The sequence below is a fragment of the Papaver somniferum genome, chromosome 4, assembly GCF_003573695.1.
Source record: "Papaver somniferum cultivar HN1 chromosome 4, ASM357369v1, whole genome shotgun sequence".
Lineage (NCBI taxonomy): Eukaryota > Viridiplantae > Streptophyta > Magnoliopsida > Ranunculales > Papaveraceae > Papaver > Papaver somniferum.
In genome coordinates, this window is record NC_039361.1 from 142,511,330 (window position 1) to 142,799,687 (window position 288,358).

Sequence of the window (288,358 nt, forward strand, 5' to 3'; positions counted from 1 at the left end):
ATTCGAGAATAAATCTCTTATTCTTCACGTGCAGTTTGAACAATAATTCCATCTGTCGATCTTTGTATGCGTCTGTGAGCTATTCTATTGCTCCCAAAATCTTCTCTGACTTGAACTCAACTGTTTTGAAGTATATCCCACGCAAGAATCTCTCCCAAATCTTTCAAACCAATTCAAAACCCTAAACAGGGACCGTGTGCACTGTCTTGACTTTGTGTGGATTTTCTGACTTATCCAGCCCAATTAGATGGGTCTAATCGCTTCTAACAGGTCCCTTATGTCTTGTAGAGTCCGTGGGTACCAAATTTGCCCATTGAATCGCCTGCTAGGTCGCTCAAATCCTTGATCCAAAACTGTTGACGCTGCTGCCTTTTTTCCCGCCAAAATTTTCTTTTGAATTTGAGAAGTTGACCTCCCCTTATCTGTGGCTGGTCTCCCTTTAGCAGATGCCTGGAAATGGGTCACCCCTTAGTAATTAGGTTACCCCTTATCCAAAATCAAGGGTCCGTATAGCAAGTGTCCTCTGGAGCATTTTCCGCATTTTTTTTCGGGGTTCCTCCGGGGTATTTCTGGGATACTTCCGGTACACTTCTGAGGCGCTTCCGGTACGTTATCAACGGAGGTCCAAATGCCACATTTTTAGCCAAATTCGCCGCAAGAGATTATTTTCCAAAAACACCTACAAATACATAAAATAACCAAATAAGTACAATATCGAGTACTAACAATATATACAAATGAGCTATATTAGACACATAAATGCGTCTATCAGTGCCAGCCACCTTGCCGCGCCTACACCATACCGGCCTTCCCTTTACGGCTTCCAAAACGAAGGCGTGCGACAATCAACGACCACCCTTCCATCTTAGATGCAAATCTTAGCCGTCCAAGATCGCCAGCCAACGCATGGTAACCTTTGGCCCAACGCCAAAACCCTAGTTTTGGCCAAGCGTAAACCGCGCCAAGGCATGCCGACCATGCCACATGTGCCAATGGCATGCCGTGCCAGCCACCTTGCCGCGCCTAAACTATACCATGCCGACCTTCTCTTTACGGCTGCCAAAACGAAGACTTGCGATAATCAACGATCACCCTTCCATCTTAGATGAAAATTTTAGCCGTCCAAGGTCGCCAGCCAACGCATGGTAACCTTTGGCCCAACGCCAAAACCATAGTTTTGGCCACGCCTAAACCGCGCCAAGGCATGCCGACCATGCCACATGTGCCAATGGAATGCCGTGCCAGCCACCTTGTTGCGCCTAAACCATACCATGCCGGCCTTCCCTTCACGGATTCCAAAACGAAGGCTTGCAATAATCGACGGCCACATTTCTGCAGATCTTAGACGTCCAAGGTTACCAGCTAACGCATGGCAACCTTTTGGCTCGACGCCAAGCCCTAGTTTTGGTCGCGCCTAAACAATGCCAAAACCCTAGCTTTTGGCCATGCCTAAACTAGGCCATATTAAAGCCATGCCGGCCATGATTTCATGCCACTGGCTACCAAACGAAGGGTTGCAATAATCAACGGCTACCCTTCCTCTCAAGATGCAAAATATCGACCATCCAAGGTCACCACCGAGCCGGCAAGTCTCCTAAGCTCAACTTGCCAAAAAACAACAACATGCTACATGTTTTCCACGAAAACACTCGAGATATCAACACATGTCACAAACTGGGGGATGCTCATTGGGTATTGGTTTGGAGGTTTACAGCGTGCGGCGTACACTACGCCCGTTACAAGACAGTGTCATAAGGATGAGGCGGTTAGTAAATACATGGAGTAATGGTAAAGCGCTTTCTTTTATGGAACATCAATTCCAGGCGTTACCGGTTATCACCTCCTCCCATTTACTCACCCGTTTTCCATTTCTTACGAGACCAGAGTACGTTTCACTTCGACTTGTATAAATAGGTCTTACCTATTTCCACCGAACAACAAGTTCTGGTCAGGAGCATACAACACTCAGAAAACGTTTACTAGCTTTCCCATATGTTAGCTTCCCACTTTCTGATGCAAGTCACAAAACAACTACTCTTCCAGGATCAACTATTTTGGTCTCAACACTCTATTCGCTTCCCTCCCCAAAACCAACCCTTCTCCTCCTCTTTGTGACCGAAGCAAGTCTGGAACGACCATTTCTTGGTTTAGGCCGGATTTGTACAGATTGATCTCTTGAATCTAAAGTACTCCCTTGCAGTACATTGTTTAGGGTTTAGACTCGTTTCTCACCCACACACCCGAAATTACCGAAATCAGCAGAAACCGTTTTCACCCTCAAACAATAGCAAAACGACTTTTGTCTCAAGATAGGAGATAGAGTATATAAACTTTTGAGTGATAGATAAGTTCAAGTCTCCAATACCTTTTAGTCGATGAAGTTCCACTAGTTCCTTGAGTTGTTCTTCGTCTTTGTATGATGATCGCCAAGGAGTCTTGAGTACAACTACACTTTCTATCCTAGTCCGAGACTTAGCTAATAGTAGACTAGAAATCAAGACTTATATTTTTGATCACTAACATTGACAAACGTGCTTGAGATAGCAACACATGCGAGTTCGACCGAGCAGTGCTCTAACAACTTTGATGCTAATAATTTGTGGATAACAACTATTGTCATCCTGTAAGAAAGTTTCAATGATTGAAATGAGAGTTTAGAACAAGTAACCATGTGTGGATATAAACATAGCGTATATTCATATTTGTGTAAATCCAAAACTGGGAACCTAAGTATGCGTACCCGTAAGCGTACTGGTTGGTTGTTGGAAGTCCGGAACTAAGGTATGCGTACCCGTACGGGTACTGACGGAAGTTTGGGTTCCGGGAATTTTTGCTGGAGTTTGGAATGTAAATTGTTATGCTTACCCGTACGCGTACTGGCGTAACCAAACTCGGTCCAGCTACTTAGGTATGCGTACCCATTTGCATACTTAAGTAGGTTACTTTCTAAAATCCGTTTGTTCATGAACTAAAATATTTATATAATAAGGAATGCAATCTTTTGCAAACCATCTATGATGTTCATGAATTGATTCAAGTGAATTAAAATCGATTTTGCTTCAATTGTGTCTCGTATACTTCTATGAGATCTAAGAAATTGAACAACTCTCTAACTAGTTTCATTTGAACTAGTTATGGTGAAGATGAATAAGGTTGATATGAAAGTGCTCATATGGCTAACCATTGGTTAACTATTGTTGAACCAACTAAGTGTACACGTTTAGGTACGATTACTCAAACTTAAATGAAGGTACATTTCATTTGTGTATAACAAGCTAAGTTCGGTCTAACGTTTGAAAGATATTAGCTTGAATTTAATCAGGTTTTCATATAACGGTGAATATTGGATGCTTTGTTACCCAGGTAACTAAGATTGCAAACCCTGATTTGAAATCTATATAAAGGAGAACTCTAGCAACTGGGAAACCTAATCCCTACACCTCTTGTGTGATATTAGTTGCATAAGCTAGAGTCGATTCTCCTTTAACCTTAGGTTTTTCAAGAAACCCTGTAGGTTAACGACTTGAATACTTCATTGGGATTCTGAAGCCAAACCCAACTATTTTCTCTGTAGTTGCGTATTCTGATCTTGTTGTTTTCTATCGTGATTGAGTACTATCTTCTTTAAGATTTCCTCGAGATTTTATCTCCGATAGGCAAGATTGAAAAGTAGTCACAAACACCTTCGTATCATCGTTTGTGATTCTACAATATCTTATTTTGTTAATCGATTAAGATTATTGTGAGATGATTGATAATTATAGGATGTTCTTCGCAAATATAAGTCCGGAGTATGAATTGGTTCCTGTTCACCTTGATTTATGAAAATATGGAACAAAACTTGTAGGTTTATCTGTGGGAGACATATTTTTCTATATAATAGACTTTTCTGTATGATACAGATTTGTTGATCAAGTCTTCGACTTGGGGTCGTAGCAACTCTTAGTTGTGGGTAAGACCAACTAAGGGAATCAAGTGTGTAGTATCCTGCTGGGATCAGAGACGTAAGGAGCATGATTGTACCTTGAATCAGTGTGAGATAGTTGGGGTTCAGCTACGTTCCAGTCAGAAGTTCACTGGTAGTAGGCTAGTGTATGTAGCGGATTAATACAATGTGGTGTTCAAATCTGGACTAGTTCCCGGGGTTTTTCTGCATTTGATGTTTCTTCGTTAACAAAACTTCTGGTTTCTATGTTATTTCTTTTCAGCATTATATTTTGTTATATAATTGAAATATCACAGGTTGTGCGTTGAATCGATCAATTGGTAAATCCAACCTTTGGTTGCTGATTGAAATTGAGTGATCCTTGAACATTGGTCTTTGGTACTGTTCAAGTTATTTCTCTTATATTCAATCAGGATCGCAAATTCCTATTTGCTTGATTGCGTACTAAATTGAGATATAACTCTTTGATATACTTTTTCTTAAGATTGAGTCTGACTGTCTAGTTGATTCTCTTGAAAGTATATTGGAGTTTGTCCATACAGATTGCTAAGAGAAATATTGGGTGAGGTTGTTAGACCCCCGCTTTTTCATCAACGAACTGTAGAGTTCTCGTTCTCGACCAAGAGACTTCTCGAGTTCACCAATGAGTTGAGCATGTTTTTCTTCCAGAGACTTTATTTTAAAATCTTAAAAAACAATAATCTCAGTAGATTTTTTTAATATTCTTGTGAGTTCCATTTCAGTTTCTGACATAGGGTCAAATGTCTCATCAGAGAGAATGTTATCAAAATCTGATAGCAAAAATTTTCTACATCGGGATTCAGATTAATCATCTAAGGAGTTATCCTTTGAGGTAAGCCCAAGACATTTGGCATAATCAAAAATTTTAGAAGACATTTTTATGTGCGTAGATATGAGACAATCTATCCACAGAAATCAAATTGCTACAAACACAGACTTATGAGGTCTTAAACGTGTTTTCCTGCTTTGATACTGTAAGGATCTACCTTACAATTTAGCACAGAAACAACTCAAAATCTCTAAGGATAGAGATTGTACTGGGGAGAACAGAATTTCATAGAGAAAAGATACTTTTGATTACTAATTTTTCATGAGGAGTTCTACAAACAGAAGGAAAATATAAAAGATAGGGTTTGGTGTGCACGTGTGCCACTCACACACACTCTACTAACCCCACCTAGCAACAACTATTAACTAATTAATCACGGTTAATTAACTACTGACTACACTAATTAGATTACTAGAACCCATAACTTAGGTGGCCTTTAACTGAACTTGTTAGCCCAAACATGGGTCCTGACAAATCGCACTCCTTCAAATTATCCTTGTCCTCAAGGATATAAACTGAGCTCGGCCCATATAGAACACTTTTGTTGCCGAATTACAGCTCTACCACGGCTGCTATATGAAATGTGAACTTCACAACTTCAACACCCGTGTCCAAGAAAAGATGGAAACCATTCATCTGAACAACATGCATCATGCTTCGTTGAAGTCCTGTAATAATAATCGATGCTCCACCTTCAGCGCCAGATGACCTTCTCTCATACCAGTTGAAGTATTAACAAGCATCTTCATGTTAACTTCTGTGCAGTGAACTTGTATGTGAAGATGTAGTCCTAAACCTGCATCCTCTTCTAACACAAAAACTGTCACATGCGTCTTATTTCTTGGGAATATAACTTCTTCAGTGCCGACATGTTGTTCACGTTTCGTGACCTTGTCAATAGAAAATGTCTTCAGCTGCTGAAAAACCTCTCTTAGGCAGCAGAGTCTCCTTTGAAAAAATTATTTCTCTAGTGCTTGTATAAGTACAGTCAATACGACCAACAACTGTACATAAGTCGATTGACTTGATCGACTTCCGGTTGATTGCTAGAGAGAAGTACTGCACATTTTTTTCTGAGAGAAAAATATTGTTGTCCAGGTAGTATGCCGAAAGGAAACAATTAATTGAGTTCCCCTTGTGGAATTCCCTAAGTAAGCAAATACCAGCAAAAATTGTAATTATTGTCTTGGCTAATTCTGCAATGCCTTGTATAACCAGTTTGACTGCTAACTATCTGATCCCATAACCAATTCCCAATTCCAAACTGAATTTGATGATATAAGAAAAGAAGACTGACCCAAAAAGTCCCGTAGCAGAGAAATAATTTGAAGTAGCATACCTAGACTCTTTTAATTCAATCTTGTCTGGTAATCTAGTCACACTAAGTAGTATACCACTTACAACTGCATTCGCTTCCATGAGCACCAAGCCTAACTTTTCACACTTGTAAGGAACAAATACAACCTCAAGAAATAATATTCCTAGCAGGCCATTGTGTAAGATAGACGTATTCATTTCCTCCTTTAGTCCAGCTGTAAGAGAATGATGTCTTGTGCTGACTTGTAGAGAAATAGATACCATGGTGAATATTCTCATCCAAAACCTTTCGAGAAGTATACAATCTTTGGTGAACAAAATGTATGTAAGAAATCCATATAATGTAGTCACAAGAATTATCCTTACCTCTTGCAAACTCTGTATCACAGCCATGGAGTTGAGAGCTTCATCTTCCCCTTGTTCTGTTGAACCATCAGATATGTAGGTCGGCAGTTGCTTCAAAAGATGTCGGGTAGTCCTAGTAAAATACCCAGCTGCCACTATAAAGTACTTGTTACAATAATTGATTCCCACCATACATATAAAGAGACAATTTCCTTTACAACCATAGTATATAGAATTCCGGGGAAAATCGAGAGTTGTGTGTAAACCAACAACATAGATATTCAAGGACTTCATAGGTAAGAGTAACAAGAGTGGATATTGCTGCATATATTTAAACTGAAGCTTGAGTACCTCACAGTAATAACACAAATACTTTTCCCTCTTGGCTTCTATCTTCACACACCATCCATTTTCAAGCTTTACCAGAAGATGATTCATATCCCAGCTTAAATTCCCACGCTTACAAACACAAACCATAAAGCAACATTGTTTGAGTAAACACATGGGACGTAAAAGATAGTCATTGTTTTTTCCCATACACTGTGAATCGAAGGAAAACCAGATTAATTCAAACTTTAATAAGAAAACCAAACGTCTGGATACTACGAGAACGACTAGTTTGATAAGTATTTTTATCTTCTTGCACCCCTTCCAATCTATTCTCACATGAGTAGGTAGTCTGAAATATTTCAACATCAGTTGCTCCAACAGTTCTGATACATTCCCAGGTTTGCTTTCTCTTCTATTTTGAATCCATGGGATAATAACTTGCTGTAGTGTGTTACCAGATAACTCGCAAGCTTCATCTCTCTTAATAAAATCGATCAACCTTCCTCGATCAAATACCCTCCCAGTAAAATTTCGGCTACAATAGATACCTACTGCATTGCTAGACTAACCTTCCTCGGTCACATGAAGTCCAAAAACAGAGAAGAGAGCACTCTCTTGCTGTGTCATTTCCTCAAACATCTTGCTGGCAATACACTTTTTTCTATTTTTAACAAACTCAAACACCTTGAAGTACTCAAATAACAAATACAAATGGTACCCAGGTTCAGATTTCTGCTCAATAACAAAGTCATAAGTGTATTTATCCAGCGGATTTGACCAATTAAATATTCTTCCTCTATCAATTAATAGCCGAGTATACTGAGAACTAGACATAGAAATACCCATACAAGTAATCTGAGTTAGGTGAGTAATGAGACACAATCTGAGTTAGGTTACTCACAACCTGAGTTAGGTGAGTAACCTGAGACACAACCTGGAGTTAATAGAAAATTGATTAAGGTTATCTTCATCAATAATCTTCTGATTCCCAAACTGACGAAATTCATCATTAAAATCCAGATTTAACATATTGCATCCATTAACCTCTTGAGCTGCAATTCTTTTACTTTGAAAATTCACCACGAATTCAGTTCTAGGAATAAAGGGTTTACCTTCTCGGTAAGCTAGAAACGTTGAATCACCATTGTATTTCTGGATTTGAACTTCAAAACCAGCTTCATCCATATGCGAGATTTGAATTTTGGTTCTAGATTTACAATTTTCTTCATCTGCTAGATATGAATCTTCAGGAATAGAAGAATAAGGAGTGAAATTACTCACTGGCTTTGACTCAATGGGAATTAGATCCAAATCTGCATCGACTTCGTGTGTACAGTCAGAGGAGGGTTTGAGTAATTATTTCATATGCTTGCATCTTGTTTACACAATCAACCACATCCTTGTACTCAGTAGTGAGAGATTCCAATGCAACCTTCAAATCAGCAAACGAATTCTTAACCGTAGCTTCTAATTCAGCCGCCAATTCGGCAATCGAATTTTTCACTTCAGATTCAAACTCAACCCTGTTGATAATCATTGCACTCGGTCACACAGGAATCGAGTGCTCTGATTCCAATTGTAAGGACTTGCCTTACAAATCAGCACATAAGCTATTCTTGATCTCTAATGATAGAGATTGGACTGGGGAGAACAAAATTTCAAAGAGAAAAGATACTTTTGATTACTAATTTTTCATGAGGAGTTCTACAAACAGAAGAAAAATATAAAAGATAGGGTTTGGTGTGCACGTGTGCCACTCACACACACACTCTACTAACCCCACCTAGCAACAACTATTAACTAATTAATCACAGTTAATTAACTACTGATTACACTAATTAGATTACTAGAACCCATAACTCAGGTGGCCTTAACTGAACTTGTCAGTCCAAACATGGGTCCTGACAGATACCAACGGAAAAAGCGGGGGTCTAACAACCACACCTAATATTTCATTTAGGCAATCTGTATGGATAGATCCAATATAATTCCAAGAGAATCAACTAGACAGTCAGACTCAATCAGGGAAAATATATCCGAGAGTTATATCTCAGTTTCTTAAATCGATCTGCAATCGAACAGATAGAAATCTGTGAGCCGAATCAATATAAGAAATAAATTGGATGGTACCAAAGACCAATATCCAGGCGTCAATCAATTTCAATCAACAACCAAAGGTTGGATTTACCAATTGATTGAACTATGCACAACCTGTGATATTTCAATTATATGGAAAATATAATGCGGAAAAGAAATAACACAGACACCAGAAGTTTTGTTAACGAGGAAACCGCAAATGCAGAAAAACCCCAGGACCTAGTCCAGATTTGAACACCACACTGTATTAAGATGTTACAAACTCTAGCATACTACAAGTTAAATTCGGACTGGAATGTATTTGAGACCTAACCAAGCTCACACTGATTAAGGTACAGTCGCATTCCTTACGTCTATGAATCCCAGCAGGACTCTAAGCACTTGATTCCCTTAGATGATCTCACCCACAACTAAGATTTGCTACGACCCAAAGTCGAAGACTTAATAATCAAATCTGTCTCACACAGAAAAGTCTATTAGAATAGATAAATTTGTCTCCCACAGAAATACCTACGAAGTTTTTGTTTCGACTTTTGATAAATCAAGGTGAACAGGAAATAATTAATAATCCGGTCTTATATTCCCGAAGAACATCCTAGAAATATCAATCACCTCACAATAACTTAACTATATGGCAGTAGAACAAGTTATTATGGAATTACAAAGAATGAGACGAAGAGCTTTGTGATTACTTTTTATATCTTAGCTATCAGAGATAAATCTCGAGCAAATCTTAGAGAAGATAATGCTCAATACGATAGAAGAAAGTATGATCTGAACACACAATTGTAGAGAAAATAGTCGGGTCTGGCTTCAGAATCCCAATGAAGCCTTTAAGTCGTTAGCCTATAATGGTTTTAGGAAAAACCTAGGTTAAAGGGGAATCGACTCTAGTCGCAACTAGTATCACGCAAGAGGTGTGTGTATTAGGTTTCCTAGTTGCTAGAGTTCTCCCTTATATATTCTTCAAATCATGGTTTGCAATCAATGTTACTTTGGTAACAAAGCATTCAATATTCACCGTTAGATGAAACCTGATTCAAGATTCAAGCTAATATCTTTCCACCGTTAGATGGTCCATAACTTGTTACACACAAATGAAATATACCTTCATTTAGATTTGGGTAACCGTACCTAAACGTGTATATTGAGTTGGCTCATTAACAGTTAACCGAAGTTAGCCATATGAACACTTTTCTCCTATCCTTGTTCATCTTAACACTTCTAGATCAATTGATAATCAAATGAATCTAATTGTGTTACTCATAGAGTTGTTCAATTGTTTATATTCTCATAGAAGTATACAAGACACAATTGAAGCAAAATCGGATTAACTCAAAAGAATCAGTTCATGAACATTTTAGCCACTGTTTACAAAGATTGCATTCCTTAATTTATAAATGCATTTGTTCAGAGAAAATTTTTAATGGGGGCAAATACCGATGGGGTCATGAGGGACGAATAGGAACTCGACATTTTTCTCTCTTTTCTTTACTGTTTTTAAACTAATTAAAAGTCTTCAATTACTACACCGGATTTACCCCTCCACAAGTCTAGTTAATCTTACTTATGGGTAATTTTTTTCTCCTGTATTAATGTTAGTTTTTCACATCTTAAATGTTGATAGAATATCGTCAAAAAAGGAAAAAAAAATATATCATCGAATTATCTTCAATCATAATGAAAATGTAAACAAAAAATTCTTTATCTAGATACTTTTGGTCAACAAAATAGCACCCATGTAACAACAAAAATAATTGCGCAGAATCGTCCATATCTCTCTACTTAGAGGTGCACATTTTAAGAACCTCCAAGATGTGCTAATATAGCATGCAAAATTAGTATACGTGCAGTATAACCTAGAGATACGCAAAGGTTTTTAGTTTGTTCATGCATTGGCGATTTAGTCCATCCTAGTTTGACCCTTTTATTCCCCATTTGTCTCTTATGCCATCCTAAATTGACTTGAGAGAATGGTACAGAATAAATCAATAAAGGTGACAAACAACAAAGTCTGAATATATAATCGTACATAAATGCCTTTGTGAAAAGATTAAAAAGATGTTAGAGTATATCGTGTTTTTATTTATTATTCCATTTACAGTGACCATTTATTTTTTATATTGTTACTATTATTGGATTAGATGTTAATTAAGGTTAACGAATATTTTTAGATTTACTAATAAGTAACAAGATTTGGAGAACAGTAATTTTGGATGTACATAATTAAAATACTAAGTAGTTAAAAATGGTAAGAAAATGAAGAACATTTGTCAAATTTATATTCGTCCCCCGTGCCCCCATCAATATTTTCCCCCATAAAAAAAATCTCATTTGTTCATGAGTATGAAATCATACTTAACCGATTTAAGAACTTGAACCACTTAAGTTTGCAAACGGGTACGCGAACTTAAATTCCGGACATTGGTCACAATTCAAAAGTTTGTAAACGGGTACGCAAACTTTAGCTCCGGACCGTGTTCAGTTGAAACCGTTTGCGAACGGGTACGCAAACTTGGTTTCAGGACTTCAACAGATAAATCAGTTTGCGAACGGGTATGCAAACTTAAGTACCCTGACTTAAACAGTTGAACAAGTTTGCGAACGTGTATGCAAACTTCCGGTCTTGAATTCCGTCAAAACAGTTCGTACACTAAGTACACAAACCGTAATGTATCCAGACATGGGTTTTAGCTCTTAACTCCCATTTCAATCATTGAAACATTCTTAGAAGACGACAATAGCTGTCTCACACAAACTATTAGCTTATAAGAAATTTTCAAGTGATCGAATGATCAATACAAAACATTCCGAGCCTACATCAAATGACTGTCTCACAAAAATCATGTAAGATGTTACCATGTGATTTTTACATGATCATCTTTTGACTTTCGTCAAGAATAATGATGAACGTGGTTAAAGCAAACAACTTACCAACACATATTTCGAGAAAGATATAAGTGAGTTAAACTCAGCTCGAAATATCAAATGTGTATAATCTATATAGCTATACGACTTTTGTCTCAATAGGAGATATAATAGAATAGACTTCTGAGTGATAGATGATCTCAAGTCTCCACATACCTTTTTCTGATGAAGTTCCACAAGATCCCCTTAGTAGTTCTTCGTCTTTAATCGATGAACGCCGTGAAGTCTAAAGCTCAACTACACATTCTATCCTGATCCGAGACATAGCTATAAGTAGACTAGAAATCAAGACTTATAGTTTTGACAACTAAAATTGACAAACAAGCTTGAGATAGCAACGCTTGCGATTTCACCGAGCAGTGCTCTAACTGTACGTACTCAATTCTAGTATATATGTCCATATAATTAAGATCGATTACGAGACTGGTTTCTTGTAGAATTCCTATCTTGAAAGATAGATAACAAGTTTCATAGGTGGAAGAGTTCAGATCTGAATATATTAGTATGACTGGATTGATCTTGGATATTTATTTTTGAGATGGTCCAAGAACTCTTCTTAACTATCAGGTTCACGGATTTCATTGTCTAGACTTTATGATTGAGAAGCGGTAAAGATATAAACTATATAGACATATTGTGAAGGATCATTAAGTTGGTCTACTATAAATTGTATTAGGTTTTGTCCATACAGGTTGCCGAACGAAAAATTTGGTGGTGTACTTGGTACACTCTCCTTTCCAACTTAATTCTCGAAGATGATTTCGATTTTCTCTTCAAATGTTGTTACGTTGTTTCTATTTGGAATGGTTTGATGCGACTTCTAGGCTTGAGAATCATTTCTCATCCGGATTGGGACTCTCAAATTATGTGGTGTGTGGCCAACCTGAAAGGGACTAGGACTGATGGTACTATTCACAAACTGGCCTTTAATGCTTTCATCTGCCATATTTGGGGTGAGAGGAATATAAGCATTTTCACCCAAAAATCCTTATATTCATATTTTCTTCTTTAGAAAATCAAGGAGGACGTGAGGCTTAAGGTGATGTCCGTTGATGTTAATATGTATGATAAATTTCGAGCAAATCTTAGAGAAGATAATACTCAATACGATAGAAGAAAGTATGATCTGAACACACAATTGTAGAGAAAATAGCTGGGTCTGGCTTCAGAATCCCAATGAAGCCTTTAAGTCGTTAGCCTATAATGGTTTTAGGAAAAACCTAGGTTAAAGGAGAATCGACTCTAGTCGCAACTAGTATCACGCAGGAGGTGTGGGGATTAGGTTTCCTAGTTGCAAGAGTTCTCCCTTATACATTCTTCAAATCAGGGTTTGCAATCAATGTTACCTTGATAACAAAGCATTCAATATTCATCGTTAGATGAAACCTGATTCAAGATTCAAGCTAATATCTTTCCACCGTTAGATGGTCTTTAGCTTGTTACACACAAATGAAATATACCTTTATTTAGATTTGGGTAACCGTACCTAAACGTGTATATTGAGTTGGCTCATTAACAGTTAACCGAAGTTAGCCATATGAACACTTTTCTCCTATCCTTGTTCATCTTAACACTTCTAGATCAATTGATAATCAATTGAATCTAATTGTGTTACTCATAGAGTTGTTCAATTGTTTATATTCTCATAGAAGTATACAAGACACAATTGAAGCAAAATCGGATTAATTCAAAAGAATCAGTTCATGAACATTTTAGCCGCTATTTGCAAAGATTGCATTCCTTAATTTATAAATGCATTTGTTCAGAGAAAAATTTTAATGGGGGCAAATACCGATGGGGTCATGAGGGATGAATAGGAACTCGACATTTTTATCTCTTTTCCTTACTGTTTTTAAACTAATTAAAAGTCTTCAATTGCTACACCGGATTTACCCTTCCACAAGTCTAGTTAATCTTACTTATGGGTAATTTTTTTTCTCCTGTATTAATGTTAGTTTTTCACATCTTAAATATTGATAGAATATCGCTAAAAAAGGAAAAAAAAATATATCATCGAATTATCTTCAATCATAATGAAAATGTAAACAAAAAAATTCTTTATCTAGATACTTTTGGTCTACAAAAGAGCACCCATATAACAACAAAAGTAATTGCGCAGAATCGTCCATATCTCTATTTAGAGGTGCACATTTTAAGAACCTCCAAGATGTGCTAATATAGCATGCAGAATTAGTATACGTGCAATATAACCTAGAGATACGCAAAGGTTTTTAGTTTGTTCATGCATTGACGATTTAGTCCATCCTAGTTTGACCCTTTTATTCCCCATTTGTCTCTTATGCCATCCTAAATTGACTTGAGAGAATGGTACAGAATAAATCAATAAAGGTGACAAACAACAAAGTCTGAATATATAATCGTACATAAATGTCTTTGTGAAAAGATTAAAAAGATGTTAGAGTATATCGTGTTTTTATTTATTATTCCATTTACAGTGACCATTTATTTTTGATATTGTTACTATTATTGGATTAGATGTAAATTAAGGTTAATTAATATTTTTAGATTTACTAATAAGTAACAAGATTTGGAGAAGAGTAATTTTGGTTGCACATAATTAAAATACTAATTAGTTAAAAATGGTAAGAAAATGAAGAACATTTGTCAAATTTATATTCGTCCCCCATGTCCCCGTCAATATTTGCCCCCATAAAAAAAATCTCATTTGTTCATGAGTATGAAATCATACTTAACCGATTTAAGAACTTGAACCACTTAAGTTTGCAAACGGGTATGCGAACTTAAATTCCGGACATTGGTCATAATTCGAAAGTTTGTAAACAGGGACGCAAACTTTAGCTCCGGACCGAGTTCAGTTGAAACCGTTTGTGAACGGGTACGCAAACTTGGTTTCAGGACTTCAACAGATAAATAAATTTGCGAACGGGTATGCAAACTAAAGTACCCTGACTTAAACAGTTGAATAAGTTTGCGAACGTGTATGCAAACTTCCGGTCCTGAATTCCGTCAAAACAGTTCGTATACTAAGTACACAAACCGTAATGTATCCAGAAATGGGTTTTAGCTCTTAACTCCCATTTCAATCATTGAAACATTCTTAGAAGACGACAATAGCTGTCTCACACAAACTATTAGCTTATAAGAAATTTTCAAGTGATCGAATGATCAATACGAAACATTCCGAGCCTACATCAAATGACTGTCTCACACAAATCATGTAAGATGTTACCATGTGATTTTCACATGATCATCTTTTGACTTTCGTCAAGAATAATGATGAACGTGGTTAAAGCAAACAACTTACCAACACATATTTCGAGAAAGATATAAGCGAGTTAAACTCAGCTCGAAATATCAAATGTGTATAATCTATATAGCTATACGACTTTTGTCTCAATAGGAGATATAATAGAATAGACATCTGAGTGATAGATGATCTCAAGTCTCCACATACCTTATGCTGATGAAGTTCCACAAGCTCCCCTTAGTAGTTCTTCGTCTTTAATCGAAGAACGCCGTGAAATCTAAAGCTCAACTACACATTCTATCCTGATCCGAGACATAGTTATAAGTAGACTAGAAATCAAGACTTATAGTTTTGACAACTAAACTTGACAAACAAGCTTGAGATAGCAACGCTTGCGAGTTCGACCGAGTAGTGCTCTAACAGTATGTACTCAATTCTAGTATATATGTCCATATAATTAAGATCGATTACGAGACTGGTTTCTTGTAAAATTCCTATCTTGAAAGATAGATAACAAGTTTCATAGGTGGAAGAGTTCAGATCTGAATATATTAGTATGACTACATTGATCTTGGATATTTATTTTTGAGATGGTCCAAGAACTCTTCTTAACTATCAGGTTCACGGATTTCATTGTCTAGACTTTATGATAGAAGCGGTACAGATATAAACTATATAGACATATTTTGAAGGATCATTAAGTTGGTCTACTATGAATTGTATTAGGTTTTGTCCATACAGGTTTCCGAACAAAAAATTTGGTGGTGTACTTGGTACCCTCTCCTTTGCAACTTAATTCTCGAAGATGATTTCGATTTTCTCTTCAAATGTTGTTACGTTGTTTCTATTTGGAATGGTTTGATGCGACTTCTAGGCTTGAGAATCATTTCTCACCCGGATTGGGACTCTCAAATTATGTGGTGTGTGGCCAACCTGAAAGGGACTAGGACTGATGGTACTATTCACAAACTGGCCTTTAATGCTTTCATCTGCCATATTTGGGGTGAGAGGAATATAAGCATTTTCACCCAAAAATCCTTATATTCATATTTTCTTCTTTAGAAAATCAAGGAGGACGTGAGGCTTAAGGTGATGTCCGTTGATGTTAATGTGTATGATAATGTGAAGAGTAGAGTAGTTTCTTTGATATGGAGTTACTCTTCTAGGTTTACCCCTCCTAATAAGGTTCAAAAGTCTTGGATCAAGCCTAATATTGATAAAGTTTTTGTCAATACCGATAGCTCTTACAAGGACATGACAACAGGGTTTGGTATTATTTTAAGGAATGATAAGGGCGTACACTTTGGAGTTGTAAATGGCAGCACCAAGTCATCGTATGTTATTATTCATGAGCTAGAAGGTGTTGAAGATGGACTCAAGCTTGCAACCACAAAATGGATGCCATAAGTCTCTCTGCGCTGATTGTATGTTGGTGGTGTCGTATCTTACCAATCCAAATGCTGCTCCCACTTGGACATGTCACCATACTTGGGAGTATATCAAAAGACTTGGAGATAGTTTTCAAGGGTTCCCTGTAAACGTGCAGATGATTTATTATCAATGCTCTTCCCGTGAGAGTTTTTGAAGAAATTGACTCCTTCTCAGCTGACCTGAAGAGGATTATAATTGAAAATGCGATGGGGAAAGTTTATGAGCGCATTTCTAACCTGGGGGTTAGATTTGGTGCTTAGGATTTGTGGCCTTGGGTTTATGGAGTGAGATGTTGTTGCCTCCTGTTTTTTGTTTTTTGTTTGTTTGGCTGGGGTTCCCTTAACCCGCTCTCCTTTTCAAAAAAAAAAACACACTTGATGACAAAAGATTCATCTTTCTCCCTTCAATGGTGGAAACAACACCCACTACAAAAACAGGTACTATTAGTGAGGGTTTTTTTAGGGGCATCACAAATAGTTACTATTTGTGAGGGTGTTTTGACCAATCGTAGGAAATAGTAGTATTAGTCAAAGGAGCAGTTTTATTTCGTCGGTTTCTTTCTCCTGACAGAGTAAATGATTTTCCGGAAGATTTTTTTTATTCTTTTTTCTCGGTCTTATCTGTTGAAAGCCGATCTGGTTTTATTTCACTTTCTTTTACCATTTTTTCTCCGCTGAAAAACCGAGGTTTGCTCTCGCCTCTTCTCTGTTACCATCTCTTTCAATTCGTCTCTTCTCTGTTCATTTCGTTCATAGAAAATCAATACTGATGTGTTTAGGAAGAGAGTTGTTGAGGAGCCATAGTTGATTGGACACGGAACTGTGTTGAGAGAGAGTTCTAAGAAAAATGTGATGTTTTTACAGAATCGATGATGAAGATAAAGATGATGAGTCTGAGATTTATCGAAATTGAATCGAATAAGGGATAGTTGATGGTCATGGTGTCGATCCATGTGTTGATTCAAACTCGACAAAAAGCTAAGTTGAATTTAAGGTTTCTTTAACTAACACTGTTTAGTGTGAAATTGATTTGTATATTGATCAATTAGTGATGGGTTTATTTTTAATTCAAGTTTGGATGATGTATAGGGTTTAATTTCAGTTTCTATAATGAATCAATTGGTAATTAGGGTTCATCCCAAATTATCGACGACTTCTTTCATAGCACCATTTATCTTGGACTAAAAAAATTCTGAATTGCAGTGGGTGGTATATCATATTTGGACTTAACAGAAGCATTACAAGTTGATATTTGACATATAGCTCTAAAATTGAAAGCATGATATACTGAAGAAATCGAGGGAATGTATCATAGTTTATCTTAATTCTCCTCCCTCCTTTTGGTGACACTTCTTCTCTTGTCCAACTTTTTTTTTCTTGATACTTGTCTTTGTTTTTGGATTTTTAATCTCCTCATTCTCTGTTTCGGAATAACCATCAAGTAAGCATTCGAGAATAAATTCGTCATGGCTCTGCGTCTCTGAGGACCTGGATCTGCGTCTCGGAGGTGGTTGTGATTGTGGATACCAAGGTGGAGGAGATCGTGCTGGACGTGGAGGCGGCGGCGGTGGACGTGGTGGTAGTGGAAGAGATGGTGATTGGATGTGCCTAATTCAAGGTATGTTGATTTTATTTTATCTTCCTAATGTATTGCTTTCTGTGAATTAGAAGTTGAAATTTGTCTTTGGAATTCTGTGTTTTGTGTTCAAGTTGTGGAAATTCGAACTTCGCTAGAAGAACTGAGTGTAATAAATGTGGTACCAAAAATACTGGAGGAGGTGGTAACAGAGTGGGGGATATGGTGGGAGTGGTGGATACCAAGGTGGAGATCATGGTGTTGGCCATGGAGGTGGAGTAAGAGGGGGTTCTTATGGAAGAGAAGATAGTTATGGACAGGCCCCTCCTGCAAAAGCATCTTATGGTGGAGCTGGTGGAAATTATCCTCCTACTAGTAGTTATGGTGGTGGTTGGAATAGTAATTATGGAACTGATGCAGTTCCTCCACCCACTAGCTACACTGGTGGTCCGAATGCATATCCTCCATCATACGGTGGTGGTGCTCCGAGTTACGGAGATGATAAACGAGGTGGTAGAGGAGGTTCTATGGAGGCTCCAACGATAGAGGCAGTGGTGGTCGGGGAGGTTTGGGGGTACCCCAGTTCTTCCTTGCTTTCCCATGAATTTAGTCAACTTATTTGGTTCTGAAAAAATCTAGAGTATGGTATATCCATCAAAAGATGATTAATACAAGCACATGAGAGGAAGGATAACAATAGTTGACTGGAAAATAAATTCCACCCCAGAAAACTATGCCAAACAGGGGTAATATGACCTACCTCCTCCAACTTCCTCCCCTAACTCCAACTCCACCGGTGCCAAACGCATTCTTAAAGAAGAAAAGGTCGGAATTCATTCCGGATTACTAGTCCTTCCTCCTCCCTATAAAAATTGGATATTATTGTAGTTCATCTCTATATTTTTTGGAATTTGTATCTTTATTTGTATTTGGATTTATTTTCTTGTTTTTTTTTTTCCTTCGTGATGTTTTTTGTTATCTTAAACATCCAAATAACATTTATTTTTCTATGAAATAAAATGTTACATGATCTAAAAACCAAAAAGAATAAATATGTATACGTGTGTGTCTATATATATTTGGATAAAAAGCTGTTAATTTTTTTACAAAAGGGCTATTGTGTTTCCTCCCCTGCAAAGATAGCTAATTAGCTTTTCCTCCCCAAAAAGATTGAAATCAATGTTTCCTCCTCTAGTTAGCTTTTCCATCCACTGTTCGGTTAACTGAGTCAGCACATGTGCACGTATGTCAAAAACTGTACACGTGTTTTCCGTCCTTCTAAAAATACCCTAGACTTAGGGCTGCACAAGACCCGCCCACGATACCCAAACCCACCCGTACCCGCTAAAACCGTGGGTTTTTAATCCATACCCGCCCGTTGTGGGTGCGGGGTTGGTTATGAAAAAAAAAAACCCGCTGTCTGTGGGTGCGAGGTTGGTTTAAGCTAATACCCGCCCATACCCGCCCAAAAAACCCGCAGATTATATATCATTAGATAAAACTAATCCTAGTCGTCCATTATGAAACCCTAATACTAGTAGATAGGATAACTGATAACCCTCATTCACTTTCTACACTCTTCTCTCTGTTCGGCCTCTCCTCTTCTTCCTCCTCGGTTCTTCTTCTTCACCTACGAACGACAATTACCAGAAATCTTCACCAGAAATCGACAACAACAACTTCGAATCTTCACCAGAAATCGACAACAACGAAAAATCAACAGATTCAACACTTAATCTTCATCTGTGAACTTCCTAGATATGAATATTTTGGGGGTTTTGGTTTTTTTTTCTCACTTAATCAAGGAGAATAGAAGTTACTCTAAATACTTGAATATAAAGCGGGTTTAAACCCGTTTAAACCCATACCCGCCCAACCCGTAGCGGGCGGGTAACAAAACCCGCCCGCTGTTTGTGGGTGCGGGGTTGGTTATGAAAAAAAAAAACCGCAGTCTGTGGGTGCGAGGTTGGTTTTAGATTATACCCACCCATACCCGCCCATGTGCAGCCCTACCTAGACTAGATCGTATCTCAGCAACAACATCCTCACTGTTTTCTTTCCCTGATTTTCATAATTCATCATTAGTTTCACTCGGCAGCATCTCATTTTTCAATCTGAGAAACAATCAAAACCACAACTCCCTTTTTCGAGGATATACATCATTGTATAGTATCCATACAAAACCAATTTGCTGCCAGTTTCAGTCATAAACCCCATTACTCACTTCAAACTCAACCATCTGCAATAATCAACAGAAGAACCTTCATGATCTCAACCTCGTTTCTCCATCTGCAAACCCATTGAGATAACCCCAACATACACATCTTCGAATTCATTCAGTCATCTTCTTCATCAATCATCTAACACCAAATAAACCCCCAACGATGTCATGGAATCGTTATTCCAGTTTCTTCCAATTGAACAGATGAGATCCCCTCTTTCTATAATCAATTTCTTACAACCAATTCAATGATTCATTACATATTATTTCCAAGAAACAAATACATTGAAATTTCAGAAGAACACGTCTTTGAAATTAAATTTCCGAGAAACCCTAAAAATTTGGGTTTTTTATTTTTACTGATTAATGAAATTGAATTTCGATTGAGGGGAAGTAGTAAGAAATTGTGATGTTTCAGTTCAACTAAAACCAGGTGTTGATATTGAAATGCTGCCAAGATTGAGATGCAGCCGAGATTGAGATGTTTCAATTCAAATTTGGTTCTCCGAGATTGAGATGATGCCGAGATTGGTTTGTTGCTGAAATTGCACCTGAAATAACACAGAGACGCAGAGGGAGATGGTTGCATAGAGAATTAAGGGTTTGAATCGCTTAAATTGCTTCTGCTGATGCTCGAGTGAAGAATACAGAAGATGGAGAAGTGAAATCCATTAAATTCAGAGGAAATAAGGAGCTCGAGAAGATGGAAGAACGGGCTAATATCTAATTCACCGGATGCTGTTGACTGTTAGATCTAGGTTTTACTGTGGATCGATTGAAGATTCATGGTCCAAGGATGAATGGGTTATCGTAATTGAATGGTTAACAATGATGGGTAGTAGAAAAGTTACGGTTTGATAATAATTTGAGATTGGTAACTGAGATGGGGTTTTAGATGGATTCAGAGACAAGAGAAGAAACTGATGGTGTTTCTGAGATGGAGAATGATAGAACATGATACTGAGAATGGGAGAAAGGTGCTAGTGAGGTGAAAAGCCGATGAACTGGGATTGGGTTTGTTGCCAATGGCATCTGTCAAATTTCACAGTACTAGTTTCAGGAAAAAAGATTTGGATTTAATCACTTGAAGAAGAAGAAGAAGAAGGAAGAGGGGGTATTTTTTATAACACATGGGACACGCGTACAGTTTTTGCCATGCGTGCACATATGCTGACTCAGCTAACCGAACAATGGATGAAAAAGCTAACGAGAAGAGGAAACACTAATTTCAATCTTTTTGGGAAAAAAACGCTAATTAGCAATCTTGGCAGGAGAGGAAATCCAAAATAGACCTTTACAAAATGACCGTACTCCAACTTATATTACACCACTCCTGGACATAGGTTTCTTAATAATATTGAGTTGCCTTTCCTGATTCGCACCACGTATAAGCTGATGTCAGCCAAGTTAACAAGCAGCTCATCAACCTAAGGAAAAAAAAGGATATTATACTAGCTAATAAGTATGGCTAGGTAAACAAGAAGTTGGGTGACCAACCAGATCCAACACTGAATCAATAGTATTAGTATATATTAGCATCTTTGTCATCCAATATTGCAATAAAAATTATAGGGAGCATCCACAATTTGTTACATGAGCAATTAAGTTATGAAGCAAATTAATTTTTTTAATTGGAGCTTCATTTGTTTGGTAGTGGCGGTAGTCGTAACAATAACATTACTACAACATCACGATGGATTAGTGTCAGCTGCTGGCGATGAGCAGTACTCTAATTCTCAACCAGTTGATTATAACAACGACCAGGAAAGGTCACCACCATCATCATTTTTTGATCAGCAACGAAGACCACCACCACCGCCTTCATGTGTCACACAACTTATTCCTTGTTTGAGCTACCTTTACGGGGTTACGAGCACAACTAGTAGAGGTAGCAGTAGTAGCAGCAGCGGCAGTAGTACTCGTACTAGCAGTCCAAATTACTTCAACAGCTGGAACAATAACGGGAACAATAACGATGAATACAATAATGACAAGAACGATAATGGGAACAATAACGAAGATGAGCAGCCACCACCAAGGAGTTGTTGTGATCCCCTGCTATCAGTTATCAAGTCTAATCCAGAGTGCCTCTGCACCATGATATCCAATGAAGTCACCTCCAAAGCTGGACAATCCGGGATTAACATTACCCGAGCTCAGGAACTGCCCGCGAAATGCGGTCAAATTGTTAACCCCATTGCTTGTCTGGCTATTGCTGCTGCTGCAGGTAATAATAACAATAGAATCATGAGGTCACCATCATCAGCAGCAGCAGCAGCATCGAGCACTGCTGCAAATATCAGATATAAGCTTATCATTTTCATCGTCTCTTCCTGGGCAGCATACATGGGACCATAGACTACCACTGCTTTCACATTTTACGGCTTTTATCGATAATATTTTCATACATCCTGTAAACTATAACGCTTATGTTTTAATATATAAAATTTCATTCTTGATTAAAAACCATGCATGAACGCTGATTTTGATGCTAGTTCACGTTAATTTATAAGTGCCCAGCAGATAGGGTTAAACTAGACAGGCATAACTGATAAATTAAGGTTAGTTTAACTGACTGTATATTATTAGACGACTCTAAAACCGTCTCGCTTCTTTTTGGCAATAGTACAGGTGCACAGTAGTTAACGGCCTTCATTCCCTCATCTCTCATGTCTATTTTTGGCTACGTATATATGGTTTTAAGGTTGTTTGCTAACGACTAATGTCTTGAATATTCAAACGAAATTAAGACTTCATCAACTTTTGTGCCTATATATATAAATGTAAATCAGGCTATTGAATAACAGCAAAGACCAAACAATCAAACCTGTGAAAATGGAAGACTCTGTTAAGAATACTAATGAGAACGGAGGAGAAATGCCAACGACAGAACAAGTCGACAAGGGACTGAAAGACCGAAAGGTCTCATGGGCAAAGCTTCGCCATGTAGACTCACTGAACATGGAAGCAGGAAAAGTTTCTAATGGAGAAGGCCATAGATCTAAGGTTTGTCCATAATTAATGGCAGGGATCGATCTTTAACATTTTACCATATATGTAATTAATTAGCTAATAAAATCTTGAATGCATGCACGTCCGCGATCTGTATCTAACAGTTGGACTGGAAAACAACACTGAGTTTGGCGTTCCAGAGTGTTGGTGTGATTTATGGGGACATAGGAACATCTCCACTTTACGTATATTCCAGCACCTTCCCCAATGGGATCAAGAACAAAGATGACTTGCTGGGCGTTTTGTCTATCATCATTTATACGATCATTATCGTACCAATGAGCAAATACGTCTTCATTGTTTTGTGGGCTAACGATCACGGCAACGGTAAGTTTTTTTTTTTAGGTCAAAATACGGCAGTAATACCAGATTAACGGTGAAAATTGGTAACAATATGTCAGAACATTTCTCCGTCCAGGATCTTTTTTGTAGTAAAGGTTTTCTGTCCTTCTGCTGCCATTAGAATAACAGTTGTTGAGCAAGTTATTGGCTCCTGTAGGAGGAACTTTTGCACTTTACTCCTTGATATGCCGCTACGCAAAGGTAAGGCTAATACCTAATCAGCAGCCAGAGGACAGGGAACTTTCGCACTATAAACTGGATACACCATCAAGCCAGTTGAGAAGAGCTCAAAAGATAAAAGATGCACTAGAGAGCAGTAAAGTCATTCCAATTATTCTCTTCTGTGTCACAATCTTAGGGACTTCCATGGTTATTGGAGACGGAATTCTGACTCCAAGCATCTCTGGTGAGCTTTGGTTACTCTAAATTCAGTCAGATATCTGTATGGGTTAATTGCTTATGTATGTCTGTGTAACTGACGACAATGAAATAACAGTGCTGTCTGCGGTTGGTGGCATCAAGCAGTTAACATCATCTCTCGATCAAGGTAGATTTGCTATGGAAATCAAGGATGTTATTTTAGGCTGAACTGCCATGCACTACGCTGGACCGGACCAAACACCAATCTACTACTCTAAATTTTTATATGATAGGATCGAAAGGCGGTCCTGTATTTTAACTGCATTTTGGCTTGACTATTTTTCTTTTGTATGAACACTTAGATGCTGTTGTCGGAATTTCCGTAGTAATCTTGATCCTTCTCTTTGCGGCACAACAGTTCGGCACAGACAAAGTTGGTAGCACATTTGCTCCAATCATCCTTCTATGGTTTACTTTCATTGCTGGCATTGGTCTCTACAATATATTTAAGCATGACGTGACTATTTTGCGTGCTTTTAACCCGATGTACATAATATACTACTTCCAACGAAATGGCAAGGCAGCATGGATATCTCTTGGGGGGGCTGTGCTGTGCATTACAGGTCAGTGAAGTTAATCATTTGTGTTTATTGAAGATGCATACCTTCAACAGCCTGATTTGTTAAGTATAAATATGATATCAAACAGGTACTGAAGCTATGTTTGCTGATCTCGGCCATTTCTCCGTCCGGGCAATTCAAGTATGTTTTCGGAATTTCCATACTCTTGATCAGGGAATGAAAATCTAAGAAGCAAATCGATGAGCTAAATATTCTTTTCCTTACCATGGAATTGCAGATTAGTTTCTCTGGGATCGTTTTTCCTGCACTACTGTTCTGTTACATTGGGCAAACTGCATACCTCTCCAAATTTCCGGGTGATGTTTCTGATACTTTCTACAAGTCAGTTCCAAGTAAGTCGATCTAAACTGCACAATCAGGGTATTAATTCTAACCAGTCTTCAAAAGAATAGGTTAATTTCAGAAACAAATGACTTGTTACTAATGACAGAATCAATATATTGGCCAACCTTCGCCATTGCCGTTGCTGCTGCAATTATTGCGAGCCAAGCTATGGTATCTGCCGCATTTGCAATCATAACACAAGCTCTAAGTCTAGGGGCCTTTCCGAGGGTTAAAGTGGTTCACACTTCTGCTAAGTTTGAAGGACAGGTTTACATTCCTGAGCTCAATTACCTAATTATGACTGCAACTGTTCTAGTCACACTGATATTCCGGACTACCGAACAGATTGGTAATGCATATGGTAAGTTACAAAGGATGATTGGCTATATGTGAATAAGCGTTCTGTGAACTCTCATTTCAAAATTTAGTTTTGTGCAGGAATTGCGGTGGTTTCTGTGATGGTAATCACAACTCATTTGGTTACCCTCATAATGTTATTCATTTGGAAAACAAACATCTGGTTGGTAGCACTATTCTATATAGTGCTAGCTACCACTGAAGTCACATATTTATCGTCAGTCCTCTATAAATTCGTACAAGGAGGTTACCTTCCAGTGGCTTCGTCGCTAGTACTTATGTCAATGATGGGTATATGGCACTATGTTCACAGGAAAAGATACATGTTTGAGCTTAAAAACAAAGTTTCTGGCGATTTTGTCACAGATCTTGTCAAGAACCCACATGTAAACAGGATTCCTGGGATAGGTTTTCTATACTCTGAGCTTGTACACGGCATTCCGCCGATATTCCCACACTTTATTGCCAATATACCATCTATACACTCAGTCTTGGTGTTTGTTTCCATAAAACGGCTTCCAGTCAGTAGAGTGGCAGCCGAGGAATGTTTTCTTTTCAGACAAGTTGAACAAAAAGAGTTTCGAATGTTCCGTTGTGTGGCACGTTATGGATATAATGATGTTGTAGGCAAATCAGAAGATTTTGAGCAAGATTTGGTCCAAAATTTGAAAGAGTTCATCCGCTATGAGTCTTATGTTATAGAATCTGGATCTTCTGAACAAGAAGTGCCTAGGGTGCCGCATTCTGGAACTGGGTCGTCAAATTCATCCAGTGGAGTAGCTGAGAAAGAGATGGAGTTTGTACAGAAAGCACTGGAAAAGGGTGTGGTATACCTATTGGGAGAAACAGAAGTGGTGGCAGAGGAGAATTCCTCTATACTTAAGAAGGCAGTAGTTAACTATCTCTACAATTTTCTGAGAAAGAATCTAAGGGAAAATGATAAGATATTGTCGATTCCACATCGCAAGCTTCTCCGGGTTGGTATGACATATGAGATATAACTAGTTTATGAAGTTGGTGTCTTTGCACAGGCTCAAGAATGGCTGTATGTGTGCAACTTACAATTGGGTGCTGCTTATGTTTTTCTTTTCTTTCAGGAACATTGAGTGGGTGGTTTCTAACTGTATGTTGTATGGCTTTGTTTCTTCTTCTTTGGCAGAAGATTCATTAGGATTCTTCCTTTCTTTACTTGTCAACATGATGATCGCCCCATCAACATGTTCCTGTAAAATTGTCTTGGGAATAACAAGTTTAATTTTCTAACAAGTGGTTTCCCATGGTTTAAACAAAAGACCAGCTTACTTTTCTGTTTCTCATTGTGGATGGAAAAATATATGCGGCAATTCATAAAAGCTCAATACACCAAGTTAAAACCTAAAACATAATGCGGAAATTCCAGCACCAAATATGCCTGTCGATATCTGATACCTTGGAGGCCTGTATGGAAATGTAACGCATTGTTTTATTTGCCTCTGAGACGTGCAATCAGCTCATCCTGCAAAAGTTGCAAGGTATCAATCAATGAACCATATACATACTGTTCTCTTGAATCATCAATGGTGTTTATAAGTTGAAACAGTAAATGGGTCTCTTTCCCAGTAAGACTATAGAAAGCTCATAAATCTAAACTCTCCAACTACCCTCCCAACCAACTGGATTAGTAAATAATGTGTTCACTGTAATCAAATTTATATATATCAAATTTTAGAGGATGCATAAAGCAAAACGACATTTTTAGTAGGTAACATTTTTAACTTGTATGTGGAGAAGTTAAACCAACAGATTAGAGGGTTTGGATCTCTTACCTTCTTTCCTTTCACCATCAAACCTCTTTCCTTTAGACGGGCACGGAGCTTCTCTACAGTCATCTTTTGGTATGAGTCCTTGGAAGTGGAGAGAGTCCCAGATCCCTCTACAAGAAAACAGAAACGAAGGGGGAAAATATTATTACTGACACTATAATCATAAAATCATTTGTATCGATTTAAGCATCCACAATCCAGAACCATACACTGGAGGAAAGCGTAGTGTCATACTAGTTGTTTGTCTAAATTTAAAATGAGTGCCTGGGTGACTACCAAAATCATTCTGTCTTATTGAACTATTGCCAGAAGCCATATATATATGACCAGAAAAGTCTGTAAACATCAACAACTGAGGTGCACTTCCTCCCAAACACATCAAAAGAAGTACCCCCATTTTTCAATAAATTAACATCTTTCAAACAAAATAAAAACAAATGAAGATGTAAAAATTTCTTTCACATGTTTTCATAACAATGCTAACTTTTACTGGACCTGGACATTGTAGGTAACTAGGTATCAATGATTCTATATATGTAGCGAAGAAAACTAATGCATTTACGAAGTCAGATTTACAGATCCAAACTACAAAAGAATATGATCAGTCATCTAAACAAGCAATACTGTAAGAAAGTGAAGAGACAATGACAAATATTGATAAAATTACTGCACAATACTGGTAAAAGATAAAGAGTGTCTGGGAACAATGAAGGATACCTCTATGCACATCTGACCTAGAAGTAAAAGGAGAAAAGCTAAGCAAAGATGAAAATAACGAACAAAAGAGGAGACAGATTTCTCCAGTCTAGCTACATACATCTCTATATAACAAGGAAGAAAGTAGCCACCTTCCCTCTCAAAGGCTACAAAAATATCAAAAACTGCAGGGTTCAAAATTCCATCTGCCAACAATGCATGACAAGGCGCTCCTAGACTTAAGGTCAATTTATCACAAGTTTGTAGCGTATATTATCATGGAAGGACAAATATAGTGGATTCGTATATGGCTGATGTAATCTGAATTAGTCCACAAAGAAACATCAACCATGGAAGAAAACAGAAGCAATAGATGCCCATCAACCGAGATTTCGCTGTGAGTTCTCTACCATTCCAGATATACGAACCTCCAAAGCACGATCATATTTAAACCCTGGAATTATAACAACTGTGTACCTTTAGTTTGGGAAGGCTTTAAAGTCACACCAGCGGTTGATGGAACGAGGCTAAGTTGCTCTTCCTCCGCCATTTGCTGCACAGTAAGACTCTCATCTGCAAATTTTGTGCTTTCTCGAGATCTAGATGATATCGTTGCAACTGCTTTCGAGGCCTTCCTCTATAAATTATGCAAATAAAAAAGAGTTATCTAGATAATTATAACTTCTACAATTCTGCCATTCTTAAACCAATGCAGTCAAGTTATGGGTTTCTTCGAGTTCTATTCATGATCACAGCGTCTAAAACAATACTTGAATGACAACCTTTTCGGGAAAAACAGCTTCCTCGTTCATTATATGTAACACTAGCTCAAGTGTATAGAATAATGTGTCATATAATAACTAGAAAAAAACAGGAGGCATTTGTAAAATAATATATGATTGGAAATTAGAAACTTACAGTGTTATATTGAGTTTCCGCCTTCCTCTTTCGACCCTTTGACTTGGTTGTAACAGTTTCTACTTCTTCCTCCACTTTTTTACCCTCCTCTGCTTCTTTCTGCAAATATCAAACCACATAGCAATGAAGAAAACCCCTATTTTGTTTTACTACAAAACCAAATCAGGAAGCTAATAAAGTACTTGGATAACAACATCCCAATTTTTGCAAATACGATTTGCATAATCAGCTCATTTTATCGAACCTGGGATAATAGCCTTTATGAGTAGAGATTTAGAACAAGTAAAAGTCAATGAAACTGCCATCCAAAATGACAACACAAACCTGAGCAGTAACATGTTTTGGTAGGTCTTTATATGCTACTTGACACTTCTGGAGCTCCCTCTGTAATTCGGCATTACTAGCTACCAGTTGTGCATTACGTGCTTCAAGTGCATCATGACTTGCTTCACGTTTTGCATGACTTGCCTCCAGTTCGGCATTACGTGCTTCAAGCATGGAGTTTCTATTCCTAAGAATCTGAAGTATCACGGATATAATGTTATGTACACACTATGAGTTACATCAGTAATTAGTAAGAATAACAGTGAAGAACAACACATCTTGTAAATTTGATACCTGAACCTCCATGTAAACTTTATTTGTTGTTCGTCCTCCGACATAAGTTTCAGAGTTTAAAATAGCTAAGCTTTCAGAATAGTTCTCCTCTGACATGATGTGCAATAAGCTATTCATACTTCTTTCAACCGCACTTCCATGCTTTTGGTCGTATAAAACTAGCTTCCCCCAATGCGTGAAAAGAATAACACCATTATCAAAATACCACATAAATTTCAAATAAGAGGTGCGCTGAGTAATTTTCTTAGTAATTTTCTCATGGGTGATGGTATAGCGCTTGGTCCAGGATTCTCGAACTCCATATTCCTGCATTGCCCATACTTCAATCACATGAAAACCACCTTCAACAAGTATGCAAAGGTTCCCTTCCAACACTCCCATAGTAATAAGCTCTAAAGTTTCTGATGGTAGTAGAATTTCTTTAAAAATCTTGTTGCTGATGTCCAAAGACGCTATGCAGTATTCGTTTCGCACCATAGCTAACCAATGAAGTTCTCCATTAACAAGTACCCCAGATTTCCGTACAAAAGGAAACTTAAAAGGTGTTGTTAAAATGGTTGTCCATGAATCTGATGCTAACGAATAGACGTGGACTAAAGAGCTAGTCTCGGAATGTACAACAATTACAAACTTGTAATCCTTGGCACTGAGATCATAAACTAAAGCATAAAGTTTGATATGGAAGTAAGTAAATCTATTTGGTGCCTGAGATATCTTCTTGTATTCTTTGGTCGCTGGGTTCCAGAGACAGAAGAATTGCTGGCTATCATCACAATAATCATCATGAAACCATAAGCAAACCAAACCGTTGCAGGAACCAAATAAATCTACGGTAAGACCTAGATACTTGAATGGATAATCCATTCGAACAATCCCACTTAGATTCACTGGATCCATTTCAACAGAAGTATTACTATCTTCAACATCATTATTCTTGTTATTATCTTCAATTTGAGTCAATAACGAAGATGCTAATGAATGATAACCAATTGAGTATATTACATCACTCTTATCTTCTTGTTTACCTCCAAGCATAAGACTAGTGGAGTTTTCCCTATGGAAATTAAGATGCATTTCTACGAAATCAGGAGTAGAGATTAGGTTTAACCAACTGTTACAAACACACTTACATGTTAATACAGATCTAACTGGTAACCTTGATATGATTAATGAGTAAATCTTATCTGGAATCCTGCTGCTGTTTGACATCGACATTTCTTCTGCTTCTCCTTCGTCGTCTTCTTCTTCTTCTTGTCGAGTATACTTAAAAGAGTTTTAGGGGGGATTTTTTTCAAAATTGAATGAAGAAGAAAATATAGAGTCCCTCTTCTACAGTAGTGTGTAATAAAAGCCCTAGCTTGGGCACGGACGCGTGTAATGTTAGGAACCATTTTTTTTGTGACCATGGTTTTTTGGGGACCATGGTCTTATTAGGCCAACCTCCCAATACCTATAAGGGGTGCCCTAAAGTTAGGTAAATACACATTTATCCTTTACTTTAATTTAAATCAAAACTAACCGAATAACTATATGAATCTAATCATGTGTATCTAATCTAAATGAATTTATTAATTAAAATCAAAATCAAAATCAAAAACAGGCAGGAATCGAAAATTTTTAGTTTTGAAAAAAAAAATTATTCTCTTCTTCTTCTCTCTTTCCTAGACGTTCCTCGTTCGATTGAAAAATGAGTATTAACCATCAAAATGAGTTGAAAATGGAAGTTGCAGAGAGAAGTTCGGCTAGGAATTATGTGAAAAACGTTGTTGAACTAATCGAACCTAATGGAAAGGATGAACATGAAGAATAGTTTGGCTATTTCGCAAAAATAATTCCTAACCTACGTCACAAAAAACATTTCCCAACCGAACCTTAATAGTTCGGTTAGTTGCAAAAAACATTTCCCAACCGAACCCTAATAGTTCGGTTAGTTGCAAAATAACATTTCCCAACCGAACTTTAGTTCGGTCATTTCGCAAAAAATTTCCCAACAGAACATCAGTTCGGTTACGTTGCAAAAAACATTTCCTAACCGAACCTTAATAGTTCGGTTACGTCGCAAAAACCATTTCCCAACCGAACCCTAAGTTCGGTTAGTTGCAAAAAACATTTCCCAAGCGAACTTTAGTTCGGTCATTTCGTAAAATATTTCCCAACCGAACATCAATTCGGTTACGTCGCGAAAAACATTTCCCAACCAAACTAGTTAATTATGTTAAGGGGTAATTTTAGTTAACCTAATGATACAACTATTACTTTTTTTGATTATTTAGTTTAATTATTTTTTTTGATTTAATCTTGTACTAATCACTAATTATGTTAACCTAATGATACAACTAAACATTACAGTAACTTAATTGAAATGAATAATTTTGGTATAATATAAATATTTAGATAAGGATTGACCTAGATTTACTTCTAATGTCTTATCCAAAATAAAACAATGATCCCCCCAAAAAAAAGGATGGTCCCAAAAAAACTGTGTTAGGGGAAGAATTGAACGACGCTCTCATTAGGCCCAGAATGATGGCTCGAAGCTATTAGACTAGGGGTGAGCATTTGGCCCGTAATCCGCGGATTTAATCGGGACCAACCGCATATATGCGAATGGTTTCCCAAACCGTTGCCTAATGGGTTGGATGCGGATGAGATTTTTGGAATCCAACGGATTGGGTCCGGATGCAACCTTGAAAATAACCGTTAGAAGAAGGATATTTATATAGTTTTTAAAAATATATAGATGGTTTAGGAATTATTAAGGAGTTTGCTTGAAGTGTTTTTCATGGCACTTTTATATTTATATACATGTATAGAATGTATAGATTCTATAAGAAATCTTCTATATTGGTTTTATTCTTTCATTATAATTTTAATTAAAACAAATCCATTGGATTATCCGTACCCAATCCGCTCAACCGTGCATCCATTGGATGCAAATACGTTGGATGATGGATTTGATGCGGATGCCAAATTTGAAATCCGTAATTAATTGGATTGGATGCGGATGAGGTAAAAACCGGTCCATACCGGCCCATGCTCACCCCTGATTAGACATAGCCTCGTATTCTCATATGATAATACTTGTGAGAAAATAGAATGGCTCAGTCTTCACATCATTCTTTATTGATAAAGTTATCCAAATGTTTTCTTTTGATTTTTGGTTTTCAATCTTCGAGGATTATTCAGTGATGTCTATTCCACTACCAAACTCTAATCCTAATTCGAGACTTGACTTAAGTAGACTAGAAATCGAAATATAGTTTTCTATCATCGGCAACAAGTTTGGGATTCCAAAAGTTGCTAGTTTGACCAAGCAATGTTCTAACACTGGATATGAATCGAGAATCATGGATATCATGGAGGCTTACATCCTAGTTAGGAATTCGAAATACGAAAAATGTACAAGTATTATACGAATTTATAAAAATCAAATCCGTATATGTAGAATTGGAAAATATGGTCGTATATGTATAATTTGTTTGAGAGATGAATTTGGCGACCAAAGCTTGACTTATATATATAATAAATTAATAAGAATCTACAACCGAAAACTAATGTTTTAATAAAAGTTTGTGTGGGGAGTGAAAGAATTTTCTGGTTTTCATGTACTGTATATAAAATGTTCCACTGGTAGATGATACCTATTCATTTTAAATTTTGTCTCGCCAATATGTGACCAATATCATCAAACAGGGAATATTTCTAAAACTACCCTTTTACTTTATTATTGTTAGTATAAGAAATATGTATAATTTGATAGCCATGTATATATTCGTTATGTGGGTGTTTTAAAATGCCTTTCAATGGTATAAAGTTTACGAATATTCGTGATATAGTTTGGGAGATAAATCATTTCTAAATTTTACTAATTATTATCCATAATGGTATAACTGTAAAAAATACTCCTCCTTCTTATTATGCAAATTTAAACTAGGTCATTTATTGGTGGAGCAGATAGAGTATGTACATTTGTAATCAAAAGATTGTTTTTACATTTGCGAGTTAAAATTTTAAGCATAAGATTCATTAACATCCATAACAAGTCATTACATTTTGGACTCAACATTTGACGTGGTCGCGTTGTTCAATCATCTTATGATTAAAGGCACACTTAATCATTTTGGGGACTTCAACACTTTGCACCTTATGATTAAAGGTGCAAAAAAGTAATAATGATAAATAGTTGTTTAATCATTAGGCCATTCCACTAAACTGGTCACGTAACGTTTTGAGGATGGATATATCTCTTTGGACCAGAAGCTCAACTGAAGAAAATGTCAATTTTTCTCTTCCTTAGAGTTGATGGAATTTTACATCTTGATATAGAATTTGAGCTTTATATATTGCAAGCAATGACGAAAACCAAGAATTAACACATGTTTGGAGACACCTTTTAACTACGAAACAAGTTTCGCAAGTCTATTTCCTTAAACTCATGTAGATAAACATATTTTTTAGGTATGAAGTCAAACCAAAATTCAACACGTTAAACTAACCACGAATTACTAAATATTGTTATGTCGTAATTACGAAGTTCAAAAAATAAATGTTATACTTCATAGTCGAATATACCAAAGTTGTATGAAACAACTAGTATATATACTTCCTTGACACTTTGATCAAAAACCAATGATCAAGTCACCAATATAATTAGAGATAGACATAATCCTCACAAACAAAAGTTCATCCTATCTTCCATCAATAATGACATAATAGGATTCAAACTTTTGTGATGTCAAAAGTTCATTCTATCTTTTATCTTTCATACAGACATGTAATAGAGATAACCTTTGAACCTGTTCATCTGTACTTCTTATGAACTTAACACTTTAGTAAATAAACTGAAAAGATAAATCATTCAAGACTAAAGTGATAGTTATTACAACGACGTATTAACTTTAGTTCAACAAGAGAAGTTTAGACAGATAAACGTAAAAAGAACCAACAAGTAATACATCAGCCAAGAACAGAGACTAGTTGATTATCTCATAGAAATCTCTGGAAATTTCATAAAACTTCTCACCCAATTCTGGATAAGCAGTTCTTGCATAGTCCACTTGTTCTTTCAAACAGTCAACTTCTTGTCGAAAACGAGTGATCTCGGGATTAGATGCAGAAGGAGGCCTGGACATGTTTTCAATGCTCTGCATGGTTAAAACTTTCGGTCCACCAAGATTAGTTCCAACAGACACTATCTCAAAATGACTACAGATTCTTGAGATTATACAAGGAAAACAAGGAGTTTTCTTAGTGATCTGTTTGATACTTATCATTTGTCAAATAATAAAACCACAGAAATCAATGTTCCTCCCTTCAACAACATAATAAACCAGTTCAGCAAGAGGCATGGTCCTTATTGGTCTGTCAATAGTGCTGGGCATTAAATTGGCCACCAGAAGTTTTCCAGCAACTTTGAGAAACAAGGATGCATCATGAACATCGATTTTTCCCTCATTTCAGGTAACATCCTTTGCAAGGAAAAAATTTGAGAGAGGATTTGGCGAGAGTCTCTGGTGCTCAGGTGGTGGCAAGAGAAAATCACCGGGATGAGATATATCTAAGAGCTCACGGATGACTTCACGGTTCACCAAGATTAATTTTCCTTATACAATGGTTTTGAAGGAGCAATTGACAGTATCGGGATCGTGCAGGTTTGCATAAAACTGGGCTGTCATAAGCTGTTCCCATGGGACGAAGAATAATTCCCCATTCGTGGTTTTCAAAGAACCTGGTCAGGCCATCTACCCTAAGTTCAGAGGGAACATACACTCTTTCCATAATAGGGTTTTTCTTACTATATTCTTCATAATAGTCACGAGCCTTGGTGTCAACGAACCTAATTCGTAAACTTGGATCATAAAAAGTGTCATCACGATTTTTGGTACCCGAACTCTCACCACGACCAGCTCTCTTCCTAGAAAACATTTTTGGTAAAGTGTGTGAATGAGAAGTTAGAGAAACTTACTTGGTTCATCGCCTGAAAACAATGGTGGAGTGTCGGAACTGCAACAATTAGAAAAAAGGACACCAACCCCTGAAGTGGTTCTTCGTTACGATTCCGAAACACCCAAGGATACTCAAAAAGGATTGAACAAAGAAATTGATGGGAATCGATAGAAAAACAGAACTGTTGGTTTTTCTTTTTCGTACACGAACTGAAGAAGATGAAGAAGACGTGGTGAACGAAGAGAAACTTTTCTCTTTTAAGTGTCAAACGATGGAACCTGAACCAATTAAACACGTTCTAGAACACGGTTCCAAAAAATGGACAGGTTAGAATAATAGTGTGTGTGAGTCGTACGTGAGCTTCCAGGGTCCGTTTGTTAGTGAATCAACAAGGAACGTCCGATTTGGAGTAAAACTCAACAAGTATGATTTATGAGCAGCCATATGCGATCAACAATGCTACACATGAGCATATTACACCATGACACCAGGAGAGAGTTTCTTTCCAAAAACTCTTACATCTTATCGTGTTGAAAAATACCCAGGAAATTATTTTTAAAAGTTTATCAAAGAACTTCAACATAATCCAAAAAGGACTGCGTTTTCTTGTTTTCCAACTTGTAAACAATAGTTCATTTGAATGGTTCCTATTACTGCAAAGGGAAACTCTTATGACAACAAGAGACGTCCTAGCAAAAACAGTACTGCTATTTTGATAAGAAGTATCAGGGGTTGAGTCATGAATGGATTCATGCTTTGAAGTGATATACTGAGATTTAAACTCCTCTTGAAATTCGTTTAGTTTGTTACAATTAAAAGAGTTACGCAGAGGAGGAGCATTGCTCTCACTGATTAGTAAATCAATGTTGACTTCAACATGAATATTATTTCTCATAACTTGATTTAGATTGTCAAGAGATTCTTGTTCTTTCTGGAGATATAACTCAACATCAAGAGATAAGCTTTCAAGTTTCTTTTCAAGCCCTGAAAATACTTCAAGGGATTATAAACCTGGTGGAGGTTTAGATAGAATTTCTTCTACAGATTTTATTAAATTATCCATATAAGAAACTTCTACAATCCCTGGATCTAGTGGTGCATTTATTGAGATAGCACAACTGTCGATATAGTCAGATCGCTACAAACACAGACTTATAAGGTCTTTAATGTGTCTGCCCGCTCTGATACCAATTGAAAAAGCGGGGGTACAACAACCACACCCAATATTTCGCTTAGCAATCTGTATGGACTAACTCCAATATACTTTCAAGAGAATCAACTAGACCCAATCTTAATAAAGTATATCAAAGAGTTATGTCTCTCTTTCTCGATTCAATGCTTACTCAAGCAAATAGAAATCTGCGAGTCTAATTGAATAAAAGAGAAATCACTTGAACGGTACCAAAGACCAATGTTCAAGTATCAATCAATGTAAATCAACAACCAAAGGTTGGATATTCTAATTGATTGATTCAAACGCACAACCTGTGATATTTCAATTATATAACAAAATATAATGCGGAAAATAAATAACACAGATACCAGAAGTTTTGTTAACGATGAAACCGCAAATGCAGAAAAACCCCGGGACCTAGTCCAGATTGAACACACACTGTATTAAGCTGCTACAGACACTAGCCTACTACAAACTAACTTCGGTCTGGACTGTAGTTGAACCCCAATAAATCTCACACTGATCCAAGGTACAGTTATGCTCCTACGTCTCTGATCCCAGCAGAATGCTGCGCACTTGATTCCACAACTAAGAGTTGCTACGACCCAAAGTCGAAGACTTTAACAAACAAATCTGTATCACACACAAAAGTATACGGTAATAGATAAATCTGTCTCCCACAGAAATACCTACGAGTTTTGTTCTGTCTTTTGATAAACCAAGGTGAACAGGAACCAATTGATAAACCAGACTTATATTCCCGAAGAACAGCTCAGTATTATCAATCACCTCACAATAATCTTAATCGACGCGGCGAAAGAAGATATTATGGAATCACAAACGATGAGACGAAGATGTTTGTGATTAATTTTATATCTTTCCTATCGGAGATATCAATCTCAAGCGAACCTTTACGATTGTACTCGTACGATAGAAACAACAAGATCAAATCACACAACTACGATAAAGTAGTATCGGTCTGGCTTCACAATCCCAATGAAGTCTTCAAGTCGTTAATGATAGACGCATTTATGTGTCTATTTTGTTCTCAATTTTTTGTATTGTTAGACTCGATTAAGTACTTATTGTGTTATTTTGTGTTCTTGTAGGAAATTTTAGAGAAATAAGCCCTTGCGGCGAAATGAGCTCAAAAAGCAGTGTTTTACACCCCGGAGATATGTACTGTAGGCACCCAAAAAATGCACCGGAAGCGTCCCAGAAATGTCCCGGAGGAACCCAGAAAAATTTCTATTTCCACCCCAATTGATATTCGCACCCCAGCACTCTGGATAAGGGGCACATTCTTCAACAATTTGAATTTGTGTTTTTGGCGGGAAATGAAGTTTTCAACTGGCAGAATTTTGATTGTCAAAATGAATGGGTTAGAGTGCGATTCAATCGCTGAAAATTGGCAGAAAGATGTGATTTGGCATAAGGAACAAAGTTTGGGTGGTGGTTTCGATCAAATTTGGCTGGAATACGTGTTTTGATTCTCGAGTTCAAAACAGGGCAAGCATGCACTGGAGGATGATAATCACGCGTCATGGAGAGTTATGGACGTGTTCTGATAATGTGGAATGGCTCGAGCATCACTTTGGGTCGTGAAGAATCGATTTGGAGCGTGGAGGGAGGAAGTTTACGCAAGAAATTCCAAGTTTGGTAAGAAAATATTCGGAAAATATTGTTATTCACTGCCCGCATAATGAAGAATTATATTGGAGTTATTGGCGAGATTTGGAGTTGTTGTTGGGTATAAATAGGCTCTTTGTGTCTACTAGAGAGGGTGTCGAGAGGCTGGGGGGCTGAGGAGAGCCAGAGAAGAAGAAATTCGAGTTTTCCCAAACTCGGTTTCTACTGCTGCTGCTGCTGATGATGATGATGAACATGAAGAACACGAAGAGGGGACCTGCAACAGCAGTCGTTTTTCTACAGTGATAACGACTCACACATGTGGGTCGTACATCAGGCAGTCTTATTTTTCACAGCGTTTGCGACACAGCCGCAGCAGTCTTATTTTGTCACTGAAGGTCGTAGGTCTCTGGTTTTATTGTATTTCTCATATTCTCATCATTTGTAAACCATTTTTGAACCATAATAAATTATTTTGAGAGCATTTTTACTATGATGAGCTAAATCCCTCGTAACCAAGGCAATGGAGGAAGCTATTCACGCAACATAAATGGGTAACTATTTCATTTAATTATATAATTCACCTAATCGATGCTTTTGCAGAGTTTTAAATTATTTGAATGATTGTCTTAATTATTTGTTATTCAGTTTGATAGGTTATGCTTGGTTTAATCTCTTGATAATATATGCTTAAGGTTTACAAATAATGTTTGAGAATCTGTATGATTGATAGTGAATTAAAGATAAAAGAGGACTTAAGAATTGAATAGAGTTTTGAAATATTTACCATTCAATTTTGCATAATAGTGGAATCTAGTGTCTTGGTTACCTCTCGTCCACTTTGTTAATATTTTTGTATATAATTTTATCAAATCTTTAAATTTAATCTTCACAAGTCCGAGAGTTTGAACCTCATTACTACAACAACCCACAAAAAAATCATTAATCATTTTGGCGCCGTCGACGCGGATTTGTGCTTAGGTAGAATTTTTAGGTTTTTATTATTTTTCGTTTACTATTATTTGTTCCTTTTTACGTTTCTTTTTGTGTCTTTGATTTACAGGTTCGAAGTGGAATACTAAGGACTTGGGAACAAAAATCTTAAAGCTAAAAGCTAAAAGAGAAGAAAAAAAAAGACATAATTTTTTTTTTTTTTAGGATTTGTAAATAGGCTTTATTTTTCATAATTTTTGTAATTTTTGTAATTTTTATTTGGACTTTATTCCGGACAATTGGACTTTATTCTTTTTTTAACCCTACGGAAGGGTATTAATAAAATTTTTTTTTATATAAACTGTGTGTAGGGAAGGAAGACGATTACTATCCCCTCGGGTTCGTACATGACATAGGAGTCGTGGCCCGAGTCGACTTCAACAGTTCATCCCCCGTCTGGTACGGGAGGTAAGTCCATCGAAACACTCGCGAATCTCCTGTCAGCGGGTTTACTGTATTCCTTAAGGTGATTCATTGATTGAGGACGAATTTGGATTGTTTTTAAATTCCTAGTAAAGGGCAAGGCCTGGCCAATACAAGATAAGGGTTCGGATTTCATCACCGCTCCCTTCTTGCCCGCCTTAGGAAAACGAAACCTAACGCGAACCAAAGCTTTAAAATTTGGAATAGAACGAGACCGATAGGGTAACGAGCTTAATAGGAAACTCGTTCGAAAAATATTGGTTGCTCTTTAAGCACACTTCAAAGTTCATGATGGTTTCTGTGAGTTGAATGCGTGACTGCGCCGCCTTCTAATGTGGTGAGGCCTTGGGTATCAAAGCTCTACTAAGCTTCCCTCGCCTCGATTCAACTTACATTAGCTCGAATTGATTCCAGAGGGGTTTGGTCAAATTGCAACGAATTCCCTTTCGAAAGATAGAAGATGGTCTAGAAACAATCTAAGTGGAGCCATCATGCTTTTTGTTTGCTATATTTTATAGGTTTGATTTGGTCGAGTCAGCCTTGTTTGTGATTGTGTAGAATTCCCTTGCAATTAAGAATGTCGAACTGGTATGATAGAAGCCAATACAATGAGTATCGACCTGAATTTGAATATGGACATCATCCTTTTTATGACCATGTTGGGAATAGTGGTTGGGAATAGTGGTTGGGAACGCCATCCTTTGGAAGGATATGGGTCATACCCTGGTGAGCCCAATTACTATCCACACATGCATCAGTCTTACGAGCAAGAAGATTATAGTACGAGTTCTTCGTCTCTAGAGGATACAATCAAAATATTGAAAAGTAATCCTTTTTATGATCCCTCTGTTCCTATTCCTCCTTTAGAAGAGTCCCTCAGGAAGTTAGCTGAGTCGACGCGTAAGTTAGCTGAGATGAATAGTATAATTATAGACGAAATAACTACAATAATGAGTGAACCTTCTTTAGAAGACCACCTCAAGCGGATAGCTGAGACGAACGAAAGAATTGCTCGAAATTACTTGAATTTCCAATATAGTGTATCCAATAATACCCTTGAGAATGAAGATAGTTATTCACATAATCAAGATGACGAGGTTAGAATTGGTAACACTACTTGTTTTGATGAGGTTCGACCTTTTTCATGTTATTATAATGAGGACTTTGATGAGGATAGTATTGATGAAGAATCTGAAATATGTAGGCATAGTGATCAAGAGTCTAGTAATCCAATTGAGCTGTATAGTGATTATATTATTTCTAATTCAAATCCAAATAATTTTTATGATTATTCACCTATTCAAAAGGACGAGGATTTGATTAGGTATACCACCGTTTTAGACGATGTAGATTTTCCTTTTGATTACGAAGCCGATAGTGGTTTAGAGGAACGGGTTCATTTCGAAAATACTGTTTTAGAGTCTAGCGACTTAGAAACAATAGTCTTGGAAGAAGAAGATAGACCCGTAGATATGAGTAAATATGCACTACCTGATAATAACTTAGAAGAATCTCTTGAATATTTTAAGGACTCTGAAGATACGGAAATTCAAGAAATAATTAGAGGTCTATCTAGAGACATTGAAAACTCTAAGTTTGGGGGTGATTATCACTTCCCTAGTGCCTTACCTTTAACTCTCAGAAAGTCCCCACACTTAGGACTTGATATATGTGCCTCGACCATTTTACAAGATTACCTTCATACTCTTTTTCCCGAGCCTAATGATGTCCATGAAGGAGTTCAGTTATTAGAAACCCATCCTCTGGTTGATGTGGTTTTCCCAGGCTATGATACTCAGATTGACTTTGTTTTCCCACCAAATAGTTTTCTTCCAACTGTGGGAACGTTTCAAATGAGTCGAATATTAAGTTCTGAGACTAAGCCTAAGTACTTTAGGTTAATAGAATCGACATATTTTCCTAAGAATGACCACTACTCTCACTGTGGTCAACTATGTAAGTCATATCTGATTGACTTAGAGAATCCGCAATTATTTAGGTTATTGATTCGTGATTCTAAGTTCGTATTTGAGTTTTTACATACTCTAAGACCTAGTGATTCGGATCCCATCTATGAAGAAACGCAGCCAATGAAAATATTCTATTTAGACCCTTTCATAGAACCTGAACCTGAACCATAATTAGCGATAGTTTTCAGGAAACTAGGTAAGGGCATGCTATTCTTGTCCACTTTCTTGGTTCATTGCAGTTTACTTTGGTCAGCTCTATTTAGTTTTGAAGACCCACAGTTATTTCGACTGTTACTTTATGGTTCGAGTTGACTAATCCTTTCCTAAGTCTGGCTGAAGACTTTAAATTTAGCACTTCTTGGGAGGTATCCCATGCTCATGCAACACGGTAATATCTTTCCTTAACTTTTTCGCTTCAAATGGTAACAATTTCTCCTTGTTCATGCTTTTAGTTTCATCTTTAGAACATTGAGGACAATGTTAGATTTAAGTTTGGGGGTATGGGAGAAACTTTTTAGTTGCAATTATTAAACTCCATAGCCTAGAAATTTATGCCTATTAAGGTTTGCACTAACCAATCTAAGTGGATGGGAACATCTTGGTTATAGGAGTTGAGGAACCAATCTGATTAGATGGAAACATCGAAAGAGTCTATTCATAAAAGCACAGAGCTCAGGTGTTAGAAATAACATGATATTTGCACCATATCTCGTTGAGTCCTTTTCATTTCTGTTTTATTTTTTTATTTGAAACTATGTTTCTCTAAGTGATTAGGTGGGGCACACGATTCAAGTTGTTACCACTGCTAGGGTGAATTAGAGTGACTGAGTTACTAAAAAAAAAAAAGACCGGACCAGTTAGACCAATCGGAATAAGTATTAACACTTGGATAGCAATATGCGTGCGTTCTCCCTGTTTCCGTCGCCTAAGCAAGCGTGGAATGCAGGACCCGTGGGAACTATCGTGTAATCTGCTGACAAGAAGCATGCGCTTGGATCAAAAAGATCTATTCATGCCGTTAAGTTTAAAAAAAAATGGTTATTGTTCTGTGTAGTCAACTGCTGGTTCCCTTGTATTTTCCAGTTTGTTGATCTAGATTTAAGTTATTGACCACTGGTTCCCTTGTATATGCCAGTTGTGTTGATATTAGTCAGACCGGCACCTCAGTCCATTATGATAGGTTCATTTTGGCAGTGGCCTTCAGACAGATATGTGAAACATCGATCATTTGGTTAACATCAAAACCATCTACATTTTTCTATTTCCATATCCTTTTTCTATCCATATGATTAGTTTGACTCCGAATATGATGTCCATAGTGCAACTATCTAAGTAGAGCTCTGTCACTTTATATGAATTTTAGTATGCTTCAGTGTAAAATCGTGTACAACAATTGGAATTTCGCATCAGGGTACTTCCTCCTGTAGTCAGTGATTGTAAGCCAACCAAGGAGATTCTTTAGTGCCTTCCAAGGTTCTGCGTAGATAGCTAGGGTCTGGGGTAAAGGTTTTGTGGGTACACTCTGGTAAACCCTCCGGAGACAACACTCCGCCACTAGGGACACCTACTGGTTCAAATGATTTTCCTTTCTAGAATAAATTTGCTCGAGGACTAGCAAATAATAAGTTTGGGGGTATTTGATAGACGCATTTATGTGTCTATTTTTTTCTCAATTTTCTGTATTGTTAGACTCGATTAAGTACTTATTGTGTTATTTTGTGTTCTTGTAGGAAATTTTAGAGAAATAAGCCCTTGCGGCGAAATGAGCTCAAAAAGCAGTGTTTTACACCCCGGAGAAATGTACCGTAGGCACCCCAAAAATGCACCGGAAGCGTCCCAGAAATGTCCCGGAGGAACCCAGAAAAATTACTATTTCCACCCCAATTGATATTCGCACCCCAGCACTCTGGATAAGGGGCACCTTCTTCAACAATTTGAATTTGTGTTTTTGGCGGGAAATGAAGTTTTCAACTGGCATAATTTTGATTGTCAAAATGAATGGGTTAGAGTGCGATTCAATCGCTGAAAATTGGCAGAAAGATGTGATTTGGCATAAGGAACAAAGTTTGGGTGGTGGTTTCGATCAAATTTGGCTGGAATACATGTTTTGATTCTCGAGTTCAAAACAGGGCAAGCATGCACTGGAGGATGATAATCACGCGTCATGGAGAGTTATGGACGTGTTCTGATGATGTGGAATGGCTCGAGCATCACTTTGGGTCGTCAAGAATCGATTTGGAGCGTGGAGGGAGGAAGTTTACGCAAGAAATTCCAAGTTTGGTAAGAAAATATTCGGAAAATATTGTTATTCACTGCCCGCATAATGAAGAATTATATTGGAGTTATTGGCGAGATTTGGAGCTGTTGTTGGGTATAAATAAGCTCTTTGGGTCTACTAGAGAGGGTGTCGAGAGTCTGGGGGGGCTGAGGAGAGCCAGAGAAGAAGAAATTCGAGTTTTCCCAAACTCGGTTTCTGCTGCTGCTGCTGATGATGAACATGAAGAACACGAAGAACGGACCTGCAACATCAGTCGTTTTTCTACAGTGATAACGACTCACACATGTGGGTCGTACATCAGGCAGTCTTATTTTCCACAGCGTTTGCGACACAGCCGCAACAGTCTTATTTTGTCACCGAGGGTCGTAGGTCTCTGGTTTTATTGTATTTCTCATATTCTCATCATTTGTAAACCATTTTTGAGCCATAATAAATTATTTTGAGAGCATTTTTACTATGATGAGCTAAATCCCTCGTAACCAAGGCAATGGAGGAATCTATTCACGCAACATAAATAGGTAACTATTTCATTTAATTATATAATTCACCTAATCGCTGCTTTTGCAGAGTTTTAAATTATTTGAATGATTGTCTTAATTATTTGTTATTCAGTTTGATAGGTTATGCTTGGTTTAATCTCTTGATAATCTATGCTTAAGGTTTACAAATAATGTTTGAGAATCTGTATGATTGATAGTGAATTAAAGATAAAAGAGGACTTAAGAATTGAATAGAGTTGAGAAATATTTATCATTCAATTTTTCATAATAGTGGAATCTAGTGTCTTGGTTACCTCTCGCCCACTTTGTTAATATTTTTTTATATAATTTTATCAAATCTTTAAATCTAATCTTCACAAGTCCGAGAGTTGAACCTCATTACTACAACAACCCATAATAAAATCATTAATCAGTTAACCTACAGGGTCTCGAAGAAACCTAAGATTAAAGGAGAATCAACTCTAGCTTATACAACTAGTATCACACAGGAGGTGTGGGGATTAGGTTTCCCAGTTTCTAGAGTTCTCCCTTGTATAGTCTTTCAAATCAGGGTTTGCAACCATTGTTAGCTTGGTAACAAAGCATTCAATATTCACCGTTAGATGAAAACCTGATTAGATTCAAGCTAATATCTTTCAACCGGTAGATCGAAAACTTAGCTTGTTACACACAAATGAAATGCACGTTTTAGGTTTGTGTAACTGTACCAAAACATGTACATTTGTTGGTTCAACAATAGTTAACCAAATGGTTAGCCATATGAGCACTTTCATATCAACCATATTCTTCTTCAACATAACTAGTTCAAATGACTCAAATGAACTATTTATAGAGTTGTTCAATTGCTTAGATCTTATAGAAGTATACAAGACACAATCGAAGCAAAAACGATTTGATTCATTCGAATCGATTCGTGAACTTTATAGCCACGGTTTGGAAATTGCATTCCTTAGTTTATATAAGTATAAGTTCACAAATAATCGTCTTTAGAAATAACCAACTCAAGTACGCGGAAGGAGTTTATAAACTCCAACAGATTTTCTCGGGATGAGAACCTCCAACAGTTTGCGGACTGGGTTCGCAGACTCTTGTTCCGGTTTTCCTGATCAACAAAGTACGCATACTTTGGTTCAAGGAATAAGGACTTATACATATATGTGTTTCCACACAATGCTTATATCCAATATTGGTTATATAATTTAAACTCTCATTTCAATGATTGAAACATTCTTAGAGGACGTTATATAGTTGTTATTCACAAACTATTTTTCGTCAAAGCCATTTTCAAGTGATTGAAACTTAACATGACTTTCATCTCTAGGTAAAGGTGAACTTGGACAAAGAGAAAGCTTACCAACACATATTTCGAGAAATAGATAAGCGAGATAAACTCGACTTGAATAGCAAATGTGTATAATCAAAGTCTATATAGAAAAACGGCTTTTATCTCAAGATAAGAGATAGAGTAGATATACTTTTGAGTGATAGATAAGTTCAAGTCTCCACATACTTTTTAGTCGATGAAGTTCCACCAGTTCCTTGAGTAGTTCTTCGTCTTATATGATGATCTCCATGGAGTTCTTGAGATCAACTACACTTTCTATCCTAGTCCGAGACTTAGCTTAGTAGACTAGAAATCAAGACTTATAGTTTTGATCACTAACTGTAGATGGGGAAAAATGGTTCTGGTTTTTTAGTGAATGAAGAGACGATCGAGCAATCGAAGACTCCTCAACCGAGCAAACTTCCTAACCTCAAATAGATGCACTGCACGGGAGTGATTTTAAGTTCGAGAGATCAATCTGTAGGACTCCGACCTAAACCAAGTCAATGGTCGTTCCAGAGTCGATTCGGTCACAAAGATGGAAGAGGGTTGATATGTAGGAGGGAAGCTGAGAAGTGTGTAAGATCAATGGTGATTTGTGAATGTGTTGTGGGTTTCTGCAAATGATGAATAAGTATGAGTGATTGAAAGAGTGTTGCTCACACGATGATTCTTGGTTAGACGATGGATTGTCTGTTCAATATCTCGTGGATTTTTTGTGTGTTTTTCGTTGTTTCCAATCATGGACTCAGGGACTTATTTATATTGCCGAAAAGTGTAAACACCTTGATCTCCAGTAAGTGTGACGGTTTCTGGAGTGAAAGAGTGGGAAAGTGGGAAATCGTGGTTTCACCAGTTCCTCGTACGTAAGAGGGTTGGTTGATTGTCCACCCACTACTTTGTTAACTCCCTCAACTGCTTGCACGACTTACTCACGTTTCTCATCATGGATGAACACACGTGCTGTAGGACACCAGACCAAAACCCTAATGGATATCCCTCATGTGACGTGATTGATTGTCTCACGAACGTGGTTTGATTTGATTAGACGATGGGTATAAGTTTTTTTTAGTGGAGCATGATAGTCTAATGCTCTATGACTCTTGAATTGAACATGTCTATTGGGACGTGGTTCTCTGAATAAGTGATGTTGATGGTCTGAGCAAATATTTCTCCAACAATTGATCGATAAATTACTGAATATTAGTATATGAATCGAGCGTCTGAGCAAGTATTGCTCGTTCAGTGAATTACTGAATATTAATAGTTGGATCAATATTCGAGCAATTGAGCAAGTATTTCTCATTCAATTAATTACTGAATATTAATAGTTGGATCAATATTCGAGCAACTGAGCAAGTATTGCTCATTCAGTGAATTACTGAATATTGATAGTTGGATTAATATTCGAGCAATTGAGAAAATATTGCTCATTCACTGAATTACTGAATATTGATAGTTGGATCAATATTCGAGCAATTGAGCGAATATTGCTCGTTCAGTGAATTACTGAATATTGATAGTTGGATCAATATTCAAGCAATTGAGCAAGTATTTCTCATTCGGTGAATTACTGAATATTAATAGTTGGATCAATATTCGAGAAATTGAGCAAGTATTGCTCATTCAGTGAATTACTGGATATTAATAGTTGGATCAATATTCGAGCAATTGAGAAAGTATTGCTCATTGAGTGAATTACTGAATATTAGTAGTTGAATCAATATTCGAGCAATTGAGAAAGTATTGCTCATTCAGTGAATTACTGAATATTGATAGTTGGATCAATATTCGATCAATTGAGCAAGTATTGCTCATTCAATGAATTACTGATATATCGATAGTTGGATCAATATTCGAGAAATTGACTCATTCGATGGATTATTGGTAGTGTGACCAAATAATAATTAATTAAAGTATTGGCAGGGCCGAATATTATATAATTAATTTAGATGTTGATTGATGGATCAATCATAAAATTATTAGTGTTTGAATTGCTCAGAATTGTGGTTCAGCGAGCGTTTGTTCGAAACCCTAATTTTCGATCAATTGTTCGTCAATTGATAAATTACTGAAAATAGGCTATTGAGTAAAGGAGGGACCGACCACATGGAATGATGGACGGTCATGTGGTTCTCAAGTGCGCGAGTGAGCGTTCTCCAGGGTCCTTTGTTGACCGATTGGTGAAAGAATGATCAAATGCTAGTGTTGATCATTTATTAGAATAATGCTCGAGTGAGCGTTAGGCAGTAAAACCTAATTTTGGAGAGATGAGGGACCGACCAAGGAGGCATGAGACCGATCCTTGGTGGTTGTGGGACCGGATTCCAGTCGTTTGAGCGAGTCTCAAGTCGGTTGAAGAGAATTTGGACCCAATTTGAGCAATTGCTAGCAAATTAGGTCAAAACCGTGAGAATGTGTGGGACTCCTTGCAAGCCTTAGGGCCGGCCTTGGTCGGTCAAGGAATCATGTCCATGTCACCACGGTGTCCGTGTCTCAGTCCTGAGGGTTTTGGTATTTTCTGACGATCGTTCGAGCAACGTTTTGGATTTTCGGAAGAGTTTGATCTTGACTGAAACTCTCAATTTTGCTCGAATGAGCAAGAAGAACTTTGCTCATGCGACAAATAATTTGAAAATATTAAATAATAATATTTTAATTTTGACGTGGGAAGCCTCCGGTCGGTCGACCGTTGACCTTTTGGCTCCTTCATGGTTTGAGCAATATTTGAGAAAATATTGAAAAACTAGGGTTTTCGGTCAAACGATGGAGTTCCATGAGATGATGGAAATAATATTATGAGAAAATAAGGAATTTTGAGGTGTGGGACCGGCCATGGCTAGGGCATGGCCGGCCGACCAGCTAGGTGGCCCGGTCCCGTGTCACCTTTTCCTTATTTTTGTTCGATGAAAGCATGGAAACTCAAGAGTTTCTCACAAACGAGGGAGTTTGCTCAAGTGAGGGAAACCATGTGAGATGAGAGAGGAAATAAAAAATATTAGTGAAAATAAAATAAGGGAGGGAGCCGACCGGTGGGCCCGACCCCACTCCTTTCCCTACTTTATTAATTATTATTTTATTTCCATGGGTCGCTCGTTCGTCCATACTTCGATCGTTTGTTCGTGTGTTTCGGTGCTCGTTTGTGCATTACTCGTCGAGTACACACACTATTTTTTGAGGACTTACTCGATGACGGTCAGACGCCCAGTTGTTGAGTATTTACTACTAATTTATGAAATTCAGTGGAGAATGATTCATGAAACTGAGTAATAAAGATGCATAGTTATTTTGTTATCAACCCATAGGATCAGCTGTGGATTCGACTATGGATTCAGAATAATAAAATTATCTATTACCATTCCATGGGATCGGTCGTGGTTTCGACCACAGAATCAGATTAATGAGATAAAATAGATTATCTTATATGAATTCAGTGGTGAATGTCACGGTAGAATTAATCTATTGTAGAATCGAGATATGAGATAGTTGAGGCATCATACTCGTTCTGAAAGGTGCATAGTCAGGGAACAACGTGCAGCGCTGTTAACGTCCTGAAGGCGTTTTGCCCTCACAACAAACAATTATGTATGGAGAACCGCCTGAATCTATACACATTCTCTCAGGGAACAACGAATGAGTGTCGCCGACAACCTGAAGGCGTTTTGCCCTCTCAACAAATAATTATGTATGGAGGACCTCCCAATCGTTCTTCTATGTAGAGGCAGGTCTCTCTATGTAGTCAGGGAACAACGAGTGTCACCGACGTCCTGAAGGCGTTTTGCCCTCTCAACAAACAATTATGTATGGAGGACCGCCCAATTTTTCTTCTACATAGAGAGGCACGATGAAATGGGCATCATTGAACGCTCAGCAAGTGGGAGGCCTTTCGAGAATCATATTCATCGTGGCTCTGAAAGGTACTCGATCAGAGATCGTGAAAACGGTTCACGAATCGTAAAATACATGAATCATCACATGCGTTCCTGAAGCCGGGTCAGAAACATGCAGTATCATGATTTTACGATTTTATCCCTTGCTGAAAATCCACCATCAACACTAACATTGACAAACATGCTTGAGATAGAAAAGCATGCAAGTTCGACCGAGCAGTGCTCTAAAAATCTCCCCCTTTGTCAATTTTAGTGACAAAACTATTAATACATATGAAATACAAAAATAAATAAATAAAATTTTGTAGCTCATATTCCACATGCCTAATCTTCACCATTACTCGAAATCTTCGTCACTTCCAAGTACTCCAATTATTCCCAAGGTTGTAAGTTTAGCATCATCGTTGTTAAAAATTCGTAGCTATAACAATGAGAAAACAGAATTCTCGATTATTGTTATCCAGTGTCATAGTATCATTATGCAGCATCAAAGTTCAATTGTATCACAACTTCGACAACATTACTATGGTGATACGTATCGCTCCCCCTTAGTCAATACTCCATCTCGCATGGAAACCACTCCCCCTTACATAATGATTCGAAAACCATATGTATTTGTAGTGTGAACTACACATTAATTCTCCCTCCTTTTGTCAATAAAATTGGAAAAGGTACAAGAACATGATCCTAATGAAAAAATCCATAGAGACATTTCATGACCAAAAGCAATCACATATAACCTTATTTAGATGCAATCATATAGCCGAAGGTAAATGCTTTCGTCAAGGAGTTTATAAAGATACAAGATAACTCCTATAATATTCCACAGCCGCACTCCCCACAAAGATTTGACAATTAAGCACAAGTTCAATTAAGAACTATCCCCCATAAAATGTCATTCCCGAAAGAACAACAATAACGACCTTAATTTCGTGAGAAAAGAAGGATTTATTTGGACATAACAAATCACAAACGAATATGAATTTGAATACAAATAAGCTCAATTAAATTAACTGAAAAAGCGGGGGTCTAACAACACCACCCAATATTTCGCTTAGCAATCTGTATGGACTAACTCCAATATACTTTGCTAGAGAATCAACTAGACAGTCAGACTCAATCTAGACTAAAGTATATTGAGGAGTTAATATCTCTCTCTTGTTTTGATTTACTTGAGCTAATAGAAATCAGCGAGTCTTTTATCAAACACAAGGAATAACTTGGATGGTACCAAAGACCAATATCCAAGGATCAATCAATGACAATCAACAACCAAAGGTTGGATTACTCTAATTGATGATCTAACGCACAACCTGTATTATTTCAATTATAAAGATAAAACAATATAATGTGGAAATTGAAATAACACAGACACCAGAAAATTTTTTAACGAGGAAACCGCAAATGAAGAAAAACCCCGAGACCTAGTCCAGATTGAACACACACTGTATTAAGCCGCTACAGACACTAGCATACTCCAAGCTAACTTCAGACTGGACTGTAGTTGAACCCCAATCAATCTCCCACTGATCCAAGGTACAATTATGCTCCTACGCCTCTGATCCCAACAGGATAATGTGCACTTGATTCCCTTAGCTGATCTCACCCACAATTAAGAGTTGCTACGATCTAAAATCGCAAGCTTTGACAATAAACAAATCTGTCTCACACTGACAAGTCTATCAAAGGATCAATCTGTCTCCCACAGATAAACCCTAAAGGTTTTGTTCCGTCTTTGGATAATAATCAAGGTGAACAGGAACCAATTGATAATCAAGGTAAATCAACTAGACAGTCAGACTCAATCTAGACTAAAGTATATTGAGGAGTTAATATCTCTCTCTTGTTTTGATTTACTTGAGCTAATAGAAATCAGCGAGTCTTTTATCAAACACAAGAATAACTTGGATGGTACCAAAGACCAATATCCAAGGATCAATCAATGACAATCAACAACCAAAGGTTGGATTACTCTAATTGATGATCTAACGCACAACCTGTATTATTTCAATTATAAAGATAAAACAATATAATGTGGAAATTGAAATAACACAGACACCAGAATTTTTTTAACGAGGAAACCGCAAATGAAGAAAAACCCCGGGACCTAGTCCAGATTGAACATACACTGTATTAAGCCGCTATAGACACTAGCATACTCCAAGATAACTTCGGACTGGACTGTAGTTGAACCCCAATCAATTCCCATTGATCCAAGGTACAGTTATGCTCCTACGCCTCTGATCCCAGCAGGATAATGCGCACTTGATTCCCTTAGCTGATCTCACCCACAACTAAGAGTTGCTACGATCTAAAATCGCAAGCTTTGACAATAAACAAATCTGTCTCACACTGACAAGTCTATCAAAGGATCAATCTGTCTCCCACAGATAAACCCTAAAGGTTTTGTTCCGTCTTTGGATAATAATCAAGGTGAACAGGAACCAATTGATAATCCAGTCTTATATTCCCGAAGAACAACCAAGAGTTATCAATCACCTCACAACAATCTTAATCGTATGGTAGCGAAACAAGATGTTGCGGAATCACAAACGATGAGAGGAAGATGTTTGTGATTACTTTTTATATCTTGCATATCGTAGATATCAATCTCAAGCCAATCAATCCGATTGTACTCGTACGATAGAAGATGCAAGATCAGATCACACAACTACGATAAAAGTAGTATCGGTTTGTCTTCACAATCCCAATGAAGTCTTTAAGTCGTTAACCTGGTTTTAGAAGAAGAAAACCAAAGGTTAAAGGAGAATCGACTCTAGTATGCAAACTAGTATCACACGTAAGGTGTGGGGATTAGTTTTGGACAATGATAGATGTCTCCTTTATATAGTCTTTCAAATCAGGGTTTTTCCTTGGTCACAAAGCAAACAATATCCACCGTTAGATAAAAACCTGATTTAGATTCAAACTAATATTTCTCAACCGTTAGATCGAAAACTTAGTTTGTTACACACACTTGACAATGCACGCTTCTAGGTTCGTTAACCGTACCCAAACGTATGCACTTGTTGGTTCAATAATAGTTAACCAAAAGGTTAGCCATATGAGCATTTCATATCAACCATGTTATTCTTTACCATAACTAGTTCAAATGACTTCAAATGAACTAGCTAGAGAGTTGTTCAATTGCAAGGAAATCTTATGTACTACACAAGACACAATTGAAGCAAAGATGATTTGATTCACTTGAATCGGTTCATGAACTTTTATAGCCACGGTTTGAAAACTGCATTCCTTAGTCTTTTTAAGTTTAAGTTCAGAAATCATCTTCAGATATATAACCTTCTTAAGTTCGCAGACTAGGTTCGCGGAATTAAGCAGCCGGGCAGAGTTTACAAACTCCAGCAGAAAATCACGGCAAAAGACCTTCCACCGGTTCGCGGACTGGGTTCACGGACGCAGCTAGTTCATCAACTCCAGCAGAATTTCTCGGGATGAGAAGTTCGGAAGTTCGCGGACTGAGTTCGCGGACTTGGAAACAAGCCATTCTTCCGATTTCTCTTGATCAACAAAGTTCGCAAACTTTGGTTCAATGAATAAGACTTATACATAAATGTGTTTCCACAATAATGCTTATGTCCATCATTGGTTATGTAATCTCAACTCTCATTTCAATCATTGAAACATTTTTAGAGGACGTTATATAGTTGTTGCACCATTTCTCGTCAAAGAAATTTTCAAGATGATTGAAACATATCATGACTTTCGTCACATGGTAAAGATGAACTTGATCGAAGCGAAAAGCTTACCAACACATATTTCGAGATATAGATAGGCGAGGTATACTCGGCTCGAAATACCAAATGTGTATAATCCAAGTCTATATATATAGCATACGACTTCTTATCTCAAAGAGTAAGAGATAATGTAGATAGACTTTGAGTGATAGATAAGTTCAAGTCTTCACATACCTTTTTTTCGAGAAGTTCCATCGGTTCCTTGAGTAGTTCTTCTACTTGTACGATAAATCGCCATGAAGTCCTTGAGCTCAACTACAGTTTTTATCCTAGTCCGAGACTTAGCTATAATGGACTAGAAATCAAGACTTATAGTTTTCATCATTAACATTGACAAACATGCTTGAGATAGCAACGCAAGCGAGGTTGACCGAGCAATGCTCTAACATTAACCAAAAGAAAACCATGATTAATTCAATCGGAATACACAACTAAATCACCACAAGAGTGTGATCAATTTAATTGGTTATGCTCAACATAAGTGAACTTACGGAGCCTCACATTATATACATAAAATATGGATCAGGGAAGATCAATACTTCGGAATAGACAAGGATTCATTCTATTTTCCATCAACATTTACACAATGACATACAATAGACATAATCCTCGCAAACAAAAGTTCATCCTATCTTCCATCAATAATGACATAATAGGCTTCAAACTTTTGTGATGTCAAAAGTTCATTCTATATTTTATCAATATTTTCATTGAGAACTTAACACTTTAGTAAATAAACTGAAGAAATAAATCATTCAAGACTAAAGTACCACAATAGTTATAACAACAACGTATTAACTCTAGTTTAACAAGAGAAGTTTAGACAGATAAACGTAAAAAGAAACAACAAGTAATAAATCATCCAAGAACAAAGACTAGTTGTTCATCTCATAGAAATCTCTGGCAATTTCATAAAAATTCTCACCCAATTCTGGATAAGCAGTTCTTGCATAGTCCACTTTTTCTTTCAAACTGTCAACTTCTTGCCGAAGACGAATGATCTCAGGATTAGATGCATAAGGAGGCCTGGAAATATTTTCAATGCTCTGCATGGTTAAAACTTTCGGTCCACCAAGATTAGTTCTAACAGACACTATCTCAAAATGACTACAGATTCTTGCGATTAGGCAAGGAAGGGTTTTCCTAGTGATCTGTTTGACACTTATCATTTATCGAATAATAAGACCACAGAAATTAGTGTTCCTCCCTTCAACAACATAATAAACCAGTTCAGAAAGAGGCCTGGTCCATATTGGTCTGCCAATAGTGTTGGGCATTAAATTGTCCACCAGAAGTTTTCCAACAACTTTGAGAAACAAGGCAGCATCATGAACATCGTTTTTTCCCTCATTTCAGGTAACATCCTTTGCAAGGAAAAAATTTGAGAGAGCATTTGGAGAGAGTCTCTGCTTCTCAGGTGGTGGCAAGAGAAAATCACCGGGATGAGATATATCTAAGAGCTCACGGATGACTTCACGGTTCACCAAGATTAATTTTCCTTGCACAATGGTTTTGAAGGAGAAATTGACAGTATCGGGATCGTGCAGGTTTGTATAAAACTGGGCTGTCATAAGCTGTTCCCATGGGACGAAGAATAATTCCCCGTTCGTGGTTTTCAAAGAACCTGGTCAGGCCATCTACCCTAAGTTCATAGAGAACATACACTCTTTCCATAGTGGGAAAAAAATGGTTCAGTCCAAAATCTCCCTCAAAAGTGCGGATTAGTGCACCCCGACCCGACTAGGAACAGATTAGTCCAAAGTTAATTTTAAAATGTGTAAAGACGTTGTTATCCTTCGCACGCGTCTCATAAAGCGCACGTGCAACGAATTGGAACTGTTTTGTGACTGACACAGTTAATGTGGAAGAGACACGTTGGTTCGAAAATGAAAACTGAAATTAAAAACTGAAAAAAAAACAACGAAAATGTTAGTAATTCATTTAGCAGAAGAGAGAAGATAAAAAAACTCGGAGAAAAAAACACCAAGAGAGAACTTTAACCTAAAATCCAAAATCGAAACCTAAAGCTTCAAAATCAAACCTTAAATCTTCGCAGAATAGATGAATACAGTAGCAGTAACATAATGGTGACTGCTAAAAAACCAGTTGCAAAGCGAAAATCAACAGAAGAATCTTCTGATACACCAACAACAGTTGAAGAAGATACTTCAAAATCACAAGGACCGAATACGAGATCAAAATCTACAACAATTTCAACATCAACTGTAAAAGAAGATACTTCAAAATCACCACCACCTAAGAACAAATCAAAATCTACAGGAATTTCAACATCAACTGTACAAGAAGATACTTCAAAATCACCACCACCTAAGAAGCAATCAAAATCTACAACAGTTTCAAAAAAGTGTAATGCTACTTCAAACTCTTATCTATCTATTGTGTTTTACCAGTGTGCAGATCTGTACACCGGCATGCTATATCATGTTTATATGTTCTGATGTGTGTGTTTTCAGACTGTTGTCCATCTCTTGTTGTTGGTGTGTAGAGATGTGTACACCGCCATGCTGTTGCAGGCCTTCTTTTACAGTTCTATCTAATTTTTTGTGATTTTCATGAGATTTGTTGTTGGTGTGTAGAGATGTGTACACCGCCATGCTGTTGCAGACCTTCTTTTACAGTTCTATCTATTTTTTTTTGTGATTTTCATGAGATATGTTGTTGGTGTGTAGAGATGCGTACACCGCCATGCTGTTGCAGGCCTTCTTTTACAGTTCAATCTATTTTCTTGCAATTTTCATGAGATTTGTTGTTGGTGTGTAGAGATGTGTACACCACCATGCTGTTGCAGGCCTTCTTTTACAGTTCTATCTATTTTCTTGCAATTTTCATGAGATTTGTTGTTGGTGTGTAGAGATATGTACACCACCATGCAGTTGCATGCCTTCTTTTACATTTCTATCTATTTTTTTTGTGATTTTCATGAGATTTGTTGTTGGTGTATAGAGATGTGTACACCTCCATGCTGTTGCAGGCCTTCTTTTACAGTTCTATCTATTTTTTTGTGATTTTCATGAGATTTGTTGTTGGTGTGTCCAAATGTTGCTTTAGTTAGTTTTCTGTAGGAGTGTACACAGCTATACACCTGTATGATATGGTCCTATTTATGCGTACAGTGATATGATTTGTACTTATATGAGTATAATGAATGTATTATTCTTCTTGGTTCATTTTCGTAGATACCAACAAACCATATAGGTCAAGTTTTCATGCCTTCAGTGACTTTGTGAATAAAACCTTGAGGAAGATGAAACAAAAAGAGGATAAAAAGTATGGTTCACCAATTATCAACTAGAGAAGCAAAAAGAAGGACATTCTGGCCTGTTGTAGATATCATTGTCCACAAAAAAGCAGACCGGAAAGATGAGAAAGATACAAGTAAAAAGAGATATGATATATGGACTAAGAACCCAAACTCAATTCTGAAAATTGTGAGACAGTACCGCCATGAAATTTGTGACTCAGGGGGACATTATTTCATGTTTGATACTACCAAGAAGAACAAGCAAGTGGCAGTAAAGAGTGAACCTGAGGATTTGTTTCTATTTTATGGGATTAAGATGGTGCCAATGGAAGTTGAAAAAGGGGAAGATGTAAAAACTGCAGCTGAAAAAAAATATGGTCCGCTGATAAACAGATCGACTCTTAAGAAACAAACTGAGATGGGAAAAAAAGATGTGGAGGAGGGAATCATACATATCATGAAGCTAAAACCAAAGTCGAAAATTAAGATTGAAAGAAATGCTGAAGACTTAGTGGTATTGTTTACTATGTACTTGTGTATCACGGTATTTTTTACCCAGGCAAACGGAAGTATGATTAGCAAGAACCAGTTTGCACAAATTTTTGAGTCTTTGGATAGGATGAAGAGAACTTGCTGGCCAGTTCATATACATGAGTATCTCATGGTGAGCATTAAGAAACATCAGGATTCACCACTTAAAGTTAATGGTTGTGTGCTTTATCTGTTGGTGAGTTCACAGTTGTACACCTGATATATCCATTCACCATTTTAAATAATTTTGTTCATTGTGTTTGTTCCTTTCTCTTATATTTCTAACTATTCACCTATTTGTTAATGCAGCATTGGTTTGCTGAACACAACAAAATCATGAATCCAAGCAGTGAGGAAGGTGTGCCAAGGCTTCTTAGGTGGATCATCAGCGACGTCAGTAATACAATCGAGAAAGACCTGAATGATGCCATGAAAAAGGTATCTCAAAAAAATTTCTTAGAATAGTATATGTACATTGATATACACCTTTAATAAGGTGTACGGGATTGTACATTGTTGATAGATTTTAAGAAATTTATCTTGTGTACAACAATGTACACTCTTACAACATGTGTAAAAAATTGTACACCTGCGATCAATGTTGTTACTTTGGCATGTTTTCAAATGCAACCAGGATGGGTGAAGGCTTATACTGATGAAGAGCGATTGCTTTTGGATGAGTACCAGAGGAAGAAACAAGAAAATAGCATAGATGCTATGAAGGAAAAGCTGCGCATTTCAGATATGCGAAGAAAGGAGTTGGATGAGGAGCTTACTGAATTTCTGGATAGGCAAGAAAGGCTTCTAAGTTTCATTGAAGAGAAAAGACTAAAAGTTAATGAAGTTGGTCTAATGAGCTTGACAGAAAGAGAAGTTAATGATTTCCGTAATTACACTTTGGATGAAATCTTTAAATGTGCAAAGGAAACACGGCTTGAAACTGAGGAGGATGAGTAGGAGGAGGAGGAGGAGTATGAGGAGGATGGGGAGGAGCACAAGGAAAATGATGATATTGAGGAGGATGAGGAGTAGGGGGAGGATAATGACAAGGTTGAGGAGAAGCACAAGGAAGATGATGATGACGGTGATGACAATGACAAGGAGGAGCACAATAAAGATGGTGATATGCATGATCATAATGATGATGATGATGGTGATGACAATGACAAGGAGTGTATCAAGGGTGGTGATATGCATGATCATGACAATGACAAAGAGGGTAGCAAAGGTGGTGATGACGAGCATGGAACTGAATCTGAAAGGAATGAAGTTCCGTCTGAAACTCCTGAAAAGCAAAGGTACACCATCACTTTTTTTAAATTTTCAAGTCATTTCTTTTTTATATGTGTACATAGTCGTACACCGGTATGTGAAAGCTAATACCTTTTCTCAAAACTTGAATCTTTTTAGCACTCCTTCACCAAAGACCAATGAGGCAAATGAAGAAGAGGATGGCAAGGATGGAACAAGCCAAGGAGTTGAGTTTGAAACTGGTAACAAGCCAAGGTATATGTGTAGCTCGCATTTCTTCTCATTTTCTATATATGTGTACCAATATGTACACCTTAATAATTTCTTCTGTGTGTGTATCAAGATGTACACCTTAGTGATTTCTCATTTTCTAAAAAAATTGCATTTTTTTCAGCATTCTTCTGCCAAAGGAAGTTGAAATCCCTGAAGGTCAAGAAGAGCATATAAACCTTAATGACTAGGATACTGCTCAAACTGATGAAATTGACAAAGTAGCTGGGTGTGAAGCTGCTACAAGCAAAGGTATAAAGAAAATGATCTCAACTTATATATTTTTTTTGTTGTTGTTTTCAGTATGTGTGTACAAGGATGTACACCTTTATGAATTCTTATGAATTTGTGTACATACCTGTACATTGGTGTAAAACTCTGTACACCATTGAAAATTCTCATAAAAAATTTCATTTTTCAGTACTTCTATGCCAAAAACAAGTGTAATCAATGAAGATAAACAAGACCAAGTGAACCTTGATGACCAGAATGTGATGGATGGCACTCGAACAACTGAAATTGATGAAGCTACTATAATTGTAGCTGAAGCCATATGTCAGTTGGATCCTAAAGAAGTCCTTTTACTCACACAAGAAGAAGAATCACAGAATGAGACTTATACATCAATTGAGGACCTTCTAGATAACTTGTCTGAAACTGTATTCGTAAAGCTTGAAAAAGGTTGTTACAGAACGAAACCATCTGAAGTGAAGGAAAATATGGCAAACCTCATCCGCCACGATTGTCCAAGCTTTGCATTATTGAGCCAAGAAGATCCAAAAAAAGAGTCGTCGCAAAAATCATTATCCAATGAAGATGTACGAGAAAGGATCATTGAAGAAGCAGTGCAGTTCATTAAACAAAATCCTAGTGAATTTTTTAGCAGCCAAGAGGTTGAAGAAGAGAAGACGACTCCAGTGAGGATAAGAGAAGGGAGGATGAAGGAAGCAGAGATGTTGAAGACACAAGCCGCTGGCAAGTTGTCCAAGACACCACAAAAGAGAAATGCAAAAAGAAAGCTAGATCCTGAATTCACTACCGAGGGTAAAACCAAACGAGTTGTGATAAAAGAAGATCCAAAAGGAAAGGGGATCAAATAGGGACAAGAACCAGGCTATCCTTCCCCAATAAAGAGAGAGGGAGATGTATATCGTCGTCACAATCCATTGCCAGATGTTCGTCTATCACCACTATACTATGCTATGCAACCAGGACATGACAAAAAAAGGGTACAAAAATTCTTCGACTATGCAAGCATGGAGTAAGTTCACAAAACACCATGATTGAATCTTATAAAAAAACTTATGTGCACAACTTTGTACACCATGTTAACATTTCATTTATGTTTTCGCAGCTCTGTAGCTTGGAAACTAACAAGACTAGATGATCCAACAGTCAAGGAAGATATTTTGATTGTTGGAAGAGTACTTCGTGAACTGATGTTCAACAAATATCTGGACCAAGAGGTACTCCAGTTCTACATCCATCGACGTAGAAGGGCACTTTTCAGAGATAGCATTCGTCATCCAGATGACAAAAAGCACCTGAGCTGTGAAATTATGAGTCCTACTGGATGTGTAAGTTTCTCAAAACAAATAAGAAATGTCATATATAGTTACTTTAATATTGTGTACATAGTTGTACACCTAATTGACATGGCGTGTTCTATGTGTTTTTAGATTTCTTTAGTTATGTACATTGATATACACCAATATGCATATATAATTGACACGTGGTTTGTTAAGTGTTGATTTTTATATTTATTAAGATATGTACATAGATGTACACCAATATGCATCTATGATTGACACATGGTCTGCTAATTCTTGATTGTTAGATTTATATAGGTGTGTACATAGGTGTACACCTGTATATCATACATGGATATACGGTCTGTTTTCAGGCCTACAATGTTTGATTTGTTAGTTTTCTGTAGTAGTGTACATGCTTGTTAGTTTTCTGATTAAGGTGAGCCTAATTGATTTTTTTTTCTAACAAATTATTAATTGCAGTACTATGTCAAGTATAACGTCATCAGCGAGGTGCAAAAGCTTGTGGTTGATTTCATACGGGACATGCCTGAGAATCTGGAAGTTCTTGTAATCCCTATCAATCACTCTACAGATCAAACGAGGATGGGATTGCACTGGTCGCTTTTGAATTTTGATTTCGAAGCTAAGGAATGGAAATGGTATAATTCGTTACACTCAGAAAATGAGCAGTCATATCAAGACGATGCAAAGAAACTAGCGGATGTGGTACAAGTGGAACTCAATAAGAAGAGAGCATTGAAGGGTCACCCACCTATAAAAGAGCACGAATTAAACATTATGACATGCCCTTCACAAGGAATCAACCCGGACTGTCTAATATATACTTGTTACTTTAACGAAGTATGAAGACAACAAAAGGTATGGAAAAAGGTCATCAGAGGGTCGAAGACATTTTTCAGCAAATGAGATCAAAATTGGTGGCCAAGATGTTGACAAAAGTCGGATGGTATCAAAAGGTGTGGGATATAGTGAAGGACGAGGACCATAATTAGTGGCGCAAGACTACAGGAAAGCAACCATTGAAGAGGAAGAAGAGTTTTTAATCTTCATTCAAGATCACTTTCTGAATTTCTTCTAAACATTTTTAATCTTCAGAAAAATTTAAGTTTTCAACTTTCTGTTTAAGACTTATCACTATTATAAAGACCTTGAATTAATGGTTTTTATTAGTTTCAATATTGATGTTTTGAAAATAGACTTGTGTCAGTACTAAGGTATGTATTACAGGTTAGGAAATATTAAGGTGTACATGATTGTGCACAGTTTCTGACAGAGTAGAAAATCTGACAAACAATGGTACAGGAAGGTGTACATAATGGTACACATGTACTAACATAAACATAAAATAGAAAAAGTAATAACCTAGTATCAATCATTAAACAGCAAAAATAAAAACTAATTACTGGCATTAGAACTGAAAAGATAGAATACTACTAAACAAAATAAACTAGTAGCATCAATTTTACAGCAAGGTGTACATAATGCTGCACATGTAATAGGTAAGAAAAGTGAAGTGCACAGGAAGGTGTACATAATGGTACATAGATCCTGACACCAATTATCCATGAATAGAAAAATGAAAAGACATTACCAAAAGTAAAAACCAAAAAACATAGAATCTTTCAAACAAATCAAACATAATAAGCATCAAGGTATGGGGCAGGTAGCTCTGTTATGGTGACCAAGAGTGAAGCACTTTGTGCACATCATAGGCCTCTTTTGCTCATTTACTTGCCACCTGTGACACGTACAAGTTCTGTCCAACAAATCTACAGAATGAGTGCGGGGAGACCTGACTTCATACAATCTTTCCATAGACTCAACAACAGTCCAAGTACGACCAATGTTGATGTTCTCGTTTAGTAAATCCTCGTATACGGGAGTGAGCCTAGTGTTAAAATTTTCAAGACCTTCTACCCTTGTCTTATAATTCATTTTCATAACCTTCAAACTAAGATAATAAAAACACAAAACATAAAATCAAAACATGATATAGAAGAAATACAGATAAAACATGTGTACAACAATATACACATTAAGGAAATCCATGTGTACGACAATATACACATTAAGAATCACAGATATAACATGTGTACAAGTATGTACACATCAAGCAAATCCATGTGTGCGACAGTAAAAAATAAATGAACGAAACACTAAACATAAAACTCACCCTATCACATCGAGAAGAGCAAAAGCAGGAAGCTTTTTTAACTCAAGAATCCAACTGTTGAATGACTCGGCAATAGATGAAGAGTGAGCAGCATATCTGCATACAGGGAAAAATGCATTTGCCCATTTATCCTTTGGAATGGTCCTGAGATAATTAGCAACATGTCCACAACCAATTTCATGCATGCACCGCAAAGCTTCTTCAAAGTTCGCTGATGTGTAAGAGTAAGCAGCTTTGTAAAACAAATCAATAACGGCATTGTAATTCGCATCACCTTTTCCAATAGGGAGATTTCACTTGATGTGGTAAAAGCAATAGTTGTGATATGAACCAGGAAATGCTCTTGGAATGCCCTGCAGAAGTCCTTCGTGACGATCACTAAGGAAAACTATCGGACGATCATCGACCACTTGTTGAAGATTGTCCATAAACCAAAACCAATTGTCTTTGTTTTCAGATAAAACAATAGCAAAGGCATATGGGTAAAAACCATCATTTCCATTGACACATGTTGCAGCCATCAAAGTACCCCTGAATCTACCAATGAGGAAAGTAGCGTCCAAGTAAATCATGGGCCTGAGATACCTATAGATATGCTTGCAAGCACCGAAACAGATGAAAATCCGCTTAAATCTTCCAGTTTCTTCATCAACTTCAAGTTTCACAAAGCTATCAGGATTAGTTTGCTCAATGGCTTTCACATACAAATTTAAATCGTTATACTACTTCTCGTCGTCACCATATTGATCTTCAAATACAGCTTCTTTCCCTCTACGGGCATGGTGATACTTAATATTGGACCCATAAGTCTTCTTAAAGAGTGACATGATCTGTTTAGGTTTTAAAGTGGGATCACCCTGTGTACTATCAGCGATCAAATGCTTAACTAACTTGGTTGTCACCACAGGACTCTTCAACCTCAAACCAACACCACATCTACAAAAAAAAATCTGGAATAAGTAATGTGCACCACATTGTACACCTAATAAAATCTCAAAAACAACAACACACATGCAAAAATAAAGCACGGACCAAGCAAGAATATGAAATTTACACCACAAGTGCCAACTAAAAAGCCGACAACAAGTAATGTGCACCACAATGTACACCTAAAACAAGTCTACATATTAAAACCTAAAAAGTAATAACATGGATCAAAAAAAAAGTGAACACCACTAACCTGTGAATAACGTTAGAATCTTTCAGCACAAACCGAGAAATGTCACCATTCACAGGCCCAAAGTGAATCCTCCAACCACAACCATCTTCTTCGCACTTCGCAGTAAAACGAGTCTTGTCGTTTTTAAGAATAAGAATCTTGTAACCAGTACACATCTTGTACTGATCAAAAGCAATCCTTTCAGCTTTAACACCACCCAAAAATTCTCTACCAATATTGTCAAAAACATAACGTCATTCATCGATAATGAGAGGCTTGGACTTGTCCACGTCATGATCGAAAACCCTTACAAGCTTAGGACTTTCACTTACACAAGAGTTTGAAGTACTAGAACCAGAACTACTGCTACAACCAGAATTAGAACGAGATAAAGACATTGAACTAGTGCTACAACCAGTATGCTTCGGAATCACATCAACATTCAAATAGAAATCTTCATTGTTCATCTGAATAACAAGAGCAGCTAAACCTTGAAGTTGTATATCACCTTGTATAAAAACTACTTGATTAGTATCCATATAGGAAAAACGTATACTCAAAGGGGACAAAGACCTCCACTTCTTACAGGAAAAATTCTTCAATTCATCAACGGTGATAAAAGTATTAGCACGAAACGCAGCAGAATGCTCACCATGATTCAAAACAGCATGAACAAACTTCTCAGACATATTTGATACACCTACATATAACAAAAGATATAATAATAGTTTCAGATTCGCATAACCTAAAACTTGAAGAGTGTATAGGAAAGTACACATTTAATCGAAGGCAAAAATCAAATAACAGTAAACTTAAAATCAAAACTACTCCATCGATTAATCGAAGATATAAGCTTCAGAATCTTACTAGAACACATAATTGAATAAACCAGAAGCATATGATCTAATATCAGTTCGATTTCATACCATACATCATAACACCAAACACCAAAAAACAGTAATCAAGATCATTTAACGAAAATCAAAAGCTAAAATATAACAAAAATCAAATCAATAACATACAAACATTAAGATGTAACAGATTGAATTCATATCACCAACTGATAAAATCAAAAAAACTAAATATCAGAAAAGAGATTCAATGATGAAGCAAAAACAGAACTAACCTGAAGTTGAATTCCGTTAAATATCAGAAACGATGAAATCCAACCTAACCTCTATGAACCTGTCTGAAACTGTTAAATCGCTGAAACTGAAGTTGAATTCTGGATAGATCTATCTCTGAAATCTGTCGTGAATTCAAATCTGAGATCAAAAATAATTCTGTAACTACACTTTACCAGTAACCTGAAGTTGAATCGCAACCGAATTTCTCTCTGAAACTGTTAAATCGGCTACGAATTTCTTCTCTGTCCGGCTCCCTGTTTTGAACTCATGTTTGAGATATGAAATTTTCGATTTCAAATCCTCGTTTTATGTATGGAATCATCTCAAGGGTAGTTATGGGATATTGGAAATACAGTAAAATCGGGATCGGTCACAATTTTGGACTAACTCGTCCATATTTGGATTAAATTGTTTGAGACGGGGCTTTTTTGGACTAGAGAGTACTAGGCCTGAGATGAGAGGACTAAAGCGTCCCAAGCCCAGTAACTTTGGGACTAAACGTCGATTTCTACTTACATAATAGGGTTCTTCTTACTATATTATTTATAATAGTCACGAGCCTTGGTGTCAACGAACCTAATTCGTAAACTTGGATCATAAAAAGTGTCATCACGATTTTGTGTACCCGAACTCTCACCACGACTAGCTCTCTTCCTAGAAAACATTTTTGGTAAAGTGTGCGAACGAGAAGTTATAAAAACTTACTTGGTTCGTGACCTGACAACAATGGTGGAGTGCCGGAACTGCAACAATTAGAAAAATGGACACCAACCCCTGAAGTGGTTCTTCGTTACGATTCCAAAACACCCAAGGATACTCAAAAAGGATTGAACAAAGAAGTTGATGGGAATCGAGAGAAAATAGAACTGTTGGTTGTTTTTTTCGTACACGAACTGAAGAAGATGAAGAAGACGTGGTGAACGAAGAGAAACTTTTCTCTTTTTAAGTGTCAAATGGTGGAACCTGAACCGATTAAGCACGTTCTGGAACATGGTTCCAAAAAATAGACAAGTTAGAATAATAGCGTGTGTGAGTCGTATGTGAGCTTCCAGGGTCCGTTTGTTAGTGAATCAACAAGGAACGTCCTATTTGGATTAAAACTCAACAAGTATGATTTATGAGCAACCATATGCGATCAACAATGCTACACAGAAGCATATTACACCATGACACCAGGAGAGAGTTTCTTTCCAACAACTCTTACATCTTATCGTGTTGAAAAATACCCAGGAAATTATTTTTATAAGTTTATCAAAGAACTTTAACAGAATCCAAAAAGGACTGCGTTTTCTTGTTTTCCAACTTGTAAACAATAGTTCCTATTACTGCAAAGGGAAACTCTTTTGACAACAAGAGACGTCCTAGCAAAAACAGTACTACTATTTTGATAAGAAGTATCAGGGGTTGAGTCATGAATGGATTCATGCTTTGAAGTGATATACTGAGATTTAAACTCCTCTTGAAATTCGTTTAGTTTGTTACAATTAAAGAATTACGCAGAGGAGGAGCATTGCTCTCACTGATTAGTAAATCAATGTTGACTTCAACATTAATATTATTTCTCATAAAATTGATTTAGCTTGTCAAGAGATTCTTGTTCTTTCTAGAGATATAAATCAACATCAAGAGATAAGCTTTCAAGTTGCTTTTCAATCCCTGAAAATACTTCAAGGGATTCTAAACCTGGTGGAGGTTTAGATAGAATTCTTCTACAGAATTTATTAAATTAGCCATAAAAGAAACTTCTACAATCCCTGGATATGGCGGTGCATTTATTGAGATGGCACAACTGTCCATATAGTCAGATCGCTACAAACACAGACTTATAAGGTCTTTAATGTGTTTTCCCACTCTGATACCAATTGAAAAAGTGGGGGTACAACAACCACACCCAATATTTCTCTTAGCAATCTGTATGGACTAACTCTAATATACTTTCAAGAGAATCAACTAGACTCAATCTTAATAAAGTATATCAAAGAGTTATATCTCTCTTTCTCGATTCAATTCTTACTCAAGCAAATAGAAATCTGCGAGGAATAAAAGAGAAATCACTTGAATGATACCAAAGACCAATGTTCAAGTATCAATCAATATAAATCAACAACCAAAGGTTGGATATTCTAATTGATTGATTCAAACGCACAACATGTGCTATTTCAATTATATTACAAAATATAATGTGGAAAAGAAATAACACAGACACCAGAAGTTTTTTTAACGAGGAAACCGCAAAAACAGAAAACCCCCAGGACCTAGTCCAGATTGAACACACACTATATTAAGCCGCTACAGACACTAGCCTACTACAAACTATCTTCGGTCTGGACTGTAGTTGAACCCCAATCAATATCACACTGATCCAAGGTACAGTTATGCTCCTACGTCTCTTATCCCAGCAGGATGGTACACACTTGATTCCCTTAGCTGATCTCGCCCACAACTAAGAGTTGCTACGACCCAAAGTCGAAGAATTTAATAAATAAATCCGTATCACACAGAAAAGTCTATGGTAATAGATAAATTTGTCTCCCACAGAAATACCTACGAGTTTTGTTACGTCTTTTGATAAATCATGGTGAACAGGAACCAATTGATAAACCATACTTATATTCCCGAAGAACAGCTCAGTATTATCAATCACCTCACAATAATCTTAATCGACGTGACGAAAGAAGATATTGTGGAATCACAAACTATGATACGAAGATGTTTGTAATTACTTCTATATCTTGCCTATCGGAGATATCAATCTCAAGCCAATCTTTACTATTGTACTCGTACGATAGAAACCGCGAGATCAGATCACACAACTACGAGAAAGTAGTATAGGTCTGGCTTCACAATCCCAATGAAGTCTTCAAGTCGTTAACCAATAGGTTCTCGAAGAAACCTAAGGTTAAAGTAGAATCGACTCTAGATTATACAACTAGTATCACACATGAGGTGTGGGGATTAGGTTTCCCAATTGTTAGAGTTTTCCCTTATATAGTCTATCAAATCAGGGTTTGCAATCAATGTTAGCTTGGTAACAAAGCATTCAATTTTCACCGTTAGATGAAAACCTGATTAGATTCAAGCTAATATCTTTCAACCGTTAGATCAAAAACTTAGCTTGTTACACACAAATGAAATGCACGTTTTAGGTTTGTGTAACCGTACCAAAACATGTACATTTGTTGGTTCAACAATAGTTAACCAAATGGTTAGCCATATGAGCACATTCATATCAACCATATTCTTCTTCACCATAACTAGTTCAAATTACTCAAATGAACTAGTTAGAGAGTTGTTCAATTGCTTATATCTTATAGTAGTATACAAGACACAATCGAAGCAAAAACGATTTGATTCACTCGAATCGATTCATGAACTTTATATCCACGTTTTGCAAATTGCATTCCTTAGTTTATATAAGTATAAGTTCACAAATAATTGTCTTTAGAAATAACCAACTCAAGTACGCGGACTTAAGTACCCGGAAGGAGTTTACAAACTCCAGCAGATTTTCTCGGGATGAGAACCTCCTACAGTTCGTAGACTGGATTCGCGGACTGAGTTCGCGGACTTTTTTTTTCTGGTTTTCTTGATCAACAAAGTAATCATACTTTGGTTCAAGGAATAAGGACTTATACATATATGTGTTGACACACAATGCTTATTGATGAGTGCCAAATAATGCATATTTCCACACCTTTTTATTGGCATTTAACTCATCTTTTGCGCTTTAAAATCATATATTATCCCAAATTCTGTGTTTTCATTGTTTTCAAGAATAAATATTTTTACTAGTTAACTTTGTGTTTTTAGGTACTAAATAAAGCTTGGATGAATTGCGAAGCCAAAAGAGCAGAGAAATGGTGGCAACGGAAGGGAGACAACAAAGGCTCCCGCTGGAAAGCAGTGAAGAATATCTTTTTCACCTTATCAGCAAGTGAAGAATATATTTTGCACCTCACCCGGAAGTGAAGAATGTTGTTTTCACATCTCTAAACTAGAAGTGGGCTTGAGATAGCATCCTTGAAGAAGACTTGAGCCCAGAAGAGAGAAGAAACAAGCCACATGCCCAACTCCAATCTGAGCCATCCGATTTGATCTAGCTTCTGAGCATCCAAGGCATCCCCACAATGTGCATCAACGTTTGATACTCTCGACTCACACCCTATTATCTTATATCCTTCCTTAACTGAAAAAGCGGGGGTCTAACAACACCACCCAATATTTCGCTTAGCAATCTGTATGGACTAACTCCAATATAGTTTGCTAGAGAATCAACTAGACAGTCAGACTCAATCTAGATCAAAGTATATCGAGGAGTCAATATCTATCTCTTCATTTGATCTTTACTCAACCTAATAACAATCAGCGAGTCTTTATCAAATACAAGGAATAACTTGGATGGTACCAAAGACCAATATCCAAGGATCAATCAATGACAATCAACAACCGAAGGTCAGATTATTCTAATTGATGATCTAAACGCACAACCTGTATTGTCTCAATTATAAAGATAAAACAATATAATGCGGAAATTTAAATAACACAGACACCAGAAATTTTGTTAACGAGGAAACCGCAAATGCAGAAAAACCCCGGGACCTAGTCCAGATTGAACACACGCTGTATTAAGCCGCTACAGACACTAGCCTACTCCAAGCTAACTTCGGACTGGACTGTAGTTGAACCCCAATCAGTCTCCCACTGATCCAAGGTACAGTTGTACTCCCTACGCCTCTGATCTCAGCAGGATACTGCGCACTTGATTCCCTTAGCTGATCTCTCCCACAACTAAGAGTTGCTACGACACAAAGTCGAAGACTTAACAATTAACAAATCTGTCTCACACAGACAAGTCTATCAAAGGATCAATCTGTCTCCCACAGATAAACCCTAAAAGGTTTTGTTCCATCTTTTGATAATAATCAAGGTGAACATGAACCAATTGATAATCCGGTCTTATATTCCCGAAGAACATCCTAGAGTTATCAATCACCTCACAACAATCTTAATCGTATGGCAGCGAAACAAGATGTTGCGGAATCACAAACAATGAGACGAAGATGCTTGTGATTACTTTTTATATCTTGCCTATCGGAGATATAAATCTCAATCCAATCAATCTGATTGTACTCGTACGATAGAAGATGCAAGATCAGATCACACAACTACGATAAAAGTAGTATCGGTCTGGCTTCACAATCCTAATGAAGTCTTTAAGTCGTTAACCTGGTTTTAGAAGAAGAAAACCAAAGGTTAAAGGAGAATCGACTTTAGTATGCAAACTAGTATCACACGTGATGTGTGGGGATTAGTTTTGCACAAACACTAGAGTTCCCCATATATAGTCTTTCAAATCAGGGTTTGCAATTAAGTTACCTTGGTAACAAAACAATCAATATCCACCGTTAGATGAAAACTTGATTTAGATTCAAGCTAATATTTCTCAACCGTTAGATCGAAAACTTAGATTGTTACACACACTTGACAATGCACGCTTCTAGGTTTGTTAACCGTACCCAAACGTATGCACTTGTTGGTTCAACAATAATTAACCAAAAGGTTAGCCATATGAGCATTCCATATCAACCACGTTCTTCTTCACCATAACTATTTCAAATGACTTCAAATGAGCTAGTTAGAGAGTTGTTCAATTGCAAGGAAATCTCATGTACTACACAATACACAATTGAAGCAAAGATGATTTGATTCACTCGAATCGGTTCATGAACTTTTATAGCCACGGTTTGCAAACTTCATTTCTTAGTCTTTTTAAGTTTAAGTTCAAAAATCATCTTCGGATATATAACCTTCACAAGTTCGCAGACTAGGTTCGCGGACTTCAGTTACCGGGAAGAGTTTATAAACTCCAGCAGAAATTCTCGGGTATGAGAACTTCGCCGTTTCGCGGACTGGGTTCGCGGACTTAGTTCGAGGACTTAGTTTCACGTAAGTAGTTTGTCAACTCCAGCAGCAATTCTCGGGTTTGAAAATTTCGGCAGTTCGAGGACTGAGTTCGCGGACTTGGATCATGTCATTCTTCCGGTTCTCTTTATCAACAAAGTTCGCAAACTTTGGTTCAAGGAATAGGACTTATACATAAATGTGTTTCCACAACAATGCTTATGTCCACCATTGGTTATGTAATCTAAACTCTCATTTCAATCATTGAAACATTCTTAAAGGACGTTATATAGTTGTTACACCATTTCTCGTCAAAGAAATTTTCAAGATGATTGAAACATATCATGACTTTTGTCACATGGTAAAGATAAACTTGGTTAAAGCGAAAAGCTTACCAACTCATATTTCGAGATATAGATAAGCGAGGTATACTCGGCTCGAAATACCAAATGTGTATAATCAAAGTCTATATATATAGCATACGACTTCTTGTCTCAAAGAGTATGAGATAGAGTAGATAGACTTTTGAGTGATAGATAAGTTCAAGTCTTCACATACTTTTTTGTCGAGAAGTTACACCGGTACCTTGAGTAGTTCTTCTACTTGTATGATGAATCTCCATGAAGTCCTTGAGCTCAACTACACTTTCTATCCTAGTCCGAGACTTAGCTCTAATAGACTAGAAATCAAGACTTATAGTTTTGATCACTAACATTGACAAACATGCTTGAGATAGCAACGCATGCGAGTTCAGCCGAGCAATGCTCTACAAATCTCCCCATTTGTCAGTTTTAGTGACAAAACTATCAATACATATGGAATACAAAAAAGATAAAGAAACTTTAGTAGCTCCCATTCCACATAATCTTCAACATTCCTCGAAATCTTCGTCACTTCCAAGTACTGCAATGATCCCAAAGGTTGTAAGTTTAGTATCACCGCTGTTGAAGATCCGTAGCTACAACAATGAGAAAACATAGTTCTCGATCATTGTTATACAGTGTCATAGCATTATTATACAACGTCAAATTTAAGTTGTATCATAACTTCAACAATAATACTATGGTGATATGTATCACTCCCCCTTAGTCAATACTCCATCTCACATGGAAACCACTCCCCCATATACAATGATCCGAAAACCATATGTATTTGTAGTGTGAACTACATATTAATTCTCCCCCTTTTTGTCAATAAAATTGGCAAAGGTACAAAAACGGGATCATAATGAAATTTCCGAGAGAGACATTTCATGACAAAAGAAAAAATACATACCAACTAATTTATATGCAATCATAAAGCCGAATCTAAATGCATTCATCAAGGAGTTTAAAGATACAATATAACCACTCTAAAATTCCACAACCGCACACCCCTCAAGATATGACCATTAAGCACAAGTTCAAAAGAACTCTCCCCCATTTGATGTCATTCCCGAAGGAACAACAAGAGCGACCTTAATTTCGAAAGAAAAGAAGGATTTTTTATTGGACACAAAAACCATGAGAATGATTTCCTATATCCAAAAACTCAATCAAATTAATCACAAGTAAACCCATGATTAATTTAATCGGAATACACAATCAAATTAAACACAAAAAGTGATCAATTCAATTGATTATGCTCAACATAAGAGAACTTATGGAGACATGAAAATACTCAACTAGATTAATTACAAGAGAACCCATAATTAATATAATCGGAATACACAACCAAACTAATCACAAAAGTAATCAATTTAATTGTTATTTGTTTTGCTCGACATAAGAAAACTTACGGAGCAATAACTAAATAACCAAATAAGGTGATTAATTTAGTTCAATATGCTCGACATAACATATCTCACGGAACAACAACTAAGCTAAAAAATCAACTTGGTTGTATAGTGCTCAACATAAGTTACATTGCGGAGCCTCACAGTAATACATAAAATATGGATCAGGGATGATCAATACTGCTGAATACACAAGGACTCATTCTATTTTCCATCACTATTTGCATAACGATATTTAATAGACATAATCCTTGAAAACAAAATATTTTAACCTATCTTCCATCAAATATTTGACAATATAGGCTTAACTTTTGTATTTGTCAAAAGTCCATTCATTCTTTTATCAATACATGAATACCGATCACTAACGACTTTACTTTTGACAAAGTATGGGATAAACATAGTTCACGGTCGTAAACCCCAATATCTCATAACAAATTGCAATATAACAAATCATAAAGATTAATACTGCAAAAACATCATCTTCCAAACAGTTTTAGAATTTAAACCAAAAATCCTAAAAAAGAACAAGAAGATAAAAAATAATAGCTATGTGTAGTCACAATCATTTCTATTCCAGCACTAGTTATTCTTCCAACTAAATCAAAAATAAGACTTACTAGCCATTGTAGATCTTTATCAGAGCGTCTACTGATAATTCCTTCTCATTATTGAAAAACCTATTGATTATGGGATCGTTCAATTCCTCTAAATCTTCAAAAATATCAGTCAACCCACTAAGCTCTCTTTTTAGTCACGCAAGGTGTTTGTTGTTTGAGACAACATCCTTTCATAGTGAATTAACTTTTCTAAAGACAAAACAACTTGAGATTTAAAAAAAATAATTTGTTGATGAATTCTTTCACCAAGTCCCTGATGAATTCTTTCACCAAACGCTCCCCTTATTTTCCACATAGTGGTTTACCAAGGTTTGGTTTGTAAACATATTTCATACCTCTTCTGAATCTGGAAGCACTGGTTTTATGAGTTCCCTGTTGATTATCCAAATTCATTTTTTCCATGTTCTTCTGCAGTTTGGTGATTTTTCTTATTGCTCTTTTTGAATCTCCAGCACTTGCTTTGAAAATGATTTGCATTTCCACAAAACAAACAAATCAGAGATATTTTGTCTTGTCGAAGTGCCTTCTGTTTATCACAACTGTCAACCTTTAATCCATGATTAATAGAAGCAACAGGGTTGACAATGCCAACAGTTTTGCCTTTAAATCCTAAACTATTTGTGTTTCCAAAGGACTTCTGACCAAATAGCATAGCTGAAATTTTGTCAGAGCTTCCAGAAAATATTTGTGGATCATCCTTAAGAGTGTTAATCTCTTTTTCCTTTAGAGCAATTGTTCTGGTGAGTTCATCATTGAGACGATCTATCTCAAAAGTTTTCACCTGGATTAATGATTCTAGTTTCTTCAATGAAGCTTTTAATTGAAGATTTTCTTGAAGAACCTCTCTGTTCAAGAATTTAAAAATCTTTGTGTCAGATTCAAATTCTGATTCAGGACTTGAGTATGAGGATGTTTCTGTTGCAAGAGTTGAGGATTCATCACATCCATCAGACGTATTCAACTCGTTGACACTTAAATATTTTTCCTTCACAAAATCATTAATGGTAAATGCTGACGAAAGATGTATGTCACATCTAAGGCTCATTTTCACAAATTCTTTGAATCTTTCTGTCATTAATGGTTTGTCAAACCAATTACCATTAGAGAAACATTCATCAGCCCAAGACAAGCTAGAAGTTTCACTTGTGTCGGAAACAACATTGAATGCAAAGGTTTGAACAGAATTATGATCAAGAATTTTTACCTCTTCATTTGGAGGACAAGATACAAGATTCCATACTTCTTGTCCTTGGAACTGAGTTAACTCTTCATGCATTGCATTTTCCCATAAGGGATCTCTTAGAGTTTCACCAATATTCCTTTTGAAAAGGAAAGGGGTTATAGAACACTCCCTGAGATTGTGGTTTATTCCTGGTGAGGCGCTCATAGAGATTTTATCGTCCATAGAGTCAGATCACTAGAAACATAGACTTGTAAGGTCTTGAACGTGTTTGCCTGCTCTGATACCAATTGAAAAAGTGGGGGTCTAACAACACCACCCAATATTTCGCTTACCAATCTGTATAGACTAACTCCAATATACTTTGCTAGAGAATCAACTAGACAGTCAGTCTCAATCTAGATCAAAGTATATCGAGGAGTTAATATCTCTCTCTTGATTTCATCTTTACTCAAGCTAATAACAATCAGCGAGTCTTTATCAAATACAAGGAATAACTTGGATGGTACCAAAGACCAATATCCAAGGATCAATCAATGACAATCAACAACCGAAGGTTGGATTTTTCTAATTGATGATCTAAACGCACAACTTGTATTATTTCAATTATAATGATAAAACAATATAATGTGGAAATTGAAATAACACAAACACCAGAAATTTTGTTAACGAGGAAACCGCAAATGCATAAAAACCCCGGGACCTAGTCCAGATTGAACACACACTGTATTAAGCCGCTACAGACACTAGCCTACTCTAAGCTAACTTCAGACTGGACTATAGTTGAACCCCAACCAGTCTCCCACTGATCCAAGGTACAGTTGTACTCCCTACGCCTCTGATCCTAGCAGGATACTGCGCACTTGATTCCCTTAGCTGATCTCACCCACAACTAAGAGTTGCTACGACCCAAAGTCGAAGACTTAACAATAAACAAATCTATCTCACACAGACAAGTCTATCAAAGGATCAATCTGTATCCCACAGATAAACCCTAAAAGGTTTTGTTCCATCTTTTGATAATAATCAATGTGAACAGGATCCAATTGATAATCCGGTCTTATATTCCCGAAAAACAGCCTAGAGTTATCAATCACCTCACAACAATCTTAATCGTATGTAGCGAAACAAGATGTTGCGGAATCACAAACAATGAGACGAAGATGTTTGTGATTACTTTTTATATCTTTCCTATCGGAGATATCAATCTCAAGCCAATCAATCTGATTGTACTCGTACGATATAAGATGCAAGATCAGATCACACAACTACGATAAAAGTAGTATCGGTCTGACTTCACAATCCCAATGAAGTCTTTAAGTCGTTAACCTGGTTTTAGAAGAAGAAAACCAAAGTTAAAAGAAGAACCGACTCTAGTATGCAAACTAGTATCACACGTGATGTGTGGGGATTAGTTTTGCACAAACATTAGAGTTCCCTTTATATAGTCTTTCAAATCAGGGTTTGCAAGTAAGTTACCTTGGTAACAAAGCAATCAACATCCACCGTTAGATGAAATCCTGATTTAGATTCAAGATAATATTTCTCAATCGTTAGATCGAAAACTTAGCTTGTTACACACACTTGACAATGCACGCTTCTAGGTTTGTTAACCATACCCAAACATATGCACTTGTTGGTTCAACAATAGTTAACCAAAAGGTTAGCCATATGAGCATTCCATATCAACCACGTTCTTCTTCACCATAACTAGTTCAAATGACTTCAAATGAGCTAGTTAGAGAGTTGTTAAATTGCAAGGAAATTTCATGTACTACACAAGACACAATTGAAGCAAAGATGATTTGATTCACTTGAATCGGTTCATGAACTTTTATGGCCACGGTTTGTGAACTGCATTCCTTAGTCTTTTTAAGTTTAAGTTCTGAAATCATCTTCAGATATATAACCTTCTCAAGTTCGCAGACTAGGTTCGCGGACTTAAGTTACCAGGCAGAGTTTACAAACTCCAGCAGAAATTCTCGGGTATGAGAACTTCGCCGGTTCGCGGATTGGGTTCGCGGACTTAGTTTAACGCAAGTAGTTTGTCAACTCCAGCATAAATTCTCGGGTTTGAGAATTTCGGCAGTTCGAGGACTGAGTTCGCGGACTTGGCTCACGTCATTCTTCCGGTTCTCTTGATCAACAAAGTTCGCAAACTTTGGTTCAAGGAATAGGACTTATACATAAATGAGTTTCCACAACAATGCTTATGTCCACCATTGGTAATGTAATCTAAACTCTCATTTCAATCATTGAAACATTCTTAGAGGACGTTATATAGTTGTTACACCATTTCTCGTCAAATAAATTTTCAAGATGATTGAAACATATCATGACTTTCGTCACATGGTAAAGATAAACTTGGTTAAAGCGAAAAGCTTACCAACTCATATTTCGAGATAAAGATAAGCGAGGTATACTCGGCTCGAAATACCAAATGTGTATAATCAAAGTCTATATATATATTATACGACTTCTTGTCTCAAATAATAGGAGATAAAGTAGATAGACTTTTGATTGATAGATATGTTCAAGTCTTCACATACCTTTTTGTCGAGAAGTTACACCGGTACCTTGAGTAGTTCTTCTACTTATATGATGAATCGCCATGAAGTCCTTGAGCTCAACTACACTTTCTATCCTAGTCCGAGACTTAGCTATAATATACTAGAAATCAAGACTTATAGTTTTGATCACTAACATTGACAAACATGCTTGAGATAGCAACGCATGCGAGTTCGACCGAGCAATGATCTAACACTAACCCGAGCTGAACCAAACACTACCTTCCTTCCTTTCACACGTTCATCTCCTCCATACCCTTTAAAACCATCTCTCTATCAATCACTTTCCCGACCGTCTCTGATCACATCTACTTTCTCAAGAGACATCAATCAACCTCCTAGTCTCTTTCTATCTCTATCATAGCTTCTTACCCAAAGCAGTAACCCTAGAAGCTATGATTTAGGGAGACAGAGCTAGGGTTATCTTCAAGAGATAAAAGCAAACATCAAATCTAAGAATAACAAAGGGGGTTTGTCAGGAAAACGTAAATTGGGTGAGTGGGTATTCTCTAATTTATCAATTCTAGCTTTTGAGAAGAAATTGGTGTATAAATAAGGCAATTGCTGTGTAAAACATCATCCAATCTCATCTGGACCAATTAGTTATCTAAATTCAGTTGCGTTTTAATCATCTTCATCATGTTTTAAATTCACCTGCTAGGGTTTAGATGAAGCCCTAGTTTGCTACTTGTTATTCATATTAATAGCATTAACCTTGTTGTGTTTAATTATCTTAGAATAAAATTCAATCTTAGGACTTCAATACTTTACTTTCACAGTGTATACCATGTATCCATTGTAGTTAGAATAATACCGTGTTGAATATTATAATAATACCGTGTTGAAGAACTACAACTCATGCTTAATCCCATATATTGATCTTTTGATTAGTTGTGCCCTGAAAAGACACTTAATGCTTAGGAGAAATACCTTAGTTGTGGTTGAATCATTCATATCAAAGTTACCTTAGATATATAGAGGATTGACATCCCTTTTGTTATCAGTTATAAGGACAAGGTTAGTGTTGTGAGAAGAATAACTAGTGTAAGTTAGTGGTGGACTCAAAGACCCTAGTACCCTCCTCATCATTTGTTCTATTTACTTGCTTTGCATCTTGTTGTACTATTTCTGTTACTATCCAATATCTTTGTCGTATAGACACAACCAAAATCGTTTTGTTACTATTGTTTGAATCAGTTTAAGTGAGACCATAGTTTCAGCTTTACACCCTCCAAGTCTCTGTGGGATCGACATGTATTTGCACATATCACAACTGGCACTGTACACTTGCAGTTCTCATTGTAGGCACTCTTTATAAGCCTACCAAGTTTTTGGCGCCGCTGCCGGGGACTCGGTAGCGGTGTAGCTGAGGTTTTTATCTTCACTTACTGGTTTCAGTTATTATTGTAAATATGTGTTATATTTTCTTTTGTCTTCCTTCCATTGTAGCTGTAGAAGTTGATGTAGTTTGAAACTTGTTGCCCTGTTGTAACTTTTCTTTCCATAATAGTATAGTCCATGTGTTTCTATAATTTGCATCTCAGTACTTGTGTTAGCTGTAACTAGTATCATTCCATTCTTGCATCTCATCTTGTAACTTTTAGTTTGCTACTTTCCTGTGGTATAACTGATTGTAACTTGTTCCATAGTTCAAGCATATAACCATCACTAAATCATTATCCTATTGTAGTGTAACTTGTTCTCTTCTTAGATGTAGTTTCTCTTTTAAATTCAAGCATCTGTGTATATACTTTTCATCTCATCTATTTAATACTTCCAGTGATTGCTAGTTTTGTTTCAGTTAAGTGTCGGCAAGTTTTCTGAGCACATTTGTTAGTTTTTATTTTGTTTCTGTCTTAGCTCATTGTTCTCATAATATGCATCTGTAATATATCCATCTTAGCTGTAGGTTTTTATTTTTCAGTTCATTGTTTACAAAAATCTGAAGCCTGTATTTGTAGTTTCAGCTCAGATACGTTTAATCTCTATTTTTGCTGATTTTGCTAATAACATCCTTGGTTGAAATCAGTTTGTTCTATCTGTTCATCTGTCTGTCAATAGATATCACTGACATGCTGTAGATTCCTCTTGCAGTTAGTTTTACTCAGTTCCTATTCTACCCTTTTTTCTTGCTTTATCTGTCCACTTTCGAGAACTGAGACTTTTTGTTGAGCTCACAGGTGCCTGTGATACTTATCTGCAAAACAAGGAAAGGAAGGATAAGGATCTGAACAAACTCGTGGAAGTTCCTAAACCCGGTTTATACCGGAGGTATCATTCTTGACCTTTAAAATCTCTGATAACTCCCATGAGTGCTTGTTAAAACTGCAGCATCACTGTTTTGCATTGAATCTCTAAACTTTTGATACTCTCCAGCTGTTAACTGTCGAAACTCTGTGAATGCAATAACATATCTGCCTGCTAAAAACTAGTGTGTGCAAGATCCTGTGATACATGAGTAGCATGCTTACCTGCCAAATCTGTTGTGTTTTGTGAGTAGCTGAAATATACTGATTATACATACACAAGCCCGTTAAGAGTTCCAAGAAATATAAGGTTTTGAATTCTGTGTTCATAGTTACGAGTTTTAATCTTCGATTCTCATAGGCTTTGTTTCCCTGTGTTGAGAGCTGCTTGTTTCTCTGAGGTGTTATAACATGTTCACTGATATGCATTCTACGCTATGATTGTGTGTTTTAGAGACCAAACAAATCGACTAGTTAGAATCAGTCAAGAGGATATTATCGAGATACCCACTTCTGAAGAGAACAACCCTGACCAATTTGAAACCATGGGTGAAGAATTAAACCCGGACAATAGTATGAAAGACCACATGTTCCCAACTAGGGCAAGCCATCCCTCATGTATTGTTTTACCAGCTGATGCTGGTCAATTTGAGCTAATATGTTTCCTGTGTTCATAGGGGTTAATGCTGAAAACCCTTACAACCATGTAAAAGATTTTTTAGATATCTGCGGGACTCTGCGTTTTAACCAAATGCTAGAAGAGTCCCTCAAACTGAGACTGTTTCCTTTCTCTTTGAAAGAAAAATCCAAGTCCTGGATGCATGCCCTACAACCACAGTCCATCGGAACATGGGGAGATCTTACAAAACAATTTTTCAAAAAGTTTTTCCCTAACCAAAAGACTGCGACAATTAGTCAAAGTCTGAATAGTTTTGTGCAATTAGAAGGTGAAACATTGGCCAAATATCTGGAGAGATTTAATGAATTATTGTGCCTATGTCCTCACTATGGTTTCGAAAAATGGAGACTTGTGCAAATTTTATATGAAAGCTTAGATGTCAGTACCCGAACCACAGTTGAGTCAATGTGCAATGGTTTATTTATTGACAAAAGTGCTAATGAGGCTTGGTCTTTCTTATTTGAAGTCGCTGAGAAAACTCAGCAATGGGAGTCCATCCGTGAACCCAAAAAGACCACTCTTGTAGCTAATGTTCGTAGAAGCGAGTCCGATTTTGAATAAAAAGCAAATGTTGCATCCTTGGCTAGGAAAGTAGAAGCAATAGCGCTAGAGCTGAAGAATGTGAAAACTGCTGCTCCTACTCTCCGTGACCAATTTGAAATGGTCGCTTGTGCCGCATGCCATTGTTCGGACCACCTAGTGGATAATTGTCCAGACCTACAAGCATTTCAGGAATCTTGATTTGAACAAGCCAATGCTTTGTATCATAAGCAAGAGAATAACCCTTATTCTCAGACCTACAACCCAGGGTGGGGGAATCACCCTAATTTCTCATGGTCTAAAGGGCCCGTACAAGGGGGTACAACAAGTAATAACCAAGTATATTCTTATCCTAGAAATCCCCAAGTACAAACACACACGCAGTACCATGTAGACCAAATGAATCAAAATCTTTTGCAATATCAGAAGTTAAATGACCAGAGGCTAGCGAGTTTATAACTCAAAATAGGTCAAATCTATGATGCACTAAATGAGAGAGAAAAAAGAAAACTCCCTAGTCAACCTCAACAAATTCAGAAGAATGCATTTCAGGCAAGCACCTCTACTTGTAATGATACTCCACGAGATCATGTGAATGCCGTCACTACTCTTCGTAGTGGTAAGGTTGTTGATAACAATGTAGGTGTACCACAGTCAGTCGAATCTAAATCGGACTCACCTGTGCATACAACTCCACAGAAAACACCCGTTGTGGAGAAGGAATCTTAGCATGATAGTGACTCTAAGAATTACATTGGTGTTAATGTCCCTGCATCATCTCATGTCCCTGTTGCTCCATTTCCTAAAAGATTGGTGCAGTAGAAGAAAGGTACCCAATATAATGAGATGTTAGAAATGTTTAAAAGAGTCAATATAAACATCCCTTTTCTTGAAGCAATCAAACAGATACCTGCATATGCTAAATTCTTGAAAGATCTATGCACACAAAAACGAAAGCTTCATGTGCATAAGCGTGCCTTTCTCACTGAACAAGTAAGTCCAACTATTCTAAACAATACCCCACTTAAGTTTAAAGACCTAGGTAGTCCAACTATCACATGCACTATAGGTGACCATACAATCGATAGGGCTTTGCTAGACTTAGGTGCAAGTGTGAATCTTTTGCCATATTCTGTGTATGAGCAATTAGGTCTTGGGGAGATGAAATCCACTCATGTTACGCTAAAATTAGCGGACAGATCTGTGAGAATCCCTCGTGGTATTGTTGAAGATGTGTTAATCAAGGTTGAAAATTTTTATTTCCCTGTGGACTTCATCGTGTTAGATACTCAACCTGTGCAAAACCCAGATTGTCACATTCCTGTGATTTTAGGACGTCCTTTCCTGGCGACGTCCAATGCTATAATAAACCATCGTAATGGATTTTTGAAGTTATCTTTTGGTAACATCAATGTATAACTCAATGTTTTTGACATTAGTCAATAACCTATTGATTGTGATGATACTGAATTGCATGAGATTAACATGATTGAGAGTTTGATTCAAGACTCATTGCCTGACATCTTGTCTGTGGATCCTTTGCAAGCATGCTTAGATAACTTTGACTTAGATCTTTTTGATTCTGAGTACATTAGTGAGGTTCACTCTTTTCTTGAATCTGTACCACCCATGGATATTGCTAAATGGCAGAATGCAGTGGAACCACTTCTACTTTCTGATTCTGAATCTTCCCCAATTCCTGTCGAACCACCTAAGCTTAATTTGAAACCATTGCCTGATACTTTGAAATATGCTTTCTTGGGTTATTCTAAGACCTTGCCTGTTATTATTGAATCTTGTTTAGACACATAACAGGAAAACCAACTCTTAGAAGTTCTTAAAGAACATAAAGAGGCCTTAGGTTGGACCATCTCAGACCTTAAAGGTATAAGTCCCACAATTTGCATGCATCGCATAAATCTTGAAGAAAATACTAAACCTTCTAGGGAAATGCAAAGGAGACTTAACCCCAATAAGAGAGATGTTGTTAAAGGTGAGATTTTGAAATTGCTTGATGCGGGTATCATATACCCAATTCCAGATAGCCAGTGGGTCAGTCCCATTCAAGTTGTAACCAAAAAATCTGTCATTACTGTAGTTCAAAACGAAATGAATGAGCTAGTCCCCACTCGTGCGACCACAAGGTGGCGAGTTTGCATTGACTATAGGAAGTTGAACACAGTAACCAAAAAGGACCATTTTCCTCTTCCTTTCATTGAACAAATGTTAGAGAGATTATCGAGGCATGGACACTATTGTTTCTTAGATGGCTATTCGGGTTATAACCAAATTCACATAGCACCCGAAGACCAACCAAATATCACATTTACTTATCCTTATGGAATATTTGCTTATCGTCGTATGCCTTTTGGGTTGTGTAACGCACCCGCTACTTTTCAACGTTGTATGATGAGCATTTTTTCTAACATGGTAGATGAATTTCTTGAAATTTTCATGGATGATTTTTCTTTCTTTGGGTCGTCTTTTGATGAATTTTTGCATCATCTTACTCTTGTGCTGAATCGATGTAAAGAAAAGAATTTGCTTTTGAACTGGGAAAAATGTAATTTCATGGTTAACTCAGGCATAATGCTAGGGCATATCATTTCTGAAAAATGCAGAGAAGTAGCGGTTGATCTCATTCAACATTTGCCTCAACCTCGCTCTGTGAGAGAGATAAGGTCATTTTTGGGCCATGCCGGTTTTTACCGGCGGTTCATCAAAGACTTTAGTAAAATTTCAAGACCATTGTGTAGTCTTCTTTCAAAATATGTTGCATTTGTCTTTGATGATGCTTGTAAGGAAGCATGGGAGCAATTGAAAGCTCTTCTCACATCTTCCCCTATAATCAGACCATCCGACTGGACCTTGCCATTTGAAATTATGTGTGATGCGTCTGACTATGCTATATGAGCTTTTTTAGGTCAACGAGTAGACAAACTCCCTTACGTGATGTACTATGCTAGTAAGACACTTAATGATGCTCAGCTGAATTATTCCACCACTGAGAAAGAATTACTAGCTGTTGTGTTTGCATTGGATAAGTTTAGATCTTATTTGATGGGATCTAAAGTCATAATATATTCTGACCATGCTGCGTTGAAATATCTCTTTTCTAAAAAAGATACTAAGGCTCGTCTAATTCGATGGATACTCTTGTTACAAGAGTTTAACCTCGAAATTCGAGATAAGAAAGGGTCTGAAAATGTTGTTGCTGATCACTTGTCTAGGTTGAATGTTGAATCTGTCGACGGATCCTTGCTTATTAGAGAATCATTCCCTGATGAACAATTGATTCTTGTGTCTGAAATGCCTTGGTTTGCTGATATTGTTAACTATCCCGTTACAGGTAGAATGCCTTTGCATTGGTCTAAACAAGACCGTTCTAAAGTCTTGGATGAAGTGAAATATTTCTTCTGGGATGACCCATACTTGTTTAAATACTTCCCTGACCAACTCATTAGGAGATGTATCCCCAATTCTGAACAAAGAGATGTCATCTCCTTCTGCCATGACCATGCACGTGGAGGCCATTTTAGTGCCAAGAAAACTGCTGCAAAGATCCTGCAGAGTGGTTTTTATTGGCCATCGTTGTTCAAAGATAGTCATGCTTTTTGTGTTGCTTGTGACCGATGCCAGAAATTAGGAAATATCCCACGAAGAAACATGATGCCCTTACAACCTATTTTGATTATTGAATTGTTTGATGTATGGGGTATTAATTTCATGGGTCCATTTCCTAATTCTGAAGGTATGTTATACATTCTTGTTGCTGTTGATTATGTCTCTAAGTGGGTAGAAGCCGTGGCCACCAAAACAAATGACCATAAAGTAGTTCTTTCTTTTCTTAAAGAAAACATTTTCTCTCGTTTTGGAACACCTAGAGAAATAATCAGTGATGGTGGTACTCATTTTTGCAATAGACCTTTTGAATCACTTATGCGCAAATATGAAATCACTCATAAGGTAGCAACACCATACCATCCACAAACCAGTGGCCAAGTAGAGGTTTCTAATAAGGAAATTAAGAATATTCTTGAAAAGACTGTTAATCCTACTAGAAAAGATTGGTCTTTACGTTTAAATGATGCTTTGTGGGCCTATAGAACTGCATAAGAAACTCCTATTGGCATGTCCCCTTATAGACTAGTGTATGGTAAAGCTTTCCACCTACCCGTGGAGTTAGAACATCGTGCATATTAGGCTGTTAAGAAATTGAACTTTGATCTTGATAAGGCTGGTACCCAAAGTAAACTTCAACTCAATGAGTTAGAAGAATTAATAAATGATGCATATGATAGTGCCAAAATGTACAAAAATAGAATGAAAGTGTTTCATGATAAACGCATTTTGCTTAAGTCTTTCACACCTGTTCAAAAAGTTTTATTATACAACACTCGTTTGCATATTTTTCCAGGAAAATTACGTTCTCTATGGTCAGGTCCGTACTTGGTATGTAATGTTTTTCCTCATGGAGCTGTTGAAATTGAAAATACAACAAACAAGAATATCTTCAAGGTCAATGGTCAGAGATTGAAACCATTTCTGGAGTATCTTCCACCATAAATTGAGACTACTGACTTGGAAGACCCCATCTATGTGGACTAAACTGGTTCACCTGTGTACATACATATGGATTAAAATTCCACTCCCTTTCCTTTTGTTTTTGCATAATTTTTATGTGTGCTAACCAAACTTTTTGTCTTATCACTTTTGTGGTGTACTTTCAAAGTATTCACCCATTTCTGGTTTAGCACCATCCTTTTTGCATCTGGTAATCTCTTCCATTTAAATCTACTCTGCACTGTTCTCCTGGTATGTTGTTATATTTTTGCTCATATATTGAAACATTGAGGACAATGTTAGATTTAGGTTTGGGGGAGTATTTTGCATATATAGTTTTTAGTCTTTTGCATATATATATATATATATAAAAAAATAAAAAAAAAAATTCTTGTAAATATTTGCATAAAACCTCCAACTTTAGAGGTCTTAGAGTCATTAGCATGCTTCTAGCTATGTTTACATAGAGAGTCTGACCGAAATAACTGAAATTGTAAATACTGGAGAAAACAATCGGGTTTCTTGGTTGTTAGAGCGTTAAAGTTGGATTTAACCATACCGGTGGGCGAATTAGGTGCAGCAAAGATATTTGGTATTAGAAGTTGTGATCACCCTTAGTGGAGACTACCTATTTTACATCAAGCGAGGCACCGACCTTCAATTTTTGTGACTATCTAAAAAGTCCTTTTAGAGTGTGCATCACTGTACGTAAATTCCGGATAGGAATGGTGAGCTACCTAACTTCGCACCATTTTCAGCACTATTTTTGATCTCTTGAGTACTAATTTTGTCAATCATGAGGATGACGTCTAAAGATGAAAACTCCTTCTTGTAGTTTGATTTGCATTTAGCACCATTCTCTCTCTCGACAACATCAAGCAGATCCATAGAAACACATCATCATCAACAAGTAGCGCGACATCAGAATATTTGAATAAAGTTGAAACAGTCCAAGGTTTACATGCAACAATCAAAGAAAAGTAAAAAGCTCTTATTCATAGTGAAGATATAGTACAAAGAGCAGAATTCTATACACATTTGAAAAGGTATTTTACAAAAGCAAAGAAAACAGAAAAAGATGAGAATTAGTGAAGTTTTTGAAATCAAGACAATATAAGTTGTGAAGAATTAAGTGATAAAGTCCTTCATCCATCTAGTAGTTCATTATTATTTTGTTATTTTTCAGTTTGTGTTAAAAAAAAGGAATTATTACAGTTTGTTTTTAGTTTTGTTTAATAAACACCATGGTAAAGAAGAATAATTTAAGAGGAAATTTCAAGCAACAAGGAAATTGAAGAGAAAAATCAGAAATTGTCAAGGTTCTAAGAAGTGCAGAAGTTCATCATCAACGGTTGAAGACCGAAGATTGAAGACGTTTTTATGGATGTTGTGAGAGTGGTGTTGATTGCCGATCAGATGTGAAGGTAAGTGAGTACTCCCATCCTTGCTAATGATTGATTTCCTTTCTTAGAGATCATCAGAAAAAGATTCTTATTCCCACAATTTTGTGGAGTCTCCAGAAATTATTTCGGAAGGTTTTCCTTCCCACCATTCAACGTGTGCAGGATTTCACTCTTTCTTCCTATCTGCACACATGAGAGATTAGAAAAGCGGTCTTTTTGAGTGCAGTTATCATAAAACCCTAATGGTGAGGTATAAGTCGAGGCTTGTGATCACTCTCGAACCCGAATTATTTCATATGATGTGGTTACTTATCGCTCAACTCTTGAGGATGAGAATGCGTTCTTTTGGTATTTCTAACTTCTTGTTACTAGCATGCAGAAACTCTATATCCTCATAGGTCCTTGGATGCTTGGGACTCTATTATGCTCTGAAGTTGGAGTAGGTTTTGTGGGTACACCTCTAATAGGCCCTCACGAGACTACAACTCGTTCCCTAAGGACACCTAGGGGTTTAAAGGCTTAGTGCATACGCTAAATGCATTCGATAAACCAGCGACAGTGGTATAGTTAGGATTTCTTAATTTCTGTTTCACCTGAGGACAAGTAAAATTCAGGTTTGGGGGTATTTTATGAGTACCAAATAATGCATATTTCCACACCTTTTTATTGGCATTTAACTCATCTTTTGCGCTTTAAAATCATATATTATCCCAAATTCTGTGTTTTCATTGTTTTCAAGAATAAATATTTTTACTAATTAACTTTGTGTTTTTAGGTACTAAATAAAGCTCGGGAATTGCGAAGCCAAAAGAGCAGAGAAATGGTGGCAACAGAAGAGAGATAACAAAGGCTCCCGCTGGAAAGCAGTGAAGAATATCTTCTGCACCTTATCAGCAAGTCAAGGATATATTTTGCACCTCACCCGGAAGTGAAGAATGTTGTTTTCACATCTCTAAACTAGAAGTGGGCTTGATATAGCATCCTTGAAGAAGACTTGAGCCCAGAAGAAAGAAGAAACAAGCCCCATGCCCAACTCCAATCTGAACCATCAGATTTGATCTAGCTTCTGAGCATCCAAGGCATCTCCACAATGTGCATCAACGTTTGATACTCTCGCCTCACACCCTATTATCTTATATCCTTCCCTAACCCGATCAGAACCAAACACTACCTTCCTTCCTTTCGTACATTCATCTCCTCCATACCCTGCAAAACCATCTCTCTATCAATCACTTTCCCGACCGTCTCTGATCACATCTACTTTCTCAAGAGCCATCAATCAACCTCCTAGTCTCTTTCTATCTCTATCATAGATTCTTCCCCAAAGCAGTAACCCTAGAACCTATGATTGAGGGAGATAGAGCTAGGGTTATCCTCAAGAGATAAAATCAAACATCAAATCGAAGAATAGCATAGGGGGTTTGTCAGGAAAACGTAAATTGGGTGAGCGGGTATTCTCTAATTTATCAATTTTAGCTTTTGAGAAGAAATTGGTGTACAAATAAGGCAAATGTTGTGTAACAAGTCATCCAATCTCATCTGGACCAATTAGTTATCTAAATTCATTTGCGGTTTAATCATCTTCATGATGTTCTAAATTCACCTGCTAGGGTTTAGGTGAAGCCCTAGTTTGCTACTTGTTATTCATATTAATAGCAGTAACCTTGTTGTGCTTAATTATCTTAGAATAAAATTCAATCTTAGGAATTCAATACTTTACTTTCACAGTGTATGCCATGTATCCATTGTAGTTATAATAATACTGTGTTGAAGAACCACAACTCATGCTTAATCCCATATATTGATCTTTTGATTAGCTGTGCCCTGAAAAGACAGTTAATGCTTAGGAGAAATACCTTAGTTGTGGTTGAATTATTCATATCAAAGTGACCTTAGATATATAGAAGATTGACATCCCTTTTGTTATTAGTTATATGGACAAGGTTAGTGTTATGAGCAGAATAACTAGTGTAAGTTAGTGGTGGACTCAAAGACCCTAGTACCCTCCTCATCATTTGTTCTATTTACTTGCTTTGCATCTTGTTGTATTATTTCTGTTACTATCCAATATCTTTTTCGTATCGACACAACCAAAATCGTTTTGTTACTATTGTTTGAATCAGTTTAAGTGAGACCATAGTTTCATCTTTACACCCTCCAAGTCTCTGTGGGATCGACCTGTATTTGCACCTATCACAACTGGCATTGTGCACTTGCAGTTCTCATTGTAGGCACTCTTTATAAGCCTACCACTTATATCCAACATTGGTTATATAATCTAAACTCTCATTTCAATCATTGAAACATTCTTAGAGGACGTTATATAGTTGTTATTCACAAACCATTTTTCGTCAAAGCCATTTTCAAGTGATTGAAACTTAACATGACTTTCGTCACTAGGTAAAGATAAACTTGGCCAAAGCGAAAGCTTACCAACACATATTTCGAGAAATAGATAAGCGAGATAAACTCGGCTCGAAATAGCAAATGTGTATAATCAAAGTATATATAGCAAAACGACTTTTGTCTCAAGATAGGAGATAGAGTAGATAGACTTTTGAGTGATAGATAAGTTCAAGTCTCCACATACCTTTTAGTCGATGAAGTTCCATCAGTTCCTTGAGTAGTTCTTCGTCTTATATGATGATTGATAGACGCATTTATGTGTCTAATATATCTCATTTGTATATATTGTTAGTGCCCATTTTTATACTTATTATGGTGTTTTATTTATTTATAGGTATTTTTGGAAAAATAATCTTTTGAGGCGAAATTGGTTTAAAATGCGGCGTTTGGAGCTCCGTTGATAGCGCACCGGAAGTACCCCAGAAGTGCACCGAAAACATCCCAGAAATGTCCTGGAAGAACCCATAAAAATTACTATTTCCACCCAAAATTACTATTTCCACCCCAATTGTTAAAGGGACACCCATTCAGGATTAGGGGGAGGACACTTTTCTTCTCATAATTCAAATTTTGGAAAAAAGGCGGGAAAATATTTCTTCTCACTGGCAATTGGTTCGATCGATTTTTGGAGGGGTTATAGTTCGATTAAACCTCTGATTTTCAATAGGTATTTGTGATATGGATAGAGGAAGACATTTTGGGTGTTAGGATCGATCATAATTGGCTGGAATCATCGCAATCAAGAAATCAGGAAGCACGTTCAAGAAATGAATATCACACGATCACATCAAATTTAGACATGTACTCATGTGTTTGGAGAGTGTTGAATCAATTCTACAGCGTGTAAGATCATGTTTGGAGTGTTTATACATCATTTCAGCGCGTGGAGAGCTAATTAAAGGAAGAAAATATCCAAAAAATATTTTCTCTTTAAGCCGAGTAAAGAGAGAATTATCTTGAGTTATGGCGTGATTAAATGAGGCTGAGGAGTATAAATAGATTTCTGGTATCACAGAGAATGGGTGTCGAGAGTTTGGGGTCGAGAGAAGGTCCAGAGAAGCAGAAATCAAGAGTTGATGAAACTCTGTTTCTGCTGCTGCTGATGATGAAGAACACCAAGAACAGACTTACAAGGACAGTGGTTTATCAACAGTGTCTAAGACGCACAGCCGTGGGTCGCAGTGCAGTCTAAACATCAGCAGCACTTGTGTTTTATCGTTCATTCTGTGACGCTTTTTGTGCTTCGCAGATTACAGTTTTACACCATTTTCTCCTTTTCTCTCCATTGTAAACACCATTTGAGCTATAAAAATATATTTTGAGCGTGTTTTCATCATGAGGAGCTAAAACCCAACAGTGGGACGACGGAGGAGGCTGAATTTCGTCCTTGGGGTAATTTATTTTATTCTTTTTTATGACTTTTGCATTAATCTAAAATTGAAATATGATTTGAATTAATTGGTTGTTATTTAATTTGATGATGTATGCTTAGCTTAGTTGTTTTGATACATCATGCTTAGGACTTACAATCAATGTTTTGAGAATCTATCTTGGCAAAATCAGAGTCTATGTTAATTTTATTGAGTTTTATTTGTCAAAGAATATATGAATGAACCCTGTGTAGTGAATTCGGCCAAATCCTTAGTCCCAGTACCTCTCGCCCATTGTTAATATTTTTTGTATATATATTTTTATTAAATCTAAAAATTCCATTTCCTTCACAAGTCTGAAACGAATCCTATTTACAACAACGACTCTCAAAAACTTTAATCATTTTGGCGCCGCTGACGCGAATTTGTGCTTAGGTAGAATTTTTAGGTTTTTATTATTTTTTATTATTCCATTTGTTCTTTTTACGTCTCTTTGGTTGTGTCTTTGTATTACAGGTTTGAAGTTGGATACTAAAGTCCTTGGAATCAAAGCTTAAAGCTAAAAGAGAAGGAAAAAAGACAAAGCAAAAAATAAAGAAAAAAGAGAGAAAAAAAAAGAGAGATTTATTTTATTTATTCTTTTTTTAAGAGACTTTCCATTTTTTTTGTAATTATTATTATTATTATTTGTATTTCTTTTCATTGTACTGGACTTTGGACAATTTATTTTAATTTTAAACCCTACGGAAGGGTTATATAAAAAAAAAATTATATATAAACTGTGTGCAGAGAAGGACGACGATTACTATATCGCCTCGGCCCCTCGGGTTCGTACATGACATAGGAGTCGTGGCCCGAGTTGACTTCAACGGTTCATCCCCCGTCTGGTACGGGAGGTAAGTCCATCGAAACACTCGCGAATCTCCTGTAAGCGAGTTATTGTATTCCTTAAGGTGATTCATTGATTGAGGACGAATTTGGACTGTTTTTAAATTCCTAGTAAAGGGCAAGGCCTGGCCAATACAAGATAAGGGTTCGGATTTCATCACCGCTCCCTTCTTGCCTGCTTTAGGAAAACGAAACCAAACGCGAACCTAAGCTTAAAATTTTGACTAGAACGAGATCTATAGGGTAACGAGCTTAGTAGGAAAGTCGTTAGAAAAATATTGGTTACTCTTTTAGCATACTTCGAAGTTCATGATGGTTTCTGTGAGTTGAATGCGTGATTGCGCCGCCTTGTGATAGCGGTGAGGCCTTGGGTATCAAAGCTCCACTGAGCTTCCCTCGCCTCGATTCAACTTACATTATCTCGGATTGATTCCAGAGGGGTGTGCTCAAATTGTAACGAATTCCTTTTCGAAGGAATAGAAGCTGGTCTAGAAAACAATCTAAGTGGAGCCATCATGCTTTTTGTTTGCTAGATTTTATAGGTTTGATTTGGTCGAGTCAGCCTTGTTTGTGATTGTGTAGAATTCCCTTGCAACTAAGAATGTCGAACTGGTATGATAGAAGCCAATACAATGAGTATCGATCTGAATTTGAATATGGACATCATCATTTTTATGACCATGGTGGGAATAGTAGTTGGGAACGCCAACCTTTTCAAGGTTATGGTTCATACCATGGTGATCCCAATTACTATCCACACGCGAATTGGTCTTACGAGCAAGAAAATCAGGAACACTGTAGTACTGGTTACTCATTTTTGGAAACTAGTTCTGATTATGATATTTCTGAACCTGTTCCTTCTCTAGAAGAGACCCAACAACGGATTGAAAGGACGTATAAACGTTTAGTTGCAATGAATAGTTCAAAAGAAGAGTGTACACGATATTCTGAGATGATAAACGAGAGTGGTGAACGTATAAGTGTTATTCTCAGTGAAATTCAGGCACGTCTAGAGGCAGAAAATGAACAGTTGGCTAATGCTGCTCGAAATAATCTAAATTTCCAAAATATGGTTTCTAATTCTACCCTTGATATCAATAGTGAATATTTTCCTAATTTAGAGGACGAGGATAGAATAAAAGACACTACTTATTTAGATAAGGTTCAATCATCTTTGTACTATTATGATGATGAGGATAGTAGTAATGAAGAATCTGAAATTTGTAGGCATAGTGATCAGGAATCTATTAATCCAATTGAGCTTTATAATGATTATATTATTTCTAGTTCAAATCTAAATAATTTTTATGATTATTCACCTATTCAAAAGGATGAGGATTTTATTAGGGATACCACCGTTTTAGACGATGTAGTTTTTCCTTTTGATTACGAAGCCGATAGTGGTTTAGAGGAACGGGTTTATTCCAAAAATGTTGTTTTAGAGTCTAGCGACTTAGAAACAATAGTATTGGATGAAGAAGATATACCCGTAGAGATGAGTAAAGATGCACTACCTGATAATAAATTAGAAGAATCAATTGACCATTTTCAAGAATCTAATGATCCAGAAATTAGGGAGATTGTAACTAGTCTATCTAGAGACACTGAAAACTCTAAGTTTGGGGGTGATTATCACCTTCCTAGTGCCTTACCTTTCACTCTCAGAAAGTCCCTTCACTTAGGACTTGATATCTTTGCCTCGACAATTTTACAAGATTACCTTCATACTCGTTTTCCCGAACCTAATGATGTCCAGGAAGAAGTTCAGTCGTTAGAAACCCATCCTCTGGTTGATGTGGTTTGCCCAGGCTATGATCCCCAGATTGACTTTGTTTTCCCACCAAATAGTTTTGTTCCAACTGTGGGAACGTTTATATTTCAAATGTGTCGAATATTAAGTTGTGAGACGAAACCTAAATGTTTTAGGAAATTAGAATCGACACATTTGCTTAAGAGTGACCACTACTCTCATTGTGGTCAATTTTATAAGTCAAATCTTATTGACTTAGAGGATCCTCAGTTATTTAGGTTATTATTGTGCGCTTCTAAGATCATATTTGAGTTTTTCCAGACTCTATGACCTAATGATTCAGATCCCACCTATGAAGAAACGCAACCAGTGAAAATATTTTATTTAGACCCTTTCTTAGAACCTGAACCTGAACCACAATTAGATATAAATATATTAATCAGGAAACTAGATAAGGGCATGCTATCCTTGTTCACTTTCTTGGGTTATTGTAGTTTCCTTTGGTCAGCTCTTTTTGGTTTTGAAGACCCACAGTTATTTCGGCTGTTACTTTATGATTCTATGAGGTGACTAATTCCTTCTGATGTCTGGCTGAAGACTTTAAACTTAGCACTTCTTGGGAGGTAGCCCAATCTCATGCAACATGGTAATATCTTTCCTTAACCCTTTTTGCTTCAAATGGTAACAGTTTCTCCTTGTTCATATGCTTTTAATTTTATCTTTAGAACATTGAGGACAATGTTAGATTTAAGTTTGGGGGTATGGGAGAAACTTTTTAGTTGCATTTTTGAAACTTCTAGCGTCACATGGTATCCGGTTAGCTAAGTTTACATACTGTTTCTCACCGAAAAGATAGAAATTGGAATGCTAGGGATAACAACTTATTGAGACATTAGAGAAAAAGACATTGAGATCCTTGAAATTCAGGAGAGAACTTGTTCCTTTTAGAGGGTAACCTTGATGGACCTAACCATACATGATGGAAAGGCAAGTAGGTCAGGGAAATGCCAGAAAGACAAAGCAACCTCACAATGTAGTCTTAGTTACTGGATTGCGACTCTCTCTCAGTAGAAACTTATCATCATCGACAAGCGGAGCGACATCAAAATCTATGAAGAAAGTGAAGACGTTCTAGGTTTAGAAGCAACAATAGAAGAGAATAATTCAAAAATCAAAGTTGAAGTTATAAGGGCAAATGATATAAGTTGTTAGAATCCATGATACCAAGACATCACAAGTTGCGAAGATCCAAGTTTTGAAAGTCCTTCTCTCATGGCCATGTAAATTTTTGTCTTGTAATTTTTTGTTCATCAAAAATAAAATAAAATAATGAAACATCATTACGTTCTTTTTGTTCAATAAGGCCATAGGGAAGAAGAAATTTATAAGTCAAGCAAGAAATCGAAGAGAAGAGTTAATTGTCAAGGTTCTATGAGGTTCGAGAGTTTATCATCAACAGTTGAAGACCGAAGAAGGTGTTGTTTCTACTGAGCACTATGAGAGAGTCGAAGAAAGATGCATTTTGGTTGCTTTGTTAGTCTGCTTTCAATCTGGCACAAGATCTTTCTAGCACTGGTTTAACTCATCACACGTAATTAGTCTAGTTGTGTAGCAGATGTCCCTCTCATTTTTATCTCTCTCCTAATCTTATCCAGCTGTAAAGCAACGAACGCATCTTACAATGTTTATCTAGCTGTGTAGCGGATATATCTTTATCTAGCAGTCGTGTGGATGTGTCTCCCCTTTTCTTCAGTCAACTTTAGAGCTGACACCTTTAATTTCTCTGGCATTCTACTTACTTGGAGATAGGTTGAAAATATCTATGTCCTCATAGCTCTTTGGATACTTGTGACCAATTAGGAGTAAAGTTTTTGTGGGTACACCTCTGGTAAACCCTCCGGAGACAACACTCCGCCGCTAGGGCCACCTAGCGGTTTAACGGCCTGCTGCACGTGCTAAGTGTAGTCTTTTTGTCTTTTCAAAAATAAATTTTGCTCGAGGACTAGCAAATAATAAGTTTGGGGGTATTTGATAGACGCATTTATGTGTCTAATATATCTCATTTGTATATACTGTTAGTGGCCATTTTTATACTTATTATGGTGTTTTATTTATTTATAGGTGTTTTTGGAAAAATAATCTTTTGAGGCGAAATTGGTTTAAAATGCGGCGTTTGGAGCTCCGTTGATAGCGCACCGGAAGTACCCCAGAAACATCCCATAAATGTCCTGGAAGAACCCAGAAAAATTACTATTTCCACCCCAATTGCTAAAGGGACACCCGTACAGGATTAGGGGGAGGATACTTTTCTTCTCATAATTCAAATTTTGGAAAAAGGCGGGAAAATATTTCTTCTCACTGGCAGTTGGGTCGATCGATTTTTGGAGGGGTTAGAGTTCGATTAAACCTCTGATTTTCAATGGGTATTTGTGATATGGATAGAGGAAGACATTTTGGGTGTTAGGATCGATCATAATTGGCTGGAATCATCGCAATCAAGAAATCAGGAAGCACGTTCAAGAAATGAATATCACATGATCACATCAAATTTAGACGTGTACTCATGTGTTTGGAGAGTGTTGAATCAATTCTACAGCGTGTAAGATCATGTTTGGAGTGTTTATACATCATTTCAGCGCGTGGAGAGCTAATTAAAGGAAGAAAATATCCAAAAAATATTTTCTCTTTAAGCCGAGTAAAGAGAGAATTATCTTAAGTTATGGCGTGATTAAATGAGGCTGAGGAGTATAAATAGATTTCTGGTATCACAGAGAATGGGTGTCGAGAGTTTGGGGTCGAGAGAAGGTCCAGAGAAGCAGAAATCAAGAGTTGATGAAACTCTGTTCTGCTGCTGCTGATGATGAAGAACACCAAGAACAGACTCGCAAGGACAATGGTTTATCAACAGTGTCTAAGACGCACAGTCGTGGGTCGCAGTGCAGTCTAAACATCAGCAGCATTTGTGTTTTATCGTTCATTCTTGGCGCTTTTTCTGCGTCGCAAATTACAGTTTTACACCATTTTCTCCTTTTCTCTCCATTGTAAACACCATTTGAGCTATAAAAATATATTTTGAGCGTGTTTTCATCATGAGGAGCTAAAACCCAACACTGGGACGACGGAGGAGGCTGAATTTCATCCTTGGGGTAATTTATTTTATTCCTTTTTATGACTTTTGCATTAATCTAAAATTGAAATATGATTTGAATTAATCGGTTGTTATTTAATTTGATGATGTATGCTTAGCTTAGTTGTTTTGATACATCATGCTTAGGACTTACAATCAATGTTTTGAGAATCTATCTTGGCAAAATCAGAGTCTATGTTAATTTTATTGAGTTTTATTTGTCAAAGAATATATGAATGAACCCTGTGTAGTGAATTCGGCCAAATCCTTAGTCCCAGTACCTCTCGCCCATTGTTAATATTTTTTGTATATATATTTTTAATAAATCTAAAAATTCCATTTCCTTCACAAGTCTGAAACGAATCCTATTTACAACAACGACTTTCAAAAACTTTAATCAATGATCGCCATGGAGTTCTTGAGCTCAATTAAACTTTTTATCCTAGTCAGAGACTTAGCTATAATAGACTAGAAATCAATACTTATAGTTTTGATCACTAACATTGACAAACATGCTTTAGATAGAAACGCATGCGAGTTCGACCGAGTAGTGCTCTAACAGGTACGAAAACTAATGGGATCATAATAAAATTCACATAGAGATTATTCATGACTAAAAGAGAACATATCAACTTTGGTTTCGATGATTTCACATAGTCGAAATTTAGTGTATTCATCAAGGAGTTTATAAAGATACAAGATAACTGATACAATATTCCATACCCGCACTCCCCACACAGATTTGGAAATTAAGCACAAGTTCAATTAAGAACTCTCCCCCATAAAATGTCATTCCCGAAAGAACAACAAGAGAGACCTTAATTTTACTAGAAAAGAAGGATTTCTTCGGACATTAACAAATTACATGAAACATGAATTTATATCCATAAAACTCAAATAAGTTAACCACAAAGGAACTTAAATGATTAATTTAATCGGAAATGCTCAACATAAGAAAACTTACGGAGCCATACAATACTTTCACATAAAAGTGGATCATGGAAAGATCAATACTGCGGAATATTCAAAAGTTCATTCTATCTTTTATCAATATTTTCATAATGACACAATAGACTTAACTTTTGACATATGAGATAATCATAGTTCACGGACGTAAACACACATATCCCATAATATTTTTGCAATATATGCAAAATCATCTTCCAAATAAACTTTAGAATTTAAATAGATAAATTTAAAAACATTGCAAGATGAAAGTCGTTGGCAATAGCTATGTGTAATCACAATATTTGTTATTCCAAACCCTAGTTATCCTTCTCAAAAACAAGAATAAATTCTCATAAGAAGTTTCCTAGACAAAATAAATAGATCGACTTCTTTAATAACTTCATACCTCTGTATGACTCCATCATAAAAGGTGATATCCTTGATCCTCTTGGCCGTAGAAACTTCATGTTCATGAGTTAGAACATTCAATTTTCGATCAACAATATGAGCAAGTTTTCTTTCCTTGATGCAATCAGAGATGAGCTTCTTCTGGTTTCTTATCAAGACCTTTTGATTTTCAAGGATTTTGGTCTGACCATCAATAAGATGATTTATTTGCTGTTGAAGGTTAGCAAAATCGACCTTTGAGTCATCATGAAAATGAACTAAATCCTTGAAAGATTCAGCAATCCAGGAGTTGTACTCTTTTATTGCAATCATCTTCTTCAAAACCAGTTCTTGAACCGAATCACATCCTTTAATGTGATTAACAACTTCCTGAGATCTTTAAGAGTTCTCCATGTATTTTTTGAAGGGATGGAAACAATATATATATATATATATGTTTGAGAACAAGATGAGGAAACCATTGTTATGGAAACCCTATGAACTCTTTAAGAAGAAGAAGACACGGACGTTCGTGGACCGGATACAGAAGTTACAGGATTAGCCAGGATCCAAAATAAGGAAATACACAATATTTATTATATATTTTTGTTGATGAAGTTCCTCCAATCTCTCCTCAGTAGATCTTCGTCTTCAATCAATGAACGTCGTGAAGTCTAAGCTCAACTATACATTCCATCCTAATCCGAGACATAGATATAAGTAGACTAGAAATCAAGACTTATAGTTTTGACACCTAAACTTGACAAACAAGCTTGAGATAGCAAGGATTGCGAGTTAGACCGAGCAGTGCTCTAACACTTTCCTCTCCGGATTGACGGATCCACCAGAAATAACAAGAATGAAGTTTGCCTGGATCTTAGGGTAGTTTGCAAGAAATGCAAACTCAGTTATTTATAGACCAAGATTGTTTGGACAACAAGGAAATTCTAAAACCGAAAATATTCTCAAGATATGCAATAAAGTACCTAGTTTCGATTTTCCTATTTCCAATTAATGTTAACCAATATTTCCGAAAACTCTAATAAAAAACTTATATTATTAGTCTAGCACATTAACTAATAATATTTTCCAGAGGATATGTTTTAATTGCTGGTAATTAAAACGTATATGATGAAAATCATAATTAAATGCTTTTCAATATTTCGGTTCGGGATCACCTTGAGCATCAAGGAATATCTTTGAACAATAAATGATAAGAGTTATGTACATGTTCAAACGATGTTGACGTCTAGAAGTTTCTCTTAGAAAACCCTAATTCCAAAGTCACACAAGTCAAGAAGAAATATGTGAATATTGGAAACTCGGTTTTGCTCTTGGGATCGGTTCTACCATGACTCACAATGTAAGTTGTGATCGATTATACCATGCTTCCCAAACTGGGGTGTGACCGTTTACACCATTCTCCAAAAGATAAGCATTTATACTTCGTAATATGTTTACTTGATACTTTGATCATACTGTTATGACCAAGTCTAATAACTAGAGTATTATATAAAAATATATACAGCTTCGCATGTTATGTTTTCAATATAGCGCGACTTGAAAGATACGCTAGAAATGGAAACAAGATCAAGTCAATATTACGAACCTCTAGTGGAAGGATGATGTCTTCGTTATAGTCTTTATTTCTTCCCATTCTCCAGGTCTTTAAAGTAATACTATTATGTATCAATATTCTTAGACTTTCTATTCTAACCTAAACGAATTTGACTCTAGTATTTAATCAAGCGATTCTAGATAAGTTTTGATACTAAAATATGACAACCAAACTTGACATACCAACACTTGGTGGGTTCAACCGAGATATGCTCTAACAACTAATATAAGACTTACCAAGTCTATAAAATGTATATTAAAGATTATTACATTGGAGTGAATGAATTATGAAAACATGGGGGTACCAAAATACACCACCAACTTTTTCTTAGGCAACATGTATGGAAAAACTTAAATACAATTCCGACAGTTTAGCTTAATGAATCTCAATCAATGAATAATATTTAGAGTTATATCTCTTTCTCTCACAATCAAAAAGTTTACAGAGATTAGTCTGTGAACCTGACTTACGTGTAAGAGTTCTTGAATGGTACCAAAGACCAATATCCAAGATCAATTAATCAAGTCGTATCCAACAAACAAGGATGTATATATCTAATTTGGTTGATTTACGTACAATTTGTGATATTTAAATTATAAAGATAAACAATATAATGCGCAAAAGAAATAACATACACCATAAATTTTGTTAACGAGGAAACCACATATGCACAAAAACACCGGGACCTAGTCCATATTTGAACACCAAACTGTATTAAGCCGCTACAGATACTAGCCTACTATAACTTCAGACTAGAATGTAGTTGAAACAGAATTAAATCCTCACATAAATTCAATTACAGTTGCATTCCTTACGCCTCTTGAATCCCAGTAGGACTCTACGCAATTGATTCCCTTAGCTGACGTCCTTTACATCCTAAGAGTTGCTTCAACTCAATTGAAGATTTAAAACCAATCTGTCTTGCACATATAAGCATATGTGTGTGATCTCCTTGTTGATCATAAATGAAGGTGAGACTGAAAAATTAATAGCAATAGACAAAGTCTAGCTAACCTCAAAATCTGGACTTATGCTACCCGAAGTGCAACCTAGATTATTATTTACCTCACAAGTATTAAACCTATGGAATCACAAAGTCTAAGAATAAGAGAACTTTATAATTTATATCTATCTTTTTCAAGTGAGCAACTCGATAATCGAACAAGATCGTGATACTCTAACTATCAAGATAACGATAGATGAACCTAACTTCACGAATCCCAATGAATACTTTGTAGTCGCCAAACCCTAGAAGGATTGTAAGGAGAGATTGACTCTGGTTTACAACTAGGACACACAAAATTAGTATCGGGATTCAAGGATCTCAGTTGTTAGAGGTTCTCCTTTTATAGACACTCAAGGTCAAGGTTGCTTTAGGTTTAATCTAAGATAACTTTGGAACCAAGCAAACAATAATCACCGTTAGATGAAAAACTTGACTTGAGGTTAACATATCAAGATATACACTCTATTTGGAAGAACCATAACCAAATCGTGTATAAAGACATTGTTCATAAACGGTTTGTTGAAACTAGCCGATTGAACTATAAGCTTGATCATTTTCATATAGCACTTACGACTTTAAATTTGAATCACAACCATAGGTTATAATGTGATCAATCATGTCTATATATAGTGTTTTTATAAAGTTATTCAAAAGCTAAATATCGTACAGAAATAAATTATTGTGCATCTGAAATCATTTGACAAGGCAACTACGTGTACTCTACCTTGTTCGTGAGTTATTTATGTCATGGTACATGACCCAGTATGTATACCCTTAAGATATAAATGCATTCAGGAGCTCACAAAACTTTTCTGGTTTGTGTACCGTGTATGGATACCACACCGGTTCTGTAACCAACAATTCTTTTGCGGTATGCATACAAAGTATGCGTACCATTCCTAGTTCACAAGCAACAGACTTTTTGAGGCATGTATACCAAGTATGCGTACCAAAAAGTTGTTGTCAACTATAGCTATGGCGGTACGTGTACTGAGTACATGTATTGCGGCTTCGGACATATAACAGTTCTCCCAGTATGTGAACTGGTATGTATACTATCATGTATCTAGATTTACAATAGTTCTATATTTCTCTCTAAATCAATTCGAAACATTCCCAAATAACATCAATGACACATATCACTGTTCCAGGCTATTTTCGAATTATAATCTTGAATCATGATTCTGATTATGAACAATAAATTGTTCTTAACCGAAATTCATCAAGTATGAATAAATGTTCATTAAGCTTAGTCATTATATCGAGAACTAATTACCAAGATAAACTTGACTCAAAATTCTTGATATGCTTATGATAGTCTAATTAGTCATGCAACATCGTCTCATAGATAAAAAAAAATGGATATAACTTGAGAAATAGGTGGTTCAGTCTTCACTTGCCTTTTGTTAAAGAAGTTCTCCAAAATCTTTGATTGATCTTCATTTTCAAACAGTATAACGCATTGTTGTACGATTCTCAACTACATAATTCTATCCTAATCCAAGACTTGACTAATAGTAGAATAAAAATCAACATATAGGTTTGATCAACTAAATTTGACAACAAGCTTGATATAAAAACACTTGTGAGTTCGACCGAGCAATGCTCTAACAAATTAAATAAGCTCAAAATGAATACACTTTGTATCAAAATGACAGCAAAGAGCTTTATTGAGCAAACTGATCAAAGAACATCATAACTACCACAGACAATTGAAATTAACAACCGATACAAGATTTAACAAGTCTCTGTGAATGTATATTCAAGATTAATATAGTAGAGTGAAGGAAATTGGCTCAAATTGAAAAGATTTTGAATAGAAATGACAAAGAGTTTTATTAAGCAAACTGATTAAAGAACATTATAACCACCATAAATAATTGAAATATACACTACAGTGAAGGAAATTGGCTCAAATTGAATATATTTTTAATCGAAATAACAACGAAGTGATTTATTGAGCAAACAGATCAAAGAACATCCTAATCAGCACAAATAATTGAAATTAACAACTAATATAAGATTTAACAAGTCTATGAAAGTGTATACTGAAGATTGGAAATATACTCAAATTGAACATATTTTGAATCAAAAAAGACCATTTGAATCAAAAAAGACAACATAGATCTTTATTGAGCAAACTGATTAAGAATATCTTAATCATCACAAATAATTGAAATTAACAAGAGCTTCAGTCTAACGAGCGCGACTCAGTTCTTATGAGCCTCATGGGTGATTCCTAGTACCATCTCCGCGAGACTCACTGGTCATCCCTTTTCCTGATATGATTTAGACTTAGGTCTCTGTTAAGCACAACTCGCGCCTTGGACTCACGAGCGCGACTTAAGTCTTACGAGCCTCATGACTGATTTCTAGTACGTCCACACGAGACTCACTGGTCATGTTTGCTCTTTTTGAAAATGATTGGTATGTGTCTTAAACACCTTGATATTTATCTATTGTTTACGCTTTCTTTGCGAGTTTTCTTGTAAATTATGTATCTTATGTTTGATTTTGAGTTATGTGATACTTTGGAGTCATTTGGAGCGAAAGAAGAAGAAAGTACTACATTGGAACGAAAAGGACAAAAAGGTCAATTCACAGGCGAGTGATGTTTGGAGCCCGCTAAGGTTGTGCAGCAAAGGAGTGGAAGAATAAAATGTCAGTTCCAAGCAGCAAAGGAGTGGAAGAATAAAATGTCAGTTTCTTGTAACTGACAGTTGAACAATAAAGAGAATAGGCATGTCAGTTATCTGGAACCAACAAGCCATATATGAACTGGTTAGCCTTATCAAGTAGTGCAGGGTGGCAATATAAATTTCAATCATTACAACCCCACAATCGGGAATTGTCTTCTTCATTACACTTGAAATTCAGAGATAATAAAGAAGAAAAGCGGCTCTGGTAAGCAATTGTTGATGGTGTTCGATCTAGGTTAAAAAAATGAAGAGAAGATGGATCTGCTATCACTGATGCTGTTGATGTTATTTTGAAGCCATGAAATGAGTTAACCTTGTTGTTGAAGATGAAGATTTGAGAATTAGAAGATGGAACCAGTGGATCTGAGAGGTGGGTTTGCTAGTCTAGGGTACAATCAAGTTTAGATGTAAATGAATTTGGGTTTTAGACAGGGAAGGTGGAGTTGATGTTCAAGGGTTTGGTGGTGTACTGATGGTCTGTGAGAGGAAGAGATTACAAGATGGTAGTTATTGGATTTAAAGTTTATGTGCAATTATCAGTGATGGGTAGTTGTTGAATTGCGTGATTATGCACAGAAGGAGTTGCTGCTGGTGATTACTCTTGTTCTGGTTGTGTTTCAATGGTTGGATCATGGATTCCAAGATGGGTATGAATCAGATAACTAGGGTTTGTTTGAAATGGGTGATTTGGTTTGAACAGATGATGGAAGAGAGAAGGTTTTGGGAGAAGCTTGAGTCGATTGCTGAGAAGTGGAGGTGCAGAGTTATAAATTGAGTTGTTGGTGGTTCAGGTGGTATTTTAGATGGGTACTGCTGATTGCTAAGTGGTGTGCTGAGAAGGATTACAGAGAAACAAGGGGATGAACAACAAGGACTGATAGTCTTGCTTTTGACATGAAAGTGAAGGTGATATTTGTTGTAGTAACTGGATTTGAAGCTACAAGATTGACTGAAAGTGAGGCAGAGTTGGTGCTGTGTTGCACCAATGACAGTTTCTGATTGGTTGTGTTGGTAGTCTGGTGGGTGTTTGGACTTGCAGAGAATGAGAGCTGGTGTTGTTGTAGGATTTTGCAGTGGCAGATTGCAGTTCATAAAGTCTTATGGAAATGGGTTCAGCTGAACTGAAGCAGTACATAAAAGAGAATAAGTGGTGCTGAGAACTGGAACTAGGCAGAAGTGGTCAGTTTAGAAGTGAAGAGAACAAGCCTGATACAGGGAGATTCAAATTGCAGGAAGTGTTGGAGCTATTACTGGTGGTGCTCTTGCAACTGAGATTACCGGGAAGAGTACTATGGCAGTTATAGGGAAGAATGGGTTGTATGAATTGAGTGTGTTGTTGGAAGAATTTGGCATGAGCTAGTACTGAAGTTGTTGCAGAAAATAATGTTGTTGAACCTAACTTGCAGGTGGTAGTGCTGAGGCTAGACTCAGCTGTTGCAGTGAGATTATATGAACATTGCAAGGGTTTGGTGTTGAATTAGCTGTTGGTGTTGAGTTCGAGATATTGTTGTTGGTGATAATGGTAAGTTACAGGTGCAGTTTTGGTGTTAGGATGTTGTTTGAACTGAAATAGCCCGAGTCTGTAGAAGTGTTGTTGTTGTTGCTATGATGATGTCGCAGGTGGATATGAGATGGTCTTGTTTGAAATGTATTGGTGGTTGGCATTATAGACTGAAATTTAGTATTTGCTTGAGAAGGAACTGAATGAAGTGCAGCTTAGGTATATGATGAAGTGCGGTGACTGAAGCTACAGATGTAGCGCCACTGTGGATGGACTGAAACTGTGATGTGCAATCAGGCGCTGTAGAAGATTATGGCATGTGCAAACTGAAAATGGCCTAGGCCAAGGTGACTCAGATCTGAATCGTTCCCAACTCAACTTTTGACTCAGACATTGTTAGTGACCGTTAGTCATCAGTCAGTTTTAACAGGTTACTGTTAGTTGACTAGTCAACTGAGATTCATTTTCCGGTCACCTGAGGTAGTTTGCCAGTGCATTTTCCGGCCAACTTCCGGAAAACTTTCGGGACTTGCGGAGACACTTTTTGAGCAGATTTTCTACATGGATATTTTCTACATATGGGCTTGATGGACATCTTGGTATTGGATTTTGGAGATTTAAAACAAGAATTGATATAAAAGAAAAACATCTTGATATTGGACTTTGGAGATTTAAAACAAGGATTGATATAAAAGAAAGACTTCAACTTGAGGAGATCACACATTCTACTACTTGGAGCAATTGGATAGCCTCTTGTTTCTTTAATTTTCATCTTCTTTATTTATTTTTATAATTTCTAGAAGTATAATTACTAGAAGTATAATTTTCATCTTCTATAATTACGCTCCTTAATATGCATATTTTAAAACTATTTTCATTAAAACAAAAAAATATTAAAACACTAATAAAAATGCAATCCTAACTCTAAAAACTAATTGAATTCGTAGTAATATAAAAATCCAATCAAAATAAAAATGAAAATCATGGGTTTTTAATATTTTCTTTGATTTTTGGAACTAATATTTTTACTTTTGCTTTGGATTTCACATATTCATGTCTCTTTTGGTCCACCCAATCATTATTTCATTAGTACAGGTGTCACCGAGATCGTCATACATTATAGTTTCAAAAAGTGTTGTTTTAAAAACTTTATATATTATAAATTTCTCTATCCCAGTTATGTCATGTGGTTATCTTGGTATTTTATCATAATTGTGATGTACATGGAAGTTTTTAGCTTAATAGTCTTCTTCTTAATTTTCTTCTCTCCAAATTAATCTAATTTTTTTTTTACATGCAAATCATCAAATAGGCGACAAATTCCAGTAAGGTCTGCTGGTTTTTAGCTTTGAACATTTCCCAGTTGATCAACCACCTAATAGGGTAAAGAAATCTCTAAGGTATGGTGACTTTGGTTCTTAGCTAATTATGTAGCTTGTATAGTATATTTGAATCCAGAACATCCCCATCTTGTAAGAGTATATAGTAAAACTGGTACTTTCAATTGGATGTGGAGAACGCAAGGTTCTAAGTTGTCAATTGCCATATATCTTTTCAATAACAAAAGCACAAACATTTATCAATTAAACTAATCTTAAAAACCTTTGGATACTCATCCTCTAAGTCTCTTTAATACTGTTGCGGTGTTTCCCAAAACAATTTTAGATAATTACCTGATGGCCAGTGAATAGTTGGGAATACACTGTGTGGATAAAATATAATGATTAGAAAAAGTCTTATATAACCATTTGACTGCTTAAAATAAAAATAAATTGGCTGTTTAAAATATATAAAAAAAAGTTTTATACGTTTTACTTATAATCTTAGAACACTCACTAAACTTTTCTTTTGTACAAAAAAAATGCAAACTGGTAGCTCCAGATTTAAAGATAGGTAAATTTCTTATTGACTTCTTTAAAAGATCTTCAATTTTCTTATTACTCAAACTCGAATAATATTATCAAACATGTCCTAATAAGCAAATATCATTAAGTAATAATGTCATGTCAACGTTAAATGAAATATGACATCTTAGTTGTCTCTGTTAGCAAACAAAGTGCTCCTAGATATGGTTCAGTGATTCCTAAAACAATAATCAATAAATCCCATTAGTGTGATTAACCAGTGATAATAGGGATTTAGTTATTCATCAAACTTCATGTACCATGATATTCCAAACTTTCTACAGTTTTCATGGTCTGTATAATTTTACAATACTAACTAAGATATCGACCTGACCATCATTATTAACATTTCTTCAGGAAAAAAAATCACCATCAACATTATCCCTCAACTCCTTCCTTGTGCTAAAAAAACAAAACAAAACGTTATAAAAACATAAATTATAAAGATAACATAAAATCGTGAAGATTGAAATCCATTGAGAATTGGGGATACAGTTATGTCAAATAATAATAATAATAATGTAACCACCTGTACAACAAAGAGATGCAACAAGTCATGTAAATACAAAAAAAAATGTATCCATCACCAGCCACTTCAACGCACTGTTCTGGCTCAAACAGGCATCCATACCAGTACCACCTCCAAAAAAATTAGAAAGATTACTATGCATGGGCCTGTTTCTCGCATCATATAATGGATCCACATTTAAAATTAATATTGCTAAAAAATAAACGATACTAATAAAAAACAATACAAATTTTGATAAGCTTATAATTTCAAAAGCTAATAAAATTTTTAATAAACTAATTAAATCAAATACAATTTAACTAATTTGAAAAAAAAATTCAAGGGCTTGCAGTACAACATTATCACATGAAAACATATTTATTCCAATTTCATAAATTTTGTCATTTTTTTCTCCAAATTTTGATATTTTTTTAAAACTTTTTGGAGCTAATCCTTTTGTTTTTAGTATATTCTTGCCTGTTTTGGTCCATGCAATCATTATATGCCTTTACTTTATCGGTAGAAGTTTCTCCGAGATCACGATACATTCAAAAATCTTTCAGACGATTGATTTTTTTTCGAATTTCTCTGTCTCGATAACGTTGATGTTTTACTAAGATAATTTAGCCACCAGAAAAAGTGATTGTGTTATGCAGGTTTAGTGAGATTCTTTTGTTTTTCCTTTTCTATAAATATGCTAAAAATTAATTTTAGATGCTTCAATGAAAAAGTATTTTTATATACAAATCATCAAACATAGAATAAATTACATTGAAACAACAAAAGAGAAAATAAAACCAAATACAAAGTAGGAACAAAATATACAGATAATTATAAGAAAATTATGAGCATAGTATTTGCTTGGTGAAATGCAATCCTAGATTTCCTGGAACATGCTTATATTTCCATTGAAAATCAAAACTAGAATACCTATAATGGACTTTTCGTATAAGTGCATGCACACCCCATATATCATCTACCATTGTACACATACTGTGTGTATTTGCATTCCATATATATATCAAGCGTATTTAAATCCGTGAATTCCCTTAATATAATATCATGTATCTTAAATGTGTGAATTCCCGTGTGAATTGAATTGTTATAAAATCAGTGTATGTAAAGCTTAGTACGATTATGAGTTAAATTAAGTAAAAATTATGTCTGTGTACTTTCAAATTGGACCACCAGAGGTCGGAGTCAAAATCAGATATTGTCTTGGATCATCACTAATAGCACTACACTCTAATTTTAAGAAAGAAAAAAAAAAACCTAAATTAAAAAAGGATGAGTTTTTTTTCTTATCTGTAGAGATTTAATCCGGTTTGAGCTCGTTATATTTTTTTATAACTAAAGAAACACATTATAACAAATTTATAACCAGTTTCAGACAAAATAAGAATGTTTGTGTATAAACTTAATCCATTTTGGCCTTATCCTTAAATTATGTAAAAATACAGCTTTAAACCACGATTTTTTTTTTATTGTTTATTCCTTTTATTCCCTGTTTGAGCCATATTATTTTATCAAAAAGATGAATTCCAACTTAACACGTCCTTTTGAATTATTATTATTTTTATAACACAAGATATTAATAAAACTGTAAAAATACAAATTTGATATTTCATAAAAATGCTATATAAAATTATTATGTTTGACCTAATCATAATGGAAATTTTGGTGTTGTTTCTGTACATATTTATCTAGTTTTTTCGCCCTAAGGGAGATGGTACATATGACCCTTTATATGCAACTTATCATCGGATTGCCTAATTGTGTGTTAATTATTCATCTAATCCCTTTTATACTTGGATGATTAACCCTAAGATCTATTACTCTCGCATTTCATACTGATCCAAAGAGAAGAGTTACACTTATAAAGAGTTAAGCTTTGAAATTTAAACAGTAGTTTTAGTTCATGGTTATAATTAAGACCTCCATATATCTGATCGATCTTGTAGGTAGAGTAAGAGATTCGGAGAGAATTGTTTTCGATATGTTTTGCACGTATAATCTTTAGTACTTGTTGATTTAACGAAGTGAATGTCAATGACTCCTATGGACCTCTTAGTCATTGTCTATTCAAGCCTCAAATAACCTTTTACTAATCATCTAACACCACTAAGGAACAAACATATAGCGCATGCTCCGTATTTATAGGGCGCTGGATTGAAGCTTTTGTCCTCTTTAAGAGTTGTGGTTATTTTTTAATCAACCTCTACTAACCACATTCCTCAAGAATAATTCATTTGAAAGTATATTCGCCCATGGAAACCAAAGAAGGGCTTTATTATTTATTTTTTCATATACATTAAAAACTCCATATATTGATAATATATATATTAATAAATACTATATATTAATAAAAAATCATGGTCCCAACTTGCGCCAGTTATAGATAGTGATAAACTCCACATTTTAATATTTATAGATTTTTTTAGTCCCACCATATGGAATTTACTTCCATATAATTTGAATATTATAGATCTTGTTACACCAAAATTCAAGATAAAGAAAAATATGTATCTATAGTTGTTTGAGAAAAGGATGTAATTTTTTAGATAGTTATCGCATATTTTGATTTACATATGCTTAAGACCTCGTTACTATGTGCACCTTCTTGTTGAAGCTAAAATATTTCCAATTTGTCAAGCATGTTTAAAGTTATTATCGAGCAACTTTTTTTGGGTATACCTCCCTATATTAATAAACTACATATATTAATAATTTTATGAAGTCCCAAGTCTATTAATATATGGAGTTTTTATTGTAGTTGTGAAGATCTTGGATGGAACAAATATAATAGAGATAAAGAAGAGCTTGAGTTCCGTACGCTAGAAACAGGAAATGATAAAAGGGATGCACCCTTGTACACAAATCAAGACATAATTATTAGTTAATAACCAATATGAGATCGATAGAGAAACAATTTGGGACGTACATAGGTTTCATTCCTGGCATTCTCATTTGTAAGCTCATACGACAAGGATGTAAGCTCATACGGAAAGGCTGTTATTGGATGTTTTATTTAAAATATTAAATACATGTAAAAGTTATGCGAAGAAATTTAATTAATAACAATGGCATATGTAGAATTTTGTGCTTGCAATGGTGCATATGCATGTTACAGTGAGTTAAATATGGTTTCCTAATCAACTTTGACTTGAATATGATGACAGGTATTGTCTCCCCAGTCTTACATGCATCAATGATGCTAGATGGTGAATGACTACAATCTTGTCCGATTAAAACTTAACTATACTTATCCTTTCTCCAATTCTTTATATTTTGTCTCACATATTTTGGTTTCGCACATATATTGTGAGAGTACTTGTAACTTTCCCAATCAAAACAAAGAAAAAAAAAATCGGAAGTAGCATGATGCTTCAAAAAAAAGAGGAAGTAGCATGGTTGGCACTCCATCTTTAAGCAAGGACAATGGAACTAATGCATTGTTTTTTTTTGATCAATTAATTTATGGTGTCAAGTAAACGGGAGGAAATTGGTATCAAATGGTTAATACACTGAAATCGATCATCCGCTAAATATATCCATCATAAACCTTCACCATGTAACCATATAAGCCATTGTAGTTTAAATATCCTTTGGCAGCAACCACCAAAAAGATTCAAGAACATAAACAACCAAGTAAGAATAGAAATATTAACAAAGAATGAAAATATTAGAATGAAAGTTTGTACTGACAACAACTCTGTGAGTTTTTCTTCAATCATTGGATTGAGTATCTCCATAAGAATGAAAATTTTAGAAACTGTAAAACTGTGTTGAATATCAGAGTAACAAAAGGAAATGGATATAATTTTTAAATAATGGATATTAGTGACAACAAAAGTATAATTCTTTACCGTGAGATTTTCCCATGATTTTTCAGCTAGCATTAGAACTCAAGTTGTACGTCAAGAAACTCTTATAACAATAAAAATTCCTGCGGAAAAAAAGAAAGAAAAACAATTAGATAAGTAAACCAAAAGAATTAGGGTTCACCGGTAGAATTTTGTTATTCATCAAGTGCAAAGAAAAAGTGTACCTGCAAAATAAAACAATAAATAAAAGAGTTAGGGCTTGTATTCAAATAAATAAAGAGCCAAAAAATAAAAGGGTTTGAGTTTACCAATAGCAAAAATCAAAGATTGTTAATGCAAAATAAAACCAACCCAAAAATCATGAGAACAAAATCAATAATGAAGAACATATACCATGATTTTGTTTCTTTTCAAGCATTTTATATAGAGATTCGCCAGACCAAGAAATTCCATGAGAAAAATTTACACCCTTACTCTAGAAATTCCATAAGAAAATAATATCCGCCGATATCAGATTTTGGATTCCCAAATTTACTCGTTGCTACATATTTTTCTAAAAAATATTGAGCATCTTTATATATTTGGCTAAAAAATATTGAGCATCTTTTACTAATAGAAAATTTTCAATTTTATTTTATTTTTATTTATGGAAAATAATATTAGATTTTTGGATATCCAAATTTATTAGTTGCAATATATTTGTCTAAAAAACAATTTTTGTTCATATTAGCACAATCCATGAAACAATATCTGCAAGCCACTAACCATCAAACAATCCTGTTGGTCGCTTAAATATGGTCTTGAGAATCACCCATGTGATGGCTCCACATCAAAATGCCAAAAATAAGAAGCATAAGAAGAAAGAACATTTGGTGGTGGCTCTCTTTTATCGCATGTCGTTTTTTTGGGTCCTTTTGGGGTTGTTTATTTTGACTAATAGATAGATTTGGTTCCTGCAATACATATATATACACCAAGAATCAAAAAAGGCAAAGAGATTATACCAATTTTTCGATGAATACACCAAAATTTAATAGAGACAAAGAGATTATACCAATTTTTCCATGCAAACATCATTATGTATCCTATTAAAATAACATTTACATTGTCAAAGGATTTCTGCAAAACAAAATAGATGCAAATCAGACAATAAAACATAGATCAAAAAGAAAATTAAAAAAGAGAAGCGAAGGGAAAAACTGGATTTGGCATTTTGATCGAATGATTTTATATAGTGACACCAATAACTAAACCCGTAAATAAATAAAATTTATTTTGGATCTGAAATAATTCAACGTCTAAAAATATCCATAATTCCTATACTTTTGACTTGGTGTATTTACCTCTTATGTTATTTTTGGCAATCTCAAGCCATGAAAATCACAATATATAAAATTCTTAACTATTGTATTAAATTTTTTCCAATTATATCTACTTAACGCATCTTTTTAGTGCACTCAATATTTTCTAAATTAACAATATTAAGTAAAATTTTAATAATATCACAATATTCTCGAATAAATAATATTTCTTATTCACTTCAAAACATTTATACAATATTATATTTATGGATAGCCATCATATTTTTGGAAAGTCGAAAAAACATTGCTCTTATTTTACCCAATAAGGAAAAATTTGTTGTTATTATTATTATTTTATATTTCTTTTTATGAAATGAGCAATAATAAGAAAAATAATATTGAAACTTGTGTCTATCGCAGTTTTTACTAACGTTTTTTCCTTTCGTTCTCATAGTTTTTCTTATTTTCATTAATGTGTCCATCACGATTTTATATTAAAGATTTTGTATTTCAATTACTTGATAGGATTGACAATTGGGTTTTTTTTGCGGAAAAGAAAGCGCGCAACGATTAACTGGTAAGTATTCACAACTCCATGTATTTTGATTTTGTTCTTTAATTGCTGATCTAAATTTATTTCAAGTTTTTTTATCGGAATTTTAATTGTAAATTGCAATTAGAATTAGTTTAACTATTAATAGATTTGAATTGTAATTAGGATTAATTAATTAACAAAGTGTAATCGAACGATGAACATTGGATTTTGTTTTTAAATTTTGTGATCGATTAATTATTATTGATGAAATCATGATGAACGCTGTATATTTTGATGTGATTTTATTTTTATTTAAGAATTTCAATTTAGTTATAATTAGAATTCAATATATTCTAGTATATACTATATTTTATAATGTTGTGAGATTTTTTTTAGAATTTATAGTTGTTAAAGGTAATAATTATTTTTGTTTATTATTAGCCAAGATATATATTTGTGGGTTAAAAATATTTTTTCCAAATTTTACTGGTAATTTTTTAAAATATTACCAAAAACAAAGAAGTGGTGAGGCCAGAACCAACCAGAAGCTCCGATTAACCACATCGCTCGAAAAAACTCTGTTTTATATATAGAATGTTGATGAACTCCATAGCTATGAGTAGCTAATTTAATATTATTGGTTAAGGATGTAGTCCTGTTTCTACAACTTGTGCTTGATTTATGAATTAGTTTTCTCTCTTGATTATCGTTCAAATTTCTACTATGCATCATAATTACATGATTGACGTATTGTAATAGGATTTAGATGTTTGTTTAGTTGAGTGGCCAATTAATTGAACTCACATCTTTGTCCATATCTATATAGGGTTTTTCCATACGTAAAAGTGATGAACCCTAGACATAGTAACATGATATGATTACAGATTGTAGTGATACCTTCTTGTAATCATATATAGAGTTTGACCTTTGTCCGAATTATCTGCGCAATGTATGACAATTGCATTGATTAGCCTATTTCTGAGAACTTAATGCTCCTGGGGAATTAAACTTAATTAGCGCAAGGCATTAGGTTATTATTTAGGTAGAATTCACATCCACAGCTCTAATGTGTTTGTTGTTGAACCTAGGAAATTAACGGATTATCTTGCTCTTTTGATATTCTAGGGATTTTGATGATAAAGAGATTAAATTGCAATTCTAATCATATATTCAAGTACATGTTTAAGATTGAAGATCGATTCCTTGACTAATATTCTTAACTCATGGTTATTTTCTTTGCTTTCGATTTAATTCTTATCGCTTTCGTAACTTCTGAAAACTCCCCACCTTTGGTTAATTAAGAAATTGAAAATATAATAATAACAATTGCCTCCTGTGGAACGAACTCTTTCTTATCATATACTTAATTTATATTTTGTTGAGTGAGAAAGTGAATTTATTTTTGACGCATACGACATCGATCAACTATCACGAGTGACTCCTGGCATATTCCTCGAGATTCACTAGTCAAGTCAAGTATTTCACATTCTCATACAAATATGATACACTCTCAGACACATGTATACAAACCCTTCTCTCTCAGTGTCATAAGCATGTCCTGGATCTAAGATCAACCAACTCATATTAACCTCGCAAAAACACGAGACTCAGGAACAAGTCTCATCCTCAGACATAAGCCTCTTTACCAGCATCATAATCAAGCATTCCCATGACTGGCACCTTGAACCTCTGTTGTACAAATTCATCAAAAAACGTGGTCAAACTCTACGAAACCTCTCATAGCTCTGCATGCTCATCAGAAGGGCCCCCAAAAAAAAAACTCGGACTTTCACGAGCCCTACATGGTCGGTATATAAAGTTGAGGCTGAGCCTCATATCCTCCCGTGTCTCACACACAATCCCCATACTATTGTGTGTTCCACGTGACTCAACCTAGTCATAACTCACAAATCAAGAAATATTCCTCTATCTCAGTCAATGTCTACTATAGAGAGTATTGCTACTTGTCAAAACATCACCGTGGAGGCTGATTCGGTAACACAAATAAGGGGATATCAACTAGGATTTTGATCTTGCGGTCTACGACATTGTGAGAAATATCCAATTATATTTCTCACTACTAAAGAGAATAATCATTCGAAGAAATTACGGGGATCAAGAGATAAGCTCAGCTCATCCTTAGTTTAGCTTCTTACAATGGAAGGAATGCTCCTCACAACACTCTATCCTTATCTCACCGACTACAGATTAGAGAATTCAACTATAAATAGGTCGTCAATCAACCCTGTTAAACACATCTGTCAGAGTATCCTTTTGCAACCTACAATTTTTCTGATGTCTTGCTCTCTCTACTTCCATCCTTAAGACTAGCCCTAAGCTTCTTTCTTGTGACTGAAGCAGTCTTCGAATTACCAGTATCTTGGTTTAGGCGAAGATTTTGTTTGCTCGACCAATCGCAACTCATACTCAAAACCCTAAATCTCAGGTCAAATCAACTCGAATATAGTATTTATTCATGTAGTTTTAATTTGGTGTTTTTTCTCTTCACCATAGTAGTTGGAAACTTAATATATGGGCACACTTAGTTTTTCAATTTCGATCGTGTCAAAATCTAATCAGTTGTAGTAATTCATTCCCGCCATTTTAGTTCGGTTCTACTTTTATGCGAACTAATTTTTTTATTTTTATTTTTAAATCGTCCAAAGTGGATTTGATTTTTTAACTATTTTCTTCAATGCTATTAAATTAAAAGTTAGGCCATTGGATTGTCAGGTTCTATAGGATGTTTAGTTTGGGTGCCTCATCCGATACTATGGCGTATTGGTAGTGTTCAATTCTACGGTTTGCAGTCTGCTACTTGGTGCGAACAGTACCCCATTAACGCTAATAGAAATTAGTCCGTGTTTGTATCCTTCGTAGATCTGATTTTGTTCAACTGTGCTTCTTTAGGTGTTTTCTTAACAATTAACGGTGTATGTGTAACACACTACAAGGTGTTTACCACTAGCATAGAAGAAAAACAGAAAAAGTGAATATGTTCTCTGGTTTATGAAGACTTCTATTGATGAGAACTTTTACAAATTTTACGGTAGCTAACTAATACCGTGTTTGTCAGAGTTCAAGTCATTGTCGTGATTGCAGAGAGTTGGTGCGATGCATCCTAACATTTACCATATCTTACAGTGCAAGTATTATGTATCACACTCTATCCATTCTACTAACTATTTACCATTTCCATATATATATATATATATGCCTGCCTAGAGGAGTAGCATTGTCTTCTTCAACTAACTATTGCTTCTGGCTGCTTGGTAAACTTCTGGTGAGATGTACTTGAATCTTCTAGTTCAATTAATGTTTATTTTGTGGTTTGGTTATCTGTTTCATAAATCTCCTCTCTCTGTCTTTTCAGTGATCTGTTTCAGTAATTGTCTTGCAAAAGAAAGTAAACCTTCTCTTTGGTAACCATTTCGTATATGACGATTATTTTTATGAATATTGACTTGGTTTTGTTTGTATGATCATAATGGTTTCTTGAGGAGATAGTTTGTGTGATCATAATGGTTTCTCGAGGAGATAATTTCCGTTTATTTTTATGAATATTGACTTGGTTTTGTTTGTATGATGATAATGGTTTCTTTAGTGAGGAGATATTTTCCGATCTTCTAATCGAGAGTGGCTTTGAGACTGTTTCATCACTTACCGAGGAAACTGAAGCTAGCGTTTTAGGTAATAAATCACTTATCTATCAACTTTCAAGAATTTCATGCATAGTTAGTGTGATTATAATCTTCGTATGACGTTTCTCGTAAATAAATCTTCATCAACTGTAATTGATCTATTTAGTTTTATATTTTTATTTGAACTTTTGAATTTTGATGTGAAAATTAGGTCGAGATTACTGTGGGAAAACAAAATCAGTTCAAGATACAACTGCACTCCTAGGAAAAACATAATCAAGCAAAGTAATGTCTCCTCCTTCTTCTTCTCTCCATGCATTTTATTATTGTTCTTCTGATACTAACCAACTTAAACTACCTAAATACCCTTATTTTCTTCTTTGTCTTTCCTTAGTTCTCACTTTTATATATCACTAAAAGACAGTCATATTCAAGATTAATTAGGATAAACTTGTCATAGAAAATACTAACACTCTCGGCTCTTTCTAATAGGTCAAGATGTGGTATACTTGTACAACCTGCGGTGCGAGATTGGACGTCACACTGGTGGAATTTTACAAACACACTGAAAAACATAAGACTGATCCCGAGTCTAAAAGGAAAGTAACTGAAGCTGCCAAGAATGCAGCTGCACAGGACAAAGGGCAGTCATCGAAAGATGGTGGTGGTAAGAAGAATAACACCTAGTGTGTTCAATGGATGAAACGAAATGGAGATTATATAATATATATATATAGATATATATATCGTATTATTGGACTTTATAAAAATATTTACTTTCAGTATTTTGAATAATCTCAAATTTGCTATATATAGCAAATTAATAGTTTTGGGTTTTTTCATCCTCTCTTGCTTAACAAGTTAGGGTTTTTCCCAAGTCTATGTAAGTATTTTCATATTTAGTTGAATTTTATTAAACTTGCACTCTGATTATCCCAACCTGTCTTGAACTAGTGCGTGGACATGGATATTGGCCCTTGTGCTTCTGCAGTATCTCCTAATTAATAAAAAAAACACACACCAATGTTTCATGAAATTGGCTTGAATATAAACTAACATTGCCGGTATAGATAAAACAATGGGATGTGAGCTTACAGGTTATGAAATGACCAACCTTAACTTCTGTATGAGCTTTTTACAAATCAATATCATCCAAAACAGAAACACAAATTTGAACTTTAGTGAATCCTGTACTTTCTATACCAACTGCTACCATAGAGGGAAGGAGCAGAAAGATGAAAACTAGGCTTAACTTTCCTGACCCCAGATAATTGCTGGCATTTTCTTTCTTTTTTTCGCTTTGCCAGGAAAATGCTGACTAGCAGATTTAGTCATTCTTTTACCAGACTTTACTAAAGTTACGAGAGGTCTTCGCAAAGTTTTGGGAATTATGGCATACTGCAACTCCAAAATTCTCTTCATGTGTGCTAAGCTTCATTAAACATGGAAATGAGTTCCTTTACTCTAATTGCTTTTCTCAACTTTAATTAACGTTCCACAACAATTTGACAGCTCTTCTATAACTTGAGAAAACCAAAGATGCAATCCCAAAAAAAAAAATTATTGTACAAGGGACCAGTTGCAGAAGCCAGAAGCACAAGGGTTCCATTTCGAAATAGAAATCCTAGAATATCATGGTTTTGTTGGATTGAAATGTTCCAAAGGGGCTATATCAAAAACAGAGCTCACATTTTAAGCAATGTTTGACCAATTTTCCGTCTCCATCGAGGAGGTGAGAACAAAAAATAAAATAAAATCCGGCGGTTAGAAATCAAAAAGGTTATGGAGACTAAACTTAAGGGAATGTTTTCTTGTTTTTGAATCTGAAAATAGGAAAGATGACGTCACATTTTATTATTTAGTAGTAAATAGTAAATGAACATCAGATATAAATCATTAGAGAAAATAAGAAACAAAAATGAAGATTACTCATCCACTTGTTTAGTTACTGGTGAACTCCAGTCAAGTTCTTGAGCTGCGGTGTGAGACCAATTCGGTTCCATCCAACTGCAGTACAGCTGCTCCTTAGTGTTGTAGAAATCAAGACTATAATACTGCTGACTCCCAAAACTGTGATATTTGCAGGTATGGAGCGAATAATATACAATGTCCTCCCCGTGAAATCTTGGGAAGTATATTTTATTCTCCATGCGACTATTTGGAGCCAGTGCTGAGAGACTATTGCTGATGAACAACATATACTTTCCTAAACTTTCAACCTTAACCCAAAGCATCATATCCATATCTAGTCTAAAAACCTTAACACAAGTCCCGGATTGGCTTAAAAACACTGCTAAAAGTTTTCCTTGACATTCTACTAGAAAACTTTGTTTTGTGGAATCACACGGTCCATGCAAGTCTAAAATTTCCCACGAGCCATCTCTTGTGTCTGCGACTCCTAATTTCCCGTTGAAGTCTAAGCAATAGAATACTCGGTTATAAAACACTGGATTATTCCTCCATGGCACAAAATCAACATTCAAATTATCCTTTTCATCGTGGATCCAAGAATCATCTCCTCGCTTAATAAAGAAGAGCCAAACGTTTTTGTGGTTCCAGTCTGCAGTGATGCCCATAACTGCACAGTCTGAAGACGTGGGTAAAGAGGAGAAGGACATGCCGGAGAATATATCACTAGGGATATCATCAGGTAAGTCAGGAAGATGAATCATCGCTCTTGTGAAGGGATTGTAGAAGAATATGGTTCTACCATTGCCTTTAGTCATTAACAGCCAGCCACCCTTTGAGAAGCGAATTGTGGCATCTAATAAGAAGATATTTGACGGTTTTATGAAAAACTTGTCGTTATATAATGGTTCTGCTAGATTGTAAACGACATCCTTTGGTTTAAGGAAAATCAGCCATGGAGACAAAGATGCGTACTGCATATGTTTCATCTTTGTTGTAATCGCCAGTTGATTTTGTCTGCACACTGCACGGAAATGTAAGTAATCCAGTAAAGAGAGATAACCTGAAATCAATTCCAAGATGTCTTGACTCAAGCTGCCCCAAGTCGATTCATCATCTAATTCTCTCCTACTATTCTTGGTTATGTCTTCCTTCTGGGCAGTGTTGTTTATACTAGCTTTTCTATCCTCTTCAGCCTTAATAATATTATCTTCCTCTACTATCACGTCATTTGGTATTTGTTGCCTTCTTCTCCCGTCAAAAGACCTAAACAATAAAGAAAGCAACCAAATTTAAGTATCTCATAGTATTATACTAGATGTTTGTGTGATGAATATTTAGTTTGGTGTAGCAAAAAAATAAAATATTACCTGCCGATAGTCATCCAAGTAGGCGACAACCATGGTGTCTGTAGATTAGAACAAGGTAAAGAAAACTTAATACTCCCATCCTCAATGTCAAAATTGTATAACGTCTTGTCATCATCCAGAACAAAAAAAATGCAACCCCTCGTAAGACCTAATTCTGTTTTTGAGCAAGACACTGAAGTTTTACTTGCTATCTAAAAAGAGTACATGATCACCCAAACTTTTCACTTCCGTCCAGGCCATCAACAAAAAATCCATCCTAAAAACTTCCAAGTCAATAATCTGAATTACATGCTCGTAGTAGTGCCTTGTAACCTTGAATATTTCATCACGTGATTCAGCTATATTGTCCACTGAACACCTAAATGGTGATGAAATCATTCTTACCGGTAGCTCTATGTCTTTTGTGCAGAATGGAGTTATCTTTAAGACGGTTTTATAATCAATAACGTCGTCTTCTTTGTAATAGTTGGGTATTTGTGGTGTTTCTGTTTCAATCTCCATTAACTGGCCAGAAGAAGTAACTATGTACAGCTTACCTTTGTGGCCAAAAAGCCCTGAAAGCTTATATCTTTCGAAAGAAGTTGGCAAATTCTGTTGCCTCCATTGTCTGTCTCCAGGGTGACAATACAGTAGAAAGTAGGAAGAAAGACTATTTTTGTGATCACTTCCGTATAGAAAAAGGAAGTACACGGTGGAATCATATATATATTTTTATTATTACTCGGAGATGAGTATAACACATAATCCTTCAATATATGCTTATTTATCCAATGAAAGATACTAGGTAGTTGAATTCTCTCGAATGTCTCTGGATTCCATAAAAAGCAATCTGAATACTTTGAGACGTTTTCTTTATAAGCCGGCATAATCAACCATCCTTCATGGGAAGGAGGTTGGCGATATGAATGATAACGCATCTCCGGTATCTTTTTTCGATAAATTTTATTGCTAGGGTCTAATGGATCAACAAAAATTTGAAATTTTCTATGTTTTCCATATGAGAATACAAGCCATGGGTGTGCCATGGGACAAGGTGGACTACCACATCCACTTCTCTTTGTATCTGATTTGTCCATGAAAGGAGAAGGGAAAGAATGAAGACAAACAAAACAAGATTAAAAGACTTACTTGTAAAAGAAAAACACCAAACCCCTAGCCAGGCGCTAATGGGAATAATGATAATTTCATTTGAACCTTAGAGATTTTATGATTGATAGCAATAAACTGAATCAGAGGACAAGAGTTACGTATCTTCTATTCATGGATAATTAACAGAAAAAATATAAAGGAGAGAATAACAAGAACACAAATCTAGCAGAGGGAGCCGAGATACATACCTTTAAGAAAGAAACTCACCCAATTAAAGAATCATGACCGAATCCTGCATTTATTACTCCAAAACAGATTTATAAAGAATATTGTTTTTCTAAAAACACAAAGTCTTTGCGGACCGAGAAAAGAAAACCAGACACAAACCACGTCTCTTGAGGGGTTGGATTCACTGGGAACCATAAATTAAAAAAAAAAAGGAACTATGAGTGGCGGTTTTTATCTGATTTTTTCTTCTCGGTCTGTAGAGAAGCGTTGTTCTAAAAATATCACACCATTTATAACCCATTTGGATACCAGAAACAGAAATCAAAAAAAATATATTTTATTTCACAAAAAGTAAACTCTTTTGCCTCTTGAAATTACTAAATTTTACACTTTGCTTTACGCGCTAACAAAAAGTTCAAAATACAAAACATCTGCCTAATGACTAATCTATATTTACTGCATTGGATGAAAATCAAGGCAGAGAGTAAAGACAGCCGAATAGTGATCAATGAAAGATGAATACCAAAAAAAAAAAAAAAAGTGATCAAAGAAAGATAAGTTTTCACGTATGTGCATTTTTGGCCAATCTATACCAAAAGAGAGAGGAAATATTACTAGGGCCTACTGATAATATTTGGGGCCTACTACTACATGATAAAAATGATAATTAAGAGATGAAACTACGAATCTACCCTCACTATCAAATTCAATCACATCCTTATCCTTCGTCAAAACCTAAATTATTTCTACTAACAACCTTTCATCAAAAACTTAATTTTTTTTTCAAATTTCATGATAATCAAAAACTAAAACATAATCATAAAACAATTCAATTCTCCATTTGTTTAGGTTTTCAAACAATATTTCTCGGCGACAAACAATTCGAGGAATTGGGCTAAATCCTTTCAAGACAAACCTTTTAAGAGGGATTCATCAATAATTTAACTATGAATCTCTGAAATTTCCTTATCGGTTTATGTGTGCATTATCATAAACCGATTGTGATTGATGTTAAAAGGAATCGTTTTTTATTATACACATACATAAACCGATTTTGGTTGATGTTTTCATGTTTAATGAATACCAACCACAATTGGTTTATGTTAATGTCTACATCAACCGATTCATTAAACATATTTGAATTTTTGTACAAAACCTGAAATTTTTATCTTTATATTCCAGAGCATGAAAATATGAATTGAACGCAAAAGAATGAGGTCATTCCGATATCGGACGAAGAAATTATGAGCAAAACAGTCGAGGAAATGCCTAGATTTACAATGGGTTTATGTTAGCATTACCATAAACCGATTCTAGCGGAAAAAATTACAGAAAAATTCTTGAATTTTACAAATGGTATATATTCTAAGCCTTATAAACCGATTCTTACAATCTGTTTATGAGAGCATGAACATCCACTGATTCTGGGTTGATTTTTTTCAAAATAAAAAATAAAAAAAATAAGATTCATGTTTTGATGATGAAGTAACATTAATCCATTTCTAGGTTAACAAGATTAACCATTAGTTAATCACCCGATTAACACTAATTAATCAGGGATAAATTAGCCATCATGTAAAATAGTTGGATAAGGTTTTTTTTTAATGATCTTTTTTGTCCTTTAGTAATAGACCCCAAATAATGCCAGTAGGCCCCAAAATATGGAAGAACTACTAAATTAGTTTCAGTTTCATACTTCGACAGTGTATACATAACCCAAAATTAATTTCAGTTTTATACTTCCATAGTTCTCCCTTTCTAGTAGCATCTTCTTCTTTTCCTTCGTTGTCTTCAATAAAATAAAATAAATACACTAAATCCTTTGTACACAGAAAAATGGACCAAAGAATGATTTCACCTCTATCATGCCTTCAAAACTATTAGTATGAGCTGATGTTCTTTGTAGTATAAGCCTCAAAATAATAGCTAATTTGGGCATGTAACTGTTATGTCAAACTATTTTCTTAATAATAATTAAGTTATTTTTTTTAGCAAAAAAAAGAAAATAAAAAGAAGATGTCCTTTATAGTACTTTTGTTTTGTGTGTATTAGATTACTGCAATCTCTGGAACAAAAGGGCCTGTTTGGTACGATTTTCAGAAATAATTTTCAAAAATCATTTCATTTTCTATTAATTTAAAAACATATCCTTTTTTCTTGTTTTCATTTTCTAGAAGGTGTTTGGTAGGAAATCAAAACCCCATTATTTGAAAGAGGGATTGACCATCGAAAAGATGTCACAAAAGATGCCATAGGAATCATACATGGTAAAGAGGAACATGCAACTCTTTCCCCTAGCTCTGACTTGGTTCCGAAAAGAAAAAAAATGTAGAAGAAAGAAAAAACACGGAAAACAATTATTTATTGTTTTCGTTTTATGATTTATCATTTTTATAAACAGAAAACAGATAGAATTCGTTTTCCGGAAATGCCCCTATCAATCACGTTTTTCCCTTTTTTTTCATTTTTAGAAACAAAAAGTTGTTTATAAAATTCATACCAAACACAACCAAACAAATTTTGTAATTTTGTAATTCTCAGTTGATCAAAAGTTTGTGGGAACGTCATTATTACGTCATTGACTCCTGCACATTAAAGGTTTAGCTAGTCGTTGATCGTCAATCATGTTCACCAGAGGCACCAAAATCGCATTACCTATATGCAATCTTTTTAGATGAAAATCTTGAAATATAAGTATAAGAAAATCTCATACAAGATCAAAAGCAAACAGTAAAAATAAGCAAATAAATAAAAAAAAAAAACAGAACAATACAATTTCAATGTTTTAATATGTACCCACCTTGATACTCCAATAATCTTTATGTATCAAAACTCCAATATTTTTTTTTTCATTTTGGCCGTTTGTCAGAGAAGTCAAAGATTGGCGACTAAACTGAGTCAACTCGGTCCAAATTTTTAGCTAATTTTAATCTTTCTTCATGATTTAAAATCAAAAATCTGTCTTCTACCTATCTTTTTTGCTTTATGATTTAATTCTTGATTGATATTGATTGGTTTTTTGTTTATTTATAACTCAAGATTCTCTTTTGCTAAAATCTCCTCTTTTCCTTATGTGTTTGCAGTTAGTGTTATCCCAAATGGTGTTTACCATGTTTGCAGTTGTGATTCAAGCGTTTGTAGAGGTTGTTATGATGCTTTTTGAAGATTTTGTGATTCCACAGTTTGAAAGATTGGTTTATCTGGAAAAGTCTCTTTGCCGATTAACAACTCAGTGGGTTGGAAAATGTCGCGTCTTAAAGAAATTCAAAATTCAAAAAGTCCGTTACAAACTGATTCTGTTAATGACTCTCGTAATTATCGGTAATACTCAAAGCTATACAGTTTTCTTTCCTAAAGCAGATTTCTTTTCAAAGAAAATACTCAATCAAATAGTTTCTCTCAATCACAAGATACTTGGATGAGTATCTACTGGAAATCAATACAATCTGTTAGAGCATTGCTCGGTTGAACCCACTACCGTTGGTATGTCAAGTTAGTTGTCAATTTTAGTTGCCAAAATACATTCTTGATTTAGCATACTAAAGATAGTTTCGGACTAGATTAGGTCTAAGAAGAGTTATTCTTGAGGGATGAAGACTGAAGATTACAAGAAGACATCAACAAGAACTTCATCAACAAAGGTATGTGGTGATTGATTTCATTTGGATTCTTGTTCAATTCTACCTTTCTAATATATCGAAACAAATGCTCACTCTATGGAACAATTCCTATGAAAGTTAATGTACATTTGTGTATATATACTCGGGGTTATTTGAGCCACGACTTTTGTGACAATAACCTTTATCCCTGGAAAAGTTCTCATGTTATAGTGAAAGAGCTTACGAATTCAACGATCCAAGAATCACTCCATTCCGAGTTATAACGATGAAGTTATGAGTGATTTATTAAAGTAACAATTATAAGTGTTGTTGTAATTATTACAGTTCGTTAGTAGGAAACAATCCATGAACTGTTTGTAACGGTTCACGGACTTGAGCCCAATTATGTGACTAGAAGCCATTTTTGGTCATGTTTTTGATGTTTCCTTATCTAGGAAAGATGCCTATTAATCCAAACATATTTGATTACCATATTAAAGTGTTTGTGATATCTTTTAATTCCCGCCTATATTTCAAGAGTTAATAACGGATCAAAATAAGTGGGATCAAGAAAAGCTAAATCAATTCTTTTTCCCAGAAGATAGGATTAAAATACAAGCTCTAAATCCAAGGAATCAAAAACAATAAATCATTAGATGGCGCCATCATCACTCGGGTAAATTCTTGGCCAAAAATGTTTATAACTTTCTATCCAATCAGGATCAAGACATTAACAACTGCCGATATTTCCCATGGAATAAGATTTGGAAAATGCATGTTATTCCTAGAATAAGACTTTTCATCTGGAAACTGTCTCAAAAAGTTCTACCAACCTCCGCTAGACTAGGAGCACATAACAAGGACATAGACCCGATTTGCAGGTTATGCAATAATCAAGAGCAGGAAACAGATACCCATCTTTTCTGTGAGTGTCTGTTTGCCAGAGCAGTCTGGTTTGGACTATCCCTAAATAATATTCTCTCCAATTTCACTCCCAGTTCAATTATTTCCTGGAATAAATGGTGGATATCGAAGGCTAACCTGAGCCAATTTCAAGTAAAAATTTCTACCATCCTTTGGTTCCTTTGGAAATATAGATGCCCGGTAGTTTTTGAGAAAATTAACCCAGACCCGATCAACCTAATAGGGCAAATCAATAATTTCCTTCAATCTTCACCGGAAAATAGCATCCAAAGTAAAGTAAATACGCAACAGAAAATTTCTACCAACTGCTCTTGGTCCAGCCTAAATTCGGATTGGATAATCTTCATTGATGCATCTTTTAAGAAAGAGGATTTGTCGATGGGATATGCTTTTATTCTATATCCAGTTGACGAGAAAACCTTCATGCACCTATCAGCGGGCTCGGAGTGGTCGACATCATCTTTCCATGCGCAAGCAAAATCATTATTAAAAGCGGTCACGTGGTTAAAGGAAAACATATTATACAGCGTCTTCATAGTTACTGATTGTAAAGCTTTGGCGGACAACTTAAATAAGTAAGCACAGATGGTTCGTAGCCAGCAGAAAATACCTTGCAAGAAATTAAAAACATATTGGGAGACCTTCCTCAAGCTAAAGTGAAATATATTAATAGGAAGAATAACTCAGCAGCGGACTATATTGCTAAGGAGGCAAGGATTAAAAAGCTTCAACACATGTCAAATAACATGCATCAAAAAGTTCTTTCAACTAGCATAGATTCTAATATTTTCAATAAAAATGATATTGTAAATCTCATGTACTATATTTGCTAGTTATTAAATTCTCTCTTTCCATCAAAAAAAAAGAAGAAAAAACATAAATACAATATTTGCTAATAATTATTTATGCAAGTTATTTGTAACTTAGGAAAGACTCTCATAATTAGGAGAGTCTTGAAAAAGGAAAATAGTCAAAACCCTAGTTTGGATTTCAAGTTACCATTCACTATAAATAAAGGGTTTGTGAGTGATACACGTTTTCATCCCATTTGGAAAATTGGTGTAAGCGTTGTTTTCCATGTCTTCTGTTCTTCGTGAACAAGAGTGAGATAAAAGTCTTTGTATCGGGGATCACAAAGCCGAGTTGGATTTAATCTTCGTATTTGATTATACAACTTGTAATCTAGGTTTTTCACCTCTTGTCTATCCCAAGGTTTTCTCTTATGATATAAAACCATTCAAGAGTTGTTGATCATAAACCTTAGGTTTTGATAAATTTCAGTTTTCCGATCGTATACCAACACTTGTTAGTCGAAATCGGAAGCTAGAAAGAAAACTTCGATTAAGGTATCTCGTAAAAATCCTTAAGAAGTTTTAAACAATATATCTCTAGATTTATTCTAGTTGTTCTTGTTGTAGAATTATTAGGGTTTTCTTAACTTTGAAATTGGTCTTTGGAATCGCCCAAGTTCACTTACGAAAATCATGTTCACGGATTCCATGTGTGTACGCATATTGATTGTAAGTTCAAGCCTAATCTACAAGTTTGTTTCGGTATCTCTACTTTTATCTGGTAGTTTTTCGAAACAAACACAAGATTTTCAAAACCTTGATTTACATCTAAATGGAAATCGATTCGGTGTTTTGTGAAAAATAAAAGATCGAAAAATATCAACCGTGTTGTTGTATCTTTTAAAGAGAACTTTGTTCTGCCAAAAGATTTTCGGGAATAACTTCTAAAGAGAATTTGTGTTATGCTAGAAGTTATACGAGAAGAATTCCTAAAGAGAATCGTTGTTCTGCTAGGAGTTCTACAAGTGATTGAATACAGATGAAACATGTATTACATGTAGTCCGAATAGGTAGTAGGAAATTGGTGTAACAACTTATAATCAGTGTGTGTTTATTCTGGACTAGTTCCCGGGGTTTTTCTGCATTTGTGGGTTTCCTCGTTAACAAAATTATGGTGTCTGTGTTATTTCTTTTCCGCGTTATATTTTGTTATATAATTGAAATATCACAGGTTGTGCGTTGTGTCGATTAATTAGGAAATCCAACCTTTGGTTGTTGATTGAAATTGATTGATCCTTGAACATTGGTATTTGGTACCGTTCAAGTTACTACTTTTATATTCAATCGGGCTCGCAAATTTCTATTTGCTGATTGCAGATTGATTTGAGAGATAGAGATATAAAATCTTGTATATACTTTTCTTTAGATTGAGTCTGACTGTCTAGTTGATTCTCTAGAAAGTATATTGGAGTAAGTCCTCTCAGATTTCTAAACGAATTGTTGGGTGTGGTTTTTGTACCCCTTCTCACAATCTTATACTTTCCTAGGGTTACAATCCTATAAAAGTTTTTCTAACTCCACTACATCTCATATCAATTACACAATTCACTTTTATCATAACCATATTCTGACATTCTTAATGGCTGATGAACATGAAAAATCAATCTCTGCTTCGGCATCAAAGTTTATGCAAGATGCTTTAGAACTGGGTGATGTTGAGGAAGTTGTTTATCATCAATCTGATGACGTAGAAGAGAAAATTGAGGGAGAAGAAAAGATAAGTCTTATTGGTAAAATAATCATTGAAGGGAAAATGGGATTGAAGATTGTAGAAAAGCACATTGGATACTGGGGATTTTATTTCTGAAGGAGATCTCAAAGTATTTGAGTTAGATGATAATATCATGGAATTTTGGTTTAAGAATCATGATACTCAGAAAAAAAAAGTTTTTGATACTCGTCCTTGGAGTATTAATGGTTATCTTATTAATCTGCGTTTTTATAATTCTAGAATAGTTTATCAAGATTTGGACTGGGGAAAGCAATGTTTCAGGATTCAAATAAAAAAGATACTTCCACAGCATAGGAATGTTAAAGTTTTTACTAAGATAGGAAAAATTATGGGTGAAGTATTAGCTACTGAACCTGAAGACAGAGTGCCAGTTGGAGGAGATCTCGTGAAAGCTTGTGTACAGGTAGATATCAATTATCCTCTAAGAACAGGGTGATGGTCATTACTAATGATGTGTCAACTAGATGGCTTAAGTTTTCCTATGAAAAACAACCACACAAGAACTGCAAACAATGCATCCCATAAGCTAGTTAACAAAGCTAGAACTACTAGAGCTTCTTTCAACTTTTTTGGTAACATCCCAGACAATTATGATGAAATCTTAAGGAATGTTAATGTTTCTTAGTTGTATTGTTTCCTTATTAATGATAATCTTACTTTGGTGTCAAAACTAAATACTTCTACCCATAAAAAAGTGTCGTAATCGTTGGCCCTTAGGACGGTTCCTATGGGCATGGCAAAGCCGTCATTTTTCCAACTTTTCACCCACTGTGGGTATGGCAAAGTGGAAAATTTGCCACTTTCCCAGGCCAGGTCGAGTCTCTACCGAGCGGTCTCGACCGCTGGGTGTAATACAAAACCGCTAGCGGCGTAAACTCGACCGCCCACTTCTTCTCATCTAACGGTCACCATTTCATCATCCTATAAATACAATATCCAATTTCATTTCAACTCACACTATTTCTTCAATCTTCATTCTTTCACTCCATAAATCCAATATGTCAGTTCGAGGCCGTCAATTTAGCTTAGCTGAAGATGAATCCATTTGCAGAAATTATGTTCTTACATAAGATATGGCCAATGGTGCACAACAAGAACAACATACTTCATGGCAAAACATATTTCAGAGATTTTAAGTAGAAATATTGAACCTTAATAATCGGGATGCAAATACTTTGTGTCATCGCTTTGGAGTAATCGACAAGGATGTGATCTTGTTTGTTGCTGCGCTTATTGAAGGAAACCGAAACCAAGTAAATGGTCAAAAAGAATTTGATATAGAGCAAATGTGTCGGGTTGAATGGCACAACAGAGTGGGAAAAGATTTTCAATTTGGAAGTTGTTACCTTATCTTGAAGATGTTTCCCAAATATGATGCATTTAGAATAGCATTTCTATGATACATCTTTCATTTGTATGATTGATAGACGCATTTATGTGTCTATTTTGATCTCGATTTTCTATTTTGTTAGTACCCATTTTTGTACTTATTTTGGTATTTTATGTTTTTGTAGGTGTTTTTGGAGAAATAAGCTTTTGCGGGAAAATTGGCTCGAAAAGTGGTATTTGTGCTCGTGGGAGAATATTACTATTCAGACTCTCAATTTGGATAAGGGACACTTCAATTACTAAGGGGCACTTACTGATAAGGGGTATCCTCTTTACTATTTGTTGCCGCATGCTATTTACACCCCATCGAAGGATATGGCATCCCCTTTTTCTTCATCGTTCAAACACAATTTTGGCGGGAAACTATATTATTACCTGCGTGAATTTGGGAGCATCAGTTGGACGTGAAATAACGAGATTCAATGGATGATTTTTGATGGGCTGACTTATCAAGAGCAGACAGGCTTATTATGAGAGTTTGGATCGATTGAAATGGGATGGATAATAAGTTATCGACAACACAGGGGAGGATAGTTTTCTCAGGTCCTGGGAAAGATTGAAGATAGATTTTCATGGATTTTTTCACGGGATCGTATGGTGATTGGCCTGTTTTATCAAAACAGGGAAGTTGGGGGATTTATTCATGGAAAGAAAGAAGATTTCTTAAAACAGAGTAGATGATAATATATCGGGTATTTTTCTGTTTCAATATGTGGAAGTTACGTGGAAGGATGGAAATAAGAGATTGTATAAAGATTTTATTAGGGTCTTGAGAGAGTTCTGGAGGCTTGGACAACTCAGTTTACGCGCAGAAGAAAAAGGAAAGGCAGAAAAGTCCGTGACTTGCAGAGAAGAGAACGGGAAGATAATTTAAATATTTCTCGAAATATCGTCACCTGTAGAGTATATATAAGTTGTTTCGAGTCTCATATAAGGGGTAAGAAACCTTAGGAGAAGTTTAGAACACCACAGAGATCCAGAGATCGAGTTGCAGGAAAATACCTTATTCTGCTGCTGCTGCTGAAGAGGAAGAACACGAAGAACATTGACGCACAAGCAACTGTCGCAGCAAACTATCATTGTTTCACAGCAGTACCTATGTGTCGTTCATCACAGCGGTTGCATTAGGTCTTTAGTTACTATTTCTCCCTATAACAGTGATTCTGCAACACCAACAAACTGTTGCGAATCGTCTGTATTATCACTTTTCATCTTTTTAATCATCTTTTGAGCCATAAAAAAATATTTTAAGATCATGATTAATATGAGGAGATAAACCCCATTGCTGAGGCGATAGGGGAAGCTATTTTTCCAACAAAAAGCGGTACAATCTATTTTATTTAATTTATTGCAATTGTTATTATGATTATTTGTCTTGAACTATTATTGAATATGATTTTTATTTGAGTGATTTTGATCTATTTTGATGGAGTATGCTTAGTTTATAGACTCTTGATGCTTCATACTTGGTATTTACAATTATTACTTTTGAAAATCTATTAGTTGCAATATTTTAGAATCAAATTAAACGAGAAAATTGCATGAATATGAATATTTGGACCAAATCACTTTGAACTTGGAAAATAGTGGAATCTTAGCCTCAGTGTTCTTTTAATATTGATACCAACTTTGTCAGTGTTTGTTATAATTATTAGTGAGTTTTCTATTTAGTTTTGAATTTAAGTCTAAAGTTATCCTTCACAAGTTCGAGAATCGAATCACTTTTTACCACTATCTACAAATCACATCCATTTTTGGCGCCGCCGACGCGGACTTGTTTTTAGGGTTTTAGATTTATTTTACTTGTTTTTTTTATTTTTTTTGTTCTTTTTTATGTTTTTGGGTATTTATCTTGTGTCTACAGGTTCTGGATTATAAAGAAAATTGAGCCAAAGAGTTTGGTGATTTCATAAAGACTTGGAGCTAAAGATTAAAGCAAAAAGAACAGAAAAGAAGACAATTTTATTTTAGATAATTTTAGTTTAGGGTTTTTTTTTATTTTCTTTTAGAAAAAAAAACTGTATTAGGGTTTATTATTTTTGTAATTTTTCTTTTCTTTTTGGACTTTTAGACTGTGGGACATTATTTTTTTACTACCCTACGGAAGGGTACTTCAAATATAAACTGTTTGCAGAGAAGGAGGACAATTACGATATTGTCTCTGCACCTTGGGTTCGTACACTTGACATCAGAGTCAGTGGCCCGAGTCGACTACAACCGATTCATCCCCCGTCTGGAACGGGAGGTAAGATTCAAAACACTCGTGAATCCCCTGTCAGCGAGTTACTTGACTCCTTCGTATGCATATATGTTGAGGACTGAATACAGACATTTATTTTTCTAGTAAAGGGCAAGGCCTGGCCATACAAGATAAGGGTTCGGATTTCATCACCGTTCTCTTCTTGCCTGCTTTAGGAACACGTAACCTACGCGAACCTAAGGCTAAAATTTTGACTAGAACGAGACTGATAGGGTAACGAGCTTAACAAGAAAGTCATTCGAAAAATATTGGTTACTCTTTTAAGCATACTTCGAAGTTCTTGACGGTTTCTGTAAGTTGAATGCGTGACTGCGCCGCCTTGTAATACCGGTGAAGCCTTGGGTATCAAAGCTCCACCGAGCTTCCCTCGTCTCTATTCAACTTAATTTAACTCGGATTGATTCCAGATGGGTTTGCTTAAATTGTAACGAATTCCCGTTCGAAGGATTAGAAGCTGGTCTAGAAACAATCTAAGTGGAGCCATCATGCTTTTTGTTTGCTAGAAATCAATAGGTTTGATTTGGTTGAGTCGGCCTTGATCTGTGTTTGCTTACCCTTCCAATTTAGAAATTTTATTGTATGCCTGAACGTAAAAGAGATGCGCTAGGTAGATTTATTAAAGAGAAACCTAGTAGTTTGAAGCGTCTTGATTACCTTAATCTAGAGAGTCCGACTTTTGAAGAGTTTGTTTTTGAACGTCCTTTGACTGAGGAGAGAATCACTGTTGCTCCGATAGCGCCAGAAATGGCAACTTTGAAAGCTTTGTTGAATCCAACTAGGACTACTCGTCCCTCATGTATCAGGTTAGCTGAGACGGAAGCAACTTATGAACTTAAACCTGGGACCTTACAGCTGCTCCCAATCTTTTTAGGGAAAGAAAATGAAAACCCCTATTTCCATGTTAGGGACTTTGAGGGAATTTGTAGTACCCTCAGGTTTAGAAACCTAGATGATGATGCTTTGAAAATTAGGTTATTCCCATTTTCCCTGAAAGATAAAGCTAAATCGTGGCTATATAGTTTGGCTTCCGGGTCAATCAAAACGTATGAACAACTTACATCTGCCTTTTTGAACAAGTTTTTCCCTAGGAACAAAACATCGTCTATTAGGACGCAAATATGCACGTTTTCTCAACAGGAGGGGGAAACTTTGTATAGGTATTTGGAAAGGTTCAATGATTTATTAGCCCAATGTCCTCATCATGGTTTAGAGAAGGTTAGGTTAGTTCAGATCCTTTATGAGGGTTTAGATTATCCCACCACAACCACAGTAGAATCTATGTGTACTGGTGGATTTGAGAACCAAACAGTTGATGACGCGATGACATATTTGCATGAAGTCGCCGAAAATACCCAACAATGGGAAAGTAGTAGGGGACCCCAGAAAACAATTCTTCTCGGTAGAGGAAACGTTAATAGGGTAGAAGGAGGCTACGAATCAGATGCCAAAATTGCTGCTATAGCGAAAAGGTTAGAAGCTTTAAAAGTGGGTAACACTAGTGGTAGATCAGAACCTTTTTGGGAAGGCCAGAATAATGAAGAGAAAGCCAATGCTCTATATAATAACACTAGGTTTGATAATCGTCAGAAGTTTGACCCATATTCAGAAACCTATAATCCTAGTTGGAGAAACCATCCGAACTTTTCATGGTCTAAGGGCCAGAGTCAGGGTCAGTCTAATAATTTTAATGCTCCCCCAGGTTTTGGCTACACTAGGAATACATCAGGCCCAGAAAATAAAACGACTAGCTGAGAGGAATCTATTAAGATGTTAGCAAAAACTTAGGAAATGTTAGCATAGCGCCATGTTAGTTTTCAACAGGAAACCAAGCAGAATTTTCAAACTAATGCTCAGAGCCTTGCTAAGTTAGAACTTCAAGTCGGCCAAATAGCTAAGACCTTAAGTGAGAGAGATAATGGTAGGTTCCCTAGTCAGACTAATCCCAATTCTAGAGGAGTTCATGAAGTAGGTACAAAACCATCGAATCAATTGAATGTTATTAGTACCCTTAGGAGTGGTAGAATAGTAGACAATCAGGTAACCATGCCCGATAGTGAACATACTGTAGTTCACCCCTCAGGACCACTAGCTAAGAAAACTGATAAAATTTCTGATGATGCCAACTCAGTTCCTGAGAGGTCTGATTTTGTGCCTAGAGCCCCATTTCCTCAGCTATTAGTAACAACAAAGAAGGAATCGAACTTTAATGACATATTGGAGATTTTTAAGCAAGTTACCATAAACCTTCCTTTATTAGATGCAATTAGGAAAATTCCTGCTTATGCCAAGTTCCTTAAGGATATGTGTACGCGAAAGCGAAAACTTAGCGTCCATAAGAAAGCCTTTTTAGCTAGTCACGTAAGTTCAATTATTCAAAACACTACAACTCCAAAGTAAAAAGACCCAGGTTCCCCTACCATTGCTTGTACAATAGGTAAACACCGGGTAGAAAAAGCTTTACTTGACTTAGGAGCCAGTGTGAACCTACTTCCGTACCATGTGTACTTACATCTAGGACTTGGTGAAATGAAACCTACTCAGATAACACTGCAGTTAGCTGATAGGTCTGTTAAAATTTATCGAAGTGTTATTGAGGATATCCTTATTGAGGTCGACAAGTTTATCTATCCAGTGGATTTCGTGGTCCTAGATACTCAACCTGTCCCTGACCCAGAGAACCAGATACCTGTGATTTTAGGTCGCCCATTTTTAGCTACGTCGAATGCGATCATTAACTGTCGAAATGGTGTGATGAATTTATCTTTTGGTAATATTACTATAGAGATGAACATTTTTAATGTCAGTAAGCTACCTTATGATCTAGATGACACACGTGTTGAAGAGGTGAACATGATAGAAGCCTTAGTTCAGAAGTCATTACCAAACATTCTATTTGAAGACCCATTAGAAAGTTGTATCCCATTTTGGTTTAGATTTTGATGACGATAGCACTATTGAACAAGTGAATGCTCTATTAGATTCTACCCTGTGTTATACACTGATATATGGAAAGCTAGGTTCGAACCGTTACCAGTTTCTGAGACTACCCTAATTCCTTCTTTAGAAGAGCCCCCAAAGTTGGACCTTAACCACTACCCGATACTCTACAGTATGTGTTTTTAGGCCCATCTGAGACTTTACCTGTGATTGTAGCTTCTGAGTTGGATAGTGATCAGGAAAGTAGGCTAGTAAAAGTACTTCAAGACAATAAGGAAGCTTTAGGGTGGACTATAGCAGACATTAAGGGTATAAGTCCTACTGTGTTTATGCATCAGATTCATTTAGAGGAAGACTCCAAACCTTCTAGGGAGGTGCAACGTCGACTGAACCCTAACATGAAAGAGGTAGTTCGAAAAGAGGTGCTTAAGTTGTTAGATGCGAGTATTATTTACCCAATTTCAGACAGTAAGTGGGTCAGCCCTGTTCAGGTTGTCCCCAGGAAATCAGGTATCACTGTAGTCCAGAATGATAATAATGAATTAATCCCAACCCGAGTGACCACGGGATAGCGTGTGTGTATTGACTATAGGAAATTTAACAAGGTCACAAGGAAGGATCACTTTCCCATTCCTTTTATCGACCAAATGCTAGAGCGATTAGCTGGACATAGTCACTATTGCTTCTTAGATGGCTACTCCGGTTATAATCAGATCGTTATTGCCCCAGAAGACCAAGATAAAACCACTTTTACCTGTCCCTTTGGTACCTTTGCGTATAGACGCATGCCTTTCAGGCTATGTAATGCCCCTGCAACTTTTCGGCGTTGTATGATGAGCATATTTTCTGATATGGTAGAACGGTTCTTAGAGGTCTTTATGGATGATTTTTCAGTGTTTGGCTCATCTTTCGATGAGTGCTTGCATCATTTGACATTAGTGTTGACTAGGTGTAAGGAAAAAAATTTAGTGCTTAATTGGGAAAAATGCCATTTCATGGTTAAATCAGGAATTGTATTAGGGCACATCGTCTCTTCAAAGGGTGTAGAGGTAGATAAAGCCAAAGTTGACCTTATTAAGACTTTACAGGTCCCAAAAACCGTAAAATATATTAGGTCATTCCTAGGGCATGCAGGTTTTTACCGTCGATTCATTAAGGATTTTAGCTTGATTTCTAGACCTCTTTGCAATTTGCTTGCAAAAGATGTTAAGTTTGTCTTTGATGATGCTTGTTTAGAGGCTTTTGAGAAGCTTAAAACTTTACTCACTACTGCCCCGATAGTCCAGGCACCTAACTGGAACCTACCCTTTGAGATTATGTGTGATTCTTCAGATTATGCTATAGGCGTCGTTTTAGGACAACGAGAAAACAAATTACTTCATGTGATTTATTATGCTGGCAAAACTCTGAATGATGCCCAAATGAACTACACAACTACCGATAAGGAACTTTTAGCCATCATGTTTACCTTGGATAAGTTTAGGTCCTATCTTTTAGGTTCTAAGATCATAATCTATACAGATCATGCTGCTTTGAAATACCTTTTATCTAAGAAGGATACAAAACCTAGATTGATTAGATGGATCCTATTGTTAGAGGAATTTTCCCAGACATTTGAGACAAAAAGGGTGCAGAAAATGTAGTAGCGGACCACTTGTCTAGGCTAGTTGTTAGTTACCCTAGTGATTCCCTTCCTATAAGGGATAGCTTTCCTGATGAACAATTGTTCTCTGCTTCCCAATCACCTTGGTATGCAAATATAGTGAATTATCTTGTTACTGGTCAAACCCCTCAACATTGGGGTAATAAAGATCGTTCTAGGTTTTTAGCCGAGGTTAAGCATTTCTTTTGGGACGATCCTTATCTGTTTAAGTATTGTCCGGACCAGATTATTAGGAGATGTGTATCTGAGAGTGACCAGTCTAGTATTATCTCCTTTTGTCATGAACATGCATGTGGGGTCATTTTAGTGCTAAGAAGACTGCTGCTAAGATTTTGCAGTGTGTATTTTACTGGCCTTCGTTGTTTAAAGATTCCCATAGTCATTGTGTTTCTTGTGAGCATTGCCAGAAGTTAGGAACCATTTCCCGTAGAAATATGATGCCTTTGAATCCTATTTTAGTGATTGAGGTCTTTGATGTGTGGGGCATTGATTTTATGGGTCCATTTCCTATTTCGTTTGGTTATCTTTACATACTTGTCGTTGTAGACTATGTGTCTAAGTGGGTTGAGGCGGTTCCATGTAAAACAAATGACCACAGGGTCGTAATCCAGTTTTTGAAAGAAAACATACTTACACGTTTTGGTACGCCGCGAGATATAATTAGTGATGGAGGTTCACACTTTTGTAATAGACCGTTTGCTCTTTTAATGAAACAATACGGTATTACCCATAAAGTAGCAACCCCATATCACCCTCAGACTAGGGGTCAGGTAGAGGTTTCCAATAGGGAAATTAAACGTATTCTAGAGAAAACAGTTAATCCAAATATGAAAGACTGGTCGTCGAGGCTTACTGATGCCTTATGGGCTTAACGTACTGCGTTGAAGACACCCATTGGAATGTCACCTTATCGTTTAGTATTTTGCAAGGCATGTCACCTGCCTGTTGAGTTAGATCATCGAGCCTATTGGGATATTAAGAACTTAAACTTTTCACTTGACAAGGCAGGAGCTCAAAGAAAGCTCCAGCTCAATGAGTTGGACGAGATTCATAGAGATGCATATGATAGTGCTAAGGAGTATAATAACAAAATAAAACTTGTGCATGATAGGAATATTTTACGAAAGTCATTTTCTCCAGGTCAAAAATTTCTTCTATATGACACTCGGTTGCATCTATTCCCCGGGAAGTTGCGCTCTCGATGGACCGGTCCTTTTGTGGTCTGTACTGTTTTTTCTCATGGCGCTGTTGAGATTGAGACACCATATGGTAGTAGTTCTTCGAAGGTTAACGGTCAGCGATTGAAGCCCTTTTTAGAGCCTTTTCCTACAGGTGATGTTGAGGAGGTCTCTCTGGAGGACCCTGTTTACCTTGATTGACCATGAAGGTGATTTTGTATGTTGTATATTATTTTTGTAGGTTTTTGGTTACACTTCACCCAGGTACTATCTTTCCGACTTATCTCTTTACTATTTCCTCATGTTACTTATATTTTTGGTACTGTTATTTAATTAGAAATATTGAGGAAAATGTTAGATTTAAGTTTGGGGGTGGGGTAGAACTTTTTGTTACCTTTTCGTTGCACTAAATAAACTCCAGAGCCTAGAAATTTATCCTTATTAAGGATGGCACTAACCAGTCTAAGTGGATGGAAGCATTTTGGTTGTAGGAGTTGAGGAACCAATCTGATTAGATGGAAACATCTAAAGAGTCTATTCATAAAAGCACAGAGCTCAGGTGTTAGAAATAACATGGTAGTTTCGCCATATCTCATTGAGTCCTTTTCACTTCTATTTTTATTATTTATTTTTTTAAAAAATATGTTTCTCTACGTGATTAGATGGGGCTCACGATTCAAGTTGTTACCATTGCTAGGGTGAAATAAATGATTTAGATAGCCATATAAAAAAAAGAAATTGAGACCATACCATCAGACCAACTGGAATAAATTCAATAAAGTCGACCACTGGAACTCTTGTATATGCCAGTTGTGTTGACCTAGAGTTAGGATTATCGACCACTGGTACCCTTGTATATGCCAGTGTGTTGATATTAGTCAGACCGGTATCTTAGTCCATTAGGATAGGTTCATTATGGCAGTGGCCTTCAGACAGATACGAGAAACACCGTTCACCTTAGTCAACATCAAAACCATCTATGTTTTTCTATATCCATCTTCTTAATCTATCCATGTGATTTGTTTGATTCTGAGTTTGGATGCGACTATCTGAGTATAGCTCTGTCAATTTATACGAATTTTAGTATGCTTGAGTGCGAACTCGTGTACAACAATTGGAATTTCGCATCAGGGTACTTCCTCTTGTAGTCAATAAGTATGACAACCAAGGAGATTCTTTAGTGCCTTCCAAGGTTCTGTGTAGATAGCTAGGGTCTGGAGTATAAAGTTTTTGTGGGTATACCTCTGGTAAGCCCTCCGGAGACAACACTCCGCCACTAGAGACACCTAGGGGTTTAAAGGCTTATTGCATACGCTAAATGCAATCGACGATGCCTGCGACAGTGAGTTAGGATTTTATTTATATTTTATTTTTGCTCGAGGACTAGCAAATAATAGGTTTGGGGGTATTTGATAGATACATTTATGTGTCTATTTTGATCTCGATTTTCTATTTTGTTAGTACCCATTTTTGTACTTATTTTGGTATTTTATGTTTTTGTAGGTGTTTTTGGAGAAATAAGCTTTTGCGGGAAAATTGGCTCGAAAAGTGGTATTTGCGCTCGTGGGAGAAAATTAGTATTCGGACTCTCAATTTGGATAAGGGGCACTTCAATTACTAAGGGGCACTTACTGATGAGGGGTATCCTCTTTACTATTTGTTGTCGCATGCTATTTACACCCCATCGGAGGATAGGGACATCCCCTTTTTCTTCATCGTTCAAACACAATTTTGGCGGGAAACTATATTATTAGCTGCGTGAATTTGGGAGCATCAGTTGGACGTGAAATAACGAGATTCAATGGCTGATTTTTGATGGGCTGACTTATCAAGAGCAGACAGGCTTATTATGAGAGTTTGGATCGATTGAAATGGGATGGATACTCAGTTCTCGACAACACAGGGGAGGATATTTTTCTCAAAGTCCTGGGAAAGATTGAAGAGAGATTTTCATGGAGTTTTTCACGGGTTCGTACGGTGATTGGCATGTTTTATCAAAACAGGGAAGTTGGGGGATTTATTCATGGAAAGAAAGAAGATTTCTTAAAAGAGAGTAGATGATAATATATCGGGTATTTTTCTGTTTCAATATGTGGAAGTTACGTGGAAGGATGGAAATAAGAGATTGTATAAAGATTTTATTAGGGTCTTGAGAGAGTTCTGGAGGCTTGGACAACTCAGTTTACGCGTAGAAGAAAAAGGAAAGGCAGAAAAGTCTATGACTTGCAGAGAAGAGAACGGGAAGATAATTTAAATCTTTCTCGAAATATCGTCACCTGTAGAGTATATATAAGTTGTTTCGAGTCTCATATAAGGGGTACGAAACCTTAGGAGAAGTTTAGAACACCACAGAGATCCAGAGATCGAGTTGCAGGAAAATACCTTATTCTGCTGCTGCTGCTGAAGAGGAAGAACACGAAGAACATTGACGCACAAGCAACTGTCGCAGCAAACTATCGTTGTTTCACAGCAGTACCTATGTGTCGTTCATCACAGCGGTTGCATTAGGTCTTTAGTTACTATTTCTCCCTGTAACAGTGATTCTGCAACACCAACAAACTGTTGCGAATCGTCTGTATTATCACTTTTCATCTTTTTAATCATCTTTTGAGCCATAAACAATTATTTTAAGATCATGATTAATATGAGGAGCTAAACCCCATTGCTTAGGCGATAGAGGAAGCTACTTTTTCAACAAAAAGCGGTACAATCTATTTTATTTAATTTATTGCAATTATTATTATGATTATTTTCCTTGAACTATTATTGAATATGATTTTTATTTGAGTGATTGTGATCTATTTTGATGGAGTATGCTTAGTTTATAGACTCTTGATGCTTCATACTTGGTATTTATAATTATTACTTTTGAAAATCTATTAGTTGCAATATTTTAGAATCAAATTAAACGAGAAAATTACATGAATATGAATATTTGGACCAAATCACTTTGAACTTGGAAAATAGTGGAATCTTAGCCTCAGTGTTCTTTAATATTGATACCAACTTTGTCAGTGTTTGTTATAATTATTAGCGAGTTTTCTATTTAGTTTTGAATTTAAGTCTAAAGTTATCCTTCACAAGTTCGAGAATCGAATAACTTTTTACCACTATCTACAAATCACATCAATGATGCATTTATATGTAATAAAGATTTAAAGTTGTTATCGAAGTTTAATTTTAAGATGTTAACATAAACTAGTGTATCTTTCATTAAGTTTGATAATTTACATTAGTGCCTCTTTCATTAATCTAGATAATTTACATTTGTACCTCTTTCATTAATCAAGATAATGATATATAAATTAGACATAACTTACAATAAAGACTTTAAAAATTAAAATTTGGGACAATGTTCTTCATCTTGTTTATCTTCTTCATTTCACCAAACTTTCAATCAATGCGCTCATGAACGGAGTTTCCATTGTTTATGTTCTTCTTTGCCTTGCCTTGAACTTTTCTTTGTCTTTTCTTAGTTGGAGGTTTGATTTGGTTAATATCCAAAACTTGTAGACTTCTTTGGTTTTTACTCATTTCTTTATAACCATCACATATCTTACTAACGGCGGCTTCAAGCACCACTCCGGAAAAATCAAGTTATTGGGTAGCCAAGTCAAGTTGGGATTCAAACTTTTCCATTTCGTAAGAAAAGATAGATATTTTTTCTGCAAAAAATTTGGTGTAATAGTTGAGTTTGAATGTCACATTTTTATAGCGGTAGAGAAAGATCCGTTGGAGATTCAAAATCAACCGAACTATTGAGACTCGGTCGCTTATCTTTTTCCCCATAGTGACGCGGCCAGTTTTCCAGGCCAGCTAACATGGAAAATGGGTGGATTAGTGTCACATGCCCATTTAATCGCCTAAAAGTTTCATGGGACATGACCAGAAATAATTTTGGTTAAGTGAATCAACTTCACCCAAAGTTACTCAGCCTTGCATACTTGCATCAAAGTACGTATCTGCCTTCACTCTAAAGGCTTTGCATAACGGAAGTCTTTCTTCTTTCTCTCTAACTCTTCATGCCCCCATAAGCATAAGAGGTTTGCCATGTATAAATGTACTCAAACAACTTCAAAAGATCAGCAACATCAGGAACACAAAGATATAACATAATAAACCCATTTTATTGCATTAAGGAAGATTACAAATAGCATCCCATCTCATGGACCAAAACAGGACATTCACCCTCTTGGTGAATGCCTAAAACACTCTACATTAGTGGTTCTTCTCTCAAAATGAATAACACCAAACTTATTAATCTCTAGAATATTTATACAAGCTAAAGATCAGGCCAAAACTTCTTTGCAACCGCTTGCACATCCTAAAGACAGCCACATGTCCACGGGTAGTTTTCCTAACCGCCAATCTGTTTTCAACTGCCACCTTTTGTGTTGTCTTGCAGATTGAAGCCACACTTCTATTGAACGGTTAGGGACACTCTAATAGGGTTATAAACTTGCTTTATAACCGTTCCAACTTGTATCACATCATTGGCATGCTTACAAATCCAATAAACAACACTTGAGCCATAATGCACCACTTTTACGCCACTTTTGTGTAACTTCTGCGCCTCACCACATTACGCCTTTCTCTGAACTTTCCAGGACACTTTAGCTAAGCCAAATTCATGCCAACATGATTTCTAACTTATGCCAATATGTGCCATATGCTCATATGCATTATTCTTGCTTCACTTATCCAATTTGCTTGACAATAATGCTCACTCTCACATTACTAGCTTGTTTGCATTGTCCAAGATTTGGCCAGACTTGGACTAATGCATAGGCCAACTCTCGGGCTATTCTACGTACGCTCTTGCATCATCCTTGAGTTTGGGCCAACTCAATTCCATGGATATCCTTAATGCCAACATCGCATGTTGCATTTGACAACTTGGCCATGTCTTGACAATCCCTTAATGAAGGTTCATTGTGTCGGCCAATAAGCTTCATTACTAAGACAATGTCCTTACAGTGTAGCGCCACCTTTGCTCTTCACTGGCCCTGTAGGGTTTTGCCATTTTTAGCACTTGACAGTCTATGTAGTGTCGCACAATCATTGTCGGACAATGACTTGGTGATAGACACATTTTTGTGTCTAATTTGTCTCGATTCTATATATTGATAGTGCTCATTTTTGTACTTATTATGGTGCTTTATGTGTGTGTAGGTATTTTTGTCCAACAAACATTTTTGGAAAAATCGGCTCGAAAAGATGCGTGGGCACCCCGGAGGACACTTTCTATTCGGACCCCTCAAATGGATAAGAGGTGACCAATTACTAAGGGGCATCCATTTCCAGGCAGCTGCTAAAGGGATACCAGCACAGGATAGGGGGAGGTCATCTTCTTCGTTTAAATTCAGAAAAAGGCGGGAAGAAATAACCAGCGAAGAACCAAACTTTCGATTGGATTTCGAAGATGTTTTAGTGAGATTCAATCACTGAAATTTGCTGGGCTGGACGTGATTCAACTAAAAAGGCCTGGTATGTGCGCTGGAATCAATCGAATTGGGCTGGATAAGCCGGAAAAAGGAAACATAGTTTGAGTTTTGCACGAAAACTTTGTGGAATTATTTTAGGAATTCCAGGGAGACTAAACGCGTGATATTGTTTCCTAAGGTAGTATTCTATCTAAGGAAGAGTTTAGGATGCTTTGGAAGTCTCAGAAACGATTAAGGAAGTCGGCATAAGAGATTATTGCCGTGGCTTGCACGAAAAGAAAAAGAGAGAATTAATCGCTATTTTTAGGTTTCTGAGTAGTATAAAAGGTGTGTTTAAGTCCCAGGGAAGAAAAAAAAGTTATTGGAGCAGTCGCAGAGGAGTTTGTAACACTACAGAGGAGAATTGATCAAGTTGCAGGAAACCCGTATTTCTGTTGCTGCTGCTAAACAACATCCGTTGCAAATAAGAACAACGTCTCAAATTTGTAACTCTGCTACAATAACTTCTTTGTCACAGTCAGGCATTCGTTTTGTGACTCCAATACACCGTTGCAAACATTCAGAGTTATAGTTTTTCATCTTTTAATCAACTTTTGAACCATAAACAAATATTTTTAGCAAGTGATTAATATGAGGAGCTAAACCCCATTGCTGAGGCGACGGAGGAAGCCATTTTTCCAATTATTATGTGGTATATTCTATTTAATTTAATTTTCGTAATTCTTTTATGATTATTTGCACTGAACTGAAATCGAATATATGATTCTGATTAAGTGGTTGTGTTCTCAATTGATGGGTCATGCTTAGGTTAAGTCTTTTGATGGTCCATACTTTCGATTTACAACTATTGTTTTGAGAATCTACTTGTCTAGGCGAAAATATTAGAATCACTTTAAACGTAAAGAGTTGCATAAATATTGACTAGATTAAATCACATAAAAATTGGAGATTGGTGGAATCCAAAGTCTCAGTTCTTTTTATAAACTTGAATACAATTTCTTTTTAAGTTTTCTATTTTAATTTGAGTCTAAAATCGAGTCTCTACATAATCCGAGTTGAACGAACTTTACTACCACTTAAAAACTACATCAATTTTTGGCGCCGCCGACGCGGATTTGTATTAGGTTTTAGGTTTTAGATTTATTTTATCTCTTTTAGAATTTTTGTTCTCTTTTACGCCTTTGGTATTTTTTGATTCTTTTCAGATTTCGAGCGAAGCTACAAGGAAAGAAAACGTGCTATAAAAGGAAAGCATCGCCAAAGAAGGAAAGAAAAGAGGAATCCGAAAGGAGTGAAGAAGAAGATTTTGTATATAGTTATTTTGGTTTGTTTTTAGAAACTGTAAATAGGGTTTTATTTTTTGTAATTTTTCTTTTTATTTTTGGACACTTTTTGGACTTTATTTTTGGACTGGGACATTATTATTTTTAAACCCTACGGAAGGGTTGGTTTAAATAAAAGCTGTGTGCAGAGAAGGACGATGATTACGATATCGTCTCGGCCCCTCGGGTTCGTACATGACATAGGAGTCGTGGCCCGAGTCGACTTCAGCGGTTCTTCGCCCGTCTGGTACGGGAGGTAAGTTTCTCGAAACACCCGCGAATCCCCTGTCAGCGGGTTTACTGTATTCCTTCGTTTGCATATATGCTGAGGACTTGTAAACGGCTGCTTTAATTTCCTAGTAAAGGGCAAGGACTGACCATACAAGATAAGGGTTCGGATTTCATCACCGTTCTCTTCTTGCCCGCCTTAGGAAAACGAAACCAAACGCGAACCTAAGCCTAAAATTTTGACTAGAACGAGACCGATAGGGTAACGAGTTTAATAGGAAAGTCGTTCGAAAAATATTGGTTACTCTTTTGGGCATACTTCGAAGTTCATGATGGTTTCTGTGAGTTGAATGTGTGACTGCGCCGCCTTGTAACCGGTGAGGGCTTGGGTATCAAATCTCCACTGAGCTTCCCTCTCCTCGATTCAACTTACTTTTACTCGGATTGATTCCAGAGGGGTTTGCTCAGATTGTAACGAGTTCCTTTTCGAAAGAATAGAAGCTGGTCTAGAAACAATCTAAGTGGAACCATCATGCTTTTTGTTTGCTAGAAAATTAGGTTTGATTTGGTTGAGTCAGCCTTGTTTTGTAATTGCATAGAATCCCAAATATCCCGATAGTGCCAGCAATGGCAACTTTGAAAGCTTTGTTGAACCCAACTAGGACTACTCGTCCTTCTTGTATCAGGTTACCCGAAACTGAAGCAAATTATGAACTTAGGCCTGGGACCCTACAGATGCTTCCAATCATTTTAGGGAAAGAAAATGAAAACCCATACTTCCATGTTAGGGATTTTGAGGAAATTTGTAGTACCCTAAAGATTAGAGACCTTGATGATGATGCTTTGAAACTTAGGTTATTTCTTTTTTCCCTGAAAGATAAAGCCAAATCGTGGCTATATAGTTTGGCTTCCAGTTCAATAGAAACATATGAACAACTTACATCTGCCTTTTTGAACAAGTTTTTCCCTAGGCACAAAACATCGTCTATTAGGACGCAAATCTGCACATTTTCTCAACAGGAGGGAGAATCGTTATATAGATATTTGGAAAGGTTCAATGACTTATTATCCCAATGTCCTCATCATGGTTTAGAAAAGGTTAGGCTAGTTCAAATACTTTGTGAGGGTTTAGATTATTCGACAACAACCATGGTTGAGTCTCTATGCACTGGTGGTTTTGAAAACCAAACTGTTGATGCGGCGATGGAATTTTTGAATGAAATCGCCGAAAAAACCCAGCAATGGGAATATTGTAGGGAAACCAAGAGAACAATTCTTCTAGGTAGAGGAAACGTTAATAGGGTAGAAGGAGGCTATGAATCAGATGCCAAAATTGCTGCTATAGCAAAAAGGTTAGAAGCTTTAGAATTGGGTCACACTAGTGGTAGAGTAGAGCCTTTTTGGGAATGCCAGAATAATAAAGAGCAAGCCAATGCTCTCTATAATAACACTAGGTTTGATAACCGTCAGAAGTTTGACCCATATTCAGAAACCTATAATCCTGGTTGGAGAAACCATCCGAACCTTTCATGGTCTAAGGACCAAGGTCAGTTTAGTAATTCTAATATTCCCCCAGGTTTTGGCTATACTAAGAATACTTCAGGATCAACTCAGTTTCAAAATCAGTCTGATAAGAAAATCTTAAGTCTAGAGGAAACTCTCACCTCGTTTATTCAAAATACTGAAAATATGCGTCAATTACTTTCACAAAGCATAGAAGCTAGTAATAGGATAGGACAAGAACATAATCAGGCCATTTCTGAATTGAAAGACCAGGTTAGTCTGATCAATGAGTCTCTAAGAGAAAAAGGTAAGTTCCCTAGTCAACCGATACCCAACCCTAGAGGAGTTAATGAAGTAGGTGCAAAACCATTTAATCAAGCGAATTCTGTCACAACCCTTAGGAGTGGTAAAACGGTAGACAATAAGGTAGCCATGCCTAATAGTGGACATACTGTAGATCCACCTTCTAGTTCCCAAGATGAGCCCCAGAAGGAGCCACTAACTGAAGAAACTGATAAAATTTCTAGTGATGCCAATGTGGTTCCCGACAGGTCTCATTTTGTACCCAAAGCCCCATATCCACAGTTGTTAGCTCCAACAAAGAGAGAGTCGACTTTCAACGAAATACTAGAGATATTTAAGCAGGTAAACATTAACATCCCTTTTATTAGAAGCAATTAGGAAAATGCCTGCTTATGCCAAGTTCCTTAAGGACCTTTGTAGACGAAAGCGTAAGCTTAATGTCCATAAGAAAGCCTTTTTAGCTGGTCAGGTAAGTTCAATCCTTCTGAACCAAACATCCCATAAGCATAAAGACCCTGGATTCCCCACCATATCTTGTGTGATCGGTAATTATTCAGTAGATAAGGCATTGCTTGACTTAGGATCTAGTGTGAACTTACTCCCTTATCATGTATACAACCAGCTAGGTCTTGGTAAGTTGAAACCGACTAAAATGACATTGCAATTAGCTGATAGGTCTGTCAAAATACCTCGTGGTGTCATAGAGGATGTTCTGATTGAGGTTGATAAATTTATTTATCCAGTGGATTTCGTTGTTCTAGATACTCAGCCTGTTCAGGATCCTAGTGCTCAAATACCAGTGATTTTAGGTCGCCCATTTTTAGCCACAGCTAACGCTGTCATCAACTGTAGGACCGGACTTATGAACATATCCTTTGGTAATATGACCACTGAACTAAATGTCTTTAATGTTAATAGACAACCTTCCGATGATTTAGAAGAAGTGAATATGATTAGCACTTTAGTTCAGGATCTAACTCAGGATAATTGGGATGACACTTTATTTGGTGATTTCTTAGATGAACTTGATGAGGAAATTCTCTTAAGTCAGTTAGGTGACCAAACTTTTGAACTAGAAGAAGCTCTTGAGTACTTTAAAGACTCTACGGACCCTGAGATTCAAGCCATGGTGCTAGGCCTTACGGAGAGTAGTGTTGACCCTAAGTTTGGGGGTAATGAACTAGAAGAAGATCTTGAGTATTTTAAAGACTCTGAGGATCCAGAAATTCAAGCAATAGTTAGAGGTTTGTCCGAGAATACTAACTACCCTAAGTTTGGGGGTAGTAATGGTCAATTATCTCCATTAGAAGTCCCTAACTTGGGATTCGAGCCTAGTGTACCTTAGGTATTACTTAAGTCACTTCCGACTCCGCAACCGGATCCTCCTGATATTTTCCAGGAGGAAATTCTAAAGACTTGTTGTTCGAATGAGTCAATTTGTCAAGACACTCATATGAAGCCCAAATGGGCACAACAGAAAAACCCAGTTGTCTTGCAGGAAACCTTGGATGAGGATGTGATATGTCTGTTCATTTTTCTGATTTGGTGCAGTTGTCTGATAATTGTGGCAATTTTATTTGCTTTTGTTGACCCACAGTTGTTTCGAATATTGATATATGATTTGAAAGGTAATTAGCCATTTTGTGGTATTTGACGTCTGGCTGAAGACTTTAAATTTAGCACTTTTTGGGAGGTAACCCAATCTCATGAAACATGGTAATATCTTTCCTTATCTCTTTTGCTTCAAATGGTAACAGTTTATCCTTGTTCATGCTTTTAATTTTATCTTTAGAACATTGAGGACAATGTTAGATTTAAGTTTGGGGGTATGGGAGAAACTTTTTAGTTGCAGTATGAATAAATAAACTCCAGAACCTAGAAATTTATGCATATTGAGGATTGCACTAACTAATCTAAGTGGATGGAAGCATTTTGATCGTAGGAGTTGAGGAACCAATCTGATTAGATGGAAACATCTAGAAGAGTCTATTCATAAAAGCGCAGAGCTCAGGTGTTAGAAATAACATGATAGTTTCACCATATCTCGTTGAGTCCTTTTCACTTCTATTTTTATTTTATTTTGTTTTTAAACCATGTTTCTCTAAGTGTTAGGTGGGGCCCACGATTCAAGTTGTTACCAATGCTAGGGTGAATTAGAGTGATTGAGTTAGAAAGAAAAAAAAGAAAAAAAAAAGAAAAGAAAAGACCAGACCAATTAGACCAAACGGATCAAAAAAAAAAGGTTAAAAAAAAAAGAGAAAAAAAGAAAGTGAATAAAGTCGACCACTGGTACCCTTGTATATGCCAATTGTGTTGAACTAGAATTAGGATTATCGATCACTGGTTCCCTTGTATATGCCAGTTGTGTTGATATTAGTCAGACTAGTATCTCAATCCATTAGGATAGGTTCATTTTGGCGAGGCCTTCAGACAGATATGGGAAACTCCGGTCACTTAGTAAACATCCACTACAAAACAGAAGGCCTCTTGGGACGGCCAAAAAACGTCCCAAGAGGACAAAAAACCGTCCCAAGAGGTATTAGGGACGGTTTATGTACCGTCCCTTATTCCACCGTCACTAATACTATTTGGCCATGTTTTCTTTTTGGGACGGACATATTTTAGCCTTGATTTAAATATTTTATGACTATTAGGGACGGTCAGGCCATCACCGTCCCAAATATCCTTCTTTAGGGACGGTTTTTTCAAAACAGCCGTCCCTAGAAGCTACTTGTTTTGTAGTGATCAAAACCATCTATGTTTTTCTCTATATCCATCTTCTTGATCTATCCATGTGATTAGTTTTGACTCCGGATATTGATGTCCATAGTGCGACTATCTGAGTAGAGCTCTGTCACTTTAAATGAATTTTAGTATGCTTGAGTGCAAACTCGTGTACAGCAATTGGAATTTCGCATCAGGGTACTTCCTCCTGTGGTCAATAAGTATGCCAACCAAGGAGATTTTTTGGTGCCTTCCAAGGTTCTAGGTAAATAACTAAAGTCTGGAGTAAAGGTTTTGTGGGTATACCTCTTGTAAGCCCTCCGGAGACAACACTCCGCCACTAGGGACACTTAGGGGTTCAAAGGCTTATTGCATACGTTAAATGAAATCGACGATGCCTGCGTCAGTGAGTTAGGATTTTATTTTATTTTATTTTTGCTCGAGGACTAGCAAATAATAGGTTTGGGGGTATTTGATAAACACATTTTTGTGTCTAATTTGTCTCGATTCTATATATTGATAGTGCTCATTTTTGTACTTATTATAGTGTTTTATGTGTGTGTAGGTATTTTTGGCCAACAAACATTTTTGGAAAAATCGGCTCGAAAAGTTGCGCGGGCACCCCGGAGGACACTAACTATTCGGACCCCTCAAATGGATAAGGGGTGACCAATTACTAAGGGGCATCCATTTCCAGACAGCTGCTAAAGGGATACCAGCACAGGATAGGGGGAGGTCATCTTCTTCGTTTAAATTCAGAAAAAGGCGGGAAGAAATAACCAGCGAAGAACCAAACTTTCGATTGAATTTCGAAGATGTTTTAGTGAGATTCAATCACTGAAATTTGCTGGGCTGGACGTGATTCAAATAAAAAGGCCTAGTATGTACGCTGGAATCAATCGAATTGGGATGGATAAGCCGGAAAAAGGAAACATAGTTTGAGTTTTGCACGGAAACTTTGTGGAATTATTTTAGGAATTCCAGGGAGACTAAACGCGTGATATTGTTTCCTAAGGTTGTATTCTATCTAAATAAGAGTTTAGGATGCTTTGGAAGTCTCAGAAACGATTAAGGAAGTCGGCAGAAGAGATTATTGCCGTGGCTTGCACGAAAAGAAAAAGAGAGAATTAATCGCTATTTTTAGGTTTCTGAGTAGTATAAAAGGTGTGTTTAAGTCCCAGGGAAGAAAAAGAAGTTATTGGAGCAGTTGCATAGGAGTTTGTAACACTACAGAGGCGAATTCATCAAGTTGCAGGAAACCCGTATTTCTACTGCTGCTGCTGAAGAATATCCGTTGCAAATAAGAACAGCGTCTCAAATTTGTAACTCTGCTACAGTAACTTCTTTGTCACAGTCAGTCATTCTTTTTGCGACTCCAATACACCGTTGCAAACATTCAGAGTTATAGTTTTTCATCTTTTAATCAACTTTTGAACCATAAACAAATATTTTGAGCAAGTGATTAATATGAGGAGCTAAACCCCATTGTTGAGGCGACGGAGGAAGCCATTTTTCCAATTATTATGTGGTAAATTCTATTTAATTTAATTTTCGTAATTCTTTTATGATTATTTGCACTGAACTGAAATCGAATATATGATTCTGATTAAGTGGTTGTGTTCTCAATTGATGGGTCATGCTTAGGTTAAATATTTTTATGGTCCATGCTTTCGATTTACAACTATTGTTTTGAGAATCTACTTGTCTAGGCGAAAATATTAGAATCACTTTAATCGTAAAGAGTTGCATAAATATTGACTAGATTAAATCACATAAAAATTAGAGATTGGTGGAATCCAAAGTCTCAGTGCTTTTTATAAACTTGAATACAATTTCTTTTTAAGTTTTCTATTTTAATTTGAGTCTAAAATCGAGTCCACATAATCCGAGTTGAACGAACTTTACTACCACTTAAAAACTACATCAATTTTTGGTGCCGCCGACGCGGATTTGTATTAGGTTTTAGGTTTTAGATTTATATTATCTCTTTTAGAATTTTTGTTCTCTTTTACGCTTTGGTATTTTTTGATTCTTTTCAGATTTCGAGCGAAGCTACAAGGAAAGAAAAAGTGTTATAAAAGGAAAGCATCGCCAAAGAAGGAAAGAAAAGAAGAATCCGAAAGGAGTGAAGAAGAAGATTTTGTATATAGTTATTTTGGTTTATTTTTAGAAACTGTAAATAGGGTTTTATTTTTTGTAATTTTTCTTTTTATTTTTGGACACTTTTTTGGACTTTATTTTTGGACGGGGACATTATTATTTTTAAACCCTACGGAAGGGTTAGTTTAAATAAAAACTGTGTGCAGAGAAGGATGGTGATTACGATATCGCCTCGGCCCCTCGGGTTCGTACATGACATAGGAGTCGTGGCCCGAGTCGATTTCAGCGGTTCTTCGCCCGTCTGGTACGATAGGTAAGTTTTTCGAAACACCCGCGAATCCCCTGTCAGCGGGTTTACTGTATTCCTTCGTTTGCATATATGTTTAGGACTTGAAAACGGCTGCTTTAATTTCCTAGTAAAGGGCAAGGACTGGCCATACAAGATAAGGGTTCGGATTTCATCCGTTCTCTTCTTGCCCGCCTTAGGAAAACGAAACCAAACGCGAACCTAAGCCTAAAATTTTGACTAGAACGAGACCGATAGGGTAACGAGCTTAATAGGAAAGTCGTTCGAAAAATATTGGTTACTCTTTTGAGCATACTTCGAAGTTCATGATGGTTTCTGTGAGTTGAATGCGTGACTGCGCCTCCTTGTAACCGGTGAGGCCTTGGGTATCAAAGCTCCACTGAGCTTCCCTCGCCTCGATTCAACTTACTTTGACTCGGATTGATTCCAGAGGGGTTTTCTCAGATTGTAACGAGTTCTTTTTCGAAAGAATAGAAGCTGGTCTAGGAAAAATCTAAGTGGAACCATCATGCTTTTTGTTTGCTAGAAAATTAGGTTTGATTTGGTTGAGTCAGCCTTGTTTTGTGATTGCATAGAATCCCAAATATCCCGATAGTGCCAGCAATGGCAACTTTGAAAGCTTTGTTGAACCCAACTAGGACTACTCGTCCTTCTTGTATCAGGTTACCCGAAACTGAAGCAAATTATGAACTTAGGCCTGGGACCCTACAGATGCTTCCAATCATTTTAGGGAAAGAAAATGAAAACCCATACTTCCATGTTAGGGATTTTGAGGAAATTTGTAGTACCCTAAAGATTAGAGACCTTGATGATGATGCTTTGAAACTTAGGTTATTTCTTTTTTCCCTGAAAGATAAAGCCAAATCGTGGCTATATAGTTTGGCTTCCGGTTCAATAGAAACATATGAACAACTTACATCTGCCTTTTTGAACAAGTTTTTCCCTAGGCACAAAACATCGTCTATTAGGACGCAAATCTGCACATTTTCTCAACAGGAGGGAGAATCGTTATATAGGTATTTGGAAAGGTTCAATGACTTATTATCCCAATGTACTCATCATGGTTTAGAAAAGGTTAGGCTAGTTCAAATACTTTGTGAGGGTTTAGATTATTCGACAACAACCATGGTTGAGTCTCTATGCACTGGTGGTTTTGAAAACCAAACTGTTGATGCGGCGATGGAATTTTTGAATGAAATCGCCGAAAAAAACCCAGCAATGGGAATATTGTAGGGAACCCAAGAGAACAATTCTTCTAGGTAGAGGAAACGTTAATAGGGTAGAAGGAGGCTATGAATCAGATGCCAAAATTGCTGCTATAGCAAAAAGGTTAGAAGCTTTAGAATTGGGTCACACTAGTGGTAGAGTAGAGACTTTTTAGGAATGCCAGAATAATAAAGAGCAAGCCAATGCTCTCTATAATAACACTAGGTTTGATAACCATCAGAAGTTTGACCCATATTCAGAAACCTATAATCCTGGTTGGAGAAACCATCCGAACCTTTCATGGTCTAAGGACCAAGGTCAGCTTAGTAATTCTAATGTTCCCCCAGGTTTTGGCTATAACTAAGAATACTTCAGGATCAACTCAGTTTCAGAATCAGTCTGATAAGAAAATCTTAAGTCTAGAGGAAACTCTCACCTCGTTTATTCAAAATACTGAAAATATGCGTCAATTACTTTCACAAAGCATAGAAGCTAGTAATAGGATAGGACAAGAACATAATCAGGTCATTTCTGAATTGAAAGACCAGGTTAGTCTGATCAATGAGTCTCTAAGAGAAAAAGGTAAGTTCCCTAGTCAACCGATACCCAACCCTAGAGGAGTTAATGATGTAGGTGCAAAACCATTTAATCAAGTGAATTCTGTCACAACCTTTAGGAGTGGTAAAACGGTAGACAATAAGGTAGCCATGCCTAATAGTGGACATACTGTAGATCCACCTTCTAGTTCCCAAGATGAGCCCCAGAAGGAGCCACTAACTGAAGAAACCGATAAAATTTCTAGTGATGCCAATGTGGTTCCCGACAGGTCTCATTTTGTACCCAAATCCCCATATCCACAGTTGTTAGCTCCAACAAAGAGAGAGTCGACTTTCAACGAAATACTAGATATATTTAAGCAGGTAAATGATGAGTGCCAAATAATGTATATATTTATCCCTTTTTGTTGGCATTTAACTCATCTTTTGTGCATTAATTCTACATTTTATCCCATATTCTGTATTTTCATTGTTTTCAAGAATAAATATTTTTCTTACTTAATTGTATATTTTTAGGTAATAAATAAAGTCTGGATGAATTGCGGAGCGGAATAGAGCAGAAAAGTAGTGAAAAGCCAGGAGGAATTACGCAAGGAAGCCGTGAAGAATGATGTGCGGAAGACCAAAAAGGGTAGAAATGGGCTTGAAGAAGAGATTTGTTCTTAAAGAAGAAGTGGGCTCAAGATTTTCCAAGCCCAAACTCATTTCCCAAACCCATATTCTATACCCAAAAGCCTAAAACCCAAATCCATACCCGCTTGCGTCTTCAGCCGTCAGATTGATCTCAGAGTCTCCTACGGTCGCCCCCTTGTTGTGCATCAAAGTTGATACATACGCTTTTCACTACAGTTCCTAACTCCATCAAGTGCCGTTAGTTTTGTTGTATCACTTCATCCGACGGTCGCTCCTCGCTTACCTCCGCATCGCCGTCAGATCTACCTACCATCTTCACATCCTACGGCCCAGATCGCATAACATCTTCACTCGCTGCAACTTCCCAAACCCTAACATCCGAGCCATATACCACTACCAAACACCCCCTTCTCCTTCTTCCATCGACCTCTCCCCTCCATGCCTGTTGCAGACCACCACCATTATCCACCTGCTCTGCCTTCGCAACCACCACCTCACCTGCCTCAACTACCCAAACCAACCACACCCATCCTTCTCCCATCAATCCCTACCCCTCTACCTATCTAATTCACTAATTTCTCTTTCATTCTCTGAAAACCTAGAAGAAAAATTGATGAATTAGGTTGAGTTAGTAGAGTAATTGGAGCGTGAGAAAGCAGCAGTAGAGTCAGAAGAAGATTGGGTTAGCATGCATGCGATCAATTCCAACGAATTAGGTGAGTTTCACCAAACCCTAGTTCTACTGTTTTGGGGGAAAATTGGGGGAAAACCCTAAATGTGTAATTGGGTATAAATTGATGTCTCTAGTGATGTTAAGGGGGATCTCTGGACTAGCCAGTAGAAAATAAAAGAAAATTTATTTTTGCAATTTCAATTTCAGTTATTGCATGACAGTTGATAGTGAATGTTACATGATGTTTTGATTTTTATCTTCAATGTTGGATATTGTGTTGAATTCATCATATATAATGAATGTTATTGCTATTTACAAGTTTAGCATGAGCTAAACAGCTTTAGGCTGAGGCTCAGATGAAGCCTTGTGCACTTTCAATTGACAAGTTTCTAGGATAGTTATCCTGATGTGTGTTGTGATTGAGCAATGGGAAGAGGTTAATGCTCATAGTGCCTGTGATTGATTGTTCTGTCAAAAGACAGTCAATGCTAGGGGCAAACTAGTGAGCAAATTAGTCTTCCTCCCATTCTAGATGTATGCATAGGATTTTTAACTCAACCTAGAAACATGTTGTTTGATTAGGACACAAGGTGGATCCTAAGCCTTGGCTTAACCACAAATCCTTTTACAATCACTCTATTTCAGTTCTATTTTGCTTCCTGTTCAGTTTATTTCATTTACTGTTTTTCTTGTTTGATTTCCTTGCAATTTGTAGCTATTGTGCACTGAAATCAGTGCACAATCTCACCCCTGCCCTTGGCTTACAGCCTTGGTTCCTTGCTGTTTTTATTACATGTCATTTGCTTGCTTGGTTAACTGTTTTCCCATCTTTCCCATCTGCCATATTGTTTGCTTCCTTCATTGACAGCTTAGGTTAAACTTTTAAGCACTCTTACTCCCTGTGGACTGATCCCTTTCTTATCCCTATATTATAAAGCTTGACCTTGTATACTTGCAAGAGTTTTTGTGTGTTTTCCATTCCACACCAAGTTTTTGGCGCCGCTGCCGGGGAGTGGTGCTGTGTGTTGAATTTCTTCTCCTTGCTGTCTTTCATCTACCATTGCATCTCTGTCAAGATCATTGCAGAGTTGTCTAAGTTGCTGCAGAGCTGTGTTGCAAGGCCACCTGAGCTGCTGCTGCTGCTGAAACCTGAGTTGCTGCTGTTGCTGCTGCTGCTGCTGTTGTTGTTGCTGCTGCTGCTGTTGCTGCTGCCAAGCCAAAGCCTGCTGCTGCCAAGCCTGCTGCCAAGCCAAAGCAACTGGGCTGCTGCATCTCAACAAGTTGTTGGGCTCATCCAACTGAGGTGGGCTTGTGCCACCATTACTGCTGGGCTTCACCACTTCAACTGAGCTGGGCTCTGTTGCTGCTGGGTTTGTGCACCTTCTGCTGCTGGGCTCTGTTCCACCTATTGCTGCTGGGCTTGAACGTGAACTGCTTAGGACGATCCTAAAGCCCAACTAGGCTGTGCAACTAAAAGGGGACTAAAAGCCTATTTTTGGGCTTCCCTCCAAAAACCAAGTAAGCCTAACCCATGAGTTAACCCACTTGGGCCTCATTTAAATTCAAATTCGGGCTTGTAATAATTAATTTAATTATTTTTTGGGATTGTAATAATTTTTATTTATTCTTTTTTCTTTTTTTTTTTATTTGGGACTGTAATTATTTTGTTTTTTTTTTTTATTTTTCTTTTATTTTTCTTTTTTTTTATGGGCTTGTCTTAATTATTATTATGTTTTTATTTTCTTTTATGGTTGTGCTAATTTATGCTAGGTTTAGTTCAAAATTTTCCAAAGCCCAATTTTAAACCAAAAAAACAAAATCCCTTTTAAACCAAACCCATTCAAAACCAAATCTTCATAACCCTTGTGGGCCAAATTGTTTCCGATTGCTCTGACTAAACATGTTAGTTAAGGTACCTACTAGGACATGATTGTGACCTACAGAGACCAAACAAACAGACTTGTTAGAATTAACCCAGACGAACCTATCGAAATTCTAAGTTCTGAGGGAGACAGTCCAGATCAACCAGAAACAATGGGAGAACCCCGTACCCTCAAGGATTATATGTACCCAACTAGAGCCAGTCAACCTTCTTGTATTGTGCTACCCGAGGCTAATGGCCATTATGAGCTGAAATCAAGCACAATACAGATGCTTCCTATTTTTAGAGGTGTTGAGAATGAAAACCCGTACCACCACGTGAGAGAATTCGAGGAAATTTGTGGAACTCTGCGTTTCACTCAAATGTCCGACGAAACCCTAAAGTTAAGGCTTTTTCCTTTCTCCCTGAAAGATAAGGCAAAGGCCTGGCTTATGCTTTACAGCCTCAATCCATCATGACATGGGATGACCTCATAAAGGAGTTTTTCAAAAAGTTTTTCCCGAACCACAAGACTGCGACAATTCGTCAAAGTCTGAATAGCTTTGTGCAATTAGAAGGTGAGACCTTAGCTAGATACTGGAGAGATTCAATGAATTATTGCTCCAATGTCCCCATCATGGTTTTGAAAAATGGAGACTTGTGCAAATTTTGTATGAAGGTCTAGATGTGTCCACCCGAACAACGGTTGAGTCGATGTGTAATGGTCTATTCGTAGACAAAACTGCTGATGCGTCTTGGGACTTCTTGATTGAAGTAGCTGAAAAGACGCAACAGTGGGAATCCATCCGTGAACCAGAAAGACTACATCCGAAGCAAAGGCTTTTAGGATTGAAGCGGATTTCGAGGGAAGAGCAAACATGGCATCAATAGTTAGGAGATTAGAAGAGTTAGAACTACATAAAAATTCAAAACCTTCCACCACTACTCTCCGAGAACATGTCGCTTCGTCTGTTTGTGCCGCTTGTAACGACCCCAACCATCAATTCCAAAATTGTCCCGATTTGCTTGCAGTCCAGGAATCTAGGCTTGAACAGGCACATGCCATGTTTCAAAAACAGACATAACCCTTATTCACAGACCTACAATCCAGGATGGAGAAACCACCCTAACTTTTCATGGTCAAAAGGACCCACTCAGGGAGGACCATCTCAACCCAATCAGAGCTATCAAAACAATCAGGGATATCAGAACAATCAAGGTTATCAACACCCGAGAAACCCTCAACAACAATCAAACTCTCAACAACAATCATATCCTCAACACAATACCGACAAGAGATTATCCACCCTAGAGGAAATGTTCCAGAGTTTGATGCAAAGTCAGAAAAATCTAGATCAAAAGATGGATCAAATGTGTGAGAGAGAAAAGGGTAAACTTCCGAGCCAACCCCAACAAAATCCAAAGAGGATATTTCAAACAGGCACAACATCCTGCACTGAAACCTCACCCGATCAAGTCCATGCCATTACCACCCTCCGAAGTGGTAAAGTCATCGAGAACAACGTGGGCGAACCTAATGAATCTGATACAAATTCCACGCTGTCTCCACAACCCCAGAAAACCAAAGAATCTGAGCAAGTTGGAAAATCTGACAATTCTACTGCTGTGAATGTCCCTTTGCCAACTCATTCTCCTGTTGCCCCATTTCCTCAAAGATTGATCTATCAACAGAAAAGTACCCATTACAATGAGATGTTAGATCTGTTCAAGAGAGTCAACATCAACATTCCTTTTCTTGAAGCAATCAAGCAAATCCCTGCTTATGCCAAATTCCTCAAAGACTTGTGTACTCAAAAGCGCAAGCTCAATGTGCAAAACGTGCTTTCTTAGCTGAGCAGGTGAGTTCCATCATTCTGAACAAAACTCCACCCAAGTTTAGGGATCCAGGATGTCCAACAATTTCTTGCACTATAGGAGAACACACGGTCAATAAAGCGTTATTAGACCTAGGTGCAAGTGTTAACCTACTGCCATATTCTGTTTATGAGCAGTTAGGTCTTGGGGAGTTGAAACCAACATCTATCACTCTACAACTGGCAGACCGATCTGTCAAGATTCCTCGTGGAGTGGTCGAAGACGTTTTGATCAAGGTTGACAAATTCTATTTTCCCGTAGACTTCATTGTCTTAGACACTCAACCTGTACAAAACCCAGACTGTCACATTCCTGTCATCTTAGGACGTCCTTTCTTGGCTACGTCCAACGCGATCATTAATTGTCGTAATGGAGTGTTGAAACTGTCTTTTGGTAACATGACGGTAGAATTGAATGTGTTCGATATTAGTCAACAACCTGTGAATCTTGATGATGATGATGTGCATGAAGTTAATATGATTGAAGGATTAATGCAAGATTCGTTGACTAACATTCTATCCGTCGACCCCTTTCAAGCATGTATGGAGAACTTTAACCCAGATTCCTATGATGATGCATACTGTAGTGACGTCCTATCTCTGCTCGAATCTGTACCTCAAATGGACATCACTGAAAGGAAATATGAAGTGGAACCACCCTTACTCTCTGATTCCAAGCTTATTCCATCCATTGTTGAGCCACCCAAGCTTGAATTGAAAACATTGCCTAGTACGTTGAAGTACGCATTCCTAGGTTCTTCTGATACTTTACCGTCATTATTTCATCATGTTTAGACACGGAACAGGAAAGTAAGCTTTTAGAAGTACTTAAGGAACACAAAGAGGCCTTAGGATGGACCATCTCAGATCTCAAAGGAATTAGTCCCACCATTTGCATGCACCACATTAACCTTGAAGAGAATGCCAAACCATCGAGGGAAATGCAAAGGAGACTTAATCCTAACATGAGAGATGTAGTCAAAGGAGAGATCCTGAAACTACTTGATGCGGGTATCATATACCCAATTCCCGATAGCAAATGGGTTAGTCCCATTCAAGTTGTGCCTAAGAAGTCAGGCATTACTGTAGTTCAGAACGACAAGAATGAATTAGTCCCTACTCGTACAACCACAGGATGGCGAGTATGCATCGACTACAGGAAGTTGAACACAGTAACAAGGAAGGATCACTTCCCGCTCCCTTTCATTGACCAAATGCTAGAACGTGTGTCTGGACACAGTCACTACTGTTTTCTAGATGGCTTTTCCGGTTATAACCAAATTCACATTGCTCCAGAAGATCAGGAAAAAACTACATTCACGTGTCCATTTGGGACGTTTGCTTATAGACGTATGCCCTTCGGGTTGTGTAATGCACCTGCTACTTTTCAGCGTTGCATGATGAGCATTTTTTCTGACATGATAGATAGTTTTCTCGAGATCTTTATGGATGATTTCTCTGTTTTTGGTTCCTCGTTTGACGAATGTTTGAAGCATCTTGCCCTCGTGATATCCAGATGTAAAGAAAAGAACCTTGTTCTAAATTGGGAAAAATGCCATTTTATGGTGAATTCAGGAATAGTTCTAGGACACATCATCTCAGAAAAAGGAATTGAAGTGGATAAAGCTAAAGTTGACCTCATTCAACATCTACCACAACCTTGCTCTGTGAAGGAGATCAGATCATTTCTAGGTCATGCTGGTTTTTACCGGCGATTCATCAAAGATTTCAGCAAAATCTCCAGACCTCTGTGCAGTCTTCTCTCCAAAGATGTTGCCTTCAATTTCGATGATGCTTGTGTGAAGGCATGGGAGGAATTAAAAACCCTTCTCACCACCGCTCCTATAGTCCGACCACCCGATTGGAAGCTTCCGTTCGAACTTATGTGTGATGCCTCTGATTATGCTGTTGGTGCTGTTTTAGGACAGCGAGTTGATAGACTACCATATGTGATATACTATGCTAGCAAAACCCTTAATGATGCCCAACTCAATTATTCAACTACCGAGAAGGAATTGCTTGCCGTCGTTTTCGCATTAGACAAGTTTAGATCTTATCTGATAGGGTCTAGATCATTCATCTACACAGACTGCGCTTTGAAGTATCTTCTTTCCAGAAGGATGCTAAAGCTCGCCTTATTCGATGGATACTATATTACAGGAATTCGATCTCGAAATCCGTGATAAGAAAGGTTGTGAGAATGTGGTTGCTGATCATTTGTCTAGATTAACTTTAGAGTCTATTGATGAATTTGAGCTGATTAGAGAATCATTCCCAGATGAACAGCTGATGTCTATCTCAGACCTTCCTTGGTTTGCTGATATTGTTAACTACCTCGCTACAGGTAGGATGCCCTCACGTTGGTCGAGACAAGACCGCTATAATTCCTGGCTGAAGTTAAACATTTCCTTTGGGATGACCCATATTTGTTTAAGTACTGCCCAGACCAAATCATTAGGAGATGTGTCCCCAACACTGAACAGAAAGATGTGATATCTTTCTGTCATGACCAAGCATGTGGAGGCCATTTCAGTGCCAAGAAAACCGCTGCAAAGATCTTGCAGTGTGGATTCTATTGGCCATCATTGTTCAAGGATTGCCATGATTATTGTGTTGCTTGTGAACGCTGTCAAAAGCTAGGAAGCATTTCGAGGAGAAACATGATGCCATTGAACCCCATTTGATTGTGGAGATTTTTGATGTTTGGGGGATAGACTTCATGGGTCCATTTCCCATGTCTGACAGCAAGTTGTACATCCTAGTCGCAGTTGATTACGTTTCTAAGTGGGTAGAAGCCATAGCAACCAGAACAAATGACCACAAGGTGGTACTTTCATTTCTAAAGGAAACATATTTTCACGTTTTGGTACCCCTAGAGCTATCATCAGTGACGGCGGTTCACATTTTCGTAACAAGTACTTTGAGTCTTTAGTACGCAAGTATGGCATAACTCACAAGGTTGCTACTCCGTACCACCCTCAGACTAGTGGACAAGTGGAAGTTCTAATAGGGAATTAAGCACATTCTAGAAAGACGGTTAACCCGTCTAGGAAAGATTGGTCATAAGATTGAATGATGCTTTGTGGGCCTATAGAACAGCTTATAAGACACCAATTGGCATGTCCCCCTATCGTTAGTGTATGGAAAGCCGTGCCATCTCCTGTGGAATTAGAACATCGAGCTATTGGGCAATAAGCAACTGAACTTTTCTCTGGACGAAGCTGGAATTCAAGGAAACTTCAACTCAACGAGTTGGAAGAATTGAGAAATGAGGCTTATGACAGTGCCAGTTATATAAGCAAGATGAAGATTTCATGACAAGCGTATTCTACGCAAATCCTTCACTCCTGGTCAGAAAGTCTTGCTGTATGACTCCCGATTACATCTTTTTCCAGGAAAACTGCGTTCCAGATGGAAGGGTCCGTACCTAGTACGCACAGTTTTTCCTCATGGAGCTGTAGAGCTGGAGGATGTTTCCAACAAGAACGTTTTCAAAGTCAACGGGCAGAGATTAAACCATTCCTTGAGCCATTCCCACCCGACATTGAAACAACCAACCTGGAGGACCCAGTCTATGTGGACTAAACTGGTCCACTCTTTCCCTAAATAACCAAAAAGTTTTCCAAATCTTTCCCTAAAAACCAAAATTTGTCTTTTTCCCAACAAAACCAAATTTTTTCCAAAAAGTCCAATCCCATTAAAAACCAAATTTTCTTGTAGATAATGTGTTAGTTAAATTTCCTTTTGTATATTTTGTGCTCATCCATTGTGACTCCTAATATGATGGATTTTTGCCTTGAATAACGGAGCTTTCGCCGTACAATCGGGTATTCTCTCTCCTTTTACTCTACTCAGCATGTTCCTCTTCATATATTGTTTTATATTCTTTCCATATTTTGAAACATTGAGGACAATGTTTAGTTTAGGTTTGGGGGTATAGAGTAGATACCATGATAATATGCATAATTGAAAACGAACTCCTTCTTCTTTTGAAAAAATCGAAAAAATTCAAAAAATTAAAAAAATGAAAAATCATAAAAATGGAGCTCATTTACCTTGAAATGTTGACTCTTGTGCAAATATGTAATTATTAGGAGTCTTAGTCTAGATATTTAGGCACCCTGATTCTAGCACAATTCACATAGTGATAAGAAATTTGCACGCGCACGATCTACCAATACATGTATGGCCTCGATCTTCAAGGTGTTTGATAGGAAGTTACGATTGCCAATCACTTTAGAATACTGAACGAAACTTGACTAGCTTGTTCTTTGGTTGGTTGGGATAGAAGGTGGAGGTTACATTAAGAAAGACAACCATCGAATTTAACTGGGTGCATCAAAAAGGGCTACCTCTTGCAAAGTGTCATGTAATTTTTGTTTCTTTTGTTATGTATCAAAAGAGCTACCTTATGTAAAAAAATTTCAAAAAAAAAAAAAAAAAAAACGATGTATATATTCAAAAAAAAAAAAAAAAAAATCAAGTATTTATCAATTCCATTCTCTCTTGTTCCAAAAATAAAAGAGAGTAGTCAATGTAAATAAGAGTCATGTAAATAGTCATTTTGTTGTTTCATTGTAATAAGCAAGGAGGGTGTATGCCATTGATGTACAACGCGAGTAATTGTGAAATACCTCCAACTCATTCACAATTCTCGTAAAGTCCGGACAGCTAGCTAGATTTCGACCTTGGTTCTTAGCCTGAGAAACTATCTCTTGGTGATTAGTAGTCATAACTTCAGATCTTTCTTTACACATGTGTAGATACACTTTACACTCTTATCACATGTCTTTTTTTTTGTTATCAGTGCTAGGATTGTGCCTTTGATAGCTAGATTGACATCTCCATTTTGCTGTGAGCTTAAACTGTTTTGCACATGTCACATTTGATGGAATATGAGCTTATATTTTGACCTAGAACTTTGTAGGTACGTTCTAAGCAAACCTTCACGAGACTTCACTCGTCCACTAGGGACACTTAGTGGTTTAAAAGGCTTAGTGCATATGCTAAATGCATTCGAGAGACCAGCGACGGTGGTATAAGTAGGATTTCCTTAGTTTTGTTTTACTTGAGGACAAGTAAAATTCAGGTTTGGGGGTATTTGATGAGTGCCAAATAATGTATATATTTATCCCTTTTTGTTGGCATTTAACTCATCTTTTGTGCATTAATTCTACATTTTATCCCATATTCTGTATTTTCATTGTTTTCAAGAATAAATATTTTTCTTACTTAATTGTATATTTTTAGGTAATAAATAAAGTCTGGATGAATTGCGAAGCGGAATAGAGCAGAAAAGTAGTGAAAAGCCAGGAGGAATTACGCAAGGAAGTCGTGAAGAATGATGTGCGGAAGACCAAAAAGGGTAGAAATGGGCTTGAAGAAGAGATTTGTTCTTAAAGAAGAAGTGGGCTCAAGATTTTCCAAGCCCAAACTCATTTCCCAAACCCATATTCTATACCCAAAAGCCTAAAACCCAAATCCATACCCGCTTGCGTCTTCAGCCGTCAGATTGATCTCAGAGTCATCCTACGGTCGCCCCCTTGTTGTGCATCAAAGTTTGATACATCCGCTTTTCACTACAGTTCCTAACTCCATCAAGTGCCGTTAGTTTTGTTGTATCACTTCATCCGACGGTCTCTCCTCGCTTACCTCCGCATCGCCGTCAGATCTACCTACCATCTTCACATCCTACGTCCCAGATCGCATAACATCTTCACTTGCTGCAACTGCCCAACACCCTAACATCCGAGCCATATACCACTACCAAAAACCCCCTTCTCCTTCTTCCATCGACCTCTCCCCCTCCATGCCTGTTGCAGACCATCACCATCTTCTCCACCTGCTCTGCCTTCGCAACCACCACCTCACCTGCCTCAACTACCCAAACCAACCACACCCATCCTTCTCCCATCAATCCCCTACCCCTCTACCTATCTAATTCACTAATTTATCTTCTCATCTTTCTCTGAAAACCTAGAAGAAAAATTGATGAATTAGGTTGAGTTAGTAGAGTAATTGGAGCGTGAGAAAGCAGCAGTAGAGTCAGAAGAAGATTGGGTTAGCATGCATGCGATCAATTCCAACGAATTAGGTGAGTTTCACCAAACCCTAGTTCTACTGTTTTGGGGGAAAATTGGGGGAAAACCCTAAATGTGTAATTGGGTATAAATTGATGTCTCTAGTGATGTTAAGGGGGATCTCTGGACTAGCCAGTAGAAAATAAAAGAAAATTTATTTTTGCAATTTCAATTTAAGTTATTGCATGACAGTTGATAGTGAATGTTACATGATGTTTTGATTTTTATCTTCAATGTTGGATATTGTGTTGAATTCATCATATATAATGAATGTTATTGCTATTTACAAGTTTAGCATGAGCTAAACTGCTTTAGGCTGAGGCTCAGATGAAGCCTTGTGCACTGTCAATTGACAAGTTGCTAGGATAGTTATCCTGATGTGTGTTGTGATTGAGCAATGGGAAGAGGTTAATGCTCATAGTGCCTGTGATTGATTGTTCTGTCAAAAGACAGTCAATGCTAGGGGCAAACTAGTGAGCAAATTAGTCTTCCTCCCATTCTAGATGTATGCATAGGATTTTTAACTCAACCTAGAAACATGTTGTTTGATTAGGACACAAGGTGGATCCTAAGCCTTGGCTTAACCACAAATCCTTTTACAATCACTCTATTTCAGTTCTATTTTGCTTCATGTTCAGTTTATTTCATTTACTGTTTTTCTTGTTTGATTTTCCTTGCAATTTGTAGCTGTTGTGCACTGAAATCAGTGCACAATCTCACCCCTTCCCTTGGCTTACAGCCTTGGTTCCTTGCTGTTTTTATTACATGTCATTTGCTTGCTTGGTTAACTGTTTTCCCATCTGCCATATTGTTTGCTTCCTTCATTGACAGCTTAGGTTAAACTTTTAAGCACTCCTACTCCCTGTGGACTGATCCCTTTCTTATCCCTATATTATAAAGCTTGACCTTGTATACTTGCAAGAGTTTTTGTGTGTTTTCCATTCCACACCAGTAAACATTAACATCCCTTTATTAGAAGCAATTAGGCACATGCCTGCTTATGCCAAGTTCCTTAAGGACCTTTTTACACGAAAGTGTAAGCTTAATGTCCATAAGAAATCATTTTTAGCTGGTCAGGTAAGTTCAATCCTTCTGAACCAAACAACCCCTAAGTATAAAGACCCTGGATGCTCCACCATATCTTGTGTGATCGGTAATTATTCAGTAGATAAGGCATTGCTTGACTTAGGAGCTAGTGTGAACTTACTCCCTTATCATGTATACAACCAGCTAGGTCTTGGTAAGTTGAAACCGACTAAAATGATATTGCAATTAGCTGATAGGTCTGTCAAAATACCTCGTGGTGTCATAGAGGATGTTCTGATTGAGGTTGATAAATTTATTTATCCAGTGGATTTCGTTGTTCTAGATACTCAGCCTGTTCAGGATCCTAGTGCTCAGATACCGGTGATTTTAGGTCGCCCATTTTTAGCCACAACTAACGTTGTCATCAACTGTAGGACCGGACTTATGAACATATCCTTTGGTACTATGACCACTGAACTAAATGTCTTTAATGTTAATAGACAACCTTCCGATGATTTAGAAGAAGTGAATATGATTAGCACTTTAGTTCAGGATCTAACTCAGGATAGTTGGGACGACAATTTATTTGGTGATTCCCTAGATGAACTTGATGAGGAAATTCTCTTAAGTCAGTTAGGTGACCAAACTTTTGAACTAGAAGAATCTCTTGAGTACTTTAAAGACTCTACGGACCCTGAGATTCAAGCCTAGTGCTAGGCCTTACGGAGAGTAGTGTTGACCCTAAGTTTGGGGGTAATGAACTAGAAGAAGCTCTTGAGTATTTTAAAGACTCTGAGGATCCAGAAATTCAAGCAATAGTTAGAGGTTTGTCCGAGAATACTGACTACCCTAAGTTTGGGGGTACTAATGGTCAATTATCTCCATTGGAAGTCCCTAACTTGGGATTCGAGCCTGGTGTACCTGAGGTATTACTTGAGTCACTTCCGACTCCGCAACCGGATCCTCCTGATATTGTCCAGGAGGAAATACTAAAGACTTGTTGTTCGAATGAGTCAATTTTTCAAGACACTCATATGAAGCCCAGATAGGCACAATAGAAAAACCCAGTTGTCTTGCAGGAAACCTTGGATGAGGATGTGCTATGTCTGTTCATTTTTCTGATTTGGTGCAGTTGTCTGATAATTGTGGCAATTTTATTTGCTTTTGTTGACCTACATTTGTTTCGACTATTGATATATGATTTGAAAGGTAATTAGCCATTTTGTGGTATTTGACGTCTGCCTGAAAACTTTAAATTTAGCACTTTTTGGGAGGTAACCCAATCTCATGCAACATGGTAATATATTTCCTTATCTCTTTTGCTTCAAATGGTAACAGTTTCTCCTTGTTCATGCTTTTAATTTTATCTTTAGAACATTGAGGACAATGTTAGATTTAAGTTTGGGGGTATGGGAGAAACTTTTTAGTTGCAATATGAATAAATAAACTCCAGAACCTAGAAATTTATGCGTATTGAGGATTGCACTAACTAATCTAAGTGGATGGAAGCATTTTGATCGTAGGAGTTGAGGAACCAATCTGATTAGATGGAAACATCTAGAAGAGTCTATTCATAAAAGCACAGAGCTCAGGTGTTAGAAATAACATGATAGTTTCACCATATCTCATTGAGTCCTTTTCACTTCTATTTTTATTTTATTTTTTTTTTAAACCATGTTTCTCTAAGTGTTAGGTGTGGCCTTCAGACAGATATGGGAAACGCCGGTCACTTAGTAAACATCCAAACCATCTATGTTTTTCTCTATATCCATATTCTTGATCTATCCATGTGATTAGTTTTGACTCCGGATATTGATGTCCATAGTGCGACTATCTGAGTAGAGCTCTGTCACTTTAAATGAATTTTAGTATGGTTGAGTGCAAACTCGTGTACAACAATTGGAATTTCGCATCCGGGTACTTCCTCCTGTGGTCAATAAGTATGCCAACCAAGGAGATTTTTTGGTGCCTTCCAAGGTTCTAGGTAAATAACTAAGGTCTGGAGTAAAGGTTTTGTGGGTATACCTCTTGTAAGCCCTCCGGAGACAACACTCCGCCACTAGGGACACTTAGGGGTTTAAAGGCTTATTGCATACGCTAAATGCAATCGACGATGCCTGCGTCAGTGAGTTAGGATTTTATTTTATTTTTGCTCGAGGACTAGCAAATAATAGGTTTGGGGGTATTTGATAGACACATTTTTGTGTCTAATTTGTCTCGATTCTATATATTGATAATGCTCATTTTTGTAATTATTATGGTGTTTTATGTGTGTGTAGGTATTTTTGGCCAACAAACATTTTTGGAAAAATCGGCTCGAAAAGTTGCGCGGGCACCCCGGAGGACACTTGCTATTCGAACCCCTCAAATTGATAAGGGGTGATCAATTACTAAGGGGCATCCATTTCCAGACAGCTGCTAAAGGGATACCAGCACAGGATAGGGGGAGGTCATCTTCTTCGTTTAAATTCAGAAAAAGGCGGGAAGAAATAACCAGCGAAGAACCAAACTTTCGATTGGATTTTGAAGATGTTTTAGTGAGATTCAATCATTGAAATTTGCTGGGCTGGACGTGATTCAAATAAAAAGGCCTGGTATGTACGCTGGAATCAATCGAATTGGGCTGGATAAGCCGGAAAAAGGAAACAGAGTTTGAGTTTTGCACGGAAACTTTGTGGAATTATTTTAGGACTTCTAGGGAGACTAAACGCGTGATATTGTTTCTTAAGGTTGTATTCTATCTAAGTAAGAGTTTAGGATGGTTTGGAAGTCTCATTAACGATTAAGGAAGTTGGCATAAGAGATTATTGTCGTGGCTTGCACGAAAAGAAAAAGAGAGAATTAATCGCTATTTTTAGGTTTCTGAGTAGTATAAAAGGTGTGTTTAAGTCCCAGGGAAGAAAAAGAAGTTATTGGAGCAGTCGCATAGGAGTTTGTAACACTACAGAGGCGAATTGATCAAGTTGCAGGAAACCCGTATTTCTGCTGCTGCTGCTGAAGAACATCCGTTGCAAATAAAAACAGCGTCTCAAATTTGTAACTCTGCTACAATAACTTCTTTGTCACAGTCAGTCATTCGTTTTGCGACTCCAATACAGCGTTGCAAACATTCAGAGTTATAGTTTTTCATCTTTTAATCAACTTTTGAACCATAAACAAATATTTTGAGCAAGTGATTAATATGAGGAGTTAAACCCCATTGCTGAGGCGACGGAGGAAGCCATTTTTCCAATTATTATGTGGTAAATTCTATTTAATTTAATTTTCGTAATTCTTTTATGATTATTTGCACTGAACTGAAATCGAATATATGATTCTGATTAAGTGGTTGTGTTCTCAATTGATGGGCCATGCTTAGGTTAAATCTTTTGATGGTCCATGCTTTCGATTTACAACTATTTTTTTGAGAATCTACTTGTCTAGGCGAAAATATTAGAATCACTTTAAACGTAAAGAGTTGCATAAATATTGACTAGATTAAATCACATAAAAATTGGAGATTGGTGGAATCCGAAGTCTCAGTGCTTTTTATAAACTTGAATACAATTTCTTTTTAAGTTTTCTATTTTAATTTGAGTCTAAAATCGAGTCTACATAATCCGAGTTGAACGAACTTTACTACCACTTAAAAACTACATCACTTGGCATGTAACATTGTAACGCATAATCATTGTGCATCACTTTCCTGACCTGTAATAGACCTCCCCCACCTAATCTTTTCAACGTCCTCGTTGAACGCAACCAAGTATACTCATTATACTTGTCTCAATCTTCGCTGCATGAACTTTCAGAACCTTTTTTGAATTCAGCAATCTCTGCTAGCTTCTGCAAAAATCCCTTAGCCAACTTCTATACTTTAGCATCAACATCACTTAGCTTTACTTCCTTGGAATTGATATTACTAACTTGAACTTTGTTGTTGCGTTGCACATAAGTTCCAACTCCACTTCAAATTGTATATCAATACCCAAATGCAAACTGAAATTCTTCTTAGACAATTCCCTGAATTAGGCTTCAACTTCGCATGAATCATTTGTGCCTAAGTGTACACAAGTAATGATTCTCTCCAACTGATCACTATGATCACTTGCATAGTATTTTTCCTTCACTTTCCGACTTTATTTGCACCATTGCAACGTAACAGGACTTATACAAGACTTGGCCTAATTCTTCAATCATATTGCTCCTACGCCAAATGTCATGCCTTAAGGTATGCATGCTATGATCCATACCACTCTGGTATGCGCCAAAATCCATAGCCTTTGCTATATTTAGCAATGCAAAGAACTTACACTAGATTTGGCCTCGATATCATATTGTAAACTTCACCTTCTTGGACTTGCATCATTTGTATGTTAAAGAACCAGCACCTCGTTGTTCTTTGCTTGCATTGTCGCAACACCTTGATTGAAATGCATGACTTCGGTATAGTCATGACTTAGGATTACCCGGGACATCCCACTGTCACTTTAGATAAGCCATCCTCTTCATGCGCCTTTGAAACCAACAATTTAAGCATAACTTGCTCTTTCAAACTACTACGCTTTAATTTGACGGAAAAAAAAAACATCATGTTCTTCCAAACTATGAGTTACTCTTAACTCATATACTTGATGAAATTACATCTTCATTCTTGCTGCGTTACTCCATGCTATCGCTGCCAAATACCGCACTTCCACATAAATCTCAACAGCAAACTCGATTATGCCACCAATTTTATTTGCTCTTTTCACTTCCAGCATCTTCCATTGCATATTTTGGCTTAATATGCTATGTAGCATCTTCCATGCGAACTAGTTTTACTTTGAACGAAAGAGACAAGAACTCTCGTTTCTGTTAGAGCATAGCTCGGTTGAACCCACCAAGCGTTGGTATGTCAAGTTTGGTTGTCATATTTTAGTGAATCAAAACTCATCTAAGAGTCACTTGATTATGTACTAGAGAACAACATCATTTAGGTTAGACTAGAAAGTTTATGAATGTTGAGACATACAAGTATTACTCGAAGACCTGAAGAACGTGAATAAGTAACGGACTACAACGAAGACATCATCCTTCCCCTTGAGGTTAGTAATATTGACTTGAACTGTTTCTGTTAGAGCATAGCTCGGTTGAACCTACTAAGCGTTGGTATGTCAAGTTTGGTTGTCATATTTTAATGAATCAAAACTCATCTAAGAGTCGCTTGATTATGTACTAGATAACAACTTCGTTTAGGTTAGACTAGAAAGTCTAGGAATGTTGAGACATACAAGTATTACTCGAAGACCTGAAGAACGTAAAGAAGTAACGGACTACAAAGACGACATCATCCTTCTCCTTGAAGTTAATAATATTGACTTGAACTGTTTCTGTTAGAGCATAGCTTGGTTGAACCCACCAAACGTTGGTATGTCAAGTTTGGTTGTCATATTTTAGTGAACCAAAACTCATTTAAAGAGTCGCTTGATTATGTACTAGAGTCAACTTCGTATAGGTTAGCTTGAAAGTATTAGGATATGAGACATTACAAGTAGTACTTGAAGAAATGAAGAAGTAAGGAGCTACAACGACAACATCATCCTTCCACTTTAGGTTAGTGATATTTGACTTGAACTGTTTCATTCCATAACGTATCTTTCAAGTCGTGCATATTGAAAATATAACTGCGAAGCATGAATGATTATACTCTAGTTAGACGTAGTATTAAGGAATACAATACGAAGTATAACGCTTATCTTTTGAACTTTGTATATAAGACATCGACATAATTGTTTGAATGCTATTGTGATTATGTATGGGTATGAAGTGAAGATTTCATCCTAGGAAACAATGTTTTACATTAGTTTAAAGGAAGTAAATTCATGAACTTGTTTCGTGAATCGAAATGGAAATCGTTAGGCTTATTGGTATTGTTATTCATTGCATATCTTTTGAACTACCAATATGTGTGATTAGTATAAACGCTCATGACTTGTTTATGTTCTTGGTAAAACTATTCACAAGGCCTGACTTTTGTATTGGTATGACTTTTATTAGTGAAACCGATCTTAAGTAATCACCTGAGATGGTATGATCGATTTAGTGTTATAGGTATGACCAACTCTAGGCATAGGGGAACCGATCCTAGTAAGAGGTGCAACCGATCACAAGAGGGGAATCAATCCTTGTAAAAGGTGCAACACGTTTTTAGATATTAGGAACCGATCCTATGAACATATCAACACATTTTTAGATATTGGGAACTGATCCTATGGACATGTGCAGCAAATACAAGTTAGATACCATATATATGTGGGAACCGATCCTAGTACCTAGCCAGCCGAATTTTTGGAAAGCTAGTGTGACTAATTCCAGTACCCACATGGAGGTAGAACCGAAACTTGTTTTGGTAGAACCGTGAAACCCATGATTGGTGATTGAGCGTTCTTGATCAATCACGTAGTTCTTGAAAGTCAGATGAACCAATTCTAAACTTGTTTGGAAGTGTGGCAAATCGATTCCAAGATAGTAAATATCAAAGATGATTTACTAAGTTAAGATGTCGACATACTTTGAACATGGGCAGTAATGCTTATCTTTTATTGTTCAAAGGTATTCCTTAATAGCTAAAGGAAAATCCCGGATCGAAAAATAAATTGAGAATCTTTTATTTAAGGTTTTTAATTTTATTTTTGGAAAATGAAAATTAGTAATGTGCATTTACTAGTTGGAGATTTTCTAAGAGATTTTCGATCAATGTTTGGACAAAGCATTTCCAGGAATTATGGAAACCGAATTTGGAATATATTGCATATCATGAGAATATTTTTGGTTTTGGAAATTCCTTGGTGTATAAACTTCCTTGGTCTATAAATATCAAAGTTTGCATTTCGAGCAAACTAATCCTCAGAGCCAGCAAAACTACCTAGTTGTGTTGTTACTGGTGGAGCCGCCTATTCGGAGAGGAAAGTAACTTAATTAGGCGAAATCTCTTACGGCGCTCAGTTTAAAGACTTCTTTGGGATTGAGAAGATCTATTAGTATCGTTGGTGGGAAACCAGATAATTAGTTTATTATTAGTTTTCGATTTATTTGATTGACTAACGGTTGTTGAACTTTGATTACACCTAGTTTGTTTATGCTTGATAATCTTCTCTTCTGATATAAGATTCACTCAAACTAGATCGAAGTTTTGACGGGGATCTTTAGACTGTTTGTATATCTAAATACGTCTTGTGATAATCCGATGTTAAGAGACTCCGTTCTGTGTGTGATTGATCATAAGAGATTCAAGTTGATTGTGTGCATGTGTTTATTGAAGATCTAAGAAGATTTGAATACGAAGAAGCTTTTGATTAGGGTTCATAATCTTTGGTGTGCACAATACTTGTTTTGGTTAAAGAGGATCCAACTATAATCGGTTTATCCTTGTGTTAGATTGGATTGATTAGTTGAATAGATCGACATCAATATAATTCTTTGTGATTCAAAGTATTGATTGCAAAATCTTAAGAAATTACTTTGGTAGTTTTTATTGGATAGATCTAAGGACCTGACAAAGGAGTTTATTGGGATAAACGGAAGAGCCTTTTGTCGAACTCACATCACTTGGTTGAAAAGAGTTGTTACCAAACAGATTTGTTTTTCCTTTACTGTTTGGAACACGAACCAAAGGAATTGTTCCAAGTACGTGACTTATTACAAGTTGGAGGCGTGGGAATACATACGGAACTAGGTGAACTACAGGTTTAGTTGCTTGGTCTCAACTATACGAAGTTGGTTTGATTTTGTATAGCGTCTTAATCCTAAGAGCATTCAATTCTGGACAAGGTCCCGGGGTTTTTCTGCATTTGCGGTTTTCTCGTTAACAAAATCTTGTTGTGTCTTTTACCTTTCTATTTCCGCAATTATAATTGTTTTATTATAATTAGAAGTAAAATACACAAACGCTAATTCTTATTTACTTGATAGTAATCCTATTGTGTTTGGTTAAGTCCGAACCTTTTATCAAGTAAACATACTTCGTTGTTGTATTGTCTCCATCTCGTATCCATAGATGATTACACGAAGTGTGAACCGATTAGTTGTATTGTCTCGACTCAGTCCATAGACAATCACTTTCGGAGAAAGGACTTATAGGCGAAAAAGTTTTAGATTAAGGTATATTTGGGTACCCTCGTCTTTTCAGTTTCATTCCTAATGTATCTTTCAAGTCGTGCTATATTGAAAACATAACTGCGAAGCTGTGTATGAGACATTTTACTCTAGTAGTGAGACATGATCACGTGATCATAGTATTAGGAATTTAGATTACGAAGTATAATGCTTATCTTTTGAACTTCGTAAATATGACATCAACATAATCTTATTAATGTTGTTATGATTATGTGTACGGGTTATGGTGAAGATTTCATCTTAGGAAAAAATGTTTTACATTTGTTTAAAGGAAGTACATTCATGAACTTGTTTTATGAATCGAAAGGGAAATCATTGTTATTCATTGCATATCTTTGGATTACCAATATGTATGAGATGGTAGAACCGATCGTAACTTTGTTATGTATCTTGGTACAACTAATCACAATGCCTGACTTATGATTTGGTATAACTAGTTTTGATTAGTGTAACCGATCCTAAGTAATCACCTGAGATGGTATGATCGATATGTGTAATTGGTGTCACCGATCCTAGTAATTGGTCTGACCGATCACAAAAGAGTTGTGTAATCGATCCTTGTAATTGGTGTAACCGGTCCTAGTAATTGGTGTAACCGATCCTGGCAATTGGTGTACTCGATCCTAGTAACTGGCGTGACCGATCACAAGTAATACCAAAGTATATGGTCACCGGTCCTAGTAATTGATGTAACCGATCCTGGTACCTGATGTAACCGGTCCTGGTAACTTGTGTGACAGATCACAAGTGTTTCCATAAATGAATAACCGATCCTTGGGTTTGGAAAAACTGATTGAACACATGAATGTGTTTTAATAGCTTGATCAATCACATTGAAGTCTTGGAATACAGATGAACCAATTCTAAACTTGTTTGGAAATGTGGTATAATCGATTCCAAGAATGTAAATATGAAAGAGGATTTATATGAAGAAGATGTCAACATACTTTGAACACGTATAGTAATTCTTATCTTTTATTGTTCAAAGATATTCCTAATTACTCAAGGAGATCCTGTTCGAAATAAATTAAGAATCTTTTTATTAAGGTTGCTTAGTTTTTATATGCTTTAATTACCAGCAATTAAATGCATATCTCTAGAGAATGAAAATTAGTAATGTGCATTTACTAATTGGAGATTTTCTATTGAGAGATTTCGAAAATATTGGACACATTATTTATTGGAATTAGGAAAAACGAATGTGAGTTTATTGCATATCTCGAGTATAATTTCGGTTTTGGAAATTCCTTGATGTTCAAACTTCATTGGTCTATAAATACCCAAGTTTGCATTTCTAGCAAACTATCCTAAGAGCCAGGAAAACTTCATCTTCTTGTTGTTTCTGATGGATCCGTCTATCCGGAGAGGAAAGTACCCTAATTAGGCGAAATCTCTTACGACCGCTCGTTTAAAGACTTATGTGGGATCAAGAAGCTATACAAGTACCATTGGTGGGAAACTAGATAATTGTAGTGTTATTAGTTTTTGATTGATTTGATTGACTAACGGTTGTTGAAACTTTGATTGCACCTAGTTTGTTTATGCTTGAGAATCTTCTCTTCTTATATAAGATTCGCTCAAACTAGATCGAAGTATCGACGGGATCTTTAGACTATTTGTAGTTCTAAAGACATCTTGTGATAATCCATTATTAACAGACTTCGTTCTGTGTGTGATTGGTCACAAGAGATTCAAATGGTATTGTGCAGGTTATTATTGAATATCATAGAAGATTTGAAGACGAAGAAGATTTCTTATTTGGTTTCTCATATCTTTTTGTAGAACAAACCTTGATCGGATGGGATCCAACTAGAATCAGATTTATTCGATTGATTAGTTGCATGAAATCGGTAACACTTAATAGTTCTTTTGAGATTTATTTTTGATTGTTACAAATCCAAATCTTATTACTTTGGTAATAGAGATTGGATTGATCTAACCAGACAAAGGAGTTTATTAGATTAAACGGAAGAGCCTTTGCATATGACTTAAGACTTCTTTGAACAAAAGAATCAATAGAGTTGTTACCAAACAAATTTGTTTTTCCTTTACTATTTGGAATACGATCCAAAAGAATTTTTCCAGTGCGTGCACTCATCGAAGTCGGAAGCGCAAGGATACTGAGGAAACTGAGTGAACTAGGGTTAGTTTCTTGGTCTCAACTATACGAAATTGGTTTAGATTTTGTATAGCGGCTTAATTCTGAGAGTATTCAATTCTGGACTAGGTCCCGTGGTTTTTCTGCATTTGTGGTTTTCTCGTTAAAAAAATCTTGCTGTGTCTTTTACTTTTCTATTTCCGCAATTATAGTTATTTATTATAATTAAAAGTAAAATACACAAATGTTAACTCCGCTTTACTTGATAGTAATCCTATAGAATTTGGTTAAGACCGAACCTATTATCAAGTAATCACACTTTTTTTGTTGTATTGTCTCGATCTCGTATCCATAGACAATCACACAAAGTGTGAATATCGATTTGTTGCATTATCTCGACTTTGTCCAAAGACAATGACTTTCGGCAAGAGGACCTATAGGTGGATAAATAAAATATTGTGGGGTATTTGGGTACCCTCGTCTTTTCAGATTCAAATACCCTCATTCACTACTACCTTACATAGAGAGACTTCATTCCAACACCAAGGCCCACTCGACCCAAACTGAAAGTATGCTCAAACTTGAGGAAATACTCACGCCAACTGTTTGCAACTTGTAAGATCTAACAAGTCTTTCAATGCTAACTTCATCTTCACTTTCTAAGCAACAAACAAGGAAGCGAGACATCACCTACTGTCCCCAATGTAACAATTCACGTTGCCACATGCACTCTTCCAACTTTCAACGTTCTTATGCAACTCCCATAACGAAGCACAATATAATAGACACTTAGTTGAATACTCCTTCAAACTGATGTTATCATGTTTCTTTAGCTTTCATGAATATTTCTTCAAAAATGACCTCATGCCATTTTTATGCATCACCACCACTTTGTCCTTCCTTTTCCACGCATCTACAATTCGGCCTAACTTGCATCTCTAAACGCATTATGCATCTTGGTCATGCCTAAATCCCATTTGGAGGATGATACTGTTGCGTACCTGCTATACCAATGAGCACCCAAATCTTGACACAAACTTGTGCACCTTTGCACCACTGGAACGAACTTAACTTGGTGATTCTGAGCATCACCATAGAGCTCAGCAAAGTCACATTACTCAATGACTTTCGCGGACAAATCCCTTTGGACAATCTCAACAAGGCCATAATCCTTGCAAATGAGGCACCTACTGCCTACGTTCCTTGAAGTAAGAATGCCGCATTCTTCTTCAAACTTGGAACTCATTTTTACTGCCCATGCACATCTGGCTTCTCTTGTCTTTCACATTCTTCAAAATCAACTTTAGTAGCAACAATTATTGATTTGCAATCGACAAGAACATCCTCTTGTGGTTATGATCAAACGTAGGTCTTTGGACACCCTTGTCCAAGCATATTGATCCCACTCATAAACCAGGTGCAAACATACTCCTTGTGCGCATCTAGCATCAACGAATAACTCTTTGCAAACACAAGACCGTGGTATATCGGTTTTTCCCTAACTTGCGCTTCTATCTTCAGCCTTTCCATAAGCTTTATGATAGATTAGAATTGTCCATCCAATTCTTCTTTTATGGCATCACATTGCCACAAAAATGGTGGTTTACAACCAGACTTTGCATTACCACCAAGGTATATGCATCGAGAGAGATAACTTTAATCTTCCATCAAACTGGCTACGGTGAAAACACCTTCAATCTATCGCATAGACAGGTTCTCCATCTTCTTTGCCACTGCAAAGGCCAACATCTTCTTTGAGTTCAGGAATTTTCGCAAAATTCCCATTACAACATGTAATGTACTCGCTACTGATAATACCACAAATATATACATTCCAAATGCGTAATCTTTCCATACTTGTGAAAAACATGGGCTTAAACACCGACTTGCACCGTAGAACTCAGCATACTCTTCATTTTTGTCATGCAATCACTTGAAAACCCGATTTTCAATGAATCTTGCGCGTTCGTCTAACACTTTGGGCAGGAATTTTGACACCTTTGTCATAAAATTTCATGGCCTGTTGCTACTTCAAGCTTCAAAGTTCATTCCAATTGATCTTTACACACAAGACCATCTTCTTCTAGTCTCCATACTAACGAAACTCAAACAATTTTTCACTGAATTTGACAAACAAATGGCACTAACTTGAGTAAAATAGAGAAAAATCAGCAATTGTTTGCCCAAACACAGCTCTGATACCAGCTGTCACATACCTATTTAATCGCCTAAAAGTTTCATGGGACATGACCGGTAATAATTGTGGCTCAGTGAATCAACTTCACCTACAATTATTCATCCTTGCATACTTGCATCAAAGTACGCATCTGCCTTCACTCTAAAGGCTTTGCACAACAGAAGTATTTCTTCTTTATCTCTAACTCTTCATGCCCCCATAAGCATAAGAGGTTTTCCATGCATAAATGTACTCAAACAACTTCACAAGATCGGCAACATCAGGAACACAAACACAATAAACCCATTTTATTGCATTAAGGAAGATTACAAACAACATCCCATCTCATGGACCAAAACAGGCCATTCACCCTCTTGGTGAATGCCTAAAGCAGTCTCTACATTAGTGGTTCTTCTCTCAAAACGACCAACACCAAACTTAATAATATCTAGGCTATTTATACAAGCTAAATATCATGCCAAAACTTCTATGCAACCGCTTGCACATCCTAAAGACAGCCACGTGTCCACAGGTAGTTTTCCTAACCGCCAATCTGTTTTTCAACTTCCACCTTTTGTGTTGTCTTGCAGATTGAAGCCACACTTGTCTTGAACGGTTAGGGACACTCTAATAAGGTTATAAACTTGCTTTATAATCGTTCCAACTTGTCTCACATCATTGGCATGCTCACAAATCCAATAAACAACACTTGAGCCATAATGCGCCACTTTTACGCCACTTTTGTGTCACTTCTGCGCCTCACTGCATTAAGCCTTTCTCTGAACTTTCTAGGACACTTTAGCTAAGCCAAATTCATGCCAACATGATTTCTAACTTATGCCAATATGTGCCATATGCTCATATGCGTTATTCTTGCTTCACTTAGCCAATTTGCTTGGGAATAGTAATGCGCACTCTCACATTACTAGCTTGTTTGCACTGTCCAAGCTTTGGCCATCCTTGGACTAATGCATAGGCCAACTCTTGGCCTATTCTACACTCTTGCATCATCCTTGAGTTTAGGCCAACTCAATTTCATGGATATCCTTAATGCCAACATCGGATGGTGCATTTGGAAACTTGGCCATGTCTTTCCAATCCCTCAGTAAAACTTCATTGTGTCGGCCAATAAATTTCATTATTTCGCCAATATCCTTGACAATGTAGCGCCACCTTTGCGCTTCACTGGCCCTGTATGATTTTGCCATTTTTAGCATTTGATAGTCTATGTAGTGTCGCGCAATCATTGTCGGACACTGACTTACTCTGCAACATTGTAACGCATAATCATTGTGCATCACTTGCCTGACCTGTAATAGTTAGCCACCCCGGGAACCGGCCTTATCTTGTGCATCTACGAGACCCATTTATCGCATCTCATTTTCAAAAAAAGAAAAAGAAAAAGAAAATAGTTGTACATTTGACTAGTCAAAAGTTTTGGATTCCTAATTTCTCAACTACATCTTTTACTACGACAAGTAGAGTGGAGTATTATTTTAATCATATACCACAAGGGTATTACTGGAATTGAATGACTCACTCTACTCAAGTAGTACTTCATTTCTTCTTTCCCTCTGTCTCTCTCTTTTTTCTTTGTTTATGACTTTATTCTCTTCCGAATTCCCAATGCCCGGTTCTTCTTCCTCTTGTTGTTGTTGTTGTTTGGTTATAACCCATTTCTTGATATCTTCTTCTTCTTCTTCCTTCAAGTCTTAATTTCTAGTTCTACTCAGAAAAATATTCCCACATTTGGACCTCAGTAAACTCTTTTTTTTCCAGTTGTGTTCAGTTTAGTTAGATCACTAGCCAGGTTTTAAAAATCTTCTCAAGTTAAAATTAGGGTTGATTAAGAAGAAATGCATGGAAAGATGTATTCAGCTCGTCCTCCACCTCAGCTATCCGATTCAAACCGTCGAATCATTGATTCCAATGGAGGAACAACCAAACGAGTCTATCAACTCTGGAAAGGAAGCAATGTAAGAAACCCTTATTACTTCTCCTTTCTCCATTTTTTCCACTTTCCTCTGTTAAAGATACCATCTTTTTTTTTCTCTGGAGTTTAGGTTAGGTTAACTCGGAACAAATGTGTTGTTAGCTTCCCGTTTCTTACCCTTTTCCTTCACTATGATCTTCAAATATGATCTGGATTTCTATTTGAAATTATTCATTTTATGCAATTTTGCAGAGATTTTTTCTTGGAGGCAGAATTATATTCGGTCCGGATGCAAGATCTTTGATTTTCACAGTATCCCTCATTGCAATTCCGGTCATCTTATTTTGTTCTTTCGATTCGCAAAGGCTCATAAACGAGTTTCAACACAGTCTCGGCAGTCTCATTATAGCTATTCCTGTAATCCTTACTATACATGTGAGTTATTTGCTTCTCCTTTACTCTACTAATAAATAATGCCAAAAGGCAGAGATTAATTAGGGAGGATTTTCTGCTACTTGTTGGTGTTGGTTGTTAAATTTTGTGCAGATTATGGTTCTTCTCTTCCTTACTTCTGGAAGAGACCCGGGTATCATTCCTCGCAATCCTCACCCACCAGAACCAGAAGATGAAGGTGGTCCATCTAGTTTATCGAATGACTGGTCTAGAAATCAGGGTAGTACATCGGGTTTACCACCAACCAAGGATGTCCTTGTTAATGGAATTGCTGTCAAAGTCAAATATTGTCACACGTGTATGTTATATCGTCCACCTCGGTGTTCTCATTGTTCTATATGCAATAACTGTGTCGAGCGTTTTGATCACCATTGCCCGTGGGTTGGGCAGTGTATTGGAAAGGTATATCTTCTGTTCTTCTGCTCCATTACTTCAAATATTTGCTATCTATCTCCGTCAATTTAGATATGGTGATTTGGCAATTTGTTTTCAAAACAAAAAAGTAGTGCACAATATCAAAATGGTACCTCGATCAGGACGCTATTGTGGCTCAGTTCAGCAATGCTGTTCTTTAGTTATTTTCTAATATTTATCAATGTGCATATCCTTTATGTAAATGTAACATGTTGTGGTTGATAAGTAGACCATTACAAACAGGATACTGGTCGTATTTATTTTGCTGACGGCTATCCCTTATGGCATTGGCACACTCACGGTGTTGCTTGAATTCATAACATTTTGGTATGGCATTGGCGCACACGCGGTCTTGCTTGAATTCATAACGTTTTGGTAGTCGGTCTGTCAAGAAAAGACTTTCAAACCCCAAAATGAACCCCTGTATATGGTCCAACTATCAATGATGCACAACCATAACTGATTTATCATAGTTACCTGAAATGACGTGGTTCTGTGATGAAAATTCTGGTTAGCCTAATTTTGGGCAGGGAATTCATAGATTAGCTCCTCATGACATTGATCCACGACACAATTCTTCAGGTATGGTAAATATATGATATGCTTATTGAAGTCTGCACTTGAGTGCTTACATTCCCTCTAGGCATGGTCGTAAGAGGCCTTTTTCAATTGTACTGCTGACTGATGTATGTATGGCTAAAACCAAGTATCATGTTTTATCTGATTTGCTCCTTGGTAAATGCAGAGGAACTATAGATTCTTTTTCATGTTTGTCTCTTCCACAACAATATTGTGCCTCTACGTGTTTGCCTTCTGCTGGGTAAACATTAGGTTCATAATGGAAATGTACCACTATAATGTCTGGAAGGCTCTTCTGAAATCCCCTGTGTCAGGTGTTCTCATACTGTACACGTTTATAACCTCTTGGTTTGTTGGAGGACTCACAGTCTTTCATCTCTACTTGATTTGTACCAACCAGGTAGACATTTTCTCCTTCTGCAATCTCTTTTGTTTTGTTTTTCGTTTTAGTTTTTATTAGTTTTCAAATTTGAATATTTTTTATGCAGACAACATATGAGAATTTCCGATATAGATATGATAGAAAGATGAATCCTTATAACCTTGGAGTGCTCCATAACATCGGGGAGGTGTTCTTCTCCATGATTCCTAGCTCTAAAAACAATTTCCGAGCAAAAGTGACAGAAGGGAGCTCATGTTCAAATTTCGGCACTTCCCTTTCAATGGGTCATCATCATGGCAGCACCCCAGGTCTAGAGATGCCTAAAAGAAGCTTTGATGTTGAAATGGGAGGGAAAAGGCAGGGAGTGGTTGACGAGGAGTTTGACGATATACATGGCCAAATAGATGGTATAGGCAGTTTAGAGAGGTGCGAGCCCCAGCCGAGACACACAAACTGGGGAGGTCATAAAGGCAACAACTGGGAGATGAGTCCTGATGTACATGCATTGGCTGCTGAGTTTGGAATGAATCAAGACGACTTACCAAAGAGACAGAAAATTAACGGGGGCCTTGAGGTCTGAATCTTAGAGCTAAGCGGTATACATATCGGCTAGACAATGACAAACAGACAGACAAGACCAAACCAGCTAACCTGAAGGCATGATTATAGGTTGGGTTTTCTATTAAAAGATTAGATGGGAGGTTGTTCTGTTTGGACTGAGGTGAGGAAGAGATAATGAATGAATGTGTGATTGATGTACATTTATACAACCGGATATATAGATAAATAGAGGAAGAATGTTTGTGATATAATTAGTAGTTGTGTTTCTTTGCTTTCCAAAATTTGGGCACTGACATTTGTTTGTATTTTAGCAAGTTCTCTTGGAGAAAAGCTGCATTATTGTTTTAAGAACCATACTGATTGAATATTGAACTGTTAAGTATATTAGTTTGGCTTGTTTAATTTAAGGAGCGATCATCTGTATTACAGTGTTATAGTAGTAATAGGAAGACACTGCCTTGAAGAGAAAAGGCTAGACTTCTCCTTGAATTTGCACTGCCATCAAACCCATATGTATTCCTCAAAAAAAAAGTGGATTGTACAAAATATAATTCTCACCAGGGAATTGCACTAAGGAATTGCTTGCAAGCACTCTAAAACAAGAAAAAAGCGAGAATAATTCATTGGAAAAGATGCAAGCTGCTTTCTTACTTGCCTCATCTAAGGTTAGAATAAGATCTGGTTTTGATGAACTCGATCATTAAAAGACAATTAGAACAATGTCCCCCGCCTCACAAATGTGAACTGATGTGCATCTGGTGGAGTATAAAAAGCACAACAGCAACAACCTATTTAACATACTGACAAGTATTACAAGTACTAGGACAACAACAAAAAGATGGCCATCACAGCTTCTTCACTTTGTGCCACGCATGGATCTAGCACCAAGAATCTCGTATATAGAACTTTAAAGTTCAAACACACCTGAACATGAAAAATAGATAGTTATCAGTATCGCCGACTCCAACACAAGAAATCTGCAACAATATATCTAAAACAAATGAAATGAAGAGTGCTTAGTAAGGACCTAGCCAAAAGGAGGTGTTTATAAGATCCTACCACCAATCATCTATCCAGCTATACAAAAACAGCCAACGGTGCAGATTATTCTATAAGAAACCTCAGTATCATGAAGGGCGGCATCTCTCGACGGCTAAGAAAAAGCATCAGGGTTTTATCCACTCCCGGAAGTAGTTCTGCATCTTATCTCGTTGGGAAGCATTGCCAATATTGACAGTGGGTATGATCTTCTCAGGCCTCAAGAACTGATAAATGGCAAAATATTATACTGGTCAGCTCTGGAGAACCAGAAGTTCAGTAATGTAAAGACAAGGAAAGAAAAACAAGCTGCACTTCACTCTTGATGTGGTGATTTCGTATAAATTAAAAATTAACCTGAACAAACTCCCTGAGTTCCAAGAAGCTGGAGTGCTCACTATATGGAACCCCTGCAGTAATTAGGTGCAAAAATAAATAAATTAAAACGCTTCATTTAACTACAATTACTTGAGGCAAACTAATATATAAAATAAGCTGCTCAGGATGTTAGACTGAACTCTGAAGTGCCAGAAGCTTCAACATGCCAATCAAAGAAACAAGGTAGCATTCAACCTACAAATTTCATTAACATGCCAAACTCAAAACAGATGACTTGGATCACAGGCTCAAACAATGCTACTTAGTCTTCTCAAATACGGTATTGATCGAAGAAAGTAGGATGAAGATATAATGTTCTACATAAATATCATACTGACGACTCTTTTTGCGTTTAGGATTTTAGAAAAAGCGGTTCTCAACAGTTTCAAGCAAGATAGTGACGCGGTTGCGACCAGTGCTAAAATTAACTTACCGTAAGTGGTGACATTGCCTCTGGTAGTTGGTTTGATCAGATCCAGGTTACTTCCGTTAGTCCCGGAGTATGTCCAGCCTACCCACATAAATTAACATAGGCAAACAGTAAAAAAGAAAATTCCATAATGATCTGTCATATTTTTGAAGTTTCCAATAGATAACATGAATTACCGGTTGGACGAAATGCTAAAATTGATCTATAGTGGTCCACGTTACTCTCCAGGTACTGATTTAGGGTCTGAAAAGAATTTGATTCTAATTAATACAACATAAAAATTAAAGGTAAACCAAATCATAAGAATACATAGTGTAGTTTGTACATCATGCCGCAAGGATGATATTAGGTAGGACATGAAGAGGTGTGTCATGTGCATGCGAAGAGAGCCTTCCAGAAAGAACAGGCCAGTCAAATGACTGCAGAATTCGCCTCCGTTGAGCATTTGTGTATATATTAACCTAAAGGAAGCCATGGCGTCAGTCACAAATCATTGCAATCAATCCTGATAAAACCAGGGTTTTCAGTTCAAGTTCAGATAGCAAAAACATGTACACAGATGAACTATCTTTTTCCAAGTTAAAAAGTGGATGTCTGTATATAATGAGAAATCGGATATCTGAAAGTCATGCATCAGTAAAGAAAAACAGAATCGAAGCAACATACCCCTAATGCCTCAGAAATAGCAAGATATACACGTTCTTTCCCGATGCTGTATGCACCCACAATGACAAGGGTTTTTGGCTGCTTTTTGAGACTGTCCCTGGTAACCTTCACGACAAAACTCAATACATCTTCAATAGGAGGGAACCTAAAGCAAATAATTTAGACATCACTAAAAAAAATAATAGTATAACACATAAATGACCAAGGCAGGAAAGAGAATTTATACCAGCTAACAAAATCGAAAAACCCTTACGTGTACTTTGCATTGCAATAAGTTGTATCCAGGTATACTGAGTGGACGCGCTGATTTACGAGGAGAGGATAAGACTGCATGAGTTTAGAAGCTCTGAAATCTCCAGTATGCAAAACTCGTCTTCCATCCGCAAGATGAAAGAATATAAGAGCAGCACCCGGACAATGATTAGCTTCTAACATCGTCACTTTGATTCCATGGATAACATACTCAGTATCCAGTTCCAAAGGGTTTATGAATCTGCATATACACCAGCACTTAGTCAGAAAGATGACAAAACCTTGAATACAAGAAGACACTGCAACAATAGGACTACTAACGACGGATTCACGGAGAGACACAATTTGAGTAAGCGAGCAGTTAGAGGGGTGCAATAGATAGGGCCGTTTGACCATCCTTTGGTTAATCCACCATAGTGATCATAGTGAAAATGTGTGAGGAAAATGCAGAGCATCCTTCAATTAGACCGTATCGAAATGCGTCTACAGTAAAAGGTGTTCCTTCAAAAAAAAAAAAAAAAAATCACAGTATGAATTAAAAACAAAACCCTAGAAAATTGGGGGAAATTGATGAGTACCTGGGATTTTCTTATAAAAGGGACAAGTTTTACGCGGAGCAAATGTCCCCCTTGTGGATTTCTTCTTATCCGAGGGATTAGAAGCCCTAATTGGGTCAGGAAAGGAGATTTCAGGGGTATTTTGTTTGAGACCCCATGATTGAAATAGATTTGTTTGTTTCAGTCTTTTGTGTGAAGATGCTTGTGATGAAGATCTAATAATCTGTTTATTCTTATTCGTAGAATCGGATAACGGTATTAAGGATGAGCAGTCTGTACCGCTACGATAAAAATCAGAAGCAAAACCCCCATCGTCTTCATTTTTCTCTTTGGACTCATCATCATCTTCTTCATCTCCTTCTTCATCATTATTCTGTTGTGGTAAAGGGAACCCGTTTTCGTCGAGTTGGGGTGAGTTGTTTGACGTTGTTGATTGCTCATAAACCTCCAATTCTTCTTCTTCTGTGAAGATTTCCATTTTCGGTACAGAGACTTTCAAACCTACCGCGGGAAGAAGAAATGAAAAAGGTGCGTCTTGATTTTTATCACATCCAGGGCAGGACATGGAGGGGGGTTCCTTGGTCAAGCCAAGTCTCATCATTTTTTGAAAGTCAAGACCCAAACCGACACAAGGATTAGGAGGCTTTGCACCCGCCACAATGAGAAAATACAGTTGTCTGATCCGAAATACTGGAGGAGAGTTAGGAATAAGTAAGTTTGAAATTTTCAAACAAAACTACGCCATGTCTGATTTACAACATCGTTGATTCGATCCTTGAGACATACACTGGTTTTTTCATTTGCAGGTTGATATGAAACGAAAGGAAGTAGAGAATAATAAACGACTGCCATTTATGGTCGACTTCCTCCTGTACCTACTACTGACAACAGCAGTTTGTCTTACAAGTATCCCACAGTATTCCATTGCATCTGCTGATTCCGTCGGCTCTTCTCCGGTCGGTAACTATATATATATAGAAATTGTTTCCAGATTCATATTTTTGGAGATTATCATTTATATAAGTTGCGGTTTTGTTTATTGTTCTTAGATATTTTATGATTCGTTCGACCAATCTTTTGAGGGACATTGGATCGTCTCTGAGGAAAATGACTACAATGGTGAGTCTTTTTGTTCTTCTTCATATTATTGTTTTACATACAAAATAAACTGGAATTGCTCATGGTTTTTATACTAAGAGATGGGCAAGTACAGGAAATATTGTTATTACATTAACTGGCATTTGGGTGTAGGTGTATGGAGGCACTCGAAAAGCGAAGGACATGATGATTACGGGCTTCTTGTGAGCGAAAATGCAAGAAAGTATGCCATTGTGAAAGAGCTGGATGAACCTGTCAGTCTGAACCACGGAACAATCGTTTTGCAGTTTGAGACACGTTTCCAGAATGGACTTGAATGTGGCGGTGCATATTTGAAATATCTCCGGCAGCAAGAGGTGGCAGGATGGAACCCCAAAGAATTCAGTAACGAGACTCCCTACTCCATCATGTTTGGACCTGACAAATGTGGTTCTACAAACAAGGTGCATTTCATCTTCAAGCATAAAAACCCCGTAAGTGGAGAATATATTGAGCATCATCTCAAGTCACCTCCTCCCGCACCTTCTGACAAACTCTCACATGTGTACACTGCGATACTGAAACCTGACAATGAGGTGAGCATTTTGGTTGACGGGGAAGAGAAGAAAAAGGGTAATTTTCTCCTGGCAGATGATTTTGAGCCATCCCTGATTCCGTCCAAGTCGATTCCAGACCCTGATGATAAGAAGCCATTAGACTGGGATGAGAGAGCAAAGATACCAGATCCTGACGCGACAAAACCGGATGACTGGGATGAGGATGCGCCACTAGAAATAGAAGATGAGGAAGCTGTAAAGCCTGAAGGCTGGTTAGATGACGAGCCGAAGGAAATCAATGACCCTGATGCAGCTAAGCCAGAAGATTGGGATGAGGAGGAGGATGGTGAATGGGAGGCACCTACGATTGATAATCCATTGTGTGAAGCAGCTCCTGGTTGCGGCGAGTGGAAGAAGCCAATGAAGAGGAATCCAGCTTACAAGGGAAAATGGCATCCCCCATTGATCGACAACCCGAATTTTAAAGGCATTTGGAAGCCACAGGAGATTCCAAATCCTCACTACTTTGAACTTGACAGACCCAACTTTGAGCCAATAGCTGCCATTGGAATCGAAATTTGGACAATGCAAGATGGTATCTTGTTTGATAACATCTTGATAGCAAATGACGGGAAGGTTGCAGAATCATACAGGATGACAACATGGAAGCCAAAGTACGAAGCTGAGAAGGAAAAACAGAAGTCTGAGGAAGAACTCTCAGGCTTCCAGGTGACAAAACTCTAGACCCAGTATTCATTGTACTCCTTGTATGATGTATGGCCTTGCTTACGCGATCCTAACACATAACTTGGTACTTGCAGAAGGTGGTTTTCGATCTGCTATACAAGATTGGAGATATTCCATTCTTGGATGCTTACAAGCTCCAGATAGTTGTAAGTAAAACTAATTTACCTGTTGCAACTCAATTTGCAGGGATCGGCATAGTGAAAATTCTTGACTGCATTCTTTTTGATAATTTCTGTGCGGTTGTCTTATTTCTATTTTGCCAGGAATTCATTGATAGCGGAAAGAAGCAACCAAACGTCACAATTGGAACCCTTATACCCAGTGCTGTGGTTACCTTGGTGATATGCTATAAGATTCTTTTTGGTGGGAAGAAACCAAATGTGAGTTTTTCAGTGGTTTACTTTAACTCGTACGTTCTTCAACAAAATGTATGCCATCAGAGTCACAGATGCCGTTTACCTGATGTTTCTTGTTTTTATGAATGTGAAGGTGGCCACCAAGGAAGGGAGGACAGACAGTGCAGCTGCTATTAATCAGGGAAGAACTGGAGAGAAAGGTGAAGAGCCTGAGAGGGAAGCTACTGCTGCTGCTGCTGCTCGTCGTCGGAGAGCTAATAGACGGGAAACCTGAGAAAGAGGAATGAGAGTTTAGTAAGTGCCTTGCCAAATCACTTTGGTGAGCGAGTTTATTCAGTGAAGTGTTCCTCAATCCAGGTGTAGGTATATGACACCAAAATAATGGAGAACTGCACTAGTTCTGCAGAAAGCTCAAATTGAAGGAGTGAAGCAGAGCAGAAATATTGCAATTACTATGCAATTGATTTTTAATTACAACCCACGGATAATACGTTATATTTTCTGCTGTAACCTATACAAGATGGGATGAAAACAAAGAAAACATAAAACTTAATTCTCTCCAAACAGGTGTATCTCTTAAATCAAAGATCAGCCAGGAATTTTTATTTGTTTTTCTAAAGCCTTCAGTCTTTTGACAAAAAAACAACATATTGTATCTTAATCATCAAACACTACCACACATCTTTTCTCAGGCTGTGCCAGCTATAGGCATTTAGCTACCTGTTATTGGCTAGAGAAGCTGAGAGAGAGTTTAATGGATGCTTTTTAACCCCATTTTCTCAGGATATGTGGTATTCGCTTCCATTTAATCCAGAAAATGCCTGCAAACACTATCCTACAATGCTTCAATCCCCTTTCAAGAGTGAACAGAAGGCTGCTTACTTTGACAAGTGATGCAGCCCTTAAATATCTGCATCATCTAAGATTCTGCAATTCAGAGTACCAAACACCATATCACCAAAAGTCCTCGCACGAGCACATTCCATCTTTGAAATGGTGAAAACGATCTGGATCCTTCAATATGATCTCTCGCCCAACTATTTTGGATATGGTCTTTGCAGAACTGTGACAACTGCAGCACACTCTAAGGCTCTTAGTGATGTGAAGTGTGGTACCCGGCTTTGTACTGATCAACCCAAATGAAATGGCCAACATCTCACTGTGACCTATAGAGATACATTCTCTCTCCTCATCAACATCATGCATACTGAAATCTTCATCAGGTACAAACCTCTCTTCCTCTTTCATCTTCTCCATCAACCTATGTAATTCGTAGTATATCCTTCCAGATCTCGGGTGTGAAACGTCCCCTACTCCAAACACATGAAGTTTGTTATGACTTTCAATCCAGCTATAAGCTCTCTTTGGCCTCAAGGCCATGTCTCTTATCATTTCTCTCACATTCTTCACATCATCCCATTTTGAATTTGAAGCATACATGTTCATGAGTAAAACATAGTTCTCAGCATTCAGGGGTTCTAGCTCAGTGAGACGCTCAATAACTCGTTTAGCCATCTTTGTGTTATTGTGTATTCTGCATCCAGCGAGCAACTCTCTTTGAACCTCTTTGTACCATTCAATCTGATGCTCATCTATAAAACTCCTGGCTTTGTCAAAGAGTCCAGAACGAGACAGAAGACTAACCACTATAGAGTAGTGCTCGATCTTGGGTTTCCTTATAAACTTGAAGTAAGACAGTCCTTCTTCAACCATCCTAGCCGCATTACAAGCACATAAAACAGCAACATATGCTGTATCATCGAATTCAACAGTTCCCAAGTTCTTCATTTTCTCAAACAAATCGACTCCAACCTTTCCCTGTCCATGCAAACTATAACCTAATATCATTACAGTCCATGAGATTATGTCTTTCTCGCTCATCCGGTCGAAAATCTTGGAAGCTGACTCTGTACATCCAGATTTCATGTACATGTCAATTAAAGCATTTTGAACTACTATATTAGAGTCAACATGGTTTCTAAGCGAGTACGCATGAATTTCTCTTCCATGCTTCTGAGCAGAAAGTCGGGAACAAGCAGGCAAAACACTAGATACCGTCAACGAATCAGGTTTAATCCCATCCAGATTCATCAAGCGAAATAATTTTAACCCTTCATTGAAGCCTCCATTCTTTACATACCCCCTAAGAATAGCCGTCCATGAAATGATATCTTTCTCTTGCATGTGATCAAAAACCAACCTGGCATCTTTGATACTGCCACAATCTAAATACATTTTTAACAGAGAGTTACTAACCAAAATGTTCGACTCCAACTCACTCTTTCTGGCAATCTCATGTATCTTTTTCCCTTCTTGAAGCGCCTTTAGTCGCCCACACGCAACAAGAACGGTGGACAAAGCAACAGCATCAATAACACTTAGATCCCTCTCTTCACCACTAGCACCCAATGTCACCATCTGATGAAACGTTTCTATTGCCAAACCAGGTTTAGCTTCCCTTGAGTATAACCGAGCCATCAATGTCCAAGAAACCGAATTCTTCTGAGAAGAGAATTGATCGAAAACCCGCCTAGCGGAATCAGCACCTTCGAAAAGGCCATACATTTCCATCAGTGCAGTAATGACATACTTGTCTGAACCAAATCCAAACTTGAGAGCATGTGCATGAATTTGTTTCCCTAAACATAACGTATCGAAATTACGCGAAGCAGTCAAAATTCGAGGGAGTGTATGTTTATCAGGACGAAAACCACGGAGTAACATGTTTTGGTAAATGAATAACACATAATGGTGATGACCCAAATGGGTTTTGATGAGATTGTTCCAAGCATATGTACTATTAATGTTTTCTATGTCAGGAATTGCTTCAAACACTTTGGGTGCAGTGGAGAGTTTAGAAGAGCTTAATTTAGGAAGAGTAGTAGAAGAAACCTGACGATTTGTATATCCAGATGTGTGGGGTTGGTGCCGCTTTTCATGGGTTTGGAGGCAAAATCGAATAGAAGAAGAAGCCGAATGAATTCCTGACTGAACAATGACACCCATTTTTGCTTCAGAGGGTTTTTCTCATTTCTCCTCCGACTTTCTCACTACACACTGTTTGGTCATGATGACGATGAAAACGAAGAGGTGGATCCAAATGAGCCGGATAGGGATATCAGCTAAGTAAAACCCATATCCTCATCGAGTCCATTATACGGGGGCATGTTGATGTTGATTGGGCAGCGGACACGGTTGGTTTCACTAAATGGTTTTTGTTTTGTCTTTTGACAGCCGGAAAATAAAGGGGTTATCTAGTTCTCACACGCAGTAGAGACAATAAAACTTCGATAAATTAATAACCTTAAGGTCCCTTTTTATGGATGTCACGTTTGCCATTTAAGCATCTATTATGGAGATGGCAAACTGGCCTGACTAAGTGGTAAATTTGCCACTTAGCCAGGCCAGGTCAAATTTCTACCGAGCGGTCGAGTCTTGACCGCTCGGTCCATTCTACACGTTAGGTGTAAACTACACCGCTGGCGGCTCCTTTTAGACCGGTCGGCTTAGTTTACGCCGCTCTGTAGAATCTGATCCAACGACCATAAAATCTCCTCCCTATAAATACCACATTCCTCTACCATTTTAACTCACACCTTCTTCCTATTTTCTTAGATTTTCCAATGGCTCATAACATGTCTACGACTCAATTCATCGAAGAGCAACATGCGATCCAAAATCAAAGATTTGCACAGCGGCTGAATTTTAGCACGTTAGAAGATGAATGCATCTGTAGGAATTATGTTTTCTTCACTAATCATCCAATCGTTGGTGGAGCACTACGGCTTATTCCGTTTTGGGGACGCGTTTTAATGAAATTTGAAGAAGAAACAACGAACCTCAACAATCGCAATTCGATGATGTTGAGCGCTCGGTTCTCCATAATTTCCAAGATAGTTAACAAGTATATTGGCATGGTAAGGGAAGAGGCTCGAAACATGAGAAGTGGTGAAACCCTGTTAGAGATTGATCACAGATATGGTGCAAAGTGGCTTTGTGACAACGGAGAGAAGTTCCGATATGCCAGTTGTTTAGAAATCTTAAAAGTGTTGCCCCAATTTAATCTAGCTTATCAGTTCTAATGTAAGTTCTCAATTTTAAGTTATGTAGAAAACTTGAAACGTAGATTATTATTTATCAAACAAAAGTGCAATTTCATTAACGATTTAAACAAACCACGATTCACATTAACGACTCAACAAAACTCTTAAACTAACGATTACCACCAAATACAAATTCCCCTAAGCCTGTTGGATCTTGTGAAAACTCATTATTCTGACTCTGAGATGGTGGTCGAGTAGCATCAGGTGAGTCATAACCTTGAAATGGTACCGGACCCATTGGAGGTGCTTGAAATCGGTGAAATGATGAACTTGTGGGGGTATAAATTATGGATTGCCTAAATGCATCCAAATTTACGTGTGCACCACTAGGAGTAAGTACAAGACCTTGAGGAATGAAACCAAGAGGAGAATGAAAATCCGTCTCCATCTCCATCTCCATCTTCAAGTTTGCTTGCTGAGTTTATTCCACCATAGTCTCTTCCATCTTAGGGTCATGACGACTTCTACGACTTCCACTTGTGCGACTTCCACTTGTACGACTTCCACTTGCACGACTTCCACTTACACGACCTCCACTTGCACGAACTCTTGTATTTCTTTCACCGGGAATTTGAGAACTTGACCCTAACGGAGTCTCAGGAAATTCATAACTCATATTGTCCCTCAAAGCCTGCATCTGACTCAAGTGAAAATTTTGGAATCGTCTGGTAAAATGCGAAAATTTGTTCAACTCGGTCTTATACTTTTCTTTTGTTGCATCCCCACCATCGTATGGATAGCTCTGCTGCATACCTTCACTAGTAAGTTGAACTGTAATAACATCTCCACTCGGTGATAAGGTCTGGACTTCCCAAGATATCTGAGGCATATGTGACCCCATTTGAGTGCTAGGGTACGTACATGGTTCGCCCGTCTGTGGTGGGGGTTGGGATGGAAGATCTGTAAGTGGAAAATCGCCAATTGCTGGGAAGTCAACACTACCTAAGTTTTGTGGTTGAACAACAATACTTAGCTTGCATACCTTTTGGTACCAACTATAGTAATCATAGTCATTTTCTGGTTCTTGGATCAAATCATCAGCTTCTTCCCAAGGTTGTCCATTACTTATCAACTTCATCCAATCATCATGTGAAATAATTGAAGTTGGAAACGGGTTGATTGCTTTTACCTTTCTTCCTTGTAACTAAAAAAGATGTCTTTCTCCGCAGTACCAAATACCCTGACCACTAAGTGGACTGTAAAATACAAGTTGCTTAAGGCTTAAACGAAGCATGTCTTGTGCCGAATCAGAATTGAACTCATCTATTACTGTATACGGTGTTGTCGTAATGTTGATACTAGTTCTGCACACTTGTTGCATCCTTTAGATAGCAGCAACATTTTGACCATTGTTAATCTGTCCAATCCAATTATCAGCTTTGTACTTGTACACGACTAGAAATATTAATTGTTTATCATGAAGATCAGGTTCGCTGATCGTAAAGTAAGTATACCACCAATACTGAAAAAGAACATTGACAAAAATTGATGTGTTAGTACATTTCACCACTGAAAAATAACATTGATATAATAAATAGTTCTTACCTCCAATTCGAACCAAAATGCATTTAAGCTATCAGTCTTCTTAATTGAGCAATCACTGAGACATATGTATAGCTCAGCTAAAATTGCAGAACCCCAATCATAATTTGGCGCTTTACTTAAATCTTGTAAAGATTCCAGAAAACCAACTAATGACACTGAGCGTGCATTGGGGAAAAAAACTTTGCCTAACATCCATAATACAAAAATCCGTTCAAGCTCAGGATAATCTTCAGCTCTGTTTATCCCCTTGGCATTGTAACGGCCCAAAAAAACCTTCAACCCAGACACTCTTAATCCAAATGAGTGTATGTCTCTGGAATTTGGATTTCCTCCAGTATCATTTGAGTACAAGGGGAATAATTGTTTCCATCTTCCTTCTGATATCCACTTTAATTGGTTAAATTGTACTACATCACCCTCACATTTTATTCCAGTCAACATATACAAATCTAACGGTGTGAACCCTAAAAATAACATGGTCAAAAAATCAAAGTTTGTATGTGGAACTAAAATTTGTATCAAATTGAAATTTGTTTCTGAACTAAAAATTAAACTATTGAATGGAAGAAATAAAACTTACCACACTCAAAATCCTTGAAAAAGAAGGTATCATATAATGTTCCACCATCGTTCACAAATAACTCGCACAATTTGAGTCATGTGGTTTTTGCCTTTCGTGAAATATAAACGCTGCCAAGGATATCTTCTCAAGGATTCTTGAACAGGTTCTGGGAGTAACTCATAAATTTCACTTAGCTCAGACCACCCACCTCTTAATTTAGGTAACAAAACTCGCTCGGGATGGTTAGATAAATGCACAGATGTTACACCAGATCCAACTAGTTGCCTAACATTAGCGAGCTCGTGCTCTTTATCCTGAATCCATACGATATCACTATCTGCAACAGATTTCCTTTTTCCTTCAGGTTTCTTTTCCTTTGGTCTTCTTTTTTGGAACTCATTTTTAAAAAATCGCTCTGGTTTGCTCTCTAGAGAAGGGAAGAAAGGATTTTTGTTTTGTGAATGAAAAGGGGTAGGAAACAAGGGTATTTATAGGCGGTAGAGCACCGACCGTGAACGGTCAAGATTACACCGCTAGCGCTGTAATCTACACCTGGTGATCTCTACTCGACCTCTAGCGGTGTAGTCTCGACCGCTAGGTGGAAACTCGACCGCTTATTCTTTTCCCCATAGTGGCGTGCACCGTTTGCCAGTCCACTTGGAATGGAAAAATCACAATTTTACAAGTTACCATAGGAACCGGCCTAAGAAATTAGAAATCTCAATTAAATTTATATAAGTTGAAATTTAACTCGATAAGTTAATAAACACCGTTTAATTGGGACCCTAGAAAATAATTAGGGGCCTCAGTCATTTTGTTCGCACCCAAAAAGTATATTTCCACCCCAAAATATAGTGAAAATATTGTTTTACCCTTCACCTAAAACTTAGAATTCTATCAACCCTTAACTCTAAACCCCAACTCATTTTCATTTTCAAACCCAAAAAAATAATCAGTCCCCTCCTCCCCTCTCTCTCGTCTGTCCATCACAACTGAAAAATAAGGGTTGTCAACCTCTATAGTTATATACCCTAACATTTTCTCATCTGCATGTTATTTGTATGAAAAATCGTTGATGTCTAAGATGTAGGGGATAACGACCCTTTTTTTTTGTTTAACGACCCCTTTTTATACACTAACGACTCTTTATGACCAAAAACTATATCTCTGTCCAAAAAAAAATGGAAGGATCGTCATTGTGTAATGGAGAATCGTCACCAAATTTGATAGAATCGTCATGGTATTGAAGTGTTTCAAAAACGACCCTCATAAGTATTTATTGTTTCTTATCTAAACAATCATTAATGCTTATAAAAGAGTCGTTATCTTCCTCGAAGAGTCATTAATGGCGGAGCCAAATTAAAGGGTCGTCATGGTCGTATTTATAAGCATTAACGACAGTGTAGAGTCGTGAAGAAACAGTTTTTAAACAGTAACGACTCTTGAGGGTCGTTTTTGAAACTTTAACGACTGTTAAGAGTCGTCATTGAATTGCTTCACTATCCTGACGACTTTTCATACAAGTCTGCGCAAAAAAAAAATGCAACAAAATTTGAAAAAAAAAAGTTAAAATCAAATTAAGTAAGATTAACACTAATTAAGTAAAATTATCACTAATTAAATAAGGGTAGATTAGCCATTACCTAAAATATTTGGATAAGGGATTTTGAAATTAGGTTCGGGTCACCTTTTTTGTCTTCTAGTGTGAGGCCCCTAATTAGTTTTCAGGGCCCCCCAATTAAGAGGTATTAATAAAGAAATCCTAAAATTGGTAATTCTAGAACTGTATTTTCATTATTTTTCGTTTATATCCAAATCTGATAGTTGTGAATCTAGATATTTCGGATCTTGATTGATCTTACTCGCCAAAGGATTTTACTTGTTTAAACGGAAGAGCCTTTGTCAAAACTCAACATTTCTTTATTCGTAAAGATTAATAAAGTAGTTACCAAACTACTTTGTTCCTTTATTGTTGTCTGGAAGACGATCAAAGGGAGTTGAGTGCTTAAGGATTTACATCGATAAAGCAACTCACGATAGTGATTTCTATTTTGGGATTCACGTGCGTTGGCCGATACTGAGGGAACTAAGTAACTAGGGGTAATTAACTTGGTCTCAACTAGGCGACTCGGTGATCAAATCGACGAATTTTTCTCTCGAAATTGGTGTTGTGTTCATCATTTTCATTGAATTCAGGTGAAGATTGTTAGTTGTTCTGCATTTATTCTTTCAGGTAATTACATATTTCATCAATGATTGAGTTAAGTTGTTGAATCTGCGTAACTATGTCGGATATTTCTAATATTCAGTCGGATTTTGAGATTTTACACAATCTCAGATCGGAAAATTCTTCTTTGCTATTACTTAAGTTTTTATTCCTGATGTTGTGATTGATGTTGATTGGATTTAGTAAAGCTTAAATTTCATGTGGCTGAGTCAAATTTAAGGAAGCAATGGAAGTTAAAGGGTAATTTTCAATTCATTCTGATCGGTAAGGTTTTATTTATCATTAAGCATGAAAATGGAGAAGATATGAAGATGATCCATGAAGGTTACTGGGAAGTTGAATCACAGACTCTAAGACTTAGATTCTGGGAAAGGGATTTTAAATCAGAATTACAAAAAACCTTCTAGTGCTTTTGTTTGGGTGGTATTTCCAGGGTTATGTATAGAGTATTGGAAGGAAAATATTCTGATGGCAATGAGAAGTAGAATTGGAAGACCTATTCGTGTGATGAAACCACACTGAAGAAGCAAGCAGGGTTTTATGATACTATACTGGTTGAAATAGAATTAGCAAAAGTAATACCTAATAAAATCTGGGTTGAATCTAAGTATGAGATATTTGAACAAGAGGTTCGATTTAATAAACTTCCTAAATTCTGTAATGACTGCAAAGTGATGGGTCATTATGTAGCAGAATGTCGTATTAAGAGAAAAGAACAAGCTCAGAAGGATGATTCTGTTCCTCAGCGGAAATGGGGATATACTCCCAAAAAGGCTCATAATCAAAATTCAGTTGGATTTGATATATGTTTTAATTCTCAAAAAATTGTTGAAACTGGTATTAGAGCAGATAAAGTTGTCGATGATATTACACCACTTATTTGCCAGAATGATTATAGTAAGGGGAAGAATAATGGTTTTACTGGAATTTTGGAGTCTCCTCAGGATTTTCCAGCTTTATCAGTAGAGAAATTGATTGAAGTAAGTAATAGCATTCCTTCCTTAAACTCCAATATGGGTGTGGTTTCAGTTCCACCATCATTGGAAGAATTGGTTGAGGTAGATACTGCTCAGGTTCTAACTAATATTCAGTCTGAAATTGGAAATATTGATGATTGGAAAGATGTCTCAGGTAAAGCTCGTAAAGCAAGAAAGTTAAACATTTAGGATGATGGTCGTAAGAATTTTGTCTCTCCTAGTAAGTTGAATACATTAATTGAGGTGGTAGAATAACAGGATCAGACTTTTTCTAAAGCAGTTGCTAAACCTGTAAAAGGTAAACTGGTTAAAGGAATACCTAATGTAACTACTAGGAAGCAAGCAAATAATTCAGTGAAAATAATTTATGGTGTGGGGTGTTCTAGTACTTCCCAAAATTCTCAATCTCAATGGGAATCTTCTACTGGAATGTCAGAGGATTGAGAAGAACTCAAACCAAAGACAAATTTTGAAGTTCAGTAAATAATTTTAGTCCCTCCTTACTTTGGGTGGCTGAACCAAAAGTAAGAGCGTCTAGTATTATTCTGAGACAAATAAAATTACCAGGTTGTCAAATGGTAATACATAATTCTAGTGACACATTAAAGGGTAATATATGGCTATTTTGGCATTCTTCATTATCAGTTCCTTCAGTGATTTCTACTACAAGACAAGCAATAACATTTCAAATAGGAAAAGTATTAATTACAAGTATTCATGTTGCTTGCATTACTCTGGACAGAAGATCACTATGGGAAGAATTAATTAGTATCAGTGAGCTGCAGGTGCCACGGTTGGTGATATGGGATTTTAATGTGGTACTCACTTGTGATGAGAAAAAGGGAGGTAGAGCCCCATTACGAATCTCAATTCAGGAATTCAGAGATTGTCTTGAATCATGTAATTTGGTACAAGCCCCCAAGTCTGGTATTCAATTCTCTTGGTGTAATAATAGGGTGGGTAAGAAGAGAATTTTATGTGATTTGGATAAAGCTTTCTTTAATATAAAATGGTTGGATAAGTATGAAGGATGGAGCTATAAAGTGGGTGTTAGAGGTACATCATACCATGGAGCATTGTTAGGTGGAGATGTTAATATTTCAAGACCAAATAACATTCCATTTAAGTACCAACCAGTGTGGACTACTTATCCAGATTTTATTAAAGTAATTCAAAATTCATGGGTAGAAGTTTGTAATGGGAACCCCGCTTTCTGCTTTATCAGTAAGCTAAAAAGACTGGAAAAATATTTTGAAAAAATGGAATTGGGAATTATTTGGTGACCTTAGAATTAAGGTAAAAACTACATAAGAGAATGTTCTAGCTGCTTCTTTAGAGTCTGATGCAGATCCAGAGAATATTGAGTTACTCAATAAATTAGTGACCGCAAGAGGGGAACATGATTTAGCTTCTCAACAATATAATGAATTAATGAGAGCAAAATCAAGAACTCAATGGGTTAAGGAAGGTGGAACTGACACTGCATTTTTCATACAACCATGAAGATAAGGAAAGCTTACAATAATATTTCTGAACTGGAAGACACAGAGGGTAATCTTATAACTGATCAAGACCAAATTTCTAATATTTTGGTATCTCATTATAAAAATAAGTTTGAAAAGAATAATGTGAAATTTGATGAAGAATTATTTGAAGTCATCCCTAAAATATTAACTGATGAGGATAATGTGTTTCTTGATGCTATCCCTTCTCAAGATGAAATCAAAAGTGCAGTTTTTGGAATGAATGCAAATAGTGTACCTGGACCCGATGGATTGCTTAGGAGTTTTTTATAAATTTGCTTGGGAGGTGATTTGATTGGAATTGGTGGAGGCTATACAGTATTGCTGGAGTAACAGGTTTATACCCAGAGGTTTCAATTCTAACTTTTTGTTTCTGCTTCCTAAAGTTCAAGGGGCCAAGAAAGATGAGCATTTTAGACCAATAGGTCTAGCAAACTTTAACTTCAAAATTATTACTAGAATTATAACAAATAGAATTGGTGTTGTAATTGGGAGAATGGTTTCAGAGCAATGAGGGGCTTTCATTAAAGGCGAAAATATACATGAGAAGATTGTATTAGCATCTGAATTAGTGAATGAACTAGATTTTAAAAGAAGGGGAGGGAATGTTGGACTAAAAATAGATATTACTCAAGCATATGATTCTTTGAGATGGAATTTTCTGTTTGAAGTGTTGAGAAGTGGAAATGCGGAAGTACAACAACCACACCCAAAAATTAGTTTAGAAACATGAGAGGACTTACTCCAATATACTTTAAAGAGAATCAACTAGCAGTCAGACTCAATCTCTAGAAAAGTGTATCAAAGAGTTTATATCTCTATCTCTCAATTCAATCTGCAATCAGCAAATAGAAATTTACGAGACCGATTGAATATAAGAGTAATAATTTGAACGGTAGCAAAGACCAATGTTCAAGGATCAATAAATCTCAATCAACAACCAAAGGTTGGATTTCCCAATTGATCGATTCAACGCACAACCTGTGGTATTTCAATTATATAACAAAATATAACGTGGAAAAGAAATGACACCGACACCAGAATTTTGTTAACGAGGAAAACCGCAAATGCAGAAAAATCTCGGGACCTAGTCCAGTTTAAACACCACACTGTATTAAGCCGCTACAGACACTAGCCTACTACCAATGAACTTTGGACTGGACTGTAGTTGAACCCTAATCAATCTCACACTGATTCAAGGTACAGTTGCGTTCCTTACGTCTCTGAAACCAACAGGATACTACGCACTTGATTCCCTTAGCTGATCTCACCCACAACCAAGAGTTGCTACGACCCAAAGTCGAAGACTTTGATAAACAAATCTGTCTCACACAGAAAAGTCTATTGGAATAGATAAATCTATCTCGCACAAAAACACCTATGAGTTTTGTTCCGTCTTTTGATAAATCAAGGTGAATAGGAACCAATTGATAAACCGGTCTTATATTCCCGAGAACAACCTAGTATTATCAATCACCTCACAATAATCTAAATCGTATGGAAGCGAAACTAGATATTGTGGAATCACAAACGATGAGACGAAAGTGTTTGTGATTACTTTTTATCTTGCCTGTCGGAGATTAAATCTCGAGCAAATATTAGAGAAGATAGTACTCAGACGATAGAATCGGGCTAGATCAGAAAACGCAACTACAGAGAAAATAATTGGGTCTGGCTTCACAATCCCAATGAAGTCTTTCAGTCGTTAACCTACAGGGCCTCGAGAAAAACCTAAGGTTAAAGGAGAATTGACTCTAGATATGCAACTAGTAGCACACAGAAGTGTGGGAATTAGGTTTCCCAGTTGCTAGAGTTCTCCTTTATATAGTTTTCAAATGTGGGTTTGCAATCTAAGTTACCTTGGTAACAAAGCATTCAATATTTACCGTTAGATGAAAAACCTGATTCAACCAAGCTAATATCTTTCAACTATTGGATCGAACTTAACTTGTTACACACAAATGAAATGTACCCTCATTTAGGTTTATGTAATCGTACCTAAACGTGTACACCATGTTGGCTCAACAATAGTTAACCGAGGTTAGCCACATGTACACTCTCATATCAACCTTATTCATCTTAACCATAACTAGTTCAAATGACTCAAATGAAACTAGTTAAAGAGTTATTCAATTTCTATATTCTCATAGAAGTAAACAAGAACACAATTGAAGCAAAATCGATTTGATTCACTCGAATCAATTCATGAACATTATAGCCACAGTTTGCAAAGATTGAATTCCTTATTATATAAATGTTTAAATTCATGTACACAACCGATTTTAGAACTTTAACCTTCAATTATGCAAACGGGTACGTATACCTGAAATACCCGGACCAAGATCGGGTTTCTCCAGTACGCAAACGAGTACGCGTACTTTCAATCCCAACAGAGATATTCGGACATGAACCTTACGCCAGTATGCAAACGGGTACGCATACTTAGGTTCCCGGATTTCTCAATCCAACATGTACGCATACGGGTACGCATACTATGGTTACCGAACATGGATTACATATGTGCAAGAGTACACAAAATGTCATATCCAATAATGTTTAATGTGTTCTAAACTCTTATTTCAATCATTGAAACTTTCTTAGAGGATGACAATAGCCGTTTTCACACACTATTAGCATCAAAGCAATTTTCAAGTTATTGAAATAATCATAACGAAACATTCCAAGTCTACACCAAATGATTGTATCACACAAACCATGGAAGACGTTACTCGGTAATTTTCACATGATCATATTTTGACTTGCATCAAGAATATAAGATGAACTTGGTCTAAGCGAAAGCTTTCCAACACATATTTCGAGAAATATGTAAGCGAGTTAAACTTGAAAATACGAGGGTCTAACAACCACACCCAACAATTCGTTTGGCAATCTGATAGGACTTACTCCAATACACTTTCTAGAGAATCAACTAGATAGTCAGACTCAATCTAGAATAAAGTATATCAAAGAGTTTAATATCTCTAACTCTTAATTCAATCCGCATTCAGCAAATAGAAATCTGTGAGCCCGATTGAATATAAGAGGAGTAAACTTGAACGGTACCAAAGACCAATGTTCAAGGATCAATCAATCTCAATCAACAACCAAAGGTTGGATTTCCTAATTGATCGATACAACGCACAACCTGTGATATTTCAATTATATAACAAAATATAATGCAGAAAATAAATGACACAGACACCAGAATTTTGTTAACGAGGAAACCGCAAATGCAGAAAAACCCCGGGACCTAGTCCAGTTTGAACACCACACTTTATTAAGCCGCTACAAACACTAGACTACTACCAATTAACTTCGGAATGGAGCGTAGTTGAACCCTAATCAATCTCACACTGATTCAAGGTACAATTGTGATCCTTACGTCTTTGATCCCAGCAGGATACTAGGCACTTGATTCCCTTAGCTGATCTCACCTACAACCAAGAGTTGATACGACCCAAAGTCGGAGACTTGATAAACAAATCTGACTCACACAGAAAAGTCTATAAGATTGAAGAAATCTGTCTCCCACAGAAATACCTAAGAGTTTTTGTTCCGTCTTTTGATAAATCAAGGTGAACAGGAACCAATTGATAATCAGACTTATATTCCCGAAGAACAGCTCAGTATTATCAATCACCTCACAATAATCTAAATCGTATGATGGCGAAATAGATATTGTGGAATCAAAAACGATGAGCCGAAATATATTTGTGATTACTTTTCTATGTTGCCTATCGGAGAAATAAATCTCAAGCCAATTTTACAATTGTACTCGTACGATATAAACAACAAGATCAGATCACACAACTACAGGAAAAGTAGTATCGGTCTGGCTTCACAATACCAACGAATTCTTCAAGTCGTTAACCTACAGGGTCTCGAGAAGAAACCTAAGGTTAAAGGAGAATCAACTCTAGCTATACAACTAGTATCGCACAAGAGGTGTGGGGATTAGGTTTCCCAATTGTTAGAGTTCTCCTTTATATAGTTTTCAAATCAGGGTTTGCAATCCAAGTTACCTTGGTAACAAAGCATTCAATATTCACCGTTAGATAAAAAACCTGATTCAACCAAGCTAATATCTTTCAACTGTTAGATCGAACTTAGCTTGTTACACACAAATGAAATGCACCCTCATTTAGATTTATGTAACCGTACCCAAACGTATACACTCATGTTGGGTCAGCAATTAGTTAACCGAGGTTAGCCATATGTTTACTCTCATATTAACCTTATTCATCTTATCCATAACTAGTTCAAATGACTCAAATGAAACTAGTTAAAGAGTTTTTCAATTGCATAGAAGAACACAATTGAAACCAAATCGGTTTGATTCACTTGAATCAATCATGAATATTATATCCATGGTTTGCAAAGATTGCATTCCTTAAGATTCAAATGTTTAAGTTCATGAACAGACCGATTTGACAAAATAACCAGCTTAAGTATGCGTACGGATATGCGTACTTAAGCAACCGGATTTGAGTTTGTTAAGTTTCCAAACTCAGCAGAAATTCTCGGTTCAAAAACTTCCGCCAGTATACGTACGGGTACGCATACTTAACGTGACTATTTTAGGAGTTTGTAATTCCCAAACCCAACAGATATTTTCGGTTCGAAAAATTCCTCTAGTATGCTACGGGTACGCATACTTAAGGTGACTAGTTTAGGAGTTTGTAATTCCTAAACACATCAGATATTTTTGGTTCAAAAACTTCTACCAGTATGCGTATGGGTACAGATACTTATGCTGTCTCCTTCACCAATTTTGTATACACACATATGCATACACTTTGTCCCCGGTTTATGGATTTATATACTAATGTACGAACACACTATATATGCTTATATCCAGAGATTGTTATCTCATCAAATCTTAATTTCAATCATTGAAACTTTCTTAGAGGACGTTATATACTTGTTGTTCACAAACTATTTTTTGTCAAAGCGATTTTCAAGTTATTGAAATTATCATAATGAAACATTCCAAGGCAACACCAAATGATTGTATCACACAAACCATGTTAGATGTAACTCGGCAGTTTTCATATGATATTATTCGGACTTTCGTCACGAATGTAAGATGAACATGGCTAAAGCGAAAGCTTTTCAACACACATATTTCGAGAAATATATAAGCGAGATAAACTCATCTCAAAATCTCAAATGTGTATAATAGAAAACTATATCGTAGCACGACTTATGCATCAATATAGGAGATAGAGAAGAAATAGACTTTCCAAATGATAGATGAGTTTAAGTCTCCACATACCTTTTGTTGATGAAGTTCCATAAGCTCCCTTAGTAGTTCTTCGTCTTCATATAATGAACTCCGAGAGATCTAAGCTCAAATACACTATTTATGTCCTAGTCCGAGACATCTATAAATGGGCTAGAAATGAAGACATATAGTTTTGATCACTAACATTGACAAACATGCTTGAGATAGAAACGCATGCGAGTTCGACCGAGCAATGCTCTAACAAAACTCAGCTCGAAATCTCAAATGTGTATAATAGAAAACTATATGGTAACACGACTTATGTCTCAATATAGGAGATAGAGTAGAAATAGACTTTCCAAGTGATATATGAGTTTTATTCTCCACATACCTTTTGTTGATGAAGTTCCACAAGCTCTCCTTAGTATTTCTTCGTCTTCAAATGATGAACGTTGTGAAGTCTAATGCTCAACTACACAATCTATGTCCTAGTCCAAGATATTTATAAGTAGACTAGAAATCAAGACTTATAGTTTTGATCACTAACATTGACAAACATGATTGAGATAGCAACCCATGCGAGTTCGACCGAGCAGTGCTCTAATAATAAAATTTGATTTTTCTGAGCTTGGAATTCAATGGTTAAATAAGATATTTGAATAAGCTAGAATATCAGTTCTAGTACATGGAGGTCCTTGTGGTTTTTTTGATGTGGGGAGAGGATTGAGACACGGTGATACTATCGCGCCAATTCTTTTTGTGTTAGCAGAGGAAGTTGAGCAGAAACATAACCAAATTAGTGCAACATGGAAAAATTCAAGCAATGGTTGGCAGAGGGAGATGCCAGCTAACACAGCTAATATTTGTTGATGACATTTTCATATTTTGTAACAGTAATAAAAAAAACTCTGGAGAATTTGATGACTGTACTACCGAAGTATCAAAATAACTCTGGTCAAGAAATAAATAAAGCCAAAAGTAGTTACTTTGTGTGTATGTGGGAGGGGGGGAGTATTTTCAGCTGCTAAGAAGCAAGAAATTGCAGATTTTTTACAGATGGAACTAGCTTTTTTCCCTGATAAGTATTTGAGAGTTATACTTAATCCAGGAAGAGTAAAAACACAACAAGTATGGGGAATGGTGGAAACGATGCAAAAGATGCTGGCTGGATGGATGGATGGGTAAGTTGTTATCTTTCTCAGCAAGACTTACTCTAGTTAAGTTTGTTTTATGTAGCATGCCTATATACACTATGGCTATTTACAAGTGGCCAAAGTCAGTTATCCAAACTTGTGAAAGAATTATCAGAAATTTCTTGTGGTCAGGGGATCCTGCAGTGAAGAAATTAATTACAGTAAAATGGGATGAAGTAAATGCTCATGTGAAGGAGGGTGGTTTGGGATTAAGAAGACTTGAAGTAATGAACAAAGCTTTACTAATGAAATTGCTATGGAAGATAGAAAATGAAAATGAATTATTAATGGACTATGTTTATTATATCTAAATACAAGAATTAAAATGGTGAGTAGATCAAATATTATAAACAATCTTCTATTTGGCTTGGGATCAAATGAGTAATGTTTGAGATGTATGAAGGAAGTAGATGGATTGTGGGGGATGGTCACAGTATATCAGTTTGGAAGGATAAATGGATTAAATAATATGTTTTGGTTGACATGCATGCTGAGGATGATTATGTAATACAACATGCAAACCTCAGGGTGAAAGATCTAATCCAAAATGGTGAACGGCAAATTCCATCTCCAATATTAGAATACTTTGATGCCAGTGAGTTGCCAGTTTTGATGAATGGGCAAGACAAAAAAGTTTGGATAAATGATATGACTGGGAAATTTACAGTGGCTGGTGCAACTCAAATGATAAGGAAAAATATACAGTTTTGGCCTGGGCTAATCAGGTATGGCAATCTCGTATTCATCCTTATACTTCTTGTAATCTATGGAAAATCTTAAGAGGAGCTTGTGCAACTGAGGAAACAGTTAGGAAAAAAGGATTCTCCATTGTATCTTAGTGCTATCTCTGTGGAAATAATCAAGACACAATGGTCATGGTCTTGTAGTTTTAGTGAACATATATGGCATTGGTTGAGTGGAATTTTTCACTGCTCAAGTCCAAAATGTTTTGAGTAAGTTGTGGATGTGGCCAAAGATAAAAGCTCTGTAATCAAGGAAGTATGGTACAACAATGCATTTAATACTATGGTGGACCTTTGGCTTACAAGAAACTCAGTAATTTATGAAGCTGTGACTCCAAATGTGGAAAAATTCAACCAGATAGTAATAAGAATTACAAGTGAATGCAGTGTAAGAATGAGAGGACAGATGTGGGGGACTGTGTATGATTTACAATTACTCTTATTTTTTGGCATCTTAGGGGTTAAAGCTAAAACTACAAGAGTGAAACAATATTTTTTTTAAGATGCCTGTGCTAAATCAAATACTAATAAGCTGTGATGGAGCATATAAGGGTAATCCAGGGATGGCAGGATTAGGATTTATTGCAAGAAAATAGTTCAGGTGACTGTATTGGAGCTGCTTCAGGTGGATTGGGAATAGCAACTAATTACTTAGCAGAAGTAATGGCTCTGATTATGGCGGGAGAATGGGTTGTTAGCAAACACCTTCTTGAGGTATGCTTTAATCTGGATTCAAATGAAGTATTAGTTGCTTTTTCAAATAACAAGGTGTCATGGATTGTAAAAAGTAGATGGGAAAGGATTAATAAGCAAATCCCATCAATCAGTTTGAGACATTCATACAGAGAAACTAATTTCTCTTCTGACAAGATGGCAAAGAATGGAGTCTTACTAAACAGAGGAGTTGTCCAATACTATGATGCAAAGCCACAATTCCTTGGAAGATTGGAGAATGAAAAAGATATGTATTTCAGATTTTCCTAAGGGATACTTAGTGTTTTTGTAGTTTTTACTTTTTTCTGGTTTTCAGTTTTATTTTTACTGTAATTGGCCTTGGAAATAACTTGGCTGATTGTTGTATTTTGAAAAATTTTGAGTAATAAAATTCATGATTTAGAAAAAAAAACAAACTTGGTCTCAACTATACGAAGTTGGATTTGTTCTTTGTATAACGACTTAATTATGATAGTATTCAAAACTAGACTAGGTCCTGAGGTTTTTCTGCATTTGCGGTTTCCTCGTTAACAAAATCTTGTTGTGTGGTTTACTTTTACTTTCCGCAATTATAATTGTTTTAATATAATTAAAAGTAAGGGTTATTTTGCGTTTCCTCCTCCCCACCCCCCACCCTAAGATCGCTAATCAGCGTTTCCTCACAAATAAAATAAAATTAGTGTTCCTCATATGGTTAGGTATTCCATCCAACTCCCAATTAGGGAAGAAGAGATTATGAAAACGAAGACGATGTTACTTGTTTTACGAGTAATGAAAAAGATGGTATAGAAATTGAAGTTTATGGTGAGATAATTGATGGGTTGTGGTTGGATTCGATGTTTGGTTCGAGAACAGATTTGGGTTTAGTTTGATCTGATTAATCAATAATGGCGATCTCTTCTTCGTCTTCTTCAATTCCCAGTCGTCAACTGTTCACCAAAGGTGAATATAGAGAACAATTATACAAAAAAATAATTCTTATCATCAATTCCTCTACTAAACAGATTATTGATATGATTTTATTACCAATTTTTTTTAACTCAACAGGTTATCTCTATGATTTGTATTTGGTTGAATATTAATTGGTATAATCTAATGATTGTTTGTGTTTGTCTTTGATTAATACAACGAATTAGAATGATGTACGACGTGTTGTTGGTAAATTAAATTTAGTTGTGGAATTTGGGCATCTTGTTCCGTTACTGCAGGTGATATACCAGCGGAACCAGCTGAAGAAATTTCCAATGAACTATTAGTGAATAAGATGAGGGTATTTTAGGAAATTTATTAGAATAACTTTTATATATGCCACGTCTACAGTAGTCCTGACTCAGATAACCGAGTAGTTGATGGAATACCTAACGATATGAGGAAACACTAATTTTAATTTATTTGGGGAGGAAACCCTAATTAGCGATCTTGGGAGGGGAATAAACGCAAAATATCCCTAAAAGTAAATACACCAGTACTTTAATCTAAGACACTTTATAGTGATATAATAATATATGGGTTTCATACTGTAACTATTATCAAGTGTATACTTAGTTGTTGTATTTCTCAAATTTGTCCATAGACGATCACACTTGGTATCAGACTTATAGGTTGAAACGAAAAGATTGTGGGGTACTTGGGTACCCTCATCATTTCAATTGGTATCAGATCAGGCAAACACGAAAAGATCTAACAATCTGTGTTTCGTGCCGATCCAACTTATAAAATTTAATGCGTTTTCAAGAATTGTCTGAAATAGAAAAAACCAGAAAATGAAATTATTGAATCTCTACGTTCTAAAGAAGTGTATACCTCTGATGATTGTCAGTTGTATCTCAGACTCACTAAAGATCCAAGCAGTCACAATAAACCACAAAGTCACTGAGTTTGCTGAACTTGAAAAAACAAATCAGTGATTTGACTCTAGAACTTGAACTCATGAGTTGAAGGAAGATGAGTCCTTGAGAAAGACTTATAAAATTCTCAACAACAGTCAACAGTTACAAGATGAAGTGGATAAATTTCTTATGGAACTTGATCTGATCAAACAAGCTCCTAAAGAACCAATATCTGAAAGAGGTCAGTTTCTTCATGACTATTGCATGATTTTTTTTGTAGACAACAATATGGGTTTAGAAACTAGTCCATCTAGTTCAAAATCTAAAATATTTTCCCATATATCAACACAACTAACTGTATGAATACTAATTTGTTAACTACAGAAGTAGTGTACAAAGAAAACAAACTGAGTAAATATGGTGATGAGAAATTACTTAACAGATCTAACAATTATTCCATTTCAAAAGTGGGTTTTGGTTTCACGATTCCAGAACCGATTTGAGGGAAAAGGGTTTAGATCTGAAACAACTCTTGGTGAGAAAAACAAAGAATGAAAATTTAAGCATCATGGCGCGTTGCTTACTCGAGAGAGTTTCATGATACTTAAGCATCCTCAGTGCAGGTTTGTGAAACTAAGGATGCACCACCATGGTTCAAGACGAAGTAAAGTCCAATGATACACATTCTTGCGCATCATTTGCAAAATACCCTTTGGTCTACTCGGACTGAGATGTTCTTGGCTTTTGGCCTTACAACATGAGTTGGATTTAGTTGGTTGCCCAACAATTGATGAACTGCGGTTTGTGCTTGATCCCTTGAAGATACGAGAAGGGTACATAGGCATTGATAGTGGTTTTTTAACAAGGGTAAAACTTGTAAATTTTACCTCTGAACCTGTATGAGAGATATATAGATAAGTATATATGTGTTAGGGCTTTCCACAACTGGACTCTCGGCATTCTATATATATTTATGAAATATCTCAATACTTATGTTATATTCGCCTCTGTATTTAATATACACGGATTGGTCAACTCCTAGATAGATTGACCACTAGTATAGAGCAACGTTTTCTTGGAGTACCACTGGTGTTGGTTACAATTCCTCTCCAGACATTCTCTGACTATACATAATATATGTTCAAAGACATACTCTTGTTCCTAATCTGTAATCAGTATTGAGCATGTTCTAAGTTACAATAATTCCACAACTGAATTCCTTGAACTCGTTTCATATATCAATATTCAGACTCTCATTGAGTAACATTGAACATCGTCTCGAGTCGCAGAACTTCCACAGCTTAACTCCTCGAACATGTTCCAAATACAAATATAGTCCCAGCCAAGCATGATGCCAACACTAGATCTCATGCAACAATCGAGTATCCCTAAGCGACCATGACCGCGGCCACGTCACTAGAAAATTCCGGTGCTAGAAGCACATAGGCCATGGAAACCACACTGGGAAGTCCCAGCGCTAGTAGGGCATCCTATTGCTGCCAGCCAACATCATCACTGCTAGCCAGCCCCATGATGATAGTGCCAACACCACGCGGCGTGTCATTGCTAGCATCATCGCTGCCATACAACACCATCGTTTCCAGTGCTAGCACAATTCCTGCGCCATCACCAGCGCTATCGTCCACCATCCATTGCTGCCAATAGCGTCCTCGCTTGCCAACGCCAGTGCCATTGTCTTCTTGCCCGTGGTCTTTCCTGCCAAGCCAGCACAATTGCTCTCCATAATCAGTACCATCTTTCCAGCGCCATTGCTTGTCTCTACCAGTGCCATCTGCATGATCGCGCCACTGTGATATCTCTAACGCTATCCTTGATAGCACCAACAATGCCTACCCCTCAAAGCTATCAGCAACTTCACTTTGCCAGTGCTGGCAGCATCCTCTCTCCAGCACTATCCCTCGTCACCATCTCGTTTGCTCGAGCACTAGTGCTTGCAACACCTAGGCCGTGGAGCTAATGCATGCTGGAACCAACTGCCAAAGTCACCGCCACGACATTAAGAGTATCTAGTTAGCAACATATTGGTCATGATACCAAATGTGAGAGAGCTAACGTTGGACAAGTCATGGCCACGACGTTATCATGTGCTAGCGAAGCCTCAGCCATGCCTATGGCACCTATGTGTGGTGTTGTGGATAACACAACTCGCATGTTGAAAACATGCCACCAACATGCCATGGACATGTTACGTTTCCATGAGACTATTTATGATGGCATGTTATGGAAAATTTCTTATTACTCATACGAGCTTTGGGTCTGAGTTGTTTCTTCAAGCCTGAGTCTCAAACATCATTATGACAAGAAATGTCCATCTTATTTAAAGCTGAAAACTCATTTTGAAACATATCATGGGTATAACTTAGTCAATACAAGAGGTAGTCCATGACTCCACTAATTTCTATAAATAATCAAAACGTGTTGCATGGGGGGATTTTTCATGGGGTATTGGTCTGGTAGTTTGCAACAATATGCAGCGTGGAAATACCTCATATCATATGGATCGACAATATGATGTAATAGATGAGTGTTTTCATACTTAATGAGGAAAGTCACAATTCGTTCCTTTGATGGTCATACTTCCTATCAAGTTGTTCGATGCTGGCTTGCACCAATTGTGAATTGGAGACATGGGAGAAAACTAATTAGGTATGCAAGTTAGAGGAGCTTGTGTAAGCACGAGCAAGGTCAGCGCATGCTTTCATCTCAATTCTTAATCGAAGCAAGGACGTGGGAATAGGCTTGAAATAATAGCCTACGTGCAAGTTCAAGGCATGTATTATGCTTGGACAAGGACTCGAAAGACAATGATGCATTCAATATGCATTATCTAGAGCCTTTATGACCTTGCAACCTTCACAGAACAAGGGTAAAGTCGAACGGTATGGAAGCTGCATCTAAGGCATCAAGCTTGCGAAGCATGCTTGCAAATGACATATGAACGTGCATTTGCATGATGGTAAGAGGAGCTTTAAGTCCAGGTCACTGTGTTATAAGTGGCACATCGGGTAGTCCGGTCCTGCGCGGCTTGGCACCATAATCGTGATATCCCAGGCCGTCACAGTTGGTATCAGAGAAAGTTCTGAGATAACACTATGAACTGTGCGTTATAGACTCGTCATCGAGCATGTTTTAATGAGACAACAAATTTTCCTTCAAGGGAAAATAATCAGTTAGAAGAGTAGGCCAGCTGATACCCAAACCGTGTTACACGTAGTCAAGTGTTGTGAGTTTTACAAGCCTTAAACGGCGACCCACTAGATAGTTGGTAACCCAGAAGACCGTTTGTAATGGTAGGTAGACAACGAGACTGATCATCCCTATCCATTAACTGTAACGGTTTGTGCTGTCAGGCCGACTAGCATCCCACTTACGAGTGGAAACCCTGAAGACTACTAGCAACTGGTTGCTGGTATGCTTGCATCCGATTGCTCTGGCGTTAATATTTGATTCTCACGGTACTACCAAAAATTTCTTCATATTTCGATGACTTGCCAAATAGTGAATTGGGGATCCCTGGGTGTGGCGTTAAGGGATGTGCACTTAGACTCTTGTATTGAGATATCATTTTGAAAATTCTGAGTAGGTGGAGTGTTAGATCATAGCTCGGTTGAACTCACCAAGCGTTGGTATGTCAAGTTCGGTTGTCATATTTTAGTATGTCAAAACTCATCTAAAGTCGCTTGATTGTTAACTAGAGTCAACTCCGTTTAGGTTAGACTAGAAAGTCTAGGAATGTTGAGACATACAAGTATTACTCTGAAGACCTGAATAATGTGAAGAAGAAGCGGACTACAACGACAACATCATCCTTCCTCTTGAGGTTAGTAATATTGACTTGAAATGTTTCATTCCTAACGTATCTTTCAAGTCGTGCTATATTGAAAACATAACTGCGAAGCTATATATATATTGTTCGTATTGTATAGTACTCTAGTGATGTGACATGGTCATATTTGTATGATCATAGTATTAGGGAATTAGACTACGAAGTACAATGCTTATCTTTTGAACTTCGTAGGTATGACATCGACATAATCTTGTATATACTGTTATGATTATGTGAATGGGTTATGGTGAAGATTTCATCCAAGGAAACAATGTTTTACATTTGTTTAAAGGAAGTATATTCATGAACTTATTTTATGAATCAAAAGGGAAATCGTTAGGCGTATTGATACGGCTATTCATTGCAAATATTTGGATTACCAATATGTGTGAGATGGTAGAACTGGTCGTAACTTTGTTATGTATCTTGGTACAACTAATCACAACTGCCTGACTTATGATTTGGTATGGCTAGTTTTTATTAATTAGTGGAACCGGTCCTAAGTAATCACCATGAGATGGTATGATCGATATCTGTAATTGGTGTGACCAATCCTAGTAATTGGTATGACCGATCACAAAGTATTGTGTAATCGATCATTATAATTGGTGTAACCGATCCTGGTAACTAGTGAGACTGATCACAAGCAATACCATGAGAATATGGTAAGCGGTCCTGGTAATTGATGTAACCGATCCTGGTAATAAATATTACCGGTCGTGGTAACTTGTATGACCGATCACAAGTATTTCAACATTAGGGTATAATCGATCCTAGTGATTGGTAGAACCGATTGAACCCATATATGTGATTTGATATTTGATCAATCACATAGTAATCTTGGAATACAGGTGAACCAATTCTAAACTTATTTGGAAGTGTGGTATAACCGATTCCAAGAATGTAAATCCATGTAAATTTGAATAAGGATTTACAGTGAAGAGATGTCAACATACTTTGAACACGCACAATAACTTTTATCTTTTATTGTTCAAGGATATTCCTTAGTGCTCAAGGAGATCCTGTATAAATTGAGAATCTTCTAATTAAGATTTTTGGTTTTATATGCTTTAATTACCAGCAATTAAATTCGTATCTCTAGAGAATAAAAATTAGTAATGTGCATTTACTAATTGGAGATTTTCTATTGAGATATTTCAGAAATTTTGGACAAGCATTTATTGGAATTAGGAAAACCGAATTTTTCTATTCATTGCATATCTTGAGAATATTTTCGGTTTTGGAAATTCCTTGATGTCCAAACATCCTTGGTCTATAAATACCTAAGTTTACATTTCTAGCAAACTATCCTAAGACCCAGACAAACTTCATTCTTGTTGTTTCTGGTGGAGTCGTCTAATCGGAGAGGAAAGTATCCTAATTAGGTGAAATCTCTTACGACCACTCGTTTAAAGACTTATGTGGGATCAAGAAGCTCTACGAGTGCCGTTGGTGGGTGGCTAGATAATTGCAGTGTTATTATTTTTCTATTGATTTGATTGACTAATGGTTGTTGAAACTTTGATTGCACCTAATTTGTTTATTCTTGAGAATCTTCTCTTCTGATATAAGATTCACTCAAACTAGATCGAAGTATCGACGGGATCTTTAGAACTTTTTGTAGATCTAAAAACATCTTGTGATAATCCATTATTAACAGACTCCGTTCTGTATGTGATTGATCACAAGAGATTCAAGTGGTGTTCTGCAGGTGTTTATTGTAAATCAAAGAAGTTTTAAGACGAAGAATATTTAGTTCTCATATCTTTCGTGTGCACAAACCTTGATCGGATGGTATCCAACTAGAATCAGATTTATTCTATTGATTAGTTGCGTGAGATCGGTATCACTTTATAGTTTCTCTTTGAGATCTATACTGATTGATTGCGAATCTAAACTTGACTACTTTGGTAGTTATTAGATAGATTGATTTAACCAGGAAAATGAGTTTATTAGATTAAACGGAAGAGCCTTTGCGTATGACTTGAGATATTTTTCTCTTGAAAGAATCGAAAGAGTTGTTACCAAACAGATTTGTTGTTCCTTTACTGTTTGGAATACGATCCAAAGGAATTCTTCAAGTGCGTGCACTCACCAAGGTCGGAAGCGCAGGTATACTGAGGAAAATAAGTAAACTAGAGGTACTTGCTTGGTCTCAACTATATGAAGTTGGTTTATATTTTATATAACGACTTAATTCTGAGAGTATTCAATTCTGGACTAGGTCTCGGGGTTTTTCTGCATTTGCAGTTTTCCTCGTTAACAAAATCTTTCTGTGTGATTTACTATTGTTTTCCGCAATTATATTTGTTTATATAATTGAAAGTAAATTACTGATAAGTGCATAATTCATATGATTTTAGTGTCCGTTCCATACTTGTTTTAGCTATTATTCTTGCATATTTTCGTATTGTTACTCTTGGTTGCTCTTATTTACCTCTATTAGATGAATCATCCAAAAAGGAGCTACAAAGTACTGAAAATATCTATGAAGATAAGTATTCCAAGTATCCAAGTGCCAAAGTCCAAGAGAAGTGGAAGAAGTACGATGAAAAGGAGCAAAACGCTCAAAATCAAGAGAAGGGCCAAAGACCGATCTTAACTCATTCAAATTAAGGATTTATCATCATCATCTTGAATATAATTTAAAGATAAAAAGAATGCAAAAATAATGAGGTCATTCCTAGTTCGTATGAAAAAGTTGTGGCCAAAACAAGTTTTTATCAATACCGAAGACAGTAAGGTTCGCATACCGGGTACGCATACTTAATTCCGAAAATTTCTGCTGGAATTGGAAGTTTGCGGAGCAGGTACGCGTGCTTAGCAAGTGGGAAAAAGTGTATTCATACCTTGGAAGGCTAAGGTCACGTTTGGGATTGTTATTTCGTATTTTTGGGTCGGGTTCCTGAACCAAACTAAATACATGAAGGCCAAACAATGTAAACTTATAAAAGGAGGTATTAGGTCATGAATGGAATCACATCAAGAGGTCACGAAATCGTAAAGCTTGGAGAGGAGAAAAATTACATGGAGTGAAACCTAGGGTTTCAGAGCGATTTTCAATCATAAGGATATCTCTAACCTTTTCTTATATGTATATCATGGATGTTTCTACATCCATGAGTAAGCTAAACACCTATTGATTGAGGATGAATTCTAAGTTGTAAACAAGATTTGAGTTATTATATTAATTTACTTTTAAGTTCTTCATATGATTATCGTTTGTTTATACTATTTGAATATTTATGATTGATTGATAGATTGTTTAGGTGGCCAACTAAATTGATTTGTTGGTTCAATCTATTGCTAGTATTAAGTTAGGAGATAAGTAATCGTCGAATAACTTGTACACAAGTAGAGAACACAAAACCTTGCAGAAGGATTCTGTGGAGCGATTGTGTGAATAAACAACACTAAAAAGTGGACCTTGATCTAAGAGTTTAACTAGTAGGATCAACCTATAAATTCACAAAAGATAAAGGATTCAACTGGATTATACCTTGAGTGATCTACTACTTGGTGGTTCGTTGAATAGAATCTGGTAGGCGAGAACTTCCGTATCTAGTGATATAAGGAATTTAGGGGATAACACTGATCTAGCTGTTATTCTACGGTTGGTGATAATCTATGATTAACGACGAGTAGGAAATTATAATAACTCATTGACGGTTTATTAACGAAGAAGGATTCCTCGATCATATCTCTCTCTATTGATTACAATACAACTTTATTTTCTTTCATTATTAACTTTGTTCGAAATCTAAAACAAAACCCGCCCTTTATGACACTTTGACAACTAAAACTCACTGCTCTTCATGGGGACGATCCTTGCTTCCATTATATTACCAGTTAATTGTGTGGAAATAAGATTATTAATTTGATTGCATTTACGACATGCACCAAATTTTGTCGCCGCTGCCGGGGAGCAGTCGGTAGCTTTAGTTGTTATTTTTATTAGTTCTAATCTTGTTTTTAGAATTTATTTTTATTTTTTAATTTCGTTATCTATATTTTTGTTTTCAGGTACTTAATCTCTGACACCGAAAGATTGGGAATACCAGAGGTGCGGAATCCAAACTCGCAAGGGAACAGTACTACAAGCCCGTCATCACTTGCAACAAGAACCCTCTACAGAAGAGATGGTGAATACGGACGACGAGACAGATCCTCCACCACCTCCTCCGCAAAGAAGGACGCTCAAAGATCTAACATCTCCATCGTTTGATCAACAAAAGCTTTGCATCAACTTAAAGGCAGAGCTTTACTTACAGATTTTCCATTTTCTTTGACAGATTCTGCGGAAGAATGGTTTTACAACCTTCCACAAGGAAGTATTACATCATGGAATGATATATATAAAGTGTTTCTAGAAAAGTTTTTTCCCGCTTCCAAAGCAACAACTATTCGTAAAGAAATAAGTGGAATTGAGAAAATTGTTGGTGAAACTCTTTACGATTACTGGGAACGGTACAAGAAGTTATTGTCTAGCTGTCCACACGCAAATCAGTGAGCAACTCATAGTGCAGTATTTTTATGATGGGATGCTTCAATCGTAGAGAAATCTCATAGATGCGGTTAGTGGTGGTGGATTAACCAAAAAAACCATTGATGAAGCCACGGAACTGATCGAGAACATGGCTGCAAACACGCAGTAATTTAATACAAGAGGCACATCGATGGCTAGGAGGGTCAACAAAGTCAGTTCTTATTCACACTTAGAGGAAAGAATGGGTAATATGGAAAAGATGATGCAACAAATGGTGGCTGTGATCCATACTCTAATACTTCTTCACAACGAAGTCGGTTCTTTTTCATTCCTGCTTATGAAAAAGAGGCCGAACAGGTGAACGCTGTGTTTCCAAATCAGAGGCAAAGGTATGATCCATACTCTAATACTTATAATCCTGGTTGGAAACATCATCCGAGTTTCAGTTATGCAAACAAGCAAGCTGCAGTTTCCAACCCCGTTTTCGGAAGACAAGGTGGTTTTCAACAATCACAATTCCAACCACAACATCAACAACAAAATCAAAGCCCAAGTTTAGAAGAGATGATGAAATCCATGATGCAGAAACAAGATGCAATATTACAACAAAACACACATTATCAACAAAAGAATATGATGCTACTGTCAAATATCTACAATTACAAATGGAGCAAATAACAACTGATGTGAATCTACTGAAGGAACAAGCTTCAACAAAGTTGCCATCACAACCTTTCGTAAACCCAAGAGAGCACGTTAATGTAGTAATATTAAGAAGTGGAAGACAAGTTGAGGAGCCGCAACAACAAGGTTCTAATCAGGATACAGGAGCAGTACGTGTACCAAATGACGATATTGAAAAGGAAGTAGAGGCGGAAACCGTACCAACGGAAAAGCCAACCTCAACTGGCCAACCTAAGGACAAGGTTCCCACTTTTACCATACCACCTCCTTTTCCTAGTCGTTTTGCCAAATCCAAGAAAGAAGCTCAAGACAAGGAGATCATGGATATTTTCAGCAAGATACACATCAACATTCCATTTATTGAGGCCATTAGAACCATACCCAGGTATGCCAAGGTTTTGAAGGATTTGTGTACAAGGAAGGATAGGTTGATTGCTAATGAGATTACTCAGGTGTGCGAAAGTGCTGCAGCTATGTTACATAAGAAGATGCCTACAAAGTGTGAAGATCCTGGTGGTTTCACAGTTCCCATTACCATTGGTAACCGACGATTTGAGCGTGCTTTGCTTGATTTGGGAGTTTAAGTGTTATGTCAGCCGATGTTTATGATTCTTTGAATCTTAGACCTTTAAAAGAGGCGAAGATCACTATTCAATTGGCTAACAGGTCCAATATATATCCTAAGGGAGTCGTTGAGGACGTGTTAGTTTAAGTGAATCAGTTAATCTTTCCGGTTGATTTATACATTGCGGATATGCACAATGGAGATAATTGTTCATCTACTTCGTTACTTCTTGGGAGACCTTTCATGAAAACTGCAAAGACAAAGATTGATGTTGATAGTGGTGCACTCACTATGGAATTTGATAAGGAGATCATACGGTTCAATATTTTTGAAACCATGCGTTATCCTAGTGATGTTCACTCAACTTTCTCTATTGATGTTATTGGTTCGTTAGCACAACAAATGTTTGATTTGAACGCTGAATATGAACTTGGAGTTGTGTTATGCAATAACATTGATGTGGACGTTCACGGGCAACCGAACCTAGACGTTAACTTATCCAAAGATCTAGTGGAGATGTGTGGTGCCTTAACAGCGCTACAAGAAGCAAAAACGGGTAATATTTCTTATATTTCATTACCCATAACTAATGAGGTTCCTTTACCTTCTATTGTGCAGACACCGAAACTAGAACTGAATCCGCTTCCAGAACACCTAAAGTACGCTTACTTGGGTAATAAAGACGAACTTTCGGTGATTATCGCAAAGAACCTCACCCAAATACAAGAAGAACGTCTACTTAGGGTTCTGAAAGAGCACAAAACGACCATTGGTTGGACAATTGCTGATATCAAAGGCATTAGTCTATCCATGTTCATGCATAGAATCCTAACGGAATATGATTTTAAGCCAGTACGTGATGATCATCGTAGGCTTAACCCCCCAATGATGGAGGTCGTGAAGAAATATATCCTCAAATTACTAAGTGTGGGGGTGATTTACCCAATTTCTGACAGCAAATGGGTTACCCAGTTCAAGTGGTGCCCAAGAAAGCAAGCGTCATTGTTATTAGAAATCAAGATGATGAAATCGTTCCTACAAGAGTTCAAACAGGATGTAGAGTATGCATAGACTACAGAAATCTTAATACAACAACGCGAAAGGATTACTTTCCTTTTCCTTTCATTGATCAGATGTTAGAGAGATTAGAGAACATTCACATTATTGCTTTTTGGATGGTTATTCGGGGTACAATCAGATTGTTATTGCACCAGAGGATCAAGAGAAGACTACTTTCACTTGTCATTTTGGTACATTTGCCTATAGACGAATGCCATTTGGTCTTTGCAATGCGCCTGCCACTTTTCAGAGGTGTATGGTTAGCATATTTTCTGACTATGCAGAGCGCATCATTGAGGTATTTATGAATGATTTTAGTGTTTATGGAAATTCATTTGATATTTTTTAAAATCTTGAACTTGTGCTTAAAAGATGCATAAACACTAATCTTGTTTTAAATTGGGAGAAATGCCATTTTATGGTAGACCATAGAATAGTGCTCGGTCATATTGTGTCCTATCGAGGGTTCGAAGTTGACAAAACAAAGATAGACTTAATAAGAAACTTACAATATCCCACTTCGGTGAGGGATATTCGTTCTTTTCTTAGTCATGTAGGTTTTTACAGGAGGTTTATCAAGGATTTCTCCAAAATCTCAATGCCGATGTGCAAATTATTGCAAAAGGAGGTTATTTTTGACTTCAACAAGGAGTGCAAGGATGCCTTTGATAAATTGAAGGAATTGTTGACAACTGCACCAATTATTAAGTCACCAGATTGGAGTTTGCCATTTGAATTAATGTGTGATGCAAGTGACTATGCAGTTGGAGCCGTTTTGGGTCAAAAAGTAGACAAGCTGCCTCATGTGATTTACTATGCATTTAAGACCCTAAACGATGCACAAATCAACTATTCTACAACCGAGAAAGAATTTTTGGCTATAGTATTTGCACTAGAAAAATTTAGATCCTATTTGGTGGGTACAAAAGTGATTGTGTTTTCTGATCATGTAACAGTTCGGTACCTATTAAAGAAGAAATAAGCTAAGCCAAGACTTATACGGTGGATACTACTATCGCAAGAATTTGATTATGAAATAAAGGATAAAACAGGTGTTGAAAATACCGTTGCAGATCATCTTAGTATACTTGTTGTTTTCGAAGAAGAATTTCCTTTACAAGATCGTTTTCCAGACGAACAACTTTTCTCAATTGAAGATTCAACACCTTGGTATGCGGATATAGTGAACTACTTGGTTACAAGACAAGTACCTAGTACAATGTCTAATTTTCAAAAGCTTAAGCTTAAGAAAATAGCCAAGTAGTATGTTTGGGATGTGCCCTACTTGTGGAAATACGGTTCTGATCAAATCATCCGCAGGTGCGTACCTAATTCTGAATTTCAATCTATTCTTACTTTTTGTCATACTTATGCATGTGGTGGTCACTTTGGTTCTAAACGTACCGCTTTCAAACTACTTGAAAGTGTATTTTATTGGCCTACCCTATTTGAGGATGCATATATTTTTTTGCAAATCTTGTGATAGATGTCAAAGAACGAGCAATCTAGGTGCTCGAAATCAAATGCCACTCACACCAATTATTTCTATTGAAGTATTTGATGTGTGTGGGATTGATTTTATGGGTCTTTTTGTCAATTCTAATGGAAAATTTTATATACTTCTTGCTATGGATTATGTTTCTAAATGGGTGGAAGCTACAGCCACCCCTACTAATGATTCTCAAGTTGTTTGTGAGTTTGTAAAGGAATATATTTTTTCTAGACATGGTACACCAAGAGTGGTTATCAGTGATGGAGGTTCCCATTTTCAGAAATCCTTCCATGCTCTACTCAAGAAGTACAACATAACACACAAGGTTGGTACGCCGTATCACCCACAAACTAGTGGGCAATCCGAAATCTCAAACCGTGAGATTAAATCCATTCTTGAGAAAACCGTAAACACTTCACAAAAAGATTGGAGTTATAGGCTTAATGATGCATTATGGGCATATAGAATGGCGTACAAAACACCGATTGGTATGTCTCCATATTGGTTGGTTTATGGAAAAGCTTGTCATCTTCCGGTTGAATTTGAACACAAGGCATTTTGGGCGATAAAGATGTGCAACATGCATTATGACAATGCGGGGAAACAAAGGAAGTTACAACTCAATGAGCTAGAGGAGATACGTAATGATTCTTATGAGAGTTCTCGTATTTTCAAGGAAAAGACGAAACTTTTCCATGACAAGATGATTTCTCGAAAGAATTTTGTTGTGGGTCAAAAAGTTCTTTTATTTTATTCTCGTCTTAAACTATTTCCTGGTAAGCTAAGGTCCAGATGGATTGGACCGAATGTTGTTACTAATGTTTATTCTCATGGCGCAGTTGAAATTTCTAGTCTTAGAGATGGAACAAATTTAAAGGTGAACGGCCATAGATCGAAGCCATATTATGAAAGCATTGCTTATGTGGATATGGATGTGCAAGAATTTCATGATTATTTCCCTTTGGAGGAGTAATTAAAAGGATGCCAAGTCGGGTTGAGGATATTAAACTAAGCGCTAAATGGGAGGCAACCTATCGGCTTTGTATTTCTATCCCTTTTTTTTTTAGTTTTCTTAGTTTTGCATGTCATATCTTGCATTCCCATCTTAGACTTTACAAGTCCTATATGTATAATGAAAGTTTTTACGAATTCTCATCAGAAAATTCTGACTGCGCACTTGTCACGAAAATAGATCTCGAGACTTCATATGGAGTCCGATTTGAGTGTTTGACCCCAACTTTTAAAGAGAACAGATCATCTTTCTTTTCCAAAAAGAAAATCTTAATTTGGAGCGATAGGCCTGGACATTTGAGTCTCGGTATTTTTCCAGAACTTTTTCAGATTGCATGTCAGTCAGTCCGGAGGCCATAAAAGTCAGACCATTTATTGAAACACTGTACCATTTTGACACGTTATATAAAAGACGTAGGTGAACAACTTTTGTTTAGGATGTTTTTCATAGTTCCCTACCCATTGGTACAGTTTTTGAATTTTTCAAATGTCAGAAATCAAAATTTTCGGTTTTGAACATTGAGGACAATGTTGAGTTTAAGTGTGGGGGAGCATTTAGTATCATACTATATGCATATGCACTTAATATATAATACTATTTGATTTATTGTATTCTTGAGACTTCATATTTTGGAGTTACTTATGAGCTATTTAGGATGACACTCTAAACCTTTTCAGGTTGAAACGGTTCTTACAGTTGTAGATTGAGTTCCACTTTATCGTTCTAAATTTTTTTAAATATATATGTTCATAATTGAATGCGAAACTAAGCTATGGTAGTCGTTTGAAAGATTCATCCTCGCAATTAATCATTACTGAATCACTTTCTTTTTATTTTTGCAGGTATATGTTTCTCTAAAGTGATTTGGTGGGATCCTGATACTGCTGTGGATGTTGTAGCAACGTAATCATTGATTGAGTATATAAATCCCCATAGATAATTGTCTTATACTCATAAAGAGTGAGCCGAAAAAAAAAGAGAAAAAAAAAAAGAAAAATAAAGAAACATGTATATAAGGCTCCTCTTCATTTATCGACACTTGGATAACAATACGTGTGAAATGTTGTCCCTGTCTCCGACGCCTAAGCAAGCGTGGAATGCAGGATCCAAGGCAACTATCACGTATTTGATGAAAAGGAACATGCTCTTAGAGTATCTAATCATGTAGTCGATAAAAATAACAACCATATCATCATTATATAGCAAGTCAAAAAGACTATTGATGAGGTTCTTGACGCTTAGATAGCAGTATGCGTGAAACGTTGTCCATGTCTCCGTCGCCTAAGAAAGCGTGGAATGCAGGATCCAAGGCAACTATCACATACTTGATGAAAAGGAAACATGGTCTTAGAGTATCTAATCATGTGGTCAAGTTAAATGGGTGCTTCTCTCAACTATTGCGCTATAAATAAAACCCTTTGACGACATTCATACAAGTATTGTGGGTAACATCTTTCACTTTAGTCAACATTTGCACACTTCACTATTCTATTTCCATTTTCTTATCTATCTATGTGATTTCAGTATGTGAGTGTTGTGACAAATGTTGCAACAAGTACTATGACTATCTTAGTAAAGTTTTGCAATCAGGTTGAATGTCATATGTAAGTAATTTCTTGTGTGTGATGATTGGAATGTATGTGGGATGTTTGCAGCTAAAGAACATATGTATGTTCATTATCTTATTAGCTACTATTTTGTATCTATCCTTAGTGGTTCTTCCGAGGTGAGAAATTGGATTAGGTTTTGTGGGTATACCTTTTTTAATCCCCCACGAGACTATAACTCGTCCACTAGGGACACCTAAGGGTTGAAAGGCTTGTTATACATGCTAAGTGTAACCGTATTCTCGACGACATGGAGTTGTTGTATTTAGGAGTAGTTTTATTTAGTTTTCTCTAGGACTAGAAAAATCTAAGTGTGGGGGAATTTGATAAGTGCATAATTCATATGATTGTTGTGTCCATTCCATACTTGTTTTAGTTATTATTCTTGCATATTTTCGTATTGTTACTCTTGTTTGCTCTTATTTGCCTCTATTAGGTGAATCATCCAAAAAGGAGATACAAAGTGCTGAAAAGAGGTATGAAGATAAGTATTCCAAGTATCCAAGTGCCAAAGTTCAAGAGAAGTGGAAGAAGTACGACGAAAAGGAGCAAAACGCTCAAAATCAAGAGAAGGGACAAAGACCGATCTTAAATCATTCAAATTAAGGATTTCTCATCACCATCTTTAAGATAATTGAAATATAAAAACAATGCAAAAAGAATGAGATCATTCCGAGTTCGTATGAAGAAGTTGTGGCCAAAACAAGTTTTTATCAATACCGAAGACAGTAAGGTTCGCATACCAAGTACGCATACTTAATTCCGAAAATTTCTGATGGAATTTAAAGTTTACGGACTAGGTACGCGTACTTAGCAAGTTGTAAAACGTGTATTCATACCTTGGAAGGCCTAAGGTCACGTTTGGGATTGTTATTTCGTATTTTTGGGTTGGGTTCTTGAACCGAACTAAATACGTGAAGGCCAAGCAATGTAAACCTATAAAAGGAGGTATTAGGTCATGAATGTAATCACATCAAGAGGTCACGAAATTTTAAATCTTGGAGAGGAGAAAAATCACATGGAGTGAAAGCTAGGGTTTCGCGATTCTCAATCGTAACGATATCTCTAACCTTTTCTTATATGAATATCATGGATGTAGCTATACACCTATTGATTGAGGATGAATTCTAAGTTGTAAACAAGATTTGAGTTATTATATTAATCTAATTTTAAGTTCTTCATATAATTATCGTTTGTTTATACTATTTGAATATTTATGATTGATCGATGGATTGTTTAGGTGGCCAACTAAATTGATTTGTTGATTCAATCTATTGCTAGTATTAAGTTAGGAGATAAGTAATCGTCGAATAACTTGTACACAAGTAGAGAACACAAAACCTTGCAGAGGGATTTTTTGGAGCGATTGTGTGTATAAACAACACTAAAAAGTGGACCTTGATCTAAGAGTCTAACTAGTAGGATCAACCTATAAATTCATAAAAGATAAATCATTCAATTGGATTACACCTTGAGTGATCTACTACTTGGTGGTTCGCTGAATAGAATCTGGTAGGCGAGAAATTCCGTATCCAGTTGTTTGAGGGTGAAAACGATTTCTGCTGATTTCGGTAATTTCGTGTATGTGGGTGAGAAATGAGCTTAAAACCTAAACAATGTACTGCAAGGGAGTACTTTGATTCGAGATATCAATCTTTACAAATCTGGCCTAAACCAAGAAATGGTCGTTCCAGACTTGCTTCGGTCACAAAGTGAAGGAGAAGGGTTGGTCTTAGGGAGGGAAGCGAAGAGAGTGTTGAGACCAGAATAGTTGATTCTGGAAGAGTAGTTGTTTGACGACTTGTATCAGAAAGTGGAACGCTAACAAATTGGGAAGCTAATGAGTGATTTCCGAGTGTTGTATTCTCCTGACCAAAACTTGTCCTTTGGTGGAAATAGGTGAGACCTATTTATACAAATCGCAATGAAACGTACCCTGGTCTCGTAAGAATTGGAAACAGTTGAGTAAATTGAAGGAAGCGGTAATGGGTAACGCCTGGAATTGATGTTTCCATAATGAAGGAAACGTTTCACCATTACTCTTTGTATTTACTAGCCGCCTCACTTTTATGACACTTTATTGTAATGGGCGTAGTGTACGCCGCACTCTGTAAAACTCCATACCAATACCCTGATGAGCATCCCCCAGTTTGTGACATGTTTTAATGTCTCGAGTGTTTTCGTGGAAAACGTGCAGCATGTTGCTATGTGTGGCGTGGCCAAAAGATTTGGAATTTGTAGCCAAGTTGGTGCTGTGACTAAAGAATAGGCATCATAGCCAGGTTGGTGCCGTGACCAGAGAGTTAACATTGCAGCCAAGTTGGTGTCGTGACCAAGAGTTAGCATCGCAGCCAAGACATTGCCACGAGTGGTTTGGTGGCAGGTTTGTACGGATGAGATCTGCATCTCAAGAGGAAGGAAAGCCGTATATTGTTGCAATCCTTCGTTCGGCAACCAGCGGCATGGTTGCAACGCTTTCATGCTCTTGGCACAGCCAAATTAGGGTTTTGGCGCTGTGGCCAAGAATTGGCACCGTGGCCAAGAGATTGCCACAAATCTTTTGGTGGCAAGTTTGTCTGGCTGAGATTCGTATCTCAGAAGGAATGGAAGCCATTGATTGTTGCAACCCTTCGTCTGGCAACCAGAGGCATGTTTGCAGTGCGTGCACGCTCTTGGCACGGCCAAATTATGGTTTTGGCGTCGTGGCCAAGAATTGGCACCGTGGCCAAGAGATTGCCACAAATCGTTTCGTGGCAAGTTTGTATGGCTGAGATTCGTATCTCAGGAGGAAGAATGGCCGTTGATTGTTGCAACCCTTCTTTTGGAAGCCAGCGGCATCGCCGACATGGATTTGGCATAGTTTAGGCGCTGCCAAGCTAGGATTTTGGCATAGTTTAAGCGCGGCCAAAAACTAGGATTTTGGCATAGTTTAGGCACGGCCAAAATTAGGGCTTGGCATTGGGCCAAAAGTTGCCATGAGTTAGGTGGAAAACTAGGAAGGATGAGATCTGCATCTCAGATGGAAGGGTAGCCGTTGATTGTTGCAACTCTCCGTTTGGCAGCCAACGATACGTGGTAGGGCCGGCATGGCTTTGGAATATTTTAGGCGCGGCTAGGGTTTTGGAAAAACCGTGATGTTTGGCCTTGGGCCGAAATTTTCCATGCGTTAGCTGGCGAACTTGGACGGCTGAGATCTGCATGTCAGATGGAAGGGTAGTCGTTGATTGTTGCAACCCTCCGTTTGGCAGCTAGCGGCATGTGGTAGGGCCGGCATGGCTTTGGCATATTTTAGGCGCGGCCAAAATTAGGGTTTTGGCAAAACAGTGATATTTGTCCTTGAGCCGGAAGTTTCCATGCGTTAGGTGGCGAACTTGGACGGCTGAGATCCGCATCTCAGACGGAAGGGTAGCCGTTGATTGTTGCAACCCTCCGTTTGGCAGCCAGCGACATATGGTAGGGCCGGCATGGCTTTGGCATATTTTAGGCGTGGCCAAAATTAGGGTTTTGGCAAAACCGTGATGTTTGGCCTTGGGCCGGAAGTTGCCATGCGTTAGGTGGCGAACTTGGACGGCTGAGATATGCATCTCAGATGGAAGGGTAGTCGTTGATTATTGCAACCCTTCATTTGGCAGCCAGCGGCATGTTGTAGGGCCGACATGGCTTTGGAATATTTTAGGCGTGTCCAAAATTAAGGTTTTGGCAAACCCGTGATGTTTGGCCTTGGGCCGGAAGTTTCCATTCGTTAGGTGGAGAAATTGGACGGCTGAGATCTACATCTCAGATGGAAGGTTAGCCATTGATTGCTGCAACCCTCCGTTTGGAAGCCAGCGGCATGTGGTAGGACCGGCATGGCTTTGGCATATTTTAGGCGTGGCCAAAATTAGGGTTTTGGCAAACTTTGATGTTTGGCCTTGGGACGGAAGTTTCCATGCGTTAGGTGGCGAACTTGGACGGCTGAGATCTGCATCTCAGATGGAAGGATAGTCGTTGATTGTTGCAACCCTTTGTTTGGCAGCCGGCGGTATGGAAGAATGGCCGACATGGCTTTGGTGCGAAGGAGTTGCTGGCACGGTATTCCATTGGCACGGTGGTCCTGCTGGCATGGTTGGCATGCCTTTGGTGCGGAGACGTGGCTGGCATGTTATGCCATTGGAACGATGATACGGCTGGCGTGGTTGGCATGCCTTTGGCGTGGAGACGTGGATGGAATGGTATGCCATTGGCACGGTGGTGCGGCTGGCATGGTTGGCATGCCTTTGGCGCGGAGGCGTGGATGGCATGGTATGCCATTGGCACGGTGGTGCGGCTGGCATGGTTGGCATGCCTTTGGTGCGGAGACCTGGCTGGCATGGTATGCCATTGGCACGGTGGTGCGGCTGGCATGGTTGACATGCCTTTGGCGCGGAGGCATGGCTGGCATGGTATTCCATTGGCACGGTGGTGCATCTGACATGGTTGGCATGCCGTTGTCGCGGAGGCCTGGCTGGCATGGTATGTCGTTGGCACGGTGGTGTGGTTGGCATAGTTGGAATGCCTTCGGTGTGGAGACGTGGCTTGCATGGTATGCCATGGGCACGGTAGTGCGGCTGGCATGGTTGGCATGCCTTCGGCGCAGAGACGTGGATAGCATGGTATGCCATCAGAACAGTGGTGTGGCTGGCAAGGTTAGCATGCCTTTGGCGTAGTGACGTGGCTGGCATGGTATGCCACTGGCACGGTGGTGCGGCTGGCATGGTTGGCATGCCTTCGGCGCAAAGACATGGCTGGAACGATATGCCATCGCCACAGTGGTGCAGATGGCATGGTTGGCATGTCGTTGGCGCAGAGACGTGGCTGGCATGGTATGCCATTGCCACGGTGGTGCGGCTGGCATGGTTGGCATGACTTTGGCGCGGAGGCGTGGCTGACATGGTATGCCATTAGCACGTTGGTGCGGCTGGCATGGTTGGAATGCCTTTGGCGTGGAGACGTGGCTGGCATGATATGGCATTGGCACGGTGGTGCGGCTGGCATGGTTGGCATGCCTTTGGCGCGAAGGCGTGGATGGAATGGTATGCCATTGGCACGGTGGTGAGGCTGGCATGATATGCCATCAGCACGGTGGTGCGGCTGGCATGATATGCCATCAGCACGGTGGTGCGGCTGGCATGGTTGGCATGCCTTCGGCGCTGAGGCGTGGCTGGTATGGTATGACATCGGCATGGTGGTGCGGCTGGCATGGTTAGCATGCCTTTGGCGCAGAGACGTGGATGGCATGGTATGCCATTGGCACGGAGGTTTGGCTGGCATGGTTGGCATGCCGTCAGCACAGTTGGTTAGCATGCGCGGGTAGAATGTGCGGAGACAATGCCAGTTGATACTTGAGGGTTCTGTCGTGGAACTTAGTGTATAGAAAAAAGGTACCCCGGTAATTTTACGCAGACATGTTGAGTGGTTCAATAAATGTGCTAGTGTCGACATTATTACTCAAGTGTGACGTCACTGTTTTACTAAGATTTTATGATTTTAACCCTAAGCTCAAAATAACCATCAACATTAAGTCCCCTGCTTAACTCGGAACATGGGAATTGTTGTGAGGTAAGCATAAGATGGTGACAGACAAGGACAAAATCGAAACGGCGAGTCATGAAAATATGGGCAGAAAGATCCGGCTAACCTTTTTCGGGAGCTAAAGAGAATCCATGACTCTTGAGTTGGTGGTTTTGCGTAAATTCGGCTCGTGGTGCTACTGGCTAGGCCGTGGAGTGGTAGAGATGGTTGCTTCCTGAGATGCAGACTGTTGGCGTCAGCTTGGAAGGGAGCCGCTAGCATAGACTTGGCGCGAAATGGAGCCATCGGCGTTGGTCGGCTTGGAACGGAGCCGTCAGCATTGGTTGGCTTGGAATGGAGCCGTCATCATTGGTCGGCTTGGAATGGTGGAAATTGTCTTCGGTCCAGGTGAAAACTGGCTTCAGTCCGCGGAATGGTGTAAACTGGTTTCAGAATTTCGGCTACCTAACGGTGGTGATGACGCTGGAACTTCGGCTATCAAACGGTGGTGATGGCGCCTGGCAACTTTGTCTAAATTAGGGTTTGGCATGCCGAAATCCTAATTAGCGCCTCTTACTAAAATCGTTGTATAATTCTTATACGAACTTGGATTTTGACGGTCCGTCCCTCCATTTCGATCGGAAAATAATTTCATATCTGCTTTGGCGGGAATATTTGGGTTTCGAGCTCTTTTAGGAGGTGAAAACAGCCCGACAGTAAAACTCAGAAAGAATTCAGGAGGGATGTTGCGGGCCCGAGGTGGCATAGTCGCGCCCAGTCATCTATTACCGTTCATGAAAGAAGAATGAATCTTTATTCTGTTCAAACTCTAGAAACTCCGTCCGCATGAAAAGAGGTATCGACCCTCTTCTGTTTTCTGTTGCTCGTCTGGATCCGTGCTTTCGCCTGCAGTGTCTCTCTAGTGGATTCCAAAATTTACCAAACTCCATTGCATTCTCGGGATGGATGGATGAAATGTGCTCGTCAACGATCATGTCAGGTCTAATCTTGGGGATTGTGGTTGTGTTGTCGGTCCATCATTGACTTTAGGTTGTTCAGTTTCTGGACCTTCTGATTGCGATGATGATATGCTGTGGGTGATTGTATGGTAGAAATCTTCCGAAGCCACAGGATGAAATAGATGAGTTGGGAGACATTCTGTTGCTGATGTGCTTCTATAAAGTCTTCAAAGACTTTTTTCCAAAAGACATCCTTAAAACCAGCTTCTGAATCTTGTACTATCGTATGGAATGGGATGAGGTGAGCAGTCCCCAGTTAATTTCTGTTAGATCCGATGGCATGGCCGAATATGTGAATGTATCTTTGTGACGTGCTTTTGGAGTCTTCGATGCACATGTATGGCTTCATGTTAAGAAATTCCTGCGGCTCGTAAAAACTTCGGTAGTGATGATGTTGAAATCAGAAATAACCAGGTTGAGGGGAGTGAAAGCATCCCATGCTGGTAGTACCCATGTGTAGCCTACTTTCATTGCATCACCTTGAATCCATGTCCACGGGATTTGATACAAGCTTATTGTACTCTTCTGGATGTGACGCTGGGATGTTCAGGATATCACATGAAAGAAATATTCTGGATAGCAAAGAGGTAGGAATGAGAGAGTTATCTTGTTTATTCTGGATCCCTCTGTTTCTTCAAGAAAATTTTTCAGCCGCGTCTCTGGAGTTATCTCATGAGTCTTTGATGGTCGTCGGGATGGACAGCGATGAGCAGTCCCTAGTCGCATTTTTCTTTAGTTTCTGAAGTTGTTTTCCTCTGAGCAGGCTTGAGATCCACCGCACGCGGTCTCGTAAAGTGTTGAAGGAGTCTTCTATATAGAGAGGTGATGATATTCTTGCGCTACACCCTTGAAGAGTAGATGACCTTGTTGTGGCTATGGCCTTCGGTTGACTGTGTCTTCTGAGCTTTGACAGTGAAGGGATTCTGTGTAGATCCTCAGTCCCCAAGTATGGTTTACATGTTTCCATCTTGTATGATCAGTGGTTTGACGATGATAAAGACATCACCATCGTGCGTTCGTACTGGTGATTTTGTTACTTCTTCCACATGAAACTAAAATATGGAGGAGTACGGGTTACCTTTGTAGTAATTGTTGTTGTGGTGAAGCTCTGGCTGGTATCAACAAACGAGCGGCAACAGTTCTGGGTACAGATGTAATCATCAGAGACTACATTGTCATGGGAACAAAGTAGGTTGGCTGGAATTGTATGGGAATCCATGGAAGTAAAAGGATTGGCTGGATGCGTAAGTGAGCAAACTGTCCATGATCATGAGTTTTGGCGGGATGGATCGAAAGGTGGCCATGACTATGAAGATTGGCTGGATGCGATCATGATCCTTGACATGAGGAGCGTGGTGGCACTACCCTTTGTAGGAAGGAGTGGCATTGAAGTGTAGCCGCTGCTGGAGGACGTTAAAGCGGAGCAGCTGCTGGAGCGAACGTTTAAGCGGAGCGGTTGCGTCAATCAGCGTATTGTCAAACTCGACATCCTTCAAGTGAACAGTGGTTAGGAGTCCCCAGTTCCATCTATCAATCGTGCTTTCCAAGAGAGGTTGGGGTTTGGGAACGACTTCCCTGGATAGAAACAACTGCTTTCCTGATGCAGTGCGGTTGAGGGATGCAAATATGTCTTGACGCTACACCTTGGAGAAACATAGAATCTCACATAAATGTTTCATCATAGACTGCACGAGTTTGTGGGCGAAGTCCCCAGAAATCATGCAGCTCCTGACGGGAAGAGGGTCTCTGTGATCTCAGGAGGGTTGTTGATTTCCCTTGCCTCGATTTTGGAAAAGTTTTTCCTGATCTTTACGTGTGATGAAATTGGATTGCTGATTCTCTTTACCGGGCATTCAAGAGCAAAGCGAGCCTCTTCATTTATAAACGCACATCCTGTTGAAGTGCATGCGCCGGAAGTTAAAAGTATTCCTTGTCAGCTCCCTCTTGGGTTGACGTGACTCTTATGGTGGCCGCTCCGTCAGTGTATTGAGGAAATAGGTATCTCTTTATGAGTTATAGCCATATCTGTCTGAGCCTTACGAGAACCTTTTTTTTTCCATCAAATCAATAGTGGTAAAAGGAGGTCGGCTTCTTCTGGATCCTCCAGTCTCTCGTCCTGATGGTGGAGTGGTGGCGGCTCTGGTGACGGTTGGAATTGTTAAACTTGAAGAAACGTTTGGGTTCGTGGAAGCGGCTCTGGTTATTGTGATCGTAGGTGTATCGTGCAGATATGGCGAGGTTTTGATCACGGAGTGCTGGAACCATGGCGCTGTTTCGAAGGGTGAGGATGGCGCTGCTTTGGCTGGTTTTGGAGCAAAAATATGGCGCTGGAAGGGTGCAAGCTGTTAGCGCTAGAAAGGATGCAAGCTGCTGGCGCTGGAAAGATGCAAGTTGTTGGCGATGGAAGGATGCAATTTGTTGGCGCTGGAAGGATGCAATTTGCTGGCGCTAGAAAGGATGCAAGCTGTTGGCGCTGGAAAGATGCAAGATGCTGGCGCCGGAAGGATGCAAGCTGCTGGCGCTGGAAAGGATGCAAGATGTTAGCGCTGGAAGGATGCAAGCTGCTGGCGTTGGAAAGGATGCAAGATGTTAGCGCTGGAAGGATGCAAGCTGCTGGCGCTGGAAACATGCAGGCTGCTGGTGCTGGCTAGGAATGGAGGGGACGCGGAGATGGCGCCGGGTAGGATGCGGAGATGGTGCCGGCTGGGGCGTGGAGATGGCACTGGCGGTCTCTTGGCGCTAGCTTGGCCACGTCCTGTTGGCACCATGAAGTTTTGCTAGCGGGCCTGGTTGCCCCTTCCCATGTGTAACCAAAAATAGGAAACCTTCCTCCATTCGAGCTCCGAAAACATCGTTCTTATAAAAGGCGCTACCCATCTTCTTTATCCCTTATCATCAGTTTTATTCCCTCGTCTTGGAGCTAGTAGCAACACAACGAGCATATTCCAGGTATGTATTCCAGCGTTCCTCCTTTAGCTTGCTCTTCCATCTTGGTGCAAATCCTAGCCATAGGCATGTCCGCCGTAGTTTTATGGGTGATGCCGTCCTGACCGCGATAAGTCCCCAGTCACTCCTTGTCGTGTGATAATTGATAACTGAGACATTTATTCCCGAGCGGATTGTTTGCTTTTACCATCTTGAAATCGGAATTGAAAGGTGAAACTGGAAATTGGAAATAGATATTGAAACCGAGAGATTGATCTCCCACTGTGGTCGCCAATTGTTTGAGAGTGAAAACGGTTTCTGCTGATTTCGGTAATTTCGTGTATGTGGGTGAGAAACGAGTTTAAAACCTAAATAATGTACTGCAAGGGAGTACTTTGATTCGAGAGATCAATCTGTATGAATCAGGCCTAAACCAAGAAATGACGGTTCCAGACTTGCTTCGGTCACAAAGTGAAGGAGAAGGGCTGGTCTTAGGGAGGGAAACGAAGAGACTGCTGAGACCAGAATAGTTGATTCTGGAAGAGTAGTTGTTTAACGACTTGTATCAGAAAGTGGAATGCTAGTAGATTGGGAAGCTAACGAGTGATTTATGAGTATTGTATTCTCCTGACCAAAACTTGTCCTTTGGTGGAAATAGGTGAGACCTATTTATACAACTCGCAACGAAACGTACCTTGGTCTCGTAAGAATTGGAAACGGTTGAGTAAATGAAAGGAAGCGGTAATGGGTAACAACTGGAATTGATGTTTTCATAATGAAGGAAACGTTTCACCATTACTCCTTGTATTTACTAGCCGCCTCACTCTTATGAAACTTTCTTGTAACGGGCGTAGTGTACGCCGCACGCTGTAAACCGCCAGATCAATACCCTGATGAGCATCCCCCAGTTTGTGACATGTTTTGATGTCTCGAGTGTTTTCATGGAAAACGTGTAGCATGTTCCTACGTGTGGCGTGGCCAAAGGATTTGTCGTTTGTAGCCAAGTTGGTGTCGTGACCAAAGAATAGGTATCATACCCAGGTTGGTGCCGTCACCAGAGAGTTAGCATTGCAACCAAGTTGGTGCCGTGACCAAGAGTTAGCATCGTAGCCAAGACATTGCCACGATTCGTTAGGTGGCAGGTTTGTACGGATGAGATCTGCATCTCAAGAGAAAGGATAGCCGTAGATTGTTGCAACCTTTCGTTCGAAAACCAGAGGCACGGTTGCAGCCCTTGCATGCTCTTGGACGTCCAGATTAGGGTTTTGGCATTGTGTCCAAGAGATTGCCATAAATCGTTTGGTGGAACGTTTGTATGGCTGAGATTCGTATCTCAGGAGGAAGGGAAGCCGTTGATTGTTGCAACCCTTCGTCCGGCAAGCAGCGATATGGTTGCAGTGCGTGCATGCTCTTGGCACGGCCAAATTAGGGTTTTGGCGTCGTGGCCAAGAATAGGCACCGTGGCCAAGAGATTTCCACAAATCGTTTGGTGGCAAGTTTGTATGGCTGAGATTCGTATCTCATGAGGAAGGGTGGCCGTTGATTGTTGCAACCCTTATTTTGGCAGCCAGCGGCATGGTCGGCATGGCTTTGGCATAGTTTAGGCGCGTCCAAGCTAGGATTTTGGCATAGTTTAGGCGTGGCTAAAAACTAGGGTTTTGGCATAGTTTAGGCGCGGCCAAAATTAGGGCTTGGCATTGGGCCAAAACTTGCCATGCGTTAGGTGACGAACTAGGACGGCTGAGATCTGCATCTCAGATGGATGTTGGTTGTTGCAACCTTCCGTTTGGTAGCCAGCGGCATGTGGTAGGGCCGACATGGCTTTGGCATATTTTAGGCGCGGCCAAAATTAGGGTTTTAGCAAAACCGTGATGTTTGGCCTTGGGACGGAAGTTTCCATGCGTTAGGTGGTGAACTTGGACGACTGAGATCTGCATCTCACATGGAAGGGTAGCCGTTGATTGTTGCAACCCTCCGTTTGGCATCCAGCGACATGTGGTAGGGCCGGCATGGCTTTGGCATATTTTAGGCGCGGCCAAAATTATGGTTTTGGCAAAACCGTGATGTTTGGCCTTGGGCCAGAAGTTTCCATGCGTTAGGTGGCGAACTTGGATGGATGAGATATGCATCTTAGATGGAAGGGTAGCCGTTGACTGTTGCAACCCTCCGTTTGGCAGCCAACGGCATGTGGTAGGGCCTGCATGGCTTTGACATATTTTAGGCATGGCCAAAATTAGGGTTTTGGGAAAACCGTGATGTTTGGCCTTGGGCCGGAAGTTTCCATGCGTTAGGTGGAGAACTAGGACGGCTGAGATCTGCATCGCAGATGGAAGGGTAGTCGTTGATTGTTGCAACTCTCCGTTTGGCAGCCAGCGGCATGTGGTAGGGCCGGCATGGCTTTGGCATATTTTAGGCGTGGCCAAAATTAGGGTTTTGGCAAAGCCGTGATGTTTTCCCGTGGGCCGGAAGTTGCCATGCGTTAGGTGGCGAAATTGGACGACTGAGATCTGCATCTCAGATGGAAGGGTAGCCGTTGATTGTTGCAACTCTCCGTTTGGCAGCCATCGACATGTGGTAGGGCCGACATGGCTCTGGTATATTTTAGGCGTGGCAAAAATTAGGGTTTTGGCAAAACCGTGATGTTTGGCCTTGGGCCGGAAGTTTCCATGCGTTAGGTGGCGAACTTGGTCGGCTGAGATCTGCATCTCAGATGGAAGGGTAGCCGTTGATTGTTGCGACCCTTTGTTTGGCAGCCGGCGGTATGGAAGAATAGCCGGCATGGATTTGTGCGGAGGCGTGGCTGTCACGGTATGCCATTGGCATGGTGGTGCGGTTGGCATGGTTGACATGCCTTTGGCGTGGAGACGTGGCTGGCATGTCTTTGGCGTGGAGACGTGGCTGGCATGGTATGCGATTGGCATGATGGTGCGGCTGGCATGGTTGGCATGCCTTTGACGCCGAGGCGTGGCTGGCATGGTATGCCATTGGCACAGTGGTGCGGCTGGATGATATAGTTTTTTAAGTGGTAAATAAAGTTCGTTCAACTCGGACTTGTGTAGACTCAATTTCAGACTTAATAATAGAAAACAATAAAAATAAAGAAAATATATACACAAGGTTTTTCACAATGTCGAGAGATTAATGAGACTCATGATTCCACCCAACCTCATACCACGTGGTTCAAAAATCAATTCTTAGACAATTATAGCTCTTGTTTATTGACTCTAATTCTTTTCCAGGGTAGATTTCAAAAAGATTAACTGTAAATCACTAGCATGATGCATCAAAAGCACTTAGACCAAGCATACATCATCATACGACTTCACAACTAATTAAGAAAAATCATAAAACGATTAAATTAATGTAAAAAGTCATAAAAAGAATTATATATAATTACCACACGTATGAAATATGACTTCCTCCGTCATCCCAGTGTTGGGGTTTAGCTCCTCATATTAATCATGATCTCAAAATATGTGTTTGTTGCTCAAAAGATGATTAAAAGAGTGAAAAGTAATAACACAGACTGTTTGCAACAGTGTATTGGTGTTGCAAAACAGCTGTTACAATGGAACTGTTACAGAAAAATTGTTGCTTTGTCGTTGATTTTAAAACCCTAAAATAAGACTGCCTGAACAGCTTAATGTTCTTCAGCTGTTAAAGAACGACACTTTTCTGCGACTGTCCACCGAGGGTCAATGTTCTTCAGCTGTTCTTCTCCTACAACAGCAGCAGCAGCAGAAACAGAGTTTGGTAAAGCTCTGATTTCTTCTTGTCTGGCTCTCCTTAGGTTCCCAAACTCTCGACACCTCTTTTATATGACCCAAGACATGTATTTATATCAAAAATACCGATTAAATCTCTCCCAAATCTTCCAAAATCTCTTTCCTTCTCATCACGGCCAAGTTGCGACAATTTCTTGTTTTAGGATTTCTACGCGTTTCTGAGCTTTTCTTTTAATTCTAAACTCTTCCTTAGATAGATACAAATATTTGGGAAGGTTTACAGCGTTTTAATCACTCTAAAATTCCCTAAAACAGGTCACACACGTGACTTTCCATATTTTCTTGTTGTGAGAAAAATCCGTCGTTTGAGCCCATTCTAATCGATTTAAACACCCATATCAGATTCCTAGACCCATAAGGAGTCTATCCTATGAAAATCAGAGGTTTAATCGACCTCAAACTCCTTCAAATCACGATTTCCAAAACTGCTCTTTAACTGCATTTTTTCCCCCGCCAAAACCTGTTTTTTGAATGTTGAAGATGGTTGCCCCTTATCCAGATTAAGGGTGCGATTAGCAGATGCCTGGAAATGGGATTCCCCTTAGTAATTAGGTTACCCCTTATCCAAAGTGAGGGTCCGAATAGCAAATGTCCTCCCATGAACGCAAAAAACACTTTTCGAGCCAATTTCGCCGTAAAATCTTATTTTTCCAAAAACACCTACAAAGACATAAAAAGCCAAAATAAATACAAAATCGAGCACTAATAATATATACAATTGAGATTATATCAGAGACAAAAATGTGTCTATCAAATACCCCCAAACTTTTTATTTGCTAGTCCTCGAGCAAAAATAAAATAGAAATAAAATCCTAACTCACTGTCTCAGGCATCGTCGATTGCATTTAGCGTATGCAATAAGCCTTTAAACCTCTAGGTGTCCCTAGTGGCGGAGTGTTGTCTCCGGAGGGCTTACCAGAGGTATACCCACAAAACCTTTTTACTCCAGACCCTAGCTATCTACACGGAACCTTGGAAGGCACTAAAGAATCTCCTTGGTTGGCATACTTATTGACTACATGAGGAAGTACCCTGATGCGAAATTCCAATTGTTGTACACGAGTTTGCACTCAATCATACTAAAATTCATATGAAGTGACAGAGCTCTACTCAGATAGTTGCACTATGGACATCAATATCCGGAGTCGAAACTAATCACATGGATAGATCAAGAAGATGGATATAGAAAAACATATATGGTTTTGATGTTTACTAGGTGAACGGTGTTTCTCATATCTGTCTGAAGGCCTCCGCCAAAATGAACCTATCCTAATGGACTGAGATACTAGTCTGACTAATATCAACACACTGGCATATACAAGGGAACCAGTGATTGATAATCCTAACTCTAGGTCAACACAACTGGCATATACAAGGGTTCCAGTGGTCGACTTTATTGAATTTATTCCAGTTTGTCTGATGGTCTGGTCTTTTTTTTTTTTTTTGTATCTCAATCACTCTAATTCACCCTAGTATTGGTAACAACTTGAATCGTGAGCCCCACCTAATCACTTAGAGGAACATAGTTTAAAAACAAAACAAAATAAAAACATAAGTGAAAAGGACTCAACGAGATATGGTGAAACTATCATGTTATTTCTAACACCTGAGATCTGTGCTTTTATGAATAGACTCTTTAGATGTTTCCATCTAGTCAGATTGGTTCCTCAACTCCTACAACCAAAATTCTTCTGTCCACTTAGATTGGTTAGTGTCATCCTTAATAAGCATAAATTTCTAGGTTCTGGAGTTTAATTGTGCAACTAAAAAGTTTCTCCTATATCCCCAAACTTAAATCTAACATTGTCCTCAATGTTCTAAAGATCAAATTAAAATCATGAACAAGGAGAAACTGTTACCATTTGAAGCAAAAGAGATAAGGAAAGATATTACCGTGTTGCATGAGAATGGGTTACCTCCCAAGAAGTGCTAAGTTTAATGTCTTTAGCCAGACTAAGAAAGGATTAGTCACCTTATAAAATCATAAAGTAATAGCCGAAATATCTGTGGGTCATCAAAACCAAATAGAGCTATCACAAGTAAAAGGAATCTGCAACATGCCAAGAAAATGAACAAATAAAGCACACCCTTGTCTAGTTTCCTGTTTAAGACAACTACATCTAGTTGTGGTTCAGGTTCAGGATCTATAACTGGGTCCAAATAAAATATTTTCATGGGTTGCGTTTCCTCATAGGTTAGATCCAAATGTTCAGGTTCTAGAGTCTGGAAAAACTCAAATAAAATCTTAGAAGCACATAATAATAACCTGAATAATTGAGGATCCTCTAAGTCAATCAGATTTGACTTACACAGCTGACCACAATGAGAGTTGTGATCTTCCTTAAACAAGTATGTCGACTCTAATCTCCTAAAGTAATTAGGTTTAGTCTCAAAACTTAATATTCGACACATTTGAAAATCAAACATTCCCACATTTGGAAGAAAAATATTTGGTGGGAAAACAAAGTCAATCTGGGTATCATAGCCTGGGTAAACCACATCAACCAGAGGATGGGTTTCTAATAACTGAAATTTCTTGTGGACATCACTAGGTTCAGGAAAACGTGTATGAAGATAATCTTGTAAAATGGTTGAGGCACATATGTCAAGTCCCAAGTGAGGGACCTTTCTAAGAGTTAAATCACATGGAGAATGATAATCACCCCCAAACTTAGAGTTTTCAGTGTCTCTAGAAAGACTAGTCACAACTTCCCTAATTTCAAGGTCATCTAATTCATGAAAATGGTCAATTGATTCTTCTAAGTCGGGTACATCCTCACTCATCTCGACGAGTTCATTTTCTTTTTCTAAGTCTATTGTTTCTAAATCGCTAGACTCAAAATATACTCGTTCCTCTAAACCATTATTAGCTTCGTAATCAAAAGGAAATACTACATCGTCTAAAAGGGGGGTATCTCTAGTCAAATCCTCGTCCTTTTGAATAGGTGAATAATTATTAAAATTATTTGGATTTGAACTAGAAATAATATTATTATTAAGCTCAGTTGGAGTAGCAAATTCCTGATCACTATGCCTATTTATTTCAAATTCTTCATCAACACTATCCTCATCATAATCATTATAATAACATGAAAATGGTTGAACCTCATCTAAACAAGTAGTGTAACCAATTTTATCCTCGTCATCCTGTGTATGCAAATAACTATCCTCATTTTCAAGGGTATTATTGGAGACACTGTATTGAAAATTAAGATTATTTCGAGCAATTCTTTCGTTCGTCTCAGCTATCAGCTTGAGGGATTCCTCTAAAGAAAGTTTTCTTTCGTCATAAACTAAGTTATTCATCTCAGCTATCCTACATGTCAAATCTTCTAACTTCCTGAGAGACTCTTCTAAAGGAGAAATATAAGAATTTTCTCATATGGCCGGTGTGTATGTGGATAGTAATTGGGCTCATAATCTTCAAAAGGATGATGTTTATGGTCAAAGTAGTAACGTCCATTTTGAAAATCAGTCGGATATTCATTGTATTGGCTATTGTAATACCAGTTCGACATTCTACTGCAGGGGTGTGAGTTGTCACGCAAAATAAAACCCACTGACAGGGGATTCATGGGTGGATAGAGTCTTACCTCCCGTACCAGACGGGCGATAAACCGTTGAAGTCGACTCAGGCCACCGACTCCAATGTCAGTGTACGATCCCGAGGGGCCGAGACAGTATCGTAACTGTCGTCCTTCCCTGCAAACAGTTTATATTTAATTTTTAACTCTTCCTTAGGGTTTCAAAATAATAATAATGTCCAGTCCAAAAATAAAGTCAAAAATAAAAATGTACAAAAAGGAAAAGAAAAATTACAAAAATAAAATCCTATTTACAGTTTCTAAAAATAAACAAAATAACTATATACAAAATCTTCTTCTTCACTCCTATCAGATTCCTCTTTTCTTTCCTTCTTTGGCGATGCTTTCCTTTTATAGTACTTTTCTTTCCTTGTAGCTGCGCTCCAAATCTGAAAAGAATCGAAAAATACCAAAACGCGTAAAAAAGAACAAAAAAAAAAATATAAGTAAAAATAAACCTAAAATAAATCTAAATACAAATCCGCGTCGGCGGCGCCAAAAATTGATGTAGTTTTTTAAGTGGTAAATAAAGTTCGTTCAACTCGGACTTGTGTAGACTCAATTTCAGACTTAATAATAGAAAACAATAAAAATAAAGAAAATATATACACAAGGTTTGTCACAATGTCGAGAGATTACTGAGACTCAGGATTCCACCAAACATCATACCATGTGGTTCAAAAATCAATTCTTAGACAATTATAGCTCTTGTTTATTGACTCTAATTCTTTGCCAGGGTAGATTTTAAAAAGATTAACTGTAAATCACTAGCATGATGCATCAAAAGCACTTAGACCAAGCATACATCATCATACGACTTCAGAACTAATTAAGAAAAATCATAAAACGATTAAATTAATGCAAAAAGTCATAAAAAGAATTAAATATAATTACCATACGTATGAAATATGGCTTCCTCCGTCATCCCAGTGTTGGGGTTTATCTCCTCATATTAATCATGATCTCAAAATATGTGTTTGTTGCTCAAAAGATGATTAAAAGAGTGAAAAGTAATAACACAGATTGTTTGCAACAGTGTATTGGTGTTGCAAAACAGCTGTTACAATGGAACTGTTATTGAAAAACTGTTGCTTTGTCGCTGATTTTAAAACCCTAGAATAAGACTACCCTGAACAGATTAATGTTCTTCAGCTGTTAAACAACGACACTTTTCTGCGACTGCCCACCGAGGGTCAATGTTCTTCAGCTGTTCTTCTTCTTCAACAGCAGCAGCAGCAGAAACAAAGTTTGGTAAAGCTCTGATTTCTTCTTCTCTGGCTCTCCTTAGGTTTCCAAACTCTCGACACCTCTTCTATATGACTCAAGACATCTATTTATATTAAAAATACCGATTAAATCTCTCCCAAATCTTCCAAAATCTCTTCCCTTCTCTTCACGGACAAGTTGCGACAATTTCTTGTTTTAGGACTTCTACGCGTTTCTCAGCTTTCCTTTTTATTCTAAACTCTTCCTTAGATAGATACAAATCTTTGGGAAGGTTTACAACGTTTTAATCACTCTAAAATTCCCTAAAACAGGTCACACACGTGACTTTCCATATTTTATTGTTGTGAGAAAATCCGTCGTTTGAGCCCATTCTAATCGATTTAAACACCCGTATCAGATTCCTAGACCCATAAGGAGTCTATCCTATGAAAATCAGAGGTTTAATCGACCTCAAACTCCTTCAAATCACGATTTCCAAAACTGCTCTTTAACTGCATTTTTTTTCCCGCCAAAACCTGATTTTTGAATGTTGAAGATGGTTGCCCCTTATCCAGAGTAGGGGTGCGATTATAAGATGCCTGGAAATGGGATGCCCCTTAGTAATTAGGTTACCCCTTATCCAAAGTGAGGGTCCGGATAGCAAATGTCCTCCCATGAACGCAAAAAACACTTTTCGAGCCAATTTCGCCGCAAAATCTTATTTTTCCAAAAACACCTACAAAGACATAAAAAGCCAAAATAAATACAAAATCGAGCACTGACAATATATACAATTGAGATTATATCAGACACAAAAATGTGTCTATCACTGGCATGGTTGGCATGCCTTCGGCGCAGAGACGTGGCTGGCACGGTATGCCATCGGCATGGTTGGCATGCCTTTGGCGCAGAGACGTGGATGGCATGGTATGCCATTGGCACGGTGGTGCGGATGGCATGGTTGGCATGCCTTTGACGCAGAGACGTGGCTGGTATGGTATGCCATTAGCACGGTGGTGTGACTGGCATGGTTGGCATGCCTTCGGCGCGGAGGCGTGGCTGGCACGGTATGCCATCGACACGGTGGTGCGGCTGGTATTGTTGGCATGCCTTTGGCGCGGAGACGTGGCTGGCATGGTTGGCATGCCTTTGGCGCAGAGCCGTGGATGGCATGGTATGCCATTGGCACAGTGGTGCAGATGGCATGGTTGGCATGCCTTTGGCGCAGAGACGTGGCTGGTATGGTATGCCATTGGCACGGTGGTGTCTGGCATGCTTGACATGCCTTCGACGCGGAGGCGTGGCTGGCACGGTGGTGCGGTTGGCATGGTTGGCATGCCTTTGGCGCGGAGACGTGGCTGGCATGGTATGCCATTGGAACGGTGGTGCGGCTGGCATGGTTGGCATGCCATTGGCGCGGAGGCGTGGCTGGCATTGTATGCCATTTGAACGGTGGTGCGGCTGGCATGGTTGGCATGCCTTTGGCACGGAGACGTGGCTGACATGGTATGCCATTGGCACGGTGGTGCGGCTGGCATGCCTTCAGCGCGGAGGCGTGGCTGGCACGGTATGCCATTGGCACGGTGGTGCGGCTGGTATGGTTGGCATGCCTTTGGCGCGGAGGCGTGGCTGGCATGGTATGCCATTGGCACGGTGGTGCGGCTGGAATGGTTGGCATGCCTTTGGCACGGAGGCGTGGCTGGCATTGTATGCCATTGGCACGGTGGTGCGGCTGGCTTGGTTGGCATGCCTTTGGCGCAGAGACGTGGCTGACATGATATGCCATTGGCATGGTGGTGGTGCTGGCATGGTTGTCATGCCTTTGGCGCAGAGGCGTGGCTGGCATGGTATGCCATTGGCACGGTGGTGCGGCTGGCATGGTTGGCATGCCTTTGGCGCGGAGGCGTGGCTGGCATTGTATGTCATTGGCACGGTGGTGTGTCTGGCATGGTTGGCATGCCTTTGGCGCGGAGACGTGTCTGGCATGGTATGCCATTGGCACGCTGGTGCGTCTGGCATGGTTGGCATGCCTTCAGCGCGGAGGCATGGCTGGCACGGTATTCCATCGGCACGTTGGTGAGGCTGGCATGGTTGGCATGCCTTTGGCGCGGAGACGTGGCTGGTATGTTGTACGATTGGCACGGTGCTGCGGATAGCATGGTTGGCATGCCTTTGGAACGGAGGCGTGGATGGCATGGTATGCCATTGGAACGATGGTGCGGCTGGCATGCCTTTGGTGCGGAGACGTGGATGGCATGGTTAAAATGCCTTCGGCGCAGAGACGTGGCTGGCACGGTATGCCATCGGTACTGTGGTGTGGATGGCATGGTTGGCATGCCTTCGACGCAGAGACGTGGGTGGCACGGTATGCCATCGGCACGGTGGTGCGGCTGGCATGGTTGGTATGCCTTCGGCGTAGAGACGTGGCTGGTATGGTATGCCATCGGAACGGTGGAGCGGCTGGAATGGTTGGCATGCCTTCGGCGCAGAGACGTGGCTGGAATGGTATGCCATCGACACGGTGGTGCGGCTGGCATGGTTGGCATGCCTTTGGCGCAGAGACGTGGCTGGTATGGTATTCCATTGGCATGGAGGTGTGGCTGGTATGGTTGGCATGCCGTCGGCACACTTGGTTAGCATGCGCGGATGGCATGTGCGGAGACAATACCAGTCGATACTTGAGGGTTTTTTCGTGGAACATAGTGTGTAGAAAAAAGGTACCCCGGTAATTTTACACAGACATGTTGAATGGTTCAATAAATGTGCTAGTGGCGACATTATTACTCAAGTGTGACGTCACAGTTTGACTAAGGTTTCACGATTTTAACCCTAAGTTAAAAACCACCATCAATACTAGTGATATATGGAATTTAGGGGATAGCACTGATCTAGCTGTTATTCTACGGTTGGTGATAATCTATGATTAACGACGAGTAGGAAACTATAATAACTCATTGACGGTTTATTAACGAAGAAGGATTCCTCTATCATATATTTCTCTATTGATTACAATACAACTTTATTTCCTTTGATTATTTATTTTGTTCAAAATCTAAAACAACCCCCCCCCCCCTGTGACACTTTGACAACTAAAACTCACTGCTCTTCGTGGGAACGATCCTTACTTCCATTATATTACCAGTTAATTGTGTGGAAATAAGATTATTAATTTGATTGCACTTACGACATGCACCAATTACACAAACGTTATCTCTGATATACTTGATAGTGATCCTACAGAGTTTGGTTAAGTCCGAACCTATTATCAAGTGTCACACTTTGGTAGTCATATTGTCTCGATATCGTATCCATTGACAATCACACGAAGTGTGAATACCGATTTGTTGCATTGTCTCGACTTTGTCCATAATAGTGTATTTGGGTACCATCATATTTTCATAGAGTAAGACGCATGATTAAGAGATCCAAATCGATATTCTCGGTAGTATTGTAGACTCTCTTAGGATTCCTGAGTATAGAGTATGGAACGGACGCTCATAAGGTCTTAATTGTTGTTTACAGCAAATTGAAGAAACCCTAAGTGACTTTTGTGTATCATGATGTGGACCTTCTGCTCAGGAAATCCAAATCGAAGAAGTTGTCCGTAATAATTTCGTTTTGAATTTCGGGAACAAAATTGTTTTAAGTGAGTGGTGATGTAACACTGATGAGCACGAAAGTGCGAAGCATTTTCACTCATAAATACATTAGCTGGGACTCATTTTATCACTAAAAAACTTGTTTGTAGGTGTTTTTATGAAATAATCTCTTATGGAGAAAGTTGCTCAAAAAGTGGTTTTTGTACCCCGGAGGACACATGTTATTCAGACTCTCAGTTTTGGATAAGGGGTACCCAATTACTAAGGGGCATCCTAATTGCTATTCGCACTCCCAGGTTGGATAAGGGGAGGAGCGGTGATTGTCTTTGATTTGTAAAAGGAAGGATATATTCTCAGTTTGAAGAAAATAGAGGTGAAGACATTGTTTGTGTTATTACATGCTGATTTGGAGAAGATTTGCCGTGGGAGTATATTCTGTATTGATTGGAGGAGTTATACAGAAGGAAATGGAAAGAAGATATTATGTTTTGATTTGTTATTATCCTGAAGATAGTTCAACAACTCATATACACGTAACAGAAAAGGGAAGGAGAATAAAATCTCCATGATTTGGCAGAGAAGTCAAAAAAAGATATTTTCGGGTTTAAGTGATTTGATTCTCTGAGTTATAGTAGGAAGTTACGTAGGATATTCTTTTAATATTTACGGATGTCTAATGGGGGATTTTGGGATGAATCAAACAACTTAGAATCGCGTGATAATAATGGAAAATATTCCCGTGGAGAATAATGGAGTAAAGAGAGAATATTTGCGCATTGAACAAGAGATATTGGGTGATGCTGAGACTATATAATGAGTTTACTGGAGTCATAGATGGGCATCGAGAGTTGGGTGAGGCTACAAAAAGGAATAGGAAGCTGCAGAGCAGATTTTTCTGCTGCTGCAGGGAAGAAAAACCGTGGAAAACTGTCGTTTCAAGGGTCGTATCTTTAACAGTTTGTAACGTCATCTTCAGCGTTGTGAATTACCTGAGTTATATTTTCCTCTTTGTAAACACATTTTGAGCAATAAAAAAAATATTTTGAGCATGTTTTTCACTATGTGGAGCTAAACCTTTCTCTGGGACGACAGAGGAAACCAAAATTTGTCATGTGGTAAATTCATTTAATTATTTATATGACTATTTGCATTAAATTAAAACTAGAAAAAGATTTTTCTTAATTAATTTTCATTTCGTTTGATGGTTTATGCTTAGGATTAATTCTTTTGATATTCCATGCTTAAGATTTATAATTAATATTTTATGAATCTACCTTAGGCAAAGAAATAGAGTCAAAATTCTTATCGAATGAGCTATAATATTTAGAATAAATAGGTGAATCGCATGAATTTGAATATTTGGTGAACTCCTAGTCCCAGTAACTCTCGCTTTTGTTTTTTATTTTCATTAAACCTTTAAATTTAATCTTCACAAGTCTTAGAGTTCGAATCTTTATTACTGCAACAACTTCAAAAAAATCTCATCAAACACCCACACTTTTTTCATGGTGCATGCTCAAAGGTATGTCATGGCATGAGATAAAGGTGCATCTCAAGCTCATGTTGCGTTCTAAGAGGAATATTGGCCTAAAGTCAATATCTCACCATGGTGCAGGTTACATTGGCCAAGAGTCGATGTCACACCATCATGGTGCGTTGCACCAGTGGGTGGCTGGCCTAAAGTAATGTTGCACCATCATAGTGCAGTGCTCAAGTTTGTCAATGGACTAAAACTGAAAAATGCACTATTATGATACATTACTCAAGGATGTATGGCATAACGAGCATGACTAGTGAAGCAGGCATGTCAAAGTGGTGTTTAAACTTTAGTTGTAGAAATATCTATAAGACATATTTAGGAAAGGGTAGTTGGTTGAAGGTGTATTAAGGAGGAATGCACCATTAAGCTTTATAACTTAGCTGATAAAGCCTATATGATGCCAAAATATCACTATGGTGGGTTGCTTCCTCGAGAAAGTTTCATGATGCTTAGGCATCATCATTACGGTGTTTCGAAACTAAGGATACACTACCATGGTGCAAGACGAAGGAAAGTTCAATGGTGCATACTCTTGTGCATCATTTGCAAAAGACCCTTTGACCTATGCTAACTAGGTTGTGCTTGGATTTTGGCCTTTAACACGAGTTGGTTAGTTGCTTGTACCGACAATTGATGAACTACAGTCTGTTCTTGGTACCTTCAAGGTACCGAGAAGGGTACATAGGCATCCACAATGAGTAGTAGCTGGTAGGGCTTTAACAATACCTACAATTATACTGCAAGTGCAATGTATATAACACAAATATGAAAAATATAGGTCGACCCCACGAGGAGTTGTTACAATGCGAAGTTAAACTTCTAAGTTCTACTACTAATTTAAATACGAAAGAGATGTCGATACGGAAAATATATGAATGATTATACTAAAAAAACAATATTAAAACAAATAAAAATATAAACAAGGGTACTAGGGCAGTTGAATCTACCGCTTAAACTATGCTAAGTCATTTCAAGTTCAATAATGTTCTTGTCCTTTGTTATGGACACCAGTCAAGATGCAAGTCTGCCGTTTATCAAATGATATCGGTGAAGATTCAAGTCTATTGCGTACCTAAGGTGATTCAAAGATGGATAGTTTAATCGCAACTAAGGTGAAAAGACGAGGGTCCCCAAATACACCATAATATTTTTGTTTCAACCTATAAATCCTCTACCGAATATGATCGTCTAAGGATAGAGTCGAGACAATGTGATAATTCGGTTCACACTTCGTGTGATTATCTATGGATACGAGATCGAGACAATTCAACAACAAGATAACTTATGTGATTGACTATGGATACAACATCGAGACAATACTACAACAAAGTTGTTACTTGATAATAGGTGCGGTGATAAACAAACTCTATAGGATCACTATCAAGTAATGCAGAGTTAAATGTGTATTTTACTTTATTATAATAAACAATTATAATATAGAAATCAAAGTAAAAGACACAACAAGATTTTGTTAACAAGGAAACCGCAAATGTATAAAAACCCGGGGGACGTAGTCCAGTTTTGAATACTCTCAGAATTAAGTCGTTATACAAAATATAATACCAACTTCGTATAGTTGAGACCAAGCATACTCCAGGAGCTATTAGTTCCCTCAATATTCCTGCGCCTTCGGCTTCTAGAGTCACGCACGTGAATAACAAGTCCTTTGGATCGTATTCCAAACAACAAATGAGGAATCTTTTTGGTAACTGCTCTAATCAATCTTGCTACAAGATTTAGATGAGTCATTGACAAAGTATCTTATGTTTAATCTTATAAACTCCTTTGTCTGGTTAGATCAATCTAACTATAACTACCGAAATAGTCAAGTATAGAGACGCACTCAATCAATATAAATCTCAAATGGAAATATATAGAATGTTGATCTCATGCAACTAATCAATCTATAAATTGATTCTAGTTGGATCCCAGCCGATCAAGGTTTGTGCACACGATTAACAAGATACGAAAATTAATAAGAAATCTTCTTCGTCTTCAAATTTTCTTTAATCTTCAATAACCTGCACAACACCACATGAATCTCTTGTGATCGATCACGAACAAAACAGAGTCTTTTAATAATGGATTATCAAAAGATGTCTTTAGATCTACACACAGTTCTAAAGATCCCGTCGATACTCTGATCTAGTTTGAGTGAATCTTATATCAGAAGAGAAGATTTTCAAGCATAAACAAACTAGGTGCAATCAAAGTTTTAACAACCGTTAGTCAATCAAATCAATCGAAAACTAATAACACTTCAATTATATAGTTTCCCACTAACGGTACTCGTAGAGCTTCTTGATCCCACAGAAGTATTTAAACGAGCGATCATCAGAGATTTCACCTAATTAGGATACTTTCTTTTCCGAATAGACGGTTCCACCAGAAACAACAAGAAATGAAGTTTTCCTGGATCTTAGGATAGTTTGCTAGAAATGCAAACTTAGGTATTGATAGACCAAAGATGTTTGGACACCAAGAAATTTCCTAAAACCGAAAATATTCTCAAGATATGCAATGAATGGAGAAATTCGGTTTCATAATTCAAATAATGCTTGTCCAATATTTCTGAAATCTCTCAATAGGAAGTCTCCAAATAGTAATGCACATTACTAATTTTTATTTTCTAGAGCTATACATTAATTGTTGGCAATTAATATATATATAAAGTCAAATACCTTAATTAAAAGATTCTTAATTTATTTCAGCACATGATCACCTTGAGTACTAAGGAATATTTTTGAACAATAAATGATAACAGTTACTACTCTTGTTAAAAGTAAGTTGACATCTTTTCACTGTAAATCCTTATTTCATATTTACATGGATTTGCATTCTTGGAATCGGTTATACCACACTTCCAAACAAGTTTAGAATTGGTTCGCCTGTTTTCCAAGACTACTATGTGATTGATCAAATACCAAATTACATACATGGGTTCAATCGGTTTTACTAATCACTAGGATCGGTTATACTTAAATATGGAAACACTTTTGATCGGTCACTAGGATCGGTTGCACCAGTTACAAGGATCGGTTCCATCTGCACATGGTATTACTTGTGATCGGTTACTCTAGTTACCAGGACCGATTACACCAATTAAAAGGATCGATTACACACACACACTCATGATCGGTCACACCAATTACTAGGATCGTCCATACCAATTAAAAGGATTGATCATACCATCAGATGGTGATTACTTAGGATCGGTTACACCAATTAACAAAAACCATTCATACCAAATCCTCAGTCAGGCATTGTGATTAGTTATACCAAGATACATAACCTAAGTTAAGATTGGTTCTACCATCTCACACATATTGGTCATCCAAATATTTGCAATAAATAGCCGGACCAACAAGCCTAATGATTCCCCTTTGGATTCACGAAACAAGTTCATGAATGTACTTCCTGTAATCAAATAAAAAACATTGTTTCCTAGGATGAAATCTTCACCATAACCCATACACATACACATAATCATAACAATATATATACAAGATTATGTCGATGTCATATCTACGAATTTCAAAAGATAAGCGTTATACTTCGTATTCTAGTTTCCTAATATTATGATCATACTATTATGATCATGTTACATCACTCGAGTATTATACAATATGTACAGTATATACATCTTAGCAGTTATGTATTCGATATGCATGACTTGAAACATACGTTAGGAATGAAATAAGTTCAAGTCAATATTACTAACCTCAAGTGGAAGGATGATGTCGTCATTGTAGTTCGTTACTTCTTCGCATTCTTCAGGTCTTCAGAGTAATACTTGTATATCTCAACATTCCTAGTCTTTCTAGTCTAACCTAAACGAAGTTGACTCTAGTATTTTATCAAACGACTCTAGATGAGTTTTGATACTAAAATATGAAAACCAAACTTGACATACCAACGCTTGGTGAGTTCAACCGAGCTATGCTCTAACAGTCTCCCCCTTTGTCAATTTTAGTGACAAAACTCTTATTATATATGGAGTTAAACGAATTACAAAATAAATCATTCTTCATACGCTTGATTCCAAGTTTCAACAACATAATAACATGCATATATTCAATCAATAAATGTTGTTGTTGACATTTGAATAACAAAAGCTTTTACTCCCCCTAAAGGTAAGCTAGATAAATATTCAACCCGAACATCTTTGTTATTACCCTTTTGTAATAAGAATTACTACACAACAATATGATATGTTTCTCCTTCTTACTCAATGCTTTACTTTTTCTTTAGATATAACGTTTAAGCACAATTGTCCTTTCCTTAGTGATTTGAAATCACTTGTTTACTCCATATATTTCTCCACCTTTCTGTCACAAAATGACAATGGTTCGAGCAAATAAAGGACAAACCATAAGGATCATACAAATCCAAAAGACTTGTTTACAAGTCATATAAGAGTTAAGCACGAAGGTTTCACATTCCACTTTAGATAACCGACATTAAAACCAAAACTACAAGTAATTTTGTTTTTAATATGTTATCAAGGAAACAATTGCCCGAAGCAATTTTCTCTAATAGTCTAACAAATCGACTAAGAAACTTAATTCCCTTGTTAGACCAATTGCATATGCATAATTACTTATTTCGATAAGACCAAAATAAAGATCAGAATTAACTTTATTCTCTCATCAGGCTCTAATTATTCAGACAATAACTTAAAACTTTCCCTTTAGACAAGACAAACAATAGGTTAGTCAACTAGTTTTTCTTGTCAAGGCATTCGATTATATTTGAATAAACGAATCCTCCAATTTGATATGTCTAACTAAGATCAGAATTAACTTAGTTTCTCTTATCCGGAATCAATTGGACTAAACAAATGATCTCGTATTTTGTTAAGCCTTAAACAATACATACAAAACAAAATAAATTGACTTGCTTTCTTAACCGGAAGCAATTGAAACAAACATACACATTATAGCACCGCAATTGCACCGAATTTCGTTAAGCAAAAACACTTGATACCCAACAATAAAGAAGATATCAAACAATAATCCAAATAATTGAAACAGTTTTTCTTAATCGGAAACAATTGAATCACACACATCCATACACAATATAATGGAACATATCAATCGTACCGAAATTTTGTTAAGCAAAAGCAAAATATATGCAATATAAACAGGCTTTTCTTAAACGGGAAAACGATTAACTAACAAATTCATTACCTAAAATTCTACACCCTCTTCTCCCCAGAAATATATATCATTGAGCGCAAGTTCAAATAAGAACTCTCCCCCACTGTGTTGCCATCCTCTCGCAATAACAAAAGAACAACAACAAAGGAAACCTTTACCAGAGAAATGTTGAAACGGTTTTAACTAATGCGTGCCAATAGAAAAAGTTGAAAACCTGAAATACATATGTTATGCTAAGTACAACTCATGTAAACACAAATTGATTCAACATATTGTGACTTTTCACATATGAGTTTCAGTCGGAACTCCTCATGATCCTTCGTTAAAGCCTACCAACATGCGCTAGAACTTAATCCCGCTAAAACAAAAAGCCACTTGAATCATAAGGGTTTACATCATATGAGATCGAATATTAAGTTTAATGAAAATCGAAATCAAACATCTCATAACCGAACATCACATAACAAAAATATTGACATTCATTCACAGGCTATGTAATTGGTAACTATCGCACAAAAATTATAAAATAATAATTTTGTTCATAAATAATGATAGTTTTATTCAAAATAGACCTTATACAAAGATGGCGAAATAAATCAATACATTAATGTCTATTTTCCGGTTAGATCTTTGAACATTCTTCTTCAAAGATCATCTTCAATGTCCTCAAATTTCTCGGGATCTCCTTCTACAACATCATGACTGATTTCCCGGATTCTATACACAATACCTTGATTATGTTCACAGGCTAAAGCATCAACCTTTCGATTAATATTCCGAGCATACTCCCTGTTACCGATCCCAAGTTTAATCAACTTTCTTTGGTTATGGATAACAGTTCTTAGTAATGCTGCCTGTCTATGATGAGTTTCAACAGTACTGAGGAGGACTTTTCGTAGATTAAGAATATCAATCTTAGCATCCAAACTGTTTTGGACAAGAATATTAGTCATATCCATTCTCTTTTCCTTTGTATTGACAACCATATTTCTTGAAGGAATCAACAAGATTAATGGTTTCATTAGAATCCATTCCACTCAAAGCTTTTAGTATCTTAGCTTGAAATCTGGTTTGAGGATAGATCTTTTAGTATAAGTTCTCAAACAAGGTGAGTACATATAAAGGAGGATCTCAACACATACCAAACATATGTATCAGCCTTAATTAATTATTAATTCTGACCAAATTTGAAAATAATTTTGTATCTTATGTGTTTCCAAATCCTAAAGATTTTTTGAAAAGAATCATTCTTCAAAATCATGTATCTAAAAAACATTAGACAATAAAACCTATCATGTTTACACAAGTTGTTGTAAGACAACTTTTCTACACATAAAAACCTATTAAATGATTTTCATGTAGATTGTGTATTCTCTTTATATTGAATACGAGATATTAACAGGATACCAGATGCCGAAATACTTGTGCTTCCTTACATCAACAGATTGGGCATTGTATGGATGCACTTTCCAACACTTTTAAGTGTTAGGGTGAGAAGAACCTTTTTCACCTGGTACCCTTGGAGCCATAATTTTTCATGGCTTCGTAATTTTGAATCATGGAATAATCACTGTCTACACGATGATAATTGGAAGTTATTGCATCGGTTGTGTTTTTCAACTCAAAAGGAATTTCTACTTTTTGTTTTTTATGAGGTTTACCAGATACTCCAACAAGGTAATCCTTGATTTAAGATCATCCTTATAGTCACATAAGGTGTCGTATTTAATTCTACTTGAGCCTTAAACGATTTTACAAGTAGTAAATCACGATAAATTTCTTCATAATGCTTTTCTTTGAGACTTTGATCTTCCTTCGTAAATTTACATTTTCCAAGAACAAAGCAATAGCCTCTGAATGATTATTGTTAACATTATATTGAGACTGCAGTAATTCTTGAAATTGATTATATATCTTAGCTTGAAGCTGATGAACAAGTTTGACGACATCTTCCAGACAGTTGATGGGACTACTTGGTTTTGACATCCTATTGATTTTATTGAAAAAATATTCCAAGATAGTTATGTCGACCAATATTGATAGGGGTAGTTGGATAATATTATCCTTAGATTCAACTGAATGATCTTTATGCCTTGTAGTGGATATCAGTTCCATAAATGGATCAATTTGTTTTACATGTTTTGGATAAATCCTTCATTTGTCAATAAATTGAGAAGACAACTTATTTAAGACTTTATCAGAGAGATACTCTGTACTTGATTTTGATATGGAAGAGATATTTGATCGACACATCCTGGTTTGTTTAGAGGTTTTATCCTCTAAATCTTGTGGTACGCTAAATGAGTCTTTTATAAGTTTATATTTACTTTTCTTATTTCGACTCATGTATTATAGGTCGATTGGAACCAAACACATATTGCTAGATCTTTCCGTGTTTTTCTGCTCTGATACCAATTGAAAATACGAGGGTACCCAAATACACCATAATATTTTTATTTCAACCTATAAGTCCTCTACCGAATGTGATCGTCTTGGACAGAGTCGAGACAATACGACAATTCGGTTCACACTTCGTGTAATTTTCTATGGATACAAGATCAAGACAATTCAACAAAAAAATAACTTGTGTGATTGACTATGGATACAAGATCGAGACAATACTACAACAAAGTGTGTTACTTGATAATAGGTTCGGTGATAACCAAACTCTATAGGATCACTATCAAGTAATGCGGAGTTAACGTATATGTGTATTTTACTTTATTATAATAAATAATTATAATGTGGAAATAAAGTAAAAGACACAACAAGATTTCGTTAACGAGGAAACCGCAAATGCAGAATTACCTCGGGACCTAGTCCATTTTTGAATACTCTCAGAATTAAGCCGTTATAAAAAATCTAATACCAACTTCGTATAGTTGAGACCAAGCAGACTCCAAGAGCTACTTAGTTCCCCCAATATCCCTACGCCTTCAACTTCTAGAGTCACGCATGTGAATAGCAAGTCCTTTGGATCGTATTTCCAAAGAGCAAAGGAAGAATCTGTTTGGTAACTACTCTAATCAATCTTGCTACAATATTTAGAAGAGTCGTTGACAAAGTCTCTTGTGTTTAATCTAATAAACTCCTTTGTCTGGTTAGATTAATCTAACTGTAACTACCGAAATAGTCAAGTATAGATTCGCACTCAATCAATATAAATATCAAATAGAAATATAGATAATGTCGATCTCATGCAACTAATCAATCGATAAATCGATTCTAGTTGGATCCCTGCCTATTAAGGTTTGTTCACATAATTCACAAGATACGAAAACTAATAAGAAATCTTCTTTTTCTTCAAATCTTCTTTAATCTTCAATAACCTGCACCAACACCACTTGAATCTCTTGTGATAAATCACGCACAGAATGGAGTCTGTTAACAATGAATTATCATAAGATATCTTTAGATATACAAACAGTTCTAAAGATCCCGTCGATATTCGGATCTAGTTTGAGTGAATCTTATATCAAAAGAGAAGATTCTCAAGCATAAAAAAAGTAGGTGCAATCAAAGTTTTAACAATCGTTAGTCAATCAAATCAATCGAAAACTAATAACACTGCAATTATCTAGTTTCCCATCAATGGTACACTTAGAGCTTCTTGATCCCACTGAAGTCTTTAAACGGGCGGTCGTAAGAGATTTCACCTAATTATGATACTTTCCTCTCCGAATAGACGGCTCCACCAGAAACAACAAGAAATGAAGTTTGCATGGATCTTAGGATAGTTTTCTATAAATGCAAACTTAGGTATTTATAGACCAAGGATGTTTGGACACCAAAGAATTTCCAAAATCGGAAATATTCTCAAGATATGCAATGAATGGAGAAATTCGGTTTTCATAATTCCAATAAATGCTTGTCCAATATTTCCGAAATCTCTCAATAGAAAACATCTAACTAGTAAACGCACATTACTAATTTTTATTTTCTAGAGCTATACATTAAGTGCTGGTTAACAATGTATATAAAATCAAAAACCTTGATTAAAAGATTCTTAATTAATTTCGGCACATGATCACCTTGAGTACTAAAGAATATCTTTGAACAATAAATGATAAGAGTTATTGTTCGTGTTCAAAGTATGTTGACATCTTTTCACTGCAAATCCTTATTTCATAATTACATGGATTTGCATTCTTGGAATCGGTTATACCACACTTCCAAACAATTTTAAAATTGGTTCGCATGTTTTCCAAGACATGTGATTGATCAAAACCAAATCACATATATGGGTTCTATCGATTTTACCAATCATTAGGATCGGTTATACCTAAATATGGAAACACTTGTGATCGGTCACACCAGTCACTAGGATCGGTTACACCAGTTACAAGGATCGGTTCCATCTACACGTGGTATTACTTGTGATCAGTCACACCAGTTACCACAATTACAAGGATCGATTACACACACACACACACACACACACACACACTCATGGTCGGTCACACTAATAATAGGATCAGTCACACCAATTACAAGGATCGATCATACTATCACATGGTGATTATTTAGGATCGGTAACACCAATTAACAAAACCAGCCATACCAAATCATAAGTCAGGCATTGCGATTAGTTATACCAAGATACATAACCTAAGTTAAGAATGGTTCTACCATCTCACAAAGATTGTTCATCCAAATATTTGCAATGAATAGCCGAACCAATAAGCCTAATGATTTCCCTTTCGATTCACGAAACAAGTTCATGAATGTACTTACTTTAAACAAATGTAAAACATTGTTTCCTAGGATGAACTCTTCACCATAACCTATACACATAATCATAACAATATATACAAGATTATGTCGATGTCATATCTACGAAGTTCAAAAGATAAGCGTTATACTTCATAGTCTAATTCCCTAATATTATGATCACACTATTATGATCATGTCATATCACTTGATTATTATAAAATGTGTGCATTATACACAGATTCACAGTTATGTTTTCAGTATGCACGACTTGAAAGATATGTTAGGAATGAAGCAGTTCATGTCAGTATTACTAACCTCAAGTGTAAGGATGATGTTTTCGTTGTAGTTCGTTACTTCTTCGCATTCTTCAGGTCTTCGGAGTAATACTTGTATGTCTCAACATTCCTAGATTTTCTAGTCTAACCTAAAATAAGTTGACTCTAGTATTTAATCAAGCGACTCTAGATGAGCTTTGATACTAAAATATGACAACCAAACTTGACATACCAACGCTTGGTGAGTTCAACAGAGCTATGATATAACATAAGGTATTTATCCTAAGTATTAACTTTCTAATCAAGCATAACCAATCGAGGAATCAATAACAATCTGTTAACCATGAGCTGCAACACAATCAACATAGTTGTATTCAAACTACCTCGGTTGCATGATAAACAATGTGAAAGTAAAATGCTTAAGTGCTCATATTAAATCTATCCTAAAACAATACAGCACAACAAGAACAATATCAGAACGTGAATCAAACTAGCAATAGATTAATGGCTTCATCTAAATCCTAGTATGAAATTAAAACATAATGGAAAAAAACTGAAAATAAACCTAAAATACTGCTTGGTGCACCGGCTACTTAGGGAATGATTTTACATCATAACCTCTTCTCTATTTATACACAAATTTTCCCAATTAGGTTTTAATTCAATAACACCCAAACCTACTCACCATCAATGCTTCTCTTTCATTCATTAATTTGATGTTTCTCCAGCTGTTAATGGATATCCCTACCCCTAACTTTTTCAAACCTAGCTTCTAGTTTACTATTTTTGATAAGGAAAATGATAAGGTTGAGAAAGATGGAGATTAGAGTTTTAATTTGTATTTATGATGGTGGTGGTTGCTTGAAGTATGGTGGGTACAATGGATTAATGGAGGGAGATGGTTACTGTAGAGTATGAGAAGAATTGGACAAGATGGGAATGAAATTGGGTTTCTGTTCCACAAGAAAATTTGGGGAGAAATAAGACTTTTGTATGTTGAGCAGCACATCTTTCAAGCACAATTCCTCTTTAAGCCCACTGCTTGGTTCCGTCCTTGCAAGCGGCTTACGGAATGAGCGCAAACGGGTTGCACTCTATCTTCTTTTGACACTTCTTTTGATCTCGCCATTGCCTTCTATCTAAACAACATGTTTCCTCTCTTAACTTGTCATCAGCTACCAATTCCTGCTCTTTTTTCTTCTCTAACCATCCTAGCTTTATTTACTACCTTAAAACATAAAATAAATTAGTAAAAGTAATTACTCTTGAAAACAATAAAAGTACAGAATTTGGTATAAGATTGGATATTAAAGCACAAAAGATGAGATAAATGCCTATAAAAAGATATAGAATTATGTAATATTAGGCACTCATCAGCAGAATTAGTGGTTCAGCACTTTGTCGCTCATATCATATAATTGCAAGGTGATTGCTATGCTATGGTAACTCGTATCATATGGCTCGGCATATGATGCAAGCGATGATTGTTGCCATACTTGATGAGGTAAATTGTAGTTCATTCCTTGGATGCTCATACTTCTTATCAAGTCATCTGATGCTGACTTGCACTAATTGTGAATTAGGCATGTCCAGGAAAGGAATATAACTAGGTATGCAAGTAATCCACATGCATCATAGGGATGGTGCAAAATAAGAACGAAATAAGCATGTGTGATGTACCCATGGTACGAGCAAGATCATTGCATTCTTTCATCTCAATTCCTAATCGGTGCAAGTCCAAGGCATGCATTATGCATGGAGAAGGCTCGTAATGCATCATCTCTAGCCTTTATAGCTTTGCACCCTTCATAAAAAAAGGGTAAAGTCGGAACGGTGTGGAGGTTTCATCCAAGGAATCATTCTTGAGAAGCATGATTGTAAATGGAAAATGGACGTGCATTTTCCTATATCGATAAGAGAAGCTTTAAATCTATGTCATTGTACTACGAGAGGCGCATTGGGGAGTCTCGGCCTGCGCGGATGGGCGTCGTAGGCTTGATTTCCTAGCCCGTCATATGAGGGAAGGCGCTAGGGATAGATAACATCCCTATTGAGGTATGAAAGTACCTTGGATATATGTAGGGGTAATGTCGAACGAATGAAGGGGAAGCATAATGATACTGATATTCAAGAATAAAATAGATACCCAAAGTTGTAAAAATTATAAAGGAATCAAGCTTATGAGTCATACAATGAAACTTTGGGAGAGAGTTATTGAGCAGCGCGTATACGTCGGAAACAACGTCTCTAAAAACCAATTTGGTTTTACGCCTAGGAGATCGACCATGGAGGGGATAATCCTAGCAAGAAAACTTATCAAGAGGTACCAGGAGCAGAGAAAAGACTTGTGCTGCCTGAAGTAATATGGTTGGCTATCAAAAAGAAGAAAGTCCCCACAAAGTATGTCACTCTAATTAAAAATATGTAAGATGGTATTGTGAAGAAGCGGGGTATAACAACCACACCCAATAATTCGTTCGGCAATCTGTATGGACTAACTCCAATATAATTCCGAGAGCACCAGCTTAAAAAACAAGCTCAATCAAGAAATATACCAAAGAGTTATATCTCAATTTCTCGATACAATCTTCAATCAAATAGATAGAAATCTTTGAGCCCGATTGATATGAGAAATAACTTGGACGGTACCAAAGACCAATGCGCAAGTGCCAATCAATTACTATCCAACAATCAAGGTCGGATTTACCAATTGATTGAACTACACACAACCTGTGGTATTTCAATTATATAAACAAATATAATGTGAAAAAGCGGGGGTCTAACAACCAACCCAATATTTCGTTCGGCAATCTGTATGGACAACTCCAATAATAATTCCAAGAGAATCAACTAGACAGTCAGACTCAATCATGGAAAAGTATCCAAGAGTTATATCTCAATTTCTCAAATCAATCTGCAATCGAATAGATAGAAATCTGTGAGCCGTATCAATGTGAGAAATAACTTGGATGGTACCAAAGACCAATATCCAAGTGTTAATCAATTTCAATCAATAACCAAAGGTTGGATTTACCAATTGATTGAACTACGCACAACCTGTGATATTTCAATTATATAGAAAACATAATGCCAAAAATAAATAACACAAATATCATAAGTTTTTTTTAACGAGGAAACCGCAAATGCAGAAAAACCTCGGGACCTAGTCCAGATTTCAACACCACATTGTATTAAGCCGCTGCAGACTCTAGCCTACTACAAGTTAACTTCGGACTAGAATGTAATTGAGTCCTAACCAATCTCACACTGATTAAGGTACAGTCGCGTTCCTTATGCCTCTGAATCCTAGCAGGATTGTACGCACTTTATTCCCTTAGCTGATCTCACCCACGACTAAGAGTTTCTACGACCCAAAGTCGAAGACTTGGTAAACAAATCTGTCTCACACAGAAAAGTCTATTTGAATAGATAAATATGTCTCCCACAGAAATACCTATGAAGCTTTGTTATGTCTTTTGATAAATCAAGGTGAACAGGAACCAATTGATAACCCGGTCTTATATTCCCAAAGAAAAACCTAGAAATATCAATCACCTCACAATAACTTAACTGTATGGTAGTATATAGTACCATATAGTGGAATCACAAAGAATGAGACGTAGATCTTTGTGATTACTTTTTATATCTTACCTATCGTAGATAAATCTCGAGCAAATCTTAGAGAAGATAGTACTCAATACGATAGAACAAAGTATGATTAGAATGCGCAACTACAGAGAAAATAGTTGGGTCTGGCTTTAGAATCCCAATGAAGTCTTTAAGTCGTTAACCTATAATGGTTTTAGGAAAAATCTAGGTTAAAGGAGAATCGACTCTAGTCGCAACTAGTATCACACATGAGGTGTGGGGATTAGGTTTCGCGGTTGCAATAGTTCTCCCTTATATAGTCTTCAAATCAGGGCTTGATAACTTTGGAACAAAGCAATCAATATTCACCGTTAGATGAAACCTGATTCAAGATTCAAGATAATATCTTTCAACCGTTAGAATGGGTTTTATCTTATTACACACAAATGAAATATACCTTCATTTAGATATGGGTAATCGTACCTAAACATGTATATTGAGTTGGCTCAATAACAGTTAATATAAGTTAGCCATATGAACACTTTTCTCTTAACCTTGTTCATCTTAACACTTATAGATCAATTGATAATCAAATGAATCTAATTGTGTTACTTATAGAGTTGTTCAATTGTTTATATTCTCATAGAAGTATACAAGACACAATTGAAGCAAAATCGGTTTGATTCAAAAGAATCAGTTCACGAACATTTTAGCCACGGTTTGCAAAGATTGCATTCCGTAATTTATAAATGTAATTTTTCATGAGTATAAAATCATACTTAAATGATTTAAGAACTTGAACCACTTAAGTTTGCAAACGGGTACGCGAACTTAAGTTCCGACATTGGTCACAAGCCGACAGTTCGTAAACGGTTACGCAATTTTTAGCTCCGGACCGAACTCTATTGAAACCGTTTGCGAACGGGTACGCAAACTTGGTTCCCGGACTTCAACAGTTAAATCAGTTTGCGAATGGGTATGCAAAATTAAGTAACCTAACTTAAACAGTTGAATACGTTTGGGAACGGGTATGCAAACTTCCGGTCTAGAATTCCGTCAAAATAGTTCATGCACTAAGTACACAAACCATAATGTATCCAAACATGAGTTTTAGCTCTTAAATCCCATTTCAACCATTGAAACATTCTTAGAATACGACAATAGCTGTCTCACACAAACTATTAGCTTATAAGCAATTTTCAATTGATCGAATTGTTAGAGCATTGCTCGGTGGAACTCGCAAGCGTTGATATCTCAAGCTTGTTTGTCAAGTTTAGTTTCCAAAACTATAATTCTTGATTTCTAGTATACTAATAGCTAAGTCTCAGACTAGGATAGAAAGTGTAGTTGAGCTCTAGACTCCAAGGCGTTCATCATGCAAAGACGAAGAACTACCCAAGGAACTGGTGGAACTTCATATGCAAAAAGGTATGTAGAGACTTGAACTTATCTATCACTCAAAAGTCTACTTTATCTCCTATCTTGAGACAAAAGTCGTATTGCTATGTAGACTATGATTATGCACACGTACAATTTCGAGCTGAGTTTATCTCGCTTATCTATTTCTCGAAATATGTGTTGGTAAGCTTTCACTTTGTCCAAGTTCATCTTTACTAGTGATGGAAGTCATATTAGTTTCAATTACTTGAAAATCGCTTTGACGAAAAATAGATTGTGAATAACAACTATATAACGTCCTCTAAGAATGTTTCAATGATTGAAATGAGAGTTTAGAATACATAACCATGGTTGGATATTGTTAGAAAGGGGAACCGATCCTATGGACATGTGCAACACATTAAAGTTAGATATCATATATATGTGGGGAACCGATCCTAGTACCTAGTCAACCGAATTTTGGAAATCTAGTGTGACTATGCACAATACTCACATACAGGTAGAACCGAAACTTGTTTTGGTAGAACCGTTACACCCATGATTTGTGATTGAATGTTATTTGATCAATCGCATAGTTCTTGAAAGTCAGATGAACCAATTCTAAACTTGTTTGGAAGTGTGGCAAATCGGTTTCAAGGTTGTAAGTATGAAAGAGAACTAACAAAGTTAGGATGTAGACATACTTTAAACACGTGCTGTGAATGTTTATTATTTAATTGTTCAAAGTTATTCCTTAATATCTAAGGGAAGAGAATCCCAGGATCGAAACATAAATAATTTAAGAATCTTTTAATTAAGGTTATTAATTTAATTTTTAGGAAAATAAGAATTAGTAATGTGCATTTATTAATTAAAGATTTTCTGAGAGATTTCGATCATTATTTTGCATTTCCAGGAATTATGGAAACCGAATTTGTGCTTTAATGAATATATTGAGAATATTTTAGGTTTTGGAAATTCTTTGGTGTCCAAACTTCCTAGTCTATAAATACTGAAGTTTGCATTTTTAACAAACTAATCCTTCGTAAAACAAAACTACCTCTTGTTGTGTTGTTACTGGTAAAGCCGCCTATTCGTTGAGGAGGGTAACCTAATTAGGAGAAATCTCTTACGACCACTCAGTTTAAAGTATTCTTTGGGATTGAGAAGATCTATTAGTACCGTTGGTGGGAAACTAGATAATTGCGGTTTATCTTTTGTTTTCATTGACTTGTTTATGCTTGAGAATATTCTCTTTTGATATAAGATTCACTCAAACTAGTTCAGAGTTTCGACGGAGATCTTTATACTGTTGTTAGTTCTAAAGACGATCTTGTGATAATCCATTGTTAACAGGCTCCGTTCTTTGCGTGATTGATCACAAGAGATTCAAGTGATTGTGTGTAGGTGTTTATTGAAGATCTAAGAAGATTTGAAAACGAAGAAGATATTGAAGATTTCTGATTTTTGAGTTCATAATCTTTGGTGTGCACAATACTTGTTTCGGTAAAAAGAGGATCCAATTAATAATCGGTTTTATCCTTGTGATAGAATTGGATTGATTGATTGAGTAGATCGGCATCAACATAATTCTTTGGATTAAGAATGTTGATTGACAAATCTTAACAATTACTAAGGTAATTGAACATAAGATAAATCTAAGGACCCGACGAAGGAGTTTATGTTAAGATAAACAAAAGAGCCTTTGTACGACTCATATCACTTGGTTGAAGAGAGTTGATACTAAACAGATTTGTTGTTCCTTTACTGTTTTGAATAAGAACCAAAGGAATTGATCCAAGTACGTGACTTATTTATAAGTTGGAGGCGTGGGAATACAGACGGAACTAGGTGAACTATAGGTTTAGCTGCTTGGTCTCCACTATACGAAGTTGGTGTAATTTTGTGTAGCGGCTTAATCCTAAGAGTATTCAATTCTGGACAAAGTCCCGGGGTTTTTCTGCATTTGCGGTTTCCTCTTTAACAAAATCTTGTTGTGTCATTTACTTTTATTTTCCGCATTGTAATTGTTTTATTATAATTAAAGTAAATCACACAAACAATAATTCCTATTTACTTGATAAGCAATCCTATTGTGTTTGGTTAAGTCTGAACCTTTGTATCAAGTAAACATAATTCGTTGTTGTATTGTCTCGATCTCGTATCCATAGACGATCACACGAAGTGTGAACCGATTAGTTGCATTGTCTCGACTCAGTCCATAGACAATCAATTTCGGAGAAAGGACTTATAGGTAGGAAAAGTTTTAGATTGAGGTATGTTTGGGTACCCTCGTCTTTTCAATTGGTATCAGAGCAGGCGAACACGAAAGATCTAACAATCTGCATTTGGTGCGATCTAACCTATAAGAAATTGAGTCTGTGTCCGATTCAGTTAACATTATGCAAGAGTATGACTACTCAAAGGTTGAAGGTGTTACTACTTCGTTGAATCATGATCCAGGAGTTGCGAAAACATCCATGTCTATCTCTGATGAAAGATAAGATGCTGGAAAGAGTTGATAAAACTCCTAAAGCCTATACAATCTCTGTCTTCTAAAGTTCTAATATTAAATACAGAGTCAAATCTTCTTAAACAGGAGATCAGAGAAAATGATATTCAACTGGATTGTCTAGCCAAAGAGAAAATGGATCTCACTGTCAAACTAGAGGCTCTTGGTAAATCTCTTACAAATAAAGAGACACGTCCTATGATTCTAACTAATGATGCTGTTGTGATTTCTTCTAATAAGGAAACTAAAATTCCTCGCTCGACTTCTACAGACTGTGATAAAACCGGTTTAATCACATCTGAAATAAATCAAGATGATGGTAGTTTTCCTAACTACATCAAGTTAGAAGAGTATGATAAACCAGCTTCTAGATCTACTGATGATCAAACAAAACCTTGTCCAAAGGAAAATTTGAACCGATTCCGTGATGGTGATCTTAAGGAATACAATTTTCAGTCACTTGACAGGAAACTTAGACTTCTTCAACATGCGGTTGTAAAATTTTGAAGGAAGTTTCTTGTTTTAAAAAACTGAAAGATTATTCCTCAGTAGAAAGACATACTATACCACATCCAGATAAGATCAACTCAAATGAGTCAGAGGAAAGAGTTGATAATCGCTTCTGGAAAAAGGTTCCCCCTCACCCATATCGAAACAATTCTTGTTTTGATGAAGAACGAATCCAGAAGAAAGGTAAAGAAAGAATCTCTGCCAAAAGAAACAATCAGGAATTTTCGATAGTTGTTTCAGACAATCACACTAATGTGGAAACTAAGGAAGTCCTTAGAATGAAAAAATCTTATGAAAATCTCATTGAAAGAATTAAGAGAGATTTATCTATCTCTGAGAATTCTCACATTAGTACATTTTCTCCACATGATCATATCTCTAGAGTTAGAAAAGATCATCGTCTTGAGAGAAAATATTTTGGGAAGAAATTCCCGAAGAGAAACATGAACCATGTTTATGATATTCACTGTAAGCTAGAAAAAGCTTATTCCGATACAAAGTTGTGCATTCTCATCCTTTTCGTGCTCATAATCTTGGATGGGAAAGGCACAATAAAACATGAGCACATTTTTTTTATGTAGTTGTTTATTAGAAAATCCCGTGCACTTTATGGATAGCTGCGAATCCATGGATGTCAGAAAAATGTTCATGTTTAACATGATCTTACATAAAGAGGTTTTATTTAGAATTTTCGAATTTTAATAAACCTTCCAGCTTGAGAAGCTCGGACTAAGGAAACAAAATATATTCTTTTTCGAACTCTCCTGAGGTCTTTTGGTCCAAAAATTGTCTATTTTTGAAGGAGAAACTATCTCTTGCCTGTATTATGAAACCCTGATCAATCCTTTTATATCTATTTATACATAACCGAGCATGCCTCCAGTAACTCTCAGTGTCTAAAAGGATAATAAGGAGGAAGCTCAAAAGGTTAAGGATTTTCAAGGAATCAATACAGAAAGGAAGAAGAAAGGATCATGTCTGATTATGATTTTGACAGTTCAGTTGGATCACAAGATGAGTCATGTATGTTAGCTTACAACAAACAAGATCCAACCAAAACCAAGTGGATTCGTTCTGATAGTATGTCTCAATATATCCAAGGTTTTTATGAACTGGAAACCAATCTTTCTATGACTATTCAACATCAAGATTGGGTAAAAGAAAAGTTTAAAGAAACAAGAGGAATTCTTGTTGAACTCAAAATTATAATTGAGGAACTTGAAAAACAAGAAGTGGTTGCGGAAAAGTCTCTTGAGACATGCTTTAAGATTTTGAACACTGAAGAGACCTCAGTGAACAACAAGAGCACCACTAGAGATTAAGTTATATGTTGTAATACTTAATCTAGTAAAATAAACATCAATTTTTGATTTCTTTTAATGATTGTATTGGTCTATTTTGAATAATACTATCTTATTTATGAATAAGATTATTTGATTTAGAATTTTTCTTGTGATAGTTTTCGATTTACATAGCCTGTGCTTGAATGCTTTTATATTATTGCTATGTATGTTTATGGGATGTTTGATTTCGGTTTTACTACCATAATATTCAATCTCATATATTGTGAACCCTTGTGGTTTGGGTGACTTTTTGATTTAGCAGGATTAAGTTTTAGCCCATGTTGGTAGGCTTTATCAAAGAATCATGAGGGGTTCTGATAGAAAAAAATGTGAAAAAGTCACAATATGTTGAATCGGTTTTGGTTTAGCATAAAAGCATATGTGTTTCGACGGTTTTCAACTTTTTCTTGTAATTGTTAAAACCGATTTTCAACCTTTCTCTGGTAAGGTTGGTGGTTGTTATTCGTTTGTTTTTGCATAAGGATGACAACATGATGATATTTCGATATTAATTCTCCCTGGACGAAGACGCAAATATATTGGAGAAGTGGATGCGAAATTTGAGGTAACAATCTTGTTAGTTAATTGTTTTCCTGTTTAAGAAAAGCCTGAGTTTATTTCTTATATATTTATTGCTTTTGCTTAACAAAATTTCGGTACAATTGATGTTTATTCCATTGTTTGTTATGTATGTATGTGTGATTCAATTGGTTCTGGTTAAGAAAAACTGTTGTTATCTTGCTTTATTGTGTGGTATCAATTGTTTGGGCTTACAAAATTTCGGTGCAATTGCGGTGCTATAATGTCTATGTTGTTTCAATTGCTTCCGGTTGAGGTGAATAATTATGCAAGTTGATTTATTTGGTTTATATTAGTTGTTTATGGCTTAACGAAATAAAAGGTTTACAGGATGAGTTGCTTAGTCCAATTATATTTCAGATAAGAGAAACTAAGTTAATTCTGATCTTAGTTAGACTTATCGAAGTGAGGTTTTAGTTATTCAAGTCTAATTGAATGCCTTAACAAGAAATGCTAGTTAACTAACCTAGTACTTGTCTTGTTTAAAATTGAAAGGTCTAAGTTTATGGATAATTAGAACCTGATGAGAAAAATAGAGTTATTTTTATTTTGGTCTTATCGAATTAAGCGGTTGTATTTGTACAATCGGTTTAGGAAAGGAACTAAGGTGCTTAGGTAATTTTTGGTTTGCTAAACTAAAATGTAAAAATTATTTCCTTGGTAACATATTGGTTTTGATATTGGTTATCAGAACATGGTGTGTGGAACCCTCGTGCCTAACTCTACAGGTTGCAAGTCTATTTTGATATTTATAAGTTTATTTTCGTGTTGTCCTTTATTTTTTCGTTTCTTTGTCATTTTGTGACAAAAAGGGGGAGAAATATATGGAGTAAATAGGTGATACTGGCATTGATTTTATATTGATTGGTATCGCTAAGAAAAAGAACATTGGTGCTTAAACGTTTATCTAAACGAGAGTGAAAGCAGAGACTAAGGGGGAGTAACATATCATATTAAGTGGTATAACAAAGACGTGCGGATTGAATATCTACCTATCTTCCTTAGGGGAGTATTATCTTTGTTATTATAATGTTAACAACGACATTTTTGAGGATTGAATGTATGCAGTTTACTGTGCTGTTGAATTCGGGAATCAAGCGTATGTGTAATGAATTCTTGTAATTTGTTTATCCATATGATGTAAGAGTTTTTGCCACTAAAATTGACAAAGGGAGAGATTATTAGAGAATAGCTCGGTTGAACCCACCAAGCGTTGGTATGTCAAGTTTGGTTGTCGTATTTTAGTGAATCAAAACTCATGTTAAGATTCGCTTGATTATGTACTAGAGTCAACTTCGTATAGGTTAGATTGAAAGTATTAGGATATGAGACGCTACAAGTATTGTGAAAACTTGGAGATGTGAAGAAGCAAGGAGCTACAACAACAACAATAATCCTTCCACTTGAGGTTAGTGATATTTGACTTGAACTGTTTCATTCCCTAACATATCTTTCAAGTCGTGCATATTGAAAACAACACTGCGAAACATATTTGAACTCTAGATAGACATAGTATTAAGGAATACAATACGAGGTTTATTGCTTAACCATTAAACTTCGTAGATAAGACATATCCATAACCATTTGAATGATATTGTGATTATGTATGGGTATAAGGTGAGGATTTCATCCTCGGGAACAATGTTAACATGTGTTCTAAGGAAGTAAGTTCATAAACTTGTTTGTGAATCGAAAAGGAAATCGCCAGGCGTTATTGGGATTGTTTTTCATTGCATATCTTGTGAACATCCAATATGTGTGATTTACTAGAACCGTTCATGACTTGTTGTGATCTTGGTAAAACTATCCACAAAGGCCTGACTTATGTATTGGTATGACTTTTATTAGTGAAACCGATCTTAAGTAATCACCTGAGATGGTATGATCGGGTTTATGATTTTATGTCTGACCAAAACTAGGAAAAGGGAATCGATCCTAGTAAGAGGTGAAGTACATCATAAAGGGGAACCGATCCTTGTATGAGGTGCAACAGGTTTATAGCAGAAAGGGGAACCGATCCTATGGACATGTGCAACACGTTTTTAGGAAAAGAGGAATCGATCCTATGGACAGGTGAAAAACATTCAAGTTAGATACCATATATATGTGGGGAACCGATCCTAGTACCTAGTTAACCGAATTTTGGAAAGCTAGTGTGACTATGCACAATACTCACATGGAGGTAGAACCGAAACTTGTTTTGGTAGAACCGTTACACCCATGATTTGTGATTGAATGTTATTTGATCAATCGCATAGTTCTTGAAAGTCAGATGAACCTATTTTAAACTTGTTTGGAAGTGTGGCAAATAGGTTTCAAGGTTGTAAGTATGAAAGAGAACATACAAAGTTAAGATGTCGACATACTTTGAACACGTGTTGTGAATGTTTATTATTTAATTGTTCAAAGTTATTCCTTAATAGCTAATGGAAGAGAGTCCCAGGATCGAAACATAAATAAGTTAAGAATCTTTTAATTAAGGTTATTAATTTCATTTTTAGGAAAATAAGAATAAGTAATGTGCATTTACTAATTAAAGATTTTCTGAGAGATTTGGATCATTATTTTTGGACAGAGCATTTCCAGGAATTATGGAAACCGAATTTGTGTTTTAATGATTACAAGTATTGTGAAGACAAGAAGATGTGAAGAAGCAAGGATCTACAATGACAATAATCATCCTTCCACTTGAGGTTAGTGATATTTGACTTGAACTGTTTCATTCCCTAACGTATCTTTCAAGTCGTGCATATTGAAAACAAAACTATGAAGCATAATTGAACTCTAGATAGACATAGTATTAAGGAATACAATACGAGGTTTATTGCTTAACCATTAAACTTTGTAGATAAGACATCGCCATAATCATTTGAATGCTATTGTGATTATGTATGGATATGAGGTGAGGATTTCATCCTAGGGAACAATGTTTACATGTTTTCTAAGTAAGTAAGTAAGTTCATAAACTTGTCTTTGAATCGAAAAGGAAATCGCCAGGCGTTATTGGGATTGTTATTCATTGCATATCTTTTGAACATCCAATATGTGTGATTTAGTAGAACCTTTCATGACTTGTTGTGTTCTTGGTAAAACTATTCACAAAGGCCTGACTTATGTATAGGTATGACTTTTATTAGTGAAACCGATCTTAAGTAATCACCTAAGATGGTATGATCGGGTTTGTGATTTTATGTCTGACCAAAACTAGGAAAAGGGGAACCGATCCTAGTAAGAGGTGCAGTACATCACAAAGGGGAACCGATTCTTGTATGAGGTGCAGCAGGTTAATAGCAGAAAGGGGAACCGATCCTATGGACATGTGCAACACGCTTTTAGGAAAAGAGGAATCGATCCTATGGACATATGCAACACATTCAAGTTAGATACCATATATATGTTGGGAACAAATCCTAGTACCTAGTCAGCCGAATTTTGGAAAGCTAGTGTGACTATGCACAGTACTCACATGGAGGTAGAACCGAAACTTGTTTTGGTAGAACCGTTACACCCATGATTTGTGATTGAATGTTATTTGATCAATCACATAGTTCTTGAAAGTCAGATGAACCAATTATAAACTTGTTTGGAAGTGTGGCAAATCAGTTTCAAGGTTGTAAGTATGAAAGAGAACTTACAAAGTTAGGACGTCGACATACTTTGAACACGTGCTGTGAATGTTTATTATTTAATTGTTCAAAGTTATTCCTTAATAGCTAAGGGAAGAAAATCCCAGGATCGAAACATAACTAAGTTAAAAATCTTTTAATTAAGGTTATTAATTTCATTTTTAGGAAAATAAGAATTAGTAATGTGCATTTACTAATTAAAGATTTTCTGAGAGATTTTGATCATTATTTTTAGACAGAGCATTTCCAGGAATTATGGAAACCGAATTTGTGCTTTAATGAATATCTTGAGAATATTTCGGTTTTGTAAATTCCTTGGTGTCCAAACTTCCTAGTCTATAAATACTGAAGTTTGTATTTCTAGCAAACTAATCCTTCATAACAACAAACTACCTCTTGTTGTGCTGCTACTGGTGAAGTCGCCTATTCGGAGAGGGGAGTAACCTAATTAGGCGAAATCTCTTGGACGCTCAATTTAAAGTCTTCTTTGGGATTGAGAAGCTATATTAGTACCGTTGGTGGAAAACTAGATAATTTCGGTTTATCTTTTTTTTTCATTGATTTGATTGACTAACGGTGGTTGAACTTTGATTGCACCTAGATTGTTTATGTTTGAAAATCTTCTCTTCTGATATAAGATTCACTCAAACTGGTTCAGAGTTTCGACGGGGATCTTTAGACTGTTGTTAGTTCTAAAGACGACCTTGTGATAATCCATTGTTAACCGACTCCGTTATGTGCGTGATTGATCACAAGAAATTCAAGTGATTGTGTGCAGGCGTTTATTGAAGATCTAAGAGGATTCTAAGACGAAGAAGATATTGAAGATTTCTGACTTGTGAGTTCATAATCTTTGGTGTGCACAATACTTGTTTCGGTAAAAAGAGGATCCAATTAATAATCAGTTTTATCCTTGTGATAAAATTGGATTGATTAATTGAGTAGATCGGCATCAACACAATTATTTGGATTAAGAGTGTTGATTGCAAAGTCTTATCGATTACTTAGGTAATTGAACATAAGATATATCTAAGGAGCTGACGAAGGAGTTTATGTTAAGATAAACAGAAGAGCCTTTGTCCGACTCATATCACTTGGTTGAAGAGAGGTGATACCAGACAGATTTGTTGTTCCTTTACAGTTTTGAATACAAACCAAAGGAATTGATCCAAGTACGTGACTTATTTATAAGTTGGACGTGGGAGTACAGACGGAAATAGGTGAACTATAGGTTTAGTTGCATGATCTCAACTATACGAAGTTGGTGTAATTTTTTGTAGTGGCTTAATCCTGAGAGTATTCAATTCTGGACAAGGTCTCGGGGTTTTTCTGCATTTACGGTTTCCTCGTTAACAAAATCTTGTTGTGTTATTACTTTTATTTTCCGCATTATAATTGTTTTATTATAATAAAAGTAAATCACACAAACGTTAGTTCCTATTTACTTGATAAGCAATCCTATTGTGTTTGGTTAAGTCTGAACCTTTGTATCAAGTAAACATACTTCGTTGTTGTATTGTCTCGATCTCGTATCCATAGAGGATCACACGAAGTGTAAACCGATTAGTTGCATTGTCTCGACTCAGTCCATAGACAATCAATTTCGGAGAAAAGACTTATAGGTAGGAAAAGTTTTAGATTGAGGTATATTTGGGTACCCTCGTCTTTTCAATTGGTATCAGAGCAGGCGAACACGAAAGATCTAACAATCTGCATTTGGTGCGATCTAACCTATACAAAATTGAATCTGTTTCCGATTCAGTTAACATCATGCAAGAGTGATGTGATTTGTAGATAGTGGTAAAAGTGGTTCGATTCGTAGACTTTTGAAGGATATTAATTAGACTTAAATTCTAATATTAAAATAGAAAACTTACTAAAAATTATAGCAAACTCAATCAAAGATGATATCAATACTAAAAGAAACACTGAGGCTAAGATTCCACTACTTTCCAAGTTCAAAGTGATTAAACCAATACTTATATTTATGCAATTTTCTTGTTTAATTTGATTCTAAAATATTGCAACAAGTAGATTTTCAAAAGTAATAATTGTAAATACCAAGTATGAAGCATCAAAAGTCTTAAAACTAAGCATACTCCATCAAAATAGAGCACAATCACTCAAATAAAAATCATATTCAATAATAGTTCAAGGCAAATAGTCATATAATTATTACAAATAAAAAGATAAAATAAAATATACCACTTTTTGTTAGAAAAATAGCTTCCTCTATCGCCTCAGCAATGGGGTTTAACTCCTCGTATTAATCATGATCTCAAAATATGTGTTTGTTGCTCAAAAGATGATCAAAAGAGTGAAATGTAATAACACAGACTGTTTGCAATAGTGTATTGGTGTTGCAAAACAGTTGTTACAATGGAACTGTTACAGAAAAACTGTTGCTTTGTCGCTAATTTTAAGACCCTAGAATAAGACTGCCCTGAACAGCTTAATGTTCTTCAGCTGTTAAACAACGACACTGTTCTGCGACTGTTTACCGAGCGTCAATGTTCTTCGCGTTCTTCTTCTTCAGCAGCAGCAACAGCAGCAGAAACAGAGTTTGGTAAAGCTCTGATTTCTTCTTCTCTGGCTCTCCTTAGGTTCCCAAACTCTCGAAACCTCTTCTGTATGACCCAAGACATCTACTTATATCAAAAATACCGATTAAATCTCTCCCAAATCTTCCAAAATCTCTTTCCTTCTCTTCACGGCCAAGTTTCGGTAATTTCTTGTTTTAGGATTTCTACGCGTTTCTGAGCTTTTCTTTTTATTCTAAACTCTTCCTTAGATAGATACAAATCTTTGGGAAGGTTTACAACGCTTTAATCTCTCTAAAATTCCCTAAAACAGGTCACACACGTGACTTTCCATATTTTCTGTTGTGAGAAAAATCCGTCGATTGAGCCCAGTCTAATCGATTTAAACACCCATATCAGATTCCTAGACCCATAAGGAGTCTATCCTATGAAAATCAGAGGTTTAATCGACCTCAAACTCCTCCAAATCACGATTTCCAAAACTGTTCTTTAACTGCACTTTTTTCCCGCCAAAAACCTGGTTTTTGAAATGTTGAAGATGGTTGCCCCTTATCCAGAGTAGGGGTGCGATTAGAAACTGCCTGGAAATGTGATGCCCCTTAGTAATTAGGTTACCCCTTATCCAAAGTGAGAGTCCGAATAGCAAATGTCCTCCGGGTGTTTTCCGACAACTTTTCGAGCCAATTTGTCCAAAAATGTTTATTAGCCAAAAATACCTACAAATAAATAAAACACCATAATAAGTACAAAAATGAGCCCTAACAATATATAGAATCGAGACAAATCAGACACAAAAATGTGTCTATCAAAGAGTATGACTACTCAAAGGTTGAAGGTGTTACTACTTCGTTGAATCATGATCCAGGAGTTGTGAAAACATCCATGTCTATCTCTGATGAAAGAGAAGATGCTGATAAAGAGTTGATAAAACTCCTAAAGCCTATACAATCTCTGTCTTCTAAAGTTCTAATATTAAAGACAGAGTCAAATCTTCTTAAACAGGAGATCAGAAAAAGATATTCAACTGAATTGTCTAGCCAAAGAGAAAATGGATCTCACTGTCAAACTAGGGGCTCTTTGTAAATCTCTTACAGATAAAGAGACACGTCCTATGATTCTAACTAATGATGCTGTTGTGATTTCTTCTAATGAGGAAACTAAAAGTCCTCGCTCGACTTCTACAGACTGTGATAAAACCGATTTAATCAACATCTGAAATAAATCAAGATGATGGTAGTTTGCCTAACTACATCAAGTTAGAAGAGTATGAGAAACCAGCTTCTAGATCTACAGATGATCAAACGAAATCTTGTCCAAAGGAAACTTTGAACCGATTCCGTGATGGTGATCTTAAGGAATACAATTTTCATTCACTTGACAGGAAACTTATACTTCTTCAACATACAGTGCTAAAAGTTTTGAAGGAAGTTTCTTGTCTTAAAAAACTAAAATATCATTCCTCAGTAGAAAGACAGATTATACCACATCCCGATAAGATCAACTCAAATGAGTCAGAGGAAAGAGTTGATAATCGCTTATGGAAAAAGGTTCCCCCTCACCCATATCGAAACAATTCTTTTTTTGATGAAGAACGAATCCAGAAGAAAGGGAAAGAAAAAATCTCTGCCAAAAGAAACAATCAGGAATTTCTGATAGTTGTTTCAGACAATCACACTAATGTGGAAACTAAGGAAGTCCTTAGAATGAGAAAATCTTAAGAAAATCTCATTGAAAGAATTAAGCGAGACTTATCTATCTCTGAGAATTCTCACATTAGTACATTTTCTCCACATGATCATATCTCTAGAGTTACAAAAGATCGTCGTCTTGAGAGAAAATATTTTGGGAAGAAATTCCCGAAGAGAAACATGAACCATGTTTCTGATATTCACTATAAGCTAGAAAAATCTTACTCCGATGCAACTTAGTTGTATCAAAGTTGTGCATTCTCATCCTTTTCGTGCTCATAATCTTGGATGGGAAAGGCACAATAAAACAAGAGCACATTTCTTTTGTGTAGTTGTTTATCAGAAAATCCTATGACACTTTATGGATAGCTGCGAATCCATGGATGTCATAAAAATGTTCATTGTTTGTACCGTGTATAAAATACACGAGAAGCCCATTTTCCCGTGAAGGAAGGTTAATGCCAGGAGTTACGCATGGCAGATTAATGTCAGGAGTTACGCATGGCAGATTAATGCCAGGAGTTACGCATGGCAGATTAATGCCAGGAGCCATGCAAGGAAGGTTAATGTCAGGAGTTACGGATGGCAGATTATTTCCAGGAGTTATGCATGGCAGATTAATGCCATTTAAGTTTATCTCGAAATTTCAACTGTATAAATAGGGACGCCCTGGTAGAGGAAAAGAGGCAAGTGAATACAGAAAAAAAGTCATTGTAAATCCATTGTAATCCTAAGATCAATAAAACATCACTCCCCAAGGGGGATTCACCCGTGGATGTAAGCAAACCATGCCGAACCACGTAAAACTTGTGTCTTTTTATTTGTTTTTCAATTCGTCTCCTAGCCTTAAATACACACCAAATCATCGATTCAATCGTGTTTCGTGCCCAAAAATAATTTTGGGTACAAACATTAGCGCCGATTAAGGGGATTCGTGTAAAACGATCGTGTTTTTCTAGTGAGAGAAGCACGGAAAATCATTCACTGATTTCAGCAAGAAAAAAATAATATTATAAATTTAGGGTTCTTAAGACAAAGGTTGCAAAGGTGTTACAAAAACGAGAAATTGGTTTGTGAAAGAAGTTCTACAGCATTCATACATCCATTAAAAGAAAAGATGTCTTTGAGAGAGGCATTTGGTGTTCGAGATCGCTGAAAATTTGGCAGTCTCTATGTTTTGAAGTCAACGCTTCAATAAGAGCCCGGATATTGGTGATGAAACAGAATTCTCAACTACTGTTAGACGCACTCCTATTGTCGCAGCCCGAGTTCAATTTTTATATCACTGAATATAGATCTATCTGCTCATATGGTATTCATTCTCAAGCCTCAACTTTTTATTGAGCTTGATAGAATGCCTATCTATATATGTTTGTTTGTTATCAAGATGTACCTGGCTTTGGTTAAAATTCATTAATAACAATTTCATAAAGAGTTCTGATCGTGCTAAAACAGTACACAGTAACATCGTGAACAAGTGGAACTTTATATGCTTTACATAATTCTTTTAAGTTTTCACTATGGTTTCATTTATTCACGAACTTGTTTAGGGATTTAACCTTATACCAAGTTAATTAACAAGCTTATCTTTATTCTAGGCGGATTATTGATCTTCCGGAATCAAGGAACAGTTACTAGCAAAGCCAAAGGCATGATGACATCCTGCAGCTCGACGTCGTCACTGCTGGAATAGAAAGGGAGCTACTCCTCCATCGATCAAGAACTTTTGGTCCAAATTTGTGGCTGCCTTAGAGATTAATTCTCGTCTTTTGTAATAGTTCGTATCATAAAGCCAAGACGTCAGAACATCTGCAGGAGTAATCTTTCATTACCACACAACTCTGTGGACTTCAACAGTTCAAACATTGGTGATCCCCCTGCCATGGAACAGTCCGTTGGCATAGGATCAAATATGCAGAAGTTCGAGGACCTACATCGAGGAAAGTTCGGATCCGCAGCTCTACACAACTAGTTCGAGAAATCTGATTACCCACATAATGGACAGTCCCAAAGTCCAATTACGGATGCAATTTTCTGTTGAAAAGAAAGAAGTTCTTCTTTCGGCGTACGACAAATAAGCAGCCACATAATCTGTCAAGGTCCAGTCAGCATCAACTGCCATGTCAGTAACCATGGTGACTCATCCGCCACATCAGCACCCAGCCAGTTGCCACATCAACGTGGAGTCAGCTGCCATGTCAGCGACTCGTTAGCTATTTTAATGCCTTGTAGTGCCACGTCACCACAGTTCGGGTGCCACGTCAGCAATGCCGTCCCAGTCAGCGGTGACATGTCAGCATTTCTGCATTGTCAGCATGGCTACATATGCAACAGCATGCGCGCTTCGTTCAAATCTTATTTCGTCTATAACTTCTTCTTTTTAAGTCCGAATTGGGTGATTTTTGGCTCGTTAGAATCGTCTTTGAATTCCCTACAGCATGGAAGAAAACTTTTATGTGTTCGGAAAACTTTTATGTGCACTTGGAGCAACAACATGATCGAGTTTGAGGTTCGTGGATGGCGACATGACTAAGTTCAAGATGAGGATTGCTTAGACCCTTCAAGATTTAGCCTTGCATCACCTCGCAAGCACCTAAAGCCTCACCTAGCACGTGAGCACATAAGTATTGCTCGTATCGCAAGCATAAAATCTCGTCTTACACGCGAGTATGAAATACTTCCACCTTGGCAAGCATAAAGTCTCGTCTCAACCACGAGCCCAATGCCCGATATTGGTCCAAAGACTCGTACTCAAAACAAGAAATACAGCCAGCCTGCCCGAGCAGCGAGCGCTACAGCCTTGTTAAGTTGCGAGCAAAAGCCTTGCCCCAGCCACAAGCACACTACAGTTTAATCAAGTCTCGACTAGCTCTCGAGCATCACAAGTCCACCACGTGGCAAAAAGTCTCGCCTAGCACGTGAGCAAATTTTTTGCGGGTAATTACAGTTGGGGGCGTCTTTGTAATATCTCTACTCACGCTTGGAGGCGAGTTTCATCATCAACGATCGATGCAAAAGGAAAACAAATTTCTTAACCCCCAACAAGTTGGAGGTTAAGAGGGGGCAATGTTTGTACCGTGTATGATGTTTGTACCGTGTATAAAATACACGAGAAGCCCGTTAGCCCGTTAAGGCAGGTTAATGCCAGGAGTTACGCATGGCAGATTAATGTCAGGAGTTACGCATGGCAGATTAATGCCAGGAGCCATGCAAGGAAGGTTAATGTCAGGAGTTACGCATGGCAGATTAATTCCAGGAGTTACGCATGGCAGATTAATGTCATTTAAGTTTATCTCGAAATTTCAACTGTATAAATAGGGACGCCCTGGTAGAGGAAAGGGGGCAAGTGAAGACAGAAAAAAAGTCATTGTAAATCCATTGTAATCCTAAGATCAATAAAACATCACTCCCCAAGGGGGATTCACCCGTGGATGTAGGGAAACCATGCCGAACCACGTAAAATTTGTGTCTTTTTATTTGTTTTTCAATTCATCTCCTAGCCCTAAATACACACCAAATCATCGATTCAATCGTTTTTCGTTCCCAAAAGTAATTTTGGGTACAAACATTCATGTTTAACATGATCTTACATAAAGAGGTTTTATTTAGAATTTTCGAATTTTAATAAACCTTCCGTCTTGAGAAGTTCGGATTAAGGAAACAAAATATATTCTTTAATATTTTCGGACTCTCCTGAGGTCTTTTGGTCCGAAAGTTGTCTATTTTAAAAGGAGAAACTATCTCTTGCCTGTATTATGAAACCCTGATCAATCCTTTTATATCTATTTATACATAACCGAGCATGCCTCCAATAACTCGCAGTGTCTAAAAGGCTAATAAGGAGGAGGCTCAAAAGGTTAAGGATTTTCAAGGAATCAATACAGAAAGGATTTTCGGACAAGTCTCTTGAGACATGCTTTAATATTTTGAACACTAAAGAGACCTCAGTGAACAACAAGAGCACCACTAGAGATTAAGTTATATGTTGTAATACTTAATCCAGTAAAATAGACATCAAATTTTGGTTTCTTTCAATGATTATATTGGTCTATTATGAATAAAACTATATTATTTATGAATAAGATTATTTGATTTATAATTTTTCTTGTGATAGTTTTCGGTTTACATAGCATGTGCTTGAATGCTTTTATATTATTGCTATGTATGTTTATGGGATGTTTGATTTCGGTTTTACTACCTTAATATTCGATCTCATATATTGTGAACCCTTGTGGTTTGGGTGGCTTTTTGATTTAGCAGGATTAAGTTCTAGCCCATGTTGGTAGGCTTTATCAAAGAATCATGAGTGGTTCTGTTAGAAACAAAATGTGAAAAAGTCACAATATGTTGAATCGGTTTTGGTTTAGCATAAAAGCATATGTGTTTCGAAAGTTTTCAACTTTTGCTTGCAATTTTTAAAACCAATTTTCAACCTTTCTCTGGTAAAGGTTGGTTGTTGTTATTCTTTTGTTTTTGCATAAGGATGACAACATGATGATATTTCCATATCAATTCTCCCTGGACGAAGACGCAAACATATTGGAGAAGTGGATGCGAAATTTGAGGTAACAATCTTGTTAGTTAATTGTTTTCCTGTTTAAGAAAAGCCTGAGTTTATTTCATATATATTTATTGCTTTTGCTTCACAAAATTTCGATATAATTGATGTTTATTCCATTATTTGTTATGGATGTATGTGTGATTCAATTGGTTCTGGTTAAGAAAAACTTTTGTTATCTTGCTTTATTGTGTGGTATCAATTGTTTAGGCTTACAAAATTCGGTGCAATTGCGGTGCTATAATGTCTATGTTAATTCAATTGCTTCCGGTTGAGGTGAATAATTATGCAAGTTGATTTATTTAGTTTGTATTAGTTGTTTATGTCTTAACTAAATAAACGGTTTACAGGATGAGTTGCTTAGTCCAATTCGATTTCGGATAAGAGAAACTAAGTTAATTCTGATCTTGGTTAGACTTATCGAAGTGAGGTTTAGGTTATTCAAGTATAATAGAATGCCTTAACAATAAATGCTAGTTAACTAACCTAGTACTTGTCTTGTTTAAAATTGAAAAGTCTAAGTTTATGGATAATTAGAACCCGATGAGAAAAATAGAGTTATCTTTATTTTGGTATTATCGAATTAAGCGATTGTATTTGTACAATCGGTTTAGAAAAGAAACTAAGGTGCTTAGATGAGTTTTGGTTTGCTAAAATAAAATGGAAAAATTGTTTCCTTGGTAACATATCGGTTTTGATATTGGTTATCAGAACATGGTGTGTGGAACCCTCGTGCCTAACTCTACAGGTTGCAAGTCTATTTTGAGATTTGTAAGTTTCTTTTCGTGTTGTACTTTATTTTTCGTTTCTTTGTCATTTTGTGACAAAAGGGGGGAGAAATACATGGAGCAAACAAGTGATACTGGAATTGATTTTATATTTATTGGTATCGGTAAGAAAAAGAACATTGTTGCTTAAACGTTTATCTAAACGAGAGTGAAAGCACATACTAAGGGGGAGTAACATATCATATTAAGTGGTATAACAAAGACGTGCGGATTGAATATCTACCTATCTTCCTTAGGTGAGTATAAGCTTTGTCATTATAATGTCAACATCGGCATTTTTGACGACTGAATGTATGCCGTTTACTGTGATGTTGAATTCGGGAATCAAGCATATGTGTAATGAATTCTTGTAATTTTTTATCCATATGATGTAAGAGTTTTGTCACTAAAATTTACAAATGGGGAGATTGTTAGAGCATAGATCGGTTGAACCCACCAAGCGTTGGTATGTCAAGTTTGGTTGTCATATTTTAGTTAATAAAAACTCATGTTAAGAGTCGCTTGATTATGTACTAGAGTCAACTTCGTATAGGTTAGCTTGAAAGTATTAGGATATGAGACATTACAAGTATTGCGAAAACTTGGAGATGTGAAGAAGCAAGGATCTACAACAACAACAATAATCCTTCCACTTGAGGTTAGTGATATTTGACTTGAACTGTTTCATTCCCTAACGTATCTTTCAAGTCGTGCATATTGAAAACAACACTGCGAAGCATATTTGAACTCTAGATAGACATAGTATTAAGGAATACAATACGAGGTTTATTGCTTAACTATTAAACTTCGTAGATAAGACATCGCCATAACCATTTGAATGATATTGTGATTATGTATGGGTATGAGGTGAGGATTTCATCCTCGGGAACAATGTTAACATGTGTTCTAAGGAAGTAACATCATAAACTTGTTTGTGAATCGAAAAGGAAATCGCCAGGCGTTATTGGGATTGTTTTTCATTGCATATCTTGTGAACATCCAATATGTGTGATTTACTAGAACCGTTCATGACTTGTTGTGATCTTGGTAAAACTATCCACAAAGGCCTGACTTATGTATTGGTATGACTTTTATTAGTGAAACCGATCTTAAGTAATCACCTGAGTTGGTATGATCGGGTTTATGGTTTTATGTCTGACCAAAACTAGGAAAAGGGAACCGATCCTAGTAAGAGGTGCAGTACATCACAAAGGGGAACCGATCCTTGTATGAGGTGCAACAGGTTTATAGCAAAAAGGGGAACCGATCCTATGGACATGTGCACACGTTTTTAGGAAAAGGGGAATCGATCCTATGGACATGTGAAAAACATTCAAGTTAGATACCATATATATGTGGGGAACCGATCCTAGTACCTAGTCAACCGAATTTCGGAAAGCTAGTATGACTATGCACAATACTCACATGGAGGTAGAACCGAAACTTGTTTTGGTAGAACCGTTACACCCATGATTTGTGAATGAATATTATTTGATCAATCGCATAGTTCTTGAAAGTCAGATGAGCCTATTCTAAACTTGTTTGGAAGTGTGGCAAATCGGTTTCAAGGTTGTAAGTATGAAAGAGAACTTACAAAGTTAGGATGTCGACATACTTTGAACACGTGCTGTGAATATTTATTATTTAATTGTTCAAAGTTATTCCTTAATAGATAATGGAAGAGAGTCCCAGGATTGAAACATAAATAAGTTAAGAATCTTTTAATTAAGGTTATTAATTTCATTTTTAGGAAAATAAGAATTAGTAATGTGCATTTACTAATTAAAGATTTTCTGAGAGATTATGATCATTATTTTTGGACAGAGCATTTCCAAGAATTATGGAAACCGAATTTGTGTTTTAATGATTACCAGGCGAAATCTCTTACGGCCGCTCAGTTTAAAGTCTTCTTTGGGATTGAGAATCTTTATTAGTACCGTTGGTGGGAAACTAGATAATTGCGGTTTATCTTTTGTTTTCATTGATTTGATTGACTAACGGTGGTTGAACTTTGATTGCACCTAGTTTGTTTATGCTTGAGAATATTTTCTTCTGATATAAGATTCATTCAAACTAGTTCAGAGTTTCGACAGGGATCTTTAGACTGTTGTTAGTTCTAAAGACGATCTTGTGGAAATCCATTGTTAACAGACTCCGTTCTGTGCGTGATTGATCACAAGAGATTAAAGTGATTGTGTGCAGGTGATCTAAGAAGATTTGAAGACGAAGAAAATATTGAAGATTTCTGTTTTGTGAGTTTATAATCTTTGGTGTGCACAATACTTGTTTCGGTAAAAGAGGATCCAATTAATAATCGGTTTTATCCTTGTGATAGAATTGGATTGATTAATTGAGTAGATCGTCATCAACACAATTCTTTGGAATAAGAGTGTTGATTGCAAAATCTTAATGATTACTTAGGTAATTGAACATAATATAGATCTAAGGTCCCGACGAAGGAGTTTATGTTAAGATAAACAAAAGAGCCTTTGTCCGACTCATATCACTTGGTTGAAGAGGGTTGATACCAAATAGATTTCTTGTTCCTTTACTGTTTTGAATACGAACCAAAGGAATTGATCCAAGTACGTGACTTATTTATAAGTTGGAGGCGTGGGAATACAGACGAAACTAGGTGAACTATAGGTTTAGTTGCTTGGTCTCAACTATACGAAGTTGGTGTAATTTTGTGTAGCAGCTTAATCCTGATAGTATTCAATTCTGGACAAGGTCCCATGATTTTTCTGCATTTGCAGTTTCCTCGTTAACAAAATCTTGCTGCGTCATTTACTTTTATTTTCCGCATTATAATTGTTTTATTATAGTTAACGTAAATCACACAAACGTCAATTCCTATTTACTTGATAAGAAATCCTATTGTGTTTGGTTAGGTCAGAACCTTTTATCAAGTAAACATACTTCGTTGTTGTATTGTCTCGATCTCGTATCCATAGACGATCACACGAATTGTGAAACGATTAGTTGCATTGTCTCGACTCAGTCCATAGACAATCACTTTCAGAGAAATGACTTATAGGTAGGAAAAGTTTTAGACTGAGGTATATTTGGGTACCTCGTCTTTTCAGATATAAACATTGTCAGACAACTAATAAATGTGTAAGTCCAATACCCTTGAACCAAAGTATGCGTACTTTGCTGCTCAAGATAACCGGAACTAAAGTTCACGTATCAGTATGCGCACTGCCGGAAGTTCACGTCCCGTGAATTTCTGCTGGAGTTTGTGAACTTAAAACAAACTTAATCCGGGTACTTAAGTCCACGTACCAGTATGCATACTTAAGTAGTTTATTTTCAAAAACGGTTTAATTGGTGAAATAATACATTTATATATTAAGGAATGCAATCTTTGCAAACCGTGGCTATAATTTTCATGAATTTATTCGAGTGAATCAAAACTTTTTTTTTTTTCGATTGTGTCTTGTATACTTCTATGAGATCTAAGCAATTGAAAAAATCTCTAACTAGTTCATTTGAACTAGTCGTGGTAAAGAAGAATAAGGTTGATATGAAAGTGCTCATATGTCTAACCTATGGTTAACTACTGTTGAACCAGCGACTTGTACACGAACCTAAATGAAGTTACATTTCATGTGTGTATAACATGCTAAGTTTGATCTAACAGTTGAAAGATATTATCTTGAATCTAATCAGGTTTTCATCTAACAGTGAACATTCAATGCTTCGTTACCAAGGTAACTTAGATTGCAAACTCTGATTTGAAGACTATATAAAGGAGAACTCTAACAACTGGGAAACCTAATCCCCACACATTCTGTGTGATACTAGTTGTAAGCTAGAGTCGATTTTTCTTTAACCTTAGGTTTGTATCGAGACCCTGTAGGTTAATGACTTGAAGACTTCATTGGGATTATGAATCCAGACCCAACTATCTTCTATATAGTTGCATAATCTGATCTTGCTGTTTCTATCGTATTTGAGTACAATCATAAGGATTGGATTGAGATTAATTTCTCCGATAGGCAAGATATAAAAGTAGTCACAAGCATCTTCGTCTCATCGTTTGTGATTCCACAATATCTTGTTTCGCCAGTCGATTAAGATTATTGCGAGGTGATTGATATTTCTAGGATGTTCTTCGGGAATATAAGTCCAGTATGTCAAATGGTTCTTGTTCACCTTGATTTATCAAAATACGGAATAAAACTCGTAGGTATTTCTGTGGGAGACAGATTTATCTTTTCCTGTAGACTTTTCTGTGTGATACAGATTTGTTTATTAAAGTGTTCGACTTTGGGTCGTAGCAACTTTTAGTTGTGGGTGAGATCAGCTAAGGGAATCAAGTGCGTAGTATCCTGCTGGGAGAGAAATAGGGAGCACAATTGTACCTTGGTTCAGTGTGAAATTGATTGGGGGTTCAACTACAGTCTAGACCGGAGTTAGTTTGTAGTAGGATAGTGTCTGTAGCGTCTTAATAAAATGTGTGTGTTCAATCTGGACTAGGTCCTAGGGTTTTTCTGCATTTGCGGTTTCCTCGTTAACAAAACTTTTGGTGTCTGTGTTATTTCTTTTCCGCATTATATTTTGTTATATAATTGAAATATCACATGTTGTGCGTTGAATCGATCAATTGAGAAATCCAACCTTTGGTTTTTGATTGAAATTGATTGATCCTTAAACATTGGTACTGTTCAAGTGATTTCTCTTGTATTCAATCAGACTCGCAGATTTCTTTTTGCTTGAGTAGGTATTGAATCGAGAAATTGAGATATAACTCGTTGATATACTTTTATTAAGATTGAGTCTGATTGTCTAGTTGATTCTCTTAAAAGTATATTGGAGTTTGTCCATACAGATTGCTAAGCGAAATATTGGGTGTGGTTGTTAGATCCCCGCCTTTTCAATTGGTATTAGAGCAGGCAAACACGTTTAAGACCTCGTAAGTATGTGTTTGTAGCAATCTGAGTGTGTGGACAAAATCTCATCTCTGGCATATACGCATACCAAAATGTCCTCCAAAGATTTTAATTATGTCAAATGTCTTGGGATTGCCTCAAAGGATTACTCCTTAGCTGATTCTTCCGAATCCCGAGGTAGAAAAGTTGTTTTATCAAATGTTTATTACATTCCTTCTAATGAGACATTTGACACTATCTCAAAAGCTGAAATGGAGCTCACCAGAATCTCAAAAAATTCTACTGAGACTATTGATTTTTAAAATCATGCTCAGATCATTGATGAATTTGAGAAGTCTCTTGGTCGAGAACGGGAACTCTATAATATCATTGAGTCCTTCGCCAACAATATCGAAAAACTAATTCAAGAAAATACCCTACAGCGTGAAAAGATTAGTGTTCTTCAGGATATTGTTAAGGAAGACTCAATTAGAGAAAAAAGTTAGATCGAGACGCATTCTTCTGATCTAAACAGACTTCGTGTTGAAAAAGAGAAACTTGGTGCATTCCTTATTCTAGCCCAAGAACAGTGCAAATCCTTGAAAAAAATTCTTCTGTACTGATCACTAATTCTCATCCATAATTGCAGTACATGAAGAAATGTTCTCCAAAGGAAGTTACAACCAAGAAATGTTTACATAACTTGCAAACTCCTAATAAGGATATGAATTTAATACAGGTTCCGTTTGATATTTCTTCTCCACGAACCTGTTCCTTCTGTGGGAAAAACAATCACTATGTTCATCATTGTTTTGCTAGAAGAAACATATTTCTGATCTTCAAAATCTACTTCTTTTCACTGTCGACAGAGTAAACTCTCTAATGACCACTACAATGGATTCCATCCCTGCGGAAAAACAGGCTTCTCATAAGATGAATTTCAATGGTTACTCATCTCGAAATTCTCACAGGAATCGTGTTTCTCTGAATGGTGCAAATTATTACACCACAAAAATTCTCATCCCTAGTGGTTATGAGAATAAGTCTGGTAGATCTAAGTATAGAAGGTGGAGACCTCTCTCATCTAATCCTTTAGAACCAATATCTAGAGGTCTTAGACTTAGTCCTCAGAAAAATCCTTCTGATGGAGTTTCAAAAGGGTTTGTAACAAATTCCTCCAGAATAAGTTACAATCGATGGAAAAAAGGGAATACACAATTTAAAGGCACAAAAGGTATGTATAACTCTCCTCCCATAAATCATTGTGAGACTACTTCTCACGTCCTTACCTGACTTCTAGGTAATCTTCTCCTTGTATCTATCTTGAGAGGTGCAAGGATGATCTTTTGGGAAGTCTCAAGAATAGTTGTATATTTTTATGCGTTTTTGTGTCATCAGATTTTAATCTTAAGACTCTAATGTGAAGTGACTACTTCTAAATTATTGAGCCATGGTGACAAACAGTGAGTTCCCATTTTTTGTTCGAACTTAGTTTGTACCTTCTAATTTTTATGTCTGGTCCGCGAACGTCTACGTCCCTCTATTTAGAGTTCATATGGTTTCCCTTATGAGAAGTTTTTTCTTATTCTGACATATATATAGAGGCTCTCTATTTTATTGACCCATCCCTAATAAAAATTATATGGAGAACTCTGCAAAAACTCAAGAGATTGTTCATCTTGATACGGAGGAAGATACTCAAGGACGTGACTCAGTTCAAGAGTTGATTCTGAAAAAGATGCTTGCAAGGAAAGAGCACAACTCCTGGATTGATGATTCTGTTAAGGATCTAAACCGTTTTCAGGATAATTCAAAGGTCGAGTTTGCAAATCTTCAACTGTAAATAAACCAACTCTTAGATGGTCAGGCCAGAATCCTTGCTAATCAAAATATTCTGATACGGAATCAAAAGAAGCTCATCATGGACTGTGTCAAGGATAAAAAACTTTCTCGGTTTGTTGATCGTAAAGTTAGTATTCTAACTCACGAACATGGTGTATCTATGGTCAAGAGAGTAAAGGAAATCAGTGATACCTTCTATGATGGATTCATTGAAAGCTATGAGGTTATCAATGAACTTTGATTTTGTCTAGGAAACTAGTTATCAGAATTTTATTCTTGTTTTGTTTAGAAGGATTACTAGGGTTTGGAATAGCCATTATTGTGATTACACATAGCTATGTCCAACATTTTCATCTTCATTTTTTAGATTTATTTACTTAAACTCTAAAGTTGTTTGGAAGATGATTTTTCAGTATTAATCTTTATGGTTTTATATATTGCAGTTTGTTATGGGATATGTGTGTTTGCGTCTGTGAACTATGATTGTCCCATGCGTGGTCAAAAGTTAAGTCTTTCGTATGTCGATATGCAAGTATTAATAAAATATTGAATGAAATTTTGACAAAACAAAAGATAAGCCTATTGTATGTCATTATGCAAATATTGATGGAAGATAGGATGAGCTTTTGTTTACAAAGATTATGTCTATTACATGTCATTGTGAAAATGGTGGTGAGAAATAGAATGAATCTTTGTTTATTCCGCAATATTGATCTTCCCTGATCCATATTTTATGTATGTACTGTGTGGCTCCGTAAGTTCTCTTATGTTGAGAATTTCCGATTGAATTAATCATGGGTTCTCTTGTGGTTAATTTGGTTGAGTTTTTGGATACAAATTCATATTCTGATGTGATTTGTTAATGTCCAAAGAAATTCATCTTTTCTTATGAAAGTAAGGTCGCTCTTGTTGTTCTCTCGAGAATGACATTATATGGGGGAGAGTTATTAATTGAACTTGTGCTTAATTGCCTCGCTCTTGTTGTTCTCTCGAGAATGACATTATATGGGGGAGAGTTATTAATTGAACTTGTGCTTAATTGCCAAATTTTTGTGGGGAGTGCGGATGTGGAATATTATAGGGGTTATCTTGTATCTTCATAAACTCCTTGATGAATGCATTTAGCTTCGCCTATATGATTGCATCTAAAAAAGTTGATATGTACTTTCTTTTGGTCATGAAGTATCTCTATGGAAATTTCATGAGGATCCCATTAGTTTTCGTACCTTTGCTAATTTTGTTGACAAAAAGGGGGAGAATAAATGTGTATTTTGCACTACAAATACATATGGTTTTCGGATCATTATGTAAGGGGGGTGGTTTTCATGTGAGATGAAGTATTGACTAAGGGGGAGTGATACATATCACCATAGTATTGTTGTCAAAGTTGTGATGCAATTGAACTTTGATGTTGTGTAATAATACTATGGCACTGTGTAACAATGATCGAGAGATTTTGTTCTCTTATTGTTATGGCTACGGATCTTCAACAACGATGATGCTGCATTGAATATCTTTGGAATCATTGGAGTACTTGGAAGTGACAAAGATTTCGAGTAATGTTGAAGAACCAAGAAGATCATGCATATGGAAGAGAAACTGCAAAGTTTATTTATTTTGTATTCCATATGTATTGATAGTTTTGTCATTAAAATTGACAAAGGGGGAGACTGTTAGAGTATTGCTCGGTCGAACTCGCAAGCGTTGCTATCCCAAGCTTGTTTGTCAAGTTTATTTTCCAAAACTATAAGTTTTGATTTCTAGTCTACTAATAGCTAAGTCTCGGACTAGGATAGAAAGTGTAGTTAAGCTCTATATTCCACGGCGTTCAACATGCAAAGACGAAGAACTACTCAAGGAACTGGTGGAACTTCATCGACAAAAATTTATGTGGAGACTTGAACTTATCTATCACTCAAAAGTCTACTTTATCTCCTATCTTGAGACAAAAGTCGTATTGGAATATACACTATGATTATGCACACGTACTATTTCGAGCTGAGTTTATCTCGCTTATCTATTTCTCGTTATATGTGTTGGTAAGCATTCGTTTTGGCCAAGTTCATCTTTACTAGTGACGAAATTCATATTAGTTTCAATTACTTGAAAATAGCTTTGATGAAAAATAGTTTGTGAATAACAACTATATAACGTCCTCTAAGAATGTTTCAATGATTGAAATGAGAGTTTAAAATACATAACCATGGTTGGATATAAACATTGTGAGACAACTCATAAGTGTCTAAGCCCAATATCCTTGAACCAAAGTATGCGTACTTTGCGGCTCAGGATAACCGGAACTAAAGTCCGCGTACCAGTATGCACACTTGCGGAAGTTCACGTCCTGTGAATTTCTGCTGGAGTTTGTGAACTGAAAACAAACTTAAACCGGGTACTTAAGTCCACGTACCGGTATGCGTACTTAAGTAGGTTATTTTCTAAAAACTGTTTAATTCGTGAACTAATATATTTATATATTAAGGAATGCAATCTTTGCAAACCGAGGCTATAATGTTCATGAATTGGTTCGAGTGCACCAAAAATGTTTTTGTTTCGATTGTGTCTTGTATACTTCTATGAGATCTAAGCAAATGAACAACTCTCTAACTAGTTCATTTGAGTCATTTGAACTA

The 288,358-nt window shown here is 37.0% G+C and overlaps 6 protein-coding genes, 1 long non-coding RNA gene, 1 other non-coding gene and 3 pseudogenes across 10 annotated transcripts; 7 read left to right on the plus strand and 4 right to left on the minus strand.

Annotated features, from left to right (window-relative positions):
* The first annotated feature begins 17,077 nt into the window (after window positions 1-17,077).
* On the plus strand, window positions 17,078-18,994 carry LOC113271425. Of its 2 annotated transcripts, XR_003322146.1 has the most exons (3): window positions 17,078-17,159; window positions 17,337-18,090; window positions 18,183-18,994. It is a non-coding gene; the product is annotated as an uncharacterized LOC113271425 (long non-coding RNA). The 2 variants fall into 2 exon arrangements; XR_003322145.1 differs by having other exon boundaries at window positions 17,079-18,090.
* Window positions 18,995-21,849: 2,855 nt separating this feature from the next.
* On the plus strand, window positions 21,850-22,663 carry LOC113274331 (ras guanine nucleotide exchange factor P-like). The gene has a single exon (XM_026523747.1). The coding sequence runs from the start codon at window positions 21,878-21,880 to the stop codon at window positions 22,625-22,627; it is 750 nt and encodes a 249-aa protein (XP_026379532.1). The 5' UTR covers window positions 21,850-21,877; the 3' UTR covers window positions 22,628-22,663.
* Window positions 22,664-23,089: 426 nt separating this feature from the next.
* Window positions 23,090-26,533, plus strand: LOC113271426 (potassium transporter 5-like). The gene is made up of 9 exons (XM_026521284.1): window positions 23,090-23,275; window positions 23,386-23,608; window positions 23,781-24,029; window positions 24,120-24,170; window positions 24,346-24,606; window positions 24,692-24,744; window positions 24,842-24,956; window positions 25,055-25,309; window positions 25,387-26,533. Exons 1-9 carry the CDS (start codon window positions 23,105-23,107, stop codon window positions 26,304-26,306), a joined length of 2,298 nt encoding a protein of 765 aa, XP_026377069.1. The 5' UTR covers window positions 23,090-23,104; the 3' UTR covers window positions 26,307-26,533.
* A 13-nt stretch (window positions 26,534-26,546) lies between these two features.
* On the minus strand, window positions 26,547-30,600 carry LOC113271427 (F-box protein CPR1-like). 2 transcript variants are annotated; one of them, XM_026521287.1, is made up of 7 exons: window positions 30,470-30,600; window positions 29,340-29,497; window positions 29,046-29,240; window positions 28,722-28,820; window positions 28,281-28,440; window positions 27,111-27,217; window positions 26,547-26,800 (listed from the first exon to the last, which is right to left on the minus strand). In XM_026521287.1, exons 1-7 carry the CDS (start codon window positions 30,552-30,554, stop codon window positions 26,768-26,770), a joined length of 837 nt encoding a protein of 278 aa, XP_026377072.1. In that variant the 5' UTR covers window positions 30,555-30,600; the 3' UTR covers window positions 26,547-26,767. The 2 variants fall into 2 exon arrangements, with proteins under 2 accessions (XP_026377072.1, XP_026377070.1); XM_026521285.1 differs by having other exon boundaries at window positions 29,340-30,600.
* A 50,312-nt stretch (window positions 30,601-80,912) lies between these two features.
* On the plus strand, window positions 80,913-219,467 carry LOC113273223 (annotated as a pseudogene).
* LOC113276931 lies at window positions 109,301-109,383 on the plus strand. The gene has a single exon (XR_003324718.1). It is a non-coding gene; the product is annotated as a small nucleolar RNA U31b (small nucleolar RNA).
* Window positions 131,895-131,994, minus strand: LOC113276687 (annotated as a pseudogene).
* Window positions 178,397-181,524, plus strand: LOC113271431 (probable protein S-acyltransferase 7). Its single transcript, XM_026521290.1, has 5 exons — window positions 178,397-178,791; window positions 179,001-179,183; window positions 179,295-179,603; window positions 180,361-180,594; window positions 180,683-181,524. Exons 1-5 carry the CDS (start codon window positions 178,672-178,674, stop codon window positions 181,154-181,156), a joined length of 1,320 nt encoding a protein of 439 aa, XP_026377075.1. The 5' UTR covers window positions 178,397-178,671; the 3' UTR covers window positions 181,157-181,524.
* On the minus strand, window positions 181,826-184,988 carry LOC113271430 (annotated as a pseudogene).
* Window positions 185,222-187,748, plus strand: LOC113271429 (calnexin homolog). Its single transcript, XM_026521289.1, has 6 exons — window positions 185,222-185,414; window positions 185,508-185,577; window positions 185,710-186,821; window positions 186,914-186,985; window positions 187,103-187,219; window positions 187,329-187,748. The coding sequence occupies exons 1-6, from the start codon at window positions 185,271-185,273 to the stop codon at window positions 187,467-187,469; spliced, it is 1,656 nt and encodes a 551-aa protein (XP_026377074.1). The 5' UTR covers window positions 185,222-185,270; the 3' UTR covers window positions 187,470-187,748.
* On the minus strand, window positions 187,772-190,327 carry LOC113271428 (pentatricopeptide repeat-containing protein DOT4, chloroplastic-like). The gene has a single exon (XM_026521288.1). It carries the CDS (start codon window positions 190,199-190,201, stop codon window positions 188,150-188,152), a length of 2,052 nt encoding a protein of 683 aa, XP_026377073.1. The 5' UTR covers window positions 190,202-190,327; the 3' UTR covers window positions 187,772-188,149.
* Window positions 219,468-288,358: the final 68,891 nt, after the last annotated feature.

Coding starts and splice junctions, on each gene's coding strand:
- LOC113271426 (XM_026521284.1), top strand. CDS start 23,105: ATGGAAGACTCTGTTAAGAATACTAATGAGAACGGAGGAGAAATGCCA. Junction 24,030..24,119: donor TCTGACTCCAAGCATCTCTG/GTGAGCTTTGGT, acceptor ATGAAATAACAG/TGCTGTCTGCGGTTGGTGGC. Junction 24,607..24,691: donor GGCTGTGCTGTGCATTACAG/GTCAGTGAAGTT, acceptor GATATCAAACAG/GTACTGAAGCTATGTTTGCT.
- LOC113271427 (XM_026521285.1), bottom strand. CDS start 30,554: ATGTCGATGTCAAACAGCAGCAGGATTCCAGATAAGATTTACTCATTA. Junction 28,821..29,045: donor CAAAACATGTTACTGCTCAG/GTTTGTGTTGTC, acceptor TGATATTTGCAG/AAAGAAGCAGAGGAGGGTAA. Junction 27,218..28,280: donor AAAGCCTTCCCAAACTAAAG/GTACACAGTTGT, acceptor GTTTTCTTGTAG/AGGGATCTGGGACTCTCTCC.
- LOC113271431 (XM_026521290.1), top strand. CDS start 178,672: ATGCATGGAAAGATGTATTCAGCTCGTCCTCCACCTCAGCTATCCGAT. Junction 178,792..179,000: donor AACTCTGGAAAGGAAGCAAT/GTAAGAAACCCT, acceptor GCAATTTTGCAG/AGATTTTTTCTTGGAGGCAG. Junction 180,595..180,682: donor ACTTGATTTGTACCAACCAG/GTAGACATTTTC, acceptor TTTTTTATGCAG/ACAACATATGAGAATTTCCG.
- LOC113274331 (XM_026523747.1), top strand. CDS start 21,878: ATGAAGCAAATTAATTTTTTTAATTGGAGCTTCATTTGTTTGGTAGTG.
- LOC113271428 (XM_026521288.1), bottom strand. CDS start 190,201: ATGGGTGTCATTGTTCAGTCAGGAATTCATTCGGCTTCTTCTTCTATT.
- LOC113271429 (XM_026521289.1), top strand. CDS start 185,271: ATGAAACGAAAGGAAGTAGAGAATAATAAACGACTGCCATTTATGGTC. Junction 185,578..185,709: donor TGAGGAAAATGACTACAATG/GTGAGTCTTTTT, acceptor ATTTGGGTGTAG/GTGTATGGAGGCACTCGAAA. Junction 186,986..187,102: donor CTTACAAGCTCCAGATAGTT/GTAAGTAAAACT, acceptor CTATTTTGCCAG/GAATTCATTGATAGCGGAAA.